The 288358-nt window shown below is 37.9% G+C and overlaps 2 protein-coding genes and 1 long non-coding RNA gene across 4 annotated transcripts; 1 reads left to right on the forward strand and 2 right to left on the reverse strand.

Moving 5' to 3' along the window:
• Positions 1 to 23407: 23407 nt before the first annotated feature.
• Positions 23408 to 75952, reverse strand: LOC114101496 (angiotensin converting enzyme 2). Of its 2 annotated transcripts, XM_027946507.2 has the most exons (18): positions 75767 to 75952; positions 65631 to 65789; positions 62936 to 63029; positions 62367 to 62510; positions 59904 to 60016; positions 50974 to 51079; positions 48562 to 48659; positions 44590 to 44759; positions 41297 to 41523; positions 38320 to 38464; positions 35270 to 35368; positions 34392 to 34514; positions 33646 to 33818; positions 32433 to 32491; positions 29228 to 29328; positions 27376 to 27492; positions 25183 to 25377; positions 23408 to 23572 (listed from the first exon to the last, which is right to left on the reverse strand). In XM_027946507.2, the coding sequence occupies exons 1-18, from the start codon at positions 75950 to 75952 to the stop codon at positions 23458 to 23460; spliced, it is 2424 nt and encodes an 807-aa protein (XP_027802308.2). In that variant the 3' UTR covers positions 23408 to 23457. The 2 variants fall into 2 exon arrangements, with proteins under 2 accessions (XP_027802308.2, XP_071463030.1); XM_071606929.1 differs by lacking the exons at positions 29228 to 29328; positions 32433 to 32491; positions 33646 to 33818.
• A 29076-nt stretch (positions 75953 to 105028) lies between these two features.
• Positions 105029 to 141696, reverse strand: LOC114101485 (collectrin). Its single transcript, XM_071606991.1, has 6 exons — positions 141639 to 141696; positions 141280 to 141338; positions 135811 to 135896; positions 122982 to 123095; positions 117048 to 117242; positions 105029 to 105185 (listed from the first exon to the last, which is right to left on the reverse strand). Exons 1-6 carry the CDS (start codon positions 141694 to 141696, stop codon positions 105029 to 105031), a joined length of 669 nt encoding a protein of 222 aa, XP_071463092.1.
• A 9906-nt stretch (positions 141697 to 151602) lies between these two features.
• Positions 151603 to 156402, forward strand: LOC139703502 (uncharacterized). The gene is made up of 2 exons (XR_011705781.1): positions 151603 to 152523; positions 156154 to 156402. It is a non-coding gene; the product is annotated as an uncharacterized lncRNA (long non-coding RNA).
• The last annotated feature ends 131956 nt before the right edge of the window (positions 156403 to 288358 follow it).

The raw sequence follows: 288358 nt of genomic DNA on the forward strand, positions 1-288358 counted from the left end.
TTGATGTTATTTGTTAATGTCAAACCTAATTGATCTAGGACATCTCGTCCCCATAAATTTACGGGAAGATGATCCAATACATATGGCTGTATAGTTCCTTCACATCCTTCAGGATCCTTCCAATCTAATACCATTGCACTTCTATGGGGATTAGTCGCCACTCCTAGGCCTCGAAGCGTTTGAGTGGCTTGTTGTAATGGCCAATGTTTTGGCCATTCTTGACGAGAGATGATGCTAAGGTCTGCACCTGTATCCAGTAGCCCATTAAATTCATGTCCTTGAATATTTAGTTTTAGCATGGGGCGAGAATCTAAATTTAAAGAAAGCATAGCCCAATCTACACCTGTGGAACCTAATCCCTTGGAACCTCTTTCTACAGTACGACTAGAAAATTTATCATGTAGGCTGGGTATTATTAGTAACTGTGCTATTCTATCTCCTGGTGAAATTACTGATATACCCTTTGGAGAACTGGCTATAATTTTTATTTCACCTTCATAATCGGGATCAATTACCCCAGGACTTATCATAAGTCCTTTTAGAGTAGAAGAGCTGCGTCCCAATAATAAGCCTACTGTTCCTTTGGGAAGAGGTCCTTTCACCCCTGTGGGAATGATTTGAACTCCCATCTCTGGAGTTAGTACTGCTCTGGCGGAGGCGCAGATGTCCAACCCTGCACTCCCTCTGGTATGTCTGATGAGGGATCTGATGGACAATGTGTCCTGGGCACTACCCTGATGGGGTTGCTGGGTTCCTCCAGTGCTCCGTATATTTGTGGTTTTGGGCCCCGGAGCATTGGGCCCCCTTGTCCATTTGTTGGCAATGGAGCCTGATGCCTTTCTCCACGATATCGTGGATAAACACCTGGTCCTTGTTCGTTTTTTGATAATGGAGTACCCTCTATGGTGGTTTGAGAACGGCATTCATTAGCCCAATGTCTCCCTCTACGGCATCGTGGGCAAATACCTGGTATTCTACTCCTTGGATACCTAGTTTTGTTAAACCCTCCTCCAATGGGGCAATTCCTTTTAAAATGTCCTGTTTGTTCACAATTGTAGCATGTTCTTGGCCTGGCATCTAAACCCTGTTTTACTGCAGCTGCCACAATTTGCCCTTGTTCATTAATGTCTCTGGCATCTAAAGCCTGTTTTACTGCAGCTGCCACGACTTGCTCTTGTTCATTAATGTCTCTACATAATTTAATATATGTGTTTAAATCTTCATGTTTCCGTGGTCTAATGATATCTCTGCACCAACGATTCGCTTGCTCATAAGCCAGGTGTTTTAGTAATGGCATTGCTTGTTCTGTATTCCCAAAAACTCTGGTAGCTGTTTGAATAAGCCTATCTACAAATTCAGCATAAGGTTCATTAGCTCCTTGTATTACCTTAGATAATTGACCTTGTAAACCTCCATGTCCTTGTAAAGTCTTCCATGCCTTAATTGCATCTGCAGCAATTTGTGCGTATACGCCAGGATCATATGCAATTTGTTGCTGCTGATCCTCATAAGGTCCCTTTCCTAACAACATATCTAGATTTCTCTGAGGATAACCAGCTGCTGCATTTCACCTAGCCGTCTCCTTGCAAAATTCCTCATTGGCAACCTTCCATAACAGGTATTGTCCTCCATTTAGCACAGCTTTACACATATTAGCCCAATCTGCTGGCGTCATGTTCAAGTTGTTAATGGATTCGACCAAGCTTACAGTGAAGGGTGCTTGAGGACCATAGGTTGTTACAGCCTCTTTTAGCTGCTTCACTGTTTTGAAATTTAAAACTTGGTAAAATCGCTGCCCTCCTGCCTCAAATACAGGGCATGTTAATATTTGAGATCTTGTCTCAGGATCCCAACTATCAACTGCGGGGGTTGGGGACCTCCCAGCATATGGACGTGGCCTTGTTAGTTGGACACTTACGTCCTCTGGTGATAGAAAGGTGTTAGTAGCAGTCTCCTGTAGAGGTGGTGCTGTTGGTTGGACACTTACACCCTCTGGTGATAGAAAGGTGTTAGTAGCAATCTCCTGTTGTAACTTTCCCCCTGATGGCTTTTTCTGTTTTACACTTTCTTTCTCTGTCTGACTAACTTGAGAGCCCTTCTCTTTTACTTGAATCTTTTCCTCTGTCTGACTAACTTGAGAGACCTTCTTTTTTACTTGAATCTTTTCCTCTGTCTGACTAACTTGAGAGACCTTCTCTTTTACTTGAATCATTATGTCTTCTCCTTCCTCTACCATTGTCTGAACTGAAGGCTTTGGACTAAGCAAACAAGATACGAACGTCCACAATGGCAATGTGCCAACTGGCAGAGTCCCTGGGCTTTTCTTTTCTATTCTTTTTAAATCTTCACCATGATGGTTCCATTGTGATATATTTAACAACTCCTCCTTAAAAAGCCATGGGCTACATTTTTGTATTGTATCAACGTATGCCCTGACTGTTCTTGATTTAACTGAGATGCCTCCTTCCTCTAACAATTTACTTAACACTCTTTCAGTTTGTTTTTTACTAATTTCTGATCCCGTATTTCTACTATAATACAACCCAACAAGATGACGCCAAACAAAACCGAGACAGAATGAGATAAAAAGGGAACAACAAAAAGTCATTATAGCCTTTCTATCCTCCTGACATGTGCATCCGTCCTTTCTCCCTATCTGTTCCTCAGACGTAAATAGTTTTTCCTCAGATGTGAGCGGTTTTTCTTCCGTCTCACTCATCTCCAGGGACAGGCAACTTAAAACAAAAGTGAAACAAAATAACAAAAGAAGAATCTTAAAATGGCTACCCATCCTCTCGCCCTGCCCTCAGGGGCGAGCAGTTTCACTTACCCTCAGTCGCTCCCCGTGCGAGCCACCAAATGCCGCAGTCTGGCTGGGCACAATCAGGAGCCACTTGTCAAAAGAAACTAACTTTATTTTTAGAACCAAACACGCCAAACAAACAGCCTCTCAGGAAAAACCCCTCAGAGCCTCAACTGCCACCACCGGCTTTCCACAAGCCTGTCTCTCCCCCCACAAGCTTCTCTCCACCTCCCACAATCCTCCTGCTCTTGAGGCCGATTGGCTGGGTCACGTGGGCAGAGCCAAAAAGTCCCCCAATGAGCAGCTCCGTGGTCTGAAAGGGCAGGGAAACAGTCCAATGAGCATCACCGCAGAGGAGCCAATCAGCTAGATGTTGCTGGGGCCGAGGAGCCAATCAGCTAGATGTTGCTGGGGCCGCTGTGAGCCAATCATCAGCCGGCAGCTGGATTGCTGGCAGCTGGAAGTTTGCTGGGGCCCCTTCGGCTGTGGCTCTCAACAGTTGTTATTGAAACTATGCTCAAGAATATCACTGAACTTATCAGGTTCTTTTTATTTTTGAAACAGGGTCTTACTAATTGCTTAGATTCTTGTTAAGTTGCTGAGGCTGGTTTGAATTTGCAAATCTCCTGCATCAGCCTCCCAAGTGACTGAGATAAAAGTATACCACTGTTTCTGGCAAGAATAGAATTGTAAAAGCCTCAAGAGAAAACAATCAAGTATCATTTAGAGGCACAATAATCAGAATTACTTCTTATTTTTGAGGAAATTTAAAATCCTGGAGAACCTGAATTGATGTATTTCAAGCCCTGAAAGAAAATTATCATATCAAGAACAGTTATTTTTCAGAACTAAAGAAGAAATAAAAATACTTCAGAAAAGCAGAAACTAAAAGAATTCATCACTACTAAGTAATGAAAGAAAGGAAGAAAAAAAGGATGAATGAACAATCACATGAAGGAATCAAAAGTGATCCCCAAAGCTCACAAATGAAGAAATCTCATTTAAAGCATAGTTATAAAATGAAAAATAGGACCAAATTAACTTTAGAAAAAAATCAAACTGGTAGTATTATTAATTATTTTCTATGAAAACTATGTAAGTAGTCTAACCTCTCTAATGAAAGCACATATATCGACAGAATGAATAAAAACAAAAGTCCAAATACATATTCTTTGCACGAGACCAGACTTACAAAAAGCCACAAATTGAAGTGAAAGAATGGAAATTGTTATATCATTTAAACAGTTGTGTGCCTAAGAATAGAAATATATGTATATGTATGTATGTATGTATGTGTATATATATATATATCTGACTTTTTTCTTAGTTGTTTATGGAAGCCTGTTCAAAATTGGCCATATGTAAGCCACGTAGTAATTCTTAGCAAATACAGAAAGACTGGTGTAATTCCTTTAATTTAAAAAAAATCTTTTGCATCTTATGATTATGATTAAATAATATTAGAAATCAACACTAAGCAAAAAATTCCTAGAATCAAATGAGATCAGTAACGCAGCATAACAAAATTATGCCCGACACTATGATGGCAGTTCTAAGAGGAAAATTAATAACAATAAGTGATATAAGAAAATTATAAATCAATACCCCAAAATATTTACATAATCATATAATTTACCTAATTGTGTAGCTCTAGGTCTGTGAAAAAAAAAAAGAATAAACCAATTTCAAAACAAGTAAAAAGATGAAAATAAAAGTAGAGCTGACCTAATGAAATAGACAATAAAAAGAAAACTAAAAGGATTAATGAAATGAGTTTTTCTTTTTTAATTTTTAAAAAATGTGTTCTAATTAGTTTCACATGACAATAGAATGCATTTTGACACATTATACACAATGGAGCACAACTTCTTCCTCTGGCTGTACATGTGCAGAGTTACTCCAGTAGCGTAATCATACATGTTTATAGGGTAATGATTTCTGTCTCATTTAGTGGTTCTTCCTGTCCCCACAGCCTCTTCAAAAGTTTGTTTTTTGAAAAGATAAACAAGATTTCAAAATTGTTAACCAAACTAATTAAAAGAATGAGAGAAGATCCAAATTAATAAAATCAGAGATGAAAAAGGAGAAATTACCACAGATCTCACAAAAATCCAGAGGATCATTAGGGTCAATTTTAAGAACTTACATTTCTATAAATTGGAAAGCATTAAAAAATAGTTATATTTCTAAAATATATGGCCAAAAATGAATCAAGAGGACATATAAAATCTAAGTAGACCAATAAATAGCAATGAAATAGAAGCAGTAAAAAAAAAAATCTTTTAACAAAAGCCCAGGACCAGATAGATTCTCTGGTGAATTCTACAATATCTTTAAAGAAGAACTAATATCACTGCCCCTCAAATCACTCCATGAGTTAGGAAGGAAACACTCCCAAATTCATTCTATAAAGCCATCATCAGTCTCATAATAATGCCATCAAGGACATATCAAGAAAAGAAAACTGCAGGCCAATATCCCTGCTGAATTTTATGCAAAACTCTTTAATAAAATATTTTCAAATTGCATTCAATAAAATATCAAGAATAGTGAACATGATGGCATGTTTTGTCTCAGACATGGTTTTGTCTCAGACTTGCAAGGATTGTTTAACATATGCAAATCAATAAATGTAACTCACCACATAAATAAAATTAAGGCAAAGAGTTGTAAAATCATCTCAATAGATGCAGAAAAAGCCTTTGACAAAATTCATCACCAAAATTATGAAAAAAGCAACAAAGAAACTAGCGACAGAAGGAACTTACATTCACATCATAAAAGCTATGTGTGACAAAGATAAGCCAACATGCTGAAAAACTAAAGGCATTTTCTGTTTTTTTTTTAAGTAATACATAACAGTAGAATTTAATTATATTATATATATATATATATATATATATATATATATATAAAATTATATAATTTATTATATAAACATAGAGTATATATTATTCTAATTAGGATTCCAATCTTGAGGTTGTACATGATGTGGCATATATGTACATAGGAAAGTTATATCAGATTCATTCCACTGTTTTTCCTATTCTTTCCCTTTGTGCCCTTTTTTCTACCTACTTCCATTTTTTCCTTCCCCCACTTGTATGTTGGCATCCATATATCAGAGAGAACATTCAATCTTTTGTTGGATTGATTGATAAAAGCATTTTCTTTGAAATCTGAAGTAAGAAAAGGATGTTCACTGCCATCACTCCTATTCAATATAGTACTAGAAATCCCATCCAGAGTAATTAGGCAAGAGAAGGAAATAAAAGGGATAAAATATAAAAGAAAGAAGTAGAATTGTCACTATTCGAAGATGATACAATTCTATGCTTAAAATATCCAGAAGTTTGCCAGAATACAGCTAAAGTTAATAAATAAATTCACCAAAGTATCAGGTTACCACCAGCAATAAAACTGCTGAGGATAAAAAGAGGAAAAAAAAAAATCTTAGTTACAGTAGCCTGAAAAAAAAATTAAACAAGTTTAGCTAAGATGTTGAAATATCTCTGTAATGAAAGCTCTAGAACACTGAAGGAAAAAAAAAAACTTAGCATGACAGACGACAGAAACACCTATGTTCATGATTCCTCAGAATCAATATTGCTAAAATGGCCATATTGCCAAGAAAAATCTACAGATCCAATGCACTCCATCAAAATCTTGGTATTTTTTTTTTTTAGATTTTTCAAAAAAAAACTTTTTTGAAAAACTTTTTTGAGGAATAAAAGAACTCTGGGTTAGATTTACCAAAACTATTCTATGTTGAAAAAAAGGTATGTTGGCAATCACTACACCTTTTAATTATACTGTGCTATTTTACAAAAAACTGCCATGGTATTGGGATGAAAACAGACAAACATACCAATGGAACAGAAGCTACAGAGACAAAACCACAGAAATACTGTTCTCTGATATCAAAAAGATGCCAAAAATATACTTGTAAATAAGGCAACCTTTTAAACAAATGGAACTGTGAAAACTGTATGTGTATGTACAAGAAAGATATTAGATCCTTATCTCTCACCCTGCATAAAAATCAACTCAAAATGAATCAGATACACAGCAATTAGATGAGAAAGTATGCAAATCCTAGAAGAATGCATACAGTCATCTCTCCAATATATAGGTGCAAGAATGCTTAGGAAATAATACCAAGAATTAATAAATGAGATGATTTGAAACGAAAAAATTTTGCACAACCAAAGAACCTATGGAATGGGAGAAAATCTTTGTTAGCTACTCTTATGACAGAGAATTCATATCCAGAATATATTAAGAACTCAACCCCCAAACTCCCAACACCCCCCCCAAATTAATAAATGGAAAAATGAATTAGAGTTTATAAAAAATAAAAATAATAACTATCAAATATGTGGAAAGTATTCAACATATTTAGCATTTAGACAACTACAACTCAAAATTATATTGAAAGTTTATGTCACTTGAGTTAGAATGACTGCCATCAAAAATACAAATATTAGCAGCACAATTCACAATAGCTAAATTGTGGAACTAACACAGATATGCCCTTCAGTAGATGAATGGATAGGGAGACTTTGATATATATATGCACAATGGAATATTACTCAGCATTAAAACAGAATAAAATCATGGCATTTGCAGGTAAATGGATGGAATTGAAGAATATCATACTAAGTGAAGTAAGCCAATCCCAAAAAAACAAAGGCTGCATGTTTTCTTTGATATGAGGATGCTGACTCATAATGACAATGGGGGCAGAGCATGGGAGGAATGGAGGAACTTTAAATAGGGTAAAGGTGATGTAGGGGGAAGGGAAGAGGCATGGGGGTAGGAAACATAGTGGAATGAGTTAGACATCATTACCCAATTACATATATGAAGACAAAAACCATGTGAAAATGCTTTCTGTACAACCAGAGACTTGAAAAAAAATTGCTCGACATGTGTAATAATAAATGAATTGCATTCTGTCATCATATATAACAAATTAGAATAAATTTAATTTTTAAAAAGTAGAAAAAAATACAGACAATAATAAATGCTGGAGAGGATATGGAAGAAAGGAACACTTTTACACTGTTGGTGGGATTTTAAATGAGTAAAACCACTATGAAAATCAGCATTACCATTCCTCAAAAGAGTAGGCTTAGAGCCATCATAAGACACAGCTACAGTACTGAGCCTAAAGAATTAAAGCACCGTAGTGTAGCAAACAGGTATACCTATGTTTACAGCAGCATAATTCACAATAGATAAATCATGGAACCAACCTAAGTATTCATTAATGAATAGATAAAATGGACCTCTCCCCATTTTCCCCTTACTTTGCTCTAGTTTATGCATAAGAGAAAAAACATCCAAACCCTTACTTTCTGAGTTTGGCTTATTTCATTTTTTATGACCTGTATTTCCTTCCACTTACCAGAAAATGTCATAATTTCAATTATTTTTATGCCTGAATAAAATTCCTTATTATATAAATTAACTTTACTTATTCAACTATAAACAGGCATATAGACTGGTTCTATAACTTGGCTATTATAAATTATGCTCTTATGAACTATTATATATATCACTATAGTATTACTAATTTGGGTTCTTTGGCATTAATAGAAAAGAATTGAATAACTTGGTCATGTGGTGGTTTCTCCCAGTCTTTTGAAGAATCTCTGTATTACCTTCCAATATTTTTGTACTGATTTTCAGTCCAGTGAAAAATGTGTATATCACCCTACATTCTTATCAGCAATTATTGCTATTCTTACTATTGAAGTTTAATATTCTAACAAGTCAGATGAAATCTCAATTTAGTTTTGATTTGCATTATCCTGCTTGGATATTCACTCATGTTTTTTGGTTCATTTGTATTTTTTCTTTTGAAAAATATCTCTATATCATTTGTCCATTTATTGACTGGGTCATTGCTATTTTGGTGTTAAGATTTTTGAGTTCTTTATTTGTTCTATATAGTAATCATCTGTTGGAAGAGTATCTAGAACATTTTCTCTAATTCTGTTTTCTCTCTCTTCATATTTGTTTCCATTGCTGTGAATATTTTTAATTTTAGACTCTCTAATTGTTGCAAATTCCCCAATTTTAAGTAAGTCATTTTACTTTCACATTCAAATATATATTTATTTTTTCCATTGATGCATGATAATTAGACAGCAAAATGGGTTCTACTGTGGCCTCTTTATATGAGTATATAACACAAAATAACCCTTTGACTTCCCTATTCCCCTGATTCTTGTACTCTACCCCATATTAAAGAGCTCATAAATATTTGCTCAAATCTCTGTTCCTGGGCTGTTCTTTGTTGCTAATTTCTCTTTTTTATTACTGCTTCAATGTCATAGCTTGATATTGGTCTGTTTAATTTTTCTATATTCTATTTGTTCAATATCCCATTGTTTCATTTTGGGGTAGGTCATATATGTATAGAAATTTGTCTATTTTTTCTATATCTTCCACAATATTGGAACAATGGCTCTCAAAATAGCCCCTAATTGTACTCTGTGTGTTGTATTATTATCATTTATAATCATACTGATTTGTGTCTTCTCTTTGTATCTTTGATAAGTTTAGCAAAGGTTTTATCAATTTGTTCACTTTCAAAGAATCAGCTCTATCACTGATTGTCCTGTATGCTATGTTTTATTAATTTTGGATCTGATATTTACTATTTTTTATTTGTACTGTTTCTGGGACTGGATTGCTTGTTTTCTAATAACTTGATATGCATTATTAGATTACTAATATGTGATTATATAATATTTTTATGTAGGCATTCATAACTACAAACTTTTCTTTTGGAATTGTGTTCATTTCACTCCATTCTTCTAGATTAAATTTCCATTATTACTTGATTCTGGGAATTCTTTCCTTATTTTTAATGATCAACTTATCATTAAAATATCTATTATGATTCTCCATGTATTTGTGTAGTTTTTCTTGCTGTTGATTTATAATATCAATCCATTATTATCTGATAAGATGCAAGAAATTATTTCAACATTTTTTCGCTTGCTAAAGCTGCCTTGTTGCCTAAAATATAATTTGTTTTAGAAAAATCTCAACAAGCAGCTGAAAAAAAAGTGTAATTAGCTCTTATTGGTGAAATGCTCTATAGTAAAAGAATCAGGTTCAGGAGAATGGGGAAATCAAATGGAAGTACTGAGGAAGTAAATGGATCTTTGGGTATTATGTATGTATATGAATAGGTCACAGTAAAATCAATTGTTCTGTATGAGATTAGCTCATTTGAACAAAGTATCTTTGCTGATTTTATGTTCAATGATATATTTATTATTGGGAGAGGAACATTGAAAGGATCCACAATTATTGTATTTGGACTTATCACTTTATATTGATAATTCTTGCTTTATAAATTTAAATGCTTTGGCATGTGGGGTATAAATTGTTTATAACTGTTGTATTGCAAGTTGATTTTTATGCAAGGTGAGATATAGGGATTACTTTTCATTCTGATAGATATGGCTTTCCAATTTTGTCAGCATTATTTATTAAAGAGTCTTTTTCTCCAATGTGTGTTTTATTTTGCCTTTGTCTCATATGAGATGACTGAATATGTGGTTTTGTCTCTGTCTTCTACTCTGTTTCACTGGTCTTCTTTCTATTTTGTGGAAATGCCATATTATTTTTGTTAATATAGCTCTACAGTATAATGTAAGGTTTGGTATTGCATGTGATGCCTACTGCTTTGTATTTCTTGCAAAGGATTGTTTTGGCTATTCTGAGCTTTTTATTTTTCCAAATGAGTTTTAAGATAGATTTGCTACTCCTATGAATACTGTCATTGAAATTTTTATTGGAATTGCATTGAATCTGTATCAAGTTTTGGTAGTATGGTCATTTTAACAACACTGATTCTTCCTCTCCAAGATCATGAGAGGTCTTTCCATCTTCTAAGATCTTCCTCACTTCTTTCTTTACTGTTCTGTAATCTTTACTGGTGGAAATTTTTAGTTCTTCAAAATGTAGAATCATGTGGTTGGCAAACAGAGATAGTTTCAGATTTAATTTCTTTCTGTAGCCTAATTGCTCTCTCCAGAGTTTTATCAATATTGTGTAATAGAAGTGGTAAAAAAGAACACTCCTGTCTTGTTCCAGTTTTTAGAGAGAATCCTTTCAATTTTTTCCATTAAGAATGATGTTGAGATCAATTAACTGCTGTGGCTTGGAAGGCTAAGGCAGGAGGGTCACAGGTTAAAAGCTCGCTTCAGCAACTTAGGAGGTTCTAAGAAGGAAGTAAGACCCTTCCTAAGATTAAAACATTAAAGAGTGTTCAAGATTGGGGTTGTTGCTAAGTGGTTAAGCATATCCGGGTCCAAAACAAACAAACAGCCAAACAAACACAGTGATCAATTTGATTTTATTCCAGAGATGATTCAATATGTGCAAATCAATAAATGTAATACTACACAAGATTATAACTAAGACACTAATGTGTAGAAATATCACAGCTATTCCTATTCTAAACAATTTATATCAGCTAATAATTATAGTAAAACCAACTAAGGATAAAATTATATGATCATCTAAATAAGTACAAAAAATCATTTAAAAGAAATCAACATCTTTTCATGATTGAATTGCTGACCAAATTAAGTGTTGAAGGACTATAACAGAACATCATAAAGTGTATGTATAAAAGAGCCATAGACAATATCAAATTGAATGGATAAAATCTGAAAGGATCAGGAAGGATACAAAAATGCCTTTTCTCTGCATTTGTAATCAACAGAACATTAGAAATTTTAACCAAAGCAATTAGGCAAGGAAAAGAAATAAAAGGGATAAAACTAGAGAAAGAAGAAGTCAACTTATACTTATTTGCTAATGACATTACTCCTCAAAAATATTCTTGAAATTCAGGAACTATTTCAGAAAGTAATAGGATACAAATTAACAAATAAAATCATTAACTTTTCTGTACGTCTAGAACTCACTGAGAAAGAAATCAGGAAATCAAACTATTCTCAATAAATCTGGAAGAAACAGTCTATGAAAAAAAGTAAATGTGGAGGTCAAAGACTTTAAAATAAAAATTTCAAAATACTATGAAAAGAAACTGAAGAATACTATAAAAAATAGATGTGTTTGTGAACTGACAAAATATTATTTGAATGGCCATTTATTTAAAGTGATCTATATTTGCAGTCCCCATTAAGATGCCAATGACGAGAAAAATAATTCTAAAGTTAATATGAAAGCAAAAAGGGACACAAATAGCCAAGCAGTACTGAATAAGAAGAAGAGCATTTGATTTCTAAATATACTACAAAACCAGGTTAACAAGAACAAGTTGGCTTTGGCATTAAAAAAAAAAAGTATATCTACCAATAAATAGAACACTCCTAGAAATAAACTCATGCACTGAGGTTTAGAGGAATGTCTCTGACTAACTGATGAGAGTTTAATGCCACAGTAAGTCACACCAATGGTATGTGATTTGTCATGGAAGCCAGCCATAATGGCACAGGATCAACGGTAGCAGTTAATGGTAGTTCTTGTAACTCACACAAAGCACAGAATTTGATGGTTCAATTATTCATCCTACCCTCCCATCCTTTTTTTTTTCATTTTATTTTTTATTGGTTTTTCAAAACATTACAAAGCTCTTGACATATCATATTTCATACATTAGATTCAAGTGGGTAATGAACTCCCATTTTTACCCCAAATACAGATTGCGGAATCACATCAGTTACACATCCACATTTTTACATAATGCCATATTAGTAACAGTTGTATTCTGCAACCTTTCCTATCCTCTACTATTCTCCCCTCCCCTCCCATCTTCTCTATCTACCCCATCTACTGTAGTCCATTTTTCTCCTTGTTTATTTTCCCATTCCCCTCACAGCCTCTTATATGTAATTTTGTATAACAATGAGGGTCTCCTTCCATTTCCATGCAATTTCCCTTTTCTCTCCCTTTCCCTCCCACCTCCTGTCTCTGTTAAATGTTAATCTTTTCCTCCTGCTCTTCCTCCCTGCTCTGTTCTTAGTTGCTCTCATTATATCAAAGAAGACATTTGGCATTTGCTTTTTAGGGACTGGCTAGCTTCACTAAGCATAATCTGCTCTAGTGCCATCCAATTCCCTGCAAATTCCATGATTTTGTCATTTTTTAGTGTTGCGTAATACTCCATGGTGTATAAATGCCACATTTTTTTTTATCCATTCATCTATTGAAGGGCATCTGGGTTGGTTCCACATTCTAGCTATTGTGAATTGTGCTGCTATGAACATCGATGTGGCAGTATCCCTGTAGTACGCTCTTTTAAGGTCTTCAGGGAATAGTCCGAGAAGGGCAATAGCTGGGTCAAATGGTGGTTCCATTCCCAGCTTTCCCAGGAATCTCCATACAGCTTTCCAAATTGGCCGCACCAATTTGCAGTCCCACCAGAAATGTACAAGTGTACCCTTTCCCCCACATCCTCGCCAGCACTTGTTGTTGTTTGACTTCAGAATGGCTGCCAATCTTACTGGAGTGAGATGGTATCTTAGGGTGGTTTTGATTTGCATTTCTCTGACTGCTAGAGATGGTGAGCATTTTTTCATGTACTTGTTGATTGATTGTATGTCCTCCTCTGAGAAGTGTCTGTTCAGGTCCTTGGCCCATTTGTTGATTGGGTTATTTGTTTTCTTATTGTTTAATTTTTTGAGTTCTTTGTATACTCTGGATATTAGGGCTCTATCTGAAGTGTGAGGAGTAAAAATTTGTTCCCATGATGTAGGCTCCCTATTTACCTCTCTTATTGTTTCTCTTGCTGAGAAAAATCTTTTTAGTTTAAGTAAGTCCCATTTGTTGATTCTTCTTATTAACTCTTGTGCTATGGGTGTCCTATTAAGGAATTTGGAGCCCGACCCCACAATATGTAGATCGGAGTCAACTTTTTCTTCTATCAGACAAGAGTCTCTGATTTGATGTCAAGCTCCTTGATCCATTTTGAGTTAACTTTTGTGCATGGCAAGAGGAGGGGATTCAGTTTCATTTTGTTGCATATGCATTTCCAATTTTCCCAACACCATTTGTTGAAGATGCTATCCTTCCTCCACTGCTTGCTTTTAGCCCCTTTATCAAATATAAGATAGTTGTAACTTTGTGGAATAGTCTCTGTGTCCTCTATTCTGTACCATTGGTCCACCCACCTGTTTTGGTACCAGTACCATGCTGTTTTTGTTACTATTGCTCTGTAGTATAGTTTGAAGTCTGGTATCGCTACACCGCCTGATTCACACTTCCTGCTTAGAGTTTCTTTTGCTATTCTGGGTCTTTTATTTTTCCATATGAATTTCATGATTGCTTTATCTATTTCTACAAGAAATGCCGTTGGGATTTTGATTGGCATTGCATTAAACCTATAGAGAACTTTTGGTAATATCGCCATTTTGATGATGTTAGTTCTGCCTATCCATGAACAGGGTATATTTTTCCATCTTCTAAGATCTTCTTCTACTTCTCTCTTTAGGGTTCTGTAGTTTTCATTGTATAAATCTTTCACCTCTTCTGTTAGGTTGATGCCCAAGTATTTTTTTTTTTTTTTTTTTGAGGATATTGTGAATGGAGTGGTTGTCCTCATTTCCGTTTCAGAAGTTTTGTCGCTGACATACAGAAATGCCTTTGATTTATGCGTGTTGATTTTATATCCTGCCACTTTGCTGAATTCATTTATTAGTTCTAGTAGTTTTTTTGTAGACCCTTTTGGGTCTTCTAGGTATAGAATCATGTCTCCCGCAAATAGTGATAATTTAAGTTCTTCTTTTCCTATTTTTATGCCTTTAATTTCTTTTGTCTCTCTAATTGCTCTGGCCAGTGTTTCAAGAACTCTATTGAATAGAAGTGGTGATAGAGGGCATCCCTGTCTTGTTCCAGATTTTAGAGGGAATGCCTTCAATTTTTCTCCATTCAGAATGATGCTAGCCTGAGGCTTAGCATATATGGCTTTTACTATGTCGAGGTAAGTTCCTGTTAACCCTAGTTTTTCTAATGTTTTGAACATAAAGGGATGATTTGCTTTGTCGAATGCTTTTTCAGCATCTATCAAGATCATCATATGGTTCTTATCTTTAAGTGTAATGATGTGGTGAATAACATTTATTGATTTCCGTATATTGAACCATCCTTGCATCCCAGGGATGAATCCTACTTGATCATGGTGCACAATTTTTTTGATGTGTTTTTGTATCCGATTAGCCAGAATTTTATTGAGGATTTTTGCATCTAGGTTCATTAGAGATATTGGTCTGTAGTTTTCTTTCTTTGAGGTGTCTTTGTCTGGTTTCGGAATCAGGGTGATGTTGGCCTCATAGAATGAATTTGGAAGAGCTCCCTCTTTTTCTATTTCCTGAAATAACTTGAAAAGTATTGGTATTAATTCTTCTTTAAAGGTTTTGTAAAACTCCGCTGTATACCCATCTGGTCCTGGGCTTTTCTTGGTTGGTAGTCTTTTGATTGCTTCTTCTATTTCATCCATTCATATTGGTCTGTTCAAATTGTGTGTATCCTCCTGACTCAGTCTGGGCAAATCATATGACTTAAGAAATTTATTGATGTCTTCACTATCTTCTATTTTATTGGAATATAGGTTTTCAAAATAATTTCTAATTGTCTTCTGTATTTCTGTAGCATCTGTTGTGATATTGCCTTTTTCATTCCGTATGTTAGCAATTTGTGTTCTCTCTCTTCTTCTCTTCATTAGCATGGCTAGGGGTCTGTCGATCTTATTTATTTTTTCGAAGAACCAACTTTTAGTTTTGTTAATTTTTTCAGTAGTTTCTTTTGTTTCAATTTCGTTGATTTCCACTCTGATTATAATCATTTCTTGCCTTCTGCTACATTTGCTGTTGTTTTGCTCTTCCTTTTCTAGGGCTTTAAGATGAAATGTGATCTCATTTATTTGTTGGTTTTTCCTTTTTTTTTTTGAGGAATAACCTCCAGGCGATGAATTTCCCTCTTAAAACTGCTTTCACTGTGTCCCATAGATTCCGATATGTTGTGTCTGTATTTTCATTTATCTCTAAGAATTTTTTGATTTCCTCCTTTATGTCTTCTGTAACCGATTGATCATTCAGTAGCATATTGTTCATTTTCCATGTGATGTAGGATTTTTCCTTCCTTCTTTCATCATTGATTTCCAGTTTCATTCCATTATGATCAGATAAAATGCATGGTATTATCTCCACCCCTTTATATTTACTGAGGGTTGCCCTAGGGCATAATATATGGTCTATTCTTTAGAAGGATCCATGTGCTGCTGAGAAAAAAGTATATTCACTTGATGATGGTTGATATATTCTATATATGTCAGTTAAGTCCACGTTATTGATTGTGATTTGAGTTCTATAGTTTCTTTATTCAACTTTTGTTTGGAGGATCTGTCCAATGGTGAGATCTGTCCATAATTATTGTGTTGTGGTCTATTTGATTCTTGAACTTGAGGAGAATTTGTTTTATGAACGTCGCAGCACCATTATTTGGTGCATAAATATTGATAATTGTTATGTCTTGTTGGTGAATGGTTCCTTTTAACAGTATATAATGTCCTTCCTTATCCCTTTTGATTAACTTAGTCTTGAAGTCGATTTTATTTGATATGAGGATGGCCACCCCTGCTTGCTCATGAAAACCGTGTGCGTAGTATATTTTTTTTCCCAACATTTCACCTTCAGCCTGTGTATGTCTTTTCCAATCAGATGTGTCTCCTGGAGGCAACATATTGTTGGATTTGTTTTTTTAATCCATGTTACCAGCCTATGTCGCTTTATTGGAGAGTTTAAGCCATTAACATTTAGAGTTACTATTGATATATGGTTTGTACTTCCAGCCATGTTTGATTATTTATCTTTTTTTTTTAAATTTAGTTTGTGACTCCATGGTTAGCTTTCCCCCCACCCTCTGTCTTTACTGAGGCACTTCCCACTGATGGTTTTGGTTATTGTTTTTCATTTCTTCCTTGTGTAGTGTTTTGCTCAAGATGCTTTGCAATGCTGGTTTTCTGGCTGCAAATTCTTTTAACTTTTGTTTTTCATGAAAGATTTTTATTTTGTTGTCGTACCTGAAGCTTAATTTTGCTGTATACAGAATTCTTGGTTGGCATCCATTGTCTTTCAGTGTTTGAAATACGTTGTTCCAGGATCTTCTTGTTTTCAGCATCTGTGATGAAAAATCCGTTGTTAACCTTACTGATTTACCCCTGAATGTAATCTGCCTCCTTTGTCTTGTAGCTCTTAATATTTTCTCTTTGTTCTGTATATTGGATATCTTCATAACAATGTGTCTTGGCGTTGGTCTATTGTGATTCTGTATCCTTGGTGTCCTGTATGCATCTACAATTTGTATATCTGTTTCCTTTTTTATTTCTGGAAAGTTTTCTGTAACTATTTCATTCAGCAGGTTACTCATTCCCTTGGTTTGAACCTCTATACCTTCCTCTATCCCGATGACTCGTAAGTTTGGTTATTTTATGTTATCCCATATCTCTTGGATGTTTTTCTCGTGATTTTTTATCAGCCTTTCTGGGTTGGCTAGACTCTTTTCGAGATGATATATTTTGTCTTCATTATCTGACGTTCTGGCTTCTACTTGCTCCACTCTATTAGTGATACTCTTATTTGAGTTTTTAATTTGGTTTATAGTTTCCTTCATTTCTAGAATTATTGTTTGATTTTTTTATAATCTCTATCTCCTGATAAAGATGCTTAACTTCTTCTTTTATCTGTTTATGTAATTCATTTTCAATGTGTTCTTTCACTGTTTGAATTTGCTATCTCATATCCTCTTTAAGGTTCCATTCCATCTGTCTAAGGTATTCCTTGAGTTCTTTATTTGACCATTTTTCTGATGACTCTAGGTCCTCCTGAATATTTAGGCTGTCCTTCATTGTTTGTACTCCTTTTCTTCCTTGCTTTTTTATGCTGCTCATGTTACTTCTTGTTCTGTTTGACTGCTGAGTTACTGTTTACTCCTATAAATTTATTTGATGCTTGGGAGGAAAGGTATTAGAAGGGAAGGGAAGAAGTCACTAAAGAGAATGAGAGTAGGCAGGTAGAATTCAAGGATGGGGGAATAAGAAAATTGAAAAGAAATGAAAAGACAAAAGAAAAAAATAGAAAAGAAAAAATAATAATAAAAAAAATAAAAATAAAAATTTTAAAAAATAAAAAAAAATTTAAAAACAACAACAAAAAAAATGAAAATGAAAAAAAAAACCAAATTAAAAAAAAATAATAAATGTAGTCTTAGAGTTTGATTAACTTCTCTTCCAGTAGGTGGAGCTGTGCCCACCAGGCCAAGCTTCTCCTCTCAATACCCGGGAACAAATCCCTGAGCAGCAGCTCCTCCTCCCAGACTGGGCGGGTCTCCAATCCTGAGTGCCTAGGGCCTTCTCTTGTGTTTCCTCAAGCCAGGCCCCGCTCACCGGTGACACTCACCACAATACTGGCTACACGCCAGGTCTGCTGCTCCCGGGAGCCCTGTTTTCATGAACGACTGGGCACACTCTCCCTGTTTGCCTTCCTCAGACCCTAAGTTTGTATAGCTTGGGGCTGAGAACCCTCAGCGAATTTTGCTAGCCCTCTGGTAGCTACGCCCCTGGTAGCTGGTGCAAGAGACCTCAGTTGTCAGCACTGGAGGGAGCGGTAGCCGGGAGTTCCGAGCCTCGGTCCCGGGCCACTCCTGATTTCCTCAGTCTGGCTATCACGCTCACGGGAGAGCTGGGAGGGGCCCTTAAGGTTTCCCAAGTTTAATATCTATCTATCTCTCTATCTATCTATCTATCTATCTATCTATCATCTATCTATCTATCTATCTATATCTATCTATCTATATCTATCTCTCTCTCTCTCTCTCTCTCTCTCTCTATATATATATATATATATATATATATATATATATTTGCGCTTGCCAAGAAATTAACTAACTACAAGTCAGATAATAAGACGTATGGAGCACTGTGACCATGAACAAAGTTATTCGGAGAATGTTTATCCATGCTTGAAAAGATTAAGCTGCCAAGAGGATGTGTTTCTTCTTTGCTGTATAAAAGAAGTGGGGAAAAAATAAAGGTGTGCTCATTTCTACTGGATGTATGTGTGTGCCCGTGTCTTTCTTTAAGCATCTCTGCTGTACCAGGAATTACAGATTGTCAGCGGGTTCTGACAGTCTGTGACCTTGAAAACCCAGGAATGCAATGTAACCTTAACCACTTGCAATTCCTACTGCTCCACAGAACTAGGAATAAACACCTAGGAAAACACTATACTAAAGTCTCCATAGAAACTCTCATCTAGATACTTCAATGTATGCTGCCTTTCATCTCCCTGAAGTCTTTCTTGCCTGGATTGTGAACCAAGATCCAGGTCCACACAGTGGAGAGGGGCTGCTTCAGTTGGGGGTGGTGGTGGTTAGGGTCCCAGCACAAAATTCTCAGAAAATAATTAGGATTTGCTAAATGACACTGACCTGCAAGGCAATTATGGGCGAAGCGGAGCATATGTTTCTCAATCCAGTTTCAAAGAAAAATAGTACCATTGAAATTAATCTTGGTAATATCATCTTCTAACCTGTGATATGGAAACAGTAACACTATCCTGCCTTGTAACATGTGTTTCCAAAGACAAGAAAATAGATTATGAACAAGTCTATGTCTCCAATTCTCTTATTTTCACCTTTTTCCCCCAAAGATTGGTCTTCTTTTCCTAAGAAACAGTCATTTGAAAATTACATAAAAAATAAGAAACTTTGCCTTTCTAGTAAATCCCCCTAGAATGTAATAGAATAATTAAACTAGACCTATAGTTAAGCAACCTAATATTATGTATTTGTTCTTTATTTTGTATCATTTCAGTTTAAGTGTCTCAAAAAAAAAAAAAAACAGGTGGAAAAGCTATGATGTAAAATTCAGCAAGACATTCTAGGAAGATGGCAGAGTAGAGGAGGCTGCTTTGTCCTTGGTTTTGAGATCAAGCTAGTGGATATATAACTTCTCAGTGAGGTGGGTAAAAAAAGGATTTCACTGTAATTTGATACTTGAAATTTAGCGCATTTGTGGGAATCAATATAAAATAAAGAAGAATGCCCACCATCACAAGCAGAGGCTGGTGGCACCAACCCACCATATCCAGAGTGTGGGCATTTATTTAGAGGAAGCTGCATTTCAGGCAGCAATGTCTTATTATCGAGAAATTTAAGATTAAAAATATTGCCTGACTAAACTCAAGACTGTACTGCACAATAAACTGGTAATGAAACAAGCCTTGTGTTCCCCTGTATTATGTATAGCTAAGGCAGGAGTCATCTTGAGGTTAGTGTACTACTTTGGAAGGGTAGCTACATAAATTCAGATGTGTGATCTGGGAAATATTAACTGGGTTCAATACATGGTCCTGGGAGACATCTGCCACATGAACTAGACTGTGCCTAATAATCCAAGAGGAAATAGGCATGGAAAATATCAGGAAATATAGATTGGAGAGGGTGGTGTGAGCCTGACATGCTCACCCACATTCTAGTCTGGTGCTCAACAGAACCAGTGAGAGTGTATTGTAAATTTTAACAGCTGGGTGTGATGGCTCTGATATCAAGACAAAAAAGCCAGGAAGCATGGGGTTCATTGGCTAGGTGGGGAGCAAAGGATTGGCTCCTCTACCCCATGAATGGAACAGTGGAGAGACTGTTAGGACCCAGTCTCCCACCCAAGATTAGCAGCTACTAGGCTCTGGAAGGGCACTGATTTAAATCTCCAGACAAGTCAGCATTCAAGGAAGCACCTGGGACCTGAATAGAATTAGGGCCCATCTTTGGGAACTTTACCTATGGGAAGTATTCTCACAGAACTCTGTAGCTTTTCAAGTGCAGAAGACTCCATCTAGGAATGCAGCTGACAGTATTTTCTATTGTGCCCTTCCTCATTCTGCAGAGAAGAGTGAAGATTTTTGAATTACTAATGGCAACTTTGGTGTACAACTCAAAAGAAAGAGGGTTTGACAGTCCACAACCACTTCTTTTGTGTTCAGTATATACCTCATGAAGAAATGGAAAGAAAAATACCTGGGCACAGACAGTGAAAATTTATTCGCATCGACAATTTCAACTACGACAATGGAAACAACCTATAATTTTTTCATGCAAAATCTCTACAAGGCACCCTTCAACAGATGAATGGATAAAGATCTCTCTCTCTCTCTCTCTCTCTCTCTCTCTCTCTCTCTCTCTCTGTGTGTGTGTGTGTGTGTGTGTGTGTGTCTGTCTCTGTCTCTGTCTCTGTCTCTCTCTCTCTCTCTCTCTCTCTCACACACACACACACACACATACACACACACACATCAATGAATTACTCAGCCATTAAGAATATTTTTATGATATTTGGAAGTCAATGAATGATCTGGAGTCTATCATGCTAAGAGGAATAAACTAATGTCAAAAATACAAGGGTCAATTTTTTTTCTTTATATGTAGAAGGTAATCCACAATAAGGGTGTGAAATAAAGGGTGTTCAGTGGTTTCAACAAAAAGAAATGAAGGGAAAAAGAGGGGATAGAAAAAGAAAGATACTGAAATCAATCTTACATAATTTTTCAGTGTATACATACAAATACCTCAGAGTTAATCTCAACATCATGTACATATCATACAAGAATGGGGTTCTAATTCAAATCTGATCTGTTATATGGTTCTATTATTATATCAAAATAGGCTCTACTATCATGTATTACTAAACAAAACCTATAAAAATCTACTTTTCTTCCTTCCTTCCTTCCTTCCTTCCTTTCTTCTTCCCCCTTTTTTGGTATGTGTGCTGAATGGCTTATGGAAATATATCTTTTATCTTTTTTCTCATTTCTCATATTTTTATGGTTTTGTTTTGTGTTGTTTTTTTTCATGTACCCATGGATCCTTTCCATTGGCTGGGGAGGCTCTTTGAAGGTGTTAGGTGATGACGTTGGTTCCTGTAGAGGTTATTTTTGCACTGAGTTGAACCAAAACAAGGACTGAGAACTTCATAAAGAGAATGTGGCAATTATAAGGAATGTTTAGATAACAAGAAGCTTGGCAGAGATTGTCATGATGTGTTAGAGAAGATAGGACATACTCAAGATAGAAGGATGCCAATGAAATGGGTATGTAAATAAGGAGATGTTGTTGTAAGTTATCCCAAGCTGTGGGCCCAAGGAATGACGTGAAAGTGAGGTCAAAGGTGATAAAGACAGACATGGGTTTCATGCGAAAATAAAGAGTTCCAGTTTTGCTATCTGAGTATAATTAAAAAGATACTGAAGAGCTTCAAATGACTCGGCCTATTTAGCTATCTTGAAGCAATTTTATAGAGGATTTTGAAAGTCATTCTCTCCTGACTTGGGGAACTGATCCACCATTACCATTATCACATCAAATTTATTAAGCATGAGTTACTCTGACATTATGTGGTTACCATATATATGTGCTCAATGGGTAAACTTTTTATATGTTAATCTATTTAATCTAGTTTTAATCAAATCTTCAAGTAGGTAGTAGATGCTGTGCTCAGAACTGGGTTGGGTACTCTAAGAAATATAAAAGTAGCACTAGGTTTGCTTCCTAACCTGACAGTATAATACAATATAAATACAACTCTTTTTGACCTGATTTTACAATTTATTTGTCCAATAAAGCAATTTGAGAATTAGGATATCTCCCAACACATTTGGGAGGTCAAAGGTCCCGGACAGTAAGATGACAATTTTGTCCACGGAAATGAAAAGCAGATAGAATGGACAGAAATCCCAGTATATAAGAACACATAAGACTACAGGAGTATATACATCTAATAAGTATTTATTGCGTGTCTGCTTTGTGCTCAGCACTTCTCAGATGCAGTGGGTATACAAAAGATTTAAGAGACTGGGTATCCACTTCAGAGGATGAACACTCAGTTGGAATTTCCACTCACTCTACAGTTAAAGAACAAAGGAAGCAAGTTTCTATCAGACATTCTCTGGAGGTTCATGGAGGCCCTTGTGCTAGTTTTGTGTTGTCAGGGAGATGTTGATCAAGTAGCTTGAAAGTGAAAAAATAATATTCTCTACTGTTCTCTGACTTCTCCTTTCGTTGTTAGACATGCCACCCTGAAGAAGGCATGGTCCATTCTAAACATCACTCTGAGAAAATTACTGCAGTATTTGGATTAAGTTAATGTAAAGAAAACGTGCCATTCTTTATCTTTGGCACTTGGATTAAAGTGAACAGTGTGTAGCATTCTCAATCTGGCAGCCCCAGCAGCTTACAGCACAGATTCCATACAAGGTCCAACACTCTCTATCATGATAGTCTTCTTTTTCCCCAACTCTGATTACTCAACAGATGTTTCCATTTCCATTGTCTCTAGCTAGCCTGTGAGGCCAAAGGCATACTCTCCCTATTTTACTCTAACATCAGCCTTCCTATCGGAAATCAAAAGCGAAGTCAAGTTTAGAGACAAATATAAATACTGAAAGCAAGGTCAGGGAAGATGCCCACTGCTCAATCATGATGTCTTTGGGCACTTCTTCCTGAACAGAGTCATAGTTTTGATATTTAATAATATTTTTATAATCTCATACTTTTGGTACCATGAAATTAACATGCACATACAATAAAATCACCTTAAGAGGAAAAATATTTTTCTAAAATGAAGTCTGAACATCATCATTGTTTTGATATCCTGGATTATTTTCTCCTTTACCCATTTCCATGGAGGATTCGGCGTAAGGATTTTCTTCTCGTTTTGTTTGATTTTTCCTGTTAAATAAAATGGATGTTAGAAGGAAACTTTTCATTGATCAGACTGATGAAGATCAAATGGCTTGATGGTATCATGTCTAAGGACGTGAGCTGGGGGAAAAAAGAAATTTCATAAATTGATGGTACAAATATACACTGATTCAGCCACTATGGAGAGCAATTTGGTGATATTTATCAAAATTAGAAGTGCACATTGACTTTGACCCAGCTCTCCCACTTCTAGGACTTACCTTGCACCTATATTGGCACACACAAGAACCTGCCTGCATTAAGCCATTGCACCTTTTTATTAAAAGTCTACCAGTAGAGGACTTGGTAACAAAATTATGATCTATCCATAAAATGTGAAACCACATTGCCTTAAAAAAAGATGGAAATCTCTTTGTACAAGTGATATGGAAAGATCACTAAAACCTATTCAGTGGGAAATTAAAAATGCAGAATATTATACATAATTTGCATACACTAAAAAAGTGTATATAGCTATATATCACCAAGAAACTGATCATTTTGGTTAACTTTAAGAGAGGAAACTTAAAGGCAAAGGACGACAAAGATTCTGTATTCTTTTGCATTTTTAACAATTTTAACTAAATATGAAATGTACTACCTAGTCAATGTCTAATTTTTAAAATGAAGCTACTTTGGAGAACTAAAAATTATAGTGAAGAATATTAAGTGAAATAAATTAATATATGCAGAGATTCAATCAAGAATATGTTCTATTTGAAGTGTGCATAGTTTTGTGTAGATGTTATAAAATATTATTAACCTACTTCATAAGCCCAGTGAAACTTATTTCTTAAAGTTAGCAGAAAAAAGTCTAGTGTCAAGTAAGAGTAGAAATCCAATCTCTAGCCGGGCATGGTGGCACATGCCTATAATCTCAGCGGCTTGGGAGGCTGAGGCAGGAGGATCACAAGTTCAAAGCCAACCTCAGCAACTGAGCAAAACCCTGTCTCAATATAAAAAATAAAAAAGGCTGGGGATGTGTCTCAATGGTTAAGTGTCCCTGGGTTCAATCCCTGGTATCAAAAGAAAAAAATAAATAAGTAAGTAAATAAATCAGATCTTTAATGATTTAAATCCTCGGTGAATTTGGATCTTCAACTCAAGAACAAATTTGAGAGTACCCGACCATGAATTAAGATAATATGGAGTTTGAGCTACCCCAGGAGGAACAAAGGCAACTAAAGAGAAGCTGTTTGAAAAAAATCTCAGAGCTCCTTCTTGAATGACTTTACAGTGAAATCCATCACCAGTCAAGTCTCTAGGGTTACTTGCAGAGTAAGAAGAACTCATCAGTGAGGATAATACCGAGTCCACCCACCGCTGCTAAGTTGTCAGTGCCTCTTGGCAGTAGGGAAATGATGTCATGGCTTGGATGAGTTTACAAGAGCATGCTAATAAACTGCAGGCTAGATATCTTATGTGGCTTGCTAGGAAGGTGAGTGCTAGTAAATTTCTAGAGAATGCCTCAGAATGTTTGGGGGCAAAATTGTCCAATTAAGTAACTGAACTATATAACCTGCCACTTACTGGAAGTTTTCCAATTAGTATTCCCTAAATCTTCCTGTCGGAAGATAGGTCTAGGAAAGCACTCTTACCTTCTTCGATCTCTGATCCCAGTGAAGATGAGGATGACAATGCCAACCACTATCAATCCCATCACAGCTCCAAAAACAATCAGCCATATGGTGACAGGTGGCTGGTAAGGAGGTCCAAGTGTCGGCTGAATCCCCAGGAATTCCAGGCTGTTATCATCCAGGCGGAACACTCCATTGATGCGGCCCCGGGACATTCTATTTCCCCAAAGTGAAACAGTAAAGGGGACAATTAGGCAAAATAAAATTGTGTTTAGTTATTTACTCTTTATATCATTGTTCCCAAAAGAATTTAATTTGTATATCATAAGAATATACATCTAAAGTAATGAAATTAGGCAATCAGGTCTAATGAAAGACACGAATTTTTTGACAGTTATGTATCTTTGATATCTGGAACCTAAATTAGATTTGCCAACAGCTTCACTGAAAAACTGAATTGCAAATATGGAAATGTGCAAATGGTTGGTATTTGTACATTTGTGACTGCTGTGCTTTAAAGGCAAAGTGAGCAAATTTGGTAATAATTTCCTGTCTGCCAGAGTATATCTGCTGTGACTTGATATCAAATAATGGAAAAGGATAATTTGATATCTGTCTTCTATAAATAAATCACATCCTATACCCAAGTTTCTACAGTAGAATTTCCAGCATTGAAGAGTAACACAGGAAAGAGACCTTGGCCAATTTCTCTAGTACTGGGATGGGATATGGCTAAATTTTATGGAGGAAAAAGGATGAAGATCTTTTAAAACAAAAACAGTTGAAATGGAGAACATTCTGGATCAAAGACTAAAGTGTCTAGTATCACATCCTCCTAACCTTGGGTATATCCCAGGTTAGGAGGTCTGAGCTCACCAGAGAGAAAAAGAGGCCAAAGCAGAATTTTTTTTAGCCATGTAACCCCTGGCAACTTTGGGGGTTCATATCTCAAGCCATTCTGGAAACAGAAAGTTTAAGGTGTACTGTAGGTGACTGGGACTCCAAGAAGGCTAATCTCTTTTACAAAGATCTCAGCCAATGCTTCTACTGGTTTTTGGAGACAAGACTTCTGAAGCAGTGACTGAATCTTTGGGTGTGGTTGAGTCATACACCCCAACCAAGCCAGATTTTCTAGGCACATTATGCCCAGCTGGTCTTAGATCTGCTTTCAAAGACAATTAACATTGATGCAGCTCAAGAGGGCCACCTACTGAGCTCCCCAGTAGCAGTGGCTATATTAAGCCTTTTTTTTTTTTTTTTTATGAAAAGGGGAACCATATATGAGATGGATGCATCCATGACTTCTGCTGTCTTGTGGGAAAGAACTGAGGCAAATAGAGCAAACCATTTCTTCTAAGCATTCACTGTCCATACTAAGTCTCTCTCTCAATATGGAGGACAACCAATGTCCAAGGAATCCTATGTTTGTCAACTTGTTGCAGGCTTTGGGCAGTCAAATGAATCCTCCGTTAGTGTCCCTCTAGCAACTGATGGTAATACCTGTCCATGTCCCTTCAGCATTTTCCACGCATGCTGGTTAGACTTCCTTCAGCCAACACCTACTTCCCTTTGCCTGTGAGCACTGCTGGGGAATTAATGTCACCTTGAAGCAGTTCCCAGCCCATGACTGGTGAGTGGTGGTGAATGGATGATGACCGAGCTCCCTCAATTCTCTGATGGGACAAGTCAGGTGCACATTCCCCACATTATCCCAGAGTTGCCCACAAGGAAGTATTAAGCTCTTTGTGACAATGGTGGTGATAAAGTGTAATCTATTGTCTTCCCTCCCTTCTCTGTCGCCTGTCCACATTTTCTTATCAGTGCTTCTTGAAATGGCCTCCCAAATAAACTACTTATAGTTAAATCTTTGCCTAAGGGCCTGCCTCTGGGGGATTCTAAATCAAGATAATTCTCTTGCCATTAGATTATTTTTCATCTTCACACCATTTCATTATAAAATTTTAGTGCATGTTAATTGTACAAAATATAAGTTTCTTTGTGACATTTCATACATGCATATAATATACTTTGATCATGTTTACCCTCCCTATTAACTTCTCTGCTATTGGATTCTTCTAGAATTAAAACGCAAATTCATGGGATGAGGCAAAACATGTGAATGATTCACAACAATGCCTGGTCCTAAATATTAGCTATTGTTGCATTTGTTAACTCCTTCACCCTTTATATAGATTATTTGAAATAAAATGTTACCTGATAGCCTTTTCAACATCAGTTCTAGGGATAATGTCAGACGCATTTTGAGGTGTAGTGACAAAGAAGTTGAAGGAGATTCTTGGTTTCAAATCACTCACCCATACATCCTCCTCTCTGTGGAGAAACAAAAGCAACATCTTCCCTTTGGGCTCAGAGGACACAATAAAAAGAATGACATTCCCACCTGGTAAAACTAAGTTAGCCAGACACAGAGCAGAGGGAACAATGACAGGAGATAAGATCCAAAAAACTTTACCAATGCTCCAAACACATGAAATCAACTATATAATGTTGTAAAGTCAAAGTGAGCAAATTTGGCAACAATAATAATAAATATGTCACATTTTGGCACTCTTTCCTCTATCATAAAAAAATCCATATTTTTTTTCAATGATAGAAAGATTTCGAACTGAAAGACTGAAGAGAATCAGCAAGAAATCATTGATAGCTTGGGACTGTGATAAAAAATTTGGTAGGCAAAGATGGCTCAGTATATCAGGGAAAAAAATGGTGTGTTAATATTCCCTCACCCAACCACACCCAGCAAAAAACATGGTGTTACACTCATGGGTGAAGGGAAAAAGTAAGGTTTAGCATACAATGTGACAAGATTGTGCTGTCATAGCTGCCAGAGTGATACTAGTAAAAACTATGATGGATCATGTGGCTCTAGTCCTTGAATCAATACCTGTCTCTCTCAGAATAAGAGCCAAAGTCTGTAGAATGGCCTTCAAGGCCCACAAGAACTTTCTTTACCCATTCCGGCCCTCCATGCCCAAATTTCCTACTAGTAAACACCACTCCATCTATACTGGCCTTCTTGCTGGTCCTTCAACAAGTCCTTCCTCAGAGTCTGTGCCTGCTGTCGCCCTTAGTGGATACATTTTCTCCCATGGTGCTCTCTCTGCTGCTTCACATATTTGCTCAATATTAGTGAAGTTTTTTTTTTTTTTTCTGACTATTTGGGTTAAAATTGAACTGCTCCTCCACTCCCCAGCACTCCCTAATCTTTTTCCTATTGTGTCTTTCTCCCCAGCACTTATTGTGAATAGATAATGGTCAGGCAATGGGCCCCAATTAAGGTCTTATTCCAAGGCAGAGACCACACCCCAGGCTAATCCTCAGAAATATTTACTGCCACCATCAAGGCCTATTTCAAAAGTAAAAGACCTTGAGGCTTTCCAGCAGGAACATTTCTTCCTACCTGAGAGGGGGGTAAACATCAATGGTGGGAGTGAACCCAAATAGGAGTTAGGGAAGGATTAAAACTCAGGCTCAAGGACACAGCCAATAGCCTTGGTAAAGTTTTCAGTGCCCATTTAACATAGATTTTGATCCATGCTCAAACCATATGCGCCCTTAAGCTAGCACTCCAACATGGGTTTTATAGCTATCTGGCCCCCTCTGGCATCTCAAGAGTTCTATCTCTTCTCATTTAAATAAATCCCACTCATTTAGAATTCCCTTCCTTTATTGTCCATGGAAGGAAATTGGCTAAGCAGGGAATGTAAGTCTCTCGCAAAACTATCATATTTCACTTACCTTCTCTCTTTCTCCCCCCCCCACCCCAAACCAGAATATAAGCTCCATGAAAGTGAAAATTTCTTTTTTTTTTTCTTTCAGTGCTAAGGGTAGGTAAGAGCATTTGGACAAGAGAGTTTAATAAGAACAATGTTCTTGCTATCTACACGTTAAATAAACCACAATTATCCCTAAATAGAGTCACCCAAACTTCAGGATGTCCAAGAAGTTTAAAAGTTAGCAGGAGGTTTTTCTCAATTTCACTTGAAGACTCAAGAGTAAGAGAATTGCTGGTTGGAGAACCTAGGAACTCAGCAAATCAACTCACCCAAAAGGAATGGTCTGGTTTTTGACTTTTGAAAAATACATTCTCATGGCATAAGCCACAGATGACCGGAACAAGTACATCTCATTGTCATTCCATTGGTACTGCAAAATGAGAAGACAGGCACTGCTCATTAGGGATCCTAAGACATATTTAAAGCTCAATATTCCTCAGGCATTATTTTTAATATTCCAAGGACTCTTGCTGTTCATTAAGCCAGTGACCTCCAATGTGAGTACACAGCAGCAGCAACTGGATGGTTAAAGCAACCTTAAAGTTTCTGATACAGAAATCTGGAATGAGATCACAAATTTACATCTCTAATTAGCTTCCAGGTGGTGATAATGCTGCTGGCCAGGCAACCATGCTTTAGGAACAATTGGGCTTATGATCCTTTCATTTAGTTTGATCTAAACTGAAATGAGCATCCTGAGGATAAGTTTTAAATGGGATCAAACAAAATTTGTGGGTTTTACTTAAAATGTCTGTATTTTGGAGATAAACTGATTATATATATATATATTTTTTTGGGGGGGTGGTGGGTACTGGGGATTGAACCCAGGGTCACTTAACCACTGAGCAACATCTCCAACCCTTTTTTATATTTTATTTGAGGCAAGGTTTCGCTAAGTTGCTTAGGGCCTTGCTGATTTGTTGAGGCTGGCTTAGAATTCTGGATCCTCCTGCCTCAGCCTCTTGAGCTGCTGGGATTACAGGCGTGTACCACAGCGCCCAGCAGTTCTCACTATTTTTATAGTAAGTTCTCGATATGTATAAAGAGAAAATAAAAAGAAAGAAACTGGGGGCTCAAGGAAAAAAAATAAAGTGTTGTAAACAGCAAGGTAATCTGTTCTTTTTTTCTGATTCTGAACAAATGGATGGCAAATGCATAGTCTTTGAAAACCTGCTTAAAGAGGAAAAAAATGTACTCTTTCCTCCAGTAGATGGCAGTAGAGATCAGTGAATAGCACAAGATTTGTTTCTCCTTTCCCTTTCAGACAAAACATGATTTCACAAAAAAATAAAAAATTATCACATTCACCTCAATTTGTTTTTCATCCATCTTTGAGGAAAAGGGAGTCTCTTTAATAGTAATAATGATAGTATTAACATTGTTACAAATAATATTCTGGTTATTATTTCCATATTTAAATTTTTTTAAAAAAGTCTGAGTTCTCAAAAATAAGGCCATAGATCTGGTTGATAATCACCCGAAAATTACTTGAACAGGGCAAATATTTTGGCCCTGATGTGTACACGCATTAAGATTATAGTTCTGACTTCATCAAAGCCAACTGTTGCTTAGTGAATTGGTCTCAGAACATTATACCATCAAAACTTCTGAAGACTATTAGCCAATCCCTCACTGCATAGAAAATATGAGCACAAATATCAAGAAAAAAATCTTTTTTAGAAAATTTATTTATTTTATTTTGGTACTAGGGATTGAACCCAGGGGTGCTTAATCATTGAGCCAGATCCCCAACCCTTTTTTATATTTCATTTAGAGACAGGGTTTTGCTAAGTTGCTTAGGGCCTCACTAAATTACTGAGGCTGGCTTTGAACTTGTGATCCTCCTGCCTCAGCCTCCCAAGCTGCTGGGATTAGAGGTGTGCGCCACCCTGCCTGGCAATTGAAAAGAGTTCTGATCTGTCATGAGTAATTAAAACTTATTAGGCCAAGGGAAAGCTAATAAAGTATGGCAAAGATGAAAAAAAAAATCACACTCAATGATTATTAAAAAATAGGAACATGAACTCAGAGTTTGGGAAGAAAACTTCTATTTTTGTTATTACTTTCTTCATATTCATTTTTCACTCCTGTTATTTATATTTTGATGTCTGACTTATCTATGAAAATTATACAAAAAGCATTTTTGAGTCTTGGAAAATATTTAACTTTTCATCTTTGGATCTATACGATGAGATGACAATTTTCTGTAGTACCTTGGACTTTTTATCTAGTAACCCCAGGTTGGTTTCTAAACCTGCAAAGCCTTCAGGTTGCCACCCAGGCCTTTGATCCCCATCTGCCTTGAGATTTCCTGTCCTCTCTTTCCCAATCAAAGCTGCTGCTGTACTTCCTTAGGCTGGCTCACTTAAGACAGGTGTTCAGAAGGCAACAGCTGACTCAACTAATGCACGTGATAAGAGTGAGCTTTGCTGAACTTAGAATCCCACTGAGAGCTTTTAAAATTCTTAATGCCCAACTCTCTTTTGGTTTGGTATGAGTTGTTTTGTTTTTTCACATGGCTTGGCAGGTTTCTTTTTAATTGGTGCATTACAATTATACATAATAGTGGGATTCCTTAATGCCCAATTCTTGATACCACACCTGGGGCAACTGAAGCAGAATTTCTGGGGATGGAGCCCATATATCATTTTGAAAACTTCCCATGTGGCTCCAATGTGTGGCCGAGCTTGAGAAGCAGTGTTCGAAATCAGAGCTCCCCAGACTTTACTGTGCATACAAATCATCTTGAGGGCTTGTTAAAATGCAGATTCTGGTTAAGTAGGTCTGGGGCTGGGGCCTGAGAGTCTGCATTTTTAACAAGCTTTCAGATTTGAATGCTGTTGGTCCATAGACCACTCTGAATAAAAAGAGAGGCTGTAGATGGACCAACTGATCCAAAACAAACAAAACCCCCTAAAGATACTGCTTCTAAAAGGAGACATCCTCTTGAAATATAACCATGTCCTCATCCTCAAATACAAATAATGGTGAGAAGTTAATGGGAAGGATGGATATTTGATGTTTAAGGATTGGTACATATATTTTCACATTGCACTTCAGAACAACCTCAAGATAATAAGTAAAAAGTAGGCACAGCCAATAAGGAATTGGTTGTAGGGAAAGTAAAAAAGCTGGAGGCCAGAAGCTGGGGTTTACAGCATTTTTTTTTTTCTTTTTGGGTGCTGGGGATTGAACCCAGGGGCACTCGACCACTGAGCCCCATCCCCAGCCCTATTTTGTATTTTAGTAGAGACAGGGTCTACTGAGTTGCTAAACACTTTGCCATTGCTGAGGCTGGCTTTAACTCGCAATCCTCCTGTCTCAGCCTCCAGAGCCGCTGGGATTACAGGCATGTGCCATTGGGCCTGGCCAGCATTTCTTTGTTTAGACCATACTAGATTGGGCTGATTATGTACTATTTAAGGGGAAAAAAGTGTGCTGGAAAATAATGGATACACTGTCTGGAATACTCACTGCTTCTTCTCCAAGAGCTGATTTTAGGCTTATCCTCACTTTGATGCTTTGGTCAGTATCTAATTAAAAAGAAATTGCAGACTCCTGGTTACAGATTGACCACATGTGTTTACTTCCTTTCCCTCCCAAGGTCCCACAAAGGAATTTTTTACAAGGTATAAACACACTTTTGGAAAATGAGAAACGATGGGAGACAGGTAACTGTTTTCTCAGAGGACAGGAAGCCATGGCCTGAGGGGTACACAGAGGGAGTCCAGACCCAAAAGAGCCAGAGAATCCCAGGGAAGCTTTGGTTCAGGTACAGCAGAGGGTGGGAAGGGGATACTGGGCTAAAAACAAGGACTATGGACTCAGGGTGTGGTTAAGCTACTGGGGGAACAGTTGATCCTCTTACCCCTGTGAGCCTTTGCTCAGACAGTCACCTGGAGCCTGTGCACCAACAAAACAAGAGATAATCCAAGAAAGAAGGCATGGGATTCAGGAAACAGAGGGTTCTCCCCAGGAGAACAACAAAAAGATGACGCATGCGGAAAACTGGGGTCTGAGTGAGATAGGAGGATTCAAGACTCCAGGAGGAAAGTGTCCAGGGGGAGAAACTGAGGCTGAAAAGAATATATATGTTGGAATAACTCGGAGAAAACACACACGATGCAGGTGGTAAATTAGATATACTGAAAAAAAATCGAGACAAGTACAAATTCCAGAGCAAACAAGTCACATGAGAAAGGATACCAAATGATATATAACTTGGCTCTGTAGGCAACCTTATGAAAGCACTGATAACTGCTTTACTAAAAATCATGATAAAGCTTCACTGGGAAAATGAGAGTGGAAAAGGAGGCAGAAGTGGATGTCTAAAACTGATTAGAAAATAACAATATATACCTAATTAGAATACATTAATTAATAAAAAAGAAAATAATAATATAATTTAGATATATGAAAGTAACTGCCAGAAAGAGGAGGTGACAGTGTTAAAAGTTTTTGTCTTTGAAGAGAAGATTCAAGTGCAGTGGTTTGGAGATTGTTACACTCTTGTTTTAAACATGAGACTAATAAAACAGTTGAAAAAGTTTGAAGCACAGTTAGAAGCAGGTTCTACACAGAGGGAACATGCATTCAGCTGTGTCACCACCCTCATAAGGCTGGGGCCAAAGGAGACTAGGGTGGCAGACAGGGAGCAATGCAAAACAAGTCAACTAGGTGTACTCACAAGGGCTCCAGTTGGTGTTCCACCCAACAAAAGAATTCCTGTTCTGGTCTTTCAGCCAGCCAAACAATGGTTCAAAGTAGTTGAGCAGTGGTCTTACGTCCATGTTCCTTGCTCCTACCACATTTTCCAGTGCTAAGGTCCAGGGTTTTGACTTTCCAAGACGCAGCATATTGCTACATGAAAAAAGAGGGGGTTCAGGACCTCTTGAGGGATTCCATATGTACACATATGTACATTTATGATCTACAATTTCTTTTCTTTGACTTAGCTAAATTTTCTCCCAGCAGATAAGAAAATGATGCATATTAATGGATGGATTCATCCTTCAATCTCTCTTTCCTTCCAATTACTACAAATAGAGCTCTATAGTTCTGACATGGAGAGAGGAGGTGACCCATCCAGCCGTTTCATGGGCTAGGTTCCTGTGTCTGACCACAAATTAAACATTTACTTTGTGAATGAGGAAATTTTGAGGTTCCAAATTTCTTTTTTAGAACAAAGAAATCAAATTCAAAACAGGCACAGAAATGAGCAATATTGGACACTAGGAGATAGGAGAGGGTCAACATGTTTGTTTGTTTTTTTAAAGCTTTTTTTGGAAATTTTTTTAGATGTTGATAGACATTTATTTATTTTTATGTGGTACTGAGGATCCAACCTAGTGTCTCACATATGCTAGGCAAGCGTTCTACCACTCAGCCACCACCCCAGCCCAGAGAGGTTCAAAATTTTGAGACATTTCTTACAGCAGCTTCTGCCCAGCTTCGGTGGAATTTGAGATGTCACATTTGTGGAGGGGGCCTTCATGTTTAGCTGCTTGACAAAGGGCTTCTTGAAACTGGAATTGATAAATGGTCCTTGTGTAATATCTGTGCAAGAGATAAAGAAACAAACAGAAAAGTCCGTCCCATGTTTAGTTACTATAGTAGAGTCATAGATTGGGGCATATATGTAAATTCTGGGGCCCAATAACTAAAGAGATAGTAGTCAAACCTCTTTCTCTAGGAAACCTAAACATGAATTCTATAGATTCATCATAATCTATCTGCATTTTATGTATTAGTTGATAAATAAGACAGTAATGATTATATCAAAACAAGCCCCACTATTAGGTTTAACTATAATGCACTAATAAAAATATTCACAAAAAACAAGGTGATACCATTATTCTGTTAATTGTTTGCTCACCTTGGTACTGTTTTACAAATTTGTAGTCCTTTCATATAAATGATGCCAATCTACAAATACAGAAACTGAGGCCCAGCCAATCTAAGATCTAGGGATAATAGGTGAAGAACATATGATTTAGACTTCAAGTTTAAAATGCTCTTTCAATACATGGTGAACTCAGCCAGTAAAAAGAAGACAAACAAAAATACTTTTCGTTTTTCCCAATAGTATTGTTGATTCCTTGATGACGGGAAAATGATCTCCCACAAGTTTTATTTAAGCCAACAAATCATGTTGGATTCAACTGCATTGAAATTGATCATGTATATTGAGTTTAAGGGTGAGAGGTGGAGAAGGAAAAATCATAATTATCACTTCATTGAGCCCTATGTATGTGTCATAGCATGGCTGTCCACAAATTCTCGAAGTTAGACAGAAGAAAATTGTCATTTACCGGATGAATGAGAAATCATTAGAAACATGGTATAGAGCTGCGGGGTCACAGTATGTTTCGTCATGAGGCACAGGCTCCATCACCCCAACTATCTCTCGCCTTTGGGAAGAAAAGGAAAAGATACATTAGTTGTAGATCAACCAACGTGAGAAGGTAGAGTTGGGTACAACTTCGGCAGTTTCAGTAGACAATAACATTGATCATCGAAATTGGTTGTCAGGTGAAATGAGAACAGAATAATATATCAGAAAAAGTAAAGTTCCTTGAGTTGTTATCTCTCATTGCTTTAATATAACCAAAATATACCATTGGAAAATAGCTGTATCTTCAAAACACTAATTTAAGAAAATTCATAAAGTGCTTTGCGTGTCCAAAAACATATAGTGAAAGCCCTAGAAGTTCCTCTCAGGCACCATAGTTTATGTGCCTTTGGAAGATCTTCATTTTATAAAATTGAAATCTTAGGTTTTTTTTCCTTAAGTGTAATTCTACTGGACCTTCTTCTGTAAGCAGCCCTGATATCACCCACCTTCTAGCACAATTGATCCTTCAATCTCCCTTAGTCTTCTCTAGCTGTCTCCTTGCCATTTCTCTCTCTCTCTGTCATAGTTATTAACATAAAACTCCTTGTCCTGGAGAGTTGGACACCTAGAGGATGGGGGCTGTGCCTTGGTCATCTTTACAGTTCTAGTGCCAAACATGGTGCCTAAAACTAAGGGAAAACTTCATTCCTATTTGTTGAATGACTAAAGGAATCACTAAATTACTTTAAAGGTCGGATTCCATGTACCTTTAAAATAAACTGAGGCATTGCCAGGCACAGTGGTGGATGCCCGTAAACCCAGCAGCTCAGGAGGCTGAGGCGGGAGAATCACAAGTTCGAGGCCAGCCTCAGCAATTTAGTGAGGCTCTAAGCAACTTAGAGAAACCCTGTCTCAAAATAAGAATAAAAAAGACTAGGGATGTAGCTCAGTGGTAAAGCACCCGTGGGTTAAATCCTCAGTACTAAAAAAATAACAAATAACTAAGGGATCAAAAAATCAGTTCAATTAGAAAAAAAAAGATAGATAAACTATATATTTGGCATTGTTTCAAAAGGGATACATTTGTCCTTTATGACTGTGGGGTCCTTATGGCCAGCTTCAGTCATATTCAAACACTAGAAACACAGTTATATAGGTGCAGCCTCCTTCTTCCCAAGGAAGATTTATGTTAACATAGAAAAGCTTAAAGGAAGAATGGTACTAATTTAAACTTGTGCATGGAGGACTGAATGTCACATATAAGATCTTCACTTCAAAAAGGAAAAACAAGAAGTAATTGACAGGGCTCTGACTACTATGCAACGGTAAAAAGATTTCTCTCATAATTGTTTCATAGCTGCATGTGCCTGACACAGTGCAGGGTATCTGGGATACAGTACCAGGTTTTCTCAAGCTTGAAATTCTCTCCACACACACCCGGCTAACTCCCACACCTTTCTCACGACTCAACATGGATGTCTCTCTTCATCTGGCCCCCCAAGGGCTTTAGATCTCCTCTTAAATACTCATGGATCCCCGTACCTTTCCTTCACACAATCACACAGTGGTTTTATCTTGCACGTTTGTACCTTAGACCAAAAGTTTGGAGCAGGGGATCAAGGACCACATTTGAAATGATTAGCAGATCTCCATCCAGTGCTTTGCCCAAAATGTGAAGTCACCATTTTTATTTAAAAGAATGAGATGGGTGTGGTGGCCCATGCCTGAAATCCCATCAGCTTGGGAGGCTGAGGCAGGAGGATTGTGAGTTCAGGGTCAGCCTCAGTAACTTAGTGAGGCACTAAGCAACTCAGCAAGACCCTGTCTCTAAATAAAAATATAAAAATGGGCTGGGGGTGTGGCTTAGTGGTTGAGCACCCCTAGGTTCAATCTCCAATACCAAAAATAAATAAATAAAATAAAAATAAAAGAATGGACACAGAATACATAAAAGTGAATAGATTGATCATTTCCTAAATGGTATCACAATTTAAAATGTGATCCAAAATTTTTTTTGTATATTTAAGAATATACACCATGAAGTAGTGTCACCTGACCTAAGATATGGGGCAGAGCCAAGGAGATTTTATCTGAGGAGATGGCACCCAAATGGAGACTGAAAAATTTTAAAAGGAGGCAGTTAACGTGTGTGTGTGTGTGTGTGTGTGTGTGAGAGAGAGAGAGAGAGAGAATACATACACACATGCGTAGTATGGTGGCATTCCTCTAACCTGAATACAGTTTTCTCTTTTTCACATATTTAACTCCAATCACCAGCTTTCAAGATTCACCTTTTCAAATTCTAGTGGTTTTGACTATGAAACATTGTCTGAGAACCCTGATCCTAGTTCTTTTAGATTGGATTTTCTCAGAAACAGACTCTTTAGATAAGGTCCTGGGGGCTGGGGATGTGGCTCAAGCGGTAGCGTGCTCGCCTGGCATGCGTGCGGCCCCGGGTTCGATCCTCAGCACCACGTACAAACAAAGATGTTGTGTCCGCCGAAAACTGAAAAATAAATATTAAAAAAAATCTCTCTCTCTCTCCCCCTGTTTCTCTCTCTTAAAAAAAAAAATAGATAAGGTCCTGGGAGGTGATCCCTGGAAACATCAGCAAAGGAGGGAGGAAGTGAGACAGGGAAATGAAAGCAACCCAAAAAAGATGTTACTGAGTAAGTTATGACTGTAAGTAATTGTAACTTATTCCCTCTGAAGAATCCTAGGATTCATTATAGAGTACTCAGCACAAAGGCTAGTCCCACCTGAGGGCAGGGCAGTTGGGGTATTTATCCATCAACTCCCATAAGGTATTGGTTGAGGGCTGTTGGGGATGGCATTAGTTCCTTAGCCCCTCTTGCCCTTTGTGGGTTCTGATGGCTTAAGGAAGCCCCAAAGACAATGAAATACAGATACCAGTTTTGTGTGTGTGTGTGTGTGTGTGTGTGTGTATGTACACGCCAGTCAAACGCTTTAAAATAAACAACAAACTCATGAGATAACATTTTACTGACGGTGTACTCATTAACTTACTTCATCTCCCACCACTTTTTCATCCACTGATCTTTGGGAATTTCACCCTTAAAGACCATCCACCTCCACTTCTCCAACATGTAAGTAAAAGGTAGAGCTCCAACAATCGTTAGTGCTTGTTTGAGCAGGAAGTTTATTTCTGTTTCTGAAAGTAAATGGAAAAGGGCAAATAGTGAGATGAAGATGACAGTGGCTGTTTTGTGTTAAAAACAAACAAACAAACTCTCCTAATCTCAAAATACTAGGCTTCAAAACAGATTTACTAGAAGGATGATTACATGAAGAATATTAATGGTGGACATAACAATATATGTATATATTCATTTTCTCAGCTAAGGGATTTGTAGCAGGGTGAAGCCCTGGAACAGAACAGGTACATAAAAATCCACATGTTAGCTGGGTGCAGTGGCGCATGCCTGTAATCCCAGCAGCTTGGAAGGCTAAGGCAGGAGGATTTCGAGTTCAAAGCCAGTCTTAGCAACAGTGAGGCGCTAAGCAACTCAGTGAGACCCTGTCTCTAAATAAAATACAAAATAGGGCTGGGGATGTGGCTTAGTGGTCGAGTACCCCTCAGTTCAAACCCCAGTACCCTTCCACCCAAAAAAATCCACATGTTAATCCTAATCCTTATTTTTTTATTAGTTTCAGTCACCTCCCTTAAATACTCCTTATCATAGATAATTAGGGCTATTTCATCTACCTTCTCAGGCATACTATTTGTTCTTGAAAGCTCCATGAAGACAGTGACTGTTAATGTCTCATTCTACACTGTATTCCTTCTCCAGTGTCTGCTACATAATGCCCTCTTTGAGTTCGTGGTAAATAAGCAAACACTAAACATGTGGTGAAAAGCTAGTAAATCAGGAATGGGGGGAATAGCATGATGTTGCACAATAGATTGACTATAGATAACAATGTACTGTACAATTCAAAAGCTACAAGATGCTGGGGTTAGCTCTGTGGTAGAGCACTTGCCTGACATGCATGAGGCCCCAGCACTGAAAAAAAAAAAAACCAAAAAAGGCTAGAAGAAAGGATTTTTGAAAGTTTCCATTATAAAGAAATGAAAACTATTTGAGAACATAGATATGTTTACTCTAATTTAAACATTAAACGATGCCTATGTGTATTGGAACATCATAGGTTACCCCATTAATATGTATAATTTTTATATTAAAATAAATGTAATAAAAATATACATACATAAATAAATAGAGCCCTCCTAGAAGGCACCATCCACTGGATATACAAAAAATGCAATGTAATCTAAATATTCTGATTCTTCCTTACCAAGAATTTAAAATGTTTTTACAAGGAGAGAAGGGATGAATTTATTTAGTATCATTCATAAATCAAGGTCAGAGCTAAGAAAAGGAGCAAGAGTTTTTTAAACCAGTAATTTAACCATGTCTGATATTATCTTAAGAAACATAGTGATACCATCATTTTTGCCTACCTTCAAGGAATATTAAATGATAAAACACATATTTGTGTGTTCATTGACTTAAGCGAATGATATTTTAAAATTGGGAATCAGGCATAGTTGCCATGAACTTTCTTTCCTTTGTTGCTTTCTTTATTGGATGCTGACACAACTGTTCTACATAATACTCCACTGGGTTTTTCATGATGACAATTTTATACTGGCCTACTCCCAGGTCCTCATGAGATCACCAAGGACCTGGAGGCAGAGATCAAGGCGAAGTGAATTGCCCACACAAGGATGGAGCTCATGACCTTGACCTCATTGACCAAATATTCTAGCCAGCAGAGCTAATTGTTGTGTCATAAACTGTTAAAATTCATGGAGGAAAATACACGGAAGAGGAGTAGGTAATAGGCTCTTATTGTCTTTTTTTTACAAGGAAGAATCAAAAGCCATGGCGTCGTCTCTAAAGAATCTGGATCTCCTGAGTATGTGTTGTGTTCAGTCATGTCCAAGACATTGAAAGAGAAACTGGCAGCCTTAGGTCAAGTGGGCTGCCTCAGGCAAACATGTTGACAGATAACCTGGGTCTGACTCTTTAAGCATCAGATGTTGCAGGAAAAAGTATGCTTCCACTGGATGAACAAAATGTTTCAGGCCCTTCAAATTTTGATTCCATCCCCTATCCTTTAAGAACTCCCAAATTTCAAGCTATACTTTGCATACTATTATGGGAAAGGCTTCATATTAGGGGTCTAGTTCTGGATCTGCCACTACATTGCTTTTAAAAAATAGTTTTTTAGTTATAGATGGACACAATACCTTTATCCATTTATTTATTTTAGTTATTTATTTGTATGTGGTGCTGAGAGTTGAACCCAGTACCTCACACATGCGAGGCAAGCACTCTACCACTGAGCCACAATCCCAGTCCACTGCATTGCTTTTTGACCTTGAGGTATTTTCCCTTTCATTTCTTCAGTTTCCTCCTCTGTAAAATAGTTTTTAGAATCTATTCCAGTGCTAACATTGTGAGAAGTTTCTACCTAGAATCACAGTATATATTCAGAAGCCTGATACTAATTAGCTGGATGGCCTGGGACAAGCTATTTCTTAATTCTGTGAGACTCTTTCAGCATCTTTAAAAAAACTCACTGAGGGACTGGGGTTGTGGCTCAGTTGGTAGAGTGTTTGCCTAGCATGTGTGAGGAACTGGGTTTGATTCTCAGCACCACATATAAACAAATAATAAAGGTCAATCAACAACTAAAAAAATTTTTAAAAACTCACTGAGTTTCTAGTAGATATTTTTAGGGTTATAAGATCATTCAATCAGTTACCTCTCTTATTCCTTGTCCAAAAATACAAAACCACATATTGGCATGTTCTGATATATACTTCAAAAAAATTTTTTTTTTACCAGTAGCGATTCCCAATTACCCACAAATACACTTTATGTGGCAAAAGCAAATATTTCCTAGACATGTTAATACTTTTGTGCACATCACACTAATGAGCCCCCAAAACAAACAATGAAAAAAAAAAACATACCATTGTCTTCACGAAAATCAGATGGCAAAAGACCAATGGATTTCAGATGCTTAGGTGTAGTTGCAGACAGTGACATGATTTCCCCAACAGCTTCATGGAACCCTTCATTAGCTCCATTTCTTAGCAGGTAAGGTTGTATGGCATATGCCATGTTATACTGGATGTGTCCCATCTCATGATGAGCTGTCAGGAAGTTGTCCATTGTCACTTTTGTGCACATCTTGATTCTGTATAAAAATAGACAAGAGTAAAATGAATGTCACTGAATTTCATTTAATCATTATAGTAGAGTTGTATGAAGTTTTGGTAGCATGAATTCTGTACAAGATTTATTCACCATTGAATTTTGTGTATCTATCTCTTATGTCCTTATATACTAGTTGCTCAATATAAAGTGATGGGTGGGGCTAACTCCTGTTCTCCCACTCACATACTGATAGGAACAGAGACATCCAGAGCCCTTCGCTGTCAAAACTCTGAGGAAAATACTCTATAAGTTAGCAATAGACATGACCTTGGGCATAACAATGAATGAATATAGCACAGTCTACTAGAAGCACCAAGGAGGGCATAACTAAGAATACGATGAGCAATTTTTACCTCAATCAATGTGCAGGAGCTTGCCAAGTAGATGGCAGGGAGACTGATATTCCTGGATGTGTTCAGTGATAAGGGCTTGAGAAAAAAAATATGATATTCAGGATATTACAAGCCTTTCACTATAGCCAGTATAGATAGAGAAGCAGTAGAAAGGGCTGGAAATTGAGACTTGAGGATCATTAATATGTAACTCATGGAGAGGATATGATTGATGGCTCATACAGCAAGAATAGAATGGAAAGAAGAGCCAAAGCCTTGGGAGAAGCCTCAGGGAAGATGGAGAAAGTGTAATTAGAGAGGCCAAAGGAGTCTGGAATAGGATGACAGTGCAGAGGTCAATTAAAAAAATGCCATTGGCTGGGTGTGGTGTTGCATGCCTGTAATCCCAGGGGTTCTGGAAGCTGAGGCAGGAGGATCATAGTTCAAAAGCCAGCGTCAGCAACTTAGTGAGGAACTAAGCAACTTAGCAAACCCTGTCTCCAAATAAAATATTTTAAAAGGGCTGAGGATGTGCTTCTGTGGTTAAGAGCCCCTGAGTTCAATCCCAGGTGCCCTCCCTTCAAAATGACATCGGACTCACTAATTAATGTCTTACTCAGATTTTTTAAGTTTACTATAATGATTTTCTCCATGACTTCTCATTCCTCCTACTCTTGAGATGGCTGTATCAGTCCGTACCTGCAAGGCACTGGTTCTCAACTTGAGTGTGTTTGAGAATCCCTTGAAGATTTGTTTAAACTCAAAGTACTAAGCCCCACCCTGGAGTTTCTTCAGTAATCCCAGGATACAACCTGAGAATTTGCATTTCTAGCACATTCCCAAGTGAAGCAGATACTGCTAGTCCAGGGAACATACTTTGAGAACCATTAGGCTAGGTTATTCTATGGTAACAGGAACAAACAAAACTAAAACAATAAAAAATAAAAGACAACTGGTAAGTACTGTAATGGTGCTGTGACCCCATGAAATAAGGACTGCATTTGGCAATTAGGTTGTGGTTCTTTTCAACTTGACAAAAGCATTTTCATTCAGGTGGGTGTAGGGGTCATATTTCAGTAGATTTCTAAATTAATTTTCCAACTACTCTGATCATGTCACACTACCCCCATAAATACCCTTTAAGGACTCTTCAATACTCAAGAATTAACTCGGCCTCCTTTATACACCCAATATTATTCCAATCTGCTGTTTTGACTTGTTTTAACAATTATAATAGCTCTTATATATTTATTGTCTATTGTAGGTAAGATTCTGTGCTAGGAAACTTACATGTATTTTCTCACTTTTAAGCCTCCCTCTAGTATTGGGGTTGGTATTCCATAGCCTGCTGCCTATTTTTATAAATCAAATTTAACTGGAACTCAGTCATGACCATTTGTTTATGGATAGCCTGTGGCTGCTTTCATGCCACAAAGGCAGAGTTGAGTAGTTACAATACAGACTTTCAAAGCCCACACTCTTTACTATCTGGCCCTCTTCAGGAAAGGACTGCCAGTTCCTACTCCACTGAGCACTGGTAGGCCTGGGCCCTTCCCAGGTCTGCTCTACTAGATAGATTACCTTCCCCCAGCTGTCTGAGTCAGTGTTAATAAGGGCCCAAAATGGCTTTCTTCTTCACTGGTTTGGCTAAATGAGAGGTGCCTCAACCAGGAGGTTATGTCTTTCCACACTTGGGGCAGACTACAGCCAAAGACTGACTAATAGAGGGTACAAGTGGCCAGCTTCCTTGTCTTCAGGCATGACCAATGTTAGTTCAAATTAGGCTCTGAAGAGGTTCATAGGATCAGGCTGAGGCCAAGTCTCCACCACAGATCTTATTCTTTCTTCCTTCCTTCCCCTGTTCCAGCCTGTTTCCCTTGCTCCCCTTTGCCTGGGTACACTTGTATAAGAATCTTCATTGCAAGCTGGTAAACCCAGCCTAAGACACTCACAACCAGCAAACTTGGATTACTAATCTGCTTCATAGATAAAGAGATTGAAACCTAAGAAGGTTAAATTCCTTGTCCAAGGTTACCTAGTCATTAAGTGACACACCTAGGATTCCAAAGCCTGTGCTCATCCTGCCACATCACAGAGACTCCCCTTCACATATTTGTTATTCTTGCCTAACTTGTTGACCCTGGTATACACTCCGGGTCCTGCCTCTCTGCATCTAATCCTGCTGATCTCCTCCCAATTGTCCAAAGCCTTCTTGCTTTCCAGACCCAATTCCAATGCTGCCCACAAAGCCCTCTTTGATCTTCTGTCCTATTCCAGGTGTGGCAAGTTCTCTCCCAGTTCCCCATAAAGCATTCCCTCTGTCCCTCTAAGGGCACATAGCACTTTCTCCTTTTTATCCTAGCTTGTTATTCACTCATCCTATTTCGAAAGCAAAACACAGAGGGAAAGATCAATATCTGATTGACATCTCCTCTCCATAAATCTCAGCACAAAACTTCTCTAATGGGGGCACCACCATCCTCATGACCATGCAACTCTAATAGGGGTATAATATTTCAAATGAGGCAGATCATCTAAAGTTCAAGTTAGCACCTGCTGGTAATCTTCAAAACCCAGATGTGCTCTCGTGGACTCCCGATCTTAGTTCAAAGAGTTATTTAAAAGTATTTTCTGTACTCAGAAAAGCAAAGAAGGAATCTCTGCCTTCATCATTTTCCATTTAGTATCTGGGCTATAAGTATTAATCCAACTACCTGAAGTCACCCTTCTGTAGATCCCAAGCTGTAGGGTGGCAGACCACTTTCCGGCCATCTGTTGGCTCAGTTAACATGGAGTTTTCCCAGAATCCTTGAGTCATATTAGGAAGGCCAACAGATACAAAGAACTTCTCAGCCTCTTTGAAGATCCTCACCGCATTCCAGTTCTAGGGGGAAAAAAAGAACAGTATTTAATCTCAGCATTAAAAGAACAGCATCCTTTCTGTTAGATATGTACATTGACAATAATCTTTCTAAAAGGAAGTTTGGCAACATGTATGAACAGCTTCCAGAATGGCTATACCCTGTTTCAGTAATTATGTCTCTCGAGAACTAACTTTGGAAATTAGATCAAAGAATTTACATTGCACTTATTTTTGCGGGGGTGGGTACTAGGGATTGATCTCAGGGGCATTGGACTACTGAGCCACATACCTAACCCCTATTTTGAAGACAGGGTCTCACTGAGTTGTTTAGTGCCTAGCTTTTGCTGAGGCTGGCTTTGAACTCGCGATCCTCCTGCCTCAGCCTCCCCAGCTGCTGGGATTACAGGCATGTGCCATCACGCTCAGCTGAGTGTATTTTTAATAGGGAAAAAAGTGGAAACAACCATCAAAATGTTTTGGAACTGCAGAGAGAGAGCCATAGACATCTGCCACAAAGGAAACTCTTCTTGAGATTAATGTCCCAGGAGATGACCAAGTCTTAGCTTAGGAGATAAGGCCCACATCAGGCAGGCTAAGTGGGTAACTGACAACCAGCTCATAAATCATTTTAATAACACAGATAACTTCCTCTAATCTTAAACACACACGGTCAAGTTTAGTTTTTCTCCTATGTCAAACCTGGGAATAAGAAACAGAATATAAGACTCTGGGTTTTTTTTAAATTCACATTTAAAGGCTTAGTATCAGGAAATTGGTATTGATGAGTATGTCATTCTTTTAAAATTTGAATTAATTCTAACTGATACATAAAAACTACATATTTCTGGGGTTTTACAATGTTTCAACACAAGTATACATTGTATAATGTTCAAATAAAGTTAAATGTATCTGTCTCCTTGAACATCATTTATTTATAGTGAAAATATTGGAAGTCTTTTCCTGTAGCTTTTAAAAATATACAGTACATTATCTTATTTATACTCACTCTACTGTGCTATTGCATGCCAGAACTTCTTACTCCTACCTAACTCTAACTTAGTTCCCAATACTCTCTCTGGCTTCTGCAAACTACCATTCTACTCTCGTACCTGTCTTTCTGTGCCTGGCTTATTTCACTTAACATAATGATCTTCAATTCCATCCATCTTGTCGCAAGTGACAGGAATTCGTTTTTATGGCTATGTAAGTACTCCACTGTGTATATATACCACATTTTCTTTATCCATCCATCACTTCATAGATATTTAAGTTGCTTCCATTTCTGAGTTCATGAGAATAGTGCTTCAATAACCCAGGGAATGAATATGTCTCTGACTTAATTTCTTTTTAACATACCCCCAGTAGTGGGATTGCTGGATCATATTTAATTTTTTGAGGAAATGTATTATTTTCCATAACGACTCTACTAATTTGCATTCCCAATAATAGTGTACAAGGGTTCCCTTTGCTTCACATCTTTTCTAGCACTTGTTAGTTTTTTCAATCTTAACCATTATTGTTGCAGAAAGGCAATATCTCATTGTGTTTTTTTAAAAAGTTTTTTAGTTGTCAATGGACCTTTAATATTTATTTATTTATATGTGGTGCTGAGAATCAAACCCAGTGCCTCACACATGCTAGGCAAGTACTCTACCACTGAGCCACAACCCCAGCCCCTCACTGTGGTTTTGATTTGCATTTTTTCCTGATGATTAGTGATATTGAGCATTTTTTTCAAATACTGTTGACCATTTAAATGTCTTCTTTTTTATTCTTCTTTTGTGTATATTAATTATATAAATTGGTGGGGTTTGTTGTGGTATAGACACATACACATTAAAACACAACTGGAGTCAGAATGGCAGCTATCAAGAATACAAACAACAATAAGTGTTGACGAGGATGTGGGGGGAAAGACACACTCATACATTGCTGGTGGGACTGCAAATTGGTGTAACCACTCTGAAAAGCAGTATGGAGATTCCTTGGAAAACTTGGAATGGAACCACCATTTTGACCCAGCTATCCCACTCCTTGGTCTATACTCAAAGGACTTAAAAACAGCATACTATAGGGACACAGCCACATCAATGTTTATAGCAGCACAATTTACAATAGCTGAACTGTGGAACCAAACCAGATGCCCTTCAGTAGATGAATGGATAAAGAAAATGGGATATAAATACACACAATGGAACATTACTCAGCATTAAAAGAGAATAAAATCATGGCATTTGCAGGTAAATGGATGGAGGTGGAGAATAAAATGCTAAGTGAAGCAAGCCAATACCCAAATAACAAAGGCTGAATGTTCTCTTTGATAAGAGGATGCTGACTCATAATGGTGATGGTAGGAAACATAGGTGAAATGGAGGAACTTTAGATAGGGCAAAGGGAGGAAGGGGAAAGGAAGACGAATGAAGGTAGGAAAGACAGTGGAATGAATTAGACATCATTACCCTAAGTACATGTATGAAGACACAAATGGTGTGACTCTACTTTGTGTACAATCAGTGACTTGGAAAACTGAGCTTTATATGTGCAATATGAAATGAATTGCATTCTGCGATCATGTGTAACAAATTAGAATAAATAAATTTTTAGAAACCCCACAATTGGATCATGTTATATATGCTCAATATCTTTAGCCATCAGGGAAATGCAAATCAAAACTACATTGATATTCCGTTTCACTCTAGTCAGAATGGCCATTAACAAAATACATAAATAAGTAACAAGTGCTGGAGATAATATGAAAAAAAGGAACCCTAATTCACCATGGGTAGAAATGTAAATTAGTACACTCACTCCCTTCCATATGGAAGCTCCTTCAAAAAAATAAAAGTAGAACTATCATACGATCCAGCTATACCACTCCTAGATATATATCTGAAGGAAATGAAGTTAGCTTATAGAAGAGATACCTGAATGCCCATAGTTATTGGGGCACTATTTACAACAGCCAACGTATGGAACCAGCCTAGGTGCACACCAACAGGTGAATGGATAAAGAAAACATGGTATGTAACACAATGGCTTATGATTCAGCCATAAAGAAGAATGAAATCATGTCATTTCCAGGAAAATGGGTAGAAATGGAGATCATTATGTTAAGAAAAAAAGCCAGACTTAGGAAGACAAGTACCACTTGTTTTCTCTCATATCCCATATTTTCTCTCATATATGCAAACTAAGGAAAAAAGATGACCTGAAAGCAGAAGAGCGACTATTGGGGAATAGGTAGATGACCAGGGAGAGAAGGGAGTGGGGAAAGCAAGAGAAGTCACAGGGTAGACATAATCAAGGCATAGTATATGAATATATGGAAATGTCACAGAGAAACCCATTAATTTGTAAAATTAATGTATGCTAATAACAAAAAGGATGAGTTAAGGGATTGTTGTAATATTTTTAATGATGATTTCTAAATATGCAAAAATCTTCTAATTATATTCTTGGGCTTTTTTATTATTCATAGAGATGATTGATTACTTAGCAATGACTAACTTTGGAATGAGTGATGTCAGGCAGTTAGTAATTTGTACATCTTACTGCTTAGAGGAAAATTCAAGTCATCTTCATTTTGCATACCTCTCAACAAGGTCAATACCATATCTGTAATTTAAGCTACTTGAGGTCACTGACATTATGAACAACTTTTCCATGAAAATATAGATACATAATAAAATAAGTTTAAAGTAGTTTCAATTTTTGAGTTATAAAATTTCACATACAAAAGATAAGAACAGAAAGGATGGCATAAAAAGAAATGAAATAGAGAATTTAGATCAAAGGAAATGAAGTTAAAGCCTCTTCTTCTTACCTGTTTTATCATTGCATCAGTAACATCTATATTTGGTTTCTCTGGAAAGGGAACTGTCAAAGAGTATAGATTTGTCCAAAATCTACCCCACATATCACCTGTTGTTAAAAAAGAATACATTAATATATGACAACGACAGCAGAAATACAGACCTGATTTTACATAGTGCATGAGGTTAGATTTGTAAGTAAGCCATATATTATATTAGTTCTAAACAATATCATTTCTGTGCTTCCCTTTCACTACCAGTTTTTCACTTTTTTCTTTCTCTATTTTAGACTTGCAACATTTCCTTCTTCTACCTCCTCTAAAAGACTAAAATGGCAGGAGACTATGTGGTCAGGCAAAACTTGTTAGGGAATCATCCCAGTTTCCCCTATCTGAAACTATTACTCAAATGCATAATTTATTAAATATATGGAACATTATAGTTACTATAGATTAGAAAGAGATTTTTATAATCTATCATTCATGGGACAAAATACTACAAATTAAACTTTCAATAATGCCTGGTATTGGATTAAAATAAGATCATATAAGATCACCATTCAAAAACTTCTTAAGCAGTAACCAAATTTCATTTTTATTACTATAGTGGGTGACTTTTCAAGCTTCCCCAAAAATGTGAGGCTGGATTCCAAGGTCATAGACACTAAAAGGGGAAATGGATCCAGAAAAATGTCATCAATCTAACAGCAAGCAGAATCCTGCCACCAAAGATACGGGGCAACACAACTACATGAAGAGTACTCCAGTGGATTCATCTTTATTTTTATTTTATTTTTAAAAAGAAATTAGTAGAGATAAAAGTTTTAAAGGAAAACTTATTCACCATAGAAATATAAATGTGATATCATGATGAATCACATTTCACAGTAAAAGACCCAATAAGCACTATGGGATGGCTTCTAAAACACAAATAAGACTGTCAGTTAAACTGATAGAGTTAGAGTATCTAGAATAAAGATAGTCCTCATACTAATTTTTTTCTACATCAATAAGACCTGATCTGAAGTAACTGTTTGATTCTGAGCATGCCAATTGAAGAGGGGGATGTACAAAGTATAGCTCATCCAAAGGAGGATGAATATAGAAGTGGAATTTTAAGGAATGGTTGAAAATTTGTGTAGGATATTTAACTTGAAAAAAAGAAAACAGTATATAATTGACGATAACATGACAGCCATTAAAATGTATTGAATACATACTCTTGTGCCAGGTACTATGCTGTGTCTTATATGGTGGTTGTTTACATCTATCTGGAAGGTCATCTTGTAAAATAGGAATTGACATATTCTGGGTAAACTCATAGCATGGAAATAGTAATGATTAACGGAAGGCATTAGAGAACTGTTGATACAATTCCATATAAGTTAGAACTTTCTTATAACTGGTGCCATGTAGCAATAAGTTATTCTACTTTGGAAGGCAGAAAGAGCCCCATCACACCAGATGAATTTAATCAAATATTAAATTACTGAATAATGATTGTCAAGAACATTGTAGAAAAGATTTCTGTATTACTTTAGGGTTAAAATCTCCATGGGTCCTTTGTCCATATTCTCTCTTGCTATGAGATTTCACTGTGGAGGAAAATTAACTTCTAGAAACTTGACTATAGAAGGGATGTTATGTAGGCCTGGCATGAAATTTTCAAATATTTCTATCTTATTCGGCCTTGGCTCCTTGGGGTGGAGAAGAGGATGGTCACTCTTCTTCATTCATTACTCATATGAGTCCAAACCCAGTACTTTGCATCAAGACTAAATGGTGTTATCTGGAATGAACTCATGAAGCTTTCCAGGACATACCTTAATTGTAGAAAGCCTTTCTCTCACCCCTCGCATTTCTAGCCTAACAAGATTTTCTTTCTCTGACAATATAATACAAAAATCCCAAAGTTCACCTAAAAGCTAATTCAACCAAATTGAATACTGAAAATTATTTTCCTCATTTCTACTCTCATTTTATTTTTTAATTTTTTTAAAAAAATTATTTTTTAAATTGTAGTTGGACACAATACCTTTGTTTTATTTATTTATTTTTATGTGGTGTTGAGGACCAAACCCAGGGCCCCACGTGTGCTAGGCGAGCACTCTCCCACTGAGCCACAATCCCAGCCCCTCCACTCTCATTTTAACCTGGAATTCTTTTCTACTTATCTTAAATAACTCCTTTATCCTTTGGATTATAGCCAACATAATTATTATGTATAAAAATAGTAATGTAAGAAAGAATGATTTAAACTGAGCCTTCTGTTAAAGAAAGTGCCTTTAAAATTTGATCTCTATAATGTTCCTACAAGTACAGAATTTTTCAAAACTTTTATGTTGGATCTCACTCCAAAAGACAATTTTGTTTGTAGAAATAAATAAGTGACAAAGAACACAAAAGACTCCTGAGGTTTCTTACCAAGCAAATGAGCAGGAAGGCATCCAGTTGGACTGATATAGGAAGGATAGGTATTCATCAACTTTGCTCTCACATAAGCATGAAGATGTTCATATAATGGTTTAATCTGAAAAGCCCAGGAAGAAAGTTTAAGACCCAGATTAGCCAAATCAAATTTCCAATACTCAACACTAGAAACAAGAGTTTCTTTATATAAGTAGAATTTCCTAAATGATTTCTTTTCCTCTCCAATATTCCAGAGAGTTTCAAAGCATTCCCTCTTTTTTTTTTAATTTTTAAATATTTATTTATTTTTTTATTTTATTTTTTTTTCTTTTTATAATTTTTATTGTTGGTTGTTCAAAACATTACATAGTTCTTTTTTTTTTTTTTCATTTTTTAAAAATATTTATTTATTTAAGTTCTCGGCGGACACAACATCTTCGTTTGTATGTGGTGCTGAGGATCGAACCCGGGCCGCATGCATGCCAGGCGAGCGCGCTACCGCTTGAGCCACATCCCCAGCCCCCCAAGGGCATTTTTTTTTTTGTCTTTTTTTTTTTTTTGTCTTTTTTTTTTTTTTTATTGTTGGCTGTTCAAAACATTACATAGTTCTTGATATATCATATTTCACAATTTGATTCAAGTGGGTTATGAGCTCCCATTTTTACCCCATGTACAGATTGCAGAATCACATCAGTTACACATCCATTGATTTACATATTGCCATACTAGTGTCTGTTGTATTCTGCTGTCTTTCCTATCCTCTACTATCCCCCCTCCCCTCCCCTCCCCTCCCCTCCCCTCCCCTCTTCTCTCTCTGCCCCCTTTACTGACATTCGTTTGTCCCCCTTGTATTATTTTTCCCTTTCCCCTCACTTCCTCTTGTATGTACTTTTGTATAACTCTGAGGGTCTCCTTCCATTTCCATGCATTTTCCCTTCTCTCTCCCTTTCCCTCCCACCTCTCATCCCTGTTTAATGTTAATCTTCTTCTCATGCTCTTCGACCCTACTCTGTTCTTAGTTACTCTCCTTATATCAAAGAAGACATTTGACATTTGTTTTTTAGGGATTGGCTAGCTTCACTTAGCATAATCTGCTCTAATGCCATCCATTTCCCTGTAAATTCTATGATTTTGTCATTTTTTAATGCAGAGTAATACTCCATTGTGTATAAATGCCACATTTTTTTTATCCATTCATCCATTGAAGGGCATCTAGGTTGGTTCCACAGTCTAGCTATTGTGAATTGTGCTGCTATGAACATCGATGTAGCAGTGTCCCTGTAGCATGCTCTTTTTAGGTCTTTAGGGAATAGACCGAGAAGGGGAATAGCTGGGTCAAATGGTGGCTCCATTCCCAGCTTTCCAAGAAATCTCCATACTGCTTTCCAAATTGGCTGCACCAATTTGCAGTCCCACCAGCAATGTACAAGTGTACCCTTTTCCCCACATCCTCGCCAGCACTTGTTGTTGTTTGACTTCATAATGGCTGCCAATCTAACTGGAGTGAGATGGTATCTTAGGGTGGTTTTGATTTGCATTTCTCTGACTGCTAGAGATGGTGAGCATTTTTTCATGTACTTGTTGATTGACTGTATGTCCTCCTCTGAGAAGTGTCTGTTCAGGTCCTTGGCCCATTTGTTGATTGGGTTGTTTGTTCTCTTATTGTCTAATTTTTTGAGCTCTTTGTATACTCTGGATATTAGGGCTCTATCTGAAGTGTGAGGAGTAAAGATTTGTTCCCAGGATGTAGGCTCTCTATTTACCTCTCTTATTGTATCTTTTGCTGAGAAAAAACTTTTTAGTTTGAGTAAGTCCCATTTGTTGATTCTAGTTATTAACTTTTGTGCTATGGGTGTCCTATTGAGGAATTTGGAGCCTGACCCCACCGACTGTAGATCGTAGCCAACTTTTTCTTCTATCAGACGGCGTGTCTCTGATTTGATATCAAGCTCCTTGATCCATTTTGAATTAACTTTTGTGCATGGCGAGAGAAAGGGATTCAGTTTCATTTTGTTGCATATGGATTTCCAGTTTTCCCAGCAGCATTTGTTGAAGATGCTATCCTTCCTCCATTGCATGCTTTTAGACCCTTTATCAAATATAAGATAGTTGTAGTTTTGTGGATTGGTTTCTGTGTCCTCTATTCTGTACCATTGGTCCACCCGCCTGTTTTGGTACCAGTACCATGCTGTTTTTGTTACTATTGCTCTGTAATATAGTTTGAAGTCTGGTATCGCTATACCGCCTGATTCACACTTCCTGCTTAGCATTGTTTTTGCTATTCTGGGTCTTTTATTTTTTCATATGAATTTCATGATTGCTTTCTCTATTTCTACAAGAAATGCCGTTGGGATTTTGATTGGCATTGCATTAAACCTATAGAGAACTTTTGGTAATATCGCCATTTTGATGATGTTAGTTCTGCCTATCCATGAACAGGGTATATTTTTCCATCTTCTAAGATCTTCTTCTATTTCTCTCTTTAGGGTTCTGTAGTTTTCATTGTATAAGTCTTTCACCTCTTTTGTTAGGTTGATTCCCAAGTATTTTATTTTTTTTGAAGATATTGTGAATGGAGTGGTTGTCCTCATTTCCATTTCAGAGGATTTGTCGCTGATATACAGGAATGCCTTTGATTTATGCGTGTTGATTTTATATCCTGCCACTTTGCTGAATTCATTTATTAGCTCTAATAGTTTCTTTGTAGACACTTTTGGGTCTGCTAGGTATAGAATCATGTCATCTGCAAATAGTGATAATTTAAGTTCTTCTTTTCCTATTTTGATGCCTTTAATTTCTTTCGTCTGTCTAATTGCTCTGGCCAGTGTTTCGAGAACTATGTTGAACAGAAGTGGTGAGAGAGGGCATCCCTGTCTTGTTCCAGATTTTAGAGGGAATGCCTTCAATTTTTCTCCATTCAGAATGATGCTAGCCTGAGGCTTAGCATAGATTGCTTTTACAATATTGAAGTATGTTCCTGTTATCCCTAGTTTTTCTAGAGTTTTGAACATAAAGGGATGCTGTACTTTGTCGAATGCTTTTTCCGCATCTATCGAGATGATCATATGGTTCTTATTTTTAAGTCTATTGATGTGGTGAATAACATTTATTGATTTCCTTATATTGAACCAGCCTTGCATCCCAGGGATGAATCCTACTTGATCATGGTGCACAATTTTTTTGATGTGCCTTTGTATCCGAGTGGCCAGAATTTTATTGAGGATTTTTGCATCTAGGTTCATTAGAGATATTGGTCTGTAGTTTTCTTTCTTTGAAGTGTCTTTGTCTGGTTTAGGTATCAGGGTGATGTTGGCCTCGTAGAATGAATTTGGAAGTTCTCCCTCTTTTTCTATTTCCCGAAGTAGCTTGAAAAGTATTGGTATTAGTTCCTCTTTAAAGGTTTTGTAAAACTCTGCTGTATACCCATCCGGTCCTGGGCTTTTCTTAGTTGGTAGTCTTTTGATGGTTTCTTCTATTTCCTCAATTGATATTGGTCTGTTTAGGTTGTCTATATCCTCCTGACTCAATCTGGGCAGATCATATGACTTAAGAAATTTATCTATGCCTTCACTATCTTCTAATTTATTGGAGTATACGGATTCAAAATAATTTTTGATTATCTTCTGTATTTCTGAAGTGTCTGTTGTGATATTGCCTCTTTCATCCCGTATGTTAGTGATTTGAGTTCTCTCTCTTCTTCTCTTCGCTAGCATGGCTAAGGGTCTGTCGATTTTGTTTATTTTTTCAAAGAACCAACTTTTAGTCTTGTCAATTTTTTCAATTGTTTCTTTTGTTTCGATTTCATTGATTTCAGCTCTGATTTTAATTATTTCTTGCCTTCTACTTCTTTTGCTGTTGTTTTGCTCTTCTTTTTCTAGGATTTTGAGATGAAGTATGAGATCATTTATTTGTTGGTTTTTTCTTTTTTTAAGGAATGAACTCCAAGCAATGAATTTTCCTCTTAGAACTGCTTTCAATGTGTCCCATAGATTCCGATATGTTGTGTCTGTGTTTTCATTAATCTCTAAGAATTTTTTAATTTCCTCCTTGATGTCTTCTATAACCCATTGATCATTCAGTAACCTATTGTTCATTCTCCAAGTGATATATTCTTTTTCCTTCCTTCTTTTATCGTTGATTTTCAGTTCCATTCCATTATGATCAGATAGGATGCATGGTATTATCTCTACTCCTTTGTATTGTCTAAGAGTTTCCCTGTGACATAATATATGATCTATTTTTGAGAAGGATCCATGTGCTGCTGAGAAAAAAGTGTAACTGTTTGATGTTGGGTGGTATATTCTATATATGTCAATTAAGTCTAGGTTATTAATTGTGTTATTGAGTTCTATAGTTTCCTTATTCAACTTTTGTTTGGAAGATCTGTCCAGTGGTGAGAGAGGTGTGTTGAAGTCTCCCATGATTATTGTATGGTGGTCTATTAGACTCTTGAACTTGAGAAGAGTTTGTTTGATGAACATAGCTGCACCATTGTTTGGGGCATATATATTTATGATTGTTATGTCTTGTTGGTGTATGGTTCCCTTGAGCAGTATGTAGTGTCCCTCTTTATCCCTTTTGATTAACTTTGGCTTAAAATCTATTTTATTTGATATGAGTATGGATACTCCTGCTTGTTTCCGAAGTCCATATGAGTGATATGATTTTTCCCAACCTTTCACCTTCAGCCTATGTATGTCTTTTCCTATCAAATGCGTCTCCTGTAGGCAGCATATTGTTGGGTCTTGTTTTGTGATCCATTCTACTAGCCTGTGTCTCTTGATTGGTGAGTTTAAGCCATTAACATTTAGGGTTATTATTGAGATATGGGTTGTTCTTCCAGCCATATTTGTTTATTTATGTTACTAAACATGGTTTGTTTTCCACTTTGATTATTTTCCCCCCTTTAGTGTCCTACCTCCCACTGTTGGTTTTCATTGTTATTTTCCATTTCCTCTTCCTGTAATGTTTTGCCAAGGATGTTTTGAAGAGATGGTTTTCTAGCTGCAAATTCTTTTAACTTTTGTTTATCGTGGAAGGTTTTAATTTCATCTTCCATCCTGAAGCTGAATTTCGCTGGAAACACAATTCTTGGTTGGAACCCATTTTCTTTCAGTGTTTGAAATATGTTATTCCAGGATCTTCTAGCTTTCAGAGTCTGTGTTGAAAGATCAGCTGTTATCCTGATTGGCTTACCCCTAAATGTGATCTGCTTCCTTTCTCTTGTAGCTTTTAAAATTCTCTCCTTATTCTGTATGTTGGGCATCTTCATTATAATGTGTCTAGGTGTGGGTCTCTTATGATTTTCACATTCGGCGTCCTGTAGGCTTCTAGGATTTGGGGTTCTGTCTCATTCTTCAAGTCTGGGAAGTTTTCTCGAATTATTTCATTGAATAGATTGCTCATTCCTTTGGTTTGAAACTCTGTTCCTTCCTGTATCCCAATGACTCTTAAATTTGGTCTCTTGATGTTATCCCATATTTCTTGGATGTTCTGCTCATGGTTTCTTAACAGTCTTGCTGAGCTGTCTATGTTCTTTTCAAGTTGAAATACTTTATCTTCATTGTCTGATGTTCTGTCTTCTAAGTGTTCTACTCTGCTGGTAGTATTCTCAATTGAGTTTTTAAGTTGGCTTATTGCTTCCTGCATTTCTAGGATTTCTGTTTGTTTGTTTTTTATAACCTCTATTTCCCTGTATAGTTGATCTTTTGCTTCTTGGATTTGTTTATGTAATTCATTGTTGAAGTGATCTTTCATTGTCTGATTTTGCTGTCTGATGTCTTCCTTGAGACTCCAGATCATCTGAAGCATGTATATCCTGAATTCTTTATCTGACATTCCATCAGCTGCAGCTATTACCTCTTCTAAAGTTGATTTGACCTGCAATGCTTGTGGTCCTTTCTTTCCTTGTCTCTTCATACTGTTCACGTTCCTTTCTTCTTGGTGAAACTGTTGTGCTATTGAATTTTCCCCCTATATATTTATATTGGTCTTGTATAGTTGCAAAGTCTCCCTCGCAGGCGCGGGCGGCGGCTCTGCCCCTCCGCCAATTGGGGCAATGTGCCTACCACGCCGGCAGGCCGCTGGGCCTGCTCTGCCAGTCGGTAGCAGGTCCGCCGTCCTTGCAGGCGCGGGCGGCGGCTCTGTCCCTCTGCGGGCCGCTAGGCTTGTTCTGTCGGTGGTCGCAGTTCTGCCTACTTTGCAGGCGCAGGCAGCGGCACTGCTCCTCTGCAGGCCTCTGGGGCTGTACTGCCAGTGGGTCGCAGGTCCGCCTACTTTGCAGGCGTGGGGTGGGGGGCGGCTCTACCCTTCCTCAGGCCACTGGGCCTGTTCTGTCTCTCGGTTGCAGGTCTGACCTGTTCTGATGGTGGTCTCAGTTCCGACTACCTTGCAGGCGCGGGGGGGAGGGGGCGGCTCTGCCTCTCAGCAGGCCGCTGCTCCTCTTCTGCCGGTGGGTCGCAGGCCCGCCTACCTTGCAGGAGTGATTGGAAGCTCTGTCCCGCCGCGGGCCACTGGGCCTTTTCTGTCGGTGGTCACCCTTCCCCTACCTGGCAGGCGAGGGGGGTGGGGGGCGGCTCTGCCCCTCAGCAGGCCGCTGGGCCTGCTCTGTGTTTGGTCCCAGTTCCCTCTACTATTCCGGCGCAGGGGGAGGGGGCGGCTCAGCCTCTCAGCAGGCGGCTGCTCCTCTTCTGCCGGTGGGTCGCAGGCCCGCCTACCTTGCAGGAGTGATTGGAAGCTCTGTCCCGCCCTGGGCCACTGGGCCTTTTCTGTCGGTGGTCACCCTTCCCCTACCTGACAGGCGAGGGGGGTGGGGGGCGGCTCTGCCCCTCAGCAGGCCGCTGGGCCTGCTCTGTGTTTGGTCCCAGTTCCCTCTACTATGCCGGCACAGGGGGAGGGGGCGGCTCAGCCCATAGTTCTTGATATATCATATTTCACAATTTGATTCAAGTGGGTTATGAGCTCCCATTTTTACCCCATATACAGATTGCAGAATCACATCAGTTACACATCCATTGATTTACATATTGCCATACTAGTGTCTGTTGTATTCTGCTGCCTTTCCTATCCTCTACTATCCCCCCCCTCCCCTCCCCTCCCCTCTTCTCTCTCAGCCCCCTCTACTGACATTCGTTTGTCCCCCTTGTATTATTTTTCCCCTTCCCCTCTTTATAGGTATTGATGATGACTAGCCTTATCACATAAATCAATAAAAACACCTGGAAGAAGGCAGATCTCAGAAAGATAGCAGATACCCCAAAAATATTTTTTAAAGATGTTATCTACTTCTTTCATTTTTAAATTGAGGTATAATTTACATATCATAAAATTCACCCACTTTAAGTCTACAGTTTCATAAGTTTTAATAAATTAAAACTGCTGAGAAACCATTACCACCATCCAGTTTTGTAATACTTCCATTCCCCCCAAATTTCCTTGTGCCTATTAGCAGCCAATCTCACTCTCATCTCCAGATCCCAGTAATCATGGAAATTATTTCAGTCTCTATACTTCTGCCAATTTTGGAAATTTTATATACACAAAATCATACGTGATCTTTTGTGTCTGGCTCCCTTTGCAGAGAACGATGTTTAGGTTCATCCATATCGTTGCGTGTATCAATAGTTCTTTCCATTTTATTACTGAGTAGTATTGCATAGTGTGAAAATATTAGAGTCAGTCTATGCATTCACCAGTTAAAACATGACTTGCTTATTTCCGGTTTGGTGCTATTATGACTAATGCTGCCATGAACATTTGTGTATGTCTTTCTTGGATATGTGTATTTCATTTATCTCATATAGACAGCTAAGATTGGAATATCTAAGTATTATGGTAAGTGTACATATAACTTTTTAAGAAATTGTCAAACTGTTTTCCAAAGTGACTATCATTTTACATTTCTGCTAGTAGTCTCCACTGGTATTGTCAATCTTTTATTGCCATAGCCATTCTGGTGAATGTACAGTAGATTTTCATCATGATTATAGTTTGCATTTACCCAATAACTTCTTACTCACTTTAGTCACTTGTGCAATTTTTTTTTTGGGGGGGTATTATTTATTTTATTTTTGGTACCAGGGATTGAACTCAGGGGCACTCGACCACTGAGCCATGACCCCAGCCCTATTTTGTATTTTATTTAGAGACAGGATCTCACTGAGACCCTCTTTTGCTGAGGCTGGCTTGAACTTACGATCCTCCTGCCTCAGCCTACGGAGTGGCTGGTATTACAAGTGTGCACCACCATGTCTGGCTTACTTCCATTTTTGACAGTTCTGCCCAACTATGGTTGTGACAATAGATTCACATCAGAAGTTTGAAGGTGTAGAGATAAAGGGGAGGCATGGGAGGTCAAAATGAAAGAGGGGCATAGTGAGAAGTGTCCATAGGACACTTCTACTTATAGTACTCTCTTCCCTATAAAAACTTCTTTAGTCAAGGGGAGGGAAAGGAGAAATACTAGGGAATGATATTGGTCAAATTATATTGTTATATTGTGTGCATATACAAATATGTAACAACAAATCCCACCATTATATACAGCTATAATATACTAATAAAATATGGGAAAAACTACCTTAGTCAAAGGCTAATGAAATAATAGTATCAATTGTTCCTCAGAAAGGAGAAAACCTTATGGTTCTACTAATAAAGGAAGACATTGCCAGCCACAAATAGCTCACAAAAGCCATTCTTTATAATCTAAAAGATTATTCCTTCTTAGAATCTGTCTATTGGCAACTACTAATCAGTGAGTGAAAGGAGGAGTTAAGCAGAGCAACTCTGATCATGTGTAGGGGCTGCCCTATTATTAAAAAATCTTTTCAAGCTCTAATATTCCATAATTCTAGTCAGCCTGGGAATGGCTGCCCAGTATGTTAAAAACAACCCAGAATGCCTTTGGAGATTTTCCCACTTCCAGTGTGCTCTGGTTCCTCAGTTACCTCTGCAAATGTACGTTCCACATCTTCAATCAACTGGTTGTGGTTATAGCCATAACCATCTGCTCCCTCTGCTTCATAATCTCCTCTCCAATAATCCCCATAGTCTTCATAATCTGGTTTTCAAAAGCAAAACAAGAGAACATAAGTGAAAGAAAAGAGAGAAAATGGAGTTTGCAAAGATTAGCTTGCAAGGAAGTTAAAAGAAATTTAAAGGTTTATCACATTTTTATTGTCCTTCCAAACATCAACTCAAAGGAATATAAATGAATAACAACATTAGCTAATTCTGTTAAGCACTTGTTCTGTGTCAGCAGTTTAAATGTATTATCTTATTAATAAACACAAAACTATAGGAGATTGTCATTATTAGAGCCCTCACTACACAGATGAACAGCCTGTGCTTACTTCTGAAATAAATTGTATTGTGTATATTTAAGGTATACACATGATGTTATGAGACACAGACACATATTAAAATGTTTATGATAGTGAAACAAATTAATATATCCATCATGTTGCATCTTTCCTCCCATAGCAAGAGCAGCTATAATCTACTCATTTAGCAAAAATTCTGAATATAGGAAACTACATTAACTGCAGTCCTCATGTACGTTAGATCTCTAAACTCATTATATCCTGCTACTTTGTATCCTTTGACCTACATATCCCCATTTCCTCCTATCCCATCCCTAGTAGCCATGATTTTATTGTCTTTGTCTGTATATTTGACCTTTTTTAAAAAAGTTTTTTTGGTTCCACACATAAGTGAAACCATGCAGTATTTTTCTTCTTCTGTCAAGTTTATTTCATCTAGCATAACGTCCTCCAGGTCCATCCATGTTGTAGCAAATGGTAGAGTTTCCCCTTTTTTAAAGCTGAATAACATTCTATTATACATTTGTTCCACAGTTTCTTATCCATTTGTCTGTTAATTGGTACCTCTGTTGTTCCCATTTCTTGACTATTATAAATAATGTACAATGAACATGGGAGTGCAGATATCTGTTTGAGGTGGTGATTTCATTTCCTCTAAGTATATACGAAGAAGAGGGATTGCTAGGTCACATACAGTAGTTCTTTTTAAATTTTCTTTAGGAACCTTCACACTGTTTTCTATAATGGCTACACCAATCTACATTGTCACCAACAGCCTATGCCTAGAGCAATTAAACCACTAGGCTAAGGTCATATAGCTGGTAAGGGACAGAAACACACTTCTACTTTCCCAGCCCTGGGTCTTTACTCCATATGTCAGTTTATATTATTAGCTTTAAAACATATGATTGAATCTCTAAATCTTTTTATTTTCATTTTGTTCAGGACCTTAGATTTTCAGATATGATATAACCCATCTTAGACACTGTAACAGTGGGCCTGTGTTTGTTTGCAAATTATATGTATACATAGCACATCTCTCTGTGCTTCATTTAGTATCTAACCATCAGGAAAAACAAGCTGGTATTAGGGTATTAGCTAATAAAGTTTGCAAATGTATTTTAATCATTTTTATTTTTACACACACATTGGCAATGGATGATCAGGAAGATGAGGAAAGAAATAATTTGGATAGAAGGATATGCATGATATTATAATAAAATTGATGATAAGCTACTGTCTTCAGTTTGCCTAAGGCTGTGGAAGAAACTAATAACAATAAATGAAAAAATTCTTACTCAACCCCAGAGGGCAGTGAATTATGAAAGCATAAAGTTATTCATAACACCATGACTTCAGCTCATTATAAAGGTAGAAGAATAAGTTATGAGATATGGAAATTCTTTCCCAAGTTAATATTTTTATGACTACTTGATTCAAGTTATAATTACAATGGAAAAAAATAAAGGGTTTCCAGCTTAACCTGATTTTTTGTTTCTTTCTGAGCCATCACCCAGAGGTAGATATGTAAATAAGTTTCTAAAATTTTTTTTTAGTTGTAGATGGACACAATGCCTTTATTTTATTTACTTTTATGTGGTGCTGAGAATCGAACCTAGTGCCTCACACGTATTCGGAAAGCGCTCTACCATTGAGCAACAACCCCAGCCCCTGTAAATGAGTTTTGAAAATGAACTATGGCCAGATGAGGGTTTATATAAGGGATAATGTCACTGTCTCTAATTCTGTCTAAGAAATAGGATACTAACTCAATCCCCTGATTCCCTCCTTCAGTCCCCTTGGGGGACTGAGACTTCCTTGAATAACTTATAATTAATAATTTCTGGACAATTAATTCCTTTGAGATCTTGTAGTTGAATCTCATTCCTGAGCTGTTTAAACCTTAGAGTTTCAATGCAACTTTTTATATGCCCCAGTAGTTTCCTGTTGAAACAGGTAACATGAATTGTTTAGCAAATGATTATTAATTTAGAGACATCTTAATATCCAAGGTCAGGCTTAATAATGAATGAGAAATAGTCCCATGGTCCCAGAGATCTCCAGGAACTCTAAGTCCAATAAACTTACTGTTTGCTCTTGCCATCTCATTTTTCAGGACCACGTACTCTTCATATAATGGCCTCAGCTGCTTGCCAACCTTAGACCTCCAGCCTTCCCAAACCCAGAGCCTCTCATTGTAGTCGGTGCTATTTGCCATTATTCCATCCAAACCTGTTATCCCAAAGCCCCAAAGGAAAATAAACATGCATTTGTAAAAAATTTTTTTGTAAATAATTATATGAATTTTAAAGAATTAAAAGTAAAGTTGGCAGACATCAAGGTCATAAAGTTATTAAATGAAATCTTGTGATTAACTCACTTCCTTGCCCTTACTATAGATCCAAATTGTGTTTACAGAGAAAAATAAACCAGTGCAATAATTTACTTGACAAATTACTTGAATGTGATAGAATTTATAATGAGATTTTTTTGAAGTTAAAAGAGCATCTATGCTGAAACACAAATCTGTAATCTTATCATCTTTCAGTTGCCCATCTGAAAAGTGAAATGTCATAATCTAAAGTCAATCTCATTTTTAAAATTTGGAATTAAAAAAAAGTAAATTTCACAATCAGTACTCAAAATTAATAGCCTACCTGGCTCAAGTAGTAGGCACTCTTGAGGTTTTTTTGGGTTACACACTTTTCCAGTACTGTAGATGGTGCTCATCGTATTTAGAATTGTGTTCAACTGCAAATTAAAGATAATAAATAATATTGGAAATGGAAAATGTGCTAAAGAGAATGCTAACTTAAAGATATCCTTTTGGTCATGTGGCTTTTTTAAATATTTACTTTTTGGTTGTAGATGGACACAATATCTTTATTTTATCTACTTATTTTTATGCGGTGCTGAGGATTGAACCCAGGGTCTCACACATGCTAGGTGAGTGCTCAACCACTGAGCCACAACCCCAGCCCCCTAATGTGGCTTTTTGATCCCTCAGAATGCAGCGATTCACTTCTTTTCCATATTTCTTCCTGTATGTAAGGGAGGAATACATTTAATTTTCCTCACTGTCAACTAGCACATAGCCTTATAAACACATAATAAATGTATGTGGAGTAATTGAAATGAACAGATCTACCAGAACTCCAACAATGTTTCTCAATTACTTATAGGAAAATATGTGCATTTTTTCTTTTATTCAGCATTTATTGAGTCTCTACTATGTCCTACACTTTGACAATTCTGAAATAAACAAGTCACAGGCCCTCAAAGACCCCAGAGTCATGAGACAGTGAGGCAGCCATGAAATCAATAACTACATAACAGAATGACAAGTGTTATAATAACTGTCACCAAAAAGTGATGTGGCAGTATTGATGAGAGGGTAGAATAGAGATGTATAGCCTGGAGACTCACAAACGACTTCAAAGAGGATAAGACATTAGAGCTGTGTCACACAGAAGTAGGAGTTAGTCTGGTACAGAAGGGAAGTAGAGAGAAGAGCCTAAAAATGGGAGGAGGTTGGAAATGATAATGCATTTTCAAGGAGTGGCAAGATGTTGAATAAAAGTGGAGCACCGATGTTCACTGGGGAAAATGGAGGAGATGAGAAAGGCAGAGGTAAGCAGGGGCCAGATCATGAGGGACCATGTATGCCATAGTGAAAAATTCAAACTTTGTTCTGTAGGTCAAGGAAAGTGATGATAATTATGTGAAGAAAGGCATGCTATGCAAAGCATGCCTCTGGGTCAGTGCAAGGCAGCAAAAGATCTTTTCCATGCTGTGGTAGGCACAGGAATTGTGAGAGTACATGTTTATAAGCTTTAAATGATTTGAAATTTCCATGGTATCTAAGTATGTAATTAATGAACTTAATCAAATATTGATTTGCTGTGGATTGGAAATAAAGGAAGAAAGGGAAGTGATGGGTGGGACTGGGGAAGGAGGGAGGAAGGGAAGATATGATTTAAGAAGCACTGTATTAAAGGTCCTGTTTCCCCTTTTTCTAGTTCCCTCTTCCATTATTTTTTCTACTCTGCTACAGAGTCATTATCCTAAAACATTAACTAGATACCATGCTTGAAACTTCCACAAATCCCATAGTCCAAGACAATAAACCTAGATTCTTTCCCTTGGCACAAAACTCCTCAGAGTCTCTTTCTCTATCTGCTTCCTTAATCTCCCTTCCTTCTCTTCACTGAACACATGCATCCTGGAGTCTCCCTCCTTCCCAGACACTTCAAGCTCTTACTTGCATTTAAGCAGTTTTCAATTCTGGCTACCTATTAAAATTATTTGGGGATCTTTTAAAAATAGAATGTCCAGGTCCCATCCAGGCTAGAGTATGCTGCCTAAATTAAAAGGCCAAGATTTCTCATGGTGTCCTTGTGAAAACAACGGAGAAACATGGAATGGATAAGATAAAGAGGATTGATAACTCGTGGGATAATTGGATCCAAAGAATGCAGAATAATAAATATCAACTTGTAGAAATAAATACCATATGGCTTTATCTTTGTCCTTATCATGCATTTTTATTTTTATAAAAATGTCCTTGTTCCAAAGGACAAGTAACTGAGAAAGACGACTTTGATGTTAAATAACTAAATATTTTAGATAAAAATATTTCAGTAGGTTATAACAGGGGTCTGCAAACTATGGTCTGCAGACCAAGTCCTGTCTGTTGCTTGTTTTTGTTAGGTTTTGTTGGAATACAGCCACATCCATTCATTTATGTATTAGCTATGGCTGACTTCCTGCTACAATGGCAGAGCTGACTAGTTGTGACACCAACAATATGGCCTGCAAAACCTAAAATAGTTACTATTTGTTCCTTTACAGAAAAAAACTTTGCCAATTCCTTGGCTAGAGGAATGGAATGAGGGATGTTATTTTAACAGGGGTGAATATAGGCTTTCTCAAATTTGGACAAACTAAGAAAACAAAATTTTAGAGTGCCATTTGAAAGCAACATTGGTGTAAGAGATTTGGAGACTCCATTGACAGTGAGGTTGACATGAGCCAACCATGGCATTTGGCTATCAAAAAAACAAAACAATCTAATATAGTCCTTGACTGTCTTAGTTGGTGTAGATCACGGGGTGCAGAGTGATACATTCCTACTCACTTCTTTCCATATCAGAACCCACTGTCTTCTTTCACCCTCCAAGAGATGCCAGTTTGTATAATAAATTACAGTCACTTGACCGAGGTACAAATCTCTTTCTAATGTCAGCATTACTATCTTTGCAGATGAAAGAAGCATCCATGGGTGACATTAATGTTAATATTTCCCAAACATTTCAACTCTTGGGGGCAGTACTGAAATGTTCCGAAACATACCTGTTCCCTCTTATTGGCGGAGAGCGCTGAAGACCCACTCTGCTGAAGGGCCTGCAATTGACGCTTGAGTGTGAAATTTTGAATTTCTTGTAGTGGATAAGCTTTAGCAAGCTTTGACTGCTTTTCATAAAAGGCAGACCATTTTGCCTCAGCCTCATTCTGAAATGGCAAAAAATAAAATTGAAGTTGGAAGAGCACAGATTAAATAGATAAAGCAGAAGATATAGTCCAGAGAACATCTGGTGAAACATATACTATTTCCTGAGTGGCTTAGTCCTCTACTTTGCTGAAGGTCAAGGTCAGGTTAAGGGTGACCAGGCCACTCTTGGTCACTCTCTCTTTCTGGCCCAGTGCCTAGTTTTCCCAAGGGTCCTGTCCCCAGAACTGGAAGTAAATTCTCACAGATAATTCACACTGTGAGGCCTTGGAATTTATGGCCTTAGTTCAGTGACTGGGTGAGTTGGCTAAGGATTCAAGGATGAATGCTCTTAAAGGAGAACTGAGTAGAACACAGAGTGGACATAGTGGGAATATAGTCCCTCATGACCATGGGAACCAAGAGGAATGAATGAGAACCAGATCACAGTAAGCTCCTAGGTGTTATGACATAGCACAAAGATTCTGAACTTAAGTTGTGATCTCAAAAGAAGGCTTCATAGGATGTGGCTATTTGGTAGCCATGGAAACTTTCTACCAGCAAAAGAAATCAATAAGCAGGATGCCAGGACACACTTGCCCCCCACTCCCAATCCATCTTGAATATCAGTAGGAAAGTGGACTTCTCTAGCAGTCTTCTCCCTCCAAAATAAATTCATTTCCATGTATCAAAGATTAAAATGAACAACTACTTTGTATATCATACTGCCCTAGACCATACAAAAGAGTAGCATATGAAGTAGGTAAGAACTTCATCCCTGGAGTCAGACACCTCTGACTAGCTATATGACCTTGGACAAATTACTTAGCATCTCCAAGCCAGTTGCCTTATCTGCAAAATAAGAGTAATAATAGGACTTCTATCAAAGGGTTGATGGAAGGATTAGAAGAATTAATAATTAATAAAATGATTACCAGAATGCCTGACACATCCTAAATATTTAATAAATGTTACTTTATTACTTACAGAGAAAAAATCCTTGCTCTTAAGTTGCTTTAATTTTATCAGATGGATAAACATCATGAATGTTTCATTTATGAAACATGAGTATATAATACTGAATAAACTATGAGTGGCCCGATTTGTGTTATAAGAAACAAAAAATTCATGTGGGTGATCAGACTTGGCCAAGCCCTCATAGAGGAGGTAGAATGTAAGACAAACCTTAAAGTATGTATGAGTTGGATGAGTGTAGAATCCTCTGCAAATCATTTACCTCATTTGAGCTTTTATTTAATTTTTTGGTACCAGGAACTGAACCCAGGAGGCACTTAACCACTGAGCCACATCCCCAGCCCTTTTATTTTGAGACAGGGTCTCTCTAAGTTACATAGGGCCATGTTAAGTTGCTGAGGCTGGCTTTGAATTTGCCATCCTCCTGCCTCAACCTCCCGAGTCACTGGGATTACAGGCATGCACCACTGTGCCTGGCTTCATTTAAGATTTTAACAACTGTGAGATAGAAAACCACTGTGTCTCCATTAGGCTTAGAGAAATAGTGGAACTGGCAATCAATTACCAGCATTCAATCCTGCATGTGGCAGACAGATGGCTCCCATGATCCCTCCCTCTGGTGGGCACACCCTTTTTTTAAGAACAGACCTGTGACTTTCTTCTAGCCATCCGTGTACAGCAAGGTGACAGGATATACATATTTGTATCACAAAAGATTATAAATTTTATCTTGCTAGAAGTCTCCTTTGTTGACTTTGATGCAGCAAGAAGCCATAATACAAGCTATCTTATGGAAAGGGCCACATGGGAAGGAATCCAAGATGGCCTCTGACTAACATCCTGCAATAAACCAAGAACCTTAGTTCAGCAGCATACAAAGATCTGAATGTTAACATCAACCACACTGGCTTGGAAGTAGATCTCTCTCACCTCAAGCCTCAGATGAGACCCCAACTCTAGCTGCCACCTTGAATGTGACTTATGAGAATTAGAAATAGAAGATCCAGCTAAACTGTGCCTGGACTCCTCACCCACAGAAACTGTGGTAGAATACATGTGGGTTATTTTAAGCCACTAACCTTGTGGTAACTTTTAATATAATAGGTAACTAGTACAGATCCCACAGGCGGAACTACAGGCATGATTGCACTTTCCAGGCCAAGGAATTTTACTTTTATCCTGTGAGTATCAAGCATTCACTGAGAAGCTTTAAACAGGCATGTGACATGATGAGAATTGTACACAACAGTCACAATAATGGACCAAACAAGAGATGATGAAAAATAGTGGCAGTGAAAATAGAAAATATTTTTTTGTCTTTATTGAATACCCACAACCCCTCAGGAACTGCTTCTCAGTTAATCTTCACATGTGACAACTTTTTGAAGAAGTTGTCATCATCCCCATTTTTAAAATGAGGGAAATGAGACAGAGCATGTCAGCAACCTTTCTTAGGTCACACAGCTAGTAATTGAAAGAACCGGGGCACCAACCCAGGTGTATTTACTTCCAAAGCTAATGCTCTGAACCACTGTCTTAGGGATTGTATTTGACACATTCTAGTTTTCTCTCTAACATGCAGGAGTGGGAGGGAGTGAACTGTGGAAAGAGGAATTTGGTCTACAGATAACTGTCTTATCAATCCCTACCTTTCTTCATCCAGTCCAGGATAATTTTTTCTTATGTAAAATTTCTGGTAAAACTTTGATGGCAAATTATAATGTTATTGCTGATCATTTTTGAAAACAACTAACAACTACCCCAAATGCTTCAGTCTTACAGCATTTTTTATTTTATTGCATGTGGGAACTTTTAGGCTATCTGATTTGATTTTATTTGTCACTACTATTTTACAAGTGTTATACTTTATATCACCAAACAGTTACTTCACATTGCCTTGCATTTTGGTCTCTGAGGATATACTGTTCCTTCCCAAACTATTCTTTTTAATATTATTTACAACTTATTTTATATCCTCACGTTAAGGCTCTTGAGCCTAAATAAAACAGATTGGCTGGAATACAGAGAATGAAAGTCAGTTCATACATACTATTCAGATTGTTTAGATAATGGTCAACAGCTACATGTAGTTTTTGGACCTGAATAATGGTTAAAATGAAACATAGTACACTAGTCTACATAAATCCAGGGCTTGAGAGAAACTAGTATAGATAACATATGTGACATTCCACACTTGAGAGAAACTAGTACAGATAAAATAGGTGACATTCCACACTATCTCTGTGGAAGGCAGGAGAGAAGCAACTAAAAGAGGAAAATTTTCCATAGCCATACACGAGCATTTGGGAACAAGACACACATTGTTCATCTAGTACCTTGGAGCATAACAAGCTTGGAAGAAAACCTTGAGTTCCATATTCTGGCCCAGTTTCTAGATATGGCTCTCAACGCCACATCAGGTTCAAAGATGAAGCTGCCCAGGTTACATTTTAAGTATACCCCTCCCCCAAACTGGCATTAAAAAATAACCCTTCTTTTTTAAAAAATATTTTTAGTTGTAGATGAACACAATACCTTATTTTATTTATTTATTTTTATGTGCTGCCAAGGATGGAGCCCAGTACCTCACAAGTGCTCTACCACTGAGCTACAACTGGCTTTTTTTGTGTACTGGGAATTGAACTCAGGGATACTTAACCACTGAGCCACATCCCCAGCCTTATTTTGTACTTTATTTAGAGACAGGGTCTCACTGAGTTGCTTAGTGCCTTGCTAAGTTGCTGAGGCTGGCTTTGAACTCGCAATCCTCCTGCCTCGGCCTCCTGAACTGCTGGATTACAGGTGTGCGCCACAGGGCCTGGCTCCAAACTGGTATATTTTTAAAAACACTTATTTAACAGTAATATAACTTATATGAATATGAATTCCACCACTCCACCTTAGGATTCAAAATATTATTTTTTTTTGGTATTTTACATGACAGTTTTAATAGTTGAAAACTTTAATTTTTAAACATTTATAGACTTTTTTGTTTTTCTGAATTTTATCTTCTGAGGGGAAAGTGCTCAGCTCTAAATTCCATTTTACTGCATTACAGTGTCTTTCCTTACTCCTATGCTTGTGTGTGGGTATTATGGGTACATTGAAGCATGGGACAGACTCGTTAGAGATAAGGATTAAGTCAACATTTTTTTTCCTTGAGTATAGAATAGTGGTTTTGAAATACCCTACTCTGCCAGGCACAGTGGTACATGCTTGTAATCCTAGCAACTCCCAAAGCTGAGACAGGAGGATGGCAAGTTCAAAGCCAGCCTCAGCAACTTAGCAAGACCCTATCTAAAAATAAAAAATAAACAAAGCTAGGAATGTGGCTCAGTGGTAGAGTGTCCCTGGGTTAGATCTCCAGTACAAAAAAAAAAAAAAAAGTGTGGGTCTCTAACTTCTGACAACTAAGAAGTATTTATGAAGTGTTCTTAGAGACCTTGCAGACTCCAGCTGGGCAGTCTTAAATGTGCACTCAGTTTCATTGACAAGAGTTTGGAGCAGCTGTAGTTGGTACTACCAAATACTAAAACAATGAACCAGGCTGCCTCTACTAGCAATGGAATCTTGCTCTCTCCAAGGATAACAATGGTCCAGGACCACCTATGTTGCTGGAGAGTTTTCGGCTTCACTATTAAAAATCAAGTGTGTTCTTTCTAAAGTTGCTTTTAGGACTCTATACTGATTAAGTTTGATGCCCTCTATTATTTTAAGTTACATTCTTACAACTTGATCTAAGGATTGCCATACTAAGTCATATCCATAGGCTGACAAGTCAGTCCATTATCCTGATAGGTCAAAGTTACACCAAGGAGCAATATGGAAATAGCAGATTATCTTTAATAATGTTAAACTGATGGGATATAAACATACAAATGTCATGCTGATTCCCAAATTTCCCTTCCTGTATAAGTTGTCTGTTACTACAATGATACTATATAAGAAACAACCAAAAACCATAATGCCCTAAGTATTTATTGTTTATGTGTCTAGAATCACTGGGGCTTGGCAGGTAGCTCTGCCGATCTTGGCTAGATTTCCTTACAACTCTGGGAGTTGGCTTCTGCTTGGGCAACTGTTCCACGTGTCTCTGGTCTTCAGTTGGCTAGCCCAGGCAGGTTTTCTTGGCAAAGGCAAAAGATGCAAAGAACAAGCCCAATTATTCAAGTGCATTCCAAGCTTCTGCTTTCATCATTTCTGCTAACACAAACCAAGACGCATGATGAAGGACACAGTCACATAACCTGCTGTGGGACAGCACTGCAAACAGACTGATGTGACCTTAGACACTATCATAGGAAAGGATGAAGAACTAAGTCCATCAAATGCAGTTGACCATACTTCCTTAAGCCACAGTGGATCTACAATTCACACATTTGCTTAAACACGTCAAAAAACCATTTACAGTTTTAAATGTCTCACGTTTTTTAGATTAAAGAATAGCTCAGTTTTACAAGTCTTATCAGTGTTGCCACCTTAGTGTAAATGGCACTTCCTTCTATTTACTCTAAATTTATCTCTATTGAGCTTTCAACTGTACTACCTTTCTAGTATTAAGAGGTTTAGCCAATATAGTTGTGAATACTCCATCCATCCTTTCTTGTTCCATCTCAAACTATTCAGATTTCTTTTTCATTTTGAGTCAGGTTTTCTGTAGCACCCAACTGCCTCTGATCCCATTAAATCACTCTGATTGCTCTTTTTGGTGTAACAGTGTCCTTTTATAAAATTCTTCCTTTAAACAGGGCCACTAGCATTATGTTTCTAAAGACATGGGAAAATGTTTTCTCTTATATCCACAACTGTCTAGACTATTGTGGTCATGGAAACTTATTCAGTCTTCAGGGAACAATCTTGAATGACTTCTAGGTTTTTTTCCTGAGTTAAAAATGATTTCTAACAACTCATTAGTTCCCAGGAGAAAGCCCACATATACCCAACCTGGATTTTCTAGATTACTTCTAATTTATGTCATTTTTACTATGTATTACAACTTTTGGTGGCAAGATTATTTATTATAATTTGATTTTTTTTCAAACATTTGCCTATGCATTAATAATCTGCCCAAAATCTGCTTTATGGCACCTTATATTCATGTCATTGGAGAACATTTTTCAGAATTTATAAAACCTCTTTGAGGAAATAAACAAATATATCTTCTTAAGGTATAACGATATCAAGAATTGAAACACCAAGTGGCCTTAAAAATATTAATGGTAATTTCAAATATTTTACTTGCTTTCACTTGAGTGGATTATTGCTGAGCAAATGTTAAAACACTGGTGATTACAGGGGCAGTTATTTTCTCTGTCCAAGAAGTTCATTTATAGTTTAATTCCAAAGAAAATAAACCAGATCATCAGATAGTCTCATTAAAATAAATCCACACTGTTTTTAATTTAGCAAGTTAGTACATTTTATAAGAACAGATGTTGGTCTATAATAAAACATTAAGTCAGTAGTATATAAATTTATGGGGATGAATTCTCCCCTTTGTGCAGGAAAGGTTTGTTGTCAAGATACACAGTCAAAGGTTGATATTTGTTAATTCCTGACCCTGAGTTTGCTGCTTACAGGCCAAGAAGCAGGCAAAGGAAGGAACATTATGGCTGTTTCTGGGAACTGCATTGCCCCCAAGTTCATATCATTTCAGTAACTGCACTGTGAATATCAGAAGAGTCTCAGAGGTGGGAGACTCTCACTTTCCCTAGCTCTGACTTTTTCTGGTAAATATTTCTTTAAAAACCACCCACTGAGGGCAAGGGAGGATCGTAAGGAGGGGTGATATGATTAAAACATAATATATGCACGTATGGAAATGTCATAGGGAAATCCATTAATTTGTACAGTTAATATCAGTTAGTATTTATAATTTTTTTGTGTGGGTACCAGGGATTGAACTCAGGGGCACTCGACCACTGAGCCACATCTCAAGTCCTATTTTGTATTTTATTTAGAGATAGGGACTCACTGACTTGCTTAGCACCTTGCTTTGGCGGAGGCTGGCTTTGAACTTGCGATCCTCGTGTCTCAGCCTCCCCAGCCACTGGAATTATAAGTGTGCACCACCACGCCCAGCTTAGTATTTATAATTTTAAAAGGAAAAAAAAAACTACCTACTTGAGATAGCAGTGAGACTGTGGGACTTTCAGAATATAAAGTCCCTGAATAATATTATTGTCATCAACGTTGATGTAGAGAACTGCCAGACATGGTGCTAAGATTAAAGTCACATGCATTCAAACACATAAATTCACCAAATTCAGTAATCTGGTACAGCATAGACTATATCACTAGTATTATGATAATAATCTTCAGTTTATAGATGAGGTAATTGGGGCTGAAGGAAGTTAAGAAACTTGCTCAAGCTGGGTGCAATAGCAAATGTCTGTAATCCCAGCGGCTCGGGAGGATCACGAGTTAAAAGCCAACCTCAGCAATGGCAAGGCACTAAGCAACGCAGTAAGACCCTGTCTCTAAATAAAATACAAAATAGGGCTGGGGATGTGGCTCAGTGGTCGAGTGCCCCTGAGTTCAATCTCCAGTATCCAAAAGAAAGAAAGAAACTTACCCAAGACCCTCAATTTATAAGATTCAGAGGTAGTATTTGAACCTACCCAGAATAGGTCAGACCCCAGAGTCCACCCTTACTATAGCAGACACTTATACATGACCATAGTGTGTGCATATCCTTATAGCATAATAAATCTCAGCAATTCCTCGTCTTTTTTGGGGGGTGTGTGTGTGTGTGTGTGTGTTTGTGCGCACGCGCTGCTGGGATTTGAACCCAGGGCCTTGTGCATGTAAGGCAAGCACTCTACCAACTAAGCTATATCCCCAGCCTAGTTCTCTATTACATCTGCCACAGTACACAGTGCATTAGGAATCTCAAGATGTGATCAGAGAATAGAAGGAGCCACTTCCCTCCCCACCTTCCCAAGTAAATACACATAGGTGCCCCTGAGTGCATTCGTGCCCCTTCTTCACTGCTGAAGGAGATACAGGACCTCTCATTTGCTTCTTGCATTTAAATATTCTCAATGTTCCTTTAAAGCACTTATACCTTTCTTCCAGTTTAGCCACATTTAGTAATTTATTGTCTTTCATTTCATTTTGTACAATTCAAAAGTGATAACACTTTAATGATTCAGAGATGGTTTCAATGAACATCACTACCTCTCATTCCATAACATGCCTTCTCCACATCTGGGCTCTCAACAGAACTGTTACATGCTTCTTTAAAAGTCCTAACTTTGGGACTGAGGTTGTGGCTCAGCAGTAGAGCACTCACCTAGCACATGCGAGGCGCTGGGTTTGATCCTCAGCACCACATAAAAATAAAAACAAATAAAAATAAAGGTATTGTGTCCAACTACAGCTAAAAAGTATTTTAAAAAATCCTAACTCTGGGGTTGGGAATTTAGCTAGTGTCAGAGCACTTGCCTAGCATGTACAGGGTCCTGAATTTAGTCCTTGGCCCTGGGAGAAAAAAAAATTCTAACTCCCTGCTGTCTCTCCCTCCAGAGATGGCTCACATTCTCTCCTGAATGTGTATTTCTTGATCTATCCCCAAAGGTGCCTCTTTTGAGATGACCCACAATCTCCCTTGAATGTGTATCTGCTTTCCTAAATAAATCTGTCTCTGAAAACAAAAAACCCAACTCCTTCTCATACTAATAACAATGATGTCTTACTGTTCTCCCATGCCCACAAGCATCAAGCACTGTTCTTGTGGTTTTAAGACTAAATTAGTCTTCATAGCAATGCTATGAGGCACATATGAGTATTAGTTACTTTTTTCACAGATGAAGAAAATAAGGCTGACAAAAGCTAATTAAGTAGCTCAACTTCGCCCACCTAAAAAGTGGTGGAATCAGAATTTGGATGTAGGTAGTCCAGCTCTAGCTTTTGGGTATTATTCTAGTATACCTCATCATCACCCATGAACCATTGAGCCGAGAATGAAAAGAAACCCACAAAACTCTGCAATCACCTCTAACAGAAATCAAATAAAAATGGAGGGGGTTCAATGATGAGATGAAGAGAGGTAATACCAAAATGTAAGATAGGACAAAACATCTTCTATGCTAGCACTGGGCTGTCAAAATCTCCTGGCTTTCCTCTTAACTTTAGAAAATAGAAAAAAAAAAATAGCTTGGGGGATTTCAAATGAGGCAGCAATTTTCAGATTGAATCTGTTCAGTGAATAGTAATTATTTAAATTAAACATGCAACACACTAATCATTTGGAAAAAAAAAAAAAAAAAAACAAGCTTCCAAACTATAATACTTTCGAAAGAAGGAACTTGCTGCACAAATAACACAATTTTTTTTTCCTCAAATTAATTGTGTGATTTTTCCAGCACTTAACTGTGTAAGGATACTGCTTAGGGAATCTGTGAAAAATTTCTTAAATCCTTGTACTTGTCAAATAAAGCATTTTGCTTTCCTAGAACTTTCTGAGATTTTTTTTTTCAGAACTGGTTTAATCATAGTTTTTCTTGGAGGGCTCTTCTGTCACTCTTGGAAGTCCCTCAGAACTCCGTGACAATGAAAGAAGGAATTCCCAAGTCCAGTCTCACCCAACCCCTGGTTAGCTTAATTACTAGCTGGTTCATTCAGTAAGCCTCCAGTTGCATTTTTTAGTCAATATGTCATTTTAGTCTTTATATATCCCTGTTGACATTATAGACTAGAGAAAATTATTAACTCAATTACAGTAGCATTTCCATGAAATGCTTTATAACTCGGACTATAATGACAATTATTATGATCACGTTGTAAAGCATATTGTTTCTAGAATCTGGACTGAGACCAGTGAATGATTTTGCAGCCATTTTTTCAAATGAACTCCAAGGTCAATTAAGTTTAGTCATCTGGGACTACAGAATCAGGGATATAAAGGCAAACTTCCAGGCTTAGAGCTCAAGAGATTTCTTTCATTTCCCTTTTTAGTTTTATGGGCAGTAGTTCTAATCTGTAAGAAGCAACAAATACCCGCTGTGTAAACATGAGAACTCACCATCTTTTGGGTATTCTCCTTTGTGATATTTGTGTTATAATTCCAAGAAGCAAGTGAACGTTGATAATCCAGGTCTTCAGCTTCCTGGTTAAACTTGTCCAAAAATGTCTTGGCCAGTTCCTCGATGGTGGACTGAGCAGCAGTCACAGCAACAAAGCTGAGAAGGAGCCAAGAAGAGCCTAACATCTTTCCCCGTGCGCCAGGACAGGATCCCATCCACTGAACAACTTTCCCTAGAGTAAAATTTCCTCATGAGTTTTTCTCTCTTCAGCCTTTGAACTTGGGTTGGGCATTGAGGAGGGAACACACACACACACACACACACACACACACACCAAAAAAAAAAAAAGAAAAAAAGGAGGAGGAGGAGGAGGAGAAAACGAAGAAGAAGAAAACAGTAAACAATCTGCTGAACCAATATAAACCTAATCCTGGAGAGGACAGATATGTAAACAGATTTTAGAATGATATTCTTTAAAGTAAAACAAATAAAGACATGTTATTCATTAATCCTAGAAAACCTTAGCTCTCCTAGCACTTTATGGCTAAATCAAAACTTGTACATTTGGTTAATATATTCCCCCAAAACTGTTAAATATACACTGAGGGTATTATGATTTTTCAGTAATGGAGAGGGTTAGAATTAGAAATCATGGGGTAATGTTGGCATTTATGTTTTTCTGATAATTCCACTAATATTCAGTTATTCCTCTTTTATTTTTATTTCCAGCTCATGTTCACAGAAACTCAGTAGTTGGGTAATATTTTCCCTTTTAAAGACTTTGTCTTTATAAAATCCATTTTTTGGATTAATTTTAATTTCCATGGCCATTTTTTTTTTTTAATTATGAGACTACTCTCCACTGCATGGGCTAAGGCTCTGATCTAGCTGTGGAAAACTTCAAACGGCTCATTTTCATCTTATTAGATGACCATGTTAAACACCAGTTCTAAGGCTGACTTGATGTCCTTCCCTTTCACTTACCTGTTCAAAACTCAGTTGAAGCTAAAGAGAAGTAAGAAATGCTGCCGCATGTATGAAATCCAAAGAGTGCCCATGTCAAGTTCTGGTCATCCATAGCCATAGGATCATGGCAAGAGAACAGAGAGATTTTAGTGGTTATCCTGTTGAATCTCAGGAGCTGGCATAGTGTTCTCAGTACCAGGGTGTAAGCATGTCACAGATAAAAGAGAGCAGCAACTTCAAATGGCAGGGCTCATGGACCTGCTTGATTGTGATTATGAAACCTTCATGCAGAGAAAACATTTCTTCACCCAGAAAAACAAGTCTTCCAGGTTCAGATGAAATGGCAATAACCAAGCCTTAAAAAAAATTCTCACTACTTAACTTTATTCCAAATTATGCATGTTATTATAAATAAGAAAGAAACAATAACTGTTCAAAGTGCTTTGTGTTGTAATATTTTAAATTTTTTATTGGTATACTATAATTATACATAATAATGGAATTCATTATGCCATATTCATATATGCACATATTTTATTTAAGCATCATAACAAACCTAAAGGCAAATATTTTTATTGCCATTTTATTGCTTATGAAATTGCTCATAAAATTACTAAACTTCAATAATCAGTGGTGGAGATGAGGCATAGATCCACAGTCTGATTCTACAATATAGACCCTTAACTAAATATAGTCTACAGTCTAAGAGTGGTCATGGAGCTATAGTTAAAGAACAGCAGAGAGACTTGTGCCTTTAGTGAAGATGATGGATTTGGTACTACTACATCAAATATGAATCTAAAACATACTATCATTTGACAAAACAAAGTGGTTGACAAATTTAAATAACAAGAAAGAATGTTTAAAGAAAGTGAGATTGGGGGGTGATCAGTGTAGAAGTTTCAGTAAGGCTCCTCTTACATTCAAGGAAGCTGAAATCCACTCGCTTCTCTCACATATTAGGAGAAAAACAGGCTACAAAAACGGAAATAGCACATAAGTCTTTGAACAAAGAGTTGAGCTGTTACTTGAATAAAAGTTGAAACAATTCTCTATTCAGGTAATTTCCCGTATGAAATATTTAGGTTTGGGGGTGAAAATACAGTAGTCCAAAATCAATTCTCTCAGGCAAAAAATAAGATCAACATAATCAAATTGAAATGGAGAAAGCAAGAACCAAAATTCAAGCTAAAAATAGGTGGACAAGAAGCCTGAGATAAGAGTGAGACAGGAAAATGCTGGAAGCCAATAAACTTTGACAAGCAAGGGAAATGGAGGAATTGTTTACAGTGATTCTGTAGGAAAATGAGCTCATGATGCACAACTGCAAGCACTGACTAGAGTTTTGGAATTTGTGTTCATTCTCCATCGAGAAGATATGATGTTCTGATAGAATGAAAAGAATCCATGAAAACCCAAGGGGATGGGATCCAGTAAAACAACTGGCCCAAAGGAATGTATTGTCTTTAAGAAATCATGGAGAAGCAGAAAAAAATTAGAAGACTGAACATACAAGAAAGCTATTCTAACTTTCAAAAGTGCTGGAGGTGGGGGTTCATTTCAAAAGGATAGAGGAATGAGTTTGACCTTGACACTTGACAAAAACATAATTTTTAGAACGTGATTTGCACTTGGAAAAATGTATATCTACTTCACTGGGAATAAGCCAGATGTTGCCTCTGATAAAAGAACACAATAGGTTGTTTTTTTTTTTTAAAGCCATAGTTTATCTTCCATTTTAACAAGGGATTTAATAAAACAAAGCGCTATGACTAGGTCCAAATGTCCCCTGAAACAACTACACAGTAGAAGATTAGGCAGTCTGATCAAAAAGAGTTCACGTCCAAAACAACAATAATCCTGGTTCAACCATTACTTGCTGACTACCTACTGCACCAGGTACTGTTTTATACGTTAGATATACACCAATAAATAAGGCTGTTACTATCCTATTATGTGAGGTGAGGGAAAGAAACAAAGAGTTGATGATAAATGCTATGACTATGATAAGCAGGAAATAAGGGAAAGACAATAAGAAGTGCAGAGATTTTTCTGCAAGGACAGCCTCTCAAAGAGGTGACATTTGAGCAGAGAGCTATGCGGATAACGAGGGGAAGACTTTTCCAGACAGGGGAACCAGAAAGTACAAAGGGTATGGAGGAAGCTAGGGGCCATACCAGGAGGGCCTTAGAGCACTTGGGCTTTTACTCTAAGCAATGTGGGAAGACAATGGAAGGCTTCAAGCAGAGCGAGTATCTGGCAAAAGTTTTTTTTTTTTTTTTTTTTTTTTAATATTTATTTTTTTTTAGTGTTTGGCAGACACAACATCTTGGTTTGTATGTGGTGCTGAGGATCGAACCCGGGCCGCACGCATGCCAGGCGAGCATGCTACCGCTTGAGTCACATCCCCAGCCCTGGCAAAAGTTTTAATAGGATCAGTGCACCTGCTGCTTAGAGAACAGTTAATGAATTCCTGCAGCAGCCCAGCCAAGATGATTGAATAAAAGCTTCATATCAACTATAAATCCAACTTGGATGCCCAAACAAAAAGTAAATCCATCTTAGACTATAGTGGACTGTGCTAATAGAAGTATGAGATACAAAATAATCTAGATAATAAATAAATAAATAAATAAATAATCTATGTTCAAGTTTAGAGAGATACAAGAGACTATCCAGAGGAAAATAAATAAGATAGTAGATGGATCTAAAATAATATAATTTAAAGAACAGTTCAGATTTGGGAAGACTTGGGGTAGACAACTCTCCTCAATCGTGGCACTGTCATTGAGACAAAGACTTAGATAAGATAGTGAATTTACTCTTCCACTTATTAGCTATATGACTTAAGGCACTTAATATCCTCCCTGAACCTAATTTCTTTACTGAAAAGCTGATGATAATATTATATCCACCTTAAAGGAATGTTATATTATATGAATAACATAAGAGTGTATATAACAATACCAGAAGCCTAATAATAAAAGATGCTTAAAATGAAAGAAGCAGTGTAATAAATAATAAACTTCCACACTAAAATGTTTAAGCAAACCATTTGCAGGTTCATTTTACAAGGACACTGCAGTAGAGCTTAGCTGAGTTTGACTCAAAGGTTTATTTGGCCTATAGGATTCTGCATTGTTGAAGTTTGCTAACCTGTGCTGAAATAGCAGCCTTGAGGAGCTCACTGATAGAATGAGCAGGGTCATTTGTGAAAGGAAAAGGGAGTCAGCCAGGGAGTCTGCATGAATTCAGCCACGGAAAAACTGTCAAGTGCTCTGATCATCAAATTTGGTCCTGGTACAAAACATCATATATAAAGATAGGAGAAAACTTGAGTCAATCACTACTAACTTGAGGGACAAAAAAATGTGGTGAATGTAAATGATTCCTCCCAAAGTTCACATATTTTTGTCTTTGTGATGCATATACTTCATACACAGACTTTTCATAGCAATGTTTGTAGATGGGAATTGTGAGATCCATTTTATAATTAAGGAAACTGAGCTTCTTAGTGTTCCCATGATGCCCAAATTCCTACAACCGATAGGCAGTGGAGCTGTTTTTGATCCCAGGCTGTTTACAAGGTTTCTTTCTTCTCTCCATGGAGCCATAGATTCAGTTATCTGCTAACCTCATGTAGGAATAGTAAATCCCTTGTCAATCTTTCATATTCTGAGAGCAAGAAAACCCACATTAAGTAAAAGTAAAATTTACTGCTATGATTATACCAGTTTCATATTTTGAAACTATTTCAGATAGAAATTTTTCCAAACTATATTTTATCCTAATAGGGTTGTTGCTTGGATATTCGTGTGTGTGTGTGTGTGTGTGTGTGTGTGTGAGAGAGAGAGAGAGAGAGAGAAGGGAAGAGAAGAGAGGAGAGAGAGAGTGTGTGTATGTGTGTGTGTGTGTGTGTGCATGTTCAGATGACTCAGTGTAATCATCTGGAACATTGTTTACTGACTAGGCTATAATGCGACAATGTCTTCAGGGCTTTACATTAAATGATTGCAAATACTTTATTGCTATTAATTCTACTGTCTCTGCACATTCGCTTCCTGGAATATTGACTTCTGGTAGCCCTACCCACCACAAATCTCCTCCCTGTTTTTGATCTGCTGTCTGCTAAGATTTAAATGGAAACTAGATAACCATGAAGGTCCATCAGGAATTTCCCTTTTCATAGGCTCAAACCATAGGATAGGTCTTTACTCTGCAAGAGCAAAGTGCATAGACTTTGAGATCATGTTTCTCTTGCTGCTCAGCTTTTTTACAGATTTCCAACTGAGTCACAAACGGTGAGGTTGCCTAATAGTTATAGGAAAACCTCTTCTAGTTCCCCAACTTGAGAGGATAACTTTAGTAGACATCAAAGAAGAAAGAATGTTTTGTATAATTCAACATTTTTTAAAATATTCTTTTTAAAGTTGTAGATGGGCACAATACCTTTATTCTATTTGTTCATTTTTATGTGGTGCTAAGTATTGAACCCAGCGCCTCACACATGCCAGGCAAGCACTTTACCACTGAGCCACAACCCCAGCCCTTATCTTAACATTTAGTAATGCTTTTGACAGGAAGAAGAAAGGCTGTCAGGAATACAAAGCACAGAGAAATTTAAAAGTTTACATGGCCAAGAACTGTTTCCATTTAGTACAATTGATTTTGACCACATGTTTATCACATAAAGTGAATTTATAAGTGCTTTACAAAACATAAATAACCAGTTGGCTTTTCTGCCTAAAGGAAAAGCTAAAAGCTCTTTCCTGTTTACATTGTAGTCTTGTAGCAGTCTGCTTTCCCTACAGATAGAGCAAAGATAATCTTCATTAACCAACTTGACAAATATTTTCAACAGAGTTCAAATTTGTAAGGATAAACTGCATTCCAGGGAGGTTGTACTGATTATGACTGGCTTAATTTTATGACAGTACACTGCTTGCCTCAGTACTCCTAATTTATTTTCACACCTAGACACTACAAACTATATTAGAACAAGGGAGCCACTAATATAAATTTACATCTTAGTCCCCAAGCTTCAAAAACCTGAGACTTCATTCTAAATGAAATGGGATCCATAGCAGAGTTCAAGCAAAGGAGTGACATGGTCTTATTTATATTTAAGAGGAATCAATTTGGCCCAAATGTAGTGTGTTCTCCATACAGCAGCCAGAGTGATTTCTCTGGGCAGAGAGACCAGTGAGGAACTACTGCTGCAATAACCCATGGGGCATCTGATAGTGGATTCGTAGCAGCAGTGGAGTTGATACAATGTGGTTGAACTATGTTTTTTGAGGTTTTGCTTTGTTTCATTTTGTCTCCTAAATTTTTAAATTGGTGTATTATATATTTGTACATAATCATGGGACTTATCATTACATATATGTATATGCACAAGATATAGTAATACAATTTGGCCAGTATCTCTCTCTAGCACTTTCCCCCTCCTTCCCACATCCCATCCCCTGGTCCCTTTCCTCTGCTGATCTCACTTTGGTTTTCTTGAGATCCTCCCCCACCTCTCTTTTCCTTTTACCTCTCTAGCTTCTGCATATGAGATAGAATACACAACCCTTGACTTTCTGAGTTTTACTTATTTCACTTAAATATAATGATCTCTAAATCCATTCATTTCCCTGCAAATGACATAATTTAATTTTTCTTTATGGCTGAATATAACTCCATTGTGTGTACATACCACATTTTCTTTATCTATTCATCCATCCATCAATAGACACATAGGCTGGTTCCATAGTTTGACTATTGTGAATTGTGCTGTTATAAATATGGGTATGCATGTACCACTTTAGCATGATGCCTTTAATTCCATTTTTTTTTTTTGTACCAAGGGTGCTTAACCACTGAGCCACAGCTCCAGCTTTATTTTATTTTTTAACTTTGAGACAAGTTCTCACCAAGTTGAAAGGGCCTTGCTAAGTTGTTGAGGCTGGTTTTGAACTCTTGATCCTCTTGCTTAGCCTCTTGAGCTGCTAGGATTACATGCATGTGCCACCATGCCTGGACGATGACTTTAATTCTTTAGGATAATGCTGAGGAATGGTACAGCTGGGTCATATGGTGGTTCCATGCCTAGTCTTTTCAGGAAATCACTACTGATTTCCATAGTGGTTGTACTAATTTACAATCCCACCAACAGTGTAAAAGTGTTCCTTTTTCTTCACATCCTCTCCAACATTTATCTATCTATTTATTTTGGTACCAGGGATTGAACTCAGGGACACTCAACCACTGAGCCACATCCCCAATCCTTTTTTCTATTTTATTTAGAGACAGGGTCTCAATGAGTTGCTTAGGGCCTCACTAAGTTGCTAAGGCTGACTTTGAACTCGCAATCCTCCTGCCTTAGCCTCCCAAGATGCTGGAATTATAGGCATGCACCACCGTGCCCACCTCCAACATTTATTATTAACTGTATTCTTGATGACTGCCATTCTGAATGATGTGGGATGAAATCTCAATGTATTTGGATTTGCATTTTCCTAACCTCTAATGATGTTGAATATTTTATTATATATTTGTTGGCCATTTGTATTTCCTCTTTTGGAAAGTCTCATTTGCCTACTTATTAATTGGGCAATTTGATTTTTTTAGGTATAAAGTTTTTGAGTTCTTTACATAATATTCCAGATATTAATCCTCTGTCAGAAGAATAGCTAGCAAAGATTTTCCTCCCACTCTGTAGGTTCTTTTCACATTCCTAATTGTTTCCTTTGCCATGAAGAAGCTTTTCAATTTGATGCCATCACATTTATTAACTTTTGGCATTATTTCCTGAGCTTTAGGGGTCCTATTGAGAAAGTTGTTGCCCGTGCCTATATGCTGGAGTATTGACCCTATGTTTTCTTCTAGGAGTTGCATAGTTTTTGACCGTCTTTGTCTCTTCTGATTAATTTTGTTTTACAGTCTGCTTTGACAGATATCAGAGTAGCTACTCTTGCTTTTTTTTCTCCATTTGCATAATTTCCATCCTTTCACTTTCAGTCTCTGTCTTTGCCCATAAGGTGTGTCTCTTGCAAACAGCATCAAGTTGGGTCTTGTTTTTTAAACCATTCTGCCAGCCTATGTCTTTTAATTGATTAATTGAGGCCACTTATACTCACATTATTATATAGAGATGTTTATTAATTTCTGCCATTTTGATTTATTTATAATGTTTAATTTGGTTCTGTTTTTCATTTACTTAGCTATTCTTCAAATGAGATTTGTTCATTCATGAGCTCTGGGGTTTCTTTTTTATTTCTTCTTTGTGAAGTATTTCTTTAAGTAAGTTCTGTAGTGTTAGTTTAGTAGGCATGAATCTTTTTGATTTTGAAAAATAGCTTTGCTGGATATAGCGGTCTTGGTTGATAGTTTTCTTTTTTTTTTTTTCAGAACTTGGAATACATCATTCCAAGCCCTCCTGATTTTTAAAGTTTGTGCTAAGAAAAGCAGAAGTGATTCTGATTGGCTTTCCTCTAAATATAAACTTACATTTTTCTTTTTAGGCTTTAAAAATTCTGTCCTTGTTTTGTATAATTGGGCATTTTAATTATAATGTGTCATGGAGAGGTTTTATTTTTTTTTTTTGGGGGGGGGGCTACTGGGAATTGAACCCAGGGGCACCTAACCACTGAGCTACATTCCTAGCCCTTTTTTGTATTTTGTTTAGAGACAAGAGCTCACTGAGTTGCTTAGTGCCTTGCTAAGTTGCTGATGCTGGCTTTAGACTTGCAATCCTCCTGCATCAGCCTCTCAAGCTGCTGTTATTACAGACGTGCACCACTGTGCCCGATGAGAGGTTCTTTTTTGATCTTGTCTATTTGAAGTTCTGAATGTCTACTTTATCTGGATGTTCATCTCACTCTGAAGGTTTGGAAAATTTTCTGTTTTTATTTATGTGAAGAGGTTATCTATTCCATTAGCCTGCATCTCACAACCATCCTCAATTCCAGTAATTCTTAAACTTAGTCTCTTAATGTTGTCCCAGAGTTCTTGTATATTCTGATCACGGTTACTTATTTTCTTTTCTTTAATGCTGTCTGAATGTTCAAGGTTGGCTACTTTGTCTTCTAGCTCTGTGATTCTATCTTCAGCATGATTGGCTCCGTTAGAGAGACTATCAACTTAACATTTTATTTGATTTATTGTGTCCTTCATTTCTAAGATTTCTGTTTGGTTCTTTTTCAACATTTTATCTCCTTATTGAATTTCTCATTCATATCCTGTACTGACTTCCTTAATTCATTCAGTTGTTTTTTAGTGTTCTCTTAGAAATCATTGGTCATTTTTATAATGACTCTTTTGAATTCTTTATCTGATATATCACTCATTTCAATATCTTTGGGGTCAGTTGCTGGTGAATTATGAACTTTAGGTAGTGGCATGTTGGCTTGTTTTTTCATATTTCCTGTATTTCTCTGTTGGGTTTTATACATCTGTTAAGAGGGACTTCTCTTCCACTTTTATTTGTGGGCCTTTTTAGGGCAGTCTTCACTTGCCAAAGTGTCCTAGAGTGATCTTAACTGAGAGCCCCTTGTAGGTTTTGGTATCCACTGCTTTGGTGTTAATTCTGTTTTTGCTGTAGCAATGCATGTCCATAGGTGGGACCTGGTAGCCCATCCCTAGCTGTTTCTACTTGGGGTCTAGTCATTAGTTTGTTTTTCCCCCGTTTATTGGTGCATTAAAGTTGTACATAATGATGGGATTTGTTGTTATATATTTATGTATGCACACAGTATAACAATATAATTTGGCTAGTGTCACTCTTTACCACTCCCTCTCCCTCTTTACCTTGATCCCTTTTCTCTACTGATCTCTAGTTCTCTATTGATCTTCTATTCTTTGTACTGAAGTATAGCTGAAGATTGAGTGTCATTAATTTGCAGGTGGAGCAAGGTGTGCAACAAAGTCTCTGTCCTGTGAACTTGTAGTGTCCCTATATGTCCCAGCACCTCACAAAAAAGGGGTAAACAAATCATAGCATCAACCAACACAACAATAAACAGTATTAAAATAAATACCTAGTCCCCACTGTGATATCTACAATGTTAATTACCACAAAAAAAAAAAAAAGAAAAGAAAAGAAATGGTGGGGTCAGCAATTACCAACAGCAAAAATGATAAGTAAACATAAAGTAGGTCTGGCATTGAAGCAAACAATAGGTGTCAACTATGTTATCCATAGCAGGAATAATTGCAACATTACCAACGGTGGGAGCAGGAATTATAAAAACCAATAAGTTCTAAAAGATAGTAAAAATACAGTTAAGAGAAAAGAAGATGTGATAGGAAGGTAGTAAAAGATTCTACAATTTCAAAAAGCAAACAGAGAAAATGCAGAAGAGATATAGCAGATGATGGTTATAAGGAAGGAGAAGAAACAAAGGGAGAGAAAAATAGAGAATAATGGAATTTGGCTGCTAGCAGGAGAATAAAAGAAAAAGAGAAATGAGAGAAATAAATGAAAACAATACAAAACAAAACCAAAACACACAAACCAAAAATCCTAACCTTTAAAAGTCAAGGCAAGGAAAATGAACTATATTTTCAAAAGGCTAAAAATGAGGGGAAAAAATCCCCCAATATGCATATGTATATATGTCCATGAACCAATCAGCATAGCAAGTGCACGTACATACACACAGGAAAAAGATTCTTAATTAAATGGTCAAAATAGTCAATGAGAATGAACAGTCACTGTCTATGCCCAGCTGTCCCTTCTTTTCATTTCTTCTTTTTTCCCCCGACCCTGTACTGGGGATTGAATCCAGGGGTGCTTAACCAACTGAGCCATAGCCCAGTACTATGTATGTATGTATGTATGTATGTATGTATGTATGTATTCATTTATTTTAAGACAGGGTCTCTCTAAGTCTCTTAGGCTGGCCTTGAAGTTGTAATCCTCCAGCCTCAGCTCCCCAAGTCACTGGGATTACAGGTGTGAGCTATCACACCCAGCTTTCCATTTCTTCCTGAGCTATGTACTGAGAACGAGAGCAGAAGCTGGGGGTTGTTAACTCCTTCCTCATTTGGTGTTGCTCTCCCAGCTGCCAGTTAGAGGGGCCTAAGACTGAAGATGGTTAAAGTAAGCCCCAGAATCCCCTCTCACCAGAATGAGATAGGATGGAATGGGAAGTACTGACAGTTGGAGTCTTTGCAGAGACCAGATTGGTGTTGCAGAGTTCCATAAGGGGGAGTTCTGGCAGCTGGTGCTTAGGTCTAATCAGGCCTCGGGGGTTTGGGTGTGTGGTGTCTGCTCTAGGGAGATTAAATCCCCCCCTAGGGCCCGGCTCTCGGTGGGGAATCTGGATCTCAGAAGCCTCCCCAAAATTCTATTCATGGGGGCAGGAGAGCCAATCCTCCATACACTCTGCAGCCCACGAACACAGCCTTCCTGGGCTTAGTCCCTCAGAGTATGGACACTCTCCTGCCCAGATTCCCCACCTGCTTCAGCTGCTCCTCAGCCGCCAGTCTCAAAGGAGCAGCGAGTTGGCTCCCTTTTGCTTTTCCAACTTGAATCCTCCTGTGTAAAATCTTCCCTGTGCCCGTTTTGCTACCGTTCTGTTAGGTCCACCCTAAGCCCCACAGCAGGCGCTCACCGGGACCGGGTGGCAGTGTTTGCTGAGATCCCTGGACTCCTGCCGCAGCTGCAGCAGCGTGGCCACCTGGAGATGGCTCCGCCTCAGCTCTCCGCACCAGTTGGGAAACACAGGGCGCTTTTCAAACACCAGTGCACAGTGCAGCCTCTGGATCAGCTAAGTTCAGGCTGCTTTTCTGATCTCAAGTTTTTCTGTACCAAATCTGTCCATTGTGCTCTGTGTGTTCTCCCTTCCCCTGGGGCCAACCAGCGCTGCTACTGCTGTTGCTGCCACAACCGGCTAGGCTCCAATGGCCTCTTTCTTCTTTGTTTAAAGTACCCCCATTTCAGAGTCTCTAAGACACTCTGGCTAATATTGGATTTTTAGTGAAATCCCTCTTTCACCCACCTCGTTGAGAAGCAGTATTCCCGCTGTTTGAATCCCAAGCCACCGAGCAAGTAGGAATGCAGCCTTCCTCTAGGCCGCCATCTTGAATCTCCCCCTGTGGTTGGATTTTGAATACATTTTGTAAGTAAAGCTAACCGGAATTGCTGGTGAGTTGGAAGCAGGCTATGAAAGAAAGTGAGAATGAAGGATCACTCCAGCATTTTTGATTTTCCAACTTGAATCCTCCTGTGGATTGAACAACTTGAAGGAATGAAGTTGACATCAATTTACATGGTAAAATAGCTATGGAAAGAAGACTAGGAGTTCATTAGAGTATGTGATATTCGTTAGAAAGTCAAGTGAAGATGTTGGGAAGGCAACTGGATATCTGGAGTTTGGCAGAGAGGTAAGGGATGGAGGTATATATTTGAAAATTGTTAGCTGAAGATGGTTAGTCCAATATATATTTTCAGCTAAGACCAAGAAGAAAAGATCTTACTTCTTCAGGATTCATGGTGTGCTGAAAATTATTACTTAGTTCAGATCTGAAGAGAGAAATGAGATATGCAAATAAGAAAAAAAGTTATTGAAACAAACTATCCTACAGAAGTCACACTGAGTTTTAAGAAGTTGGCCAGAGATGGGTGTGGTGGTGCATGCCTATATATTCCCAGAAGCTCAGGAGGCTGAGGCAGGAAGATTGCAAGTTCAAAGCCAGCCTTAGCAAGTTAGTGAGGCCCTAAGCAACTTAGAGGGACATTGTCTCAAAATGTAAATAAATAAATAAATAAATAAAAAGGCCTGAGGATGTAGCTCACTGGTTAAGTAAGTGTCCCTGGGTTCAAGCCCCTCATATCAAAAAAAAAAAAGGTTGGCCAGATTATCACATATTTTTCCTAATTTATAGCAAAGTAGAAGTGTCTCAGAAGCACAGAGTGATTGAGTTGATGGAAGTTGTAGGTTCAGGAAAGGCAGCAAGCATGAAAAGTAGTCAATGTAAAGGGATTTAGACCCAATTTGGGTTAAGGCTGCAATATTAGTGGGAATTCAAAGCATTGGAAGACTCATTTTAAAGTTTTCTATGTGAAGATCCTATCTCTCACCTAGAATTTGAAGGTGACTGAAGAATTTTACATTTTGCAATGCTTCCTAATTGGTTCTATATATCTTAGAATAAGCCTTTGTTCTTTTTGGCTTCTACCTCAGTTTATGAACTAAGTATAAGAGTCACGCTTTCTGATCCAGCAGAAAATGTTCAACAGTTGTTGTCATCTTGAGGTGTAGCAGACTTATATCATTGGAAACCTCATTTTATCCCTCCCTGCTCATCTTCTAAGGGATCTGTCTAGTTGGGTCATAAGTAGGTCTTGGCCAAGCATAATCCCCAACCTCTGTATTCATTCAGAGTCTATCAACCTGAAAAAGGAGATCTCACAGAGAGTTAATGGAACAATACCCAGATGGAAACAGTTGTACTAATTTCCAAGGATGATCCTAGTAATATTGATAAATATTATAATTTCCTAATTTTATTAAACTCTGTTTGCCTTTTGCCAATCTATCAATTCAGAATTTCTTCAATATTATGATTCTCTTTTTTTAATGGATCAAGGTATCTAATCACCTTATAATTATTGATCCCTCCCCATCCCCACATACACATATATTGGCACTGTTAGACAACCTCCATCATGGTACTTGATATCATCTGCTACCCTTCGCACGTAATTACATTGTACTAATTTATTTTTATTTGTCTGCTTTCCTCACTAGAATATCAACTCCAAAATTTCAAAGATTTTTTTCCCTCTCTTTTGCTCATTGCCATATCCCTGGCTGCTTAGAAAAGTGGCTGGCACCTGATAAATATTAATTGAATGAAGACATTGTATATGAACTCAGTACTAAGGGGGAAAAAGAAGATTTTGTTTACTGTGTACGTAGCAGAGTTCATTTTTTTTTAAAAAAAATAGTTTCAGTTGTAGATGGACACAATATCTTTATTTTATTTGTTTATTTTTATGTGGTGCTGAGGATGGAACCCAGTGCCTCACACATGCTAGGCAAGCATTCTGCCACTGAGCCACCACCCCAGCCCTGGATTGTATTTTTAAAATATGTTATTGTTGTAGATGAACACAATACCTTTATTTTATTTATTTATTTTTATGTGGTACTGAGGATCAAACCTAATGCCTCACACATGCTAGGCAAACGCTGAGCCCTAGCCCCAGCATGCATTATTCTTTTTTTTTTTTTTGGTGGTGCTGGTGATTGAACCCAGGGCCTTTTGAATGCTAGGCAGGCATTCTACCAATACCTTTATTTTATTTATTTATTTTTATGTAGTGCTGAGGATCGAACCCAGGGCCTTGCGCATGCTAGACGAGCGCTCTACTACTGAGTCACAACCCCAGGCCCCATAATTCATTTTTTTTTTAGTTTTTTGTTTGTTTGTTTGTTGGTTGGTTGGTACCAGGGATTGAACTTGGGGCACTCAACCACTAGCCAACATCCCCAGCCCTATTTTGTATTTTATTTAGTGACAGGGTTTCACTGAGTTGCTTAGTGCCTCATTCTTGCTGAGGCTGGCTTTGAACTTGTGATCCTCCTGTCTCAGCCTCATAAACTGCTGGGATTATAGGCATGCACCACCACACCCGGCCATAATTCATTAAAATTTTTTTTTTAGTTGTAGATGGACACAATATCTTTATTTATTTATTTTTATGTGGTGCTGGGGATCAAACACAGTGCTTCACACATGCGAGTCAGGCACTGTACCACTGAGCTACAGCCCCAGTACCCACATAATTCATTTTTAATGCAGCATATTTTATTCTTGTAGGTCCATGCACAGAATCAATGAATAGAGAATAGTATCAACTGAAAAAAGAAGGGTAAGAATTTTTCTATACAAGGTGAGATTTGGAAGCTATGATTCAAGTTAATATGGTAGAAGATGTGGGAGAAAAATAGCATGATTACTATAAACCAGACATTGGGCTAGATGCTTTAAATGTGTTAAGTCTCTCAACCCATCAAATGATCCTGTCAAGAAAGATGTTATTGCTGGGGCATGGGGTGCACGTCTGTAATCCCAGTGGCTCGGAGGCTGAGGCAGGAGGATCACAAGTTCAAAGGCAGCCTCAGCAACTTAGCAAGGCACTAAGCAACTCAGCTAGATCCTGTCTCTAAATAAAATATTTTAAAAGGGCTGGAGATGTGGTTCAGTGGTTAAGCACCCCTGGGTCCAATTCTTGGTACCCCCCCCAAAAAAAAAAAGAAAAAGAAAAATATCATTACCACCTTTTTATGAATAAGGAAAATGAAGTTCACCTCCATAAAGCTACTTCTTGCAAGGTCATGCCATTAACTACTAAGTAGCAAAGGTAATGTTGAACACTGATCAGTCTTTCCCTGACCCAGATATTCTACATCAGTGTTTTAGGCAGCAAGAGAAATGAGGATACCTGGCATTGTATGAGATGAACCATCTTTATGTCACAACTGCCATGATGCCAAAGCTCACCGAAGACTGTGAAACTGGGGTGTCAAGCAATGAAGTAATAGCAATGGAATTTCTTCTAATTGATTTCATTAATAACATATTTTAAATGCATTATTAAATTGATTCACCTACTTTTTAACTTTAATACTACATTGATTCATCACTCCTTCCCAGTGCTGTCCCATCTGTGGCCATAAAGTAGCATCCCTTTTCTCTAATCTGTGGTTATCAGAATCCTTAGATGATGATATGGAGGATATTCTTTTAATAGAAATATCAAAATGAAATGCTACATAAAAGAATAGTATTCTAGAATATTAATATAAATATATATTTTTATTGTAATATGAACATAAAATATATTTTATATAATTATAAAATAAGTATTCTAGATTAAGATTTGGGAGCTATACTAATCTTTAAACTCAGCTAGCAAAACATGGAGCTGGTAATCATGACATTGTTAATTTATTCTATAAGCTGGTGGTGCTCTGAATTAAAGAGATCAGAATGCCACCAAGAGTCCATACTATGGAGGTCACTATGTTAAGTGAAATAAGCCAGATACAGAAGAACAAAGATCACATGTTCTCATTCATTTATGGAAACTAGTAGGTCAATCCTATAGAAGAACAGAATAGAATAGTAGTCATTATAGACTGTGATGAATGGGATGGGGAGGACCAAAAGAAGTTCAATAAGGGGTACCAAAACTGAGTGAAGAAATTACTTCTGTTTCTTCTTAAGCACAGAAGGGTAATTATTGGTTAAAACAATATATATTTCAAATTGACTAGAAAAGAAGAATATGAAATTCCCAATACAAAGATGTTAATTTTTGAAGAGATGGAAATGCTTATTACCCTGATTTGATTATTATACTACATATATGTATTTAGTATTATCTATAATGTACCCCATAAAGATGTACAAATATTATGTCTCAATAAAAAAAATGATAAAGAGTTCATACCACGGCTTGAGGAGCTGGTATTCCTTAAATGTGGCCTCACAGCCAATCACTAACTTAAGCAAAGATGATATAGGCAAGTAACCATAGAATATGAAAAGGTCAGAATCTGGCTAAGCTGGAAAGCAGCACTAGCAACCATGTTGGATGTACTCATCTCTACAGTGACAATGTATCAGGAGAACTAAGATGAGATCATTATGACCTGCACGTTTCACAAGTGGCACACCTGTCAACAGTATATCTGGTACTGAAATGGGTGTGCTTATTTCAGAATAAATTAGCTAATATCAATTATAGAAACATAAGGTAACCTTATGAATCACAAGACCTTTGGGATTCTCTGGCAGGTATGACCCAGAATACTGATTCTTTAAGGCTCCATTTCTGTGTTCCAAGGGATAATATGTCACCCCAGCTTTATATGTAACATATTTGATCCATAACTGATGATTGAGTGAGCAATTCCAAATAGAAGATTTGATTAATATGGTGAGAACCCAAAAATATAGTCAAGATACTTTCATGTCATAGTTTAGTATATCACAAAAATAATATTCTTAAAATTGAGAGAAAGGGGGCGGAGGAGAAATGGTATTATAAAGACAGAATGTCATGGCTAGAGGATATGATAATGACTCTACAATGTATAGAATTCTCTTTTCCGTTTGTGCTGTCTCTGACACACACTATCCCAGATAAGAATATATTAGCATCAGTAGTGATGGAAGGATAATAAGCTTCAAGACTGTGGATGTCATTTTCCTTGAAGACATCAGACCTCTGGAAAACTAGAAGAACCAGGGTAAGGCTCAGAATGAAACCTGTTGGTCTGGTCTGTAGTACCAGAGAAGGGGAATGTAATTGGGGCTCTGAAGTTTTCTTCTAGATTATCCTGTAAGACTGGTACCATGACCAAGAATGCTAATGTTTATTTGATTACAGAATCCTTTGTTCTCTCTCTTCAGAACCAAAGCAAATTGGAGAAATGTGAGGGAAAGTATACGAGATTATAGAATCACCTCCTATCTCAAATCATAAAGACAGGTACCAGATAAATCACTTTGTAAATCTTCAGGTGCCTAATATCTGAACTTCAAGGAGGAGAAGACCAGTCTGATAATAAAAAAAATTAGTGGATAAGGGCCTCAATCTCATGCCCACATTAATACTGCGCAGTTGGAATTATAAAAACTTATCTGGGGCCTCAGTTTACCATATTTAAAATAAAAGTTTTTTTGACTTTTAATAATACAGGAAGTGGGGCTGGGGCTGGGGCTCAGTGGCAGAGTGCTTGCCTAGCACGCGTAAGGCACTCGGTTCCATCCTTGGTACCACATAAAGATAAACAAATAAAATAAAGGCGTTCTGTCCATCTACAAGTACAAAAAAATTTAAAAAAAATAATACAGGAAGTGTAATGTCACCATGAATACAAAAAAAATCTAGAACGTAAGTTGGGCAAGAGCCTTACTATTCATTATCATCAAAGAGCAAAGGAGAGTGAGAATTCTAGAGTATTTACTAGAATGGCAGTTTATCTTCAAATCTCATCAGGAATCTTCTTTGGATAAGAAATATGTTCATTGCCCAGAAATTATACAAAATAAGTTCTAGGGCAGCATTCTGTTTTTTCTGGGGACAGTCAGAATATGGTAATGTCCTAATAATATTAACTTGGATTCCATTCAGAAAGGAATTAGGGCCTTATTGCCTTGGAATTTGAGTAATGCCATCAAGGTACAAAATGTCATTTTTATATCTTAATGATTCTCAATATTTCAACAAATGTTGAAAAGCAAACACAGCCTCCAAACATCTAAAAAGATGAAGTAATTAAGTAACTTGAAATTTGAAAATATGACAGAACCCTCAGAGTGAATGTCTTCTTCTGCTAGGCTTTTCACTGGATTTAGAAGTCAGTATTCACCAAAGCTTTTTTCCTTTTCATTTATTAACACTGAAATCTCCCTAAAATTAGCTGATAAGTAGGAATAAATTACAGGTCACTGAGCAGCTCTGATCATCTTTGGGAACTGGATTATTTGTTCAATAAATCCATAAATCCAGTTCTACACAAATTCAATATGAATTTAAAAATTTCAGGGATTATATCCCTAAGGTGTTTCTGAATGATTCATAATGTTTGGGAGCAGGGGGCATTCTGGAGATACTTTTGTTAATCTGAATTTATGCCTAAAAATAATATTCTTCTTGGAAAAATGGGAAACAGTGAGACAGGGCAAAACTCTGCAGCTATTACTCATTTTGGATCTCATTCCTGGAACTCTTCTAAGGCAAAAGCTGCTGGTAATCAAAATCCAGAGGTAATAAGGCCCAGGACTAGGCAATGTATTAGGTGAGGCCCCAATTTACTCATCAGAGAGCATTAGGTATCCACAATCCAGCACCCTGGAGAGCTCCACTGGGGTCACAAAACCTGGGACATATATGGAGAATCTGTGAACCAGCTCCCTACTAGTAGTAATGAGTTATGGGTGGAGCCAGTCACAGAATGGATAAGAAACTAAGCTTTTTTTTTTTTTTTAACAAAGAAGGGAGGAGAGAGCAAAGGAGAGTGAGAATTCTAGGGCATTAACTAGAGAGTACAGGCTTTTCTTTGTAAGTTATATATGATGGTTAACATTTAAATGTCAGGTACTCTGTGAAGCACTTTACAACATTATTTATCTTCTTGAATTCTCACAGTCACCCTATGAATAAGGAACTATTATAATTTCCATTTAATAGGAGTATAAATGAAGAATTAAAGAGGTTAACTAAAGAGCTCAAGCCCAGTTAACAAGTGGAGGTGCCCATATTTTACCCTATGTATTTTCATGATGCTCAACTAATTAGAGAGAGGGCTTTATAAGTATTTATTATAAAGTATATGTATTAGATTGCAAAACTATTTCTTCACTCCTCCCTCCACCCACATCTTTTATGCCATGACTTTGCAGTCTTTCCCATCAAGAGGTGTAGTCTTCCTGGTGTAGTAGCACATGCCTGTGATCCCAGTGGTTTGGGAGGCTGAGGCAGGAGGATCAAGAGTTCAAAGCCAGCCTCAGCAAAGGCAAGGTGCTAAGCAACTCAGTGAGACCCCGTCTCTAAATAAAGTACAAAATAGGACTGGGGATGTGGCTCAGTGGTTGAGTGCCCCTGAGTTCAATCCCCGGTACCCCCTGACCCCACCCACCCAAAAAGAGGTATAGTCTGTTTTCCCTCTGTCAAATCTGCTTTAGCCAAAAGAATGCAGCAAAACCTGATGGTATGTCAGTTGTAAATCTAGGCCTCAAAAAGTGTCCATTCATATTAATTGTCCCTTTCTCTCTGACCTCTACCCAGCATAGCTACCAAGTGAACAAGCCTGAGCTAAACTCCTTGAGTGTGACACACCAGGCCACTGGAACAGAGATGAAACAACCAAAGTGAGGCCATCCTAGGCCATCTAGCCCCCAGCCTCTCTGGACACTGACTAGATACATGAGTAAAATTATAAGACCTATAGAACTTCTCAGGTGATCCCAGACAAAATTGTCAACCCATAGAATCATGAACTTACAAAATGACTATTGATGACTGATAATATCTAAGTAACCTCACCAAGTTCTTTCCAAATTATTGATTTGGTTAGGATGCTTTAGAGTTGCAAGTAAGAAAACACTCAACTGGCTTAAACAACAAGGAAAACCTATTAATTCACATAAATAAAAGATCATGGTATTTTAAATCAAGAGTTCATATAGTGGCTTTGTGATATTAAATATCCTGTTTCTTTACATCTTTCTATTGTGCCATCCTCATCTTGTTGATTTCTGCTCTGATGGAAGTTCCTTACATTGTCACAAGATGGATGCATCAGTTTCAGCCATCACATCCAGAAATAACAACATAGAAAAAAGGAACTATCCCTTCCCGTGAATATTCCTAGCCAAGTTATGGCATCAGCCTATGTGTCTGTCAACAACTGGAGGAGCGTGCTACCACATCTAGTTGGTAGAGCCCAGGGATGCTGCTAAACATTATACAAGGCACATGACACTCCCTACAGCCAAGAATTATTTGGCCTCACTGGGCGCTGTGGTGCATGCTTGTAATCTCAGCAGCTCAGGAGGCTGAGACAGGAGGATTGCAAGTTCAAAGCCAGTCTCAGGGACTGGGGCTGTAGCTCAGTGACAGAGTGCTTGTCTAGCATGTGTGAGGCACTGGGTTTAATTCTTAGCACTGCATAAAAATAAACAAATAAAATAAAGGCATGCTGTCCATACACAACTACCAAAAAAAAAAAAAAGTAATCAAAACAAAAACAAAAGCTAGCCTCAGCAAAAAGTGAGGTGCTACGCAACTCAGTGAGACTCTGTCTCTAAATAAAAATACAAAATAGGATTAGGGATGTGGCTCAGTGTTTGAGTGCCCCTGAGTTCAATCCCTGGTACCTTACCCCCCCAAAATTATTTGGCCTCAAATGTCAAATCCCAATGTTGAGGAACTTTGATCTACCTAGTGCTATGACTGCATTGCTCTAAGAACTAACGTGTGAATAATGCCACTTCCCCATATCTTCGTGTGTGTGTGTGTGTGTGTGTGTATGTGTGTGGTGTTGGAGATTGAACACAGAGCCTTGTGCATGCAAGGCAAACACTCTACCAACTGAGGTACATCCCCAGCCCTACTTCCCTTTATCTCAATCAAGGTCAAGAATAATAGTAAATCACCTACCCTCAGAAGCAAACCTACCAAAGGATTCAAGCACAAAGTACCTAATCACGTTTAGATGTATATGTGTGTATATATGCAGTGGTCTCAATAACAAGTAGAAGCAGGAAAAAAATAAATAAAACAGATAATTGGCCCAGATCAGAACAACACAGGAAGGAGAACTACCACTTAAAAGTATTTACTATGTGGTGCTAGGTACCAACATATGTTAACTCCCTGAGTGCTCACAACCATATTTATGATTTGGAATTTGTTACTTGTCAAATACTCAGCAAGATTGGTAATTAGTTTGTGTCACCCAGTAAGAGAACTGGGGTTTAACCCATCAGTGTGTTTTCTAGTGCAATCCCTGGGCTCTTTCCATGGAATGTGGTAAATGTTCAGAAAAACTAGTATAATGGTTGAGGAAGAAAATAATTATAATTTTTAATGACAGATGAATGTGACAGAGTACTTTTTCCTTAAATTTAGCTGATGTCAATGCATAGAAGATATTACCTGGACCACTCTATCTATTGCCAGAAAGGAGCAAGAGAAAATGGATGGAGCAGACAATACAAGCTCATGTTTAGTGCTAAGGAGAATTGCTTAACAGTTCTAAACAATGAATTAAACTAATGAAGGGGGCTGTATAATCTGCATGTCTGAGGGGTTCCATAGGACTTTTCCTTGGCAAGGAGGGTTTGATATGGCCCTGACCACGGGGGAGGACATGTATGGCCAGGACCACACTCAAATGTTACTCCAGGAATGATCCCCGACTGCAGACCAGCTGTGGCCTCTCCCCTCTTCCCTACACCACTCCCACTCCCTCTGTAAGAACCTCCAGTTCTCTGAGGAGTACAGCCAAGACCATTCCCATTATATCTTTAATGGAACCATGGGGAAGGGGTCCTCTCTCCTTTCACTCCCATCCTTCCCAGGACTCCATCTCTCTCAGCCTTTTATCAGGTCAGTTATGAATAGTTAGATCAAGGTAGGCAATATAATGGGTGTTCATTATACTATTGGTCCAATTTTTCTTCCTGAATGACCATTTTTATAATAAATATAGTGTGGAGGGCATTTTACAGGGACTGCAAGTAGATTGTGTGGAGACTTGTCACCATGTAGACATTCACTTCTACTCTGGGAGAAATAGTTAAGCATGAAGAGGTTTGAGTAAAGGAATAATATAGTTTGATTTTTTGTTTTAACAGGATATATCAGGGATTTCTTCCCCTTGATTTGTCTCAATACTAGAAGGATGAGGAGACTGTTCTGGATGTAGTTTTACCAGGAGCCTCTGAAATGTGCCCTGCATTACTCACAAGAAAAATATAAAGAGCAAATTACTTCAGTGAGATAATTGAACAGGAATTACCAACAAATGCTTATTCACAGTGCTAATATAAATTCTAAAGCAAAAACATAAAATCCTTATTTTTAAATGTTTCAGTTGTGAAATACACTCAAATTACCTAAAAAATTCCAGTTTCTCTCTATGCCACTGCCCATGCATTCTGTGTTTGGTTTGCACCAAGAATCATCCTGGCAATCACCTGCAAAATATTCAGTCATGTATTTCAGACATCCTAATCGGTTCTTGTCCTCCATGGAGCACACACCTGGCATAGCAAAGATAATATGTTCAAGTTACTCTGGAAAGAGGAATTTAGGATAAAGTATTCTTTAAATGGGAATAAGCTAAAGGTTGAATAATAATTAAAACTGAAACAAAAATAAAGCAGTCACTATGAAGTCTCCAATACAAGCTATGAACACTTTCAAATGTGTATGATTCCAGCCAAGATATTGCAATTGGGCTGGGGATGTAGCTCACTTGGTAGAGTGCTTGCCTCACATGCACAAAGCCCTGGGTTCGATCCCCAGCACCACACACACACACACACACACACACACAAACTGATATTGCAATCAACAGCTTAACTTCCATTCTTCTTTTATTAGGTAGAATTAGTAATACTCAACTTATCTACACAAAGGCCATTGTGTGAATTGAATGAAATAAATAACAAAAAGCAGCAAAAATGATTAAATAAGAATGATGGATCAAGTTTTTATAAAATAAAAAAATGATAGTGAAACTGCTCAACTTGAATCCATAAAATAATGAAAAATAATTTATTAAGGGATAATATCTTAATATATGGATAAATATTCTTATACACAATGACTAATCTTAGAAGATAACCTTGCCATCTGGAAAGATACAGAGATCAGTCAGAGAGGTGGTAGAAGGGAATACATAGATGAGTATCTATTTGGATTCTCAACACAGAAAAAGAAAGAACTTTGAAACTGAGAAAACTGCCAAGTATACAGATTTCTAGCCCTTCATAACACCTTCAATTCCTCAGCCCCCCATAAAACTCTGATATAATTCTCAAGGAGGTTTCATAAGTGGCATTTTATTTGCTGATCCTTTGGAATGTGCTTGTCAAAGCATTACTTTCTGAAGTCATTATATTACTGATATAAACTTTGGTGTTCCTCCATTATAGCTGTATAGATGATAATCTAGCAAGCAAACATAATGTGATGAGAATTTAAAACAAGTCTCAATCTTGGAATGTTAGCAAAGATATTAACAATAACAAACTTCTGCCACTTTTGAGTCAGCAGATTTTAGTCTTACATATATTCATTGAAGTTTTCTTTAGTTCTTAAGAGCAAGTTAGATCATCTAGAATTATCCTAAATGAAAGCCAAAATGTTTATCATATGAATGAACTGTTCCACTGATAGTTTATAGCTCTTTCTTTTCTAGGGACCTTTGAGTCCTTGCTTGTGAGAACTGAAAGTAATGAAGAAATAGAACAGATGACTGAACTCCACATAGCTGGCAGACAAGTCAGAGACATCAATACCCAATATAAGAGACACTAAGTGTCATTGTCATTAGAGTTTGACCAAATGCAACATTCTACCATATTGACTAGTTAATTTAATGAAACACTTTGTACATCCTTCAGATAATATTCTCAATGTTATGAATTGGTTGGGAAGCCAATTTTTCAATAAAAGCCAAGTTGTTCAACAACTGTCAGAGTAAAATCAAAATAGTAACCATTTAAAAACATGATCATCATTACCTGATTAGATAAAAGTTAATTCTGGAATAATTACCTTCTGTCTGTCACTCACCCTCTCCAGTTTTTTCTCTGCAACTATACCAGCAGAGTTTTGTAGTGTTTGGGTTTCATTTCTTTGTATTGAAAATTCAAATAGATACTTTATCCACGTTCCCTCACACTATTTTCCTACCAGATTTATATGGTTGGGTCTTTCTAGGTGATGGGTTACCTTACTTCTGAGATTCAGCCATCATACATATGAATATGTATTCATATAGTAAAATATTTCATTTAAATTAAATCTTTTCAATATCTATTTTAATAAATAAAATTTGGGGCTGGGGTTGTGGCTCAGTGGTAGAGCGTTTGCCTCACATGTGTGAGGCACTGGGTTCAATTCTCAGCACCACAAATAAATAAAAGAATAGAATAAAGGTCCATCAACAACTAAAAAAATTTTATAAATAAATAAATAAAATTTCACAGCACACATTTTTGTTTACTAATTTTGCTCTTTTTTATTATTTCATTCTAGCAACAACCCATTGGGCATATATAGCAAGTATTAGGTCCTTTGTAAAGATAGTATGTTCATATCAAATTTGGGACAAGTGTTTTAACTGATTGCTTTCTCTCCATTTTCATGAAACTCTGCTTTCCTAGAGCCACCCAGTTAGTCAAAAGTGGTGACAGAATTTAGGCAACGCAGGTAATGCTGTGCATAGATTAATTTGCTTCCAGTGGGATCTAGGGAGGCATCCTATCACTAAATATTTGAATATTTCTATGTTCATTAATGTGATGGTTTCATTAAGTACAACAAATAAAGATCATAAAGTGTAATCAATGAAAACCATAGCATTATATCTATTCAGGTCAGGTGTTGCAGCCAAATAGTTTTAAGGGGTTTTTGGATTTGGGAGTTGCAGATAAAGGACTGTGATTATGTTCCTCTGGCACTGGTACTATCCACCACTATGTGAAGCAACCATCCTTTAATATGCAATGATTACTTGCACACTTTTTCTCTCTTACTGCAAAGCTTCTCTGGATAGCAAACAAGCTATTTGTGGCCAACAGAGAGAACATTAACTTTAAGTATTCTTTCTATTGCTTTCGTTGTGCACAAGATGCAATTTTCTTTTTTCTTTCACTACTAAGAACTCAACTACACTTTACACAATGTCACTCAAATAATTTTCACCTGTTTCTTTCTTTCAACTTGTTCTCTGACTTCTTTCAGAATGGTCATAAAAAGGTGAAGGAGGAAAAGGATAATGCCATATTAAAGAATCCAAGAAAGGAGAATGTGTCAAGAGGATGACAAGTTCCCTACACTGTAAAATGCTTCAAAGACATTTAGGAGGATGAGGACCAAAAAGCTGTGACCTTGATAATCACAATTCACAATGACCTTTGAGGGAGAAGTTTCCTCACAGTGTGGAATGGAAGTCAGAGTGTAAAGAGTTGAGCAGCAAGTTGATGGTAGTGAAATCAAATACAGACCTTTTTCTTTCTTTCTTTTTTTCTTTTTTTTGTAAATAGGGTCTATGTTGTCCAGGTTGGTCTCAAATCCATGGGCTCAAGTTATCCTCCTGCCTCAACCTCCCAAGTAGCTGGGACTATAGGTGTGTGGCTTTAGACTTATTTTTAATTAACCAGAGTCAATATCCTTTAACAGTTTTCAGACCTTTACCTGCTTATATTTCCTGAATTTAGTATGATATCTTTAGTATGAGTGTTGGGAATTCAATAAATTCTTAAGGAAGGGAAAAAGGAAGAGAAAGGGAAGGAAACTAAGAAAGAAGGAAAAAAGACTATTATGTGTTTGCTTGTGTGAATGAAGTAATGATATATGTGAATTTATGAAATGTAAAATGAGAAAATATTATATTTAAGGGGCCTCATAAATTTGAAACAAAATCTGGGAATTTTTGAAACTTTGAGTTTCTTTTTTATTCTTAGCCTGTATTTTCTCCTATTTCTTGTTCCTTATCCAGGAATGATGATAAATGTGCACATTTCACATGATGATATTCACATCTGAATTCTGATCAGTTTTGTATTGTTGGAAATGGAACCTAGGGCCTCACACATGCTAGGCAAGCACTCTACCACTGAGATACTTCACAAGCCCACTACTTTCTTTAATGTTATGGTGTCTTGTATTGGTTAGTTCTTGTGGAAAACATGGATGATGAAACTATACAGAAAGAAAAACAAGTTATATGCCATTTACATTTCTTCTATGAAACAAGTCCAGGTATCACAATCTCAGCTAACTCATTCTATACTGACTTGGTTTTCAGATGTTCTGTCTTTCTACTTTCATCAAACAGATTTTGCTATGGATTTGGAGAGTGAAATGACAGCTGTATTTCCACTTGCTTTACAACAGTACATATCACCTCATAATGTGTTCCATCACGGCCCATTACATGATCATTAAATTAAAAATGAGAAGTGTGGTTGATGATTGACTACTCTCTAATTACTCAGAGTGTTTGTTAAAGGCAGTAGGCAGGAGACATAAGCTCTACTTTGCTGTTTATTGATTATAGAGGTTATAGCACATCTCTACTAGCATAAAAATCCTCCCCAACAAGGATGTTTAGTAAAGCAGACATTTGCCAGTAGAAAAAAAAATCCCCTCTCCACCAGAATAAACAGTGAAGAAATGATCTAATGATTAAAATGGATTCATCCCAAGCCTTCAAAACAAGAAACATACCTGGAATCAGTTTTCCTCAAGCCTTTTCATAATTGAGACATATTTAGATCTTTTTCCTAATAACTCTCCTATGAAATTTTAATACCTTAGATATATTGTTTTTCTGTTTATTTACTGTGACCTTTCAGAGGGCAACAAATACAAGTGTAACATCTCATCACTTTTGCTATATTCCATTCATTAGAAGCAAGTCATAGGTTTGATATGCACTCGGGGGAGGGGATTACATGAAGGTGTGAACACCAGAGATGTCTTCCTCACTTCCTACAGATGTATCTCCTGAGAGAACTCCCCAATAAACCTACTCATCTTCAAATCCATATCTACTGGACTTGAAGATGTAGGCAGAGAGGTGAGATAGAGGGACTTGCTATAGCCTTGACTATGGGTGACAGTGGCAGAATACATAGCAAATTTTATTTCCATAATCATTATTAGAATTTAGAATGATTTTTGGGCCTATCCAGAAGCAGAATCAAGTCTATATTCCAAGGAAATGAAATCAGTATTTTGAAGACACATTTGCACTCCCATGTTCATTGCAGCACTATTCACAATAGCCAAGAAATGGAAACAACCTAAGTGTCCATCAACTGACGAACAGAAAGAAATCAATATATATGTATACAATAGAATACTACTCAGCCATAAAAAGAATGGATTCCTGTCATTTGTGACATCATGAATGAAACTGGAGATCATCTATGAAGTGAAATAAGCCAGGTACAGAAAGATAAGTTCCACATGATCTCACTCATATGTAGAATCTAAAAAGCTAATTTCCAGGGCTGGGGTTGTGGCTCAGTGGTAGAGCGCTTGCTTAGCATGTGTGAGGCAGTGGGTTTGATTCTCAGCACCACATAAAAATAAATGAATAAAATAAAGGCCCATCGGGCTGGGGATGTGGCTCAAGTGGTAACGCGCTCGCCTGGCATGCGCAGGGCACTGGGTTCGATCCTCAGCACCACATATAAAAAATAAAATAAAGATGTTGTGTGTCCACCGAAAACTGAAAAATAAATATTAAAAAAATAAAGTCCCATCAACATCTAAAAATTTTTTTTTAAAAAAGCCAATCTCCAGGAAGCTGAGCATAGAATGATGATTACCAGAGCCTGAGTATGGGAAAGGAAGGATGAGGAGAGGTTGGTCAAGGGGTACACTAAGTTATAGTTGGATAGGAGTAAGAAGTTCTGGTGTGCTGTTATTGCACATTAAAGTGACTACAGATAATTATAATGTATTTTTCAAAAAGCTAAGAGAAAAGACTTTCAATGTTTTCACCATAAAGAATGATAAGTGTTTGAGAAGATAGCTATTTTGGCCTGATTTAAACATTATGCAATATATACATATATTGAAACATTACATGGTACCACATAAATATGTACAATTTTATGTCTTTATGTATCAATTAAAAGGTAAATTTAAATCAAAATAAAGTTTTAAAGCTAAAGGTGTCCTCAAACAAGGACACAGAGAACAAAAATAAATCATTTCTAAGGTTGAAGATCACATTAAACAGAACTCATAAAAATTAAGACTGTAATCCACAGTGTGAAAATAAATCACAGACCACAGTCACACAATCATAAAGAGGTGATTAGTGCTTTATTAAATTAGCATAGACTGAATTTTTACATATTGTAGAAATAGTCAACAAATAAAACTCTTCTATTAGAGACTGATACTCAGAAACTAGATAAGCAATATATCCTGTTGGTATAACAGGAAAATTTCTATCCTGTGAATCAATATTCCCATTTTTATCCATTCTGTTTATAATAATTGCTTTTTACTTTTGCTTAGTCATATACAGAGTGTTATAAACAATATTAAAAAAGGATCCGTTTTCAGTGATTGATATACCATGTTACAGGTATTATCCACTGTAAAATTAATTTTCCTCAGGTTTTTGAAGTGTGAAATATATATATATATATATATATATATATATATATATATATATATATATATATACACACACACACACATACATATATATATATATATACACATACACATATAAGTATTTCTGACTTTACTTCTAGAAATTCTTAAATCAATAACTACAATACCAAATGACTACACCTACACACTGTATTGTCAGAAAAATATTTTGAGTAGTTGCCACCTATGATTTCAGTAGTCTTCATGGGTAAAATTGATTACCTTTCACTTTCAAATACATTCAAAATTTCTTACAAAAGAAGAATGGCAAAATAAAAATATATAATCTGCCCTTGATATTTTAAGATGCTTAGCAGTCACAAAGAAACAAGTGTTAAGTTTCTTGAGGAAGCAGAACAGCAACCCTTCAGAGAGGGGTGAGCCGTTCATCCTCTGTCACAAAAACATCATTAATGTGCCCTCCCTTCAAGTCCAGGGGATCGCAGGGGATGCCATTTTCAATTGTGATGGTGTTTTCACATTTCTCTTCTGCATCATCCACTTCAGATGGTCCTTTGTTCTTCCTAAAAGCATATAAAAAGAATCAGTGGAATCTAGAAGGAGAAAATATGGCTGAGTATGGTCTTTGGTACAAATATGGAGGAGAGAACGGGGCACAGGAGCCTTTAAAAGATGAAATGATCAATATTATATACTTTCAAATAATTTTGAAGACCATAAAGAGCTGGTGAGGTGAAAAGACACTATGTAGATAAGACTTTGTATGGATAATATATACATATTTATAGGAAGAAGTAGTCTTATTTAGAAAACTAAAATAAATGTATACAAATACCTATATAAATGAATATATATATATATATATGAATAAATATAGTGCATGCATATACATATATACATGTATATTCACAAAAACTGCATGAAGAAATGTGAGGAAAATGTATGGTACATTGGCAAGTCGAAAAATTGAGCTCTACGAGAACTTAGTAAAAAATGAATTTAAAAAAATCAATAAATTGTTCTCATAGGATTTGACAAATTAATGGTTTGCAAATGTTGACGGAAAATCAAATTGAAATACCATATTGGAAATAAAGTTCACATTATTTTGTAGAAAGTAATTGTTGTAAATTGCAGATATCATTGGTTGTCTCTACTAATCACAAAGTAGCTGTCTTAATTTGTAAGTCAGGATTTTTGGACCCAGAACATTCTCCTAATTACATTATAACTCACAGCTGAAAGTCCAAATCATTCCAAAAACTTCTACATGACAGGATAAACTTTTTAGTTTCTCATACTCTGAGTCTTTGTAGACCCTGCTACCCCAACCTAAGTGGTAACCAGATCCTTCATGTTTCCTTGGAGTATGGAAAGCTATGGCCTCAAATTCAAAAGTTTTTCCTGTCTCTTATGAAAGACTAACAAACTGAGCCAATTATGTTCAATATTATGGGGCAAGGGAAAGATGAGAGGTTGGTGCCTATAGGCAACCAGAGGGAGAGGGGTTTCCCTGAGGGCTCATCACAGGTTGGATTTTGGGACACTACTCTGTGGTGGAATCCTGGAGGCATGATGTTAGGCATGAGATTCTCAGACTTGCCAAAGGTTCTCTTGTACCAAGAATCTATGGACCTCCAAAGAGGCAGATCTGAAATGATCCTTCATCTAGAATGTTGTACATTCCTGTGGTGATCAGAGTGGACTCCCACTACTGTGGGACCGTGATGAGTCTCTGACAGGTGAAGAGGTAGTGAAGATGAACTGATGATGACTCAGATGGAAGTTCCTGTTAGTCATACTTTTTTTTTTTTTGTACTAGGAATTGAACCCAGGGGCACTTAGCCACTGAGCCACATTCCCAGCCCCATTTTTTGTATTTTATTAGAGACAAGATCTCACTGAGTTGCTCAGGGCCTGGCTAAGTTGCTGAGGCTGCCTTTGAACTTGTGATTCTCCTGCCTCACCCTCCCGAGTCGCTGGGATTAAAGGCATGCACCACTGCACCTGGCTCTTATTTGCTTTAAAGAATACAATGGAGGAGTTTAAGCCTGTAATCCCAGCAACTCAGGAGGCTGAAGCAGGAGGATCCCAAGTGCAATGCCAACTTGGGCAATTTAGTGAGACCCTGTCTCGAAATAAAATTTAAAAGCAGGGCTGCGAGTATAGCTCAGTGGTAGAGTACTTGCCTAGCATGTGCTAGGCCCTGGTTTAATTACCACCAAAAAGAAAATAGTAGAGAAAAGAGAAAGTTTCTCTCTCTCTCTCTCTCTCTCTCTCTCTCTCTCTCTCTCTCTCTCTTTGGTGGGAGCTGGTTGAATTTGTCTTTATTAACAAACGGGATATCTAAGGCCACTACATTGAGGAAGGGCAAGGGAAGGAGAAGGGCTACTTGCGGCTCACACTATATACAGATGCAAGCAAGGGGGCACGAAGGGTGAGAGCTTCATGCTCCCTCCCTCCACCAGGGAAGGGGAGAGGCTAGAAGAGATGGGGGCTAGGAAGGGGGGAATGTTTTGGCTGGCAGGGTCCCCACTCCATTCCCTGGGGCTTGGGGGGAATCATTAAAGTGCTGAGAAAGCTCTTCTTTACAGAAGAATGCCAAATAATATAGAAAGGGTAATAGGAATAGAAAACCACAACTGCAGTAATAATTGATTCCAATGGAGCTCATCAATAGATACTAGTAAGAGATTATTGGGGAACAGGATATTCACATGGTCTCAAAATATCAGCTCCACAAATAATGTATTAATTACAAAAAAGACACTTCTATTTTGCCAAAGAGGAAATCTGATGAACTCCACCAACAATTAGACAAACTGACAAGTGCCTTCAGATATGATAAAGATGATTCCAGATACATGTTGGTTTTTTTTTTTTTTTTTTTTGTATTCATGCACCACCCATTCTCGATTTTTTCTTTTTTTGGTCCTGGGACTTGAAACCAGGGGCACTTTACCACTGAGCTACATCCTCAGTCCTTTTTGTTTTCAAATTTTTGTTTATTTTATTTTTGTTGTTGTTTTGAGACATGGTCTCACTATATTGCTTAGTGCCTCACTAAATTGGTGAATCTGATCTCAAACTTGTGATCCACCTGCCTGAGTCTCCCAAGTCACTAGTATCATTAGAAGCATGCACCACCATACCCAACTCCGTTCTCAATTTTTGACCTGAATTTCATAATGAGGAACTCAAAAGAAAAATCCAAATTTAAAACAATTGACCTGGACTCAACCCAGCATAGGAACTCAACTCAGTGAATAATGGATCAATGGATGTAGATCAATAGCTGGTTGGCTATAACAAATTAGTGGATGGATGGATAGATGATAGATGGGTGGTCAGACAAATGAATGGATGGATTTTGCATGGACTAACGCTTCAGGCAAAGTTACTCAAACATTAGTCCAACGTAGATCTTGAATGGGATCCACCACACACACATACACACATAGACAAATAAGTAAAAAAGGGAGGAAGGGAGAGAGGAAGGGAAGGGAAAAAAACAGAGGAAGGAAGGGCATATGAAATTTTTTGTCTCATATTTTTAATGGGTGGCAGAAAATATGCATTTTCCTACATTAGATTAGGAATTAGAGTGGGTTTTACCAGAATTCACTGATGATTTGCTAAATTATTTCAAATAGTTGAAGTTCATAAAGGAAAGTAGCATTCCAATGTCATCATTTGAAAGTATTTAGCCATTATGTATTCCACCATCAAATGCTACAAGTGACACTATAGACAATCACTAAATTGGAATCATTGGATATTAAACATTAATTTGTAAAACCTTTGGGTCAATGCTGGTTAGAAGATGAGGTTGATAGGAAAGGTAGCAGAATACAACAGTTACCAATAGGGCATTATGTAAAAATGTGGATGTGTAACCGATGTGATTCTGCAATCTGTATTTGGGGTAAAATTGGGAGTTCATAACCAACTTGAATATAATGTATGAAATATGATATGTCAAGAGCTTTGTAATGTTTTGAACAACCAATAAAAAAAGAAATAATAAAAAAAGAAAATAGACAAATAAAAAAAAAAAAAGGAGATGAGGTTGCAGTCCCAGAAACCTAGGAATAAATAGGCTGCTGTGTTTTCCCATATTCCAGATGAAGATACTTCACTAGCCATTCTAAACACTAGCAATCGATGATCACCACAGGTTAGGGTACACTAGATTTCAGTATGATGAGAGGGTCCTTCAGCCAAGTTAAATCACTCACTGAAAAAATAGAACATTTAGCCCCTCCTCCTGTGGACAGGAGTATTAGCCCTTTCCAGATCCCCTAGAAAGTGAAAGCAATTGACATTCTATAGTCATCAGTCACATCACTTCCATTTATAGTATCCAACATTGCTTAACTATGTTTTGAACGCCTACCTGTGGATGAGACACAAGTCTCCTAAAGGAAAGAACCTGATGAAAGAAAAAAGACTTCAAATTCACTCATCCTCCTTCTCCTCATTTTTAATGCTTTATAAAAGAGAAGAGTGATTTTAGAGAAATTAAATACTAGTAAGAAATGTACATTCATAAATTGTAATGAAAAATGCCTAGTTCACAGAAAGTGTCTCCAAATCTCTCCTCATTGCGGTTAGAGTGAATGATAATTTTCTATAACAATGGATTTTAAATAGTCAAATTTTATCCTGAATTTTCTGTTCTGAAATCTGTATTACAAAAATCTTAGTGGATGTAGCATTCTGAAGTAAGTGGCAATGCAATGGTAGTCTTAGAAATAATGAACGGCCAGTGTCTATTTGCCAATTTTAAAAATAAAAGATGTTTTTATAGAATTAGAAGACAAATGGCAGAGAGCTGAACATGTGCAGGTCAAAGTAAGGAATATTGCCTCCTCCTCCTCAGCCTGGAAGGAAAAATAATCCATCAGGCATCACAGTGAATAGGAAAGAAAGAAAAGGAAGAAGCAAAGAGATGAAGAGACATTTCTTTTTTCTTAGAAAAAGGATAATTTCCCAACAAAAAGCTTCTGAGAGAAATTGCTGAGGAAATTTGTCCAATTGAGCTGTGTCAGTGGCAAATTAGGTACTTATTGGTTTTTGCGACCTTAGATCTAGTTGTTCAGAGTCTTGGCATTGCAGGGCTTCACAAACTGCAATGTCAGTAACTTGCTAGCTGGTAGACATGATAAGCAGCTCAAAGGTTATCTAACAGTATTTTGTTACATTTCATAGTGCGCACTGTAATAAACTGATTCACTGCCTGTGCAGTGATACTGAGAATAATAAAACTTAACTGTCTTTCTGGATCATTCTGATTTGATATTCTGCTAAAAAAAATGTGAGTTCTTTTTCCTGCAAAATAAAATTGAGTGTTAATGACTTTCACTGTTCCTGAAATGTCAGGTGGTTCAAGAAGAGAATGAAAAAAAAAAAAAAAAACATTACTAAACTACCTCTTAGCAGCCTTGAGAGTGGATGTCTCTGATAAATCCAGAAAGAAAAGAATCGAAGGAGGAGACAAAAGAAGTCTCAGGTAGCCCTTAGGGCTCCGGTGGGGGTGGTGGTGGGGTTGAAGAACAGGGTTTGCTCTGTTCTGAAATAAAGTAGTGATGACTAAAAGCAGAAAAAGTATTTTTGTATCACTTTAAATAAAACACAGCTGAAGAGCTGAGGTTCAAGAATAACCAGAAAAGCAATACAGGACAGACAAATATGTCTGAAAATTTTCATACAGGACAGAATTATTGGGGAATTGGGATTGTCCTCATAATCAGGCTTGGAGGAAATATCAATATTACTAGAATGATTTGAGTGGGTATTGCAGCCCAATAAGATTGACAGGCTTTGGGAATCAAGCCTATGTGGTTTTAAATCCTGGTACCACAATATTCTAACTATGTGACTGTAGGCAAGTTCTTTTACATTTGCCATGCAATAGCAATAATAATGATAATAATAAGTATCTATTATGTGGCAGAAATCAGACTATGTAGCTGCTTTGTATGTATCCGTTCATTTAAATCTCACAGCAACATTATGACGATTTTTTTATTATCCCTGTATTCCTGATGGAGAAACTGAATTTCAAATATGTACAGCAACTTGTCTTTCAATATGGAACAAGAATACTGAAAAGAGCTGATATAGAATTCTATTTTAGTCTTCGCAAGTTCCCCTAAAAACACACTTACATTGGTTTCCTATTAGTTGTGTATATTTAAACACAGCAAAGGAAAACAATTAGCTCTGACATTTCTCATTTTATTTATACTTCTTTTAAAATATGATTTATTCATTTAATTATAACTTCATAAGAATGTGAAGTTCCCCTATATGAAAGTGTTGACTGAGCCCCATCTCCCTGAGTGAAAAGTAAGATTTGTGGAAATCCACATGCACTTCTATTTACTGCTGATTTTACAGGAAAGAAGTAAAACTAGAAACAAACCAAACAAATTTACTAATGACTTTGTTCAGCTGTGAGCATTAGCTAGGATTCTGTGTCCTAAGTCCTTGACCTGGCTTTGATACCAACAGCAAGATTATAATCTCTCTGTAGGCAAGAACCATCCATGTTATCAATGTTTGTTTCTTTCATGATATAAACTATAGCTCATATCACAGAATAGATGGTCAATAAAAAAATAATTTTTTTGGTGGTGCTGGGGTTTGAACCCAGGGCCTTGTGCATGTGAGGCAAGCACTCTACCAAAAAAATTTTAAAAAAAAAAATATATATATATATATATTTACCTCTCTAGGCTTGGGTTTCTGGAGGGCTGAATTTAGGTAATTGGCAAGGTCTCTTTCTAAGACCCAGTTGTAACATTAAATCCAGCTAAGGTGTAACATTATTAACATTATAATAGTCTATTTATATACTGGATTTGTAAATCAACTCCCCTATGTACATGTAAGTCTAAAAGTGTGCTGTGTTTATGATTCTGTGACATTCCATAAAGTGGCAAGTTAAATTATCACTTCATATAACTGTTTTTTATGGTAACTTACATTGATATAGCACTTTCCAGTATATAAAGAATTTATGGGTCTTCTCTGATTTTGTCCTCTCATCATTACTTAACAATCTGAGAAAATATTATTAACATTTTCAATTCGTGATCTGCTCAATGTCACTCAGCTAATAAATGCCAGTGCCTGAGACTGAAACCCAAAACCAAGAGTCTTGGTCAAATGCTCTTCTTATTAAAACATACATCACACCATCAACTCTGTCACCATCATCACAGTCACCTTCATCATCATCACCACCATCACCATCACTGTCATTATAAAGCTGACCAGACAACTAAGATGTCTACTTCTGGGCTAAAGCGAGACACAGACCTAGCATTGACACCATTGCAAAGTATATACTGTTGATACTTGCTGCCTTCCCACCTATATAGCTCCTTAATTGTTGTCCAAGAGTAAAAAGAAAAAAATCTTTTCTCACAAACTTCTATTTTCAATTAGATGTTACTAGAGAAGCAACCTCCTCAAGTTGTTTCAAAAGAGGTGACAATTGTAATGGTGTGCTGGAGCTGGCAAGTATAGGACAGCAAGGGCTGCCTGCTAAATATTCAGAATGTTTTGGCCTTGATAGGAAATTGGAAAATGCTACAAATAAACATAGATTCCTGAGAGAGCTTGTTAACCAGTTCATCACTACTCTAATGACCAGTATACCTCATGGATCATTTGCATTTTTAGACATGTATTTATTTTTTATGGTATTTGCATCAAAACAGACACATAGACCGATGGAACAGACTAGCAAGCACAAAAATAAAACCACACATTTATGGTCAACTGATGTTCAACAAAGGTGCTAAAGACACACAATGGGGAAAGAACAGGGTCTTGAATAAACAATGTTGGGAAAATTGGCTATCCAAATGCAAAATAATTAAATTGGGCTATAATTGCACACCAAATACAAAAACCATCTCAAAATGGGTTAAAGTCTTAAATGTAAAAGTATTAAAAACTATTAGAAAGAAAACTATTGTAAAACTATTAGAAGAAAACTTAAGGAGAAATCTCTATGACAATTGTTTGGGCAATGAATTTTTTAATATGACCCCAAAAGTACAGGTAATAAAAGCAAAAATAGACAAATGAGATTATGTCAAACTACAAACCTTTTGCACAGCAAAGGAAGCAATCAACAGAGTGAAGAAACAACCTGTGGACTTGAAGAAAAGATTTGTAAACAATATATCTCTTAGAGGGCTAATATCCAAAATATATAAGGAACTCAACAGCAAGAAAACAAATAACTTAATTTAAAATGGATAAAGAAACTGAATAGATAATTTCCAAAAGAAGACATACAAAGGCCAACAGTTATATGAAAAAAGTGCTCAGCCAGGTGTGGTGGCACACGCTTGCAATCCCAGTGACTACAGAGGCTGAGGCAGGAGGATTACAAGTTCAAGGCCAGCCTCAGCAATTTAGTGAGCTCCTAAGCAACTTAGTAAGACCCTGTCTCAAAATAAAAAAATAAAAAGGTCTGGGGAAGTATTTAGTGGTAAAGTGCCTCTGGGTTCAATCCTAGTACCCCCCCCCCCAACAAATGTTTGACATCACTAATCATCAGAGTAATGCAAATATAAAATGACAATGAGATATCACCTCACATATTATGGTGGCTATTTACCAAAAAGAGGAAAGATAGCAAGTGTTGGCCAAGATATGGAAAAAAGGGATCACTGTACATTGTTGGTAGGAATGTAAATTAGTACAGTCATTATGGAAAAAAGTATGGGTCTTCCTGAAAAAATTAAAAACAGAACTACCATATGATCCAGCAATTCCACTTCTGGTATATATTCTGAGGAAATGAAATCAGTATGCTGAAGGAATGTCCACACTCCCATGTTCATTGCAGCATTATTCACAATAGCCAAAATATGCAATCAGTGGGTGAATGGATGAAGACAATGTGATACACACACACACACACACACACACACACACACACAATGGAATACTATTCAGCCTGTATAAAAGAAAGCCATGTCCTTTGCAATGTGTATGAACTTAGGGGAAGTTATACTAAATGAAATAAGCCAGGCACAGAAAGATAAATGCCACATAATCTCACATACATGAGAATCTAAAGAAAGTCCAACTTATAGATGCAGAGAGTAGAATGATAGTTGCCAGGAGCTGGAGGGTTAGGGATGGGGGGATGGGGCGATGTTGGTCAAAGGATATAAAGTTTCAGATAGATAAAATGAATAAGTCTGGGAGATCTATTGTATAGCATGGTGACTATAGTTAACAATAATCTATTGTATACTTAACAAAATTGCCAAGACAGTAGATATTAAAAGTTCTCATCACAAAACATGATAAGTATGTGAGGTAATGGATACATTAATTAGCTTGATTTAAGCATTTCATAATACATCAAAACATTATCCTGTATACCATAAATATATACAATTTTATTTCTCAACTATACTTTAGTAAAATGCTTGTTTGCTAACTAATAAAATTCTAGGCACTGTTTCAGTGAACTGGAAAATTTTCTATAGTATGATGGCAATATCTATGTGGGAAAAAAATCCTTTCCTAGAGCCCCTTAATCACAGCACTGGGTTAAGCTGATCCTGAATAATAATAATAATTGCTACTTATTTAACTATTTAATTATTTAATACTTGATACTATATCCTGGGTACTTTATACACATTTATATAGTTCAATCCTCATGAAAGCCCTGTGAGATATTATATCCATATTACAGATGGAAAAACTGAGACTTACAAAAATTAGGCAACTTGATCAAGATCATACATGTAAACGACACAGATGGTATTTGAGTATACCTGGTTTGGACTGCAGTCCAAACTTTCTACCCAGTTGTTCTGAATAATCAATATAATACTGTTACTGATGAAACCAGCAGAATTGTTATAGCTTTGCTTGAGACATTTCCTCAATGATAAGTTTAAATATGCATACATCTTAGATGACTCTGGTACACTTCTCCATAGAAGAAGAACAGTGACTTAGATAACCCTGTGGTCCCTCCAGGTCTTCTAAGTTTAAGATTTGGACCATACAAACTATGTTCATTATTTTCTAATGTATAGATTGGATTGTTAAACATTTCTTTAGATGTCTTCCTCAAAGACTAAGGGCTTGGGGTTGGGGATGTGGCTCAAGCGGTAGTGCGCTTGCCTGGCATGCATGGGGCACTGGGTTCCATGATTAAAGAAAAAAAAAATTTTTTTTGGTACCAAGGATTGATCCCAGGGTGACTTAACCACTAAGTCACATCCCCAGCCCTACAATGGGTTTTTAATCACAACTATCAGGGCTATCTCCACTTCAAATTGTACCCTCTCCTCATCTCTTAAGCAATATTTTACCCAGGGAAACCTACCACAGATTGTGTCAAACCTAAAACACAACAAACAATTTATCTCCAGGAGGTTGTCATAATTGCCCTGACTATAGTTGCTAATTATTGATGCTCTCCAGGTTTACACAAGAGATTGTCCATCTGTTTTCCTAGTTTGAACATGAAATGAATTTATGAAGGCAAGATTGTAACAACAGCCTCACTTCTCCCAGGCAACAAATTATGATGCTACATACCCAATTATCATATTACTGTAGAATCTGCTCAGAAGAAGATAACTGATCCCATCACAAACTAGCTGAAAGACTAGAAAATGACAAGATGATAAAATAATAGTGATAGCTAACATTTATTGAGTACCCACTGTGTGGCAGATACCACTCTAAGCACTGTGCTGTATTAATTCTTTTATCCTATCAAGTTAATTATTTCCAGTACACTTTGCTGTTGCTCTACAAAAGTTATCTATGGACAGAGAGTAAAGATAAATTTAACAGATTGGCTCTAGCAACACAAACCACATTCTCCCAAATTCAGTTTCCCTGACTCATTGTTTGTGTTTCCTGGTATTGTACAGTTAATGGGTTATATACAAGGGCAGAATCTGAGAGATAAATACTTTAAATCTAAGCAGTCTAACTCCAGAATCCATTCTTCTAACTCCTACCTTATAGGAGGTGCTAGTGAGAAAATTGGGAACCAAGGAGATGAAGCAAATTCACTTAGGTTTCCAACCATAGCATTTCATAATTAACGCAAAATTTAAAAATGTTAAACATAGTTTTCAAACATTATTTGAAACATTATTTGAAATGTTACTAAGTAACATTTCAAAAAAATGTTACTTAGTATTCTAAAAACAAAAACCAAATAAATACCTTGTAACAAGCCTTTTTGCATTACATATCATGTCAAAATCATTAAGAAAAGCAAGCAAGTGCAACTTGATTCTAATATTTGCATTTAATTTGAGGTATAGACATATGCCACATTTATTCCATAACATTTCACTTATTGTTTGTGGAAAATTATAATATGTAAGATTGAAAATGCGTACTCTCTGTTAGTAGCCAGGATAAAACATATGGAAAGTAGTAAACATTTGGAGAAGCATCTAGACGAAACATTTGTCCAAACACATCCCTCATGTCCCCTTTTGAAAGTCATGTTCCTGTGATCCCCACTTACTAGAATTCCTCTTCCTTAGTATCAGAAAGGAAGGTTTAGAAGTATTAAAGTTTCAGTGAAGAATCGAGGAATCTCCCATCTTTCCCCCTGGATTAGAGATACTTACAAAATCATTTTCTCCTTTCATCATGCTGGGAAATCCTGCCTACTTTCCTTCCTACTGCCTCAGTACCTCTCCTGCTGGAATGAAATTCCCTCTTGAAGCAATATCAGTAATTTAGACATCAAGGTTTCTGAGTGCCCCAGAATCCAGAATGAACTCAAGAAGTAGGACCCTGTATATAGGTTGTTAAATTGAAAGCTCTAAACTAATTAGAAAAACTTATATATATATTCATTGAAACGAATCCTTTTCAGAAATTCTAATTTAGTGAGTCTGAGATAGGGCCAAGGAATCTACATTTCAAACAAGTGTTCTGGGTGATTCTGACATAGGGAGTTGATTCAAAGACCATGAGAAACATAGTTCTATATATCATAGAGGGTGGCCTGTAGGCCCTGGGCCCAGAAGAGGCAAGCCATGGTAAGGAGACATTCAAAGAATTGTGGAACTATTGGTATCTGGATGTGGATGACTACCAAAGATTAACTCCATCTACTTGAACTCTGCTTCATTCCATGTATCCAGCTTAGAAAATCACAACACAGATAAGAAATACTCATATGGTATAGAATAGAAAGAAAGTAAGTAATGGAAGGAGCTTCATTAAGCAAAGGACACTGAACTCTTAACAAAAAAGCTGAAAGAATAAGTGATATTTTAAAAATCACCATTTTTTCAACTTTAAGGTATTACCTTCAGCCAGAGGAAAATCTAATTTTTCTAAGTCATGAGAAAATAAGCAAATACTTCTTAACTCATTCCCATTAAATAGCTTACCTTCTTCGTTGCCGGATCCCTGATAAGACCAGTAGCGTAATTGCAACTATGACGATACAAAATATCACACCAAAAATAATAATCCAGATGGGAACAGGTGGGTCCATGGGTGGTGCAATAGTAGAAGGAATTTTTAAAAATTCCAGAGTCTGGTCATTCAAAAAGAAGACATTGTTGATCCGGTTCCTATTCATTCTAAAATTAAATCATAATCAAAAACAAGCAAAAAATAAGACAATAAAAAGCACTAGAAACAAAGTATAAATATCTCTATAAACAAAGCATTCTCCTAGCAGGAGACTTCAGGTTGACTAGAAATTTTGCTAAGGACAATCGTGTTGAGGTTTCATTTAGTAATTTGTAGTGCTGGTTGCCAGAGATGCCCATCTATTACACTGCTGACCTGCATTATTGTGAATGTCCTACAAGTAACTAAAAGTCCTGCGCTTTAAATCAATCTGCCCACCATGTTTTATTTCCTGAGAAATAGCTTCTAGATTACAATAACAGAACTCTACTTAAGGTGCTTACATAAATACCAACAATCCCATGAGGTAAAACTGTATGTAAAAGGTGAGTGAGAAGAATGGGAAGAAAACCAGGAACAGAAAAATAACGAACCAAGAGTGTCTTCAGATTCATCAACTTGATTTCTTTCCATTAACTCAACAAACATTTGCCAAAAACTTACTAAGTATTAGATAACTGTGTTAGGTGCTGGAGATACAATATGAAATAAAAATGCTCAGGAGCTTACACTCTTGAAGGGTAGCAAATTAGTATATCCACACCAGTAGTGCAGTGCTAAATGTTCTGTGAAAGAGGCAAATATGGGCACAGTGGGAGCACAGGAGAGGACCAAGTATGTTATAGTGAATGAGCTGTGCTTTGAGGGACAAGCAGGAATTCTTTAGACCAAAGTATGCAGTAAGCACAGTAATAGAATCATGGTAAAGTACTTCAGTAAACTGCAAGTGGTTCCGTATGACTAAAGGCAATGGTGGTTCAGGAAACCAAAAACCTAGAAAAATCTAAAGGTAAATGTGTTACTTTTCCCTTTATTTCCTTGTATTTTTGGTGGTAACAATAGTTAGAAAGGCGTTGGTAGCAAAGACTTATTTAAATGAAAACAAATAAGTGAATTTCTAATTGGAATTACAAACTAGGTGAAACAATTCCTTGGAGATATGTTATGGTCTTTACTGAATTCACACTATACAAATAGACTTCATCTACCTTTACAGCAGCCTGGAAAATAGAAAAATAATATGAACCTTATGTGACTTAAAGTTTCCTAGTAGCTTCACCAAAAAAGTAAAAAGAAACAGGTAAATTTAATTTTAATAATGTATTTTTGTCTAATATATCCAAGAAAATATAATTTCAAAAATACAATTCAATATAATCAATATTTGTTCTATACTGCCTTAGAAATTTGGTATTTTACACTTAGCAAGCATCTCATTTTGGACTAGCTATAGTTCAAGTGTTTGATAGGTATACCTGGCTGGCAGTTCCAATACTGGACAGCCTAGGTCTAGAGCCTGATAATAAGTAATGACTTGAGAAATGCCACAGACCAGCACTAGCCCATCAGAGAAAGCCTTCTTTAGCAAATTAAGAAGAAAAAAATCTATAATGAGATCTGGGGTGTTGATCAGTGGTTGAATACCACTTAGTATGTGTGAAGCCCTAGGTTCAATCCCCAGCAACACACACACACACACACACACACACACACACACACACACACCCTATATTGAGGCAATCAGGTAATCTATAGCAAGGGATAATTTAAATGTTTTTATCAAACCACAAAATGGTTTCCTTTTCATAATTAAATATTGATAATTTGGGACCACAAACCTTTCCACAAAATAATGAACCCCACTACTAACATCTAACTCAGAGAATAATGAAAAGTTTTTCTGCACACTGATTCTACCTACCCGGTTGGTCAACCCTTTGCTGCACTCCAGGCTGGAAATGTATTCTATCACCTCTCAGGCTGAATAAAAGTTCTGGCTCATACACAGATTAAATCTCCTCTACTACAGGAGTCCCCAATTGGCATCAGTCACCATGGATATCTCCAACTAGGACCAGAGTTGAATTTGGCCAGATCCTCACAAAAGAGCAACAGCACACATCTTAGAATGGCTGCCCCTTTCCTTGCATCATTCTACAGGTATAAATAGTATAGATTTAAAACCACTGTAGGTATGGAAGAATATGCCTAGGTCAAGTCTTCACTCTTTCTAAACTTTCTAGCATAGTGTTATGGGTTAGATATTAGGTATCCCCCGAAAGCTCATGTATGAGACTAAGCAAGAATATTCATAGGTGAAATGATTGGATCATGAGAGCTGATCAGTTGATTGATTAATTCACCCAATCAGTGAATTAATCCCCTGATAGGGATTAACCAAGTGGTAACTGAAGGCAGGTAGGGTGTGCTGGAGAAGGTGGGCACTGGGGACGTGCCTTTGGAGTATATATTTTATATCTGGCAAGTGGAGTCTCTCTCTCTGCTTCCTGATCATCATGTGAGCTGCTTCCCTCTGCCATATTCTTCCCCTGTGATGTCCCACCTCACCTCCAGCCCCGAGGAATGGAGCCAGCTATCTATGGACTGAGACCTCTGAAACCTTGAGCCTCCAAATAAACTTTTTCTCCTCTAAAATTGTTCTTGTCAGGCCTTTTTGTCAGAGCAATGAAAAAGCTGACCAAAACACTAAAAAGCTTTAGCAAATCAATAAATCTCTTTGATCCCCAGTTTCTTCATTTCTAAAACAAGGAAAATGAGCCTATGTTCAAAAATTATTGGCATTAAAATTAAATGCCACAGATGCATAAGACATGACTTATGAACCAGAAAATGTTATGTAAATATGAGGTAGAACTATTTTGCCCAGCCACATAGATTCTTCGGCCCTGAAATTCCTACTCTCTAGGTACCATCTCCTTTCCCCTCCCCCACTCTATTCTTCCTTCTTAGCACTGTTTCTTTTATTTTTATTCCAGTCTGGCATACCCTACTCATTCCTAACATAAATTCTCATTTTATTGACCATCCCTACATCCTAAATAGCTTCTCTTGCTAAGGCCTTTGAAACAGACATTTAGTTGAGAACACTTATCATCTTCCCCTACCTTTACCCCAAACAATCTTCCTCCTCACATCAACTGAAGCCTAGTTTAACTACAGTGCTGTCATTTTCCCTGAAGCCCTCCCAATCACAAGACTTGAACAAAATCTCTTTTACCGTGAAATTTGATAGTGCTAGTTATTACTCCCTAAGGGGTGGGTTTTAATTGTATTCTTTTTTAATATTCACTTTTTAGTTTTTGGTGGACACAATATCTTTATTTTATTTATTGTGGTGCTGGGAATCGAACCCATTGCCTCACACATGCTAGGCAAGCACTCTATCACTGAGCCACAACCCCACCCCTTAATTGTATTCTTAGTGGCAAAAATAATTTAGTTCAAAGACCCTTATTAGAACAGATTCAATCGTTTCCTGTTGCTATAGATCCTTAGTGCTTTTGCTTCAGCAAGAAAAATAGACATTTATTCACAAAAATCTTTGGTATTTGATTAAATACTCATTTTTTAATTGTTAATATTTTATAGACAGTAAATGAGTTCTTTCACTAGAAATTTCTCCTTGGTAAAGAGAATAATATGCATTTCAGCAATTTGTAAAACTTTTGTGGGGATGGTTACTTTGTTTTGTTCTTTCTTTCTGTGGAAATAATTTATTTCCTCAACTTATTTTTCGAACATACCTTTGCCCAACATCAATCACATGCAGCATTTGATGTTCTGACACACACAAAGTGTGCATTAATTGAAATAAAACCAAATTACATTTCTTTACTCCTTGAAAGTAAAAAATTAGTTTCACTTTTGAATGTTTGCTATGATTCCAAGGAGGAAAGGGGTGCAACTCTTAGGAAAAATTGCCCCCTTGAAATGGGCAAAAAAGGTTACTCATTCCTAACATAAATTATCATTCTATTGACTATCCCTATCTCCTAAATAGCTTCTCCTGCTAAGACCTTTGAAACAGACATTTAGTTGAGAACATTTAACATCCTCCCCTACCTTTACCCCAAGCACTCAATCTTTTTTTTTAACCAAATTTCCTTCTTAGTATTATCTTTTGGGGCAATTTCTACATCATATTGTCTTTGAGCTATTTTGCAAAACTATAAGTTCTAGAAAACTAACATAATGCAAATGATTTTTGTCCATAGAAAATCAAATAAACTGTGTCTGGTAGAACATGATCCATAACTGCCTGATAGAATGATGGATGCATCTATTTGTAAATGCATTTCATCATTCTTCATTCCTATATATGTGTGGTTCCTTAAAGTCCCCTTTGAAATAGTTTCAATGAGCTAGGCACACTTATGCACACCTGTTATCCCAGCAGCTCAGGAGGGTAAGGCAGGAGGATCTCAATTTCAAAGCCAGCCTCAGCAACTTAGCAAGACCCCAAGCAACTTAGCGAAACCCTATCTCAAAATAAAAAATAAAAAGGCTGAGATACAGCTCAGTGGTTAAGTTTAATTCCTGATACCAAAAAATAAAAAAGTGAAATACTTTCAACATCTTACTAGTTCCCTCATTAATTAAGGAGATAACAAAACCTTTGATAGTATTCATTTTTAATTTGTATGAGTCATGATCTTTTTTTAATATTCGTTTTTTAGTTGGACACAATATCTTTATTTTATTTATTTATTTTTATGGGGTGCTGAGGATTGAATCCAGGGTCTCGCACATGCTAGGCGAGCACTCTAACACTGAGCCACAACGCCAGCCCATGAGTCATGATCTTTATTGTTAAATTATCTTTTAAAGGTAAAGACTGAAAAAGAAAAGTCTTCAGAGACTCAAGAAATGATGATATTTTTCTAGGTTTTAAAATAAAATTCAATGGTATGATTTGTTGCTTAAACTCCTTACATGTGGGCTGGGGTTGTGGCTCAGCGGTAGAGCGCTCACCTAGCACGTGTGAGGTGCTGAGTTCGATCCTCAGCACCACATAAATATAAGTAAAATAAGGGTATTGTGTGCATTATACAACTAAAAAAAAAATTTAAAAACCTCCTTACATGTATTAAATCATTTAACCTATTTAACCTCAATAGCTCTGAGAGAGGGGTACCATAATTACATTTTACAGATGATGAGAGGAAGGCCAAAAGAAGGTGAGTAACTTGTCTGTATTCCAATAGTTATCAACAGGCAATGCCAAAAATTAAAAACCTAGGCATTCTGGCTCCGGACAGCCTGTACCATTAAAGAATAGGGCCACAAAGGGTTCTTGCCAAAAGGAGACAATAGCGGGCTGGGGCTGTAGCTCAGTGGTAAAGCACTTGCCTTGCAGGTGTGAGGCACTGGGTTTCATCCTCAGCACCACATAAAAATAAAGATACTGTGTGCTCATCTACTATATATATATATATATATATATATATATATATATATATATATATATATATATATACACACATACAATAGCACACATTCTTAGCTAATGGTTAAACCTAGGTTTCTTAACTATAGCATGATTGACTTTGAAGTCAAATAACTCTTTGTGTGGGGTGCTGCACTGTGCATCATAAGATGTTTGGCAACATCCCTAGCTTCTGCCTACTTGATGTTGGTGGCACACCTCCCACTTCGAGTTGCGACAAGAAAAATGTGTCCACACATTGTCAAAGGTCTCTTCAGAGACAGAATTGCTCCTGGATGAGAGCCAATGATCTACCTCTAATCTCTAATAAAAATTAACAAAAATGAAATCTTTGACAACATAATCAATAAATCAAATATGGGGCAGAATGAGAACTCTTCCACATCTATGAAATCAGCAAGTCAACTGACCAAAAGCAAGTATATTTAGGGGTAGTTACCTGATGGCCGACTGTACTTCAACAGCAGGAAGAGTATGATTTTTTGAAGGGTCTGTAACCACAAACCAGAATGACACCCTTTGGGTTACATTGCAAAGTAGGACATGGGAAATTCTGCAGACAATGGAAAGAAAAAAATACATCGTAAGAATATCATCCCAAATGGCATTACACTGTTTCTTCTGATGCAATTACCATTTTATGACTCACCTTAGTTATATTTGCAAAGTTATTTTCTACCATTTGAAGGAATGACTTAATAAAAAAAAATTATATAGGAAATTCTCATTGCTTTAAAATCATATACTCAGGAATCATTTCTTAAGAAGGAATCTGCCACAAAAATTAAAAAGGAATTAGGCAGTGGAGAACATTAAGGATATTGTTCTCTATCATCTAGCAGCTGAAAGCTTCTCTGCTTCCTCAATACTGGGTCCCTCTCTAAACCACAGAAGCCTCTGGCATGTCCTCATCAAGTTTACTGGCCCCCTGTCTATTCTACCTTCCTCCTCTCAGATTCAATCAGAATCAATTTATTATTCTTGATTCACTACTTGCACTGTCTGCCTCAACTTCTGTCCATACCCCCCCCCCCCATCAGAGCATTGGGACCATCCCAAGAGGTGCCTTCCTCGTGTACTTTTGAGGAAAGAGTTCTCAGGAACAGTTGCTTTTATATTGCCTTGAACAGACCTCCAAACTTAAGTGTTATAATCAATTCACCAGCAGCCTTTGAATACGTGATTTGTAGTTACATGCTTTTCAACTACAAAATGGCAATGTGACTCACTCTATTCCATACACATGAATTACCCATAATTGAAAAGAGATAAATGGCATTGGTGTTTAGAGAAAAGACTATCTATATGAGGATGCATGAACCTCAAAACTATAAGAGAGTCCATATAAAATCAACAGTGCTAACTCATAAATTCTGGATGGCATTCACCATTTTCTTAAGAGCAAATTAAGAAAAAATGGCATTTATATACACTGCATACAAATCAAACACAAAACAATCACCTTAACTGGAAAAAAATAGTTATTTGTTATTCTTTTAAAAGAGAATTTCATTTTAGTATAGTCATTTTTACACTGTTGAGAGTACTCTTCTGTAAATAGCTATCTGGAGAAATTCCTTCATTTTCTCCCTGGCTGGTAGAAAAGAAAATGCAAGTGCCAGGCCCCTCTGCCCAGGGCTGTGTCTGAGAGCACCAATGGGGAGGAGAGAGGCTTGAGCTTTCCTTGCGCTCCAGATAGCATGGGGTGCCCCAGGTGCGACTCTGCCCCATGCTGTCCTCCTGTCCATGGGGCAGGAGCCTAGCGGGTGCCAGATCCCCGCAAACGGCACCCCACGCGCTTTGCCTGCCTCAACTATCACTTGCTTCTTGTCAAGTTGCGACCACACACACTGTGAACCAGATCCCTACTCAAAGACACTGATCCCACGCCACCGCTCTCAGGGGACTCTACGCCTGCACAGGTACCTGGGCACACGCAAGGCCGCCCTAGCAACACGGCCTTTGAGGCCCAGGAGAATCACCCAGGAGCACCGACCTCTGAGGCCCAGGCCTGCCCCCCGCCCCCAGGACCCTGGCATCTGTAAACCTGCCCTGGGACACCCAGAGCCCCGGGATCGCTCCCAAGCCCTCCACAAGGTTCTGCACAGTGGGGACCACACCAGAGGCAGGAGGGCGGTGGGCACCCCGCCTGGGAGGTACAATCCGCACAGGCTGCCCCTCTGGCTACTCCTGACACCCCAACTTACCAAGGTCCGCCACGAAGGCATGAAGCGCAGACTTCGCCACGCCCCAGACCCAGGTTGGCCCCACAGCCCTTTCAAAGTCCAAACGAATCCCGAGGGTCTAGGGAGCCTCTACAGGTGCCCACCGTCCCAGCCGGCCCCAGACCCCTGTGCCAAGGAGACAGTGCTGAAGTACCTCAGCCAGTGCAACAAAGGGAAAAGGAAGTTTGATGGACCCCTGTGGTTTGAGGAACCTGAGCCCAAGAGGAAGCAGCAGAGCCCACAGCGCAGACCATCTGCCTTCAGGCCCGTCATCAGAAACGGAGTGGAGCCCTCCTTCCTGCCCAGGCCTGGGCCGCTGAAGAGAAGCGTCCGCTCCAGGGCATCTGCCTCTGTGAGGAAGAGACTGAGCCATGGCCTGCCCTCCAGCCTTCCTGGGGCCTCCCCTGGCCCCTGCCCCACCGGCCCCAGCTCCCAGGCCAGCCCAGGACATGGTCTCACAGCCCCTGCTGCAGGCCTGGGAGCAGATGCCCCACTGTCCCAGGAGCCTAGGCCTTCCTCCCCTTCCCAGGGGCCACACCAGGAGGGTCCTGCTGAGCCCGAGCACACTCAGCCCGCTCACCTCCTTGGCTCCTAAGAGTCAGAGCCATGCCACCCTCCTCTGAGACTCAAAGCCACAGTCCCTTTATCCTACAGGCCCCTCTACCTGACAGGAGTCACTGAGCCAACAGCTCACTTCGTACTGCTTCTGCCTGACAGGTCTGCCACCCCCAGACCTCCTCTCCCTACCCTGAGGAGCCCAAACTCTAAAGAGACTACTCAGATCACAACCCTGGACTTTCCCCTGCCAGCCCTCTCCTGCCTTCTCCCTGGGAGGAGAAGGTGGCCTTCTCCCTATGGGCTCAGTTAGCTTAGTTAAGTGTTTGTGTTTATTTTATATAGTAGTAATAACAAGAGTTTTATTTTACTAGAGATTGTCATATGCTTTCTTTCTAGGACTCCACACAGCATGGTTTCTCCAACTTGGTACTTTTGACATTTGGGGCCATACCATTCTTGGTGGTTGGGGCTGTCCTGTGCATTGGAGGGTTTGAGCAGCATCCCTGGCCTCTGACAAACAGGTGCCAATAGCACACCCACAGCTGTGCCAATCAACAGCATCTCCAGTGCCAAATAATTACTAGGGTTAAGGATAGGGAAGTAAATAAATAAATCACACTGGTGGAGAATCATTGAGCTTCACTGACCTCTACTGGCAAGAAACAGCCAATCTTATTCTCTGAAAAAGTATAATTCTATAATATGTATCAGAGATACATATGTGAACAAAACAAAGTGGTGCACGCTGGACAAAAAATTATTCCACCTTTGGAGGTTTAGGCTACAGAACAAATATTTTCATCAATTTTTTGTAGAACACTTGCGCTACAAATAATTCCTGATATTTAGCCTTACATTTCCAGGAAATGAAAGCTTGTTTTTGAAAATGAACTACTTTAAATTTTTCAAACTGGTTAAAATTTAAAAGTCAAATGATACCAAGTTCTGGTACAGATTCATGGAATTGGAATCTCAGGGGGTGCCATGGGAGCCATTGGTTCCTGCCCCTCTGGAGTGGCATTTGGAAGTGTCTTCTAGAGTAGAGAGTATAGCTACCAGAAACTCTTGCAGACAATAATGAGAATATTCTCTGCAGCACTTTTCATCATGGCAAAGAATCAGAATGACTAAATAGCCATCAATAGGGGGATGGATAATGTAAATATGGTATATGGTATCCAGGGAACATTATTCCACAGATCACAGGAAGAAGTAGACCAGAGTTTCTCAAGCTCAGCACAATTAGGCCAGATAATTCTAAGTTGTGGGGATGATCTGTGCACTGTGGGATGTTTAGCAACAAATTCAGCCTCTACTCGCTAGAAATCAGTAGTACTATTGCCAGTTATGACAATCAAAAAATACTTGTTTGTGTTGATCTTTCCATCTACATATTATTCAAACATGAGTTTCATGGTATTCCCTATTGGAGAGAGAATACAGCTGTAAACAAAGCCCCTTTTCCTGTGCCCCTTGCTTTCTAAGGGAGGAGAACCAACCAGTAAACACATGCATTCACTTAGGGGAAGCACAAGAGCTAAAAAGGAAAATTAAGCAGTAGAAGGACACAGATAATTCCATCAATGCACCTCTGACCCCAAATACTCTCCTTTGTCCGCATAACTACATCCCACACCATGAATTCAAGTTATATAAATTTATTCAGTGTTCCCATTGGGTGACAACTCATAGATTATTATAGTACCTCAGCAAACACAATGAAAATGTTTTATCTATTTAGTCATAAAGATTTCCAAAAGATTTAAATTGTTGCTGAAAACATTAAACCCTCCATTTTCAAGTGAGATAGTAATTGTTAGGTACAAAAAGTTCCTAGTCTAAAACTCTAAAAATCAAGCTTTCATTTTGAAATTTACTACTTAACGATTTCTAGATTTGAGACAAGTCATTTCATTATACATGAAGTACTAAGAAGGGCTTAATCTCTTAGTGTGCCAGTGGGGGTGTGCTATTAGGATTTTAGTTGTGAAACTCCTTGTTAGGGAGAGAGACTTGCATCATGCTGCTTGTTTCTCACCCCCACCCTCTAAATACTACCCTCTAAATACTCTCCAGCCATAGATATAATCCCTAACACATCCCATGTCTATATGCTCAGTGGGTGGGGTCAGTACCATACCCAAGTAAGAAACACTTCTACATCAACTTCAAAAGTTTCAAGATCATGAAAAGGAAAACAGAAACTGTCACAGAGTGGATCAGAATCAGAAGAAGCAGATTCTGGATTAAAAAAAAAGAACCTAACTAGAAAAATGGAGAAATACTAAAACTATCCATAGTTGAGTAATAATATTGAATGAATATTAATTTCTCTTTTGATCAATCTACCACAGTTATTTAAAATACTATTAGGGAAACAAAGTGGGGTCCAGAGCAGGATTTCTCAACCCTAATACTATTAACAATAAGGCCTGGATGCATTGTTAATAGTGTTGGGTTTGAGAAACCCTTTTGGGGGCTGTCTCAAGTTTTATATGGTACATAACAGCAGAAAACATCAAATACATATTCAATTGTGAAAACCAATAACATCTCCAGACATTTCCAAATATCCTTGGGAGCAGTGGTGAGTGGAGGAAAAAAATCTCCCCAAATGGAGAACATGGGACTGTCTATATGATCTTTGTGACCTTTTAGCAAAATCTAAAAGTTTCCAAATTAAATAACATACACATGCATGCACAAATGCAAATATAAGAACAAAGAGGATATTTAAAAGTTGCCTGAGTACTATCAATTTGTTTACAAGAAAAAAAAAACTAGGCCATGCTTTAATAAAATGTTCTTAAGATAATAATAACATACATACTTTGAAAATAACAAAGAGCTTTATAAAAATGTAAGATATTAACACCCATCAGAATAAGAATGCCCTTAATAACTATCTAGTTTTATAAAGTTAGCTCTGCTATATACTCAAATGTATGAAATATTTATTAGAATGCTTCCTGCTGTCCTAACATCTTAAGAAACAGCATACCTATCCTTCTCCATGATTGACATTAGGAAAATAGGTTGCTATGGTTTAAATATGTCTTGTCCAGTCTAAAACTCACACTGAAGTTTAATCCCCACTTTAAGATATTAAGAGGATGGACTCTTAACCCAACGATGGTGTTTACAGGTGGGCATTTGGGAGGTGGTTAAGATTATATAAATCATCAGGGTGGAGCCCCCGTCATTGAATACTGATGCCTCTATAAGGACAGGTAGAGAGACCAGAGGCAAAACACACCACACACACACACACACACACACACACACACACAAATGAACAATCTCCATCTCCCTTAGGACACTGCCAGCAAGAAGGCTATCACCAGACATGGGTCCCTGACCTTACACCTTCAGAAATATTAGCCAAAATAAATGGCTTTTCTTTAAAAAAGTAGCCTGCCTTGGGTATTTCATTATAGTAACACAAAACAGACTAATACAAAGTGTATAGTTTTAGCCATTTGAAATCTTCTTGAACAGAAGGATACTAAGTATCCTCCCAATAAAATTGTTCTGTCCAAAGGTATGATTCTTCTAATGTCTTAATAAATAGAAAAGTAACCCAGTGATCAAAAAATGTCAGCCACAGAAATAAAGTTGAAGAAATGTGTTTGTATTTTGGTTAAACATAAGCAGTTGAACTAGGAATTAATAAGCCTATCTTAAAGTTGCAAGGTTGTGGGAAAGGGGCCAGGGAAAGCACGACTCTGAAGACAGAAAGCAAAGGTTGTGTATGAAAATGGAGACACCTTTATCAGCTGGGGCTTCCAACTTGCTGGGATGATACTTTGCAAAACAAACTGATGTCTTGGCTCCACCAGGATAAGAAATTGAGACCCACCAAGAGGGGAAACCCAGCATACAGAGCTACTTCTACTATGGCCATTGAATGCCATATCAACCATGGACACATTCTCCCAGGGTACTAAGGAAAAATAAGAAGAAATGAGTGGGTGGGGTACTGTTTTCTTGTGTCTCCTCTACACAGGCCCTGGTTTAAGAACACAACATAAATAAAGCATGCTTCGTTCACTCACCATATTTACTAAGAGCTAACCTGATTAGCCAACATAGAGAGAGTGAACCTTCCCATAGTTTCAGGTACAAGAGTTGAGGGATGCATACACCCTTGAATACCAAGGCCAATGTCTTGAGCCCACCAGAACATTAAGAAACAAGGTGAAAGCCAGTAACTCCCAAGATGCCAGAATCTTCTCATAACTCCATGCCTTATCTGAGAATGAACCCAGGATGTGTGGAAGGCAAAGGGCTTCTAGATTTCATGTGGCTTGAAAAGTCTTTGTCAGGAGGTTAGAATCTCTGCCCTGCTTTGAACTTCACAGTGTCTAAGCAAAGAAAACCCTTTTAAATTCTATGAGCTAGAAGATAGCCAAGGAGATTCTCAAATAAATAGTTTGTTGACCTGAAACGAAACAGAATTATCTGGGTCCTGGAACATGAGGACAAAGTCCAAGTGTATCCTGTGCTGTGAGCTCCTCTACTCCTGAAGGGTGGGCCATGTGGAACTTAGTGGTTATAAAATGAATGGATGGATGAAATAAGGATAATATCTCATTATTTCTGGAAATTTCCCCTGTAAGACCTTGAGAAAGGGCTGGGGTTGTGGGTCAGTGGCAGAGTGCTTGCCCAGCACGTGTGACAAACTGAATTTGAGGCTCAGCACCAAATTAAAATAAATAAACAAAATAAAGTTATTGTATCCATCTACAAACTATAATATATATATATATATATATAAACTTGTGAAAAAATATGTTGAACAGGGGCTGTAGTAATAAAGGGAGGAAATGAAGGCAAAACTCCCCTACCCAGACTCAAAAATTCAGACACAATGTAACACAAAACATCAGTGAAAGAAGCATCCTGGATATACTATAGATGTGGTGATCCAAAAGGAAGTGAAAATGTGGGACAGGAATGGTGCTAAAAAGGAAGTAACATGAAGAACAATGGTAGAGAGTTCAGTAGTTAATTTATTAAGGAGTAAAATGATACCAGTTCCTTCCCATTATAGATTATGTTCATCTTGTGTGATTTCTCCATGGTCTTTCTTCCAAATGTGAGTACAATGAATGTCCTTCAAGATTTGTACAGAAAGGAAAACCAATCAACCAACAAATACATCTTGAATTAAACACCTTTTCTTTTTTTTTTTTTTTTTTTTTGTAGTTGTAGATGGACAAAATGCCTTTATTTATTTTCATGCGGTGCTGAGGATCAAACCCAGTGCCTCATACATGCTAGGCAAGTGCTCTGCCACTGACCTACAGCCCCAGGCCAAATTAAACACCTTTTAAAAGTGTGTTTTGGGACTAGGGAGGTGACTTTGTTATAGAGCACTCACGTAGACTGCACAAAGATCTGGGTTCAATCTCCACCAAAAACATAAAATGAAAAGTATGTTTTCATGTATTAAATAAACTGAAATGCCACTAGCACCACTGAGTACATATCTTACATTTTCAAGTTTTTAAATATAGAGTTTGATGGAATTGAGTTCACTAATATAATCATTTTGATCAACAGTTTTTAATTAATTTATTTTTATACTTTTATTTTATATATTTATTTTTATTGGTAGTGAGGGTCGAACCCAGTGCCTCCCATATACAAGGCAAATGCTCTACCACTGAGCTACCTCAGACCCTGACCAATGGTTTTTTGTTTGTTTGTTTTGTTTTTACCAATAAATTACACTAACACATACACAAGTAGTTCCTTTAACTAAATCCCTAAAAAGAAAAAAAAATGCTTCCTCCCTCCCCTGAAGTGGGAGAAGCCCTGGTCTGAAGCAATTCTTTAAGAATTGGCTCTAATGCCATTTTTCATCAATGGGGCCAGACAAGGCCAATGGTATCCAAGGGGTGGTAAGAATCAGGTTCTTGTTTCTGGAAATCAGAAGGACTAAATGGGAACTGGGCTGCTGTTTTACAAGCACAAGACTGTTAATCCCCTTACCTTACTGTAGATACAAGAACATGTTGTTCCTTTTCAGATCACAAGACTTATCCTTGAATAATTAAGCAGAGGAAGAAATCCATTACATACCCTAAACCATTTAACTCAGAGAGAGAAAGCCATGCCTGAGTTACACTTCTACCTCTATTGCTAAAAGTGATAAATTACCTAAATATCAAATTTTGCATAAACTAGAGAAATAAATTTCCCTGTTTACCTGGAAAATAGACTACAAACTTTAAATGTAGACCATAGTTTTCTTGGAAACTCCTTAGAACATTAAAAAATTCCCGTGAAACTGCTTTAGTAAATCTGGCCTAAATCATGTCATAAATGGTGGAAAATATTGGTTGCCATCATCAATCTAACTCCCAAGGAAAACTCAACCTAATCTAATGAAACATAGACATTACTCTTAAATTCATTTTTTCATCCATCTTCCATTCTGGTTTTCTAAGAAATCCCAGCAAATATCAAGAAACCCATTTGTTAAGAACTGTAAATAATAATGGTTGAAGAAATTGATTGGATTCTTTCTTTCTTTCTTTCTTTTTAGTTGCAATTGGATACAATACCTTTATTTTATTCATTTTTTTAATGTGGTGCTAAGGATGGAACCAAGGGCCTCGCATGTGCTAGTTGAGTGCTCTACAGCTGAGCCACAACCCCTGGTTTCTTTCATATTTAATCTATCTTCCTATCTCTACCACTGCCAGTTTCATGGGCACAGGCTGGGGCAGAACAGGAATTGGTATACACATGCTTTTACGCTCATGCCCAGCACACAGCAGGACTTCAGTGTAGGTTACTCAATTCCACAGATCTGACTTCCTAGATGGCAATGAAGGAAGAAATAGATGTTTCTCACACCACTGCCTTTGGCCCCTCTGTCAGTGCTTTCTTTCTCACCAGATGGCATCTGCAGCAGATGGTGTAGCCTTCCTGTCACTTCAGGCTCCTAATTAAAACTGGAACCTGCAGGTGCTCTCCTTCCAGCAGGTCTGGCCCAACCAGGGGCGCTGAGTGTGGGCCTATTCCTTCACCCTCTGGGCTCTGCTTCTGCCCTACACTCACTCCCCACCCGCAGCTTCATTCTGGCTCATTTAGAAGTGGGGGCAAGAGAGGTGGGATCAGACAAGACAAGTAAAGAATGGCAAAATGCATTCTCACTGCCCAGGGCCCTCTGTGGCTCCCTCTTGCTGTTGGTGGTCCTTGTCCTGGTAGGCATCCACAAGCTCTCTATTCAGAGTGCTCCTATGGGGTCTTTGGGGAGCCCTCTGAGATCTTCTGCACTGATGGTGTCCCAGAAAAAGGTGCTGCACTCTGATTTCTTCCAGTCCCCGCTCCCAACCATGACTTGGCCTCCAATGGTGCACCTGTGGCCTCACTCCACCACCTTGCCTTGCCCTGCAGTTGATTTTCTGCTCAACAGGCAGTGACTTCATCCAATTCCTCTTGGAAGATTCCTCTTAGCCACAGGAATGTATTCAGGTACTGACTGTTGAGAGAGTTGCCCTCTCTCTCCCCAGGTGGATCAAGCCAGCCCTACAACTTTGGACTTCTCCAGCTGAGAGGCTAGTGGTCTTTTCTGTCCCACTGCACACCCAGTGACTTGGGATGCCATCCTACCTCTAGAACCCTAGCTGCTGATATACTGGTGGCAACTGGACAGAGTCCTGAGAATGTCTTTGATTGGAGAGCAGCCAACCAGGAGATAATATGCCATCTCCCCTCTCACAGACACCTCCACCCTCTGATTCTATCAGTTCTCTACCTGGCTGGAGGTGGCAGGCAGAAGAGAAGAGACATCACCCCATACACATGAGCTCTGGTGTGCAATGGGCACCATCTAATCCTCATGGACCCAACTGTCCACACCCTGACTGGCTGCATTGGTGTCTGCACAGGAACCCATTCTGCCCTGAGCTCCCTGGGGAATGGAGTGGCACTCTCACAACCCTCTCTGCAGGCCCACACCTGCTGGCCCTCTGATCCTCTTAGGGAATCCCAGGCTTGCCTTCTACCACCCACCTGCTCACGGTACCCTGACCACATCAGTTCTCCAGCAAGTTCTGCATGGATGCAGCCAGAACCTCTCTTCAGAAGTCACATTCTCTTTCTGAGCCCACCATATACTCATGTCTTAAGTATATGCCAATTCTAGATCTCGACATATGAACTGGCTTCCTCAGGAGAGAATGAGCTCTGTATCACTAATGGTAATCAAACCTAATGTGAGTTACTGTAGTAAGGAGGGGGTCAGAGGTGGGTGAAAATGAGAGAGGATTCAGCATTCTCTTAGTTACCTGAATATCTACTTTCAGTTCATGAAATTTGTTTTATTCTCTATACTGAACAGCATCTTCACCATCTTTTGCAATATTTATGGATAATCAGAGAGACAGAAGAAAAAATGGATAAGCATCCAATGTCCAAGATTTGGATCCCTGAAGCTTTCCTAGAAAGTATATTTACTATCCTCCAGAATTGACTCTGCCCACATTCCCAACAAAAGACCTGAAAGTTGATGATTTTTAAACTGATCCATTTACTAAACTACTGGTGTCTTCCATCCATTCACTACACACAAAATAGTGAACTCTCTGCAGAGTGAGTTTCAACTCTATCATGCACTATGTGCCCCCCTTCCCACAGGAGAAGCCTGTGCATGTTGGAATGCAGCTTTCATGTGGCAGGGCATATAGAATACAGTCCAGCACATGGATTACATCTCAAACACATCCTGCACATCACTCAATTCTCTGAGAGCAGTATTGCCAGGACTCACAGTGCCTGAGCCTTTACAAAAAAACTTTTACTGATCCCTGTTCTAGTTCTGTGCTTTTTGATATTTACAACTGGCAACACAAGAGTATAGATACCCTAGGTGTAAAAGTCCAAGCAAAACACATTTCGTGCAAACTGATCACATATTCATAGACTCCTACAATGTCTCAGATTCTGAAGGAAAACATTCCAAAGATGAATTCTTCAATACTAATAAAAAATGTCACATATTTAGTTGATTTTTACCAGGAAAGGGAACATTTTGCATAGCCATGCATCAGGTAATTTGAAGGTACTTACAGGAAGTAATAGTGCCATGAACACAGCAATGTATAAAACCTGCAAACAAGAAGGAGTAGTAGAGAACACACAGACACCACACGGGTTAGCACTGCCAGATAACCAGTGGCTTTGTTTCCTTTTCAATTTCTTATAATATAATCACCTTGTTTTTACTGAAAAAGTTTTATATAGTTGTGAAAAGAATGCTGCAGTTTTATACCATAACAGTAAATACTTTTTCTGTGAAACAAGAAGAGAATTTACTATATCTCCTTGCAATGTTTTGACTCATGTGGAATATTTTGGTTAAAAATATACACTAAAAATATACATGAGGGCTGGGGTGGTGGCTCAGAGGGATAGGGCTCACCTAGCATGCGTGAGGCACTGGGTTTGATCCTCAACTCCATATAAAATAGAATGAAGATATTTTCCACTTATCACTCAATTTATATATGAAAAAATATATACACATGGGATTATTACATCAAATTAAATTCAATATTATATATAACTATAATGCATTAATAAAAACATTAAAAAGCCTTCCATACCCGTACTGTCTCAGACAGAGCTGAGCTGAGGCTGGTCTTAGCATGCACTGAAGGAATTTGGAAGATATTTAACACTCCATATGAGACACCTACCAATCTAAGTGCTCTTCAGCTGTTAACAAGTATACCATTACAGATGTGTATGTCTCCCAATACCAGTGGAGACTGGTTCTGTCCTCAGCTAGCAAGTGACACTAAGAATGTCTGGTGGAGGCGCTGGCTGGGCAAGCTAGCTCCCAAAGAGAAAGGAACCCACACCCAGGTTCTCCATCCAGCTTACCAATCAGATAAGACATTTCACCTCTCAAAGGGAGGCACCAGAGAGGGAGTAGAGAGAAACCAGGAGTGTTACCCTCATCACAAATAGTGAAGGAAGGAAACACCATGAAGAGAAGATTCCTCCAGAGTAACAGAAAAAAATGCAAAACTATTCAAAGTTGTACTATGTGCTTTTAAAGAAAACTTACAAGTTGCTATGACAGATACCAGTTAGGGGAAGAACCTATACATATTTCTGTTATTTTTCAAGGTGAGAATAGAGTTCCTTACTACCTGCCTATTGATCCATCTATCCACCCTTCTTCAAGAAAAGTTATATGTATACAATAGAAACACAGAAGCTTAGGAAATATAACTGCAATTCTGGAAGTTAGTTATCTTCATATTGCCTGCTGAATGAAGAGCGCTATTGAAACATGATATAAGCCGTAATCTAAGCTACATTACAAAGGTCTTTTAATGTTTAATAAAAATGGAGGACCCTTCCAATTGGCTAAAATTTATGTTCAAGATCAAGGATTAAAATAATCCACTGTCTCACAGACTATTGCAAATAATCAGTTAAGATTTTGTACTGTTTGCTTACTCCGTTGTTTCTCTATTGGGAACTTTTCTCATGGAGAAAGCCACCATCGCTCTAAAGAGATATTCTTCATTTGTATCCCAGACATACTGAACGAGAAGGAAAGAGAGGTATGGGGTTAAAAACGGTCCATTATGGGGCTGAGGCTGTAGCTCAGTGGTAAAGCACTTGCTTCGCCTGTGTAAGGCACTGGGTTCGATCCTCAGCACCACATAAAAATAAGTAAAGATACTGTATGTTTATCTACAACTAAAAAATATTTTTAAAAAACACTCCATTAGATGCTACACTCATTCTCATAGTCTCCACACTCCCATCCCATCTTCTTTGTACACAGAAAACTGGAGAACATGATAAATCATGTACCATAGCATCTGGAGTAGGGCTTTTGGGACATTCCATAATTCCAAGTTTGACGTGTTTCCTGTTGTGCTATCTTTCTTAGAAGCTGCCATATTAGTAGCCAGTCAGTCAATAAGGCATTTGGACAAATCATCCTGGCCATATATAGGCCATTCCTTTCCCTCCTTTCTCTATTTCCTCATAAACTGACTCTCCCACCCAGTTTCCTTCCCATTATTTAGATCAGTACAGTTTTTTATTAGTTCTTTTTAGTTATACATAATATTAGGATTCATTTTGACATAATTATAACAGCATGGAATATAGTCTGCTCTAATTCAGTCCCCAGTACTTCCCCTTTCCTACCGCTCCTTCCTTCCCCTGTTCCCTTTCTTCTGAGGATCAACACACTTTTATTTTCTTAGTTGGAAACTGTGTCCTAAACTCCAGTACCACAGAACGTAACCATATTTGGAGAGAGGGTCATTACAGAGGTGATTAAGTTAAGAGGCTGAGGATATAGCTCAGTTGGTAGAGTGCTTGTCTCATATGCACAAGGCCCTGGGTTCAATCCCCAGCACCACAAAAATAAATAAATAAATCAGTAAGTAAAATGAGGTAGTAAGAGTGGGCCCTAATCCAATGTTATTGATGCCCTTAGTAGAAGAAATTTGGACACAGACTCATACATGGGGAAGACAAAGTGAAAACACAAGAAGAAGGCAGCCATCTACAAGCCAAGATGAAATGCCTGGAATGGATCATTTCCATATGACCCTCAGAAGAAACCAATCCTGCTAACCCCTTGATCTTAACTTCTAATCTCCAGAGCTGAGAGAAAATAAAGTTCTGTTGTTTAATCCCCTCAGCCTGTGGTACTTTGTTTTAGCAGCCCTAGAAAATTAATACAGTGTATTGACTCAAGCTGTTCCTTCATATAGCAAATGTAAATACCTGAGGGAAAAGGGGACTGGCATGTTTGAAGGCCACTAAGGGAGCAAGTGCATCTAAAGTAGAAACACCAAGGGAGAAAGTAGTAAAGTCTAAGGGAAGGGAGGAATTTGGTTTGGGAGGGGTTGGTATATCATGGGAACAGTGTCAGGATTTGGGTTTCACTCTAGGCTGAGAAAACACATTTAAAAACTTATTTCTTCCAGTTCTCTTCTTCTGCTTGAGGGTAGACAGTAGGTAAAAATAGGCTATACTAATCAATACCAAACAGTACATCACTCAATTACCTTCTCTAGGTAAGAGGTTTATAATCTTATGTCTTCCTTTTTCCCCAATACTGTCACATCATATTCTTATTTTTAATATTTTTAGTTGTAGATGTTCACAATACCTTTATTTTTTTATTTAGTTTTTTTTATTTGGTCCTGGGGATTGAGCCCCGTGCCTCACGTGTGCTAGGCAAGTGGTTTATCCCTGAGCCACAACCCCAGTCCCCAAATCATATTCTTTAAAGTTCCTTCAATCACTTCTTCTTTTATACATTTTTAATTTCTTTTTAAGTATACATGACAATAGAATGCATTCTGACGAATCATAAATACATGGAGCATAACTTCCCATATCTGTGGTTGTACATGATGTGGAGTTACATTGGTTGTGTATTAATATATGAACATAGGAAAGTTATGTCCAATTCATTCCATTGTCTTTCCTAGTCCCATACCTCCTCCCCTCCCTCCATTCAATCACTTTTCTTCACACTTTTCTCTTTCAGTCTTGCCATCAACAAAGAATAATTCAATATCTTTTCTCATGTACAAGTGCTATTTAATGTTGCATTTTAATCCAATTTAGATCCTATTTGAAATGTTCCTTCAATCATTTTGTATTAAACTTTGTATTTTGTACTATACTATGAGAGTTTAAAAATAGTCAAATGGTTCATAGTATAGCCCCTAGCTTTTAATAATGTACTTGGTTCCAAAATCAGTTTTACTCAGAATAACTATAGTCCAATCTAATAAGATCAAGACATAAAGAAGAAACTAGTCCAGTTATAGACAGCACACAAACACTATTCAAACAGGGATGCACTGTTTTCAGATTGGGGAGATGGGGAATAAGTCTGTTCAACTATAGGAGAATGATAATCCAGTATAGCAAATAACAATGAAAGATGCTAACCAGACCTTGCCAGAGCATGAATTTAAATTGCTTTTCAGATCTTGGAGATGATCTGACTTGATCTCCTTTCATTGGTTCCCCTTAAAAACAAGAGCATGATTTGCCTCAGTAGAAGTCCCGTTGGGGTCACAGAGCAAAGCCCCAAACTACGTGGAACAGTACAGGACTGACCAGATCCACATCAAGGTGGATATCCTGCAACCCTCACCAGTTGATCTTGAGTAAGGGTGGAAGGATTGAAAGCGAGTGCACTGGAGGTTACATATTTCCACAAAGGCATTCAAAATGTTTCACTGAGTCTCTACATAGAAAAGGAATCAAGCACATGTACCACATAAGAAGAAAATGGGCAACTTAAGAGAGGATAAGAAAAGAGGTGCCAATTTAAACACAGGAATAATTTCTGACCCAAAATTCCACTCCTGGCTAAATAGTCCTGCAAAAAGAAAGCTGTGGAAAAGATATATACAAAAATGTTCACAGCAGCTTAAGTACCTGTTGCACATACTACTTGATGCATAACAGGTGCTCAAAAAGTGTGTGAAACTGAAAACATCTTTACATACCACATGTGACTCCACAGACCACATGGAGCATATGAGATGTATTTATTCATCCATCAGTTCAGATTCCTTGGTTCCTCACTTCAATAACATTTATGCCAAGGCCCTAATGTCCCAGCTCACCTTGCTTTCTGCATACATCTCAGGACCCTCAAACCCAGGCCAACCCCAAATTTTAGGTGAGTAATACAACATAATTGGAGAAAATCACAAAACAAGGACTATTGGCTTAACTCTAAATTCATAATGACCTACCCCAAAATTGCCTGGGAATCCCTTAGGTTTCCTCTCTCTCTCTGATGGCTCACAGGACTATTTTAACCTCCTATAGGTCTGCTGACTTATTATGCTTTCCTTCACACCTCACTTTCACTAGACATTGTTGCTTTATAATTTACAGATACATCTCAAGTCATCAACTTGAACTTCCTCATCCTCTTGACACCAAGATACAAAACTTCGTCCATAGAAGCACACCCTGTCCATCTTCTCCCTTGAAGGGCCAGACATGCGGTGCCTCTCCTATCAATGGCTATTCCCCCTATCTCTATTAGGAATGCCTTTCCTGGGCCCTTCTGATCATATAAACAATATCAGTTTCCCTCCCTCTTCTGTGTATTCAAATCTACCTGCAGCCTGTCCACTGCTCAAACTTTTCTCTTTGGGACAACAGTACAAATAAATCACTTCACTCACTCTTCCTTTCATTCATGCACCATCTCTCTCCTACTCTTCATAGTCAAAATGCTCAAAGCAGTTGTCCATACTTCTGTTTACACATGTTCACCACCCATTTATATTTCATTCCACCTACAACACTCCCTCTAATATCTGCCTTCTGGCTGTCAATCCACAAAAGAGGCTCTCTCTAAAGTGACCACTGACCTCCACATTGCTTAACACAACAAGCGTGTGTCAGCGTTCATCTTGCTTAGCTTCCCAACAGCATTTGAGGCGCTCAAGCACTTCTTTCATGTTCAAGCAAAACTCTTTCATGCAGCAGCCTGCATACTCCTGGGCCCCGTCCCTTTCTGAAACTACAAATATGATGACATGCCACTTTGCTTTTTACTGACCCAATTCCAGACACCTTAGCCTTCCTTCTATCCCTCATGCTTAGCAAGCTCCTTTACATGTGCTATTCCCTGTGTCATTCCTTCTTTTATCCATAGTTCACTTCAACTCATGGAACTTATAGAAGGGCCAGATACTAAGGATCCTGAAGAGGCCAAAGCTTGTAATATTGTCAAGATTGCACATTTGCTTTTGCTTTACTACATCTTTAATGGATGACTGATTCTCCCACTACCATAATCCCCATAGGGCAGGGACAAGTCTGATTTTAGGGTCAATGCATCTCCACCACCCAGCATGGCACCCACTCTAAGGATCTTAGGATGAGAAATCCTATACACTGGGTTAGGGGAAAAGGTACAGAGTGGATTCTGCTGTCAGTCTGCCTGGATTCAGATCTGACCTCTATCACTTGGTGGCTTAAGGTCCTCAAAGGGTCACTTCATTTCCTTGCATCTCAGTTTTCTTACCCATCCAATGAAAATAAGAGTACCTATACCACTTTCCTCAAAAGGCTGTTGTTAAGGGCTTTATGAGCTGATAGCAGTCAAGTGCTTAGAAGGCTCCCTGCTAAAAAGTAAATTAAGTTTGCAGTCAATTCTGGGTGTTATTAGCTATTATAATTCACCAAGTAAATAATACAATGATATGTTGGTGGACTATCCTGTAATAGAATATCTGAAAATTCTTTTAGCACATTTTTGGGGGGGTTTCTAGTTGGAAGCCTCTTAATGACACCTGCGGGGGGAGTAATTTGCACATCACTCTGGGAAGCTGACACTGAAATTTGATAATAACTGTCTTATTAATTCAAGTCTCTTTACTGTTTCTATATCCACAGAGGCCCTGTGAGTATTTCTAAACTTTGGTTTCAAAAGTATATATGACACAGTGTCACTTTGGTAGTTCTAAATAATTTAAACTTTACATTAGAATTTGAATTCTTGTGCTATGAAAGACTTTCTGTATTTAGTACCATTCCTTCTTTTCCATGACTAGAAAACAAGCTGCCCAGATTGCAAGGACTACAACAATGAGGGGCAGATCCAACCCAGACCCTCAGTCTCCTTAGCTCCATGATGCTAGATTGAGAAGTTCAAGTTCTCTAAATTTTTTGGTGCCATACAAAACTTCATACGTCTTCCAGCATACACTACAGATAAAGAACCTCAGGCAAGCCTATTGTAAACAATTTCTATTTTAGTATACTCTACCTTTACATTTACAAAGATCAGACTTCAAGTCTTTAGAAATGATATATTATCATTACTATGCAGACAGAGGCCCATCATCAGAGAAAGCAAGCACAGTTCTTAGGTAACAAAATTCAAAATGAACATGCAGGTGTTCCACTTACTGCTTTATCGCCAAGAGCTCTTCTGATACTAAGTCTCACTTTAAAGGCGTTTTCTGCATCTGCCAGAAAAGAAAAAGAAACAGCAGTATATGATAATAAAATCTGCCCAAACATAGCCCATTTAATCCTAATATTTAATGAACTAAAAGCAACAGAAAACAGAACTACAAGGAAACTGTCCCTAAACACCCCTGAAAGTTGGATGGCAAGGACCTTAAGTGGTTTACATTTTCTTTCAAATTCATAAAACAGTCACAGGCTAAACTTAAAAGCCACAATATGCCTGCAGATTTAGAAAAATAAAGATTTCTTTCAGTCAATGACTTGTTAAGCTATTTTTATGTTTCAAGGCTACATACCTGGTTGACAGAGTTCAGCATGAATAACAGTCATTAGAAAAAAGAGGAGCCACAACATTCTTCTGGAGTGGAAAACACAAGACAAACTGAGAAAAAAAAAATCCACCCTCCACTTAAAGCTGCCTTAGCCATTCTGTGACCGGATTAGAATATCAGAGAAATCAGTAAGCCACCATCTAAAAGGTTTAATAATTAACACCCATACACTTGGGTTAATACTGCAATAGATGCGGCCCATTTCCTGTCAGTTATTTACAAAAATCCGTTTGAAAAACAGATTAGTTGTTTTTCCCAAACTCTACTTCAGAAGAATGTTTCCTCTGCTGACAGAATGGGGATCCACCCCCTCACCCCTTCTGCAGCTGCCTGGTTAAGTGCACAGTGGAAGGAAGGGAGTCCTCAATGGAGGTTTTCCTTGGCATGAACTCTCCACCTTTTCAGGGCTAAACTACCTGGTTCACAGATAGGCTCTTTGAATTTGGGAAGCAAATATCACTCCTTTCTATCTCTGGGGAACAAAGGATGCACTGCCCTGAGTGTCCTCTTCTGACTCTCACCTTGGCAGGTAAACATCCCAGGACAGCTTCCACTTCAAACAAAGGGGATGGTTTTGTTTAGCCCTAGGGTTCGGCCATTATTGAAAATCCAAGTTAGTGATATAGAGCGGTGCTGCCCAATGGACCATTCTGCTTCTTTGTTTTGTTTTTGTGACACTGGAGATGGAACCCAGGCTTTCCACATGCTAGCTAAGCACTCTACCACTGAGCTGCATCCTAGCCCTAATTGAAATACCATTTGATGATGGAAATGCGCTGTGCTTGTGCTACCCTGTATGTAGCCCCTAGACATAGGTGGCTGTAGAGCAGTTGAAATGGGGCTGGTGCTGCTGAGAAACTGAACTTTTTGTTTAGTAGCATTTAATATAGTTTAGCCACAGTAGCTAGTGACTGCATTGGTCACAGCTACACAACTGTGACCTAGAGCTACCTACCATGAACTAGGCTCACTGGATTATTCTGCTAAGCCTCAAAACAACACCTCAGTTATTATAATCACCTGACCTGTGAGAGAACCAAGGATCTGGTGTCCAAATTGGCAGCAATGCCTTGAGTGGAATGGGTTTACTGCCTAGGCTGACTACAATGGAACCCAGGTCCACCACATAGAGTGTCTTGTCCCCATAAATCCAAACGGAAATTGCAACAAAACCTCAATGGAGTTTTACTCAACCATAAAGAATGAAATTATAGCATTCGCTGGTAAACTGATGGAACTAGAGAACATCACGCTAAGTGAAATAAGCCAGACTTAGAAAGCAAGGGTCAAATGTTTTCTCTCATATGCAGAATGTAGACCAAAATAAGATAAGGGGGGGGGGGGGGGGGGAGTGAGGGAAATTCTATGAAAACAGAAGGGAGATCAGTGGAGCAAAGAGGACTGAGGGAGAAGCAAAAGGGATGGGAAAGGAGAACTGTGGGAAGAAACTGGCCAAACTATGCTATGTACATATAGAAAGTTAATTTCACCTTTATGTCTACCTATAACACATTAATTAAAAACTTTTGAAAATTCCTTAGGCATCTTACTGACACCAATAGAAGTCCCCAGGCCCATGTCAGAGCTTTCCTCTCCCAAGTTGCCTCTTCATGAATTCAGTCCCCATCTTCCACCTCTTTCCTCAAAAATCATGAATGGAAAGTTTAGATTGGGTGCCCTTATGTTAAAGAGGAAATCAAGATTTTAAAAGCAACAATGAGGAAAAGATCAAAAATGGCACTTCTGCAGCATTTTAGAGACACATTGTTTCCCTTTCCTAGGAGGGGTGAAATTTTATTGGAGATGACTCCTTTCTGTTAGTGTAATTCACCTGAAGGAGCTCTTTCTCACCCCCTTTGCTTTGGCTGCAAGGACAGAGTCAGAAAAGCTGTACCACAGGGAGGGGCTGCCCAGAGTTGGCCCAGCCAGTGTGGCAATTTCACTGTGACCTGTAGTGGAAATTTCCTAGAAGAGCTCACTTAACTATCCCCGGGGGGAAAAAAAAGGCAGAATAAATGAAGTTATCTGGGGGAGGAAAAGTCAATACACATAGAGTTAGAGATTACAACAAAGTATTTTATTTGTAGAGTGCTTGCCTACCATGGGTGGGGTAGGTCTTTAGTTCCATCCCAAATTCTGGAAAAAAGGAAAAAAAAAAAAAAACAAGACATATCATGTAATAAAGGTATCCTTTTATTTCTAATTATCAAAAATTATTTTAATCAGTTATTTATATTCCATTTATCAATCAGCCTTTCATTATCTATAATTATTTTCATAGTGTTTTTGCCATTTTGTGCATTATATTGATACATTTCTTCACATTTATTCAATTTATTTTTAGCATGTTGGTCAAATTAATTGTTAGATTTCCCCTTACAATTTAAAACCTTGGGCTGGGGGTATCACTCAGTTGGTAGAGTGCTTACCTCAGACACACAGGCCCTGGTTCAATTCCTAGCACCACCAAAAAAACAAAACAAAACAAAAAACTTTTAAACTTATTTTCTTAAGAGAATATCATGTAGCTTCAAGTGCTGATTTTTGTAGTGCTCCCCCTTCTAGGTCCTTACACTATCTCCTTGAAAATGAAGTAGAAATATTTCTAATATTGTCCATCTTTAGAAATATTTACAATGTATAAGAATGAAAAATTTGGACCATGCATATTATAGAAGAAGAGTTCTTTAAAATTTTTCATTTCTTACATGATAATTTATTTCAGGGATTTGGGGTTTGGTTTTGTTTTCTTCCTGGAGGTGCTAGAGATTAAATCTAAGGCCTCATGCTTGCTAGGCAAACACTCTACCACTGAGCTACATTCCTTAGCCCTGGCTGTTTACAATTTCTAAGAAATTATTCATTTTCATATAAGGTATTCCAATATTCTCATGGACTTTCTGAAATATTTCCTATATAATGTGTACATTTGTTGCTATGTTCTCTTTGTTTTCTAGTGTATATATTAATTTTTCTCATTTTCCATTAAACTTGCCAGAGGTTTATCTATGTTGCAGTTTAATCAAAGAACAAGATTATGGATCTAATTTTCAATTCTGTTCTGTTTTCTAATTCACCATCTTATACGCATTTCTTAAGTCCTTAGTTCTGTGGTCATTTCATTTCTTATTTTTCTAACTCTTGAGTTAGTAGGTTCATTTATCTTTTACTCCTTCTCAGTTAATAATTGCAATATGTAAGATTATAAATTTTCTTTGGTCTACTATTCTGGCCATATGACATAAGGCACATAGATGTAAAGTTATCTCATTCTTATTTTCTAAATAGTTTATAGTTACAATTTTGATTTTTTTTCTATATCTCAGTAATTTCCTAGAAAAGTGTTTCCTACTGGGAAAAAAATACTAGCAACAACAAAAATCCCTGCAGCCCATTCATAATATAGACTTTTATAGGTCCTGCCACATGAATGGAAAGACAAAAGCTCAAATGACAAATATGTGCTACCAATTACCTAATTTTGAATATGAAGATGCCATAAATTACTTGTGACATGGAAAGAAGTAAAAATAAATTCATTGTTAAGTAACTTAAGGAGATTTCAATAAATAGATGGAAAACAGAACTTCCATCTCTGTTTTCTTGCTTCTCAACACACTATCTTAATTCTCTTTCTTTTTACAAAGCCCACATTTAGTGTCTGTTTTGATGTAGTATTTGTTTTTTCAGTACTGGGGACTGAACTCTGGGCCTCATGAATGCTAGGTAGGGGGGCCCTACCACTGAGCTACATCCCCAGACCTTTTGAATTTTTAAAAATATTTTTTGTAGTTGTAGATGGATACAATACTTTTATTTTATTTATTTATCTTTATGTGGTGCTGAAGATCAAGCCCTGGTCTTCACATGTGCTAGGCTAGGGCTCTACCATTGCGCTATAACCCCAGCCCCAGTCCTTTTGAATTTTGAGACAGGGTTTCACTGAATTGCCCAGGCTGACCTTGAACGTGTGATCCTTCTGTCTCAGCCTCCAGAGTTGCTGGGATTACAAGAATGCACCTGGGGTGAAGTACAAATTTTAAGTATTAAATTTCCAGAGGATTTATATTTGTATAATTCACTTCATAAACTGTTTGTTTCAGCAATTTCACATGAGAGCCTAATAACTTATTAGTAACCATGGCAATCTTGACAAATGAGGCAGTTTCATTCTGAATATGCTATATTTACTTCTAAATGTTCTAGACAGCATAAATTAAAAGTTTAGATTACTGTTGCCATGAACAACACAAGAGGTAACCCAGTATCCCGAGACAGGAAAAAGAAATTGATTTCTTTGTTTTTTATACTCCACAACACTATTGCAAAGCAGTTTCTAGGTACATAACTATTGATCTACTGCTCTGGGGTAAATAAAATATGAGATCACATGAAATAAGAACATTTGAGCTATTCTTTTGACTCACCTTTTAAAGTTCACCAGAGTTAAAAGCATGTGGGGATATGTAGGCTCCATTTACCTGCAATAAAACAAGAGGCAGGGAGGGCCAATGTCACTTTTAAAGTTGACCCAAATTACTATGTTTCATCATCACAAACAGCAATGATTTTAAGCTCTTTAGATCTCCAATTAGTAGTCAGATGCATGGGCTATGAGAAACACACAAATGAACCAAATACAGTCTCTGCCACCTAGACACAATTTTGTAGGAGAAAAAATTAAATCATGTTGACATTAGATGTATGTACAAATATGAAAACGATATTTTTGTCTATTGTGTGAAAATATTCTATATAAATGTAGTATTTTTCATTCAGGGTGATTTTGTCCTCTGGAAGGCACTGGCAATGCCCAGAGACATTTCTGTCCATCACAAATAGCACTGAAGAGAGAACCAATGGGCATCAGATGAATGGAGACCAGGGATGCTGCTAAATTAACTTCAGAAACATCATTCAAGCCTGTATCTGCTAACTTTTTTTTCTTGTTATAATTGGGTTAATGGAAATAACACATACAGGAAGGACAGAATATAAAAGAGAACCAAATTTGTGTGTGTGTGTGTGTGTGTGTGTGTGTGTAAAATTAAGCATACTATAAGAATGCAACATTATTTGTTATATATGATATAATTAAAAATGAGCTAAAATACCTGTTTATTAAGAAGGCTAACAAGAAAGAATGATTTCCTGCTTATTGGAGCCCTGGACACATATGAACTGAGTAAATGCCAGCACATTGGAAACCCACCACCATAGAAAGAACTTCCTACCTTCCTACATTTCATTGTCCTTCTCCTGGTCATTTACACTGCTACTATTTCCACATTAAAATCTTCATTAGCACTTCAGTGGCAATGTAAGAGAATTCAAACTCCATGGTCTTAAGTTCTGAACCAACTTGGCTTTTCAGGTGCATGAACACTTAAGTACCCTCCCTCATACCCCTGAGCTGTTCTCCCAGCTAGTCACTGCAGGTTGATCATGTTCTACTTCTGTCTTTGCTTGTGTTTGTTTCACAGGATTGATTTCCTCAGTTTGAATCCTGTGAGTTTCATTTATCTTTAAGCATATTAGCCATTATTTCAAGTCTATCTTATTATCATCTCCTTTGAGAAGCTTTTCTTTTGCCTTTCTTGTACAGTTTTATAACTGACTTGTCCAATCCACAAAATTTTTATTCTTCCAAATTCCCAGAGCATTTTGTTCACATTTGTATATGCATCTGTTGCCAATATGATTTACTTTTGTGTCCTACAAAAATTTAAGTTTTTAGATGGCAGAGATATTTAGTTCATTTTTGCATTTCTCATAGCCCATGAATGTTTCATAGACTAAGGAAACTGAATTGACTAATATGAACCATAAAGTGGAATTCTAATAAACTTGAGTCTATGAGAGTAAAATACAGTACCTTGAAATACTTTGGCCTTTATTGTTTTCATTCCTAGCCAGAGAAAAACAGTTTCTAGTATTTTTGATAAATAAGGAGTCCTGGGCTTTGGAATACTTTCATCTCTATCCCCCTACCTCATGCCATTTTTAAAATGAGAAAATTAGCTACGATATTTGAAAAGCTCATCAAATTTTGTAGGTTAATCAACAGCCATATCCATTATGAACTTTGTCTTATTTTCCACAGGTTAACATTTTGTTTGTCAGAGAAAGTTAATCACTACTGCCTGCAAATAAAAATTAATTCAGACAAACTAGGTGAATGTAATTCTGCAAACTTCATATACCTAAGGTAGTAACTTAAAGGACAGTTGTTTAAACTGAATGTGTGAGTGTCTGTATGACTAATCTTGACATGGAGACCAATATTTTATAATGAATCTCATGTAGTAAAAGCAAAATTTCACGAGCATTTTTCCCATGTTTCTGTTTCCACTGTTGCTCAGGTATGTTAAACAAAAATTATGTAACCTATTGTTTTGACTCAGCTCCTGCACTAGTCCCAAGAGCCCACACCAAACCAAAATGGAGTCAGTCATATTAAATGCTGCATGATCAAACTGAGACTTTAAGGAGGAAGATACATTGCCAAAACAGACCAGTTTTTCTTGAAAACAGGAAACCCCGTCTACTTAGGTCAACATATGTAAGAAGAAAGTCCTTCTGCTTTAACCTTATAAAAAAGTAAGCCAAAGGAATTTAATATAATCAATCAGTATTTCTTCTCTTGTTATGTTTATTTGTTTCTGACTTACAAAACATACTGTTCTCCTAATGCACACTGGGAGCTTTCATGATATTTTCTAGAAAAGAGGATGCCATGATTCATGAATCACTAATAAATGCAAATTAGATCTATAACTAAATCTGTAGTAATTTTGTGTCTGGACAGTTCTTGAGTTTTCTCCTGGTTTGGGCAAGTCATAATTTCTTTCTAGGCTAAAATTATTGCAGACATGCTCTATGGTATAGTATTATCCATCTTTAATATTCTATTTTACTGCCACCTGGAGGTCACCCAGTCACGTTTAATACCGTCTATAGGTACTTCCCTTGACAACCTCTACAGAGGTGGAGGAAGGTCATCTGGCCATGTAACTTTTAGGCTGTATATTCTTATTATCATAACAGAATTTTAAACTGCTCTAATTCTGGGGCTGGGGCTGTAGCTCAGTGGCAGAGTGCTTGCCTAGCATGCGTGAGGCACTGGGTTCCATCGTCAGCACCAAATAAAAATAAATAAAATAAAGGCATTCTGTCCATCTAAACTACAAATATATATATATATATATATATATATATATATATATATATATATATATATATATATTTTTTTTTTTTAACTGCTCTAATTCTGATTGATACAAAAGATACAGGAATTAATCTCTCAGAGTTTCCACTCCAGGGTTTTAGTGAGCAAAAATGACCTGATTTTCATTAAAAGCCTCATCATGAGAAATGTAGACTGCATAAAAGATGTGCACACAAAACCGCCATTACTGAAATCAGAGATGCTAGATATGCTGTTGCTTACAGACACTTACCCATCCTGTGCCCACAAAGACCTTATTAATCTGTTACAAGACTTTGTCCTTCTGAGCATGGACTCAGCTACAAAACTTCCCAACTCACTTATTCAGTTAGCCAATATGAATGGAAAAGATTTGACATGTGAGTGGAACCTGATTTGCCATGCAAAGGAAAAATGATCTAAATATCACCCTGAATTAAACCAGAACATTGAAGATTTGAGTACTTAGTTAAACTGGAAAGTTTACATGTTCATAAAATTAATTTAATGTACTATGTTTTGTGATCATGACAACAGTTTACATACAGAGGATCTTTGGGTAACTCCATAGGATACATATTTCTCACTTAACTAACAGCATGATAATAGTGAGGAATTGGCATGGCCCTCAGGACTAAAAAGCTTAAGAAAAATTGTGTTTCTCAAAAACAAAATCCCAACTGCTTTTTATGAACACCATAAAACCTTCAAATTTTTGTTATCCCCACCTTCTATATCCGAGGGTATGTAATTGACTGCTTTATTTATTCTTCCTCAATGAGTTACCCCTCTGGTTCTTTGAACTATTTCTCTATACAATGTTGTTTAAATTTTGGTAAATTGCTTCAAATAATTTGTAGCCAAAGGTGACTATAACTATGTTATAAAAATCAAGGCAGTAACAGAGTGTACTTGGTCCTATTTCATGTGAGTTTATTTTTTCAGGCAATAAATGACTGGCATTTGAAACATTTTCTATAAATGGGAGTTCTCAGGGTCAAGGTATACATAAGAAAAATATTTTGTTGAAAACTGCTGTTTACTGTGTGCTACTTTTAGCTCAGCATTGTTAATCCCCTCCCTACTATCTTCACAGCAGAAGTGGAAGGAAGGTGAACAGAGAAAGGAACTCATACTTCATATCTGATCATAAAATGTTGACTGCTGGATGTCAAAATAGGAAACAAGATCTTGACTGCTGCCATATGTTGAATTATATGTAGCCAATCTTACTACCACAGAGGGAAAAACTACAGCCCTCTACACAAGTTAAAAAGGGCATATTTTCAGTGAGGATTTATTGAGAAGTTGTGTAAGGGGTTGTCATAAGTACTTTGAAAGTGGTTTCCTTTGTTTTCTGCCCCCAAATACTGCTACTAGTTCAATCAACTACCAGCACTTACCAGATCCTTTACTACCAATCAATCCCCTTACTACACCATTTTTAACTTTCTCCTTATTTCCTGCCCTATCCAAACCCAAGTTGGGGGAACTTTCGCCTGTTAGCTCCTTGGGATATATCTTATTTGTCTCTGGAATATAATACTGGATGAATCCTCTTGAATGAATGCATGAAAGGTGAATAGAAAATGTCCTTCCTGCAGGAACTTCTTCAGAAATTTCTGGGCAGAAAAAAAAAAATTAAAGCTGATAGTGACCTCTTGGCTTTTTTCTTGTAGACCCCAGAATAGTAAACAGAGGAAATACAAGACTAATCTCTGAGAGGACAGCAAGCAGAATTTTAAGTGTGGTGGTGTCTCAACAGGCCCTAAACACCATGAAGGAACAAGGAGCAGAGGGAGTGTGTGCTCATGCCACACACACACACATCTGCCTAGTATTTCAAGGGTGCTGAGGGGTGGAAAGGACACAGTTTCAGATGGCTCCCTAGGGGGGGCTAGAGGACATGAAACCTAGCTGGAAGAAACAGGGTTTTACCACTGGTTTAACAGTTCTGCTTCCTACCTGGTTTCTGTTCATTAAGAGGTGGTATTTAAAATGCTGAGAAAAACGTGAACAAAGTCGATTTTTAGAGGAAGATCAGAGAATCGTGGGCTCATTTCACGCTATAAATGCCACCGGTGTCCAACCCTGGGCAGGACAATTTTCTAAGGAGACCTGCCTTCCTTCTTGTAGCGGGACCTAGTCCTGGCGGGAGAGCTGTCACCACAACCGAACTGAAAGTGGGTGGCCTGGGAAAACAGTGACGAGCGAGGATTAAGGCATGCAAATACACATGCGCGGGATGGGAGTGACTACTGTGAGTCCAAGATTGTGGCGAGTAGCCTGGGAAGACTGCTAGGATTGGCCAGGACGGAGGAGTGTAGCAAGAGGGAAGGGATATGACAGGAAACCGGGGCCCTAGCCTGCTGGTCAACGACGAAGGTAGGGGCCTGGGCACTGAGGAGCACAGGCCCCAATGCCCAGAGGAAGAGCCGAAGCCCGGGCGAATCGCCGCGGCGAGACCTGAACGAGAATATGGCCTGTGGGGGCAAGGGAGGGGCTTCGGGTGGGCAAGATGGACGTGACCGGGTGGTCAGGAGGATGTAAAAGGCCTTATGCTCAGTGACGTGGACTCGACGGAGCGTGGGGGCGTGGCCACGGATGGAGGTGGGCTACGGAGTAGCGCGAGGGAGGGTCGGGCACAGGGCCGGAAGGAGGGGCCTGAGTAGGGGCCTGAAGTAGGCGGAACGCACGTATGTGCCCTGAGCTTGGGCAGAGTCCGGCCGTGGCCTTCCTCCTCTTGCACGTAATAAGAACAGTGGCCCCTACGGAAGACAGTGGCGTAGTCGCGGCGAGAGTCCGGTGGTTGGTATAGACGGTACCCACCCGTCTACATTAACAAGGAGAGGAGTCTAGAGCGAAGAGCATAGTGTTCATAGAGGCGGTGGTTGGAAGGACCGGGGCGTGGCTTGGCGAAAGTCGTTTCCGGCGTGAGGGGCGTGGTGAGGTGCGGGAGAGCGTAGCCAAGATGGCGGCGCCCATGAACCTCGGCCTCTTAGAGCGAACGACAAGGTTCCGGTCCTTTAGGGTCGTGTGACACTTCGTAGCGTGACCCACAGTGGGGGCATGGTATGCCACAGAGTACAGGGACCACACGGTGTCTCCACACTCATGATCACCCTCCACGAATGGGCCCGGCGCCTAGGAACATGTTGGTCCAGCGTGTATGTTCAGGTTCTTGGAGGGGCTTCTCTTAAGAAGGGCGGGAGAGCGGCGGCGGGGATAGCTCCCTTTCCGTGTTAGCTCAGTTTCTCCATTGTAAGGATCACCACTCTTTCAGGAAGCCACTCATTTAAACGTAGAGCAGTTGTCCCAGTGACTGGCAAATAAAGAAATTGCAGTTCCAGAAACCGGGACACGCGGAGTTGGGACTCTCTTGGATCTGCATTATTGAGTTTGTCCCCGACTGTGCCAGGGGCAAAGGACAGACTCACAGCTATCGCCAGTGTAGAGGATCACCAGCACAGTTGTGTCTTGTGGATAAATCTGAGCTTTCTGCAGTCTTCAGTTCCTCCTCCTGCCCCTTTTCTCTCGAGTGGTACCCCAGAGCTGGAGGAGAATAATCTCCAAAATACAAATATTGGTGTCTGGGATTCTCCTTCAGCGTTAAGTGCTGCTGTCTGAGGCTGCTGCTAACTGGTTAGTGTCAATATCATTGTAATTACCCCCCATTCATTTTTGCTGGAAAAGCTTGAGAAATAGGTGTAGTTAATAAAGATGTGTAAATCTTACTTTGGATAGAGTTTGGTGTCAGGCACCAAAAGTCATTGTTCTCTGCTTTTTCTGATTCCTTTACAGGAATTCTGCCGATTTCCACTCTGCTTTTTAAAATCTTGCTATCTATAGTTTGGAGAACAGTCAGGAATCTCTGCTGAGAAAAGCACCCTTATCCATCTCTTAGAGAAGTTATATTGCAGCATATATGGGAAATTCATAGGGCTGGAGTTCACCAAAAGGCCAAAAGCAACAAGGGTACACAGTTCTCTGTGCCAATACACACCTTTATTTTCCCTGAATTCAGGCAGAAGGCTACTGCTGTTTACAGTTCGAATGCAGTGAAGACTGAGTAAATTGTGAGTGAAAATGAATATTAGGGAAATGATGAAGAGAGGGAAGTGCAGTGCATTGCATTGACAACACTAGAACAATTACTTTCAACACACAAATTAAATATAAGAAATGTATTTTGAAACCTTTGGCAACTCCAGATTGAGTTTTGCCCTCAGGGAAGAAGTGGGCAAAAGGAAGAAGTTAAGCTTTCTTCGGTGACAACAAAATCTTTAAGTTAGGTTTGGGGGAATTGCAAAAGATGGCTTCCTTCCAAAATCAGGAGGTGAGAAAATAAAGGGTCAGTTTGATGACAAGGAATTTTTTGATGTAATTGTAACCATTAACCAGTACTTTTTTTTGCATAAGTGTAAATGGTTTAATCAGACAGTTCAGTCTGTGTGGCACTTAATCAATACACAATTTATGAATGGTTTTAAATACTTAGAATATTTTTTCCACATGTTTCTAAATCTGCGAAACAATCAGTGAGGAGTGTGTTAGAAAAATACAAGGCATGCATAAACACTGGTAGCAAATGACATGTAGCACATTAAGGCTAGCTCCCATAAGGCTCATCAAGCCAAAGTCAATCACTTTTGAAATAGAGCATTGGATATATAAGTAATTTATTACATTATTTCCACTGTATTTGTATACATTTGACATTACTCCTACAAAGTTGGGAAAAGGCAGAAACGAATTCTATATTCAGATAATTTTTGGCCTATTGCTTTTTAAATCTGCTCAATGAATTCAGGTGATGAACACACTCAAAAACCCAGTTCTTGCTATGCATAGTGGCACACACCTATAATCCCAGCAACCTGGGAGGCAGAGGCAGGAGGATTGCAAGTTGAAGCCAGCCTCAACAACTTATTGAGGCCCTAAGCAATTTTTTGAGACCCTTAGAGACTCTGTCTCAAAATTTAAAAAGTGCTGGGGATGTGGTTCAGTGGCGAAGCAGTTCTGGGTTCAATCTCCAGTAACAAAAAAGTAAAATAAATAAAGGTGCTCTTACCTAGTTTAAGGTATTGCCATGATAATGTATTGAAAGTTTATATACAGTCTATTTTTTAAATCCTAAGCCATACTTGTGTGTGTGTGTGTGTGTGTGTGTGTGTGTGTGTGTGGCAAGCACTCTACCAACTGAGGTATACCCCAGCCCCCTATACTTTTTTTATTGGTACGTTGTAATTACATATAATAGTGGGATTCATTATACCATATTTCTACATGCACATAATAATTTGATCCATTGCATTTCCCAATGCCTTCCCATTCCCTCTCATCTTTGTTCCCCAAATCCACTTGCTCTTCTCCCTTCTTCTAATTTTTTGTGCAGTATAATTATATACATATAGAATTCATTATGATTTGTTTTTGCATTGACAAGCCTGATGCAACTTTTACATGGCTTAAGTAAGGTGAGTTCTATCTCAGCCATTTTGACATTCTCACTCTTAAAACTATGTATGCAAACACACATGCAAAACTCAACAAAAGTGAATAAAGCCATCTAGTTAAATTGAGCCTAATTGTTCCCTTAAAAAAAAAATGTAGACGTGAGATCCTAACCATAGGGAATAAATTTAATAATGCTCATTCTTTTTCTTGCGGTAGGGGCCAGGGATTGAACCCAGTGGCACTTAATCAGTGAGCCACGTCCCAAGCCCTTTTTATATTTTATTTTGCAAAAGTGTCTCAATGAGTTACTTAGGGCCTTGCTAAGTTGCTGAGATTGGCTTTGAACTTCCCATACTCCTGCCTCAGCCTCTCCAGCTGCTGGGATTACAGGCATCTGCCATTAAGCCTGGCATTTACTTTACTTTTTTAGATTAACTAAGGCAACTGCAGAGACACAGTGTAAATTAATCCAAGTGAGAGATGGTAAGATCCTAAGTGAAGGCTCTGGCAGTAAAATCAGAAAGTTTTACAATAAATGCAATAGGATTTGGGAGTGGGGTTCTTTTCAAAAAAGCAGAAGGTAAAATTAGTCAGGACCTTGAGGTGTCTAACTGAGATAGTTCAGGATAGTGAAGCCAGAAAGGAAGTTAACAAGTGATGGACAAGGAATAATTTACCAAGGATTAGTGAGTGCATAAAGAAATAGATCTTCTCACAACTTTTTCTGTAATTTAGTTTTAACTGTTACATCCAAAAGAGAATATTTTATGGGATCATCCCTAAAAAAAGAAATGTGTCTTCATGTCTTCAATTCCTGTCTAATTCTTACAGGGAGAATGTATTTCTCTAAAGCATCTTCTCTGCTTTAGATGCAAATGGATTGGGGCTATTAGTATATCATGCCCATCAGGGGGTGGGAACGAACAAATGCTGATCCTTCACTGATACTCATTATATGAATTTTATTTTTTCCCAAAATATCGATTGTTGTTTTTGCCCAAAATTTCCCTGTTTTTATAATCTCATTTTATACCTGATTGTCATGCTTTTCTCATTAGCTTTATTTGGGATTAAGAAATACCATTAAATGTAGTATATTGACTGAGGTTGTTAGTTTATTTGGAAGCAAACTTGTAGGGTCATGTGTTAAACCCACTTTTAACCCTGTGTCATCTGCACTGGGTATGTTGGAGTGAAGTCAAATTTGAAAGCTGCGAAGATGCAGTATTGGAAGAAAATGGCCAAGCCATTTTTAAAACTTTTTTAAAAAACAACCTTCATCAACTTTAAATGAAGAGTTGTAACAGAGTGAACAGATAATGTTGCAATATTGTCATTTACTTCAGGAACACTGGGATCAGTTAATTGGTATTAGAGATAATACATTTTAAATAGCATAAAACTGCTGCGACTACTATACTGGGCATTTGAAATGTGGTTAGTGAGACTGAGGAGATGAAGTTTTAATTTTATTTAATTCATTTACTTTTCAATCTAAGAACTAATATTCAACTCAGTTATTAGAAAAGTTTTAAGAGTTTGCAACCAGTTCCAGTGTGTTTATGCATGTTTTTTAAAATATTTATTTTTTAGTTGTAGTTAGACACAGTAACTTTATTTTATTTATATGTGGTGCTGATGATTGAACCCTGGGCCCAGCATGTGCTAGGCAAGCACTCTACTGCTGAGCAACAACCCCAACCCTGTATGCATGTTTTTAGATATTAATTTTTTGAAATCTAAACACAGATCAAGTATTTTTATAAACATTTTTTAAGTTATAGATGGACACATCTTTCTTTTATTTTTTTATAGGTGCTGAGGATTGAACCCAGTGCCTCACGCATGTGAGGCAAGTGCTCAACCACTGAGCTACAGCCCTAGCCCCAGATCGAGTATTTCTGATAAAAATGTAGCAAATTGAGATGTGGTATATTGTAAGAGATATATAACAGGACAGAGAACATGCAAATTGCCACATTAATAATTGTTCATAGTGATTACATGTTGAAGTGATAATACTTTGAGTATATTTGGTAAAATAAAATACTTTATTCAAATGAATTGCACCCATTTCGTTTTACTTTTTGAACGAGCCTACTAGAAATGTGAAATTACCTATGTGTCTTGCATCATATTTCTTTTTTAAGCACTGGTAGAAAAGGATAAAAGCAAATAACTAAGTAAATAATGGCTAACATGTGCCATGCCTTAAGAGTATATTTTATTTTATTTTTTTTAAATTTTTTATTGTTGGCTGTTCAAAACATTACATAGTTCTTGATATATCATATTTCACAATTTGATTCAAGTGGGTTATGAGCTCCCATTTTTACCCCATATACAGATTGCAGAATCACGTCAGTTACACATCCATTGATTTACATATTGCCATACTAGTGTCTGTTGTATTCTGCTGTCTTTCCTATCCTCTACTATCCCCCCTCCCCTCCCCTCTTCTCTCTCTGCCCCCTTTACTGACATTCGTTTGTCCCCCTTGTATTATTTTTCCCCTTCCCCTCACTTCCTCTTGTATGTACTTTTGTATACCTCTGAGGGTCTCCTTCCATTTCCATGCATTTTCCCTTCTCTCTCCCTTTCCCTCCCACCTCTCATCCCTGTTTAATGTTAATCTTCTTCTCATGCTCTTCGACCCTACTCTGTTCTTAGCTACTCTCCTTATATCAAAGAAGACATTAGACATTTGTTTTTTAGGGATTGGCTAGCTTCACTTAGCATAATCTGCTCTAATGCCATCCATTTCCCTGTAAATTCTATGATTTTGTCATTTTTTAATGCAGAGTAATACTCCATTGTGTATAAATGCCACATTTTTTTTATCCATTCATCCATTGAAGGGCATCTAGGTTGGTTCCACAGTCTAGCTATTGTGAATTGTGCTGCTATGAACATCGATGTAGCAGTGTCCCTGTAGCATGCTCTTTTTAGGTCTTTAGGGAATAGACCGAGAAGGGGAATAGCTGGGTCAAATGGTGGCTCCATTCCCAGCTTTCCAAGAAATCTCCATACTGCTTTCCAAATTGGCTGCACCAATTTGCAGTCCCACCAGCAATGTACAAGTGTACCCTTTTCCCCACATCCTCGCCAGCACTTGTTGTTGTTTGACTTCATAATGGCTGCCAATCTAACTGGAGTGAGATGGTATCTTAGGGTGGTTTTGATTTGCATTTCTCTGACTGCTAGAGATGGTGAGCATTTTTTCAGGATATAAAATCAACACGCATAAATCAAAGGCATTCCTGTATATCAGCGACAAATCCTCTGAAATGGAAATGAGGACAACCACTCCATTCACAATATCTTCAAAAAAAATAAAATACTTGGGAATCAACCTAACAAAAGAGGTGAAAGACTTATACAATGAAAACTACAGAACCCTAAAGAGAGAAATAGAAGAAGATCTTAGAAGATGGAAAAATATACCCTGTTCATGGATAGGCAGAACTAACATCATCAAAATGGCGATATTACCAAAAGTTCTCTATAGGTTTAATGCAATGCCAATCAAAATCCCAACGGCATTTCTTGTAGAAATAGAGAAAGCAATCATGAAATTCATATGGAAAAATAAAAGACCCAGAATAGCAAAAACAATGCTAAGCAGGAAGTGTGAATCAGGCGGTATAGCGATACCAGACTTCAAACTATATTACAGAGCAATAGTAACAAAAACAGCATGGTACTGGTACCAAAACAGGCGGGTGGACCAATGGTACAGAATAGAGGACACAGAAACCAATCCACAAAACTACAACTATCTTATATTTGATAAAGGGGCTAAAAGCATGCAATGGAGGAAGGATAGCATCTTCAACAAATGGTGCTGGGAAAACTGGAAATCCATATGCAACAAAATGAAACTGAATCCCTTTCTCTCGCCATGCACAAAAGTTAATTCAAAATGGATCAAGGAGCTTGATATCAAATCAGAGACGCGCCGTCTGATAGAAGAGAAAGTTGGCTACGATCTACAGTCGGTGGGGTCGGGCTCCAAATTCCTCAATAGGACACCCATAGCACAAAAGTTAATAACTAGAATCAACAAATGGGACTTACTCAAACTAAAAAGTTTTTTCTCAGCAAAAGATACAATAAGAGAGGTAAATAGAGAGCCTACATCCTGGGAACAAATCTTTACTCCTCACACCTCAGATAGAGCCCTAATATCCAGAGTATACAAAGAGCTCAAAAAATTAGACAATAAGAGAACAAACAACCCAATCAACAAATGGGCCAAGGACCTGAACAGACACTTCTCAGAGGAGGACATACAGTCAATCAACAAGTACATGAAAGAGTATATTTTAAACAGAATAAAATGATAAAAGCAAACAACCATGGGAAATGATCACCAAAGAAGCTAATATTTATGAGTGCTGTATGACACCATATTTGCCAAATGCTTAGTGAATCTTCCAAAGAGCTTTCTGTTGACACTAATATTATCTTCATTTTTCAGATGAAAATAGTGAAGCTCCACAAGGTTAAATGCTGTCCTGCCAGGTCACACAGCTAGCTAATGGAGAAGTAAATTGCAGCTTGCCAGACCACACTTGGTTTGGAGGGAAGGAGGACTCTGAGCTCCGCAGGCTTCCCATGAGCTCCCTGCTTTGGTCCTACCCTGGAGGCCTAGTGTTTTAAGGGTACCCAGGGTTTGTTGTAATCAGGCCTGGAAAATGTGCAGAATGGAAATGACCTTCATGAAGGAAGAAGATCCCTCCAGGTAGGAGGCCAGGCACACCATGCAGGGCCACATGGAGGAGCAGCAGGGTCAGTCAGGAAGCACCAGGGCAAGGGCAATATGTGGGCAAGAGCCTTTATTGGGGTCTCTGTGGCAAGGAACAGGCAAGGCAGGGTAACCTGGATTTACTATTTGGCTACTTGAATAATTCCAGCTACTGGGGCCCAGGGCCCTTCCCTAGTTGTCTGATACCTGACTACTTGGAACAGAGAAATAATCACTTCAGTGTAACAACCTGAAAAGGGGATGGTTGGGGCTAAGTTTGCATGTGAAAGGTGCACTCCCAGTTGTTCTCTGGAGAGACAGACCCCTGGTGTCACCAAGGTCCCACAAGTCCAAGCATGAAAGAAGAACTCAAAAACATGGTTATTAGGCCCCTGGAATGGGCCCTTGAGGCCTTGGGGACCTGCACTAAAAGCCCAACTTTCCCATCTTTCCAGAGCCCCTGTGGCCCAAGGCCTGGTGAGGCAAGGGGAAGACAAACAGAGGTGGGGGCACCTTTCCCTGCAAACTGCAGACATGTCTGCAAGTACGGTGCTCATCTGTTTTGTGTCTAAGCAAATTCAGTGATGCTTGTAGCCTTCTAAATTGCCAGTCTAAGTGTACATTCAGATTATGATTTGATTTGAGATAATCACCAGGTGGTTGATTTCAATTCATGTTCCATTTCAGTCCTACCATGGGATGCCAATTGTTTTTGATATTTTCTCTTTTGTTGTTCATTAGCTACACAAACATCATAAAGAGAGGAATTAGTAGATACCTTCATATCAATTAAGCATAAGGTAATATATTTTTCTGGCTCACTTGAAATATACTTTATTTTCCAATTTCAGACATTAATAGGCCCTTTGTACCAGGAAGTGTAATTAGGTGACCTGTGTTCAGGTTCTCCTTCAACACTGCCGAGGTAGGGAATTTGACATTTATGATGCTTGTGTTAAGAGCCCCCGGCCCTGGGTCCCACTGCAGGACACAGACGTGACTACATTGATGAGCACTCAGCTTTCTAGTTTTGCTGCCATGCCACTTGGAACTCCAGACTCAGGAACATACTACTTCCCCCTCCTTTGTTCCTGACACCAGCTCCTTGCAAGTCCTTGTGAAAACACCCAGAGGAGCAGTCTTCTTTTCTATAGTCACCTCCACAGGGAAGGAGCAAGAAAAGTCCTATAGAGACTTGATTTGTCTGGCTGTAAAGAACAATGACCCATGTCCCTGTCCAGTCCCCAAGATGAAGTCCTCCACATTCAGATGTTTCTCATGACCAAAGCAGAAAAACTGAGTGGAGGAGACCAAGGAGAAGTAGATGTAGAACCAAAAAATGGACAGTAGCAAGAGATCAGAAGATCTGTTTAAAGCTTGGTATTGATCCCGTGTTAATTTCTTAGTTAGATGTATGCATCATGGATACATAATATACTACTGGGGGAAGAGTATTAACCTCAGCATCACTGATATTTGGGACCAAATCATTCTTTGCTGTGGGAACCATCCTGTGCAGTGCAGGATGTTCAAGAGCATGACAGGCCTCCACTGGATGCCTGTAGAACCTTACCATCCCCTACCCCACCCCCACTGCATACTAACAACCAAAAATGTCTCTGGATCTCCTTTAATATCTACTGAAAACTCACCCCTGGCTGAACACAATTGATATACACTATTCTCTATCATCAACCAACCAGTGAAATCCTTTCTCTCTTGTTGCATGAGAAGAAGGGTCAGGAGTTTGCAGTGTCTGTGAAGAATGTCTCTAATCAACATGGTTTGTTTACCAGTAGAGAGCACATTTATGGTGGTTCACATACTACTGTATGTAGTTCACCAGGAGAAGGCTATGGTTTGTCAAGGCTCTTTACAAGCCAGAATGACACCCACTGGGTTATATTACAAAAAGGATGTGGAGCTCCATGTGGTGGTGCACACCTGTAATCCCAGTGACTCAAGAAGCTGAGGCAAAAGGCTCACAAGTTCTCAGAAAATTAGAGAGACCCGGTCTCGAAAAATAAAAAGGGCTGGGATGTGGTTCAGTGTTTAAGCACCCCTGGGTTAAATCCTCAGTACCAATCAAAAAGATGTGGAAAATTCTAGAGACATGGGAAAGATAAGACTATAAGAAGCCAAGACCCTAAAGCATTAGAGTGTCCACTTTGATGCCATTTACTCTCTTAACAGATATATACCTTTGAAGTCATTCTATCATGAAAACTAGCTTTAGAAAAAAAAAATGATACCATGGGACTCTCTTTTCTAAATCACATAGGTGGAGATCACTTCTTAAATAAGGAATTGGCCCCAAAGTGACCTCATAAGGAATTGAGAGTGTTAGGGATCTCATTCCCTTGCACCCACTGGCTCATCCCACCCTAAGTCCCCTTAGTCCCCTCCACACTCAAAACTTTTGGCACTTCCTCATTAAGCCTATTCAGTGTCTTCACCATTCAGTCTTCCACTTCAAATCTGGACTACATGAATGCCCTAAGTTGAATTTGTTGCCCAATTGCTTGTATTTTTGGCCCCTCCCCCTTCCATTTTGGCATTTGGGAATTCCAAGTTACACACATGCTTTTGAGGGAAATGTTCTCAAAAAATACTGCTTAACAGACTTCCAAATATAAGTACTATAACCAATTAGTAGCCCTTGAACAATTAAAAGTAAATCTTTGAATTGGTGTGAATATACTGTATATACAACCAGAGATATGAAAAATTGTGCTCTATATGAGTAATAAGAATTATATGCATTCCACTGTCATATATAAATAAAAGATAATAAATAAAAGTAAATTCTCTTAGTTGTACATGGACTCCATACCTTTATTTATTTATTTTTATTTGATGTTCAGAATGGAACCTAGTGTGTCAGGCATGTGAGGCAAATACTCCACCAGCTATAACTACAGCCCTGGAGAAATTTTTGTATTTTCTCCCTGGCGATGTCAGAAATGTAGACACAGATGCGAGGACCCTCTGCCCAGGGCTGTGTCTGAGAGCACCAATGGGGAGGAGAGAGGCTTGAGCTTTCCTTGCGCTCCAGATAGCATGGGGCGCCCCGCGTGCCACTCTGCCCCGTGCTGTCCTCGTGTCCATGGGGCAGGAGCCTAGCGGGTGCCAGATCCCCGCAAACGGCACCCCACGTGCTTTGTCTGCCCCAACTGTCACTTGTTTGGTGTCTGGCTGCGACCACACAGGTTGGGAACCGATCCCTACTCAAAGACACTGATCTTGCTCCACCACTCTCATGGGACTCTACCTGAGCAGGTGCCTGCACAGGTACCTGGGCACACGCAAGGCCGCCCTAGCAACACGGCCTTTGAGGCCCAGGAGAATCACCCAGGAGCACCGACCTCTGAGGCCCAGGCCTGCCCCCCGCCCCCAGGACCCTGGCATCTGTAAACCTGCCCTGGGACACCCAGAGCCCCGGGATCGCTCCCAAGCCCTCCACAAGGTTCTGCACAGTGGGGACCACACCAGAGGCAGGAGGGCGGTGGGCACCCCGCCTGGGAGGTACAATCCGCACAGGCTGCCCCTCTGGCTACTCCTGACACCCCAACTTACCAAGGTCCGCCACGAAGGCATGAAGCGCAGACTTCGCCACGCCCCAGACCCAGGTTGGCCCCACAGCCCTTTCAAAGTCCAAACGAATCCCGAGGGTCTAGGGAGCCTCTACAGGTGCCCACCGTCCCAGCCGGCCCCAGACCCCTGTGCCAAGGAGACAGTGCTGAAGTACCTCAGCCAGTGCAACAAAGGGAAAAGGAAGTTTGATGGACCCCTGTGGTTTGAGGAACCTGAGCCCAAGAGGAAGCAGCAGAGCCCACAGCGCAGACCATCTGCCTTCAGGCCCGTCATCAGAAACGGAGTGGAGCTGTCCTTCCTGCCCAGGCCTGGGCCGCTGAAGAGAAGCGTCCGCTCCAGGGCATCTGCCTCTGTGAGGAAGAGACTGAGCCATGGCCTGCCCTCCAGCCTTCCTGGGGCCTCCCCTGGCCCCTGCCCCACCGGCCCCAGCTCCCAGGCCAGCCCAGGACATGGTCTCACAGCCCCTGCTGCAGGCCTGGGAGCAGATGCCCCACTGTCCCAGGAGCCTAGGCCTTCCTCCCCTTCCCAGGGGCCACACCAGGAGGGTCCTGCTGAGCCCGAGCACACTCAGCCCGCTCACCTCCTTGGCTCCTAAGAGTCAGAGCCATGCCACCCTCCTCTGAGACTCAAAGCCACAGTCCCTTTATCCTACAGGCCCCTCTACCTGACAGGAGTCACTGAGCCAACAGCTCACTTCGTACTGCTTCTGCCTGACAGGTCTGCCACCCCCAGACCTCCTCTCCCTACCCTGAGGAGCCCAAACTCTAAAGAGACTACTCAGATCACAACCCTGGACTTTCCCCTGCCAGCCCTCTCCTGCCTTCTCCCTGGGAGGAGGCTCACCAGGAAGGTGGCCTTCTCCCCATGGGCTCAGTTAGCTTAGTTAAGTGTTTGTGTTTATTTTATATAGTAGTAATAACAAGAGTTTTGTTTTACTAGAGATTGTCATATGCTTTCTTTCAAAATTAAGTGTTTGTTGGAATTTTATACAGTAGTAATAATAGTTTTGTTTTACTAGTGATTATCATATGCTTTCTTTCAAAGTGTTTGTTGGTATTTTATATAGTAGTAATAATAATAGTTTTGTTTTATTAGTGACTGTCATATGCTTTCTTTGAAAGTTAAGTGTTTGTTGGTATTTTATATAGTAGTAATAATAGTTTTGTTTTACTAGACATTATCATATGCTCTCTTTCAAAGTTAAGTGTTTGTTGGTATTTTATATAATAGTAATAATAATAGTTTTGTTTTATTAGTGATTATCATATGTTTTCTTTCAAAGTTAAGTGTTTGTTGGTATTTTATATAGTAGAAATAATAATAGTTTGTTTTATTAGTGATTGTCATATGCTTTCTTTGAAAGTTAAGTGTTTGTTGGTATTTTATACAGTAGTAATAACAGTTTTGTTTTACTAGAGATTATCATATGCTTTCTTTCAAAGTTAAGTGTTTGTTGGTATTATATATAGTAGTAATAATAGTAGGTTTGTTCTACTAAAATAAAATGGTTTTGTTTTGTGTTTGGGACTGGGCCTGTCCTATGCATTTTGGAGGGTTTGATCAGTATCCTTGGCCTCTGACACATAGGTGCCAGTAGCACACCTACAGCTGTGGCTACCTACAGTGTGTCCAGGTAATTTCCAAAGAACCAAATCGCCCTTCGTGGAAGCCTCCAATCCAGAGCTAAATTTAAAAAAAAAAAGAAAAGGTTAAGTCTCAATAACATGCTTCCAAATGAAAAAGCTTAGTATATATATCATAATGTCATTTACACACATGTTACATAATTATTATTCAATGTAATCATGATGTAATTTAATTCATATTCATGCATATATCTCTACTTTTATATAGTATAGGTATATCAATTAAATATGAATTAAATTAATTACACTTACTAAAATATTTTAATATATCATTAATAAATATAGTGTAGTATTAAATTTAATACAATTAATATTATTCCATTATACGAATTATATAAAAAGAAATACAAAATTGTATTTCTGACATAATAAAGAAGGTCAGAAACTAGGCACAGGGTCATATGTCACCGATGCTGTTCTCTCCATCTAAAGTCTCTTGATACATTGTTCAAACATGAATTTCAGGTTGTTTCCATTGGAGGGCCAGGGAATACAGCTATGAACACAGCAAAGTGCCTTTGCCTGTGGAGCTTGCTTTCTAAGGGTATAGAGGCAGAAGATAAACAAGTAAATACATAAAAACACTTTGGGGTGGGGATAGAAGAGGTGGTGAGCACTCTAGAAACAGTGGGGCTGGAGTAAAACCACAAATCAAGGTTTTTGCTTGAAATTTTCCACTCATTCATCTATGAGGTTAATAGGGCACTACATGTAAATGACATATAAGTAGGGGCTTGGACTCTGATTGCATTAACTGAGATGCTTTTGGCATTTGGGGTGGGATGTCCCCTCTTCGGTGGGACTGTCCTGAGCCTTGGGCTACATTATTTATCTCCACTCTCACCTCTAATTCCTCAGCACTCTCCAGTCATGGATGTAGGTCCAACCCCTGACACCCACTCTACCCTGTCCCAGTGACTGCACACACGCAATTTCCTGGATGGAATCAATACCATCCATACCCAGGTAAAGACTTTATATTACTTCCTTCTCGTTATTTTACATTTAGATGTTTTATTCTTTTTTTAATTTTTTTTTTAGTTTTAGATGGACACAATAACTTTATTTTTAAATTTTTACGTGGTGCTGAGGATTGAACCCAGGCCCTCACACATGTTAGGGAAGCCTCCACCACTGAGCTACAGCCCCAGCCCAGAAGTTTTATTCATTAGATAGCTTTAGAGTTTACCAAACAGTGACTTATTTGAAATGCTGTCCTGATTTATGATGTAGGTTTTTGTAGACATTAATCCCAAGGCTCCTTTCCACAAAACTTCTATTTCAGCTGTCTGTTAAGATCATCCAGTGGTATTAAACTCTAATAGTACAGTAACACGTATCCACAAATTCCTTGGCATTTGTCCCTTCCAGGGTGAGGCCCAATTCCTCTTCCCTGAGTGAGAGGCCTAGAGATTCCCTTCTAACTGATACAGGTTTGGGAAGGGAAACTTGCAGATGCCACCTAGTCCAAGGGATGAAGGTGAACATAAAGCGAGGTCCTGTGGACATAATTTACCTGACACTGTATGCTCTCTCATTTCCTTCTTCAAAATCCCAATGTCTTGGCTAAATGATGAGGAAACAGCAGCCAATATCCAATTGAGAACTTTTACATAATACCTGAACAGCCCTCTTTAGAAGCATCAAGGTCATGAGAAACAAGGAAAGACTAAGACATTGTCACAGAGAGGGGGAGGAAAATAAATCCCAAGATGAAAGAGGACATTAACAGAAAATCTGGGGAAATACAAATAAAGTACTGAATTTACTTAATATTAATCTGGCAATAATTTCTTTAATTTTGATGACTATGCTCTGGTTAGGTGAGATAAGAGCCTTAGGGGGAGCTGAGTGAGGGGTAAAAGAGAAGGCTTTTCTACACAGATATGACTGACCCTTGGAGGTAACTTATTGCTTTGGGGACTGCCCAGAGCTTGTGGGAAGTTTAGCAGCCTTCCTGGCCTCAACTAACTACGTGTCATCAGCATTTCTCTTTCACAGTACCCTGCCCAACCAGCCATTACTGAAAGCTAGCAATGTTTCCATGTAGTTCTGAAGTCCTGGGGCAGCAGTGACACACACACAAACACCTCAGGAATGAGAACCCTTGTTACACAGGAACTCTGTATCTCTGCAACTCTTTTTTTAAATCTAAAATTATTTCAGGGGCTGAAGATGTAGCTCAGTGGCAGATCATGTGCATAGCAAGTGCAAGGTCCTGGGTGCCATCCCCAGCACCACCAAAACATTCTTTTAATCATTTCAAATTAAAACGTGTGTGTGTGTGTGTGTGTGTGTGTGTGTGTGTAAGTACATAGACAGATGTAATTTAACAAGAGCTAAGCAGTTATTGATAAAGTTGCATGGGTACTGTAAAGTGAACTACAGTTATGACATAAAACAAAGCCATGGATAAATTACAATTTCTAATTAGCATCATTGAAAATGACATAACAGATAGAAATGTGCTTTGAGATAAGCAAGATGTTTTTAAAGCCAAGAAATAAACACCCCAACATTATAAGAAAGGTCAAAACAATTAGCCCAAATTTTTAAGTATAGGCAAGCTAGAGCTACATCTATGACGGCTGCAGGCCATATCCACCGCCCCACAATATGAAGGTGTAAAAAGAGAAGAAATGGTTGAGCAGGGACACTGTTCTCTTGTATCCACTGCACCCCAGTAGACAGGTTGTTGGTTTAAGAGTCAGGAAATTAAGTGATATTAACTCACTCACCAATATTTACCAAGAATTAAATGGAAGTCAGTATGTTTAGGAAAAGTTCCTACTAAAAGGGCATTTGAATTCCATGAATCTTTGCAAATTATCAGGTGCAAGAATTTTATGATGCTGAGACCTTTGAAGATCAGGGCCAGTGTCTTGATCCCATGAGAATATTAAAAACCAAGGTGGAAGCCCATAATTCACAAGATCCCAAAGGTCACACATAATTCTATGTCCCATCTGAGAATAGACCCAAGACTCAAGGAGGGCAAAGGACTTCTAGAATTTAGGTGACTTAAATGATGTCTTTATCAGGAGGGTCTGTAATTCCTTCCCTGCTTTGAACTTCATGGTATGCAAGCAAAGAACAGCATTTTAAATGTTATCAGCTGCAGGATGATCAGAGTGACTATCAAATAGTTCTTCCACCTGAAACAGAGCAGACTTCTCTGGGCCCTAGGATATGAGAACAAAGCCCAACTCCATCCTGTTCTGTGAACTCCTTTAGGCCTGAAGGGTGGCCCATGTTTGACTCAGTTGTGAAGAAATGAATGAATGAGATAATTAAAACAATGGATTAAAGGAGATTAACATCTACTCTTTTTACAATTTTTCCCTGTAAGACTCTGTAAAAAACTAAATTGAGCAGGGATTGCAATAAGAAATAAGGGCGGGAAGGAAGGCAAGTGTTTACTTCCTGAGACTTCCCTAGCCAGACCCAAATATACAAAAACTATAGTGAAAGAAGAATCCTGAATAAACTGTGGGTTAGGGTAGCCAAAAGGAAGTATAAATGTGAGGAGAGAAAGTCAGTGCTAAAAAGAAAGTAACATGAAGTATTATTGCACTGGTTTAGTTGTTAGTTTATTAAGAAATAAAAGGATACCAGTTCCTTCCAATTACAGATTATGTGTGACTGGTGACTTTTCCATGGTTTTTCTTCCAAATGTGACTAAATGGAATGTCCTCCAAGATTTGCACACAATGTAAAACTACTAGACCAACAAGTACTTATTGAGTAAAGCATGTCTTTTAAATGTGTGTTTTGAAAGAACAATGCCAAAGGCATCACAATTCCCAATTTCAAAATACACTATAGAGCTGCTATAACAAAAACTGCATGGTATTGGCATAAAAATAGACATGCAGACCAATGGAAAATAATAGAGGGTCAGAAATAGATCCACACAACTACAACCATCTGATTCTCAACAAAGGAGTCAAAAACATACATTGCAGAAAAGGCAGGCTCTTCAACAAATGGTGCTGGGAAAACTGGACATCCTCCTCTAGAACATTGAAACCAGATCCCTATCTCACCAGATTAAAAAAAATCAACTCAACATGTATCAAAGCTCTTAATGTAAGACATGAAACTGAAATTATTACAAGAAAACAGAAGGGAAACACTACAATATGTTGAAATAAGCAACAATTTCCTGAATGGGATTCTAATACGTCAGGAAATAATAACAAGAATTGACAAATGGGGTTACATCAAGTTAAAAAGCTTATGCATAGCAGGGCTGGGGATATAGCTCAGTTGGTAGAGTGCTTGCCTCACATGCACAAGGCCCTGGGTTCAATCCGTAGCACCACCAAAAAACAAAACAAACAAACAAAAAAACCCCTTATTTATGGCAAAGGAAACAATCAACAGAGCAAAGAGACAACCTACATAAAGGGAGGAAAATATTGTTTACCTGTTCATCTGATAGATGATTAATACTTAGATAAATATAAAGAACTCAAAATATTTAACACCAAAAGAACAAGTAATCCAATCAATAAATGGGCAAATGAGCTAAACAGAGATATTTCTCAAAAGAAGTACAAGTGACCAATAAATATATTAACATCTTTATTTCCATCAGGAAAACTCAAAATCAAAAGTACATTGATGGGGGGCTGGGGTTATGGTTCAGCAGTAGAGCACTCTCCTACCACATATGAGGCCCTGGATTCAATCCTTAGCACCACATAAGAATAAATAAAATAAAGGTATTGTGTCCAAGTACAATTAAAAATATTTTTTAAAAAAAATTTTAAAGTACATTGATGGAGTAAATTATGTCATATACATTTATGGATATGTCAAAATGAACCCCATTATTATGTATGACTAGAATTCACTAATAAAGAAAAACTACCCTGAGATTCCATATTACCCCCAGTCAAAATGGCTATTATCAAGAAAATAAGAAATAACAAATGCTGGTGAGGATGCAAGGGAAAAGGAACCCTTACACACCATTGGTGAGAATTTAAATTAGTAGAGCCACTATGAAAATCATTATGGGGGTTCCTCAAAAAACTAAAAATAGAAGTACCATATGATCCAGTTATACCACTCCTAGGTATATATCCAATGGAATCAGAGTCAGATACTACAGAGATACCTGCACACCTGTGTTTATAGAGGCACTATTCACAATAGCCAAGCTTTGAACTCAGTGTAGAGGCCCAGCAGTGGATGAATGGGTAAAGAAAGTGTAGTATATATAGACAATGGAGTATTATTCAACCATAAAGAAGAATGAAATCATATCATTTGCAGGGAAATGGATGGAACTGGAGATTATCATGTTAAGTGAACTAAGCCAAACTCAGATGTGTATCACATGTTTTCTCTCATGTGGAATTTAGAGGGGGAAAGGACAACCTGAAAGTAGAAGGGACAGTATTAGGGAAGGGGAAGGAAACCAGGGTGAGGGGAGTAAAAGAAGGAATAAGAAGGTGGATACAATCAAAGCCTGTTATATGCATGTAATGAAAATGTCATAATAAAACCCATTATATGATTCATATGAACCAATAATTATAATAAAAGGAAGAGTGAGTTTGAGGTAATATACTACAATGTCATTAGCATAACTAAACACAAAATCTACATTTTCAAGATGATAAATAATAAATGGGTCTGATGAATTCACTTCAGTAATCACTTTGACCAAAGGTTTTTTTTTATCAACAAATTATATTAAGATGTACACGAGTGGCTTTTTAAAACAAATCTCTACAAAAAAAGGGAAAATGCTCCCTCTGTCTCAAGTGTGAGAAGCCCTGGTCTGAAGGTAATTCTCTAAGAATTGGCACAACTGCCATTTCTCATCAATGGGGCCAGAAAAAGCCAACGGTATCCAAGGGGTGGTAAGAATCAGGCTCTTGTTTCTGGAAATCAAAAGGACTAAATGGGAGCTGGGCTACTGTTTTACAAGCACAAGACCATTAATCCCCTTAACTTACGGTGAATACAAGAGCGCGTTGTTCCTTTTCAGATCACAAGATTCATCCTTGAATAACTAAGCAGTGGAAGAAACCCATTATATGTCCTACACCATTTAAGAAAGAGAAAGCCAGGTCTCAATTACACTTCTAATTCTCCTGCTAATGGTAAATTATCTAAAAGCCAATAATGAGTAAATTAGGTAGATAAACCTCCCAGTTTGCATGAGAAAGAGTAAACTTTAAACATAGATTATAGAGTCTGCAGAAAGTACTTCCAATATTTTGAAACTGCCTTGAAATCATTTTAGTAGATCTGGTCTAAATCTTAATGTAAATAGTTGAGAATACCTGGTTGTCATCTTTAGTCTAAGTCACAAGAAAACTTCAAGTAGCAAGTCCTATAAAAATGGGAGTATCAAGGCTCTTTCTATTCATCCATCTTGCATTCTGCTTTTAAGAAAAACTAGCAAATAATGAGAGAACAATTTGACATCAAGATTTGGAGCCAGCAGCAATGGTGCAGTCCTGTAGTCCGAGCAACTCAGGAGACTGAGATAGGAGAATCACTTGAGCCCAGGAGTTCAAGACCAGCCTAGGCTGTGCAGTGAGATAGTGGGACCCTGATTCAAATAATAATAATAATAATAATAATTTCAAGGAAATTGTCTGATTTCTGTTACACTTAGTCCATCTTTCTGTAATTTCTACCTAGGCTAATTTCTTGGGCATATAACCTTTGCATTTGCAGAAGCCTCTGACCCTAAAAGGACTCTACCCTTGGTTTAACAACCTGCTGTTACAGTCTTGAAATTGTTAATCATTTTTGAAGAAGGGGCCTTCTGTTTTCATTTTGTCCAGGGCCCTGCAAATTGCATAGCTGCACCATGAGAATTCCATACAAATTAAGAATATATGACACTCATGCATTTCTCCTTTATGCTTCAAAGTATTTGACATATTTACTTAATTTCTTTGAAAGATAAAATTGATAGATGCTTAGCTTTTAATGAAACATAAAGTCCAATACACTCTAAGAGCAAAAAAGTAAACAACATTACAGATTCAAGATTTCAAAAACACATTACAATTTGTATTTCAAATGAGCTATCTTTATGTTGGTAAACTGACGTCACTATCCCTGTTTTCGACTGATTTCTTTTAGTATCAGAGACCCTGCTCTCTGATACTAAACTTTTCTTAAAGGGCCAGATGCTACAGCTGTTCAGCTGTGCAGGCATGTGGCATCTGTTGGGACAATTCAACTCTGCATTTGTAGCAGGAAAATCTCCATGACAGGAGATACACAAAAGCCTGAGGGTGTATTCCAAAAACTTTTACATGTGGAGATTGAATTTGGAAATTCAGATAATTTTCAGGTATCATAAGTCTTTTTCTCTTTCATTGTCAAATCACTTAAATATATAAGAATTAATGTTACCTTGTAAGTTGTATCAGACTGGATTGGGCCTTTATGCCATGATTTGCTGATACCTGGTATATGCATGCTTTTACGCTCATGCCCAGCACACAGCAGGACTTCAGTGTAGGTTACTCAATTCCACAGATCTGACTTCCTAGATTGCAATGAAGGAAGAAATAGATGTTTCTCACACCATTGCCTTTGGCCCCTCTGTCAGTGCTTTCTTTCTCTCCAGGGGGCATCTGCAGCAGATGGTGTAGCCTTCCTGTCACTTCAGGCTCCTAATCAAAACTGCACTCCTGCCAGCAACCTGCAGGTACTCTCCTTCCAGCATGTCTGGCCCAACCAGGGGCGCTGAGTGTGGGCCCAGCCCTTCACCTTCTGGGCTCTGTTTCTGCCCTACACTCACTCCCCACCCCCAGCTTCATTCTGGCTCATTTAGAAGTGGGGGCAAGAGAGGTGGGATCAGACAAGACAAGTAAAGAATGGCAAAATGCATTCTCACTGCCCAGGGCCCTCTGTGGCTCCCTCTTGCTGTTGGTGGTCCTTGTCCTGGTAGGCATCCACAAGCTCTCTATTCAGAGTGCTCCTATGGGGTCTTTGGGGAGCCCTCTGAGATCTTCTACACTGATGGTGTCCCAGAAAAAGGTGCTGCACTCTGACTTCTTCCAGTCCCCCCTCCCAACCATGACTTGGCCTCCAATGGTGCACCTGTGGCCTCACTTCACCACCTTGCCTTGCCCTGCAGTTGATTTTCTGCTCAACAGGCAGTGACTTCATCCAATTCCTCTTGGAAGATTCCTCTTAGCCACAGGAATGTATTCAGGTACTGACTGTTGAGAGAGTTGCCCTCTCTCACCCCATCTCCAGATGGATCAAGCCAGCCCTACATATTTGGACCTCTCCAGCTGAGAGGCTAGTGGTCTTTTCTGTCCCACTGCACACCCAGTGACTTGGGATGCCATCCTGTCTCTAGAACCCTAGCTGCTGCTATTCTGGTGGCAACTGGACAGAGTCCTGAGAATGTCTTTGATTGGGGAGCAGCCAACCAGGAGATAATATGCCATCTCCCCTCTCACAGACACCTCCATCCTCTGATTCTATCAGTTCTCTACCTGGCTGAAGGTGGCAGGCAAAAGAGAAGAGACATCACCCCATACACATGAGCTCTGGTGTGCAATGGGCACCATCTAATCCTCATGGACCCAACTGTCCACACCCTGACTGGCTGCATTGGTGTCTGCACAGGAACCCATTCTGCCCTAAGCTCCCTGGGGAAGGGAGTGGCACTCTCACAGCCCTCTCTGCAGGCCCACGCCTGCTGGCCCTCTGATCCTCTTAGGGAATCCCAGGCTTGCCTTCTACCACCCACCTGCTCACGGTGCCCTGACCAGATCAGCTCTCCAGCAAGTTCTGCATGGATGCAGCCAGGACCTCTCTTCAGAAGTCACATTCTCTTTCTGAGCCCACCGTATACTTATGTCTTAAGTATATACCAATTCTAGATCTCGACATATGAACTGGCTTCCTCAGGAGAGAATGAGCTCTGTATCACTAATGGTAATTAAACCTAATGTGAGTTACTGTAGTAAGGAGGGGGTCAGAGGTGGGTGAAAATGAGAGAGGATTCAGCATTCTCTTAGTTACCTGAATATCTTTAATAAGTTACTCTTTACAATTTGAATTCCTGTTATTTTTGTTTAATTCTTTGTACATTTCAGTATCTTAAGTTTTCCGCAATATTCATACAATAAGAAATATGGGGGGTGCTGGGGTTGTGGCTCAGTGATAGCGCACTTGCCTAGCACATGTGAGGCACTGGGTTCTATTCTCAGCACCACATACAAATAAATAAAATAAAGGTCCATCAACAACTAAAAAAAAGAAATATGGGGGGATAAAAGACAACAGTCAATGTCTAAGATCCATGTAGTCAATATCTCTGAAAGGGATATTTCTATTTCTATAGTGTCAGTTTCCTGGGGCTACTGTGGCAAATACTACAGATTGAGTGACTTAAAGAACAGAAATATATTTTCTCACAGTTCTGGAAGCTGAAAGTTCAAGATCAAAGTGACAGCAATGTTGATTTTTTTCTCAGGCCTCTCTCCAATCTCTTCATTGTTATATAGGTGTCCCCAGCCTGTCTTCCCAGGGTCTTAACTTTGTGCACATCTGTATCCTAAAATCCTCTTTCTTTAAGAACACCACTCTTATTGGATTAGGACCCACTCTGATGACCTCATTTGACCATAATCACCTCTTTGAAGATCCTATCTTCAAATACCCTCATGAACTGGGAGTTAGGACTTCAACATGAACTTGGAGGGGACACAATCCAGCTACAATTCAGGTGGCGCTGTGTCCACATTGCCAAGCTATTGATGTCTTCCATCCATCTGCCATGCTCAAGAGAGGCAGCCTGTGTGGGAAGCTGTTTTCAGTCCTGTCTTGCCTTATGTGGTGCTCTTCTCCAGAGGGGAAATCTGTTCATATAAGGGATGCAGCCTTGTTTACATGAGTGCATGTAGAATCCAGCCCAGCACAAGGAGTGCATCTTAAACACGCCCTGCCTTGTTAAGCAGCCCTCATTACTGTCGCTGGATTCATACCCCCTGGCAGCATGATCAGCATGTCTCTCCATGCAGGGCATCCTGCCAACAGCCAAGTCCTCCTTCCACAAGCCCTCTTCTCCTTAGAGACTTCTTTTTGTTAATCCAATCTCAGCTTAAATGGCACCTCCACAGAGAGGCTGTCCCCTGACCACCCAATCAACAAGTCTCCACCATTGCATCTCAAGGTCAAGGAAGTCAATATTTATTTTTCTTTGTCACACATATTTACCACCAGTCTTTCCATCAGTGTATAGACACCATGACAGGTCACTTAAGTACACTCACGGTGGTCAACCATGTGTTCCAATTTTGGCTTGAGAAATTTCGTGTACCATAAGCCTAGCAATATCTGTTATTTATGTCACTGTGCCTTACACAGTTTGTTGCTGCTTTTTCCTGAAACTTCACACAAGTAAAGGTATAGGTAGGTAAACAATGGTGGCTCCAAGGGATGGGGTTCTTTAGCCCATGGGGTTTAGTCCATGCTAATACCCCTCAGTACCACTCTAATAGCCACTCCATATAAACGTGAGATTTTGGTGAAAGGGGAACATGCTGTCAAAATGTAATTTCAACACGAATCCCCTATATCCTCCCCAACTATTGGCACAGGAAATCTAAAGTCAGCACTGTCCCTGAGGATAGGTCTTCTCACTGGCTACTGAAAACCAAAAGATAGGTCTCATAGTCAGTATGAGATGGATGTTAAAAACTAATTTACATTGCAGTTAAACAACTCCCTTGAGTGTGAAGGAAAAGCTAGCTTTAGACAGATTCCTTTGTACTATCTTCAGACAGGAAAAGGTGATTTTCTGAAAGACAAGTAAAATTCAAATCCTCATTTTAGTTAATAATTTGAACATTCTCTTTCCTCAAAGCTACTTTCATAAATAGAAGGAAAAATAAGTTCAAGCATCGCTCTCCCCTGGGTTCTTTTCCTGTTTAAAGAGCAGAATTATAGAAAGATCTTAAATCTACAAATTTAAAAATCAAGCAAGGCCATTGTTGATAAGGGTGGACATTGACTATTCAGACAGGGAAGGCTTGTTAATGGAATGCAGGAGGTAAAAATGAAGATGTTAACCAAATTTCACCCAGAAAGTGAATTTAAATTGCTTTTTAGGTCTTGATGATGATTTGACCTGATCTGCTCTTTGAAGCAGAAGGGCTCCTCTTTAAACTAAGAGCATGAACTGGCTGGTGATGGGTAGGAGTCCAGTTTTGGTCACAGAACCAAGTCCAAGCTATTTAGATCAGAACAGGATAGACACAGTTCTGGGCTGGTATCTTGCCAGTAGAAGTAACTTATGTTTGGTAAATGTGAAAGAATTGAAAGCTTGTGCATTGGGAATTACATTTTTCTACTAGAGAATTCAAAATGAGGAATTGAGTACATGAGCTGATGAGAAAATGTATCTCTCAGGAGAGGATGAGTAAAGACATGCTGAAATGAAACATATGAATACTGTGACCCACAGTTCTACTCCTGAGTAAATATCCAAGAAATGAAAAATATATATACAAGAATGTTCATAGCAGCTTAGCTACCTGCTGTTCATATGCTTGACACATAATTAGTTCTCAGCAAATTTAGGTTATTGGATCAGATATATCTTTATATTCCACATGTGGCTTCACAGGTCACATATTAGTTATGTCATCAGTTCAGATTTCTAGTGTATACTATAGACTAAATGCTTGAAGCAAACCTATTTTATTAATACTTTCCATTTTAATCTATTTTACTTTAATAAAACATCAGATTGTGATCTTTAGGAATAATGTATTCAAGCTTAAGAAAATAACTATGTAGAAAGGCCCATTAATAAAGAAAGCACAATGTTATTAGAAAATTAAATTTTAAATGAACATGCTAGTGCCCTACCTCCTGCTTTATCTTCCTGAGCTACTCTGACACTAAGTCTCACTTTAAAAGCATTTTCTTGGAAGAGGCTTGGTTTGGGTCATTCCTAAAGTCTGGTAGTTGTGAAAATCAAAGTTAATGACATATAACAAAGCTGTCCAATGGAACTTTCTGCAATGATGGAAATGTTCTAGATTTGGGCTGCCATTATGGCAACCACTTGATGTAGGTAGCTTGAGCACTTGAAAGAGCAGATGATAACAAAATGTGCTAAACAGAGCCAAATAAGTCCTAATACTTAATGCAACTGGAACAAACAGAAGACAAATCTACAATTAAAAGGCCCCAAGTATTCCTGAACATTTACCCTCAGTCATTTTGGATGATTTAATATTTTCTTCCCAAACTCATAAAACAGTCACAGTCCTAAATTTCAAGGCTGAGCTTGTCTGCAGATTTAGAGAAATAGAAAGTCCTTTAAGCCAAAGACTTACACGACAGAAAACTTTTCATCTCTTATTAAGTTTCAAGGCTACATATCTGTTGACAGAGTTCAGCAGAAATAGCAGTCACCAGAAAAGAGGTCACAACATTCCTCTGGAGGGGAAAACACAAGGCAAACAGAAGACGGAAAAAAGAAAAAATTCATCCTGTACTGACTTAAAGCTGCCTTACCTGTTCTGTGGTCTGGATTAGAAAATCAGAAAAACAAGTGAAACCTCATCTGAAAGACTTGGTGATTAACACACATCATTTGAGCAAATAACTCGCATTAGAGCAGACCATCTCCTATCAGTTACTCATGGAAATCTACAGATTAGTTGTTTTTCCCAAACTCTACCTCAGAAGAATGTTTCCTCTGCTGACAGAATGGGGATCCACCCCCCCACCCCTTCTGCAGCTGCCTGGTTAAGTGCACAGTGGAAGGAAGGGAGTCCTCAATGGAGGTTTTCCTTGGCATGAACTCTCCACCTTTTCAGGGCTAAACTACCTGGTTCACAGATAGGCTCTTTGAATTTGGGAAGCAAATATCACTCCTTTCTATCTCTGGGGAACAAAGGATGCACTGCCCTGAATGTCCTCTTCTGACTCTTACCTTGGCAGGTAAACATCCCAGGACAGCTTCCACTTCAAACAAAGGGGATGGTTTTGTTTAGCCCTAGGGTTTGGCCATTATTGAAAATTCAAGTTAGTGATATGGAGCGGTGCTGCCCAATGGACCATTCTGCTTCTTTGTTTTGTTTTTGTGACACTGGAGATGGAACCCAGGCTTTCCACATGCTAGCTAAGCACTCTACCACTGAGCTACATCCTAGCCCTAATTGAAATACCATTTGATGATGGAAATGTGCTGTGCCTGTGCTACCCAGTATGTAGCCCCTAGACATAGGTGGCTGTAGAGCAGTTGAAATGGGGCTGGTGCTGCTGAGAAACTCAACTTTTTGTTTAGTAGCATTTAATATAGTTTAGCCACAGTAGCTAGTGACTGCGTTGGTCAGTACAGCTACACAACTGTGACCTAGAGCTACCTACCATGAACTAGGCTCACTGGATTATTCTGCTAAGCCTCAAAACAACACCTCAGTTATTATAATCACCTGACCTGTGAGAGAACCAAGGATCTGGTGTCCAAATTGGCAGCAATGCCTTGAGTGGAACGGGTTTACTGCCTAGGCTGACTACAATGGAACCCAGGCCCACCCCACTGAGCCACACTGCAGCTCCGGTCCCATAGGTCAAAACAGAAATTGCAAAAAAACCTCAGAGATGGTCTGAGCATTAACATTCTGAGATGACCCATTCCTGTTATCTCAACCTAACTAAGGAAGCTTTTTCTCATCTCCTTCTCTTCTAGCTGCAAGGACAAAGTCAGGAAAAGCTGTACAACAGGGCTAGGGAGGCTGAGGCAGGAGGATCACAAGTTCTAAGTCAGCCTCAGCAATTTAGCAAGGCCTAAGCAACTTAGTGAGACCCTGACTCTAAATAAAATATAAAAAAGGGCTGTGGTTGTGGCTCAGTGTTTAAGCGCCCCTGGGTTCAATCCTTAGTACAAAAAATAAATAAATAAATAAAGCTGAACCACAGGGAGGGGCTGCCCAGAGTCAGCCCAGCCAGTGTGGCAATTTCACTGTGACCTGTAGTGGAAATTTCCTAGAAGAGCTCACTTAACTACCCCACCCTGAAAAAAATGCAGACTGAATGAAGTTAACTGGGGGAAGAAAAGTCAATACATACAGAGATAGAGATTGTAACAAAGTATTTTATTTGCATCAAAGCCAGGTAGGGGACACAGAAATGTGATTCAGCAATATTTTAGCCACTCTTAGCAAAAGGATCATGTCTCATTTGCTTTTATTGAGCCAAGTACATGACTAGGATCAAAGACAACAAAATACTAAGTTTTAGTGTAATTCCTTTGAGAAGGAAATATCTTCCCCCTTTGAATTATGATTTTTTTCAATTTGTTATCTCATATGTTTTGAAACAGCAAGAGAAATCCTTTCTAGGAAATACGGAGAAGCAAAAAGAAGAAAGTTAAAAACACTTGTAACTCTACCAGCATCAATGACCAAAGCTAATGTTTTCTAAATACTTAGAACCTATGTTTTCAGCCTTGTTTTTTCCTTTGTATGTATGTGTATAAATGCAGATTTTTTGGAATACTGAAGACTGATCCCAGGAACACTTTATCACTGAGCTAAATCCTCAGCCCTTCATTTTTTTTGAGTCAGGGTCTCCCTAAATGGCCAAGACTGACTTTGACCTTGTAATCCTCCTGCCTTAGTCTCCCTAGTTGCTGGGATTATAGGCATGCACCACAATACCCAGCTATAGATACATTTCTTCTTCTTCTTTTTTTAATTATGCTTATATCTTTTTAAGTATCTTTATTTTATTTATTTATATGTGGTGCTGAGGATCGAACCCAGGGCCTCGCATGTGCTAGGCAAGTGCTCTACCGCTGAGCCACAACCCCAACCCTAGATACATTTCTTCTTAAAAACAAAACTGAGATCATACTATTATACTGTTTTGTCCTCTTCTTTATTGAACTTAATGGTGTATTTTGGATGAATTTCCAGATCCTTAAATATTCTTCCATAATATAGTTTTAATGGTTGTCTAATACTGCATTCATTTACAGATCTTTCAATTTTGGGGGGTGGGGGTTACTGGGGACTGAACTCAGGGACACTCAGCCCCTGAGCCACATCCCCAGGCCTATTTTGTATTTTATTTAGAGACAGGGTCTCACTGAGTTGCTTAGGGCCTCGCCATTCCTGAGGCTGGCTTTGAACTCACGATTTTCTTGTCTCAGCTTCCCAAGCCGCTGGGATTACAGGCTTGTGTCACAGCGCCTGACAGATCTCTCAAATTTTTAAAATCTAATTTATTATTTTGGGTTTTTTTCATTAAAATAAATAATGCTATTGTAAATATTCTGCAACCTAACCATTTTTTTCACACGTCTATTAATAAAATATATAAATTTTATAAATTTTAACTTGGAGGTCCAACAATATGCAAAAATGTAAGGTTTTATACATGTCTTTTTTTTTTTTCAGAAGAGTTATGTCATTGTGCATAATTTTTGCACTATAGGAGTGTCCCTTTTCCAGTATGCTTCATTGGTCCTCAAAATTCATATTTTGGCAAAACAAATGGCACAGAAGTATAAATACTGCTCAGATTTGCAATACTGCGTTACATAGTAAAGCTGAACATTTTTACATGTTGAATGGCCATGTGTATTTCCTTCTTTATAAATTGTATATTTTATCTTTTACTCTTTTTTTCTGAAGTATTTATTGTTCTCAATTTTTTTGCACGAATTTGTACGTGCACACTTTTTGCTGATGTTCTGAGTTCACTTTTCAATTTGATTTGTGATCATTCTCTTTCATTTTCCCAGAAAGCAGCCCTGCATTTCATGTCGTCTACACATACTTTTAAGTTTCTCCCCTACTACTTTCCATCAGTAATATCTAATACTTGTTTTCATTGTATTGTAGTGGAACTAACAGAACAGGGTGAGATCTTCTATCCTAATGGGAATGTTTCTCCTCCACAGAATCTGGTGAGTCACTGTTAAATTATGATGTGTCTTGTGATTAAAATATCCTTTTACCCCCGAGTTTACTAAAATTATTTTTATCAGTAGCTGAAATTTAACTGTCTTTTCAGCATCTGTTAGTATGACCAATGAGTTTTTAGCATTTGGTGCAATGTACTAATAAATTTCTTTACATTGTTGGAACCCTTAAATAAACCATTTTTATTTGATTATTTTTAAATTTTTATTTGGATTGTTTTAAATATGCTAGTGGGACTTATTTTACTATTCCCCTTCCCCAGGATTTTTATATCTGGTTTCATAAGAAGACTTGCATGTAGGTTTCTTTACATGTGGTCATTCTTGAACTTTTCTGTTATTATATACCACATAGAATATGGTACAGGAATATTTCCAGCATTTTGTCCTTAGAAATACTTTAAAAAGCATAAGAAATAAAAACTTTTAGGGGCTGGGGTTGTGGCTCAGTGGTAGAGTGCTTGCCTAGCACGTGAGAGTGTGCAACTAGAACTAAAAAAATTAAATATTTTTTTTAGAAAATGAAAACTTTTAGGTAAATCATCTACACAAAGCATATTTGGGGTGAGTTCTCTGAAAACTTTCCATTTCTTCTATTGTTATTTTATATTTCATACTTCTTTCTAAATCTATTTAGATTTTTTTCAGTTTCTAATAATTTAATTCATTCAGATTTCCCAGTATTCTCATGATCATTATAGAATATTTCCCATAAAATACCTATATTTGTTGCTATGTCCTCTCCATATTTACTGCTGAATATGTTAATTTCTTCATTTTCCACTAGACTTGCCAGAATTTTTGCTGCTTTTTGTTGTTATTTTTCTTGTTTTAAAATTGGCAAAATATAATTATCTTATTTAAAGTATAATTCAAGTACAATATTTTTATAAATACAGATATTAAATGGGAAGAATAAAATTATTTTTTAGACAAATAACATTTTGTGTTATTAGTTTTTCAAAGAACATGCTTTGGGATTAATTTTCATTTCTATTATCTCTTTTTTAAATTCATCCATTTTATTTGCATTTATTAAGTCCTTTTTCTAATTGTTGTACTTGTTTTGATGTTCTTTTTATAACTCTGTGTTGACTAATGAATTCATTTATTTTTTAGATTTTTTATTTGTTTTTTGAAGTTTTACATGACAGTAGAGTGTATTTTGACATATCATACATATATGGAATATAACTTCCCATTCTTGTGGTTGTACATGATGTAGCGTTAACACTGGTTGTGTATTCGTGTAAAAACATACGAAAGTTATGTCTGATTCATTCTACTGTCTTTCCTATTCCCATACACCCTCTGTCCCCCCCAACCCCCCTCCAATCTGGTGAACCTCCACTTTCCCCCCTCCATTGTGTGTTAGCATCTACTTATCAGAGAAAACATTCAGCTTTTGTTTTGGGGGGATTGGCTTATTTCACTTAGCATGAGAGTCTCCAGTTCCATCCATTTACTGGCAAATGCCATAATTTCATTCTTCTCTATGGCTGAGTGATATTCCATTGTGTATATGTACCACATTTTCTTTAGCCATTCATCTGTTGAAGGGCACCTAGGTTAATTCCATAGCTTAGCTATTGTGAATTGACATGCTATAAACATTGATGTGGCTGCATCACTATAGTATGCTGATTTTAAGTCCTTTGCATATATGTGGGAATTTATTGGGTCAAATGGTTGTTCCATTCAGGTTTTCTGAGGAATCTCCATATTGCTTTCCTGAGTGATTGCACCAATTTTCATATCCACCAGCAATGTATGAGTGTACATGTTCCCCCACATCCTCTACAACATTTATTTTTTACCTGTATTCTTGATAATTGCCATTCTGACTGGAGGAGATGAAATCTCAGTTTGGGGGTTTTTGTTTGGTTTGGTTTGGTTTGGTGATGCTAGAGATTGAACCCAGGGCCTTGTGCATATGAGGCAAGCACTTTACCAACTGAGCTGTATCTCCAGCCCTCTCAGTGTAGTTTTAATTTGCATTTCTCTAATTGCTAGAGATGTTGAACATTTTTTCATGTTTGTTGACCATTCATATTTCTTCTTCTGTGAAGTGCCTGTTCAGTTCCTTTGCCCATTTATTGATTAGGTTTTTTTTTTTTCTTTTTTGGTGTTAAGTTTTTTCAATTCTTTGTATATCCTGGAGATATACACAATGATTGAAACTGCTTTGTTTGTCATTGTTATCATAGTTACTAATAAGTTATGAAGCCCTTATATGTGAACTTGCTGAAATGAGTTTATGAAGCAAGATATACAGACATGAATCCTCTGAAGTTTACTACTTTTTGTACATCAAAACAAACACTAAATTTGTGCAAGGTTTTGAAAAGTGTGAGATAAGACAATTTGTTGAGAACTCCACTATCTAGTTCTGTTTCCATCTATTTATTGAGACTCTGTGTGTGTGTGTGTGTGTGTGTGTTGGGGATTGAACCCAAGGCTTCATGCATGCCAAGCAGGTGCTCTATCACTGAGCTACACCCCCAGTCTTCCATCAAGCTACTTAACAACGAATTTGTTTTTAGTACCTTCCATGTAACAATTTGTGTCATCTTCATATTTGAAATCAAGTTATTGGCAGCATCTCATTATTTGTCATTTGAACTTTTATCTTTCTATCCACTTAACAGGATCTATGAAATTTCTATTTTGAATTATGCCAGTTTGGGCCACTGATTTGACAATTTTTTCCTTGTTGTTAAATCTAAATATATGAGCACATTGGCACATAGGTAGAAGTTTGCTTTATCCTGATATAAAACTTTTATTACTTTAAATTTCCATTTCATACCCATTGTATATATCTGCTTTAAAGTAATATGGAAATCATAGATAATGTTTCTGTTGTAAAAATAAAAATTTACTCTAACAGTGCAGCATTCATTCATAATTCCTTTACAAAGAATATTGACAGATGGTTATTTGAAGTTATTTATAAAATATATTTGGAGATCAAAAGGTAAACTCTAAGACTTTCTCTTATAAATTCTAAGATTAAAATTCATTAAAATGCTTGATATTAATAAGAATAGTATTTAAAATATGATATATACATGTATTTATAGTTAAATCTGAAAAGCATTAAAGATTTAGAAAATATTTTTCTAAATAAATATTGGGTTATAGAAAAGTAAAACAGTAATTATAGACCATCTTGAAAATTAATGCTCATGAGATCATTGTAGCTATACTTCTTATGCCATGTGGTCAGAGCAGCACTCAGAGGAAAATTCATAGTCACAGATATTCTCTTTATTAACTTAGACTAAAAATAAATGAGTTTATCCACGTGGATCAAGGACCTAGGCATTAGACCAGAGACCCTGCTCCTACTAGAAGAAAAAGTAGGCCGAACTCTCCATCATGTCGGCTTAGAAACTGACTTCCTCAACAAGACTCCTAAAATGCAAAAAGTAAAATCAAGAATCAATGAATGGGATGGCATCAAACTAAAAAGCTTCTTCACAGCAAAGGAAACAATCAAGAATGTGAACAGAGAGCCTACAGAATGGGAGAAAATATTTGCCACCCGCACTGCAGATAGAGGTGCGGGTGGCAAACATTAGAACTAGATAGCAGAGTTCTCAACAAACTGTCTTAATTTTCTTACACTTTTCAAAACTTGCACAAATTTAGTGTTTGGTTTGATGTCCGAAAAGTAGTAAACTTCAGAGGATTCATGTCTGTATATCTTGCTTAATAAACTCATTTCAGCAAGTTCACATATAAGGGCTTCATAACTTATTAGTAACTATGATAACAATGACAAACAAAGCAGTTTCAATCATTGTGAATATGTTACTATTTGCTTCCAAACATTCAGAGTTTAGAGAGCATAAATAAAAAGTTTAGATTACCGTTGCCATGAAAACCCAAAAGTTCACTCAGTCTCCTGATACAGGAAAAAGAAATTGTTTTCTCTCTTTTTTATACTCCACAGCACAAGGCAGTTTCTGGGTACATAACTATTGATCTACTGCTCTGGGGGTAAATAAAATATAAGATCACATGAAATAAAAACATGGGTGTTGTTCTTTTGATTCATGCAAGATGCATTTTAAAGTTTCCGAAAGTTGTAAAAGCACACAGGTATATGTAGGCTCCATTTACCGGCCGTAAAGCAAGAGTCAGGGAGGACTGCTGTCCCTTTTAAATTTGACCCTATTTATACTGTTTCATTGTCACAAACAGAAATTTAATCATACTTATAGCATTTAAAACTAGTACAGAAAACTATTAAAACCATTTCAAATGTGATATTACTCCATTAATTTTTATGGAGTTTTAGGAAATGTATCTGGCTGTTACACATTAAAAGAAATCAAATAAAACATTTAATCACTGAATATGAAAATCTTTTATAGGATTGGAAATCTTATACTTTTAAAACTGGCATCTAAATTTTTTTTTCTTGTGGTACTAGGGATTGAACCCAGGGCCTTATGAATGCTGAGCAAGCACTCTACCATTGAGCTACATCCCAGTCAACATCTAAATTACTTAGTACCACTTGGCAGCTCTCTAGATTCAAAATTGTAGATTTTTTTTTTTTAATCAAAAGTTATTTGTCGGGGCTGGGGTTGTAGCTCAGTGGTAGAGCACTTACCTAGCACATGTGAGGCACTGGGTTCGATCCTCAGCACCACATAAAAATAAGTAAATAAAGGTATTCTGTTCATCCATAACTAAAAAAAAAAATTTTAAAAGTGATTTGTCACAGTTTAATTGAAATGATATTAATGTGTACAGAATAAACAACTTCAAAAGTTTTATAATAATTATCCCAATATTTTGTGAATAATAAAGAGGTAACAAAATGATTCTACAATCTTCAAGCTATCATTCATATGTTAACAATTATACATACAATATAGATACAATTTTTAATATGAAATTTGTACTTAGATTTTACCCCCTTTAACTATCCCCCCCTGCCAAGTTTCTGTTCATGACTAAAAGGCTCAGGGGTCACTCCAGGTAAACTGGGCTAACTGGGCTGCGCAAAATAACCACACAAGAGACACAAATACCTTTTTCTTTGGGGTCGCTGTGATGGCTCCTCTGACCTTAAGGGTCTACAGGAAGAGAGAGAAAGAGCGAGAGCACGCGCTGACCCCTTTTATTGAGGAGAAGCTATTCAAATGAGGTAAGGGGCCAGGTTTTAGGGGGATGAGTCTATCTTCATGATGTCCACTGTCAGCAGGTTGACTGACACCTGGGTAGGCCACACCCAAGGGCACAGTAAGAGAAGAGGACACACACAAGACACTTCCATGGAAGATTCTATCCTAAACAGGGCAAGGGGTTATATTACAAAAGAACAGGTGAGCATAGCTCCACCCATGGGGCTGTAGCAAGACACACCCATGCACTAGACACCATCCCTGGAACCCAAGAAGGGTGGGAAAAGCTCTGCCACATTTCTGTGACTGAGCGCCTCAGCACCCAGCCGGAGAGTGTGACTCAGTCATGTGCAAGGTTGGTCTCCCACACCCCCCCTTTTTTTTTGATACCAAGGATTGAACCCAGGGGCTTTACCACTGAGCCACATTTCCAGCTCTTTTTAAATTTTTTTTTTTTATTTTGAGACAAGATCTTGCTAAGTTGCTCCAGGCCACACTATGTGAATGGCCACGCCCTGTCAAAATGTCCCTTTCCTTTTTTTTTCTTTTTCTTTTGCGAGTGGGTACTAGGAATTTAAACTCAGGGGCACTCGGCTACTGAGCCACATCCCCAACCCTATTGTATTTTATTTAGAGACAGGGTCTCACTGAGTTGCTAAGCATCTCGCCGTTGCTGAGGCTGGCTTTGAACTTGCGATCCTCCTGCCTCAGCCTCCCAAGCCGCTGGGATTACTGGTTAGCGCAATAGGGCTAGCTGTCCCTTTCTTAAGTAAACATTTACTGCTAGATTTCCACTACTCCTTTATAAGATGAGTCTATATGTTTGCAGTACTTTCCTCCTGGGAGCAATGGGTTGATTCCCACAAATATTTCTTGAGGAGGTAGCCACCTCTCTCTTCTTTTTGTCCTCAGGGAGATCCTGCCAGCCCTCAGTTTCCATGACATCTTCCAGTTTATTACAATGGGACTGTTTGAAAACTCCTTTAACTAATGTACCTGGCCACTGCCATATCACCATGCAATCCATTCACTATTTTGCATTAACACCTAAATATTTAGTCCTTGCATGTAATAAATGCTCAAAGATTGTTTATAATAATAATAGGAAATTACAGATTTTTGATGGAAAAATGGAGTTTGTGTGGCTTTCAATGTATCGTGCGGTTCCAAAAGATTTAGTTGGAAAATAAGAATAATTGACAATAGGATCAAGAAAATTCTTGCTTAGGAGATGGGGTCTTCATAATAACTTTATATTTTAAATAAGATTGGAACAATAGCAAATTTATTAAAGACTAGGTGACATATATTCTAACTATGGGCATGAACTGGCTATGTAAGAACTGTCACAGCAACTTCAAGGGTTAGTAACATCTAGGAATAGGATTGCTCATCTTGGTTTCATCTGAGTGAGGTAAGAACTAGCTCTTGTTGCAAAATCTTGCTTAGTATTACTTTAATTGTAATATGGGTATTTTTATTTTGAGACAAGATCTTTCTAAGTTGCTAGATTTTGTGAGCATCAAGTAAGGTCTGTATGCTATGTACTTACATATTTCCTGGAACATGATAGGCACTCAATAAAAGCTAAGTATAACAATACTAGTAATAAACTATATAACATGTTCACAGTTTGAGGGGAAAAGATGAGAATAAAAGTTTGATTTGGGTTGTTTCCTCTCTTTTTCCCAGCTGCTTCAATTTCAGTCTCTTCAGTACATGTAGGAAGTTATTCATAATGCAAGAACTACTTTGATTTATGGGGGAAGGGAGCCCAGAGTTACAAAGTACAGTAAATGCAGTCTTCTTATTTAAACTATCATGATGAAGCTTGACTTGCTCCCTACATCCTTAAGCTTATACCATTTTAGGGTTCACTCTAAGACTAGTAGTTTCACACTGAGCCTTTGTGATTAATTATCTGGTGTATTCTGTTACTAACTGGGCACTTTACACAAGTTAACTGAATTTGATCTTAGACAAATCTTCACTAAGCATCTGCTTCCTGGTTAGCACCATTTCAGTGAGCTGGGATGAGTATCTTTGAGGAGTATAATTATGAAAGTCCACAAATAAGTAAGGACAATACTAATTTTTATTTAAAAAATCTGCTGAGTGTCAAAGGAACACTGACTACATTGGATTTTGAAGCATTGGTGAGAATTTCTGGAGGAGGGGACAGTCAGACTAGGTCTTACAAGACAGGCCAACATGAGAGAAGAGGGGAAAGATGACTTGAAAAAGAACCCGTATCAACACATAAAGAACCCGTATCAACACATAAAGAACCAGTATCAACACATAAAGCACAACATTTGTATGTTGTTTGGGGATGGCCACAGCATGCGATTGGAATGGAGGGATTGGGAGAATCAGGGTGGGACCAGATGACAAGGGCTTTTACAGGCTCTGCTAAGGAGTTTGGACTTCATCAGGAGACCAATGACAGGCTAGCTAAGGTTTTTTTGTGGGTTTGTTTTTTGGCTTTTTTTTTGGTACTGGGGACTGAACCCAGGGGCACTTAACCACTGAGCCACATCCCCAACCTTTTTTTGTATTTTATTTAGAGACAGTCTCACTAAATTGCTTAGGGCCTCACTAAGTTGCTGAGAATGGCTTTGAACTCGCGATCCTTCTGCCTTGGCCTCCCAAGCTGCTGGGATTACAGGTGTGCACCACTGCATTGGGCCCAGCTAAGGTTTTAAGAAAAGAGATGCACACTGAGATTTGCTTATAGGAACCAGCGCAGTGCATGGGTATGAAAGGGCCTGGGGCTGAGGCTTCAGCCATAACCAGTGATGAGTCAGGGAGAGGACGAGATGCCTCAATAATGGCCACAGCAAATACAGAAGTGAGGACAAGCTTGAGGAAACCTTCAGGAAGTGAATCCACAGAGGTTTCTAGCCATTGACTATAGGGTGTGAAGAAGAGAAAGCAGTATTGGACCATTGAGCTTTGAAGTCCAGGGAAACAGAATAGATGGAAGCAACTCTGCTCAGTTTATAGAACACAGAAGAAGCAACAGAAGGGAAGGGAATGCAGTGATGTCACCAGATGTAAAGGGTAGAAGACTCCAGAATAGGAAGGTGGGAGGGAGCAGCCCAGAGGCTCAACTCTGCTTTGTGGCCCTTGAGCCTGCTCATCTATTATTCCAACTCAAAATTTGTTCCAAAGATCCCTGTATTAAGATCTAATCTTCTGCCATTTCCACTGCCTCCTTTTCACCCCTATCATATCCTAAGAAAGTTTTCCTTCTTTGTGTGCTTTTCTGTCCCTGAGTCCTGAGGTTTTGTTTTGTTTTTTTTTCTCCCAATTCTGGCATCTGTTAGTTCAGGAACTCATTTTCAGATGACCTAGCACCCACCTCAAGCCCCTTGCATTCTTTTCTCACATTTGTTCATAATTTGAAACACCACAGAGAGGTGTAGAATTAGCAATCCTGAGAGAAATCTCACATATCCTTTAGTCCAGGGCGTCTGTTTACAATGGAAATGACCAGGGTCCAGAAAGGGTGGCACAAAGTTTATACCAGCTGACTCTGATTTCTAAACTCCCCTTCTCTTGCTTTCCCCTTTCATTCATTCCTTTTGTAAATTATCTGTTTCCTTTCCCTTTCTGCTGCCATAGCCACAGTGACCCTCCCCTGGGTGTTTGAAGCAGTATGTCCCACCTGTCCAAGATCCCTTGATTAGAAGGGCTCACTGTCATTGAGTGCTCTCTAACTTCCATTGTCCTTCTCCTTGGCATTTATGCCAAAGCCATTCTCACATTGCTATCTTTCTCTTTTTTAAAAAATATTTTTTTAGTTGTTGATAGGCCTTTATTTTATTCATTTACTTATATGTGGTGCTGAGAATCAAACACAGTGACTCACACATGTGAAGCAAGCGCTCTACCACAGAGCTACAACCCCAGCTATCTTTCTTTTTTTTTTTTTAAATATCTGTTTCTTAGTTTTAGGTAGACACAATATCTTTATTTTATTTCTATGTGGTGCTGAGGATCGAACCCAGTGTTTCATGCATGCTACGCGAGCACTCTACCACTGAGCCACAATCCCAGCCCATACATTGCTATCTTTCTTAGCACCCTAGAGCCAATGTCAGTGAATCCCAAAACTTTGTCCCCTAAATCTGGACCCAACTTGGCTTTTTTTTTTGGTACTGGGGATTGTACCCAGGGGCACTTAACCACTGAGTCACATATATCCCAGCCCTTTTTATTTTTCAGGTTTCAGAGAGGGTATCACTAAGTTGCTAAAGGCCTTGCTAAATTGCTGAGGCTGGTTTATGAACTGGTGATACTCCTCCTTAGCCTCCCAAGTCACTGGGATTACAGGCTTGTGCCACTTCTCCTGTCCTAACTTGGCTTTTCAGATGCATCTACACTAATGCTGCCTCCCCTATCCTCTTCTGAGCCATTGAATCTGCAAGTTGGTCCCATCTTACCTTTGTCTTTGTATGTGTTTTCACAGGATTTCTTTAACTTACATCCTGCAAGCTTTTACTTTTTACCTTTAAACATCATGGCTGTTGTTTTAGATCTAACTTGACTATCACCTCCTTTTTTTTTCTTTTGTTCAACAGTTTTATAATTGATTTGTGAACCCACTTTTTATTCTCTCCTCTTGTATTCCCTGAGCATTTTGTTCACATTTGTACATGCATCTATTTCCAACATGATTTATTTTTATGCCCTGTAAAACTGTGAGTTCCCGGAGGGCAGAGACTATATTTGGTTCATTTTTGTTTTTCTCATAGTTGAAGAATATTTGTTGAATATAATTGAATCAACTAATCCTAACCACAAACTGGAGTCCTAAGAAGCCCAAAACTATTGGGAATGAAATGTCTTGATCTATATTACACTTTTTTTTCTCATTCATGGCCAGGCAAAAAAGGAGAACCAACTTCCAGAATTTATTAAACAAAGAAATTTGGATTTTGGAAACTTTTTGTCTCCATTCTTATATTTTATTCCTATTTTGAGGTGGGACAATCTTATGAAATTAGCATATTCAAAAGGCTCATCAAAATTTTGTAGGTGAATTAATAGCATAGCTAATGTGAACTTTGATTATTTTTCCCCCTGCAGGTTAACATTATATTTTACTTCATGGAAAGTTAATCACTACTGCTTGGAAATAAAAATTAACTCAGACAAACTGAGTGTGTGTAATTTTGCCACCTTTATATTCGTAATATGAGAACTGACAGGATAGTTTTCTAAACTTTGATGCTTAAGTGCTTGTATGTGTGTCTCATTATGTGAATGAACACCAAAAAAGTGAGTTACATACAGTAAAAGCAAGACTGGACTGAATCTTCTGATATTTCTTCTTAGATCTTCAATTGTTTTTTTTTTTCCTTTAGATTTTCAATTGTTTACATTGCTTTTTTTTTTTTTTTTTTTTTTTTTTTGGTGGTGCTGGGGATTGAACCCAGGGCCTTGTGCATACGAGGCAAGCACTCTACCCACCAAGATATATCCCCAGCCCTGTTTACACTGCTTTTGTGTGTTATGTTAAAAATTTTCCATGGTCTTGGCACATAATGCCTGTTTTTCTAGGCTAAAATTCTTACAGCCATGCATGGAAATAAGAGTTAGGAGTTCTGATCTTTAATCACTTATTTGGCCACCTGTTAGAATTTGCTCAATATTGTTTAGCCCTGCCCATACAAACTTTCTTTGCCAGCTTTTATAAAGAGGTGTAAGTGGCATTGGGCCATATGCCACTTTTGTTAGATGTTCTCATTTTCATAACAGAAGTTTCTTTCATGGAACATGGGAGCTTGCTTGAAATGCAGAACTCAGGTTGTATGCCAGAACCACTGCGTCAGATCTACTTTAAAATGTGATCTCTAGGTGGTCCCTATGCACAGTACAGATTGAGGGGTTTTGGATAAACCTTCAGATATAGTTGTCAGGAAAGATGTCTCTAAAGAAGTACAAGTTAGCTGAGAATAGAATGATGTAAACAATTGAAAATCTAAAGAAAAAAAAAAACAATTGAAGATCTAAGCCTTGTAAAGATCTGGACAAAGAGTGGTCCAAACAATGAGAGTAACTAAGGGAAATGCTCTGGGACCAGTGTGGGTGGCACAACTTGAGAAAGAGGTCCTAAGTCTTCTACTGTCTGATATTTATCCCAGGGAGACATCATCTAATTGCTATCCTGAATTCAGCAGACCACTGAGGGCCTATGTATTCAAGTGAACAGAAAAGTTTTGATGGTTTATAGAATCAATTTAATGCACTTTGCTTTGTCATTGTGCCAGCAGTTTCCATTGAGGGAATCTGGGTACAAGTCTTTATAACACTGAATTTCCAATTAGCTTACTGCATCAATTTTAAGAGGAAACAGGATTTCCCTCAGGACTAAAATTCAAGAAAAACTGTGCATCTATAAAAATAAAACAAAAACAAATAACCCAGTTGATTTTTATCTTATGAACACCGGAAACCCTTAAAATGATTGCTGTCTCTTCTTTTCTGTGGCTAAAAAGCTTAGGTTCAAATTTCTGTCCTGCCTTTGACAACCGTTCTGGATCTGATAGAATACAAGCTTAAATATTAATTAAAAAAATTTTTTTTAGTTGTAGTTGGACACAATACCTTTATTTTATTTATTTATTTATTTATTTATTTTTATGTGGTGCTGAGGATCAAACCTAGTGCCTCACACGTGCTAGGTGAGCACTCTACCACTGAGCCACGACCCCAGCCCTTTAAATATTAGTCTTATTAGCCACATTGTTCTCCTTCCACTAAACTCTCCTCTCCCTGGTTCTGTCAAGTATTTCTTTCACCTAGTAATGTCTATATCTTAGTAATGTGCCTCAAGTAATTTATGGAAAAAGATGAGGTAGAATTATGTATATAAAAACCAACTCAGTAATGTATACAGGATTTATTTGTACCAATTTTTTGTGAGTTCATTTTTCAGACAAAAAATGACTGACAGCTGAAACATTTTATAAATGAGGCAGAGTTCTTAAGGTCAGAGTGAGCTTAATAAAAGTGTTCTCTTGAAACTTGTTCTTTTCCTTGTGGTCCTTCTAGGGCAACACTTCAAATATTCTCACTGTCTTCAAGCCAGAAATGGAATGGAGGGTGAGAAGAAAACAAAAACGAACTAGTATGTGATCACAAAATCTTTGTTGTTGGCATATGAAGAAACGTAAGTAGCAAAGCTTACAAAGAGAAAATTCTGATTATGTAAAAAGTAAAGATATTCAATAAAAAATTTATTGTATAAAACAGTGTACTAAGTATTATAGAAATTGCTTCCTATGGCCAAGTGGAGCATGCCTGTAATCCCAGCGACTCTGGAAGCTGAGGCAGGAAAATTACAAGTTCAAAACGAGCCTCAGCAACTTAGCGAAGCCCTAGCAACTTAGTGAAGTCCTAAGCAACTTAGTGAGGCCCTAAGCAACTTAGTGAGACCTTGCTCCAAAATAAAAATTTAAAATGGGGGGCTGGGGATGTGGTTCAGTGGTTAAGTGGCCCTGTTCAATCCCCAGTGCTCCCTCTCCCCAATTGCTTCTGTCAAAAATGTTCCTGACAATGGGATCAAGAAGACTTGTCATAACCAAGTCCTTTTTCACCTATCAACTCCTTGCTACACTTCCCTCCCTTTCTCATCATTTCTTTCTTTTTTTCTTTTTCTTTTTCTTTTTCTTTTTTTTTTTGGTCACATCCAAATTTAAGTTGGGGCAACTTCAGACTGAAAGGTCCTTGAAGCTTGTCTTGCTTGTCAGGAGAGCATATGCTTCATAAACATGGCTTGAGTGAATGAGCCAGAGATTTAAGAAAGCTGGTTATAACTTCTTCACGGTTTTCTCATGGACCCAGAGTTGTAAATGGAGACAGCAAGAAGGTACTGAATGCCTAGGAAAAGTCATCAGAAGGAGACACCGGAAAATACAGCCTTTACTCTGTGCATTTTCCTAGCATTTAAGGTCGACAAAAGTCAAGGGGCTGGAAGGAACACGATTCTACAGTTCTGGTTTAGAGGATATGAAAATTGGTTGGAAGCAACACGGATCCACAGTTCAAGTTTAGAGGATATTAAGAAACTCGAGTAAATAGGACATGAAATCTAAAGGGAAAGTACACGTCCAGTGTGTTTCCCTATTGAGTCATCTGTTCCCAGCACATTAAGTCACGGTGTTTGGAGATGGGAGAAACCTGAGGAATGTCAGTTTTTAGACGAGACTCACTCTACAAATGCCGCCAGCGGTAGGCAGAGGGAAAGAGGTGGGGTTGGTCCTGTGGGAAAGGTAGAGGTGGGGTCAGAGCGGAGCTCAGAGGCAAGGCTCGAGGCTCAGAGCGGAGGGGCTTGGCGAGGTGGGAGGGGTGTGGCCAGGGCGGAGGGCAGGGACTGGCACAGTCTGGTGGGGCGTGGCTAGAGGGGTACGTAGAGAAGTAGCGGGACGCTAAAGTTTGGAGGGGGTGTGGCCTCGATGAAGGGGCGTGGCCCGAGCGTCTGGGGCGTGGCAAGCTACAAGTGGGCGAGGCTAGGACAGCCCAGTTTGTGGGTCCCGGGTCCTGAGAGGCGAGCGAGCTAAGAGGTTAGTGCTGTAAGGAACCGTTCAGGTAAGGATGGGCGGCCGAGTCGAGTAGGGGCCAGAGCGGGGACAGGCAAACCCAGAGAAGGCCGTGACGCTCCCCACGACCCTCCGCCCCGCTGCTAGATGTCTCCGGGCTGGGACAGCTGTTGGTCCTGCGAGTATTTTCTGGGTTCCCCTGGGGTGCGCCGGACCAGGAGGGCCTAACTGGGCAGTCCTCTCCACCCCAGCCCTCTTCCTTCACCATGGCTCACTAGACGGCCAAACCTCCCTTAGGGTTTTTTTGCACTTGACAAGTGAACACCTGTCCCAGAGCATTTGTTGGGGACGGAGGGCAATTCCTTAAGGAGGGCAAGTTGCCAGAGTTGGTTGAAGCTGAATAACTCAAGAAAGTACAGCCTATTATAAAATAGCCGGAGACGAGGATAAAGGCTGCAAATCTGAGGTTGCAGTTCCAGAAACCGAGGCGCCGTAAGCTAGAACTCACTTGGCTCTTCATTGTATTTTTTCCCCCACCCCACCCCCACTCTGCCAAGAGCTGTGAACAGAATTGCAGCCGCCCCCAGAGCAGATCAGCATCATAGCTGTAACAGTGGAGAAATCTGAGCCTTCTACACTCGCAATTCTTTCTTCTGGACTTTTGTGTGTGTGTGTGCGCGGGCGCCCCACCCTAGACCTGGAGGAGAGGAACCTCCAAAATGCAAACCTTGTTGGTGGCTGAGATATATATATATTTTTTAAACTGCATTTGTTGTTGAAGCTGGTGGCAACTTGTTAATATTAATGCCAATGCCCGCCCCTCTTGTGAATTTTCTCTGGGAAAGTTTGAGAAATATGGTGAGTTAGTGAATACACCTTAGTTTGGATAAAACTTATTCTTTCTGAGCAACTGAAAACCACATTGCTTTCTGCTTCTTCTTCCTTTCTGATAATCTGGCCATCTCTGCCCTGCTGTTTAAAAAGTTTGCTGGGAAATAGAGAGAAGCTGCCCTGTTTCTCCAGTGAGAGAGGAGGGGTCCAGCCCCCTGAGCTGTCCCCAAACATTCCTCAGAGTGGCCACTATTTGCGAATCTGTTGGAAATGGAAAAAGCTTTCAGCTCTTTGTAGAACTTTTCTCCTTTACTCAGATAATTTTTAATAAGTACCTGGACTGGAAAGCACTGGAAGGCCAAAAGCAGCAAGGGTACAGTTCTCTGTGCCAGTACACTTCTGCCATGTTCTCCCTGAAGCCAGGCAAGAGGCTGTGACCACTCACAGTTGGAACACAATAAATTTTGAGTGAATTGTGAGTAAATGAGTGAACGTGAGGGTTTTGGAAACCTAATAGAAAAGGAAAACGTATTTCATCTCATTGGCTACAGTTAGTTGTAATATACAGAGCAATTATTAGACATGTATTTTGAAACCTTTGACTATCTCAGATTGGGATCATGTTCCAAGGAAAGAAGTGGGTGAGAGGAGGAAGCTAAGCTATCTCAGTCAAGACATGGCAAATTCATCTCAACTTTAGATTTCAGGGAATTGCAAAAGGCCTGCTTCCTTTTGATATTGGGAGGTGAGAAAACGAAGGGTCAATCTGATGAGGATCAAGTAATTTCTTCCAGTGTTATTGTAACCTTTAGGGAGAGTACATGTCTCTTTTTTGCTGCCCATTTTGTATAGATATAAGTAGTTTAATCAGGAAGAGTTCAAAACACTTGTCATATAACAAACACACAATTTATGAATGATTCTTTAAGGATTTTCAGAATCTCTGATTTTTCCATATATTTCTAAGTCTGTAAAACATTGTAGAAGGAACACATTGATCAAATCCAAAGATAGAAATAAATAATCAGTGATAGCAAAGGGTACAGAAAGCTTGGCTTCTCTGAGGCCTATTGAGCCCATGTATAAACTTAAGCACAGATTTTTCACGAACTATGGTAATGTATGATAGCAGTTCGTTGTTATGTGCTATGTCTAGTAAACATTATTTATGATTCCACAAGCTTGAACATTATGACTTCAGTGAGTAAGTTTTGAATAACTGACTCTCAATAAATTCTTACTTTTAATTTAACAGAAGGGATTGGTCTTGGACCTGAACATTAAAACACCTTGTGTATTGTCATAGGTGTTGGAACCTAGCATTAGCTAAACTGAGTTTCTGTTTATTTGGATTTTCCAAGAACCTTATTCACCCCTGACCTCCAATGCCCTGTTCCTTTCTTGGATATCTTTGTTCCTTCTTAGTCTATTGACATCCTTAATTGCTTCTTTTTGTCTGTCTCTCTCAGAACATCTGTAACTCTGGGAGGGAGGAGTTATTCCTTTTGTTTCTTTCTAGCTATGTAATCATTCCTGAGCACCAGAGTTGTGTTCATCAACTCCCAGACCTTTCCTCTTGCCCGGACCATTGGGCATCTCAAATCCAGTATGATAAGTGGTGCAACTACTGTCTTTTCCTTTCCTCTTTCTCATGCTAGGTTCTGTCTCTTTCTTCAGGAATTCATCCTCATTCTATCAGCATTGCTCCAGTCATAAAATCACAAGATTTTCTTCCACTTCTTTGATGGGTGCCAAGCCCTACTTTTTTTTTTTTAATCAAACTGGCTTTTTTCTCTTTTTCTTTTTTTTGGCGGGGGGTGGGGGACATACGAGGGATTGAACTCAAGGGCACTCAACCATTGAGCCACATCCCCAGCCCTATTTTGTATTTTATTTAGAGACAGGGTCTCACTAAGTTGCTTAGCACTTCACTGTTGCTGATCCTGGCTTTGAACTCGAGATCCTCCTGTCTCAGCCTCCCCAGCAGCTGGGATTACAGGCGTGCACCACTACGCAAACTGGCTTTCTCTTGAGCACAATGTATCTTGCCCATCTCTACCATCGCTGCCCAGTTCAGTGCTTCATATTCTGTCACTTGGATTATTGGAATTTCACTTCAAACTCTGGATGACCAAACCTGGTCTCCTGGTTTCTCATTGAAAACCTGTTCCACTCACAGTCTTCCCTATCTCAGTTCATGGAAACTCTATCCTTCCAGTTGCTTAGGCCAAGAATCCCACCATAATCCTTAACTACTTTCTTTCATATCTTATAGACTATATCTATAAGATATATCCAAAATCTAACTACTTCTTACCACCTCCACTTAGTTCAAGTTTCTGAATTATCCTAAACACTCTTCCTGCTTTTTTCCTTTCTGTCGCCACCCCACTACCCACTACCCAAGGTGATGTTTTTGTTTTATTTTGTTTAAAATAGGTCAAACCTAGGGCCTCACACATGCTAGGCAAGTGCTTCACCCCAAGTCCCCCCAAGGCGATTTTTAATAGGTCATACTGAGTTGATCTTTTTAAAAATGTAAATCAGAGTGTTACTCTTCTGTTCAAAAATCTTTAAATTATCCCCATTTCACTTCAAGCAGTAGTTCTCAACCCAGGGCAACCTCTCTCACCAAATTCTCAGGAGACTTTTTTCCCTTCAGCAGTCCTTTTTATTTTTTACTTTGAGATAGGATCTTGCTAAATTGCCAAGGATGCCCTCGAAATTGCGATTTTCCTGCTTCAGCCTCCCTGGTAACTGAGATTACTGGCATGTACCAGTGCACCTGGCTGGAGTCATTTTTTGTTGTCACACTCTAGTGTAGAGTGCATCTAGTGGCATCTAGCGGATGCTAGCCAGTAGGGATGCTGCTAAATACCCTGTAATGCAGAACAGAACACCTGTCACAACCAAGAATCATCTAGTCAAAAATGTCAACAACATAGCCAGGTGTACCACCATGTCCAGTGCACTTCAGGGTCTTGGCATGAGCATTGTCACCTGCCTGGAATGGTCCTTCTTCTAGATGGCCATGTAATTCTCTACCTCTTTCAGTCCTTTGATCAAATTTTACTTTTTTTAATATTTATTTTTTTAGTTGTAGTTGGACACAATATCTTTATTCCATTCATTTATTTTTATGTGGTGCTGAGGATCGAACCCAGGGTCCCATGCATGCTAGGTGAGCGCTCTACCCCTGAGCCACAATCCCAGCCCCAAATTTTACTTTTTTGATGGGGCCAAATACAATACCTCTCTCCCCAATGGAACTCCAGATTCTGCTACTTTTCTTTGAATATGTTCTAATTGTCTCTACAAGTGGCTTATTTATTACATTTGTTGTTAATTGTCTGTATCTTCTGACTAGAAGATAAGTTTCATAGAGTTAAGATTTTCTTTTTTTCCCCAAGGAGCCTAGATGAGTGTCCGACATTTAGTAGATGTTCAATTAACATCTTGAAGAAAGAAAGAATAAAAGAGTGATAGCCGGGCTTGGTAGTACACAACTGGCAGCTCAAGAAGCTGAGTCAGGAGGATCTTGAGTTCAAAGCCAGCTTCAGCAACTTAGCAAAGCCTTAAGCAACTTAGTGAGACCCTGTCTCTAGATAAAAAATAAAAAGGGTTGGAGATGTGGCTCACTGGTTGAATGCCCTTGTATATGTATAACAAAAAAAAAAGTGATGGATTGATGGAGGATGATTCAAAGAATCCCCTGCTTCTTGACTTGTAGCTCTACTCTTTCCCTCTCCTATCTGTTCAGTGCTCTGCTGTCAGTCATCAGAAATGATCAGTTCTTCCTTCTACACACATGGAATAATATTTGAAAGCCTTCCAGCCTCTTATTCCCCAAATTTATCTCAAATCCTCACCCAGACTCACTTTCCAATGCATCCTTTGGGCATCTACTCAGCTAATGCATTGACAAATATTAACAGCAGACTTGGAATGGTGATAGCAGACAGGCTTGGGAATTTGTTTTTCTTTTGTTTGGTCAACAGGGTGTAAAAGCAAGTCTGCAGAAGTAGGGTCCCCTGCAGTGAGGTCAGCGGACAGAGGTCCAGACTTCCAGACCACTACATGCAGGCCACCACTTGGTGATGGGCTTTGTAGAGAATGACTGAGCGAGGGAAAGTGATGTCAAGCACTCAGGAGCCTTTTCCTCCTATCCGTAAAGAGCCAATACACTTCTAGGCCACATGTCATCAGCCACCAGCCTTGGCATTGTTTGCAGACAGCATGAGTGCTGAATGGAGGTCAGTCCCCAAGGCATGAGCACAACCCTAGTGTTCATCCCAGCTTGTGGGGCCAGCTCAGCCTTCCCTCAATGCTTTCTTGATGACTGTCTGTCGGGCGGAGCCAAAGGTCATTTACTCACACTTCCTCTGAGAGTCAGGCTAACAGGCCTAAAACCTCTAAACAGCTTCTAGTGGAGCACCCTGTGCTCTGGCCACATGTGTGCCCACTCATCTGTTTGATCAGCTTTCATGGCCAGTTAGCATGCCCTTGGCCTTGCTTATCACAACCTTTCCTCTGAAGGCTGAGCCGGTACCTCCCTTCTGTTGAGTGTACATTGTACCTGCCATTAGCTTCCTGAAAATTACTAGATTATAAAAAAAGAGTCTTTTTCACTTGTCTGCCCAGATCTCTCTGACTCTGGAATTGTTCCTTTAATAATCCTAAATTCTGCTTAGTTCAACCTCCATTGTCTTCTTCAGGCTTGATGTCTAATCACCCTACCATGTCCTCATCATTCCTGAAGTATCTCGTCTATCCCTCTGCCTTTGCCCCTTGAAAGTGTCTCAGATGCCACCCCTACTTCAAGCCTCTACTCTTTTTAAAAGTTGTTCTAATTAGTTATACATTAGAGTAGAATGCATTTTGACATGTCATACATAAACAAAGTGTAACTTCTCATTCTTCTGGTTGTACATGACTTAGAGGTATACCAGTTGTATAATCATATATGTATGTAGGGTAATAACATCTGATTCATTCTACTATCCTTCCTACCCACAAAGCCTCTACTCTTTATGTCCTCACTGCACTAAATTGAGACTGTCATCACATCCAGCTTTGATTAAGAAATATCTGTTTAATTTTGCTAACTAAAATAAGCCAGTCATAGACAAATATTATATCATTCCAGTCATGTGAGATACCTAGAATCAGCAACACAAAGACATAGAATAGAGGACCCAAGGAAGAAGAGGAGGCATTATTATTTAATGACAGAGTTTTTGTTGGGGGTAATGAAAACATTCTAAGTATAGATGGCGGCGACATTAATTAAATACATTGTGAATGTATTTAAGACTGATGAATATGTCTAATTACAATTGATTAAAATGATAAGTATTATGTACATTTTACCACAGTTCTAAAGAAAGTAACTAAAAAGAGCAGTTATTTGCTTAAATAGTTTTTGCATGTAGATTACAAGCTTTGGAGAGAGGGGAAGGGCATGGCTTATTTCATATTTATTTACACCAGTACAGTGCTGTACATAAGATAATCATTGATTATTACTTTGATTCAGGATTGAACATCAATGGAAGAGAAGCACAAAGCTGAGGCACCTCTTCCCCATATCTCTTGTCAGGTTTTGAATTTTCATTTTAGTGTCAAATCAACTAAATTCTGATTAGTGGCAGTTGTTTGAAGTTATTGGCTTAAAATGATATTCGAAGTCATTCAAAACTGCTTTCTATTTTCTTAGTTTTGGCATTTATAGCATGGTGGCATTTTGGCATTGAGTAATAATAACTTGCATTTATCTAACCCTTCACTGCTTTTTCCAAGAACTTTCTGATAGTTTGCATTATTTGAAGTCACAGAGTCAACTTCTTACCGTGTTACTAAATAAATATTTTTCTGTTCTTCTGGTTGTAGATTCTTGCATAAGTTCAAGGGTGTGTATTATGCTTTAATCTTAAACACTTCAGTTCATATGATCCTTTTATTCTGCCTTACTGCAGTTATAAATTATGCACTTTCATCTAAACATAGACTTCCAAGTTAGAACCTAAAGTTCATCATTTGAACTCTCATCTGAGATGAAGATAGTAATCCCAAGAAAGAAGTGAAGACTTTACATTAAGGGTCAGGTTGATGCCAAGAAAGTCTATAGTGTTACTGGGCTTTGGCTATTTTTGAATTTTGAAAAAAATTGAAAGTTTTCATATTCTGTAATAAATTACTACCAGAGGCTGTTTTATAAGATAATTTTTATGGAGAAGAAACTGTGCATTAGGGGGATATTTTCCTATGAGAAATATAATCATGGATAAGTTAATACAGATATGCTGAGACTTGCTTCAAAATAACCCAGGGAGGGAAAGCAAAGAGGAAGTACAAATAAAACATGATTGTCTATGAACAGGTAATTGTTGAAAAGGAATAATGGGTGCATGGATGGTTTTAGTATAGTATTCTCACTCTACTGTTGTCTCTCAATGTCCATGGAAGATTGATTCTAGAACCTCTTCAGATACCAAAATCCTCATATGCTCAAGATATTCATATAAAATGGCATAGTCACAATGGAACCTCATAAATATGTCCAATTTTTATGTTTTTATGTATCAGTAAAAAATAAATTTAGATGGCCTCTAGATTACTTATAACACCTAATACAATATAAATGCTATGTCAACAGCTATTATACTATATTTTTAGGGAGAACTAAGGAAAAAAGTATGTATGTGTTCAATATAAATACAAATTTTTTCAAATATTTTCAATCTGCAGTTGACCAAATCCATAAATATGGAAGGCCAATAGTATTTGTATTAGTTTTAAATTTTCCATAAGAGAAAATTAAGAGAAAGAAAGCAGAATCATATTCTGAATTGAGGTAATCAATAAACTATTGTTCTGTAAGGCTGCTCAGTTAATTCAGTTAAGGGAGGTATTTGAAAACAAGGTGCCATTATTCGTCTCAAGATACTATCAAGACATGGTGGCACATGCCTGTAATCCCAGCGACTCCAGAGGTGAGGCAGAAGGATCTTGAGTTCAAAGCCAGCCTCAGCAATTTAGTAAGGCCTTAAGCAACTTTGTGAGATCCCATCTCAAAATAAAAAATGGGTTAGGGATGCGGCTCAATGGTTAAGCACCTGTGGGTTCAATCCCTGGTACCAAAAAGCAAGAAGAAAAATGATACTATCAAGATAATCTCATGAATGTTTATTATGAGATGTGTTTGAAGTCCCGAGTCAAACTTTTGCATATCTTGAATATGGTACTTTTTGACATACATACTTCCTCCCAAAGTGTATATCCACAAACACACAAATAAAACTATAGGCAAAACTGATCTTAATGGGTAGTGAAGTTCAAACACCTTTTAGGCAATGTACACACACTTTAGATGTCACTGGTCTGCAGACTCCAGGCAGAGTTAGTCCTGGAGGAGAGGAACCTCCAAGAGATTCACAGATGTCCTTCCAGTCTTGTGAAGGCTGCAAATCTCCACCTCTGAGTCCAGCGTGTTCGTTGGCAAACTGATGCATACTCAAAGTGTGTAGGACCAGGCCAAAAGATTGGTCCAATTCTGGTCTGGGAAGATGGCTTGATGGGAGCCAGTTTGAGTTCTGCCTGGAGCCCTCATTTGTTCCTTGGAGTCTAGAGATAGGAAGTAATTTTCCTGTCTGTTTTCATTGGACGTGGCTTATGGGGTAATTTTCTCTCCTTTCACTCAGGTGGAGTCTTTTCCTTTCTAGCTCAGAAGGAGCAGGGTCAAACAGCAATACAGAAAAGAGTCAGGTCACAGGCAATTAAAAATAGGGATGTGCATAAAGAGAGAGGAAGATGGAATCACACTGTTTGACTCCTTGCTCAGCATTGATGGGGATCGTGATGTGGGGTTTTGTTTTGTTTTTTAATTTTACACTCAGAAAGAAAAATTCAAGTCTGTATACTAACTGCGTCTTTAGTGTCCCCTGAGTTTCTTTTGTGCCTTGGCTCCCCATCCCCCAAGTCCAGGCCAAACTTCTGAGAGTCCTCCTTTTGACAGGAGAAGGCAGAATCTGTGAACTCATTTACTGTGTTTTCCTTATTCATCTTCTTTAAAAATAAGGACATTATTGATGTGAAATTTAATGTAAAATGAACCTCTCTTGCTGGGCATGGTCGTGCACAACTATAATCCTAGCGGCTTGGGAAGCTGAGGCAAGAGAATCACGAGTTAAAAGCCAGCTTCAGCAACTTTTCGAGGCCCTAAGCAACTCGGCAATACCCTGTCTATAAATAAAATTTTAAAAGGGCTGAGGATGTGCTCAGTGATTAAGTGCCCCAGGGTTCAATCCCTGGTACCAAAAAAAAAAAAAAAAAAAAAACTCACTTAAGTGAAGAATTCAGTGGCATTTAGTAATCATAAGTGTTGTGCAACCACCTCTTCTATCTAGTTCCAAAACATTTTCATCACCCCAAAAAGAAACCTGGAGCCCTCTCAGCAGTCACTGCCCATTTCCCCTTTCACTCTCCCCCTAGCAACCTCCAGTCTGTCTTCTGTCTCTGCAGATTTCCCCTAAGCATTTCATGTGCTTTTTTTTTTTTCCAAGACAATGTATTTAACTTTACAACAGATGGAAAACTCCCTGATTGGTTTCAGTTGTGACGCACAGATGGTTTTTAGATTGCCTTTTGGTGGACACCCATGCTGAGCAAGATTTTTCAATCTTCAAAACACTCAAGACTCAACAGAGGTTCTGCATTTCATATTGGTTTATAGTTCCAAGTGTCTTCCATTTTGGCACAGATTTCCTTTGAGGTACAGGGACACAGACAAAGCCATCTCTTTTAAAAATGAGTTTGTTCGCCTTAATTTCTTTATGTGACAAAAGCAGATGATGATAGCATAGTCTTTAATTCTTATTTAGTCAGTAGCAGTAGTGGTGCCAGAAATTAATAACATCCCTTGTGTGTGGCTTCTTTTACTTTGGCATCATGTTTTTTAGATTCATCACATTATAGTGTGTCCTTTTTATGACTTTCATCATCTTAGACTCACAGCATCCAACACAGTGCTAGAACAAATGAAATGATAATAAATGTTGAAGTGAAAATGTGCACTGAGAGAATTCCCATCCTTGAGAGACTAGGATAGTTTATACACAGGTAAGTTCTTCTTTTAGATCAAACAGGACTTTGTGAGTCCTTCAGGTCCTATAAGTAGAAGTATGAGACTCTCCTCTTAAAGAACAGTATTTAAAAGCATATAAAAAAGTTCAAGTCGGGCCAGGTATGGTGGTGCAAACCTGTAATTCCTGTAATTAAGTCTCGGGAGGCTGAAACAGGAGGTCTGGGTTCAAAGCCAGCCTCAGCAACTGTGAGACACTAAGCAACTCAGTGAGATCCTGTCTCATTGGGGATGTGGCTCAGTGGTTGAGAGTCCCTGAATGTTCAATCTCAAGTAACTCCCTCCAAAAAAAAAAAAAAAATACAAGCGGGATGTGGTGGCACACACCTATGATCCCAGAGACTCTGTGGGAGGATCGCAAGTTTGAGGCCAGCTTCAGCAACTTAGTGAGACTCTGTCTCAAAATAAAAAAAATAAAATGTGCTGTGGGTGTCAGTAACTCAGTGGTAGAGTGTCCCTGGATTCAGTCCCCAGTACCTAATAATAATAATGATGATGATTATAATAATGATGCAAGCAACTCATGTGGGCTGAGGGTATAACTCAGTGGTAGAGCACTTGCCATATTAGAGGCCCTGGGATCCCCAGTATTGCAATCAAGTAAAATACAAGGTAAAGCAAAACAAAATAAAAAAACAACCCTACAAATGGGTAATGGTACCAATTGAAAAAAGGAAAGACCTTTAGTACTGTCCCCAAACATGCGGGTAGTCACATCACAGTTCTCTATTCTTGAAATTAGAATCAACATCTTCCCCATCACCAAAGGAGCCTGCTTAGGTCCCTCATCTTGCACTCCCCGAACACCCATTGTGTATCAGGAACTGTGTCCCTAAGAAATGAAGCTATGATGCTGTGTCTCTAAGAGACACCACCCCTCCCACTATGGAGCTTAGGTGCTGGGGAGGATGGGTCGCAGTCTGCCTTCCCAATCAGGTACTTAATTGAACTGCAGTAAGCACTCTGCTGCAGAAGAGTGCCCGTGCCGGGTTAACCTGGGGAGCACATGGTTGGGGGAAAGTTTAAAGCAAGTGGCTCTGGAGTCGGTCATCTGAAGGAATCAACCAGACACAGAGGTAAGGAGAGTGGCCCAGGGAAAGAAGACCATCTTCACCTGCTGCAGAGGGCCTAAGGAGCTGGAGAAACTGAAGTCCACCTGGCTGGTGGGCAAGCAGGAGAACAAATGGACTCAAAGGGGCTAGAAGCTCAGTGGGGCCAGGTCTATGCAGTCATACCAGTCATGGTCACTCAACATCAGTCATGTCCCCAACAGCTGTCTGGAGGCATCCCAAGTAATCACACAAAACACTCGAAAAATCTATAGTGGAATGAATAGGGAACCAAGAGAAGTGTTTGTTTTCAATTTCAGAACTTGTTTATTCACTTGGGACAGGATTTTGCAGGAAAAGTGGATGAAGCAATAATGGAGCAGGGGTACAGGGCTGGTAGGCGAAAAGTGTTCAAAGTTAATATTACCATAATTTCAGAACCCCATGTTGGATACCTTGCAAAGCATCATCTTCTGAGATTTTTACTGGGAGAGGTGCAGAGAGTGACAGTTCAAGAGTAACATTGTCTGTTTTTCCCATGTTCTGGAGCCATAACATTACAACAAGAATGGGCAAAGAGTCACAGATTGTATTTAAGCTTAGATTTCAAAACCACCCATGACTATTTTGGCAGTATATATTATTTTTAAATTTTTTTTTATTTCCTTCCTTCCTTCCTTCCTTCCTTCCTTCCTTCCTTCCTTCCTTCCTTCCTTCCTTCCTTCCTTCCTTCCTTCCTTTCTTTTCTTTGTTGTTGTTGTTTTCAAGCAATCCAAAAGCAGATGATTGTTTTTATTCAGCCTGGAGGGGATTTTAATCATTGAATCCTTCCTATATGGAAATACCATGCTGGGTAATGAATTGGGATTTCAGGGAGTAATTTTTTGTTTGTTTGTTTAAGAAACCTGCCACTAACAGTGGTGCATGCCTGTAATCCCTGCAGTTTGGGAGGCTGAAGCAGGACGATCACAAGTTTGAAGCCAGCCTCAGTAACTTAGTGAGACCCTAAGCAACTTATTAAGACCCTATCTCAAAAAATAAAATAAAAAGGGTTGGGGATGTTGCTCAGTGGTTAAGCACTCCTGGGTTTAATCCCCAGTACCAACAGTTTTTTTATTCATGTAGATGAGGAGAATGTTTTCTCTGGGCCTCAAGTATTTGCCAGCCCTGAAAGGCAGGGCATATAAGTCATCTGGACACAGCCTAGTGAGGAACAAAGAGTTTGAAACACAAAAGTGAATAAAACTATTGACTGTCCCTTGCCCTCCCCCCCTACCTCAGGGTGTGAACTTAGATGTTTCCACATGATTTTCTTTCTCTATTGGTCACAGCTTTTCCTCTTCTGCCCTCCTCCTCTAGGTTTTGAGGTTCCTGCAAACTATTTGGAAACTGACAGAGATTTCCAGCTAGAGATGGTGGTGATGAATAGCTTGAGGGTCATTCTTCAAGCCTCTCCATGCAAATCACTGTGGAGAAGTTTCCAGGTTCTGCGGTCCACGCCAGTGAGGCCCTGCAGTCTCTACACCTGCACTTATAAAAGCCGGAACCGAGCCTGTGAGTACATTTTCCTAAAGAGAACAAAATCGCTTGTTTGGTTTTTATAACGATCATTTGTGTTAAGCATTTGTCGATACGGCGTCATTGGCAGTCTGGTGTGATTATATGTTGTAATTTTGAGACAAGGTCTTGCCAGGTTGCTTAGGGCCTTGCTAAATTGCTGAGGCTGGAGTTGAACTTGTGATCCTCCTGCCTCAGCCTCCCAAGTTGCTGGGATTACAGATATACTACTATGCTAACTTTTCTATTGATCCTCTAAAGTAAATGTGGAAAGTTCTTTCTTGGTCAGGTTTAGTATACTAAAATGGTGCAGAAATTGGACAAATAAGACGTCCAGTTTCAAATATCTTGGAATCTGATTATCTTGGGAAGCTGAGGCAAGACGATCACAAGTTCAAGGCCAGCCTCAGCAACTTAATGAAACCCTAAGCAACTTTTTTTTTCAATGGTACTGACAATTGAATTCAGGGGTGCTCTACCACAAGCTACATCCCTAACTATTTTTATTTCAAAACAGAGTCTTGCTAAGTTACTAGGCTGGCCTCCAATTTGTGATCTTTCTGCCTCTGCCTCCCAAGTCACTGGGCTTAAAGCTGTGGACCACCAGGCCTCAGAACCAGCTGTTTTTATTGTTTCTTGTTAGTAATGATCTTTTTACTAAGGGCAATCCACAGAGTACAAATTATTTCAGTAAATCTTAAGTTTCTGGAAGTTGCTTTAATTTTTGCAAGCAAGTCAGTGGCTTCACACTAAGGGATATTCTAACCGGAATTACAAATCCTGGAGTTAATTCTAGCTGACTAAGTTGATAGTATGTATTCTGCTGTAAACACAGAAAATCAAGTGAGCCAGAAGGTGGTCTCTCAAACCTCTGATTCTTGCCCTGGGAATACAAATTAATGTCCACATCAGGATGTTGTAGGGATTCTCAACCATGACCTTGACATGGTAGGTGGGTCATTGTTGTTGGGAACTCTCCTGAGAATGGCAGGGTGTTGAGCAGCATCCCTGGCCTCTTACCCACTAGATGCCAGTACGACTCCCACCCAGTTATAAGAACCACAAATTTCTGCAGGGAACTGAGGATGTAGCTCAGTGATAGAGCGCTTGCCAAGTATGTTTGAGGCCCTGAGTTCAATCCCTGCCACCAGAAAAAAAAAGTCAGCAGACATTGTCAAACAAGCTCTTGGGGACAAAATTGCCCCCACCATTAAGAACAGTCAAGGTGCTGGGAGAGGATGTGGGTATTTGTGGAAAGATGAGTTTGAGTTTATGGAGAGATGAAGTGGCTAAGCATAGCATTCAAGAGAAATTTTTCATGTTTTCCATTATTAAAAGAAATTGACACAAAATTTTCAAATGTGGGCTTGCATCCAGGTTGGTCTGGATTTCTGTTTGTTGTTGTTGTTGATCCTCTTTGACCCCAAATATATACAATACAAAGAATGGGTAAAAATTGAATGCTTATAAATTAGTAATGCTAATCTAGCTAAATTCAAAGGCTTGAAACTATTTCATAAATATAATTTTATTGTATGTTTATTTTCTTTCCTTCCTCATTGACTGTATTCTCATTAAATTAAACTGGCCTGAGTCATAATAAATTTCTGGTTGTTAGGTGTGGCTTCCTACCAGCATGCCCACATCCTACTCAGACTGGCGCTCTATGACCTAAGGCTTAAAATGGAAAAAATTAGTCATATTTAGTGAGTTACCAAAGATTTCCTTTTTTTTTTTTTTACAGAAAGATGAAAGTTAAACATCTAAAGTTCTGCATGCTTTTGTCTTTAGGACAGTTGAGGTACTTCTTTTATTTCTGACAAAAAAAAAAACTGCAGTGGTTTGGGGAGGTGGGGTTTCACTAGATTAATTTACCACATCATATGACACATTCTTGTTTCCAAGTTGGTAGGACAAATGACATGGTCACCATTTATTTGGCTTTTGGTATACTGCACTGTCCTGACTTGCTTTCACTCAGGAGAACATTATCGTCTTTGCTTTCTCACTGACCATTTCCTCTTCTGTTATCCTGACCCCTTGCCTACTTACCTGTGTAGACAGCACTCATTGTTTTTGGAAGGCCGAGAATACACTGGACCAAGAACCACCTAAGATTGTTAAGGGTTAGAAACTCAGTGTTAGGACTTGCTTAGTATGGGTGAGGCCCTGATTTCAATTTCTAGCACCAAACAACAACAACAAAAACTACCACCCCCCCCCCCCCAAAAAAAAAACCCTTTAGTATTACTAAATTCTACAAGTACTACTACTATGGTTACTAATTCGACTAGTACTGCAATTGTTATCATTAACTGTATTATCATTATCTTTATTTTCATCATAGGCTCAGTGCCTGCCTCAGGTGTTTAAATCTGACCATTTTAAGATGAAATGAAGCAGAGTAAGGAATAAATCAAGTGGGAGGTTGTGACAAATTCAGAAAACAACATTGTAGGTCAGCCTTGAGATCTGTGCCTTTACCTTAGCTCCCTGACCTCCTACCAAGTAATCACTGGCTGTCAACTCAAATTGCTGTTTGCTGTTATCTCAAGAAGCAGGCAGCCTTGTTGGGGACTTACGGACTGTACACCTGTTACCCATGATGGAAATCAAATCAGTTTCACCTAGGGTATCATCTAATGACATTTAGCCTAATCATTACATTAAAAAAATTTAGGCACAAGATCTTGGACCATAGAAAAATGAATTTGATAATTTAGTACATCTTAATAATTATATATATCAAGAATACAGTCTAGGATGGAAATGGTATATATTCGTTATTATTACAATGATTTTTTTTTTTTTTTTTTTTTTTTTTTTGCCGGAGGACTGGGGATTAAACCCAGGGCATTTACCACTGAGCTACATCCCTAGCTATATCCCCAGCCTCCCCCACCTTTTCTTTTTTTTTTTTTTTGGTACCGGGAATTAAACTCAGGGGCACTCGACCACTGAGCCACATCCCTAGCCCTACTTTGTATTTTATTTAGAGACAGGGTCTCACTGAGTTATTTAGCACCTCACTTTTGCTGAGGCTGGCTTTGAATTCGCGATCCTCATGCCTCAGCCTCCTGAGCCTCTGGCATTACAAGTGTGCACCACTGACCCCGGCTTATTTTTAATTCTAAGACAGGGTCTTGCTAATTTGCTGAGGCTGACCTTGAACTTGCCATCCCACTGCCTCAGTCTCCCGAGTTGATAGAATCGTGGGAATGTACCACTGTGCCTGGCTTCCAGTGATTCTTTTTTTTAAAAAATATTTATTTTTTAGTTGTAGTTGAACAAAATACCTTATTTTTATGTGGTGCTGAGGATCAAACCCAGAGTCTTGCACTCTATCGCTGAGCCACAACCCCAGCACCCCCAGTGATTCCTAATGTTCAAGGTCTCCCTACTTTTAGAATGATGACAAACATTTTAGGATAACTTGAACTAGAACTGCAGTGTACAAAATGTAGCCAATAGCCCCATGTGAATATTTATATGTAAATTTAATTTCATTCATATATTATAGCCACATACACTTTGTTTCCACCACACTGGATATTCCCATCATCAAAGTTCTGACAGCACTGATCTATATTATAACTGAACGGTTACAATGTTGTTCTATTATTTCTCTATTTAATTTTGAAAAATACAAATAAAGCCTGGAAAACAATATTAAAAAGCCTGTCAGTGTTTTCTCAAGGAACTCTGATAATCCCTAGATAACTTACATCCAGGATGTCCCAGACTGTTGTATTAATATTCAAATACCTTGAGAAACAATGGGCCCATTAAGATCACCTTAAAATTGCATAGTGGCCTCAGAGTTACCTTAGGCTCTCTAAGACCAACAAATAACCCTGGAACTGACCACAGGAAGTTTGGGCTTTATTTTCCTGTGCTGGTCATGACATGGGTATCTTGTGGTTAATGGACTCAGCATCAAAGTGCCTTTTGCAGCCACATGCTGCAACATGGCAATTTATGATTCTCTCATTGTCCTCAACAAAATCATGTGCAGGATCCCTGCCTGCAACTGCACTAAGGCCAAAGATGGTCTTCAATTACATGAGAAAACAGCACACTCCAAGGGGGAAGAAAAGAGTCCAGTGGCAAGGCACAGGCTAAAAAGCCACTGAGGGTATAGAAAGATGCTGTCCAGTAAATAAATAATGTAAGCCACAAATATGACCCATATAGGTAATTCTATATTTTCTAATAATCACATTACTAAGGTGGATACACAGATAAGATTAATTTTACTGTTGAATTTTATTTAACCCAATAAATCCAAAATATTATCATTTTAACATGAAGTGATGATAAGAATTATAAATGAATTTTTAAGTCTTTATTTTATGCTATGTTTTCAAAGTCCCTAGTGTCATTCATTATAGCACATCTCAATTTAGACACATGGCAAGTGGCCACCATATTGATAAACTCAGGTATAGAGAGTGGGGAAGTCCTAAATTTTGATGTTCTAAATTTAATTACAGAGGGCCTGGGGGTGGAAGGGAAAAGAGATAGAGAAGGTCAAATGCTTCTCTTGTGGGCTGTCTTCCTATCCCAAAGCTTCCCCTATCACAGGAGAGTGGAGAGCTGAAGTTCTAAACCTCGGTTCTTGTGTCTTGATGAAAGAAAATTTAAAGTCAGACATGAAAAGCCAAGTAAGATAATTTTTTTTTTTTTTTTGGTATTGGGTATTGAACTCAGGGGCACTCAACCACTGAGCCACATCCCCAGCCCTATTTTGTATTTTATTACAGACAGGATCTCAATGAGTTGCTTAGGGCCTCCCTGTTGCTGAGGCTGGCTTTGAACCCGAGATCCTCTGCCTCAGCCTCCCCAGCTGCTGGGATTCCAGGTGTGTGGCACTGCACCTGGCTAAGACAATTTTATTAAGTGAAAGTAAAGTAAGGCTAAAGGAGAGAGAGAGAGAGAGAGAGAGAGAGAGAGACCTTCTGAAACACATTGAGAAACCTGTGGCCATAAATCCTAACTTTACAATGAGTCAATAAATGATCTTCCTTTCTTGACATATTTATTAATTGTTTTCCCTTGTTTCCACCTGCTTATTTTCAGGGTTATCATACCTGTTGTTGTTCTACAAGTTACTTGATTGTTCACTAAGGCTATTCAGAGAAGCCCCATGACCCTCCTGTGTTACTTGTTTACATTTCATGGCTCATCACTAACTACTATCTAACATCCCTGCTTCAGATAATCCTGCCCCTTTAATCTGTAGCCAATGTAGGTTTGATGTAAATAATTTATGCCTTCCTTTCTCAAAATTTCATTTTAAAGTACTGTGTATGTGTGTGTGTTGTGTTGTGTTGTTTTTTTGGATCCAGTGACATTTTTCCAAGTGCTTTCTAGTCTTGGTTTGGGGAGCTTCAGAAACTTGTCCCAGGACTGCTACTTTATTTCTGACTAACACCTAACCTGCATTGGTGTGGTGGACCTTTTTGCTTCAGAGATCCTTTGGTCTCTTCCAGGTTTGGTTTAACAAGGGAATGGGTGTTGAGAAGTCAGAGCAGCTAAAGGGATGATTAAACTTAGGATAGAATTGGCAGGGAAGGGGAAAGAACTGACTTTGAGAACCTGCAAGTATTTTTTAATATTTTGAGAAACAGGTAGATCTAGTCATGAGATCCCAGGAGCTATTTGGGTAAACCAGTTTGCCTGGTAGAGAGATGATGGGTGTGAGGTAAGAATGGACAACCTGTCATTGACTCTGGTTTTTCTCTATCAGTAAAATAACCATTTAGGGGCTGGGGCTGTAACTCAGTGGTAGAGAACTTGCCTAGCATGTGTGAGGCACTGGGTTTGATCCTTAGTACTGCATATAAATAAATAAATATCCATTGACATCTTAAAAATTTTTTTTAAAAAATATCATTTTTAAAAAGTTGTAAAAATATGACTATTTAGTGCCTCCTCTGTGCCTAGTACCAGGTTTAGCCCTGGAAGCTACAAAAAAAGTGCAGGACATGGGCCCCATAGGCTCGGGGTTGACACAGGCCCTTTGAGCAGATAAAGCAAACACACATTACATGAGGGATTCTGGGTGCTAAATGGTGTGAATGAATGCACTGTGAGTTTAAAAAATCAAAGATGAGAGTGGCTGGAAAAAGTGTCATCCCAAGGAGAAGATGTGCAGTGGAAGATCTCCTAAGTGGTAAGGAGAATGAAGGTATCTAAGCACAAGCAAAAAGAGCTCACTCTGTGCAGGTGGCAGTTGTAATAAAAGTGGCACAGTCAAGGGTGGTGGCATGATAAGAAAAGCAGCAGGGGAGACAAGGGCTTGGGAAGGAGGAGGAGGAGGAATGGGATAAGTGAGAGAAGCTTGAATAGGAGCACCGGGGCCCTTGGACACAAGTTACAGTGTTGAGAGCCACAGCCGAAGGGGCCCCAGCAAACTTCCAGCTGCCAGCAATCCAGCTGCCGGCTGATGATTGGCTCACAGCGGCCCCAGCAACATCTAGCTGATTGGCTCCTCGGCCCCAGCAACATCTAGCTGATTGGCTCCTCTGCGGTGATGCTCATTGGACTGTTTCCCTGCCCTTTCAGACCACGGAGCTGCTCATTGGGGGACTTTTTGGCTCTGCCCATGTGACCCAGCCAATCGGCCTCAAGAGCAGGAGGATTGTGGGAGGTGGAGAGAAGCTTGTGGGGGGGAGAGACAGGCTTGTGAAAAGCCGGTGGTGGCAGTTGAGGCTCTGAGGGGTTTTTCCTGAGAGGCTGTTTGTTTGGCGTGTTTTGTTCTAAAAATAAAGTTAGTTTCTTTTGACAAGTGGCTCCTGATTGTGCCCAGCCAGCATTTGGTGGCTCGCACGGGGAGCGACTGAGGGTAAGTGAAACTGCTCGCCCCTGAGGGCAGGGCGAGAGGATGGGTAGCCATTTTAAGATTCTTCTTTTGTTATTTTGTTTCACTTTTGTTTTAAGTTGCCTGTCCCTGGAGATGAGTGAGACGGAAGAAAAACCGCTCACATCTGAGGAAAAACTATTTACGTCTGAGGAACAGATAGGGAGAAAGGACGGATGCACATGTCAGGAGGATAGAAAGGCTATAATGACTTTTTGTTGTTCCCTTTTTATCTCATTCTGTCTCGGTTTTGTTTGGCGTCATCTTGTTGGGTTGTATTATAGTAGAAATACGGGATCAGAAATTAGTAAAAAACAAACTGAAAGAGTGTTAAGTAAATTGTTAGAGGAAGGAGGCATCCCAGTAAAATCAATAGCAGTCAGGGCATACGTTGATACAATACAAAAATGTAGCCCATGGCTTTTTAAGGAGGAGTTGTTAAATATATCACAATGGAACCATCATGGTGAAGATTTAAAAAGAATAGAAAAGAAAAGCCCAGGGACTCTGCCAGTTGGCACATTGCCATTGTGGACGTTCGTATCTTGTTTGCTTAGTCCAAAGCCTTCAGTTCAGACAATGGTAGAGGAAGGAGAAGACATAATGATTCAAGTAAAAGAGAAGGTCTCTCAAGTTAGTCAGACAGAGGAAAAGATTCAAGTAAAAAAGAAGGTCTCTCAAGTTAGTCAGACAGAGGAAAAGATTCAAGTAAAAGAGAAGGCCTCTCAAGTTAGTCAGACAGAGAAAGAAAGTGTAAAACAGAAAAAGCCATCAGGGGGAAAGTTACAACAGGAGATTGCTACTAACACCTTTCTATCACCAGAGGGTGTAAGTGTCCAACCAACAGCACCACCTCTACAGGAGACTGCTACTAACACCTTTCTATCACCAGAGGACGTAAGTGTCCAACTAACAAGGCCACCTCCATATGCTGGGAGGTCCCCAACCCCCGCAGTTGATAGTTGGGATCCTGAGACAAGATCTCAAATATTAACATGCCCTGTATTTGAGGCAGGAGGGCAGCGATTTTACCAAGTTTTAAATTTCAAAACAGTGAAGCAGCTAAAAGAGGCTGTAACAACCTATGGTCCTCAAGCACCCTTCACTGTAAGCTTGGTCGAATCCATTAACAACTTGAACATGACGCCAGCAGATTGGGCTAATATGTGTAAAGCTGTGCTAAATGGAGGACAATACCTGTTATGGAAGGTTGCCAATGAGGAATTTTGCAAGGAGACGGCTAGGCGAAATGCAGCAGCTGGTTATCCTCAGAGAAATCTAGATATGTTGTTAGGAAAGGGACCTTATGAGGATCAGCAGCAACAAATTGCATATGATCCTGGCGTATACGCACAAATTGCTGCAGATGCAATTAAGGCATGGAAGACTTTACAAGGACATGGAGGTTTACAAGGTCAATTATCTAAGGTAATACAAGGAGCTAATGAACCTTATGCTGAATTTGTAGATAGGCTTATTCAAACAGCTACCAGAGTTTTTGGGAATACAGAACAAGCAATGCCATTACTAAAACACCTGGCTTATGAGCAAGCGAATCGTTGGTGCAGAGATATCATTAGACCATGGAAACATGAAGATTTAAACACATATATTAAATTATGTAGAGACATTAATGAACAAGAGCAAGTCGTGGCAGCTGCAGTAAAACAGGCTTTAGATGCCAGAGACATTAATGAACAAGGGCAAATTGTGGCAGCTGCAGTAAAACAGGCTTTAGATGCCAGGCCAAGAACATGCTACAATTGTGAACAAACAGGACATTTTAAAAGGAATTGCCCCATTGGAGGAGGGTTTAACAAAACTAGGTATCCAAGGAGTAGAATACCAGGTATTTGCCCACGATGCCGTAGAGGGAGACATTGGGCTAATGAATGCCGTTCTCAAACCACCATAGAGGGTACTCCATTATCAAAAAACGAACAAGGACCAGGTGTTTATCCACGATATCGTGGAGAAAGGCATCAGGCTCCATTGCCAAAAAATGGACAAGGGGGCCCAATGCTCCGGGGCCCAAAACCACAAATATACGGAGCACTGGAGGAACCCAGCAACCCCATCAGGGTAGTGCCCAGGACACATTGTCCATCAGATCCCTCATCAGACAAACCAGAGGGAGCGCAGGGTTGGACATCTGCGCCTCCGCCAGAGCAGTACTAACTCCAGAGATGGGAGTTCAAATCATTCCCACAGGGGTGAAAGGACCTCTTCCCAAAGGAACAGTAGGCTTATTATTGGGACGCAGCTCTTCTACTCTAAAAGGACTTATGATAAGTCCTGGGGTAATTGATCCCGATTATGAAGGTGAAATAAAAATTATAGCCAGTTCTCCAAAGGGTATATCAGTAATTTCACCAGGAGATAGAATAGCACAGTTACTAATAATACCCAGCCTACATGATAAATTTTCCAGTCGTACTGTAGAAAGAGGTTCCAAGGGATTAGGTTCCACAGGTGTAGATTGGGCTATGCTTTCTTTAAATTTAGATTCTCGCCCCATGCTAAAACTAAATATTCAAGGACATGAATTTAATGGGCTACTGGATACAGGTGCAGACCTTAGCATCATCTCTTGTCAAGAATGGCCAAAACATTGGCCATTACAACAAGCCACTCAAACGCTTCGAGGCCTAGGAGTGGCGACTAATCCCCATAGAAGTGCAATGGTATTAGATTGGAAGGATCCTGAAGGATGTGAAGGAACTATACAGCCATATGTATTGGATCATCTTCCCGTAAATTTATGGGGACGAGATGTCCTAGATCAATTAGGTTTGACATTAACAAATAACATCAACCAAAATGCACCCACTATTATGACTAGACAAGGTTTTAGGAAAGGAAAAAGATTAGAAAAACAAGAACAAGGTATAGCAGCACCAATACAAATAGATCAAGGAACAGACAGACATGGGTTGGATTTTCAGAAAGGGCCACTGAGACAATAAAAATTACTTGGAAATCAGAAAGACCAGAGTTGGTTCCTCAGTGGCCCCTGACTAAAGAAAAGATACAAGCAGCCCATGACCTGGTCAAACAACAATTAGCAGAAGGACATATACAACCTTCTGTATCTCCCCATAATACTCCCATTTTTGTCATCAAAAAGAAATCTGGTAAATGGAGATTATTGCAAGATTTAAGAGCCATTAATAATGAGATGGTTATTATGGGACCTGCTCAATCAGGGATTCCTCAGTTGTCTGCTTTGCCAAAAACCTGGTATGTTTTAGTTATAGATATTAAAGATTGTTTTTTTTCAATTCCAATTCATCCTGAGGATAGTCCACGTTTTGCATTTACTATCCCTGCACTGAATCATGAAGGTCCTGATCAGAGATATGAATGGAAAGTACTCCCTCAAGGGATGGCTAACAGCCCAACTATGTGTCAAATTTATGTTAACAAAGCAATCCAGCCACTTAGAAATCAAAATTCTGAACTACAAATATTTCACTATATGGATGATGTATTATTAGCACACAAAGATAAAAACACATTGCTAGAATGTTATGCCACACTTACAAACTTATTAAAAAATTATAATCTAGAGATAGCAATAGATAAAGTACAATTAAATTTTCCAATTAATTATTTAGGAGTTCTATTATCCTCAACCATGGTCCGTCCACCAAAAATTCAAATACGAGTAGATCAACTCAAATCACTTAATGACTTTCAAAAGTTATTAGGAGACATAAATTGGATAAGGCCTTATTTAGGTATACCAACAGGAGAGTTGGGACCTTTATTTGATATCCTAAAAGGTCCATCAGATCCAAATTCACCCCGAATGTTAACGCCTGAAGCAAGAAAGGCATTAAAAATCATTGAAACATATATGGAAAATATGCATTTGGATAGAATTGATATAAGTTTGCCTTTATTATTTATTGTACTACCAACAAAAAATATTCCTACAGGAGTATTTTGGCAAGAAGGTCCATTATTATGGATACATTTATCTTATTCTCCTAACACTATTCTTACTAGGTATCCTGAGGCTGTAGGACAATTAATACTCAAAGGAATAAAAGCAGCAAAGGGAGTGTTTGGAATTTCTCCCAATAAAATTATTACTCCATATACTATGAATCAAATTGATGAGTTAGCTAATGAGTTAAATACTTGGGCAATAATCATGTGCAAATCTAATGTTTCATTTGATAACCACTTACCATCTAATCCTTTATTGTCTTTTTGGTCATTGCATCCTGTAATTTTTCCAAAAATGACAAGAAAAACACCTATCATGAATGCTCCAAATATATTCACTGATGGGTCAAATAATGGTACAGCATCAGTAGTTATACCTGATCAAACTTTTACATTTTTAGTACCCAAACAATCAGCTCAAAAGGTAGAGCTTAATGCAGTTTTACAAGCTTTTGTGATGTTTAAAGATTCTGTATTTAATTTATTTTCTGATAGTCAGTATGTAGTTAATGCTATAGTATCTCTTGAAGATGCTGGTAGGATTTCCCCTTCTTCTACTGTTTTCTCTTTGCTTTCCACTATACAAAGTCTAATCTGGGACAGAAAAGATCCATTCTTTATAGGACATATCAGGGCACATACAGGATTGCCTGGAGCCCTTAGTTTGGGCAATGATTTAGCAGATAAAACTACACATGACATACATATTTTCTCTACACTAGAAGAAGCTATAAATTTTCATAAAAAGTTCCATGTCAATGCTAATACTTTACAAAAGCGTTTTAAAATAACTAAGGAACAAGCTAGACAAATAATAAAACAATGTCAAAATTGTGTGACCTTTTTACCACAAGTTAATCTTGGAGTCAATCCTAGAGGATTGATACCTAACCATATTTGGCAGATGGACGTCACACACTTGCCAGAATTTGGAAAATTAAAATATTTGCATGTTACAGTTGATACTTCTTCTGGATTTTTGATGGGCTCCCTTCATGCCGGAGAAAAAACTAAAGATGTTATAGCTCATTGCTTACAAAATTTTGCCACTGTGGGTGTTCCAAAACAGTTAAAAACAGATAATGCCCCTGGTTATACTTCTACCTCTTTTAAACAATTTTGCTCAACATTTGGCATTACTCATATAACAGGAATCCCATACAATCCACAGGGACAAGGCATAGTTGAAAGAGCTCATCAAACTATTAAAATGTACTTATTAAAGCAAAAAGAAGGAATTGGGAAGGGGTATATATTCCCCAAAGATAAACTTAAAATAACCCTTTTTACTCTAAACTTTTTAAATTTGGATTCATCAGGACTTAGTGCTGCGGAAAGGCATATGTGTCCAAAAAATGTACATAAGCCCAAGGTACTTTGGAAGGATATTCTAACAGGACAATGGAAAGGTCCTGACCCAGTAATTGTCTGGAGTCGGGGGTCTGTTTGTGTGTTTCCACAGGGAGAACAGCAGCCGATTTGGATTCCAGAGAGATTAACCAAAGTCCTGACCCAGTGATTGTCTGGAGTCGGGGGTCTGTTTATGTGTTTCCACAGGGAGAACAGCAGCCGATTTGGATTCCAGAAAGATTAACTAAAGCGATTTCTACAGACCAAAAAGAAGATGATTTGGCTCAAATCCATAACAACTGATATCCAAAACTCCAGTTTGGCTATTCTTACATCTGCAACAGAACCAGGATGCTTTTTTCAATATCTATTTTATTATTGCCCTTTGCCATATCATGAAGTTCTATTTTGTTTTTTGAGCTCATACAGACCTAGGTTAATGTTTTGCTGATCAGTTCTATTTTTTGACTATAGAGTTTTTAAACATTGCAATGGAGATTTCACCTGAAAAAGTTATAAGGCCTTTACTATAATGTTATGTGTTGTATGTATTATGTTATGTGTGCACACTTGTGTTTTGTGTTATATGTTTGAATGTCCATATATCATATATGATGAGCGCTCATGATAAAATGGATCCAAATATTTTTTTTTTCACGTGATTTATATGGTTTAATTTATATTGGGTAAACAACTGTTGAGGATTGTTTTAATATGTAAACAAAAAAGAAGGTTAACAGATCTGTTTGTTTACTTTCACCTTTCCTTTTCATTATATTTAATAATTCTCTTAAAGACAATGTAAATTGTTAAGAAAATTGTTTTCTTTTAGTGCCTTCTGTAATGTTACATAATTTTTTCTTTAGCCATTATTGCCAGAATTCCTATCTTCATCCCAGTGCTGGTGAAGTCAAAGATAAAACCAATCTACACCTTCTACAATAGCCATCACTGAACTGCTTGCAGAACTTGCCTGGACACATTGTGAGCTCACCTGTATGCATTTTGAACTATCTGTTGGTGCAGCGACTTGTGGTAGTGTTGGGGTATTTTTGCTGATGATGTCACCGGTGGTACAATTTTTCAAAGGAGCCCTCAATTGGCTTAATGTCATGACATTTTGCATCCTCCTCTACTAGTGATGGTCTAAAATTTGGGGGCCAACAGAGGTGAGGCAAAGAACCTCACCCCCCCACTGGTGCAAAGGCCTATCCACAAGTATGGCTGTATGCTGGACCGGTAGTCAGTGACAGGTATGATCCAATTGCAGTGGTACCAACCTAAGACAGGAGGCTGATGCCTAGAGGTCAGTTCATCCGATGACGGGTAAGGACCATATGTTGAATTGGACTGCCTAACAGGCACGGTCCCTAAGCCACATGCTTGTTGTTTAAACAGAGAGGGGGAGATGTTGAGAGCCACAGCCGAAGGGGCCCCAGCAAACTTCCAGCTGCCAGCAATCCAGCTGCCGGCTGATGATTGGCTCACAGCGGCCCCAGCAACATCTAGCTGATTGGCTCCTCGGCCCCAGCAACATCTAGCTGATTGGCTCCTCTGCGGTGATGCTCATTGGACTGTTTCCCTGCCCTTTCAGACCACGGAGCTGCTCATTGGGGGACTTTTTGGCTCTGCCCACGTGACCCAGCCAATCGGCCTCAAGAGCAGGAGGATTGTGGGAGGTGGAGAGAAGCTTGTGGGGGGGAGAGACAGGCTTGTGAAAAGCCGGTGGTGGCAGTTGAGGCTCTGAGGGGTTTTTCCTGAGAGGCTGTTTGTTTGGCGTGTTTTGTTCTAAAAATAAAGTTAGTTTCTTTTGACAAGTGGCTCCTGATTGTGCCCAGCCAGCATTACAGGTTGATGTACAGTTGTTAGCATGAATGCAACACGGCAAAGCTGATGATTTAGGGAAACTGCTGAGGGTCAGAACACAGGATCCAGGGGTGTGAGGGAGGAGGGAGAGCCCCCAAGAGGCTTCATATGAAGTCTGGGGTTTAGGGGCCTCAACTTGGGTAGTGATTATGGGCAAGGCAAGGAAGAAATGACCTGAAAGATTCTTCAAGAAGAAATAATATGGTGATCAGTGGGGTAAGAGGAAATAAAGCAAGAAGGAGAATCAAACTGCCTTAGTGTGTTCAAGCTGCTATACAAAATACCTTAGCCTGGGTGACTGATGAAACGTTGGATTGAACCTGGAGTGCTTTCTCACTGAGCTACATCCTTAACCCTTTTTATTTTTTATTTTGCTAAGTTATCTTGCTAAGTTGCTGAAGCTGGCCTTCAACTTGTGATTCTCCTGCTTCAATCTTCCAAATCACTGGAATTATAGGCATGGGCTACCATGCCATCTCAACTATGAGATTATTATTTTTATTTTGGTACCAAGAATTGAATCCAGGGGTGCTTTACCACTGAGTCACATCCCCAGCCCTTTTTTATATTTTATTTAGAGACATGATCTCAGAGAGTTGCTTAATACCTCGCTGTTACTGAGGCTGGCTTTGAACTTGCGATCCTCCCACATCCCTCGGCCTTCTAAACTGCTGGGATTATAGGCATGCACCACTGTGCCTGGCTATGAGATTCTTAATGATAGTGTTATTTTGCTCACTTAAGCCATGGTTGATACAATCACTATCTTTGTTTATTTCATTTTTTTCTACATAAGAAAAACTTGAAAATAAAGCCTGTATTAGAATACAAAACAGCTTCCTATTTTGAGGGAAAATATGAGCAACTACCAGGAAATTATTTCAATCTGCTTTTAGTTTAAGGAAAAGAAAGGGGAGGGAAGAACAAAAATGTGAGTTTATCTTTAGAAAAACAAACCCTTGGCAATGCTGGCTTCAATAAGGGGACAGTGACTAAGTCCCTCCACTTCCAATGGGGGATGGTCTAGGGTAATAAAAGAAGAGGTGGTCACAGGAAGGAAATTCTGCTGGGAGCTGAACTTGTAAACCAAAGGGCATAAATTGATGGCATTATGGTCATAAAAGGGCAGTGAAGGAATGAACCCAGTTTTCTTGTGTTAGTTAATTTTCTGGGGTGTAAGAGTTGATGATTTCCATTTCCTGGATGAAGTGGCCAACAATTAAGGATGACCGAGGGCATCATTTTAGGGACCTGATCACTATTCCAGTTCTTCCGTAGTCTTCAGAGGAGACCCTCATGAACTGGCTTTGAGCTTGAATTCTCTAATTCTCAAAGTCTGAGCATCTTAAAAAAAAGGGGCGGGAAGCGCAAGCCCTCGTGCTGTGTCCGTTGGAGCTTGGGCGGTGTTTTCTCCTGCTGGGCATCGGAACCCGGAGCTCTCCAGACTTCAACACTCTGGAACTCACACAAGTGACCTTCTAGGCTCTTCTGCCTTTGGGCTTGGGACTGAGAATTGCACCATCTCCTTCCTTGAGGCAGAGGCCTTGGGACTTGGGCTCTGTCACGCCACCGGCTTCTCTAGAGCTCCACCTTCTGGTCTTCTTTTGAGACTTCTTGGCCTCCCTGACTAAGCTCCAGGGAACTTTACAAGATCAAGAATATTTCATTCAGAAGAAGATGGCCACTGCGCACGGGGGTTGCTGAAGTGCTGAGCATGGTGCTCAGAGCAGCGGCTTTAATCGAGATTTCGCACAGCGTGTAAGAGCTCCATTCACCGTTAATCTGTAGCGGACCAATTTGCCAAGCAGCAGGAAGAACAAAGAGATCGAAAAAGAGACGCTTGGCTCCCGGACGCTTTGCCGCCCAGAGCCGCGGGCGCTTTGCTCCCATCTGCTTCCTCTTTCGCTTCGCTCCGGGCAGAAAAGGTGAATGTGTAATCAGAGGTGGATTAGAACTGACGTCACGGGCGGAGGAGATAACTGCATTGAAACCAGCGCAACAGGGCTCCCAGGAGCAGCAGACATGGCGTGTAGCCAGTATTGTGGTGAGCGTCACAGGTGAGCGCGGCCTGGCTTGAGGAAACACAAGAGAAGGCCCTAGGCACTCAGGATTGGAGACCCGCCCAGTCTGTGAGGAAGAGCTGCTACACAGTGATTGATTCCCACTTAGTGAGAGGAGACACTTGACCCAGTGGGCACAGCTCCACCTACTGGAAGAGAAATTAATCGAACTCTATGACTGCATTTATTATTATTATTATTATCATTTTTTTTTCTTTTTCTTTTTCTTTTTTCTCTTTCATTTTCAATTTTTTGTTGTTGTTGTTCTTTAACTTCTTTTAATGTTTCTAATTTTTTTAAATTCTTTTATTTTTATTATTATAATAATTTTTTTAATTTTAATTTTCATTATTATTTTTGTAAAAAAAAATTTTTTTCTTTTCTTTCTTTCTCTATTTTCTAACTTTTTTTTGTGTGTTTTGTTTTTGTTTCTTTTGTCTTTTCATTTCTTTTTAATTTTCTTATTCCCCCTTCCTTGAATTCTACCTGCCTACTCTCATTCTCTTTAGTGACTTCTTCCCTTCCCTTCTAATATCTTTCCTCCCAAGCATCAAATAAATTTATAAGAGTAAACAGTAACTCAGCAGTCAAGCAGAACAAGAAATAACATGAGCAGCATAAAAAAGCAAGGAAGAAAAGGGGTACAAACAATGAAGGACAGCCTAAATATTCAGGACGACCTAGAGTCAGCAGAAAAATGGTCATATAAAGAACTCAAGGAATAACTTAGACAGATGGAATGGAACCTTAAAGAGGATACGAGACAGCAAATCCAAACAGTGAAAGAACACTTTGAAAATGAATTACATAAACAGATAAAAGAAGAAGTTAAGCATCTTTATCAGGAGATAGAGATTATAAAAAAAATCAAACAATAATTCTAGAAATGAAGGAAACGATAAACCAAATTAAAAACTCAATTGAGAGTATCACTAACAGAGTGGAGCAAGTAGAAGCCAGAACGTCAGATAATGAAGACAAAATATATCATCTTGAAAAGAGCCTAGCCAACTCAGAAAGGCTGGTTAAAAATCACGAGAGAAACATCCAAGAGATATGGGATAACATAAAAAAACCAAACCTACGAGTCATCGGGATAGAAGAAGGTACAGAGATTCAAACCAAGGGAATGAGTAGCCTGCTGAATGAAATAATTACAGAAAACTTTCCAGAAATAAAAAAGGAAACAGATATACAAATTTTAGATGCATACAGGACACCGAGCACACAAAATCACAGTAGACCAACGCCAAGACACATTGTTATGAAGATATCCAATATACAGAACAAAGAGAAAATATTAAAAGCTACAAGAGAAAGGAGGCAGATTACATTCAGGGGTAAACCAATAAGGTTAACAACGGATTTTTCATCACAGACGCTGAAAGCGAGAAGATCCTGGAACAACGTATTTCAAACACTGAAAGACAATGGATGCCAACCAAGAATTCTGTATCCAGCAAAATTAAGCTTCAGGTACGACAACGAAATAAAAATCTTTCATGATAAACAAAAGCTAAAAGAATTTGCAGCCAGAAAACCAGCATTGCAAAGCATCTTGAGCAAAACACTACACGAGGAAGAAATGAAAAACAATAACCAAAACCATCAGTGGGAAGTGCCTCTATAAAAACAGAGGGCGGGGGGAAAGCTAACCATGGAGAAACAAACTAAATTAAATAAAAAAAAAAAGAAGATAAATAATCAAACATGGCTGGAAGTACAAACCATATATCAATAGTAACTCTAAACGTTAATGGCTTAAACTCTCCAATAAAGCGACATAGGCTGGTAACATGGATTAAAAAAACAAATCCAACAATATGCTGCCTCCAGGAGACACATCTGATTGCAAAAGACATACACAGGCTGAAGGTGAAAGGTTGGGAAAAAATATACCACGCACACGGTCCTCATAAGCAAGCAGGGGTGGCCATCCTCATATCGAATAAAATCTACTTCAAGACTAAGTTAATCAAAAGGGATAAGGAAGGACATTATATACTGTTAAAAGGAACCATTCACCAACAAGACATAACAATTACCAATATTTATGCACCAAATAATGGTGCTGCGACGTTCATAAAACAAATTCTCCTCAAGTTCAAGAATCAAATAGACCACAACACAATAATTATGGGTGACTTCAACACACCTCTCTCACCATTTGACAGATCCTCCAAACAAAAGTTGAATAAAGAAACTATAGAACTCAATATCACAATCAACAACCTAGACTTAACTAACATATATAGAATATATCAACCATCATCAAGTGGATATACTTTTTTCTCAGCAGCACATGGGAAACTATAGAACTCAATATCACAATCAACAACCTAGACTTAACTAACATATATAGAATATATCAACCATCATCAAGTGGATATACTTTTTTCTCAGCAGCACATGGATCCTTCTCAAAAATAGACCATATATTATGCCATAGGGCAACCCTCAGTAAATATACAGGGGTGGAGATAATCCCATGCATTTTATCTGATCATAATGGAATGAAACTGGAAATCAATGATAAAAGAAGGAAGGAAAAATCCTACATCACATGGAAAATGAACAATATGTTACTGAATGATCAATGGGTTACAGAAGACATAAAGGAGGAAATCAAAAAATTCTTAGAGATAAATGAAAATACAGACACAACATATCGGAATCTATGGGACACAATGAAAGCAGTTTTAAGAGGGAAATTCATCGCCTGGAGGTCATTCCTCAAAAAAAGGAAAAACCAACAAATAAATGAGCTCACACTTCATCTCAAAGCCCTAGAAAAGGAAGAGCAAAACAACAGCAAATGTAGCAGAAGGCAAGAAATAATTAAAATCAGAGCGGAAATCAACGAAATTGAAACAAAAGAAACTATTGAAAAAATTAACAAAACTAAAAGTTGGTTCTTTGAAAAAATAAATAAGATCGACAGACCCTTAGCCATGCTAACGAAGAGAAGAAGAGAGAGAACTCAAATTACTAACATACGGGATGAAAAAGGCAATATCACAACAGACGCTACGGAAATACAGAAGACAATTAGAAATTATTTTGAAAACCTATATTCCAATAAAATAGAAGATAGTGAAGACATCGATAAATTCCTTAAGTCATATGATTTGCCCAGACTGAGTCAGAAGGATACTCACAACTTAAACAGACCAATCAATAGATGAAATAGAAGAAGCAATCAAAAGACTTCCAACCAAGAAAAGCCCAGGACTGGATGGGTATACAGCGGAGTTTTACAAAACCTTTAAGGAAGAATTAATACCAATACTTTTCAAGCTATTTCAGGAAATAGAAAAAGAGGGAGCGCTGCCAAATTCATTCTATGAGGCCAACATCACCCTGATTCCGAAACCAGACAAAGACACCTCAAAGAAAGAAAACTACAGACCAATATCTCTAATGAACCTAGATGCAAAAATCCTCAATAAAATTCTGGCTAATCGGATACAAAAACACATCAAAAAAATTGTGCACCATGATCAAGTAGGATTCATCCCTGGGATGCAAGGATGGTTCAATATACGGAAATCAATAAATGTTATTCACCACATCATTACACTTAAAGATAAGAACCATATGATGATCTTGATAGATGCTGAAAAAGCATTCGACAAAGCAAAGCATCCCTTTATGTTCAAAACATTAGAAAAACTAGGGTTAACAGGAACTTACCTCGACATAGTAAAAGCCATATATGCTAAGCCTCAGGCTAGCATCATTCTGAATGGAGAAAAATTGAAGGCATTCCCTCTAAAATCTGGAACAAGACAGGGATGCCCTCTATCACCACTTCTATTCAATAGAGTTCTTGAAACACTGGCCAGAGCAATTAGAGAGACGAAAGAAATTAAAGGCATAAAAATAGGAAAAGAAGAACTTAAATTATCACTATTTGCGGGAGACATGATTCTATACCTAGAAGACCCAAAAGGGTCTACAAAAAAACTACTAGAACTAATAAATGAATTCAGCAAAGTGGCAGGATATAAAATCAACACGCATAAATCAAAGGCATTTCTGTATGTCAGCGACAAAACTTCTGAAACGGAAATGAGGACAACCACTCCATTCACAATATCCTCAAAAAAAAAAAAAAAAAAAAATACTTGGGCATCAACCTAACAGAAGAGGTGAAAGATTTATACAATGAAAACTACAGAACCCTAAAGAGAGAAGTAGAAGAAGATCTTAGAAGATGGAAAAATATACCCTGTTCATGGATAGGCAGAACTAACATCATCAAAATGGCGATATTACCAAAAGTTCTCTATAGGTTTAATGCAATGCCAATCAAAATCCCAACGGCATTTCTTGTAGAAATAGATAAAGCAATCATGAAATTCATATGGAAAAATAAAAGACCCAGAATAGCAAAAGAAACTCTAAGCAGGAAGTGTGAATCAGGCGGTGTAGCGATACCAGACTTCAAACTATACTACAGAGCAATAGTAACAAAAACAGCATGGTACTGGTACCAAAACAGGCGGGTGGACCAATGGTACAGAATAGAGGACACAGAGACTATTCCACAAAGTTACAACTATCTTATATTTGATAAAGGGGCTAAAAGCAAGCAGTGGAGGAAGGATAGCATCTTCAACAAATGGTGTTGGGAAAATTGGAAATGCATATGCAACAAAATGAAACTGAATCCCCTCCTCTTGCCATGCACAAAAGTTAACTCAAAATGGATCAAGGAGCTTGATATCAAATCAGAGACTCTTGTCTGATAGAAGAAAAAGTTGACTCCGATCTACATATTGTGGGGTTGGGCTCCAAATTCCTTAATAGGACACCCATAGCACAAGAGTTAATAAGAAGAATCAACAAATGGGACTTACTTAAACTAAAAAGATTTTTCTCAGCAAGAGAAACAATAAGAGAGGTAAATAGGGAGCCTACATCATGGGAACAAATTTTTACTCCTCACACTTCAGATAGAGCCCTAATATCCAGAGTATACAAAGAACTCAAAAAATTAAACAATAAGAAAACAAATAACCCAATCAACAAATGGGCCAAGGACCTGAACAGACACTTCTCAGAGGAGGACATACAATCAATCAACAAGTACATGAAAAAATGCTCACCATCTCTAGCAGTCAGAGAAATGCAAATCAAAACCACCCTAAGATACCATCTCACTCCAGTAAGATTGGCAGCCATTCTGAAGTCAAACAACAACAAGTGCTGGCGAGGATGTGGGGGAAAGGGTACACTTGTACATTTCTGGTGGGACTGCAAATTGGTGCGGCCAATTTGGAAAGCTGTATGGAGATTCCTGGGAAAGCTGGGAATGGAACCACCATTTGACCCAGCTATTGCCCTTCTCGGACTATTCCCTGAAGACCTTAAAAGAGCGTACTACAGGGATACTGCCACATCGATGTTCATAGCAGCACAATTCACAATAGCTAGAATGTGGAACCAACCCAGATGCCCTTCAATAGATGAATGGATAAAAAAAAATGTGGCATTTATACACCATGGAGTATTACGCAACACTAAAAAATGACAAAATCATGGAATTTGCAGGGAATTGGATGGCACTAGAGCAGATTATGCTTAGTGAAGCTAGCCAGTCCCTAAAAAGCAAATGCCAAATGTCTTCTTTGATATAATGAGAGCAACTAAGAACAGAGCAGGGAGGAAGAGCAGGAGGAAAAGATTAACATTTAACAGAGACAGGAGGTGGGAGGGAAAGGGAGAGAAAAGGGAAATTGCATGGAAATGGAAGGAGACCCTCATTGTTATACAAAATTACATATAAGAGGCTGTGAGGGGAATGGGAAAATAAACAAGGAGAAAAATGGACTACAGTAGATGGGGTAGATAGAGAAGATGGGAGGGGAGGGGAGAATAGTAGAGGATAGGAAAGGTTGCAGAATACAACTGTTACTAATATGGCATTATGTAAAAATGTGGATGTGTAACTGATGTGATTCCGCAATCTGTATTTGGGGTAAAAATGGGAGTTCATTACCCACTTGAATCTAATGTATGAAATATGATATGTCAAGAGCTTTGTAATGTTTTGAAAAACCAATAAAAAAATAAAATGAAAAAAAAAAGGATGGGAGGGTAGGATGAATAATTGAACCATCAAATTCTGTGCTTTGTGTGAGTTACAAGAACTACCATTAACTGCTACCATTGATCCTGTGCCATTATGGCTGGCTTCCATGACAAATCACATACCATTGGTGTGACTTACTGTGGCATTAAACTCTCATCAGTTAGTCAGAGACATTCCTCTAAACCTCAGTGCATGAGTTTATTTCTAGGAGTGTTCTATTTATTGGTAGATATACTTTTTTTTTAATGCCAAAGCCAACTTGTTCTTGTTAACCTGGTTTTGTAGTATATTTAGAAATCAAATGCTCTTCTTCTTATTCAGTACTGCTTGGCTATTTGTGTCCCTTTTTGCTTTCATATTAACTTTAGAATTATTTTTCTCGTCATTGGCATCTTAATGGGGACTGCAAATATAGATCACTTTAAATAAATGGCCATTCAAACAATATTTTGTCAGTTCACAAACACATCTATTTTTTATAGTATTCTTCAGTTTCTTTTCATAGTATTTTGAAATTTTTATTTTAAAGTCTTTGACCTCCACATTTACTTTTTTTCATAGACTGTTTCTTCCAGATTTATTGAGAATAGTTTGATTTCCTGATTTCTTTCTCAGTGAGTTCTAGACATACAGAAAAGTTAATGATTTTATTTGTTAATTTGTATCCTATTACTTTCTGAAATAGTTCCTGAATTTCAAGAATATTTTTGAGGAGTAATGTCATTAGCAAATAAGTATAAGTTGACTTCTTCTTTCTCTAGTTTTATCCCTTTTATTTCTTTTCCTTGCCTAATTGCTTTGGTTAAAATTTCTAATGTTCTGTTGATTACAAATGCAGAGAAAAGGCATTTTTGTATCCTTCCTGATCCTTTCAGATTTTATCCATTCAATTTGATATTGTCTATGGCTCTTTTATACATACACTTTATGATGTTCTGTTATAGTCCTTCAACACTTAATTTGGTCAGCAATTCAATCATGAAAAGATGTTGATTTCTTTTAAATGATTTTTTGTACTTATTTAGATGATCATATAATTTTATCCTTAGTTGGTTTTACTATAATTATTAGCTGATATAAATTGTTTAGAATAGGAATAGCTGTGATATTTCTACACATTAGTGTCTTAGTTATAATCTTGTGTAGTATTACATTTATTGATTTGCACATATTGAATCATCTCTGGAATAAAATCAAATTGATCACTGTGTTTGTTTGGCTGTTTGTTTGTTTTGGACCCGGATATGCTTAACCACTTAGCAACAACCCCAATCTTGAACACTCTTTAATGTTTTAATCTTAGGAAGGGTCTTACTTCCTTCTTAGAACCTCCTAAGTTGCTGAAGCGAGCTTTTAACCTGTGACCCTCCTGCCTTAGCCTTCCAAGCCACAGCAGTTAATTGATCTCAACATCATTCTTAATGGAAAAAATTGAAAGGATTCTCTCTAAAAACTGGAACAAGACAGGAGTGTTCTTTTTTACCACTTCTGTTACACAATATTGATAAAACTCTGGAGAGAGCAATTAGGCTACAGAAAGAAATTAAATCTGAAACTATCTCTGTTTGCCAACCACATGATTCTACATTTTGAAGAACTAAAAATTTCCACCAGTAAAGATTACAGAACAGTAAAGAAAGAAGTGAGGAAGATCTTAGAAGATGGAAAGACCTCTCATGATCTTGGAGAGGAAGAATCAGTGTTGTTAAAATGACCATACTACCAAAACTTGATACAGATTCAATGCAATTCCAATAAAAATTTCAATGACAGTATTCATAGGAGTAGCAAATCTATCTTAAAACTCATTTGGAAAAATAAAAAGCTCAGAATAGCCAAAACAATCCTTTGCAAGAAATACAAAGCAGTAGGCATCACATGCAATACCAAACCTTACATTATACTGTAGAGCTATATTAACAAAAATAATATGGCATTTCCACAAAATAGAAAGAAGACCAGTGAAACAGAATAGAAGACAGAGACAAAACCACATATTCAGTCATCTCATATGAGACAAAGGCAAAATAAAACACACATTGGAGAAAAAGACTCTTTAATAAATAATGCTGACAAAATTGGAAAGCCATATCTATCAGAATGAAAAGTAATCCCTATATCTCACCTTGCATAAAAATCAACTTGCAATACAACAGTTATAAACAATTTATACCCCACATGCCAAAGCATTTAAATTTATAAAGCAAGAATTATCAATATAAAGTGATAAGTCCAAATACAATAATTGTGGATCCTTTCAATGTTCCTCTCCCAATAATAAATATATCATTGAACATAAAATCAGCAAAGATACTTTGTTCAAATGAGCTAATCTCATACAGAACAATTGATTTTACTGTGACCTATTCATATACATACATAATACCCAAAGATCCATTTACTTCCTCAGTACTTCCATTTGATATCCCCATTCTCCTGAACCTGATTCTTTTACTATAGAGCATTTCACCAATAAGAGCTAATTACACTTTTTTTTCAGCTGCTTGTTGAGATTTTTCTAAAACAAATTATATTTTAGGCAACAAGGCAGCTTTAGCAAGCGAAAAAATGTTGAAATAATTTCTTGCATCTTATCAGATAATAATGGATTGATATTATAAATCAACAGCAAGAAAAACTACACAAATACATGGAGAATCATAATAGATATTTTAATGATAAGTTGATCATTAAAAATAAGGAAAGAATTCCCAGAATCAAGTAATAATGGAAATTTAATCTAGAAGAATGGAGTGAAATGAACACAATTCCAAAAGAAAAGTTTGTAGTTATGAATGCCTACATAAAAATATTATATAATCACATATTAGTAATCTAATAATGCATATCAAGTTATTAGAAAACAAGCAATCCAGTCCCAGAAACAGTACAAATAAAAAATAGTAAATATCAGATCCAAAATTAATAAAACATAGCATACAGGACAATCAGTGATAGAGCTGATTCTTTGAAAGTGAACAAATTGATAAAACCTTTGCTAAACTTATCAAAGATACAAAGAGAAGACACAAATCAGTATGATTATAAATGATAATAATACAACACACAGAGTACAATTAGGGGCTATTTTGAGAGCCATTGTTCCAATATTGTGGAAGATATAGAAAAAATAGACAAATTTCTATACATATATGACCTACCCCAAATTGAAACAATGGGATATTGAACAAATAGAATATAGAAAAATTAAACAGACCAATATCAAGCTATGACATTGAAGCAGTAATAAAAAAGAGAAATTAGCAACAAAGAACAGCCCAGGAACAGAGATTTGAGCAAATATTTATGAGCTCTTTAATATGGGGTAGAGTACAAGAATCAGGGGAATAGGGAAGTCAAAGGGTTATTTTGTGTTATATACTCATATAAAGAGGCCACAGTAGAACCCATTTTGCTGTCTAATTATCATGCATCAATGGAAAAAATAAATATATATTTGAATGTGAAAGTAAAATGACTTACTTAAAATTGGGGAATTTGCAACAATTAGAGAGTCTAAAATTAAAAATATTCACAGCAATGGAAACAAATATGAAGAGAGAGAAAACAGAATTAGAGAAAATGTTCTAGATACTCTTCCAACAGATGATTACTATATAGAACAAATAAAGAACTCAAAAATCTTAACACCAAAATAGCAATGACCCAGTCAATAAATGGACAAATGATATAGAGATATTTTTCAAAAGAAAAAATACAAATGAACCAAAAAACATGAGTGAATATCCAAGCAGGATAATGCAAATCAAAACTAAATTGAGATTTCATCTGACTTGTTAGAATATTAAACTTCAATAGTAAGAATAGCAATAATTGCTGATAAGAATGTAGGGTGATATACACATTTTTCACTGGACTGAAAATCAGTACAAAAATATTGGAAGGTAATACAGAGATTCTTCAAAAGACTGGGAGAAACCACCACATGACCAAGTTATTCAATTCTTTTCTATTAATGCCAAAGAACCCAAATTAGTAATACTATAGTGATATATATAATAGTTCATAAGAGCATAATTTATAATAGCCAAGTTATAGAACCAGTCTATATGCCTGTTTATAGTTGAATAAGTAAAGTTAATTTATATAATAAGGAATTTTATTCAGGCATAAAAATAATTGAAATTATGACATTTTCTGGTAAGTGGAAGGAAATACAGGTCATAAAAAATGAAATAAGCCAAACTCAGAAAGTAAGGGTTTGGATGTTTTTTCTCTTATGCATAAACTAGAGCAAAGTAAGGGGAAAATGGGGAGAGGTCCATTTTATCTATTCATTAATGAATACTTAGGTTGGTTCCATGATTTATCTATTGTGAATTATGCTGCTGTAAACATAGGTATACCTGTTTGCTACACTACGGTGCTTTAATTCTTTAGGCTCAGTACTGTAGCTGTGTCTTATGATGGCTCTAAGCCTACTCTTTTGAGGAATGGTAATGCTGATTTTCATAGTGGTTTTACTCATTTAAAATCCCACCAACAGTGTAAAAGTGTTCCTTTCTTCCATATCCTCTCCAGCATTTATTATTGTCTGTATTTTTTTCTACTTTTTAAAAATTAAATTTATTCTAATTTGTTATATATGATGACAGAATGCAATTCATTTATTATTACACATGTCGAGCAATTTTTTTTCAAGTCTCTGGTTGTACAGAAAGCATTTTCACATGGTTTTTGTCTTCATATATGTAATTGGGTAATGATGTCTAACTCATTCCACTATGTTTCCTACCCCCATGCCTCTTCCCTTCCCCCTACATCACCTTTACCCTATTTAAAGTTCCTCCATTCCTCCCATGCTCTGCCCCCATTGTCATTATGAGTCAGCATCCTCATATCAAAGAAAACATGCAGCCTTTGTTTTTTTGGGATTGGCTTACTTCACTTAGTATGATATTCTTCAATTCCATCCATTTACCTGCAAATGCCATGATTTTATTCTGTTTTAATGCTGAGTAATATTCCATTGTGCATATATATATCAAAGTCTCCCTATCCATTCATCTACTGAAGGGCATATCTGTGTTAGTTCCACAATTTAGCTATTGTGAATTGTGCTGCTAATATTTGTATTTTTGATGGCAGTCATTCTAACTCAAGTGACATAAACTTTCAATATAATTTTGAGTTGTAGTTGTCTAAATGCTAAATATGTTGAATACTTTCCACATATTTGATAGTTATTATTTTTATTTTTTATAAACTCTAATTCATTTTTCCATTTATTAATTTGGGGGGGGGGTGTTGGGAGTTTGGGGGTTGAGTTCTTAATATATTCTGGATATGAATTCTCTGTCATAAGAGTAGCTAACAAAGATTTTCTCCCATTCCATAGGTTCTTTGGTTGTGCAAAATTTTTTCGTTTCAAATCATCTCATTTATTAATTCTTGGTATTATTTCCTAAGCATTCTTGCACCTATATATTGGAGAGATGACTGTATGCATTCTTCTAGGATTTGCATACTTTCTCATCTAATTGCTGTGTATCTGATTCATTTTGAGTTGATTTTTATGCAGGGTGAGAGATAAGGATCTAATATCTTTCTTGTACATACACATACAGTTTTCACAGTTCCATTTGTTTAAAAGGTTGCCTTATTTACAAGTATATTTTTGGCATCTTTTTGATATCAGAGAACAGTATTTCTGTGGTTTTGTCTCTGTAGCTTCTGTTCCATTGGTATGTTTGTCTGTTTTCATCCCAATACCATGGCAGTTTTTTGTAAAATAGCACAGTATAATTAAAAGGTGTAGTGATTGCCAACATACCTTTTTTTCAACATAGAATAGTTTTGGTAAATCTAACCCAGAGTTCTTTTATTCCTCAAAAAAGTTTTTCAAAAAAGTTTTTTTTTGAAAAATCTAAAAAAAAAAAATACCAAGATTTTGATGGAGTGCATTGGATCTGTAGATTTTTCTTGGCAATATGGCCATTTTAGCAATATTGATTCTGAGGAATCATGAACATAGGTGTTTCTGTCGTCTGTCATGCTAAGTTTTTTTTTTCCTTCAGTGTTCTAGAGCTTTCATTACAGAGATATTTCAACATCTTAGCTAAACTTGTTTAATTTTTTTTTCAGGCTACTGTAACTAAGATTTTTTTTTTCCTCTTTTTATCCTCAGCAGTTTTATTGCTGGTGGTAACCTGATACTTTGGTGAATTTATTTATTAACTTTAGCTGTATTCTGGCAAACTTCTGGATATTTTAAGCATAGAATTGTATCATCTTCGAATAGTGACAATTCTACTTCTTTCTTTTATATTTTATCCCTTTTATTTCCTTCTCTTGCCTAATTACTCTGGATGGGATTTCTAGTACTATATTGAATAGGAGTGATGGCAGTGAACATCCTTTTCTTACTTCAGATTTCAAAGAAAATGCTTTTATCAATCAATCCAACAAAAGATTGAATGTTCTCTCTGATATATGGATGCCAACATACAAGTGGGGGAAGGAAAAAATGGAAGTAGGTAGAAAAAAGGGCACAAAGGGAAAGAATAGGAAAAACAGTGGAATGAATCTGATATAACTTTCCTATGTACATATATGCCACATCATGTACAACCTCAAGATTGGAATCCTAATTAGAATAATATATACTCTATGTTTATATAATAAATTATATAAATATATATATATATATATATATATATATATATATATATATATAATATAATTAAATTCTACTGTTATGTATTACTTAAAAAAAAAACAGAAAATGCCTTTAGTTTTTCAGCATGTTGGCTTATCTTTGTCACACATAGCTTTTATGATGTGAATGTAAGTTCCTTCTGTCGCTAGTTTCTTTGTTGCTTTTTTCATAATTTTGGTGATGAATTTTGTCAAAGGCTTTTTCTGCATCTATTGAGATGATTTTACAACTCTTTGCCTTAATTTTATTTATGTGGTGAGTTACATTTATTGATTTGCATATGTTAAACAATCCTTGCAAGTCTGAGACAAAACCATGTCTGAGACAAAACATGCCATCATGTTCACTATTCTTGATATTTTATTGAATGCAATTTGAAAATATTTTATTAAAGAGTTTTGCATAAAATTCAGCAGGGATATTGGCCTGTAGTTTTCTTTTCTTGATATGTCCTTGATGGCATTATTATGAGACTGATGATGGCTTTATAGAATGAATTTGGGAGTGTTTCCTTCCTAACTCATGGAGTGATTTGAGGGGCAGTGATATTAGTTCTTCTTTAAAGATATTGTAGAATTCACCAGAGAATCTATCTGGTCCTGGGCTTTTGTTAAAAGATTTTTTTTTTACTGCTTCTATTTCATTGCTATTTATTGGTCTACTTAGATTTTATATGTCCTCTTGATTCATTTTTGGCCATATATTTTAGAAATATAACTATTTTTTAATGCTTTCCAATTTATAGAAATGTAAGTTCTTAAAATTGACCCTAATGATCCTCTGGATTTTTGTGAGATCTGTGGTAATTTCTCCTTTTTCATCTCTGATTTTATTAATTTGGATCTTCTCTCATTCTTTTAATTAGTTTGGTTAACAATTTTGAAATCTTGTTTATCTTTTCAAAAAACAAACTTTTGAAGAGGCTGTGGGGACAGGAAGAACCACTAAATGAGACAGAAATCATTACCCTATAAACATGTATGATTACGCTACTGGAGTAACTCTGCACATGTACAGCCAGAGGAAGAAGTTGTGCTCCATTGTGTATAATGTGTCAAAATGCATTCTATTGTCATGTGAAACTAATTAGAACACATTTTTTAAAAATTAAAAAAGAAAAACTCATTTCATTAATCCTTTTAGTTTTCTTTTTATTGTCTATTTCATTAGGTCAGCTCTACTTTTATTTTCATCTTTTTACTTGTTTTGAAATTGGTTTATTCTTTTTTTTTTTCACAGACCTAGAGCTACACAATTAGGTAAATTATATGATTATGTAAATATTTTGGGGTATTGATTTATAATTTTCTTATATCACTTATTGTTATTAATTTTCCTCTTAGAACTGCCATCATAGTGTCGGGCATAATTTTGTTATGCTGCGTTACTGATCTCATTTGATTCTAGGAATTTTTTGCTTAGTGTTGATTTCTAATATTATTTAATCATAATCATAAGATGCAAAAGATTTTTTTTAAATTAAAGGAATTACACCAGTCTTTCTGTATTTGCTAAGAATTACTACGTGGCTTACATATGGCCAATTTTGAACAGGCTTCCATAAACAACTAAGAAAAAAGTCAGATATATATATATACACATACATACATACATACATATACATATATTTCTATTCTTAGGCACACAACTGTTTAAATGATATAACAATTTCCATTCTTTCACTTCAATTTGTGGCTTTTTGTAAGTCTGGTCTCGTGCAAAGAATATGTATTTGGACTTTTGTTTTTATTCATTCTGTCGATATATGTGCTTTCATTAGAGAGGTTAGACTACTTACATAGTTTTCATAGAAAATAATTAATAATACTACCAGTTTGATTTTTTTCTAAAGTTAATTTGGTCCTATTTTTCATTTTATAACTATGCTTTAAATGAGATTTCTTCATTTGTGAGCTTTGGGGATCACTTTTGATTCCTTCATGTGATTGTTCATTCATCCTTTTTTTCTTCCTTTCTTTCATTACTTAGTAGTGATGAATTCTTTTAGTTTCTGCTTTTCTGAAGTATTTTTATTTCTTCTTTAGTTCTGAAAAATAACTGTTCTTGATATGATAATTTTCTTTCAGGGCTTGAAATACATCAATTCAGGTTCTCCAGGATTTTAAATTTCCTCAAAAATAAGAAGTAATTCTGATTATTGTGCCTCTAAATGATACTTGATTGTTTTCTCTTGAGGCTTTTACAATTCTATTCTTGCCAGAAACAGTGGTATACTTTTATCTCAGTCACTTGGGAGGCTGATGCAGGAGATTTGCAAATTCAAAACCAGCCTCAGCAACTTAACAAGAATCTAAGCAATTAGTAAGACCCTGTTTCAAAAATAAAAAGAACCTGATAAGTTCAGTGATATTCTTGAGCATAGTTTCAATAACAACAGCAAGAACAACAGTAAATTCTATTCTTATTCAGTATGTTAGGCATTTTAATGCTAAGGGTCATGAAGAGATTTTCTTTTAATATGCCTACTTTGGGGCTTCTGAATGCTGCCTGTATCTGAATAGTTATCTCATTCTCAAGGTTTGAAAAAAATTTCTATTAATATTTCCCTGAAAAGATTATTCATGTCTTTATTTGTATCTCACAAACTTCTTCAATTCTTGTAATTTTTAAATTTGGTCTTTTATTTGGTGTCACAAAGTTCTTGTACATTCTGGTCAGGGTTACTTATTTTCTTTTCTTTAATACTGTCTAAATGTATTTTGTTTTTCAGTTATTGAGATTCTGTCTTCAGTATGTTCTACTATGTTAGAGAGACTTCCAACTAAACACTTTATTTAATATATTGTCTTTCTTTTATAAAAATTTCTTTTTCAATAGCTCTATCTCCTCATTGATTTCTCATTCATGTTATTTATTAATTTTTAAATTAATTTTCTAATTTTTAAGTTAATTTTCTGTGTTCTCTTGGAATTTGTTGATCATTTTTATAATCATTGTTTTAAATCCTTTCTATTAATTCATTTCAGTGTCTTAGGAGCCATTTGTTGATGGGTTATGAACTTCAGGAAGCATTATTTTACCTTGTTTTAAAATATTTCTTATATTCCTGTGTTGGGTATTTTGTGTCTGTTATGATGGACTTCTCGGTCACTCTTATGTGACGGCCTTTTGTGTACAGAAAGCTATACCCTCTGTGTTGGGTATACCTGCCGCAGTCTGGCTGGGCACAATTCAGGAGCCACTTGTCAAAAGAAACTAACTTTATTTTTAGAACTACACACGCCAAACACACATCTCCTCAAGAAAAACCCTCAGAGCCCAACTGCCACCACCGGCTTCCCACAAGCCTCTCCACCTCCTCCCCTCCTCCTGCTCTTGAGGCTGATTGGCTGGGTCGTGTGGGCGGAGCCAAAAAAAGTCCCCCAGTGAGCAGCTCCGTAGTCTGAAAGGGCAGGGAAACAGCCCAATGAGCATCACCACAGAGGAGCCAATCAGCTAGAAGTTGCTGGCCGCTGTGAGCCAATCATCAGCTGGCAGCTGGAAGTTTGCTGGGGCCCCTTCGGCTGTGGCTCTCAACATCTCCCCCTCTCTGTTTAAACAACAAGCATGTGGCTTAGGGACCGTGCCTGCCTTAGGTTGTCCAATACTACATATGGTCCTTACCCATTATCAGATGAGCTGACCTCAAGGCGTCAGCCTCCTGTGTTAGGTTGGTACCATTGTAATTGGATCTTACCCATCACTGACTACCGGTCAGTATACAGCCACACCTGTGGATAGGTCTTGTACCAGTGTGGGGGTGAGGTTCTTTGCCTTACCTCTGTTAGCCCCCAAATTTTAGCTGAACGACCATGACAAGCAGAAGGGAGGAAGATACACCAAGCCAATTGACAGCTCCTTTTGGAAAAATTGTACCACTGATGACACCATCAGCATAAATACCCCAACACTACCACAAGTTGCTGCACCAACAGATAGTTCACAATGCATACAGGAGAGTTCACAATGCATACAAGTGATTCATAGTCCAGGCAAGTTTTGCAAGAAGTTCAGTGATGGCTATTGCAGAAGCTGGATCCATTTTTTCATGAGTGCTAATCATATACATGGACATACGTACATTCAAACATATAACACAAAACACAAGTGTGCACACATAATATAATACATACAACACATAACATAATAGTAAAGGCCTTATAACTTTTTACAGGTGAAATCTCCATTGCAATGTTTAAAAACTCTATAGTCAAAAAATAGAACTGATCAGCAAAACATTAACCTAGGTCTGTATGAGCTCAAAAAACAAAATAGAACTTCATGATGTGGGAAAGGGTAATAATAAAATAGATGTTGAAAAAAGCATCCTGGTTCTGTCGCAGATGTAAGGGTAGCCAAACTGGAGTTCTGGATATCAGCTGTTATGGATTTGAGCCAAATCATCTTCTTTTTGGACTGTAGAAATCGCTTTAGTTAATCTTTCTGGAATCCAAATCGGCTGCTGTTCTCCCTGTGGAAACACAAAAACAGACCCCCGACTCCAGACAATCACTGGGTCAGGACCTTAGTTAATCTCTCTGGAATCCAAATCGGCTGCTGTTCTCCCTGTGGAAACACACAAACAGACCCCCGACTCCAGACAATTACTGGGTCAGGACCTTTCCATTGTCCTGTTAGAATATCCTTCCGAAGTACCTTGGGCTTATGTACATTTTTTGGAAACATATGCCTTTCTGCAGCACTAAGTCCTGATGAATCCAAATTTAAAAAGTTTAGAGTAAAAAGGGTTATTTTAAGTTTATCTTTGGGGAATATATACCCCTTGCCAATTCCTTCTTTTTGCTTTAATAAGTACATTTTAATAGTTTGATGAGCTCTTTCAACTATGCCTTGTCCCTGTGGATTGTATGGGATTCCTGTTATGTGAGTAATGCCAAATAATGTGCAAAATTGTTTAAAAAAGGTAGAAGTATAACCAGGGGCATCTGTTTTTAACTGTTTTGGAATGCCCACAATGGCAAAATTTTGTAAGCAATGAGCTATAACATCTTTAGTTTTTTCTCCGGTGTAAAGGGAGCCCATCAAAAATCCAGAAGAAGTATCAACTGTAACATGCAAATATTTTAATTTTCCAAATTATGGCAAGTGTGTGACATCCATCTGCCAAATATGGTTAGGTATCAATCCTCTAGGATTGACTCCAAGATGAACTTGTGGTAAAAAGGTCACACAATTTTGACATTGTTTTATTATTTGTCTAGCTTATTCCTTAGTTATTTTAAAATGCTTTTGTAAAGTATTAGCATTGACATGGAACTTTTTATGAAAATTTGTAGCTTCTTCTAGTGTAGAGAAAATATGTATGTCATGTGTAGTTTTTATCTGCTAAATCATTGCCCAAACTAAGGGCTCCAGGCAATCCTGTATGTGCCCTGATATGTCCTATAAAGAATGGGTCTTTTCTGTCCCAGATTAGACCTTGTATAGTGGAAAACAAAAGAAAACAGTAGAGGAAGGGAAATCCTCTACTGTTTGGCTGGGCAGTCTGGCTGGGCACAATTCAGGAGCCACTTGTCAAAAGAAACTAACTTTATTTTTAGAACCACACACGCCAAACACACATCTCCTCAAGAAAAACCCTCAGAGCCCAACTGCCACCACCGGCTTCCCACAAGCCTCTCCACCTCCTCCCCTCCTCCTGCTCTTGAGGCTGATTGGCTGGGTCGTGTGGGCGGAGCCAAAAAAAGTCCCCCAATGAGCAGCTCCGTGGTCTGAAAGAGCAGGGAAACAGCCCAATGCCATCACTGCAAGAGGATCCAATCAGCTAGATGTTGCTGGGGCTGCTGTGAGCCAATCATCAGCTGGCAGCTGGAAGTTTGCTGGGGCCCCTTCGGCTGTGGCTCTCAACATACACCATTCATAATTTCTCATCTGCTCTTAACAATTGTGTACTCTAAGTGATTATGAAAGTGATCTAGATTAAGGTATTTTGTAGATATGGTTTCAACATTCTTTACATAGATTATTTCTGTTTTAACTGTAGAAGTACATGTCCATTCACAGGACAACACTATCTGTTCGTACTTGAAGCCTGGCCATCATGTTGGTGTTTTTGTCTTTCTATTCTTCAAATTGGTGTCAAGTAAGTTTGAGTATAATTAGTTTGTATGTGGAGCAAGATGTGCTGCATCTTGGCTGGGCTTAGCTCAGCAGCATTCTCTACCCTTTAAACTTGTCATGTCCGACTTTGAAAGAGATAATTCAGAAGAGATGTAGTAATTGATGACTGGTAGTTTCTAAATATATATAAAGATGAAATTCACTGTGTATATTCATATATGTCCAACTAGATTCCTAGCACTTTACAGAAAAGGTGTAAATAATTACAACAAACTGTGCAAGGAATATACAGCATTAAAACAAATACTTAGTACCTACTATGATGGGTAAATACTAATTACCACAAAACAGGAATTATAGGATTAGCAATTGCCCAAAACATTAAATAGCTCTAAACTACATATAACATTAAAATAAACAGCAGGTGTCACTATGCATCTGTACCATTAATAGCTGCAAAAAACTGAATGATGATGACAGCACTTTTGTAAAATAAAGAGTTCTAAACTATTTTGAAAATATAGTTTATTCAAAGAAAATGCTAAAGGAAGGTTTAGCAAAGTTTACAATGGTAAAATTTTGAAACAGATAAATTCAGAAGGGATGTAGTAGTTGGTGATTTGTAGTATCTCTCTCTCTCTCTCTCTCTCTCTCTCTCTATATATATATATATATATATATATATATATATATATATATATATAAAGATGAAATTCACTATGTATATTCACATATGCACATAGCATAATTTGATCAATTTCATTTCACCATGTCTATTCTTTATCATTTCTCCTCTCCCCCATCATTTCATTTTCTTTTCTCCACTGGTCTTCCTACTATTTTCATGCAATCCCTTCCCCCTACCCTTTATTTTTCTTATTTTGACCCATCTAGTATATCAGAAAAAAATCAACCCTTGGCTTTCTGGGTTTGGTTTATTTCACTTAGCATGATGTTCTATTGTTCTGTCCATTTACCAGCAAAGTCCATGATTTTAATTTTCTTTTTGGCTGACTAAATCTCTGTTGTGTATATAGGCAACATTTTCTTTATCCATTCATCTCTTGCCAGGTACTTAGGCTAGTTTAATGAGTTGGCAATCCTGAATTAGATTTATATAAACTTTGATGTGTCTGAATCACAATTATTCTTTTAGATAAATACCAAGGAGATGGAAAGCTGGGTACCATAGTGGTTCCATTTCTAGTTTTTTGAGCACTCTTCATACTGCTTTCCAAAGGTATTTTACTAGTTTGAAGTTGAATCAACAATATCTGAGTGTATCTTTTCCCCTAAATTATTTTTAGCATTTATTATTATTTTTATTCTTGATTACTGTCATTCTGATTGGAGTGAGGATGAAATATCAATCTATTTGGTTTGCATTTCCCTGATTGCTAGGGATGTTGAACTTTTAAAAACTGAAGTCAGTAAAATCCAGTCCACACATTGTATGCTTTTCTGCCTTGAAATTTTCACTGCCGGATAAACTACTCCATCAGAAGTAATTTTTTAAAGTTTTCAAACATTAATACTCTATGTAAGGAACAGGTGGTAAAGATCTTCTTCCATTATGTAGGTTCTCTCCTAATGCTTTTGCTTCATTTGATGTTCAGAAACTTTTTAATTGGATACTATCTTACCTATTGAGTTTTGGTTTTATTTCTTGCATTCTAGGAATCTTGTTAAGAAAATCAGTACTTGTACCAATTTATTGGAGGTGTTGGGTCCATGTTTTCTTCTAGCAGTTACAATGTTTCTGTTCTAATTTCTAATGTTTTTTACCTACTTTAAGTTTTGTGCTGAGTGAGAGTAAGGGTTACATTTCATTCTATTACGTGTGGATTTCAAATCATCCCAGCACCATTTGTTGAAGAGGTATCTTTCTTTCAACAAATGCTTTTGGTTTGCAGGAAGAATTTAGAAAAGTATAAAGAAGCAAACTATGTTCAGAGGCATAGATATGCAAATTTTATTCAGACATATTCCAGGAAAGTTTTTTGAGAAGAGAACCCCTGTGCTCCTAGTGGCTTCTTTTTTATGACATTCCTGGGAATAATTTCACAATATTCAGCCAGCACGACACTCAGAGACTTTTGTAGCTATAGTTCACTCAGACCCAGGTATAGCTCAAACTGACATTGGTATCAACCATGTGACACTTGTTTTACAGGCCTGAAAAATGTAAGAGTTCATGGAGGCTTCCACAGTGATTTTTTTAAAAAGAAAAGACTGAGATTCCATGTGAGCATGCCTCACAGTGTCAGAGTTCATTTAATTATGTGACTAAATTAATGATTTTGCCTTTTTTCCTTAAGGAAGCATGTAGTTTGCCCAGATAGCAAAGATTTGTTACTTATTAGAATAGTTTATGTGCTTTAGACTCAGATTTATTTTGCTTTTTAGTAGATAATGAAAAAAGGAAGCAAAAGAAATAGTAGATTGCAATAGAGTGGAATAGAGGCTCTAAATGCAGGATGATCCAAGAACCAGGGGAACTGTTCTAAATGCCTTTATATAATGATATTTTCTCTTATTGTCCTTCCTCAAGCATGAGCTATTGAATTTCTTTCTATACTTATTTCTCTTCTGTTGTCAATCAAGTCTGAGTTTAAGAGAAATTCTGGTATCCTACTTGCCTGTAGAGGCTTCTTCAGTTAGATGGACTTCCCTGGATTTGGGGGTACCAGAAAAAGAACTACACCCTGAACATATTCCTAGGCTTGCTCCACTGAGAAATGGGTAAGGGGTGGTAGGCCCAATCAAAGCCTTTGTTAAAAATCTATTGAAAGACTTAGGTCATTGAACTGCACTTAAGTATATTTGGTTGTGTATACAGGGTAGGAGAAATCTAGGTATTTTCTCTTGGTTTAGACCAATCTTCTGTCTCTCTCTTTCTCCTGGCAGAGAATGGCTGCTGGTAAGGTCAGGTGTAAAGGAAATAGGAAGTAGAGACAGTGCAAAATATGTATTATAATTTTCTAAAGTTTTTGATTCTCACAGGCCCAGAATCCCTAAAACTGTAAATGTAGTATTTTAAAAGTATTAAAATTATAGCATTTCCTTATTTTTTTTTCCCGTTGGAAATTTCTTTTTTTATTTATTTTTTTTTAATTTTTTATTGTTGGCTGTTCAAAACATTACATAGTTCTTGATATATCATATTTCACAATTTGATTCAAGTGGGTTATGAGCTCCCATTTTTACCCCATATACAGATTGCAGAATCACATCAGTTACACATCCATTGATTTACATATTGCCATACTAGTGTCTGTTGTATTCTGCTGCCTTTCCTATCCTCTACTATCACCCCTCCCCTCCCCTCCCCTCCCCTCTTCTCTCTCTGCCCCCTCTACTGACATTCGTTCCATTTCCTTATTTTTTTAAAAAATTATTTATCTATTGTTATTTTTTATTTTGCTTTTCAGATATATATGACAGTAGAGTGTATTTGACATATTATTCATACATGGAGCATAACTTAGTCTAATTAGAATCCCATTCTTGTGATTGTACATGATATGGAGTTTCACTGGTTGTGTATTCATATATGAACATAAGAAAGTTATATCTGATTCCTTCTTCCATCTCTCCTATTCCCATCCTCTCCACCTTTCCTTCATTTCCATTTATCTAATCCAATGATCTTCTATTCTTCTTCTCCCTATCCTCCCTTATTGTGTGTTAGCATCCACATATCAGAGAGAAGATTTGGCCTTTGTTTTGGGGGATTGGCTTATTTCATTTAGCAAGGTAATCTCTAATTGAATCTACTTACTGACAAATGCCATAATTTCATTCCTCTTTAAGGCTGAGAAATATTCCATTGTGTATATATACCACATTTTCTTTATCCATTCATCTGTTGAAGGGTAGATAGATTGATTCCATAGCTAACCATTGTGGCCTTTTCTTAAAGTAGCTAATATTGTTATTTCTCATAAAGTAGATATCTTGAGTTATATCTTGAGTATTACTTATTCTTAACAATCTTTTATACATTCATATATTAATACATGACCAGTGAAACTCTACATCATGTGGTTACAAGAACGGGATTCTAATTAGACTAAGTTATACTCCATGTGTATGTAATATGTCAAAATACCCTCTACTGTCATGTATATCTAAAAAGAACAAATAAAAAATACTGAAGTAACTCAAGATTCTGCATTTATATCTATATGAGGTTCCAGGTGGACATTAAATTCTCTGGTGGAGTCAGAGGTGTAAAACATTTTAAAACAGTTGTCTTTTACCAACCCCTACTTAATACTTTCATGTTACCAATTCTTACCACATTTATTACTCATGAAAATAAATCCTATAAATGCTTAGTATCTTTTTCTATCACTTACCTTTCTTTATTAATTTAGCTTAATATGTGTGTGTTTGTATTTTTAGCATATCTGGAATCTTTGGAAATACACATGAATATCCAATGCAAGAGCAGCATGCTTAGTGATCAGTATCAGCAGTATTACCTACCACAACTCTTATCACTACTATCAAAATATTAATGGACATGAGGCCCAAGTCTGCCTTTCTAAATGAAACCAAATTATTTTCAAACCCATAACTAGAGAAGCCCTATAAAAATTCAGGTACAATATGTCAATAAATGGAAAATTCTGTGCTTTTTTTGCTTGTTATATGATTTACTTTGTTAGAGCTATTTTATAATCATAGATAGCTGTCAATCATAGATACTAACAGGAATGCAAAATAATGATAGGGCATATAAATACAAATAAAGTATGTCCAGTATAAGACATCCTCCAGTAAAAGATAGTTTATTATATTTAATATTATTATATTTTATATAAATCTGTGGTTCTTTGATTTTGAACAGGTTATAATCACTTCTTATTTTTCTTGAGTTAGAAATATTTAACAAATTTATTTTAATTGAGAATTGTAATTTAATTTAGAGAATTATAATTCTTCTATATCTGAAAATTCTTTCCAATCTCTAAAGATAAATTATCCTTTTTAAAAATAATAATAATAAAAGGATAGGTCTTAGCTTCCAAAAGAATGTGCCATGTTCCTCTTTCAAACATAAGAAAAACAAGATTTTTGTGGTACCCACTCAAGCAGATTCTCCTTCTATCTTTCTTTTACCTCTTTCACTGTGCTCTTAGAAGTTTTTGGAATGTTCATGAAACCAGACAGATATACAGATAATTACCTAGGCACAGGATAATAAAGGATTAATAAAGATTTTAAAACAGGAGAATAAAAGATTAATCTGCCTCTCTGTGTTTTGATTTTCCATTAGCTAAAATTCCAACAGCCTGCCTTCTTTCACTTAGTCATCAACCTGGTCACATTTTGCATGTCTTGGTGGAACATAAACAAGAGTTTGCTAGGGTATTCATAAAGAAGCAGTTTACAAAGAACTAATTGGTTGCACCACCTGCAATATATGCATGTACTCTTTTCTCACATCCTCACACCTATTGTTACTTATATTCTTCATAATTGCCCTTCTGAATTGGGTGAGATGGAATCTCAGTGTAGTTTTAATTTTTATTTGTCTAGTTGCTAAAAATATTAAACTTTTAAAATATATTTGTTGACTATTCATATTTCTTGTTCTAAGAAGTGGCTGTTCAGTTCCTTTGCCAATTTATTGATTGAGTTATTTGGTTTTTTGGTATTAAGTTTTTTGAGTTCTTAGTATATCCTGGAGATTAATGCTATATCTGAGGTACAAGTGGAAAATATTTTCTTCCATTTTTTTTATGTCCTCTGTTCACACTATTCCTCTGCTGTGAAGAAGTGTTTTCGTTTGTGGCCATCCCATTTATTGATTATTGATTTTGCCATTATTTGTCCCACTTCTTGGTCTATACCCAAAGGACTTATAATAAGCATACTCCAGTGACATAGCCAAATCAATGTTTATAGCACTCGAGTCACAATAGCTAAACTATGGAACCAACATAAGTGCCCTTCAACTCATGAATGGATAAATTAAATGTGATATATTTATACAATGGAATATTAATCAGCCATAGAGAATAATGTAAATTTAAAATATTATATATATATATATATATGTATATAATATATATAAATCTAAATATTATCTAAAAATCTAGAATATTATGTAAATCTAAAATATTATAAATTATATATAAATCTAAAATATTATGTATATGTATATAATATTCTAGATTTATTCCACTATCTTTTCCTATCCCTCCTCCATTCCCTTGATTCCCTTTTATCTAATATACTGCTCTTCTTTTATGGGTTAGCTTCCACATAATGGTAAAAACTTTTGACTTTTCTCTTTTGGGGATTAGCTTATTTCACTAGCATTTCCATCCATTTACTGGTAAATGTCATATAGTCATTATTTTATATGGCTGAGTAATATTCCATTGTGTATTGCATTTTCTTTATCCATTCATGAGTTGAAGGGCACTTATGTTGGTTCCATAGTTTAGCTATTGTGAATTGAGATGCTATAAACATTGATGTGGCTATGTCACTGGAGTATGCTTATTATAAGTTTTTTGGGTGTGTGTACACACACACACATGAATACACCACAGTGAATCCCACCATCATGTATATCCACAAGAAAAATGGAATATTAATTAGAATAAGACTAATCCATTCATGCATAATTATTTAAAATTGATTTTATTATAATGTTTAAAAAGCATAAATCAAATCTTAAAATACTAGTATTTGGCTACATAGGATATCAGGCAATATATTTTAGGGGGCTATTTGGCAGGAAGACTTCTTAGGGAAAAAATGCAACAGGACAACCAGACTGTTTTATGTGCTATCCCTGCCAGGAAATGGAAACATTTTTGCGGTGGAGAGTCTTCTGCTAATATGCAAATAAACACTAACTTCTCTAGAATGTGAAATCATCTTGCACTCCTATAATTGTATTCATGTTTCATCCTTATAGGGATATCTATGTGGAAATGGTAATGCTGTATTATCCAGTTTCAAACTTTCAGGGAAGGTCCTGATCCATAAGCACCTCCATGAACTGTTATACTGTCTCACATTGCTAGAATTATATCTTTCAAGCAATTTAGAAGTCACCCTTTCAAATTTTGAAAAAGATAGGAGGTGAATCCAAGGGCTGTAACTCCTAGGTAACTATATAAGATCCTTCTAGCCCTCAAAAATGCTCTCTGGAATAAATTCACTATGGTCTCTCACTATTGGTTTTACAGCCTAGGAAAGCAGCACACACAAATATGTATCTAATACAATCCTGTGTCATCAGGTAAGCATGAGGCAAACTTATGACTGCATAAATTATAAATTGTGGAGCCTTCAATGAGTAAGTGCCTGTCTCTAGTTCTCTGCCACATGCCCAGGCCTCCACAAAAACAGTCTGCTGTAAGTTGAGGCTGGGTTTGGAGAATTAGGCTCTCTCTACCATTTATTTAGTATTTAGCAGAAGCTCATTGCATACTAAATTAGGAGGTCTGGAAAAAGGATAAAACATCATTCTGAAAAAACTTGAACTAAATAGAAGGGGTTTGAGAAATGATATTCAGGTAGAGACTCATAATAACCAGTGAAATTTCTGTGGTGTAAATTTGTTCTTCAATATTAGGAATCCATGCTTGTGGAAGCCATTTTCAGATCAGAAACTGAAAGCATAATGGGATTGATTTATTGGTTGCACTTCAGATTTGAAGATGAATGTCTCAGAGGGACAGGAAAAAATATACAAGTTATCTGGGATAAGCAACTGTGTTTGATTTTGCCATTATGGGAAGTACAGGTACATTAGCTGAGCAAGAATGCTTTTTGTTATGTCTGTCTAGGCAAGGGTCTGTGATTGGAGTTGCCACAGGTAAACATGGCAATCATCCATGAGTCTTAACTAGTATTGTAAAAACGTGAATAGGGAGTTTTATCTAAGACACGTGGAGAAAGATGTTCTTTGTGGTAAGTCATTTTCAAGAACAGGAAAATGTTCTTGAAATTTTGATATCCATTTTATAGAAACAGGTATCACTTACTATGTTGGATTCTGAGCATTCAGATGTATCATTTGTGTCTGACAAGTCAGTCCAACTCTACTGGCTGGAACTAAATTCTGTGTATTTTCAGCCTCAAAATTTGTCATAGATTACAATAATATATTGGTTGCTAATTCTCAAAACCCACTCACATTTAGCTTATCAATGATAGGGGGCCCTACCTTTTAAAATGTATTTTAACTTTTATATGTTAAAAAATATGATGCCTCCAAATAGTTTTTCTGTGGTTTTATTTTAAAGATTTCTCATATTAAAAAAAAAGAAAAAGAAGCAAGGGCTGGACCGGGAAGGCAAGGAAAAAAAAAACAATAGGAGAAAAATATCTATAAGACAATTCTTCCCCTCATCTCTCTTCCAATTAGTCTGCACTAGTTAAATAGGTGCAGTAGATCAAATGCACCACAGTTAAATAGGTCAGAATCAGTATGTAGAAGGTGAGTTGTCATCCTGACTAGATGCCAGGGAAGATATATTTTCACTAACCTATACTGTTATAGTATAGGTTTTTATGATATTTTGATATCTATAAAATGGGTATCAAAATTTCCTCCTTAAGACTCTTGTTTATGGAAATCTCTTCACCATTTCCTGTTCTTGAAAATGACTTACCACAAAGAACATGTTACAGTACAGGTTAGTGAAAATATATTTTCCACATTGATTGCATGGTTTATGGGTGATTCTTTTATAATAAAAGGTTTAGATTAATAATAGAAATGTTTCTATAGATCTGTGAGCAATATATATTTAATCGACTCATTTTTATGGAAACAAAAATGGCTAGTGGTTTGAGCATGCTGTGAACTTGGATTTTTGAACCAAGAGAGTCTGGTTGAAATCTAAAGAAGTTGGAGGCAGAAGCAGGCAGTAGGAATCTAAGATTTACTGTGAACTTTTAGAGTTACGAGTATAACAACAAACACAAAGTTTTTACATTAATTTGTTGTGGTAATTGCTCTGAAGTGTATATCAAGTCTTCTGGCTCCATTTGTAGTGCTTCAAGAAAAGGGCAGTTTTTGTTTTTGTGATGATTTCAAAGCAAAATGGTGGGAGAGAATTGAAACTATTATTTAAAGAGTTGTAATAAGAAGTTGGATTTACTAGAAGAATTTAGAATCTTGGCTAGATAGCAAATAAATGACAAAACTCAAAAGCAGTTAAACTGTAATAATAGGTGCACTATAGTTTTCTTATAAAACTATTTTTCTCCTTATAGCAAGTCACCCCTATTTCTAGTAAAGATAATTACAATGACTAATTTCTATAAAAGAAATTTAGTGTTATTAAATATGACCTGATACTTTATGTAAGAGCAACAAAATAGTGACTACTAAGGTTCTCTTTAAGTGTGTTTTTCTAGGACTTTTACAAGGAATCTCAGATTGTTTTCGGAATTCTAGACTGGAGACCAGGTCTGACCTTGCCCCAAAAGATTCAAACAGCAGATAACCAAGTGAAATTTACTTAATTGCAGGTATATTGAGAAGAACATGATGAGGAGACTACTGCAATTTCTTCTGTTTTCGGTGGGTGTACTGACCACTCCAATATTATATAGGGGAAGAACAAGGTAGAGTCAAAATTATGCACAGTCACGACATCTTGGTTCAGCTATGGTCTGTTTTCGCATTACCTCAGATCAGTTTCTGCAAGGTCTTGATGGAAGCAAGGAAGTTACCACCATTGAGAAGTTGGTTTCAATGCCTGTCATGAGAGGACAGCTTATAGGGATCAGCACTTCTGAAATTTGAGATCAGCTGGAGAGAAGACATATCTCAAAAAGAGGGAACTGGTTAGAGGGACAAACCAGAGTTGATTAAAGACACTACTGAGTTCTCCTTCCATGTTGTTCTTTGAAAAGTATTTTCTTTTTTATTTTTCATTTTTGTAGTTGTGCATGAATAGAATACCTTTATTTGATTTTATCTTTATGTGGTGCTGAGAATTGAATCCTGTGCCTCTCACAATCCAAGCAAGTGCTCTGCCACTGAGCCACAACCCAGACTTGAAAATCTTTTGTTGACTTTGCCCAAAATACCTAAACATTTTGGTAAATGCTTCTTTCTTTGACATGCCCAGCACATCCTATTTCCTGGCCTTGCTGGGTGAGCTTTACTGCCCAGGGCACCAGAACATATAAGGGAGAAAAAGAAATAACTTTCCTATGCCTATACCACAGTTATGGTCCATGACCTTTTAACAAAAGACAGAAAGAAAAACCAACAAGTACTAGCTAAACTTTCCTTGGTTACCTGGCCTTCAAAAATGAAAAAAACTGTACTTTTATGCTTAGGCTTGATGAAGAATGAGTAGTCATAGAAAAAATATGATTGAAGAATGTGTGTAATGAAGTGAAAAAAAATGGAGGGTAACTTAGCAAGACCTGTTTGTTCCATCCTTCTTGGCTTTGCTGGTATAGGGCAGAACGCTTGCTAATTGAGAATCTATGACCTACTTCTAAGGTAGGCAGGTCAGAGATTTGTGTCATATGTAGTTTCAAAAAAAGGCAGGAGAAAGCTATAAAGTGATCACCACAGTGCCATGCTTCTGATTCCCAGAAGAAGTGATCAGAGGACTTAAGGATAAGAAAGGCAAAAAGCATCCATCAGACAATCTTGAGATTGGAATCAAATACTGCACTTCTTTCCCCCAGTCTTATCAACCCTTTGTCTTTAGGAAGAGAGGCAAACCTGTATCAAGTATACTTGTTTTATTCTTCATTGTTCTGATTACCAATATTACCTCATACTTAGCTGACGAGAGAGAGTTCAGGGACCTACAACAGAGAAAGTGGCCATGTATGCCAGCATATGCTATCCAGACTGAAGTCTACACCTCAGGAAGCCACTTTAAATAGACATTCCTTATGAGGTTTTCTTATTTACAAGAAGAGATTTCCAAAATTTAAGAGGCTTTTTCTTTACTTTAACTCCTACCTCTACAAAATGTATGTGTTAATTTCTTTTAGTTTAATTTTAAATTATTGGTTCTTTTTAGTTTTAACATGACAATAGAATCAATTTTAGCATAATTTTAAAATACTAGACTATATATTTCTCTAATTCAGTTCTTTTTACTTCCCTTTTTCCACCATTCCCCTTACCCCATCTTCCCTTGCCTCTACTCTATTGATCTTTCTGACATTTACTCATAGTATTTTCTTTCTTTCGTTTTTCATAAACAAAAGGACAAAATCATGCCTTATAGAAGTTTACAAATATTTTTAAGCTTTTATTTAGGTTATTATAATTGATGTTTTCAGGAAGATGATATAACCAGTTCAAAGAAATGTCAAAGAAATACTATTCTGACAAGAATTTTCCTGAGTTTGATCTTCAGTAACACACACAAACACACACACACACGCACACACACACGCACACAAACCCTCATACCCCCGATTCAACATGTGCAATGGAATGTTGCAATGAATGTACAAATGTACTTCATTATATCTTTTTCTTATGTCATTATGACATATCACCAAAACTTGGTAGCGCAAAATTAAATATATATATATATATATATATATATATATATATATATATATATATATATATATTTTTTTTTTTTTTTCATAGGAATAGAGGCTATAAGTGTGACAACAAGGTGATCACACATTATTTTCTTTGGGGAGATCTATAAGAGAAAGTTTGTTACTCAGCCCATAGTTTCTTTGGCTTTCTTTTCTTTTTGTTTTTTAAAATTTATTCTACTTTGTTATACATGATGGCAGAATGCAGTTCATTTCATATTACACATATAGAGCACAATTTTTCAAAACACTGATTGTACACAAATTATTTTCACACCATTCGTGTCTTATATGTACTTAGGGTAATGATATCTAAATCATTCCACCATCATTCCTACTCCTTTGCTCTCTCCTTTTGCCTCCCTTCACCCTATCTAAAGTTCCTACATTCCTCCCATGCTTCCTCCCCCCAACCCCATCACTAATCGCCATTATGAGTCAAGATCCTCATATTGTAGAAAACATTTGGCTTTTGGTTTTTTGGGATTGGCTTGCTTCACTTAGCATTATGTTCTCCAGCCTTATTCATTTACCTGGAAATGCCATGGTTTTATTATCTTTTAATGCTGAGTAATGAATGTTCCATTGTGTATATATATACCAAAGTTTTTCTATTCATTCATTTACTGAAGGACATCTAGTTTAGTTCCATGACTTAGTTATTGTGAATTGTGCTACCATAAACATTGATGTGGCTGCATCACTGTAGTGTGCTGTTTTTTAAGACTTTTGGGTATAAACTGAGGACAGCTGGGTCAAATGGTGGTTCCATTCCCAGTTTTCCAAGGAATCTTCAGACTGCCTTCCATATTTGCTGCTCCAATTTGCAGTCCTCCCACCAGCAATGTATGAGTGTACGTTTTTCCCCACATCCTCATCAACACTTATTGTTTGTTTTCTTGATAGTTGCCATTCTGACTGGATTGAGATCTTAGAGTAGTTTTGATTTGCACTTCTCTAATTGCTAGAGACGTTGGACATTTGTTCATATATTTGTTTATTGATTGCATATCCCTTTCTGAGAAGTGTCTATTCAGTTCCTTGACCCATTTATTTTTTATTGTTTATTTAGTTGTAGATGAACACACAGTATCTTTGTTTATATTTAAGTGGTGCTGAGGCAAGAACTTCATCACTGAGCTACAGCCCCAGCCCCTCCTTGGCCCATTTATTGATTGGGATACTTTTTTTTGGTGTTAATTTTTTTTTGAGTGCTCTATATATCCTAGAGATTTGTGCTCTATCTAATGTGCTTGTGGTAAAGATTTGTTCCCATTCTGTCTATTAACCTCATTTATTATTTCTTTTGCTGAGAGTAAGCTTTTTAGTTTAAATCCACCCCATCCATTGATTCTTGGTTTTAATTCTGCTTGAATTGAAGAATTGAATTGAATTGAATTGAAGAATCTGCAAAAGCACAAATCAGGAACAATACTTTTTACCCTTGTGCCTAATCATGAGGAGGAAGCATATAGGCATCAGATATCCCAGGTTGACTTGAGTTCCTTAGCTTTTTTTGTACAGCCTTTGTGGTATCTGTGGGTAGGCACAGACCTGGTGTACTGCAGTCATCACATGAAGTGAGATTTTATTTGCTGGTGCCCTCCTTCCTCATGCCTTTTCATGGAACCATGTCTTATTTCTTAAGTACCTGACTTGGGATGTGAGTTTTACTATGCTAATTAAGTAAAGGTCACTGTTGGCAACTTTAGGGACTATTCTATGCACTGTAATGTGATTCTGCTTCTTATCATCTGGGGCTAGACCTAGTAGGATTTTCAGAACAGAGAAGAATACTATCCTGACTCAATGGATTTGATTTCAGTGATTATCGGTCCTTGTATCAATGCTTACCTTTCATGCCTGATCTGGCTTCCCAAAATCATCTCTACAGGTGTGACTTCAATTGCATAACCTTGAAGATGGTCCACTTTTTACCCCCCAACTTTCTGCAGTGTTTGATAGCCTCATTATACCTGAGTGTCACCTCACCTGTCTATATAGAATGCCTCTCTTATTGCTGGTAAAGTTTTGATGGCAGTCTTTTGCATTCCTTGGCTATAGCATAGTACTTCGATCTCTACTCCATTCTTTACATTACCTACTGATCAGAATATCACATTGTGGATGCAGGGCTTACACTAATTTTAGTAAAAATTTGCTTTAACTAATCAATGTACAAAGATCTTATTGGAAAATAAGGTTACATTCTGAAATTTCCGACTTGGATGTCTATTAAAAAAAAGAATTTTTTGGCATTGCAATGTCAACTGAAAAAACTGACTGGGTTGCAGACAATGAAAAGCATTTAAGACTTACTAGAATTCCAGCAGACACGTTTCCAGCAGCCTTGGAAACATGTGCAGTGGTTTTATAAGAAGCAGCATTTTCAGAGCTTAAACTGCAATGGGGGAATATTATTAAGTCTCTTGTTTGTCAGTAATTATGATTGGTGTGAAAAGGTCAAATTTCCTGTAGGAAAAGGTTTTGGGGATAAATTTTAGGAAGTAAGAGGTTGATCTCACAAACTTACAAAAAGATAGTGGATTTAATGCCGGAAATTGTAGTTTGGCCAGCAAAAGTTCAGCAGGTACCCTGGAAGGTATATGCAAAGAGTTCAGTACAAAAGCTTAGTTGTAGATAAGCCTAGAAGCTAGGTTAGGGCACAACCCTCTCCACTCCCATTTTAAGTATCTGGAACCAATGGTACTCCATTTTTATTTCATTGCCTGATAGTTCTATGTTAGTTCTAAACAATGAAAGGGTATACTCAACCTGAAAGTATATGCTATAATTATTGCTCAATTTTTCGTGACAGCTACTCACAGAGCTATAGAATTTAGAACATTCGAGTATTGCTTCAGAGTTTTAAATGATGTTAAAAAAAAATAATAAATAAACAAACAAATAAATAATATCAGGTTGCTTTGATGTTAGTTTAAAAGTTAAATTTTTTTTGAAAAAATTTTTGTTTTGTCATATAAGATAGTAGAATGCACTTATGTGCTTTTATATATTATACAAAATTGGGGTATAATTTTTCTGATTGTGCATGATGTATAATCATATTGTCATGTATATATATATATATATATATATATATATATATATATATACACACATAAAGTAGTAAAGCCCTATTTATTCTACTATTCTTCTCTTTCCCATATCCCCCCCACTTCCTAGACTTCCCTCTACCTAATCTAAGGTAATTATTTTCTTCCTTAGTGCCTCACCTCCTTATTGTGAATTAACATTTACATATGAGAGAAAACATTCAGACTTTGGGTTTGGGTGATTGGTTTATTTTGCTTAGCATAATATTCTTTAACTCTATCCATTTACTAGCAAATGCTGTAATGTCATTCTTCTTTAAAGCCGAGTAATATTCCATTGACTATATATACCACATTTTCTTTATCCATTCATCTTAACACCTAAAGCACAATAAGTAAAGTCAAGAAACAATAAACGGGATGGATTCAAACTAAAAAGCATATTCTCAAAAGAAATAATAATGTGAGGAGAGAGAGCCTACCAATTGGGAGAAATCTTTACCACATGTCTCAGACAAAGCCCTAATCTCTAGGATATACAAAAATGTCAAAAAACTGAACACCAAAACCCCCCAAATAACCCAATCAATAAATGGGCTAAGGAAATGAACAGACACTTCACAGAAGAAGAAATACAATTGATCAACAAATATATGAAAAACATTTAACATATCTAGCAATAAGAGAAATGCAAATCAAAACTACACTATGATTTCATCTCACAACAATAAATGTCGGTGAGGATGTGGGGAAAAAGGCACACTCATACATTGTGGTGGGTCTGCAATTTGGTGCAGTCACTGTGGAAAGCAGTTTGGAAATTCCTCAGAAAACTTGGAATAGAACCACCATTTGACCCAGTTATCCCACTCCTGGGTTTATAACCAAAGGACTTAAAGTCAGCGTACTAGAGTGATGCAGCCACATCAATGTTTATAACATCTCAACTCACAATAGTTTAGATGCTTTATCTAAAGGAATTTAGATTTACAAGAAAGGTAAAAGTTCTTACTTTAATATAATCTGCAAATGACTGCTTCTTCTGAGATAAAGGAGATCAAACTTTGATAAAGGTGAAATTAAGAGGATTGTGGGGGAGACCAAAATGGTGGCAGGTGCAGAGGGATCAATCCCGTGAACTCCTCAGCTACTCTGGCAAAGAGAGACTTCAGACTGACTGGATGCTGTCTGCTCAGGAATATCCAGCAATGTTGGGCTGAGGTGGAACTTAAGTGAGCAGTTTAAGCTTCTCAGAGGCCACAGCGAGCTTGGGTGCGGATGAATTCAGGCTACTCGCCTGAGGAGTTACTAGCTCATTGATTGGCATCTGGACAATGATCCACAGCCAACCCGCCCGCTGACATACCAGGAATCAGCCCTACAGAGACCCTCGAGTGAAGTAGAGAAATAAATCTTTGGATCTTTTGTGGATCTTTTGAGGTGGTGCCAACCGAGCCTCCATGGGCCAGCGGACCGAGAGCTGAGGTGGGACTTGGGAGAGACAGACCGGACACACCCTTCCCATTGGACACCCCAGCAGGGAGACCAGCATCCACCATGGCAGAGAACTGAGGTCACCAGAGTTCAGCTGATGCGATTGCTCCACAGGGAGATCGGAGATCACAGTTGTGTGACCCTCAGCCCTCCTTCTCCATACAGCTGGGAAATCTCAAGAGTCCCTCCCCAGCTCTCCATGAGCATGATTGTCCGACCGAAGGAATCAGGAGGGGCACCTGATCTCCAACTACCCCTCCCCACGAGCTCTGACAACTGAGGCCTTTTTCTGCAGCTCCTGGGGGTTTGGCTACCAGAGAGAATCAGGCAAAATAAGCTGAGGGACCCTAGCCCTGCCTCCACAACCTTGGGGTCTAGGTGAATGGCAAACAGAGAGAGAGTGCCCAGGCATTCAAGAAAATAGGATAGCCAGGGGCTGCAGGCCCTACATGTAGCTAGTTCTGTGGAGACTGCCACCAGTGAGTGGGGCCTGGCTAGCAGGAGAAGCGGGGAGGGGGCTGGAGACCAGGAAAGGCCCTGGGCGACCAGGATTGGAGAGCTGCCCAGTGCGGGGAAGAGCCACCTCACAGGGATTGTTTCCTGTGTATTGAGAGGAGAAGCTTGGCCTGGTGGACACAGCTCCACCTACTGGAAGAGAAGTTAATCAAACTCTAAGACTGCATTTATCTTTTTTCTTTTCTTTTCTTTTCAATTTTTCCCCTTTTTTTATTCTACCTATTTTTCTTTCTTTCATTCTTTTTAATGACTTCTTTCTTCCACTTCTCCTACCTTTCCTCCTAAGCATTATGACTTCTTTTATGTGTGATTGACTAAATGAATATAGGTGTACATTCCAAGGCAGTCTATAGTGCTCCCAAGTCCCTAGCTACCCCCAAATCCATTCTTCTGTTAATATCCCCCTTCATTAGAGCAATCTTCGAAGATTGCCAAGATATACCAACCTCTATACCATCACATCACCCGACCTAAACATAAGTCCCAAGACCAAACCGCAGATCGCTATATGCCATCAGAATCCGTATGCCTTTTATGAAATGAATGAATTTGCTTTAAAATACAATAAAACTCAATATCTCTAGACATAGTCTCCCATCACAAAGGAGAGATCCCAGAGATATACAAAACCAAAATAAATTTATAGGAGTAAACAGCAATTCAGCAATCAAACAGAGCCTGAAATAACATGAGCATCATGACAAGGCAAGGAAAAAAAGGAGTACAAACAATGCAGGACACCCTAAATCTACAGGAGAAACTAGAGGCATCAGACAAATGGTCAAATAAGGAACTCAAGGAATACCTTACGCAGATGGAATGGAATCTTAAGGAGGTCATTAAACAGCAAATGCAAACAATAAAAGAACACATTGAAAATGAATTACATAAACAGATTCAAGAAGCAAAAAATCAACTCTACCAGGAGATAGAGATTATTTAAAAAAATCAAACAATAATCCTGGAAATGAAGGAATCTATAAACCAAATTAAAAACTCAAACAAGAGTAATACTAGTAGAGTAGATTAAGTAGAAGTCAGAACATCAGACAATGAAGACAAAATATATCATCTCAAAAAGAGTCTAGTCAACTCAGAAAGGCTGGTAAGAAACCACGAGCAAAACATCCAAGAGATATAGGATATCATTAAAAAAAAAAAAAAACCTTAAGAGTCATTGGGATTGAGGAAGGTATAGAGGTCCAAACCAAAGGAATGAGCAATCTGTTGAATGAAATAATTTTTCAAAAACTTTCCAGACATGAAAAATGAAATTGATGTCCAAATCTAGAAGCATACAGGATGCTGAATATACAAAACCACAACAGACCAACTCCAAGACACATTGTTATGAAGATATCCAATATACAGAACAAAGAGAGAATATTAAAATCTACAAGAGAAAGGAGGCAGATTACATTCAGGGGTAAACCAATTAGATTAATGGCTGATTTTTCATCACAGACTCTGAAAGCGAGAAGATCCTGGAACAACGAATTTCAAACACTGAAAGACAATGGGTGCCAATTAAGAATATTGTATCCAGAAAAATTAAGCTTCAGGTTCGACAATGAAATAAAAATCTTTCACGATAAGCAAAAATTAATAGAATTCGCAGCCAGAAAACCAGCACCACAAAGCATTTTGGGCAAAACACTACATGAAGAGGAAATAAAAAAACAACAACCAAAACCAACAGTAGGAAGTACCTCAGTAAAGTGAGAGGGGGGAAAAAAAACTAATCAAAGAGGGAAAAACAAACCAAATTAAAAATAAACAAATAAATAAATAAGTAAATAAACAAACATGTCTGGAAGTAAAAACCTTATATCAATAGTAACTGTAAACATTAATGGCTTAAACTCACCAATAAAGCAACACAGGCTGGTAACCTGGATTACAAAAAAACAGACCCAACAGTATGCTGCCCTCAGGAGACATATCTGATTGGAAAAGACATACACAGACTGAGGGTGAAAGGTTGGGTAAAATCATACTACGCACACGGTCCTCAGAAGCAAGCAGGGGTGGCCATCCTCATATTGAATAAAATCGACTTCAAGACTAAGTTAATCAAAAGGGATAAAGAAAGACACTATATACTGTTAAAGTGAACCATTCACCAACAATACATATCAATTATCAATATTTATGCACTAAACAATGGTGCTGCTACATTCATAAAAGAAACTCTTCTCAAGTTCAAGAGTCAAATAGACCACAACACAATAATTATGGTGAGTTCAACACACCTCTCTCACCATTAGACAGATCTTCCAAACAAAAGTTGAATAAAGAAACTATAGAACTCAATAACACAATTAATAACCTAGACTTAACCGGCATATATAGAATATATCAACCATCAGCAAGCTGCTATGCTTTTTTCTCAGCAGCACATGGATCCTTCTCAAAAATAGACCATATATTATGCCATAGGGCAACTTGTAGAAATTATAAAGGTGTGGAGATAATACCATGCATTTTATCTGATCATAATGGAATGAAACTGGAAATCAATGATAAAAGAAGGAAGGGAAAAATCCTACATCACATGGAAAATGAACAATATGTTACTGAATGATCAATGGGTTTTAGAAGATATAAAAGAGGAAATCAAAAAATTCTTAGAGATAAATGAAAATACAGACACAACATATCAAAATCTATGGGACACAATGAAAGCAGTTCTAAGAGGGAATTCATTGCCTGGAGTTCATTCCTCAAAAAAAGAAAAAAACAACAAATACATGATCTCACACTTCATTATAAAACCCTAGAAAAAGAAGTGCAAAACAACAGCAAATGTAGCAGAAGGCAAGAAATAATTAAAATCAGAGCTGAAATCAATGAAATTGAAACAAAAGAAACAATTGAAAAAAAATTGACAAAACTAAAAGTTGGTTCTTTGAAAAAATAAATAAGATCGACAGACCCTTAGCCATGCTAATGAAGAGAAGAAAAGAGAACTGAAATTACTAGCACACGGGATGAAAAAGGCAATATCAAAAGAGACACTTCAGAAATACAGAAAATAATTAGAAATTATTTTGAAACCTTATATTCCAATAAAATAGAAGATAGTGAAGACATTGATAAATTTCTTAAGTCATATGATTTGCCCAGATTGAGTCAGGAGGATACACACAACTTAAACAGACCAATATCAATGGAGAAAATAGAAGAAGCCATCAAAAGACTACCAATCAGGAAAGCCCAGGACCGGATGGGTATACAGCGGAGTTTTACAAAACCTTTAAAGAAGAATTAATACCAATACTTTTCAAATTATTTCAGGAAATAGAAAAAGAGGGAGCTCTTCCAAATTCATTCTACGAGGCCAAAATCACCCTGATTCCGAAACCAGACAAAGACACTTCAAAGATAGAAAACTACAGACCAATATCTCTAATGAACTTAGAGGCAAAAATCCTCAATAAAATTCTGGCAAATCAGATACAAAAACATATCAAAAAAATTGTGCACCATGATCAAGTAGGATTCATCCCTGGGATGCAAGGCTGGTTCAATATACGGAAATCAATAAATGTTATTCACCACATCTTAAAGATAAGAAACATATGAGCATCTTGATAGATGCATAAAAAGCATTCAACAAAGTACAGCATCCCTTTATGTTCAAAACACTAGAAAAATTAGGGATAACAGGAACATACCTCAATATTGTAAAAGCTATCTATGCTAAGCCTCAGGCTAGCATCATTCTAAATGGAGAAAAATTGAAGGCATTCCCCCTAAAATCTGATACAAGACAAGGATGCCCTCTCTCACCACTTCTGTTCAACAAAATTCTTGAAAGACTAGTCAGAGTAATTAGACAGACAAAACAAATTAAAGGTATAAAGATAGGAAAAGAAAACTTAAATTAGCACTATTTTTTGATGATGTGATCCTATATCTAGTAGACCCAAAAAATTCTACCAAGAAACTTCTAGAGCTAGTAAATGAATTCAGCAAAGTGGCAGGATATAAAATCAACATGCATAAATCTAAAGCATTCCTGTATATCAGTGACAAATCCTCTGAAATGGAAATGAGGACAACCACCCCTTTCACAATATCCTCAAAAAAATAAAATACTTGGGAATCAACTTAACAAAAGAGGTGAAAGATATATACAATGAAAACTACAGAACCTAAAGAGAGAAATAGAAGAAGACCTTAGAAGACGGAAAGATATACCCTGTTCATGGATAGGCAGAACTAATATCATTAAAATGGCGATATTACCAAAAGTACTCTATAGGTTTAATGCAAGGCCAATCAAAATCCCAACAACATTTATCATAGAAATAGATAAAGGAATCAAGAAATTCATCTGGAAAAATAAAAGACCCAGAATAGCTAAAGCAATTCTAAGCAGGGTGGTATAGCGATACCAGATTTTAAACTATACTACAGAGCAATAGTAACAAAAACAGCATGGTACTGGTACCAAAACAGGCAGGTAGACCAATGGTACAGAATAGAGGACACAGAGATCAATCCACAAAATTACAACTACCTTATATTAGACAAAGGTGCTAAAAGCATGCAATGGAGGAAGGATAGCATCTTCAACAAATGGTGCTGGGAGAACTGGAAATCCATATGCAACAAAATGAAACTGAAACCCTTTCTCTCGCCATGCACAAAAGTTAACTCAAAATGGATCAAGGAGCTCGGAATTAAACCAGAAACTCTACGTCTGATAGAAGAAAAAGTTGGCTCTAATTGCCATCTCATGGGGTTGGGCTCCAAATTTATTAATAGGACACCTATAGCACAAGAGTTAAAATCAATAATCAACAAATGGGACATACTCAAACTAAAAAGTTTTTTTCTCATCAAGAGAAACAATAAGAGAGGTAAATAGAGAGCCTACATCATGGGAACAAATTTTTACTCCTCCCACTTCAGATAGAGCCCTAATATCCAGAGTATACAAAGAACTCAAAAAATTAGACAATAAGAAAACAAATAACCCAATCAACAAATGGGCCAAGGACCTGAACAGACACTTCTCAGAGGAGGATATACAATTAATCAACAAGTACATGAAAAAATGCTCACCATCTCTAGCAATCAGAGAAATGCAAATTAAAACCACTCTAAATTACCATCGCACCCCAGTAAGAATGGCAGCCATTATGAAGTCAAACAATAACAAGTGCTGGCAAGGATGTGGGGAAAGGGTACTCTTGTACATTGCTGGTGGGCATGCAAATTGGTGCGGCCAATTTGGAAAGCGGTATGGAGATTCCTGGGAAAGCTGGGAATGGAACCACCATTCGACCCAGCTATTCCCCTTCTCGGACTATTCCTCAAAGACCCAAAAAGAGCATACTACAGGGATACAGCTACATGAATGTTCATAGCAGCACAATTCATAATAGCTAGAATGTGGAACCAACCTAGATGCCCTTCAATAGATGAATGGATTAAAAAATGTGGCATTTGTACACAATGGAGTATTACTCAGCACTAAAAATTAACAAAATCATGGCATTTGCAGGGAAATGGATGGCACTAGAGCAGATTAGGCTAAGTGAAGCTAGCCAATCCCTTAAAAACAAATGCCAAATGTCTTCTTTGATATAAGGAGGGCAACTCAAAACAGAGCAGGGAGGAAGAGCATAAGAAGAAGATTACCATTAAACAGGGAAGAGAGGTGGGAGGGAATGGGAGAGAGAAGGGGAATTGGATGGGAGATGGAAAGAGACTCTCATTGTTTTACAGAATTATATATAAGAGGAGGTGAGGGAAAAGGGGAAAAAACAAGAGAGAGAAATGAATTACAGTAGATGGGGTAGAGAGAGAAGATGGGAGGGGAGGGGAGGGGAGGGGAGGGGGGATAGCAGGGGATAGGAAAGGCAGCAGAATACAAAAGACACTAGTATGGCAGTATGTATAATCGTGGATGTGTAACTGATGTGATTCTGAAATCTGTACATGTGGTAAAAATGGGAGTTCATAACCCACTTGAAACAAATGTATGAAATATGATATGTTAAGACCTTTGTAATGTTTTGAACAACCAATAAAAAGAGGATGTGTACATAGACTTGCAGGTGGTCTATCTTTTTTTCTTTAGAAATACAGATGACAAGGACAGGATAGTGTTACTGTTTCCATATTACAAATTAAAAGTTAAGATTCGTAAAATAAATTTCAAGAAGGTACTATTTATCTTCGATCTGGAATGAGAGACCTCTTTTCTGTTTTTCTCCCCAGTCATTCTGCAGGTCAGTGTCATTTAAAAAAATTTTTATCCTTTTCTGAGATCTTTGTGCTGGGACCCTAACCACCCCCCCAATTGAAGCAGCCCCTCTCCACTGTGTGACTCTTGATCTTAGTTCACAATCTAGGCAAGACAGACTTCAGGGAAATGAAAGGCAGCATACATTGAAGTATCTAGATGAGAGTTTCTATGGAGACTTTAGTATAGTGTTTTCCTAGGTGTTTATTCCTAGTTCTGTGGAGCAGTAATTCACTGCTGCAGTAGGAATTGCAAGTGGTTAAGGTTGCATTGCATTCCTGGGTTTTCAAGGTCACAGACTGTCAGAACCCGCTGACAATCTGTAATTCCTGGTACAGGAGTGATGCTTAAAGAAAGACACACGCACACACATACATCCAGTAGAAATGAGCACACCTTTAATTTTTCCCCACTTCTTCTATACAGCAAAAAAGAAACACATCCTCTTGGCAGCTTAATCTTTTCAAGCATGGATAAACATTCTCAGAATAACTTTGTTCATGGTCACAGTGCTCCATACTTCTTATTATCTGACTTGTAGTTAGTTAATTTCTTGGCAAGCACAATATATATATATATATATATATATATATATATATATATATATATATATATATATATATTAAACTTGGCAAAACATTCTTTTCTCCTATCTTCTTAAGACAGCAACAAGGACACACAGTTCAAAGAGTTCATAGTTTCTCACAGAACCCCTTTGTTTTGCTAAGCACAGCAAAACTTAACACTTTGTGTGCTTGAGCACACAACAGACAATGTGGGGTTTCTAACTTGAAAGTATGTGCCTTTCTCAACATAGATAACTGTGGCAAGGCTTTTCAGTCATAGGGCATCTTTCTCTATCAGCCTTCTTGGAAATTTATTATTTGGGCTCTCACAGTTTAAGGTCACGAAGGCCATGAACTATAGAGATGGGAGGGTGGGTGTCTGTTCAAACTGGGACAGTGGTTTTTTCTGAAATACAAGTAAGTCTCAAGCATTAGGAACAAACTAACAGCTCCTCCACTAAGATACCCCTGCAAGTATAAAAAGAACCCTTCTCAACATAGAATGTGTTATATTACTGAAATGAGACTGAGGGGCATCTTGGGAAAGAGAAATTCACTATCACAGTCATCGTCATACTGTCACACATCCTATTTTCCTGACCCCCGCCAGTGGCATGGTAAAACACTAAAGCATGGCTCATAAATCCAGGAATATTTCCTTCTTCTCTTTGGTTGGTGTGTATGGGCAGTCTCTGACTTGATTCCATGCTCAGGAGAATTAGACGGCACAGTGTACTTAGGCTGGGTGATGCTGTCTATTCTTCTTGGGAGAAGCACACGTGTATAAGTGACAGGGTTATTCATAGGAAGAGGAGGCAGGGCAAGAGTAACAGGTCAGAACCAGACGCCCTTAGCTGGCCTGAAGAGCTTTGATTCTCTTTCAAACTTATGGTTCTTGTACACTGATGAAAAAAAATGGCTAAGTCTGTCTGGCCCAGGATGACCTGGGGAAGTGCTGGTTCATGGGTATGTCCCACAATCCTCTAGTCAGTGGCAATAAAGTGTTACCCCATTAAGTATCAGAGATGATTAAAGCCCACCTATGACCTCTCTTTTATCCAGCAAGAACTATAAAAATTTCCTTTAGAAAAAAGTAGATGAACACTGAGTCTTAGCTTTCTTACTTTACATTTCTTGTAGTACTAGTATTTAGGAAAGTTAGGACTGAGATATTTTACCCAAAATATCTTTCAAATGCTGAGAAGAAACAACATAAGTGGGTGAATACAAATTACAGAGGAAGAGGTAGTATTGTTTTGTAAGACACAGTCATATATGTATAAAATACTGAGGAACACACACAGAGATACACACACACCCATATTTATCAAATTTAAATTAATTCTGTGAAATTTAAGTAAACCAGATCAATACAAAAACACCAGTTATATTTCTACACACTGGTATTAAATGACCCAAAAGTAAAATTAGGATAACAGTCCATGTAAAATAACATACAAATAATAAAAAAGGTAGAAAATTAGATAAAAAAGAATAATAAGCCACATAAAAATTGAAAGAATGCTACAAGAAACTAATGGCCTATAAAAGTATGAAAAGACTCTCATTGTTCATAGACTGGAAATATCCTCCCAAAGCCTTTAATCACTGCTCAGTAATCCCTATCAACATCTCATCTGTCTTTTGGTTTATTGTGTTTTTTCCAGAAATGGTGGTTGATTTTCACAGTCAAAGGAGACCTAGAAAGCTAGAGAAATCTTTAAAACAAAGTTGGGGACTTACACTTTTCAACTTCTAAACCTAGTACAAAAGTATAACAAAAACCATATGATAGTGGGGTAAGGAAATACATACACACCAATGGAATAAATCTTAAGAATCCCTAAATAAACTCTCGTACTTATGGTCAGCTATTTATAGCCAGGTGTCAGACTATTTAACATAGGGACCAGGAATGTCTTACAAACTGGCACTGGAATACTGGCTATCACAACACAGATGAATAAAGAGGATCTCTAACACCCGCCACATACATAAATCAAATGTTCAATGATATATGATAAGAAAAAAATACAAACCTTTTATAAAAAAAAGTTCTTTGTAAATCATCATGTTTTAGTATTAGGCAATGTTTTTAAAAATATGACATGTAAAAGGGTAAAAGAAAAACAGATTTCATCATAATTGAAAACTTTTATGTAGTGAAAGCTACATGAAGAAAGTTAAAAGGTAATTCCCAGAATGAGAATCCACCAATGGACTTGTATGATAATGTATAAAAAGCTCATGTCATGTTTTATTATATCTTAACAGTAAAACATAATCAACACAATTTTTAAAAGGGAGAAGGATTTGAAAAGGCATTTCCTAAAAATATTCATGAATGAGTAACATGGACACAAACAGATACTCAGTATGCATAAACATTGTGCATAGGTATAAGATATACAATTATAATTTGTCAGTTAAAATAACAAAACTAAAACTACAATCAGATTATTTTATATCCACTTTGGATGATTGTATTAAAAAGGTTGGATAATCAGAAATACCAGAGAAGATATAGATATCCACTGTAATTCTTGCTTATTACTAGTGAAAATACAAAATCACTGCTGTGGCAAACATTTGATATTTCCTTCAAAAAGTTAAACAAAGAATTACAAAAAGAACCAGCAGTCCCAAAATTTTCAAAGCAAGCACTGAGCTGTACAGAAATATTTCCATTAGCACTTTTCACAGTAACCAAAATTGTACAAACAATCCAAATATCCATAAACAAGATGTGGTAAACATGATTAAAATATTATAGGAGTCATTAAAAAAGAATTAAAGAAGTGATATATGAAACAATGTAAAAATCTTGAACTCATAATGGTGAGAAAAATTTAACACTTTAGAATATGTGTAGAATAATAAAAATTTTGGTGAAAGTGTAGTTCTTGGCTAGTTGCCCCAAACTGAGATGGTATAGATAGGCTTCCCTATACCCAAATTCCACATCCCTAGATTCAAGGAGGATTCAGCTAGGTCTTTAGCATGTACATTAAGTATTATAGGCACTCTAGAGGCAATTTAAATTTTCAGAAGGATGTGCATTGGCAGTTTGCAAGTACCATGTACCTCCCCAATCCATCCATCCCAAGATCATTGGGCATCTGTGAATTTCCTCAGGGCCTGTAGTGCATCCTGGAACCATGGGTATGGATACAAAGACATGACTAATTTAGTTACTTGAACACCAAATTTCGCAAATTTTTACCATATTCTCCAGGTTGAGCCATCAGCATTGCAAATTTCACCATTTTTCCTTATCCTGAAATCAACCCACCCAAGAGCTGGTGAACCCCACAGCTTGAGCGAAGAATGAAACACAATTTCATGACTGCTGCCATCTGTCCACGATCCTGAACCCTCTCAAACACTGGGACTGTGTAAACTTTTCCAGCACAATAGTACCGTCCCCTAGAGAAACCATAAGCCTCAGTAGTTTGTGCAGCAATCCAGAATAAGCTCCCTTCACAGAATGTAAGCCTGAACGCCATGGCTGTGCAGCCTATTAAAATTTGTAGGCCGAGCCACCTCTCTTTCACAGGCACATGCACTCGCTGCTGCCTTCTGCTCATAGGCCCTGCAGAAGCTCAGCTCAGGACCACATGCTCTGCAGCCTCACCTGCTCTGCACCGCTCAGATTGAGGAACATAAAAGTCGCAGGCAAACCTATCTACCAAAGAACAACAAAAAGCCAAATAGGAAAAACAGAAACCCTCTAAGTATGATTGGTTGTCAGAGTGCCGGATTGGCGCGCTAACCCAAATGGGAATTAGCGACAGTGCTTCACTGCGGGTTTGACTGCTACCGTCACTTCGTGGCAATACTGGAGAAAAGCAGGCAGCGCTGGGATTCGGGATTCGCCAAGTGGCTGCACTCGGGGGTTGCTTAGGGCAAGAAGGGGCGGACTTCCATGCTTCCAGGCAGTTGGTTCTGGAGTGTTAGAGTCTGTAAACAAGTCAAAATAACACCTGGCATTTTGCCAGGGGAATGTTAGAGTTCGTAAACAAGTCTGGATGGTGCCTGGCTAAATGTCAGAGGGAGTGGTTTGAGAAGTAACAAAAGTAAGCCATTAAGTGTGGAGATTCCTTATTGGTTGACTGATGTATCTAGTTTATGCTAATTAGATAAGCTCTGTGGAATGTATAAATACTGCTCCTGTCCTGCAATAAACGGCTCCTACTCCTGCTGTATCAATCTACACAAGTTATTCGTCACCCCCCGATTATTTTGCAGCCAGCCGGCCTTCTACAGATGGTGGCCCGTACGGGGAGCCCCGGGACACTTGGGGGTAAGTGACGAAAAAAAGCTGCCTGTCCATAGATAGGACGGGAGGAAAAATGACCATTTCGAGAAAATGGAGAAGATTGATACAGTATGTTTGTGTCTTGTTTTGTCTCAGTGTATTGTATTGTCTTTGTGATGAAAATATGGAAGGGGTGAGAAGTAAATTACTAAGGGAAGAAGGCACCCCAGTGGAACCAAGAATAGTTAGGGCATGTGTTGATAAAAGCCCAGGAACTCTAGTCAGAAAGAAAAAGAAAGTTCAGAAGAAGAAGGATTATCAGGAAAAAAGTTGCAGCAAAAGGCTATTACTAAATACTTTTCGTTACCGGAGGGTGCGTGAAGCGGCGAGACGGCTGCCAATTGTGGAAGCTGGTCATGGCGCAGCAAGAATTTTCCAAGTGGCGACAGCTGGCTCTTCCACTGCCGCGAGCCCAAATCTAGACCTGACCTGGAGGCACAGTCTCGCAGGCTCTTGCTCCCTGTGCCCAGTAGCAGTTTGAGTCCGGGACACTCCCCAGGGCCATCTGGGGCTGCCCAGGCTCTACAGCCAGCAGAAGACGCTACTGGTGTCCCTGATGTTTGGTCATTTTCAATGCCAATAACTAAGCTACAATGGTTCTCCCACACCTGGAAGCTGATGAGTAATGAGCACCATTAAGGCTTATTTCAAATGTAAAAAAAAACCTTGAGATAATGTACTAAATTGTTCAAAAGGTTGTTTTCTTAGTGGAATACTACAGGATTTTCTTTAGCCATCCGGAGTTCCTGCCTTCGTCCCAGTGCCGGTAAAGACCAAGGTGGAAGAATTTCCAGTGTTGCTGAAAACCGGAGGAGACTTTGGCTGAGAAACAGACGAAACTTCGGATCAAGCTAGCTGCCTGCAGAACTTACCTGGACTGTGAGTTAATCTATTGAGACACTGCTTTATCTGAACTGAGATCTATTGAGACACTGTTTTACCTGGACTGAGACAACAAACTGTAATCTATAACAAATTGTAACTCGGTATCTTTGCTAAAGGTGTCATTGCTGGTATAATTTTTCCAAGGGCTTCTTGCATGGAGCCAACAGGTGGCTTGGTATTGTGGCATTTTGTATCCTCCCTTTCTGTTTGTAGCAGGTTATTTATGGTGTTTCTGTAAAAACCACTATGGTTGTTATTTAAATTAAACAAAAGGGGGAAATGTTAGAGTCTGTAAACAAGTCAAAATAACACCTGGCATTTTGCCAGGGGAATGTTAGAGTTCGTAAACAAGTCTGGATGGTGCCTGGCTAAATGTCAGAGGGAGTGGTTTGAGAAGTAACAAAAGTAAGCCATTAAGTGTGGAGATTCCTTATTGGTTGACTGATGTATCTAGTTTATGCTAATTAGATAAGCTCTGTGGAATGTATAAATACTGCTCCTGTCCTGCAATAAACGGCTCCTACTCCTGCTGTATCAATCTACACAAGTTATTCGTCACCCCCCGATTATTTTGCAGCCAGCCGGCCTTCTACACTGGAGGTGCCTGGATTGCTCAGAAGCAGCATTCTCATTCTACATTCTCGCCCTTAGTGCTGAATAAACATTTGGTCTTTTCCTCTCCGGTTTAGAAGGGGAGCCAGGTGGGGTTGTGGAGTGTGGACCACTGGAGTTTGGAGACGGGGACCCGCGAGGAAAGCAGAGTGCACCTGGATCTGAGAGGGATGAGGTGCTTTCTTTGAAGAAGTTCCAAGGACAGTTTTAGAAGACATAGACTTTTAAAATGTGCCTCCTGCCCACGAACCTTAGATTACTATTATTATTATTTTATTCTTTCTAGAATTATACAGCACCTGGACATTAACAGAAAGACATGGAACTCAACGTGTCCAAGTTTAGTCCCTGGAACAAGTCCCCCCCCCCCCCCCACACACACACACACACATTCTTCTTCCACTCCACCAATATCTCTTTAATCCATTTGCAGATTGCTTTAAAAACACTTATTTATTCTCATGTTATATGTGACAGAAGAATGCATAGTACACATATGGAGCACAAATTTCCATGCCTCTGGTTCTTCACAAAGTAGATTCACACCATTCATGTCTCCATATATGTAATTCGGATAATGATGTCCCTCTCATTTCACCATCTTTCCTACCATTGAAGCACCATTTGACCCAGCTATCCCATTCTTTGGTTTGTTCCCAAAGGACTGAAAACAGCATACTACAATGACACAGCCACAACAATGTTGACAGTAGCTAAATTGTGGAACCAACCTACATGCCCTTTGGTAGATGAATGGATAAAGAAACTGTGGTATATCTACACAATGGCCCCTCCCTTCCCCACTTTCCTTTCACCCTATCTAAAATTCCTCCATTCCTCCCCACCCCTATTATGGATCAGTACCCACTTATCAGAGAAAACATTTTGCCTTTGTATTTTGGGGAATGATCTTACTTCACTTAGCATGTTGTCCTGCAATTCCATCCATTTACCTGTAAATGCCATGATTTTCTTTTCTTTTAATGCCGAGTAATGTTCCATTATGTATATTGGAATGGTGGTTTCATACCAAGTTTTCCAGGGAATTTCCATACCGCTTTGCACAGTGATTGCACCAATTTACAGTCCCACCAGCAATGTAATAGTGTACCTTTTTGCTCACATCCTCACCAATACTTACTATTTCTTGTATTCTTAATAGCTGCCATCCTGGACTGGAGTGAGATGAAACAAAAAGCCATGCAAGGAAACTTTATTGTAAGTGAAAATAAGGTGAAAGTAAAGCAAAAGCAATGCTTGGCTTAAGCAGACAGCACTTACTCTCTCTCTGTCTGTCTCAAGAGGACCGTTTCTGCACAGAGAACAACAAAGGAGAAAATGCTGTGCCCAATTTTATTACTCTTTGATGTTTACCAGGAGAACTGGGGACTATCTTCTCTACCCTTTGACATTCAGGTGTTCAACTCCTCCTACATGTCAGCCAGTGGAGTTTTTGATCTTACTTGTTCCTCTCTGGAACGGAGGTGGTGAACATCTTGCTTAGAGGGGCTTCGTGTACAAATCAGTCCCAGGCTAATGTGGGCACTGAGGTCAAAAGCTGGTCCAAAGTTACCTTAGTGCAGCTCTGCTACTACAGGAATCATTCTTCCCAGACAAAAGGAGACACCCGCAGCCACATTCTCTAGCTTCACAACATCAATGGACACTGTCAAGAGCTATCTCTCATTAGCTCCTTTGCTTCTTCCTGTTTATTTTATACAAATTAAATTCCACCCTTTGCTTTCTTGTCTACTTTGAAGTAGTTTAAGAACACCCAGAGTAATTTAAAGAAAACTTTTTAACTTGCCTTGCATTTCACTGCTCACTGCTGGCTACTTCCTAACATCTCTCTGTTGAAGGGCACTTAGGATGTCATACCTTAGATGATTAACATTTTGTTTCCCTTCATCTAGGTTTGTATTGCTAATGAGTCCGTATTGGTAACAGCTGAAACTTCATCTTCAGTCCAGACATCCCATATTCACAGCAGGTGAAAGGTGCTGTGTTTGTTTAGAAAGGTGAGGTGCTAGAAGAATGAGGGAGTTCTCCTAAACATTACAGAGGTCCAGTATATCCTCCCTTTTTATTGCGTGGGCCGCTGTAGGGAGACACTGTGCACAATGTACTTAATTGAGTGGTCACTGTCATGAGCTCTAAGATGCTATCATCCTCACATGAGAATATAGGTAGTTAAACTCCTACCTGAAGGTCCCAGTTTGCCACTGGAGATTGTGCCAGTTTTGACTAATCATTGCTGTTGGGGAAAAGAAAAAGCCATCATGCCTAAAGAGAGTTAGGGCAGAAAGGTGTTTTGAAAAATGGTTTATGTAAGCCTCTACTCTTTGTCTTGATGATTACAGAGAAGACTGAGAGAGAATGGCCATTTTCCAGAGATAGTTGCTTTCAGTGCCAAGCTCAAGTTTTCGTTAAGATATTTGGATATTAGGCCAGAAACTCAGGAGAGTTCCTTGGGCTAGTGTTCAGTTTTGTCAGGAGCCCCAAAGGTAGCTAAGTGCTGCTTTTCAAAAGGGTTGTTTTGTCACATCAAGCTGGTTGCTCCCATTTGCTTCCCAGTGTAATAGAGATTTGTAGCATGTTTTATTTGTACATCCTCAAAATACTCTACATTATGACCTTCCAAGAGGGAGGAACACCAGTGGTATTTATGGGATGGTTAAATAAAAACAGGTAGGCATTGTGATTGACACTATATATAATTCATATTACAAATAAATAAAATAGAATCAGTGAAAGGGCTGCACCCAGTCACATTAATTTCCTTGCTATACTATAAAAAAATTCAAATCCCAAGTCTTCAGAAACCCCTTATGACCATAGAACCAAATGAGATAGTGAACTGGATACTTGTAAAGAGCAAGAAAAAAAAGAGTCACTTTACAGTCCCCTAGTATGCCAACACAGTTGTCATAGTTGTGTATGTTTGCTTTGGGTTCCATTTGGAGATAGAGGGATCTTGGCCTCAAGACTAGCCACCCTTACCCTTATATGAGTCAGCATACAAAGGGAGGGAGAAATCAGTGTACCTGGGGGGAGAGAAAGAGAGAGGGGGGGGGGGGAGGGAGAGAGAGGGAGGGGGAGAGGGGTGTGGGGGAGGGGAATGGGCGCAGGGAGAGAATGAATCCACATCACAAAGCAAACTACATTTTCTTCTTCACTTTTTAGTAGCATGGATGATTAGTCAGATCCTTTGTGACTTTGCCTTAATCTTCTGCTTGAAGACCACATATTGTTGTGGTGTGAATTGATGAATATAATCAATAAGTCACAGGCATAGGTTATAGAGTATAGGAATAAGGTAACATTAACAACAATAAGACCTAAGTTCAAAAAAATAGTTCTTCAGGAGTAAGCCTAAGTAATAGCAGTAAAATCATGTAACTGTAAAATTAGAATGTAAGCCATAGGAAAAAGATGTAAAACAGTGAACAATGATGAGTCAGAATGTCTGTATAGTTATAGATGACTATAGGCAAGTAAGTTAATATAGATAATGTTAAGTCAATGTAGCCGTAAACAAATAATCAACTTGATCTTGTAGCTTTGCATAGGATAAAGGACATAAGGTTTATAGATATTAGTAAAATGGTAGAAAAAGTGTGTGTGTAGGCCATAAGATAACTGCAGTTTTAAGTAGTCATCAAATAAGTGAGTGTGAAATGAGTGTGAAAACCATTGTTGTGGTAGAAACTCCCTGATCACTTGGAACAATTCCTGCCTTAATGGGATAGTGGGAATAGAGTCACTGAGCTCATAAGAGCAACAAGATGTGGCTATAGGGACTCTGCCTTAGCTGTTCTAGACTTCATCTTGGTTTTTCTGTTACTGTCCCTGTGAAGAGAGAACTCCAAGATGTTAAATAAAAACAGGCAGGCGTTTTGATTAAATAAAATTAGAAATAGAAATGAAAGCTGTTTTCTTATAAAAATTGTTTTTCTGTACTTTGTACCCCACAAATTGTACCCCACTCAGGGTACAGCGGTAGTTGTGGTGAGCTGCCTCCTAGTTTTGAGTGCACTTGTGGGTCTACGTGGCTTTGGGAAGATTCTTTCTTGTCCCCACTGACCTCTGCTCAAACTCAGGGTATGGTTGTCTAGCACCTGCTGGAACCAGGGAATGTGGCCAACCGAATTGCAAAGCTGACTGCCTTTTTTAGCTTATGTAGCTTGCTTGCTTGCTTGCTTGCTTGCTGACTGGAAAATTCCAGTTCTGCTTAGAGCCCACAGGCCCCACTAATTCCTGTTTTAATTTCTATCATTGGCTTGCTTACATGATGCTAAGCAAAGACACAGACCAGGAAGTTGTTCTCCCATAGAGCTTGAGTCTCTATGGGTGGGCGACCACAGAGACAATCCCTGGCCAGGTAAATAAAGCTCTCTGTTGATTTAAATCTGAATGTGGAGTGTTTTCTGAAGTGGCATCCCATAACAACATGGGATGAGGTAGAAAGAAAAGCTTAAGTGTGGAATTTGAAAACATCCACATTGTCCCCAAGGATTTCCTTTCTGAGCTTTTCTTCTCAGGCTTTTCTGCCAGTCTTTTTTGCTCCTATCCCATTTTTATATTTTATCCCAGACTACCACAGCCAGCACTTGAACCATTAATATCTTTATCTGATGTACCCCTGTTGGCTGTCCTAGCCTGAGGCTCTCCTAATGTTGGAGGAGAGACAAGTCCATGCATACATTTCTCAGGGAATCCCAGGACCAGAATTTTTTGACAATAAGTTCCTAGTTCCCTCTGGCACTAGCAACCTGCATCTGGAACTTGGTGCTGTTGTCCTAGGCTGTGGGATGTGGTAGGTGGGTAATTTAAAATCCTGAAAAAGAATTTCTTTTTTTATTCACGAAGACTCCTCCTTTGTTGTAATCTTCTTAGAGGATTCTAGAGGTCTGGAAAAGTTGGTTCAGAGGTACCTGCCAGCTCATTAGCTGTTGCGTAAAGGGACAGAAACTTGGAGTTTTTCATTTGCCCATGATGAGGTGATACCTATAAGGATTCATACTAATTTTAGAACGTATGTTTTCATTTAATTTTTATTTTCAATTTTTTATTAGGGCCCTATAGTTATACACAAGGTTGGGGTTCATTTGTCTCAGTTTTGTAAGCATAAAATGTAGGTTGTGCTATTCAGTCCCCAATACTTTCTCTTTTTCTCCTCATCTCCCTTTCCCTGTTCCCCTTCCTCTGCTCTACTCATCTTCATCTATTTATTTATAGTCATTTCACTTAAACTATTAATTTTGATTAACACATTATTGTACATATTTATTTCTACATTGATGTTTTCATTCTTTTATATACTATATAGTGATCACATCAGGGTAACTAGCTTCTCTGTCATCTTAAATATTTATTACTTCTTTGCAGTAAAAACATTTAGAGTATATTCTTCTGTTGATTTGGGAATATATAGTGTGTTATTGTGCAAATAATTTTAATTATTTAGAATAACTTTATATTCCAAGTATAATTGCAAAAATTAAGTGACCTCTCTGTGAAACTTAGAATCTAACATATTTACTTTGAAGTGTAAAAGAGCAGTGATATATTAGGGACCATTATGAATGCAAGAAAAACTGCTGTCACACTATAGTGTGAATATTGGTTCTAAGATTCATACAACTGCAAAAGTAAGTTTACATAGGACCTGGGGGCAGGACAAAGAACCAGTTTTCTCTGCACACTTTTCTTCTTCTCTTCATTGCATTTTGTTTAATCACTCTACCTTCTTTCCTTGTTTCCTCTGTTCTCACTAGTATGTGTTGGTATGGTGGACCTAACTGGAATCCGTGGGCTAGAGGTGAAAACAGACATGTTGTCAAATGATGTTCTACTGCATAAAAACTCCAACTGTGGTGGCCCAGGCAACAAGCATTTATTAAGAGAGGATGAAGGCCATAACTCCACAGCAAAGAGCAGGAATTTGGTCAGCCCAGCATGAAGTACCCAGAAGTCCAGAGATGAAAGAAAACAACTATGGTAATAGTCTCTGCTCCTGTTTTCAGCAGCACAAGTGATCATGAACACGACCAATTTTAAGATGCTTAGTTAACACAGCCTTTGCTGAGGTCATGTTCATGTCTGAGGCAGTTATATGCAAGAGGTGAAAACAGCAGAATAGAAATGCAAATTATTTACTCTGTAGATTTTTTGAAACAATTTGGGGGGCATTGTGAAAGGAGCATTTATTTGATTTACCACAATTTTGTCTAAGTAATCTGACCAATAATAACTGTAAAAATTGTGTGTTTGCTTAGTTTATTTAATCATCACCTAGTGAACTTGAGGATACACTTTCTATGGTTTAGTGAGAGTTGGTGAGATTTATTTCAGAATGTTTTTTTTTTTCCTTTCACTCTTAGTTTGACAGTATGGTCTAATACTGGTATACTAAATTTCAAGAATGAAATCTTAAGTCCTTATTCATTTTACCTGACTGGATTCCCTGTTTTTGATTCCTCTTATACCGAATGTTGCAGAGTTATTTCTAAAATTATTGTAACTTGGAATTTTTTCTTAGTTCTTGTTTTGCTACACTAGAAGACTTGAAAATTCATGAGGACAAATTACAAGTAGTGATGATTTCTTGAAAACAGGACAGTTATCTCCAAAATCCATAGCCCCAATTGCATGTGTAAAATAGAGTTTTAGATGAAATGAGTCTAAAATGGATTGACAAAGAAGTTTTAAAAATTGCAGACTAATTTGCTGTTATTTCTTAAACATTCAGTAAGGACATTTTATCTTTTTTTTCTTTTTTGGCCTGAACAAAAAGATATTTCAGTATTAACATATACATACATCGAAAGTTCTGTTTAAAGTCAGCCCAATCTTTCTCACCCTCAAAACATTCTGTAAAGTATATCAATTAGAAGTTTTCCTAACTAGCATGTATCTACCCCAGGTTAACAAATAGAATGTTACCCTGTGATTAGAAGTACCATTTGCCTTGCCTCTAACTTCTCCTTGCCAAATTTTTTAAAGTACCCTTTTAAAACTCCATTCCCGGGACTGGGATTGTGGCTCAGAGGTAGAGCGCTCACCTAGCATGTGTGAGGCACTGCATTTGACCCGCAGCACCACATAAAAATAAGTGAATAAATAAAATAAGTATTGTGTCCAACTACAACTGAAAGCAAAATATTAAAAAGAAAGCTCCATTCTACAAGAGAACACCTATTTTCATGTCTTCATGGGTTTTGTTTGTTTTTTGTTTAAATTATAAAGTTTCTTCTTTCTACATTTTTTTTATTGGAGCATTATAGTCATATATGTGGATGGGATAGTTTTTGTACACCTTATTCTTTTATGTTACGGAGGATCAAACCCACGGCCTCACACATGCAAGGCAAGTGCTCAGCCACTGAATTACATTCATACTCCTCTATGTGCATCTTAGACTGACTATACCTGACCAGCTTTTCACTTTCTTCTGCATTTGAACTTGGCTGAGAGAAGGTTTATAAGTACTTCCTACCCTATCTTAAAACAAACAAACAAACAAAAAAAAAACCCTAAATAGGGATGTTTCTGTTTTAACAGTGGTTAGGCAAGGTAAGTTCTTCAGCTTTTAGTGTCTTTTTTCACTTTGTCATCCTTCGCTAAGTTTAAATACCATGTAGCTAGCGGTCGTAGTTGGCAAGTGAAGAAATCTGGAATGGGAGAGGAAAAGGCAGCTAAATCAGACTTTTAAAATAGTTTCCTCAATCAATTTGGCAAATATGTTTCTAAGTGTAGCATTACCTACTCCCCCCCCCCCCCACCACCCTTGCTGGGTGTCTGAACATGGGATGTTTCATGTAGAATTTTACAGACTGGATTTATTTTACCCTTTTGGGGGTACTTTTGAAAAATCTTATTAGTCATCAGGAAACAGAAATTTTATTATGGATACAAGTCCTGAAAACTTTTTCGATCCTAGAGGAGAAACTGGCAGCTCTCTGTAAGATGTGCTGATCTTATAAGTATGTAAACAAAGGATCAGACACTATAACATACAGAAAGCCATATGTGTGCTTGATAAGATTTTTATATATTGCTGTGGTATAGCTATAAATGTAAAAATACATTGTATTCCAAAATTAAAGGAATGCATGGTTCTTAATGATTGGTTTTATGAGTTCATTTTATGACACAGTGTATTAGAGTATTATGGTTTTGAGACATGAAATGAATTCTGTTGTCTTATATCACAGTTAACTTTAGTACTCCTAGGTCAGTACTTTGATTCCTAAGTTTAGATACATGTCAATTGGAGATTTTTGGTTTCAGTATATAAATTTCATTTTATAGGTAAGGAGTAAGCCCAGCCATTTTGATTGAAATTAGGAGTTAGATAAAATCATCTAGGTAAAGTGGATACTATGTTTCATAAAATATGTATTTAATGCCTACAACATGCCAGGCATAAATCCTTTATCATCTTTGAAAGAAACTGACTTCAAGATTTTGTTCTGGCCCTTGTTATTGCCATGTAAAATGAATTATTTTTCTGAGGTTAGGAAATTTTCTTAGGATGGAAGTCACATCAGACTTTTGGGAGAGTGGGAAATTTATAAAGTCGTTGAAGAATTTTTATAGAAATTTCAGAGTTGATTCCAATGTAAATGCTAAGATTCTTGTGTTCTGGGAAATATTTATGTGAATTTTCACCAACGTTTATACATTTTCAGGTGATGTTAAGGTATCTATTGTATATGAGTTAATCAGATGATGTTTTGTAAATAATCAAAAATTTATTGATTTATAAAGCTAGTTTTAACAATTAGCATTTACCACTGCAAATATCCAGTATTCCCTCCCTTATCACATCTTAGAGTTAGTTTTATCCTTATGGTGATTTAGTTCCTATGGATAATGAAAAGTAGGACGTTGGTTAATTAAAATGAACATAATAATATTCCATAAAAATTCCAGAAAAATTCCCTTTTGATATGATTGCCTTTTGCCTTATTTCATAATGTTCAACGTTGTCTTATATCACACTTGATTTACATATTAATATGATTTCCATATTATTTCTGTAGATGGTATAATGTTTTATACTAAAGCATGTACATTTGTTCATTTAGTAGTATTATCCATGATTCACATTCAGTAAATTAGTTTGACTCAGAGTACTGAGATAACAGGCAAAATATTTTCCCAACAGTCTACAAGGTGTAGTATGCATAAAATAATGTATGCCTAGATTAGACATTAGATAAATGGAAACTGATCTATAAGTGTTTGTATGGTCACATTTTCTCTTGTGTTCATTTATTATGTTTCTGTACTTAAACATCATATTTATTTTTCTTTGCCCCTTTTCTCTTTCATATGCTGTATTGTGTTTTTTATTATAGCAAAGAAAAAATAATCTTAAGCTTTGGGTCAGAAAGTGTTTCAGATCCTCCTGCATTTCTACCTCTTATCCTCCAAAAGAGAAAGACTAGGTAGTCTGTTCAGTTCCCACAGTCCTTTGACCTTGAGTGTTCAGTGCCTCTTCTCCCATGACAGATATTTAAATAGTAGTGAATGACCTTGAGGACTCTAACTTATTGAGGGACCTTTACAGCTGTATTTTAAGCTCTGTTCCAAGCTGGGAAGAATGTGTATCTTACATGTGAAAATCTTGGCAAGATTCTACTGGACCTAAAGCCCAGAATATCACCTGGCTCATCTAGATTCATTTATGACTGTGTTCTCTTAACCCAACTGCCAGGACCAGAAACTGTGAGAAATAGGGTCTGCCAACCCGTAGCAACTTGGAAGACTCTCTTGTTCTCTGCTCTTCAAAGAAATCAATATCAGTTTTACCTTCTTCTCACAGTATAAGCATAATTTCTACATACATTCCTCTAGGGGAATTGACTTGGATAGTGGAAGTGCAAGATGTGTGAAATTAGACCCGACCAACCCACGAAAACAAACAAAAAAACCCTGTCTTTAGCTGTGTTCGATTTTATTATCCCATCTAGTGCAAACAGTAAAATTCACAGCACTTCCTTGATGGATTCCTCAACTTACAGTTGGTGAATGGTGGCTCTTTCCTGAGGACCTTACTGCCTTTTCTCAGATTTTGGTCCTCCTCTCCCCTCCTCCTACCCTTCTCCATGTCTTTAATTCCATGCCAGCCTCAGCCCCACCTGGTCCCCTGCCCCTCCTTTACCCTCCCTTCTACCTTCACTGCCTTGCCTCTCTTTCCTCTCCCATTCTGCTGGTCTCTGCCCCCTGCCCCCTCCCCTTGCCCTTCACAATTTCATTTTGTTCCCTCTAGCTCCCTTCCCTCCCCTTCCTTTCCTTTTGTGACCTTGCTTCTCCCTTTCCCCTGTGCCTCCCTTCTTCTGTCTGTACCCCCCCCCCACTCCCCTTTTCCTCCACCTCCTTTTCCCTTTCCACCTTACTTCCTCCCTTCCCCCTCTACTGCTACACCCCTGTTTCCTTTCCTCCTATCCCTGCCCCATCCTTACATGAACCTTCCCCTTCCCTCATCTCTAGGCTTTTACCCTCATTCTTTTACCTATATTTTCTAATGCCATGTTCCTTAAGATTTAAGGTGACCTAGCAGCATAATTTTTCTTGCCACAGGCCATATCACCTTTCTTATTCGTTCTTCACATGCTGAAGGCTGGTTCCTTTTTATCTCACCTCCTGCTCTCTGGTAGGTGTTTCCTCAATATGGAAAGGCCATGAAAAAAATCTAGGATAGCCTCTTCCTTTCATGGTGGTAAAATGTCATAGCAGCATATTTACCATTATCAGACATTTTAATGGTTTTATTTATTTATTTTTGAGAAGGACTTTTACTACTTTTTATAGCAGGTGTACCACCAATTTATATTCTCTCTATCAATACACAAGAGTTCCAATATTTTCAATCTTTGCCAAACTTTACTTTCTATTTTTTCTGATTTTAATCATCATAATTGGTGTGAATTGTATCCCATTGTGGGGTTTTGTTTCTGTTGTTGTATTGTTTTTTGCATTATCTTACAGGAAAAATAATTAGTGACTTTGAATATTTGTTGTGTACTTACTGCTATTTGTACATTTGGAAAAAAAAATCTAATTCAATGCTTTGTTCATTTTTAATTGAAAGTTGGGGTTTGAGTTTTAATGTCCTTTCAGATTCTATTAATCTTTTACCAATATATGCTTTGTAAATATTTTCTCCATTCGGTGGGATTCATTTTCAGCATGTTGATGTCTTTTCACATACAGTATTTTAATTTTTTTTACAAAATTCAATTTGTCTATTTTTTTTTTGCAGTTGCCTGTACTTTTGGAATAGTATCCAAGAGGTCTTTGCCAAATCCATAACTTTCGCCCTAAAACTTTCTCATAGAAATTAAGCTTTTACTTCTCCTTGGGAGTTTGAGACATTTTGAGCTAGTTTTTCATCTATCTATGTTAACTAAAGGGGCAGCTTCTTTCTGTTGCCTAAGGTTATTTCCTTTTCTCTCAGCATTTGTTAAAAAGATTACTTTTTCCCCTCTGAACACTTTTGGCACTCTTGTTGAAATCATTTGTTCTTATACCATGTGAAATTTATTTCCCTGCTGTACATTTTGTTACTTTGATGTCCATGATTGTTCTGTGTTAGTAACTCTCTATTTGGTTTACTAGAATATTAAAGTAAGTTTTGAGATCAGGAATTAGGAGAACTCCAATTTTGGTCTTATTTCAGTATTAATCAGTTGAGGTCCTTTGAGATTCCATATGATTTTAGGATAGATTTTCATATTTCTTCAAAATTTGTTGGGTATTTTATTGTCATTAAGATTTTGAAACTAAGAACACTGAGTACTCACTCTGTGGATAGCTGTAGGGAATATTGTCATCCTTACAACAGTATATAGTAAGTGGTTACAGAGGCTAGGATAGCCACATGACTTTCATGTGATTACTATTTTCATGCATTATTTTCCTCAAACTTTCATTTGAGTTGTTGGTCTTCACATTTGAGTTATTGGTATTACATCCACAGTGAGCCTTGTAAACAAAATGTACTTGGATTATCATTTTAAATTTATTCTGACAATCTTCTTTCCATTGAAGAATGTGCTTCAATTATATTTATAGGCCTATGGATAAGGAAGGAATGACTTCTGCTACTTTTTGATGTCACCAAATTACATCTTTGAGTAATAATATTTTTTCCTTTGGTACTGGGGATGCAACCTGAGGCAAGCCATTGACTATAGTTACAGTAAGTTTTTTAAAAATGTATTTTCATAAAAGATATGAAAAACATAAGCAGAACTACAAACCATATTGAAATGATGTTAGTTTTCACAGTAGCCATGTATTTATCTTTAGTGGAAAATTTCACTTTTTCATGTAGCTTTGAGGTACTGTTTAGTGTTCTTTCATTTCAACTATAAGTTATCCCTTTAGCATTTCTTCCAGGGTAAACTACTGTTTAAAAATTGTTTAAGATTTTATTTTTTGTTTTAATTTAATTTAATTTCCCTCTCATTTTTGAAGGGGAATTTTGCTAGTTACAAAATTCTCAGTTGATAGTTTATTGTTTTTTACTGTAATACTTATGACAAATACTGAATTCTGATCTCCAAGATTTTTGTTAAGAAAGTGGCAGATAATATTATTGAGAATCCTTTTCATATGATTAGTTACTTCCCTTTTGATACTTTCAAGATTGTTTTTTGTCTGTGGTATTCTACAGGTTGACTGTAATGTGTTTGTTTTATTGTTTACGATCCATCCCACCTTCCCTCAATTCCTTATGATTATTAAGTCCTGTTCCATTTTCATTTGCCTTCTGAAATCTGCTTTGAATCCCTGTTTTAAATTTTTCAATGTCGGTTGCATTTTCAGCCCTAAAATTTTATTTTCTTCAAAAGTTTTATCTATTGATATTTCCTGCTTGTCTATACATTGTTTTCCTGAGTTTATCTGTACCTTACTTAGCTCTTTGAAGCATTACTAATTTAATAGTTTAAAATACTTGTCTAGAAGGTTCACAGCCTGTTTTTACTCAGAAGTTTACGTGAATCTGTTGAGTTTCTGTTGATCGATTGATTGATTGAATTGACCATGCTTTCCTGTTTTTTTAGTATCCTTTGTGATTTTCAGTTAAAACATTTAAACACTTCCTCAGGTTTATTTTTGTTACAATGCATGTATGACATCTGTGTGTGTGTGTGTGTGTGTGTGTTGGAATGAGCCTGATGTATAAACTCAGGTGAGGTCTTCTGAGTTCATTTTTGATCCTGTGCCCTTCTCCTGAGCAGGCATGGCGACTTTCTTCCACTGCTTAAGCAGTTGTTTTTAAATGTTTTTACCCTTAAAGATTCACCTATCCCAATAGGAAAAAAGGAAAGAATAATATTAAAATAAAGATGTTGAGAGCCACAGCTAAGGGTCCCCAGGAAACTTCCAGCTGCCAGCTGATTGGCTCCTCTGCAGTGATGCTCATTGGGCTGTTTCCCCACCCTTTCAGAACACAGAGCTGCTCATTGGTGGACTTTTTTGGCTCCACCCACACGACCCAGCCAATGGGCCTCAAGAGCAGGAGGAGTGGGGGTGTTGAGAGGCTTGTGGGAAGCCAGTGGTGGCAGTTGGGCTCTGACGGAATTCCTGAAGAGCTAGTGTGGTGCAGCGTGTGTTCTAAAAATAAAGTTTGTTTCTGCTTCATAAGTGGCTCCTGAATTGTGCCTAGCCAGACTGCGGCATTTGGTGACCCTCACGGGGAATGACTGAGGGTAAGTGATAAGGTAAACTCCTGGCCCCGGAGGGCATGGCAAGAGGATGGGTAGCCATTTTAAGATTCTTCTTTTGTTTTGTTTCACTTTTGTTTTAAGTTGCCTGTCCCTGGAGATGAATGAGAAGGAAGAAAAATCACTCACATCTGAGGAAAACCTATTTGCATCTGAGGAACAGATAGGGAGAAAGGCTGGATGGACATTTCAGGAGGATAGAAAGGCTGTCATAATGATTTTTTGTTGTTCAATTTTTGTTTCATTCTGTTTCGGTTTTGTTTGGCGTCATCTTATTGGGTTGTATTATAGTAGAAATATGGGATAAGAAATTAGTAAAAAAACAAACCGAAAGAGTGTTAACAATATTGTAAGAGGAAGGAGGCATCGCAGTAAAATCAACAACAGTTAGGGCATATGTGTTGATACAATACAAAAATGTAGCCCATGGCTATTTAAGGAGGAGTTGTTAAATATATCACAATGGAACCATCATGGGGAAGATTTAAGGGAAAAGGAAAAGAAAAACCCAAGAACTCTGCCAGTTGGCACATTGCCATTGTGGACGTTTGAATCTTGGTTGCTTAGTCCAAAGCCTTCAGTTCAGACAATGGTAGAGGAAGGAGAAGACATATTGATTCAAATAAAAGAAAAGGTCTCTCAAGTTAGTCAGACAGAGGAAAAGATTCAAGTAAAAGAGAAGGTCTCTCGAGCTAGTCAGACAGAGGGAAAAATTCAAGTAAAAGAGAAGGTCTCTTGAGCTAGTCAGACAGAGGAAGAAAGTTTAGAGCAGAAAAAGCCATCAGGGGAAAAGTTACAACAGGAGACTGCTACTAACACCTTTCTATCCCCAGAGGGCATAAGTGTCCAACCAACAGCACCACCTCCATATACTGGGAGGCCCCCAACCCCCATAGTTGATAGATAGGATCCTGAGACAGGACCTCAAAGTTACCATGCCCTGTATTTGAGCAGGCAGGAGGGCAGCGAAGTCACCATGCTTTAGATTTCAAAACAGTGAAGCAGCTAAAAGAGGCTGTAACAACCTATGGTCCTCAAGCACCCTTCACTGTAAGCATGGTTGAATCCATTACCAACTTGAACATGACACCAGCAGATTGGACTAGTATGTGTAAAGCTGTACTAAATGGAGGACAATACCTGTTATGGGAGGTTGCCAATGAGGAATTTTGCACGGAGATGGCTAGGCGAAATGCAGCAGCTGGTTATCCTCAGAGAAATTTAGATATGTTGTTAGGAAAGGGAACTTATGAGGATCAGCAGAAACAAATTGCATATGATCCTGCCATATACTCACAAATTGCTGCAGATGTGGTTACGGCATGGAAGACTTTACAAGGACATGGATGTTTACAAGGTCAATTATCTAAGGTAATACAAGGAGCTAATGAACCTTATGCTGAATTTGTAGATAGGCTTATTCAAACAGCTACCAGAGTTTTGGGGAATACAGAACAAGATATGCCATTAATAAAACAACTGGCTTATGAGCAAGCAAATTGTTGGTGCAGAGAGGTCATTAGACCATGGAAACAAGAAGATTTAAACACATATATTAAATTATGTAGAGACATTAATGAACAAGGGCAAGTCTTGGCAGCTGCAGTACAACAGGTTTTAGATGCCAGGCCAAAAACATTCTACAATTGTGAAAAAACAGGACATTTTAAAAGGAATTGCCCCATAGGAGGAGGTTTAACAAAACGAGGTATCAAAGGAGTAGAATACCGTGTATTTGCCCACGATGCCGTAGAGGAAGACATTGGGCTAATGAATGCCATTCTCAAACAACCACAGAGGGTACTCCATTATCAAAAAATGACCAAGGACCAAGTGTTTATCCACGGTATCATGGAGAAAGGCATCGGGCTCCTTTGCCAAAAAATTGACAGGGGGGCCAAATGCTTTGGGGCCCAAAACCACAAATATACAGAGCACTGGAGGAACCCAGCAACCCCATCAGGATAGTGCCCAGGACACATTGTCCATTAGATCCCTCACTAGGCAAACCAGAGGAAGCGCAGGATTGGACATCTATGCCTCCGCCAGAACAGTACTAACTCCAGAGACAGGATTTCAAGTTATTCCCACAGGAGTAAAAGGACCTCTTCCCAAAAGAACAGTAGGCTTATTATTGGGATGCAGCTCTTCTACTCTAAAAGGACTTATGATAAGTCCTGGGGTAATTGATCCCGATTATGAAGGTGAAATAAAAATTATAGCCAGTTCTCCAAAGGGTATATCAGTAATTTCACCAGGAGATAGAATAGCACAGTTACTAATACTACCCAGCCTACATGATAAATTTTCCAGTCGTGCTGTAGAAAGAGGTTCCAAGGGATTAGGCTCCACAGGTGTAGATTGGGCTATCCTTTCTTTAAATTTAGATTCTCGCCCCATGCTAAAACTAAATATTCAAGGACATGAATTAATGGGCTACTGGATAGAGGTGCAGACCTTAGCATCATCTCTCATCAAGAATGGCCAAAACATTGGCCATTACAACAAGCCACTCAAACACTTCGAGGCCTAGGAGTGGTGACTAATCCCCATAGAAGTGCAATGGTATTAGATTGGATGGATCCTGAAGGATGTGAAGGAGCTATACAGCCATATGTATTGGATCATCTTCCTGTAAATTTATGGGGATGAGATGTCCAAGATCAATTAGGACTAACATTAACAAATAACATCAATCCAAATGCACACACTATTATGGCTAGACAAGGTTTTAGGAAAAGAAAAAGATTAGGAGAACAAGAACAAGGTATAGCAGCTCCAATACAAATATATCAAGGAACAGACAGACATGAATTGGATTTTTAGGAGGGGTCACTGAGACAATAAAAATTACTTGGAAATCAGAAAGACCAGTATGGGTTCCTCAGTGGCCCCTGACTAAAGAAAAGATACAAGCAGCCCATGACCTGGTCAAACAACAGTTAGCAGAAGGACATATGCAACCTTCTGTATCTCCCCATAATACTCTCATTTTTGTCTTCAATAAGAAATCTAGTAAATGGAGATTATTGCAAGATTTACGAGCCATTAATAATGAGATGGTTATTATGGGACCTGCTCAATCAGGGATTCCTCAGTTGTTTGCTTTGCAAAAAACCTGGTATGTTTTAGTTATAGATATTAAAGATTGTTTTTTTTCAATTCCAATTCATCCTGAGGATAGTCCACGTTTTGCATTTACTATCCCTGCACTAAATCATGGAGGTCCTGATCAGAGATATGAATGGAAAGTACTCCCTCAAGGGATGGCTAACAGCCCAACTATGTGTCAAATTTATGTTAACAAAGTAATCCAGCCACTTAGAAATCAAAATCCTGAACTACAAATATTTCACTATATGGATGATATATTATTAGTACACAAAGATAAAAACACATTGCTAGACTGTTATGCCACACTTACAAACTTATTAAAAATTGTAATCTAGAGATAGCAATAGATAAAGTACAATTAAATTTTCCAATTAATTATTTAGGAGTTCTATTATCCTCAACCATGGTCTGTCCACCAAAAATCCAAATACGAGTAGATCAACTCAAATCACTTAACGATTTTCAAAAGTTATTAGGAGACATAAATTGGATAAGGCCTTATCTAGGCATATCAACAGGAGAGTTAGGACCTTTATTTGATATCCTAAAAGGTCCATCAGATCAAATTCACCCCACATGTTAATGCCTGAAGCAAGGAAGACATTAAGAATCATTGAAACATATATGAAAAATATGCATTTGGATAGAATTGATATAAGTTTACCTTTATTATTTATTGTATTACCAACAAAAAATATTCCTACAGGAGTATTTTGGCAAGAAGGTCCATTATTATGGA

The sequence above is a fragment of the Marmota flaviventris genome, chromosome Y (genome assembly GCF_047511675.1).
Source record: "Marmota flaviventris isolate mMarFla1 chromosome Y, mMarFla1.hap1, whole genome shotgun sequence".
NCBI lineage: Eukaryota > Metazoa > Chordata > Mammalia > Rodentia > Sciuridae > Marmota > Marmota flaviventris.

What these genes read in the sequence shown, in the direction of transcription:
- LOC114101485 (XM_071606991.1), bottom strand. Translation starts at nt 141,696, where the DNA reads ATGTTGTGGCTCCTCTTTTTTCTAATGACTGTTATTCATGCTGAACTC. An exon ending in CCCAATAGAGAAACAACGGA is followed by an intron (nt 123,096 to 135,810) that starts GTAAGCAAACAG and finishes CATTGTCTGCAG; the next exon opens with AATTTCCCATGTCCTACTTT. An exon ending in GAAGTACAGTCGGCCATCAG is followed by an intron (nt 117,243 to 122,981) that starts GTAACTACCCCT and finishes ATTTAATTTTAG; the next exon opens with AATGAATAGGAACCGGATCA.
- LOC114101496 (XM_027946507.2), bottom strand. Translation starts at nt 75,952, where the DNA reads ATGTTAGGCTCTTCTTGGCTCCTTCTCAGCTTTGTTGCTGTGACTGCT. An exon ending in CTGATGCAATGATAAAACAG is followed by an intron (nt 44,760 to 48,561) that starts GTAAGAAGAAGA and finishes TTTTCCCCCTAG; the next exon opens with AACTGGAATGCGGTGAGGAT. An exon ending in AATGATTTCTCATTCATCCG is followed by an intron (nt 34,515 to 35,269) that starts GTAAATGACAAT and finishes TCTCTTGCACAG; the next exon opens with ATATTACACAAGGACCATTT.